The sequence below is a fragment of the Sparus aurata genome, chromosome 22, assembly GCF_900880675.1.
Source record: "Sparus aurata chromosome 22, fSpaAur1.1, whole genome shotgun sequence".
NCBI lineage: Eukaryota > Metazoa > Chordata > Actinopteri > Spariformes > Sparidae > Sparus > Sparus aurata.
Genome location: NC_044208.1, coordinates 9,915,425 through 10,162,379, shown reverse-complemented (window position 1 = coordinate 10,162,379; position 246,955 = coordinate 9,915,425). Strand labels below are relative to the sequence as shown.

The 246,955-nt window shown below is 39.8% G+C and overlaps 5 protein-coding genes, 2 long non-coding RNA genes, 2 other non-coding genes and 1 pseudogene across 26 annotated transcripts in view; 8 read left to right on the top strand and 2 right to left on the bottom strand.

The window, feature by feature from the left end:
• Positions 1-24,020, bottom strand: part of unc93a (unc-93 homolog A) — a 25,552-nt gene extending 1,532 nt beyond the window's left edge. The window contains exons 1-10 of one of the 4 annotated variants that reach the window (XM_030405505.1): positions 23,871-24,020; positions 13,911-14,004; positions 11,960-12,051; positions 10,448-10,629; positions 7,962-8,191; positions 6,295-6,420; positions 5,669-5,880; positions 5,457-5,592; positions 3,980-4,111; positions 1-3,810 (exon numbers count right to left, since the gene is read on the bottom strand). The exon at positions 1-3,810 is cut by the window's left edge and continues 1,532 nt beyond it. In XM_030405505.1, coding sequence (XP_030261365.1) covers positions 3,524-3,810; positions 3,980-4,111; positions 5,457-5,592; positions 5,669-5,880; positions 6,295-6,420; positions 7,962-8,191; positions 10,448-10,629; positions 11,960-12,051; positions 13,911-14,004; positions 23,871-23,888 — 1,509 coding nt within the window. In that variant the 5' untranslated portion in view covers positions 23,889-24,020 and the 3' untranslated portion in view covers positions 1-3,523. Of the gene's footprint in view, positions 3,811-3,979; positions 4,112-5,456; positions 5,593-5,668; positions 5,881-6,294; positions 6,421-7,961; positions 8,192-10,447; positions 10,630-11,959; positions 13,874-13,910; positions 14,005-23,870 lie in introns of those variants that run through there. The other 3 variants (XM_030405506.1, XM_030405507.1, XM_030405508.1) reach the window with 3 other exon arrangements.
• A 24,383-nt stretch (positions 24,021-48,403) lies between these two features.
• On the top strand, positions 48,404-163,055 carry afdna (afadin, adherens junction formation factor a). 13 transcript variants are annotated; one of them, XM_030405998.1, is made up of 39 exons: positions 48,404-48,711; positions 80,708-80,903; positions 81,044-81,153; positions 81,460-81,614; positions 81,821-81,981; positions 84,444-84,601; positions 86,299-86,383; positions 87,104-87,253; positions 89,224-89,268; positions 90,771-90,865; positions 91,820-92,070; positions 97,101-97,170; positions 98,602-98,672; positions 98,810-98,877; positions 101,648-101,853; positions 106,114-106,134; positions 108,705-108,850; positions 109,356-109,450; positions 110,527-110,792; positions 116,509-116,652; positions 116,764-116,962; positions 117,658-117,764; positions 121,896-121,976; positions 135,136-135,201; positions 135,308-135,381; positions 137,646-137,764; positions 140,363-140,563; positions 141,145-141,236; positions 141,360-141,554; positions 142,039-142,180; positions 142,414-142,819; positions 142,934-143,184; positions 143,264-143,478; positions 144,566-144,745; positions 147,267-147,302; positions 149,346-149,480; positions 153,754-154,285; positions 159,195-159,279; positions 161,052-163,055. In XM_030405998.1, exons 1-39 carry the CDS (start codon positions 48,610-48,612, stop codon positions 161,203-161,205), a joined length of 5,865 nt encoding a protein of 1,954 aa, XP_030261858.1. In that variant the 5' UTR covers positions 48,404-48,609; the 3' UTR covers positions 161,206-163,055. The 13 variants fall into 13 exon arrangements, 12 of the variants coding, with proteins under 12 accessions (XP_030261858.1, XP_030261857.1, XP_030261856.1 ...); XM_030405997.1 differs by having other exon boundaries at positions 81,457-81,614; XM_030405996.1 differs by having other exon boundaries at positions 81,041-81,153.
• Positions 163,056-171,092: 8,037 nt separating this feature from the next.
• On the top strand, positions 171,093-176,673 carry LOC115574670 (uncharacterized). 3 transcript variants are annotated; one of them, XR_003982537.1, is made up of 4 exons: positions 171,093-171,207; positions 175,265-175,381; positions 175,800-175,992; positions 176,096-176,673. It is a non-coding gene; the product is annotated as an uncharacterized LOC115574670 (long non-coding RNA). The 3 variants fall into 3 exon arrangements; XR_003982536.1 differs by lacking the exon at positions 171,093-171,207 and adding an exon at positions 171,767-171,925; XR_003982535.1 differs by lacking the exon at positions 171,093-171,207 and adding an exon at positions 171,767-171,925 and having other exon boundaries at positions 175,265-175,992.
• A 260-nt stretch (positions 176,674-176,933) lies between these two features.
• Positions 176,934-179,892, top strand: LOC115574668 (uncharacterized). The gene is made up of 3 exons (XR_003982534.1): positions 176,934-177,424; positions 177,522-177,868; positions 178,075-179,892. It is a non-coding gene; the product is annotated as an uncharacterized LOC115574668 (long non-coding RNA).
• On the top strand, positions 179,388-179,470 carry trnal-cag (transfer RNA leucine (anticodon CAG)). Its single transcript has one exon. It is a non-coding gene; the product is annotated as a tRNA-Leu (tRNA).
• A 1,027-nt stretch (positions 179,893-180,919) lies between the features above and the next one.
• On the top strand, positions 180,920-181,002 carry trnal-cag (transfer RNA leucine (anticodon CAG)). The gene has a single exon. It is a non-coding gene; the product is annotated as a tRNA-Leu (tRNA).
• A 583-nt stretch (positions 181,003-181,585) lies between these two features.
• On the bottom strand, positions 181,586-196,168 carry tdrd15 (tudor domain containing 15). Its single transcript, XM_030406343.1, has 5 exons — positions 196,067-196,168; positions 193,620-193,678; positions 185,732-191,635; positions 183,144-183,301; positions 181,586-182,782 (listed from the first exon to the last, which is right to left on the bottom strand). Exons 2-5 carry the CDS (start codon positions 193,673-193,675, stop codon positions 182,769-182,771), a joined length of 6,132 nt encoding a protein of 2,043 aa, XP_030262203.1. The 5' UTR covers positions 193,676-193,678; positions 196,067-196,168; the 3' UTR covers positions 181,586-182,768.
• A 7,204-nt stretch (positions 196,169-203,372) lies between these two features.
• On the top strand, positions 203,373-204,415 carry LOC115574585 (uncharacterized; annotated as a pseudogene).
• Positions 204,416-209,247: 4,832 nt separating this feature from the next.
• On the top strand, positions 209,248-221,473 carry LOC115574584 (sialoadhesin-like). Its single transcript, XM_030406214.1, has 13 exons — positions 209,248-209,284; positions 214,927-215,202; positions 216,771-217,061; positions 217,564-217,833; positions 218,072-218,314; positions 218,492-218,596; positions 218,743-218,758; positions 218,854-218,939; positions 219,258-219,320; positions 219,423-219,482; positions 219,907-219,969; positions 220,208-220,264; positions 220,399-221,473. The coding sequence occupies exons 1-13, from the start codon at positions 209,248-209,250 to the stop codon at positions 220,404-220,406; spliced, it is 1,575 nt and encodes a 524-aa protein (XP_030262074.1). The 3' UTR covers positions 220,407-221,473.
• A 2,109-nt stretch (positions 221,474-223,582) lies between these two features.
• rfx6 (regulatory factor X, 6) lies at positions 223,583-239,899 on the top strand. Its single transcript, XM_030404610.1, has 20 exons — positions 223,583-223,733; positions 225,587-225,740; positions 226,677-226,800; positions 227,478-227,539; positions 227,685-227,762; positions 228,198-228,225; positions 228,655-228,762; positions 228,874-228,951; positions 229,066-229,179; positions 229,923-229,972; positions 230,291-230,450; positions 230,536-230,680; positions 231,966-232,075; positions 232,172-232,289; positions 234,710-234,832; positions 235,910-236,116; positions 236,238-236,544; positions 237,706-238,067; positions 238,644-238,847; positions 239,255-239,899. Exons 1-20 carry the CDS (start codon positions 223,583-223,585, stop codon positions 239,434-239,436), a joined length of 2,865 nt encoding a protein of 954 aa, XP_030260470.1. The 3' UTR covers positions 239,437-239,899.
• The last annotated feature ends 7,056 nt before the right edge of the window (positions 239,900-246,955 follow it).

Here is a 246,955-nt window from a genome sequence, read left to right as displayed (position 1 = left end):
CGCTTTTTTTTTTTTTCCTTTTTTTTTTTAATCAGCAAAAGTCAAAAAGGTCTGGTTGTGTGAGACTTAACCTCTGCTATCTAGCAACAATTGTGCACTGACATAAAATGACAACACACTAACTGTGTTGCTTGTCTTCTCTGTTTTTGCTTGTCTTGTCACACTTCTGTGCTGCCTGATGTAGAAGATTCTAGCGGTGTGCTCACGCCAGAGTCGGGGCCAATGCCGGGTGCAGATTCACTGCGAAAAAGCAAAACAAATTCAAATATATTCCATGAATGCAAGAGGATGATGTTTGGATTGCTTTGGTCTTTTGCTCTCAAACATACTCAAAAGTATGAGGCTTTCTCACCTCTCATTGGTCCAAAATGGTATTTATGTGTCACATTGTGCTCATACCAAGATTAGGCCAATGCCGGGTGCAGGATCGGGCCAAAAAAAAAGGGAAAACTTACAATTTAGTGTTGTTAATTTGAAGTCTGCCTTGGTCCAAAATGGTATTTGTACCAGGATCGGCAAAAAAAAAAAAATCCGTTTGGATTGCTTTTGTCTGTTCTCAAGTATTATTCTAACATTTTGGAGGGTTCTCACTCCTCATCGGTCAGCCACTACTGTGTGCAGGATCGGGGCAGTGCCATGTGCAGTATTGGGCTAATGTGGGAAATTGAAAGCAAAAAATAAAACAGAATTTGACGTTTAAAATATGACGCGTTCTCACTCGCCATTTGTCCAAAATGGTATCTGTGCACCGCTAAGACTCTCCGTTGTCCTTTAACTCCCACTCATTCCTAATGCAGGTGTTCAAACTAATCTCCACTCTGAGTGAAAGTTACTACAGCATCAGTTAAGTATTGTACGTGCTGCCGTATTGGGACTGAGGTTGGATATGGTTCAGAGACTTTAAAGGAAGGCTTCTTGTTATTATTAACTCACCACTTTGTGTTGTTTTCTGGGGGGTGGTAATGCTTTCTCTGGAGAATTTGAGAAAAATGACCAAGGTTCCACTTTCTCCCTTGTACAAATTAATATAAATAAATATATATATAAATATATATTATACATTTTACTCATTTTTGTCCAGTTTTTGTATATTACACTCATGTAAAGTTTGTTTTTAAAGAGGCATCGGAGCAGCTATTACAAGACAATATGAGTGACAGTGTTCATCTGGGAGAATTTTATGCATGTTATATTTTCTCTTTTTCTCTCTCTCTCTCTCTCTCTCTCTCTCTCGCTCTCTCCGTCTCTTTTAATACCCCCCGACCCCCCCTGTTCAGGTGTGTAACGTGACTATAAAGAAATCTACCTTTTCTTTGGAATGTTGTAGACAATCAGTCTCAGGCCGGGTCCAGTCCCTGTCGGGAGTGAGAGCCCTGTAGGCTGATAGACAAACAAAACTCATTTTTGTTTGACAATTTAAAAACTCTCTTTATTTGCATCTACTGGAAGTCTAAAATTTTTGGAGGTTTGTTCATTCATATGTTCGTGGCTGCTCAAGTTTACACACACACTTCTCTACTACACTCAAAACACAAACACCTCGTGCATTTGATCCCTCTGCTTTTTTTTTTTTTTTTTTTTTCCAAGGTGAGGATGCCAACCTTGAGGAAATGATGCTTTGACTAACAAATCTATAACATCTATGAATGTGGGAATGCAACACATTGCAATAAAAGCACCATTTGAAATGCAGCATGTTGTCTCTGTTCTTTTTTTACCCCGAAGTGATAAATGCTGTGTTTTTGTGAACATGTTTGCAGACGATGGTGTGGTTTACTTTGGACTCTATGGCAAGTTTAGTTCAAGAAGAGTGTCACTGCAGCACATCAAATCTTAGTTCAGATTCTTATCCAAACACTTCATCTTCACTTGTAGCATGGCAGGTTAATGACAATATTGTTTTAAATACAGTTTTGATTACAAATATATAAAAAGAAAAACAAGTTTATTACAATTTTGTTTTAGTTTTTTTTAAGTAACTTAAGTGATTTAACAGTAAATTAGTCTCCCAGAAAAACCTCAAATGTCCATTATTCTATTTGGATCATCTAAAAAAGTCCTTAGGGCCACTTGTGGGTTGTTGACCCAACCAGCCTTCATTTGGGTTGCTACAGCAGGTGAGCCCAGGTGTGAATTGTTAAGTTGTCTGGGGAGGGAACTCAGTACTGCATTGTAGGTGAGTGTTAAGTAATGTTGTAGACCACCTCCTCTGGAGGACTGAAAAAATCAGGATCTGGGATTGGTGTGCTAATAGTTTTTATTTCAGCACACAGAGTTGACTCTGGTCCCGAAACTATTCCTAAACTACACAGGGGTCTTCAAGAGGTAAGCAGGTTGAACATATCCTTCATTGAAGAAAAGTGGGAAAGCGAGGGAGTTTTTTGTATCATCATTGAAGGAGTGGGAAAACTTAAACGATAAGCCATGGAAATCAACCAACTCACTGTCTTGGGGGGGGGGGGAAAGCCATCACTAAAAAAATGGATAAGTCAAGGTCCACCCACTTTAGCAGACTAGTTTAATGTGATGCATGATATTTTTGTAATGGAAAAAAAAAACCATTTGCTTTGAGACTCAAGACGGACATATTTGATAGATGCTGGAAAGGAATAGTCTCATTGGTTTTTCTTCTGTTTTTTTTTAATTTGTATTGTTTAGTTTGGTAACACAACAAAAGTTCACAATTATAGAAGCTTTGTGTCTGCTGATTTTCCTCTCAAATACAAAGAAAATATATATTTTAAAAAAGAAAGAAAAGAAACTAAAGGCTTTTTGCAGTTCTTTTGGATCTTATGAAAATCAAACCCAGTAATACGTCAGTTATCAGTGATACATTTACAGTTATTATGCACGTTTTCTTATTTTAAAACAAGTCAGCTGCATTGCCTCCATGGCCTGTCATGTCGAAGAGGTCCAATCCTCCCATTATTTATTTATTTTTTTTTTACACAAAACTGAAAATATGAATACATTTATTTTACACTTGGCAGTTTTCAACTCTTCTTTTTCTTTTTTTAATTTACAGTATACAATTTTAATAAGAAAAATATCAATTGCAGTAGTTACATTCATAAAAAAAAATGTAACACAATTCTGCTCTGTAGCTGTACAAATAATGTTGGGTTGATCGTTGGCTCATCCAGAAACAGCCGACCGGAAATACTGTAAAAGGAGAAATAACTTGGACAAATATAATCTATATTTAACCTGCATATAACCAGAATATATCCTGCATGTTCAAACTATAATGTTATACGTATATAGATATATCAGCTATAATATTTTACCCAAAACAGCTAGTGAGATTTGTCGTCAAATAAGAAGTGTTATTGTTCTCGTGTTGACTCTCTGCCCGACCCTCTCCATCATTCTCATCACACATTTAGAGTTAATTCAGCATGGCGTTTGAACAATTTGCCTCCAGAGTCAGACGCCTGACTTGCAGCTCAGTGGCCTCATCAGAATGTGAAAAAAAACAACAAACAAACATGACAACAATGAAAAAACACTTGTAATTGAGTCTCTACATTTCCGTCTGGCAGATGATCTTGCTGTCTGCCTCCATGGCTTCCTTGTTGCTCAGGTAGGCGCCCTCCTCCACGGGCACTGTGGGATGCTTGTGTTCGTAGTACTCCACGATGGGGTAGGTGACGGCGGTCAGCAGCAGGACGGCCAGCAGGATGTAGAGTTTATACTCCAGGCATATGAAGGTGCTGTAGGCGAAGGCGATGACGAAACCAAGCGACTCCCACATGCGGTAGTTGGCGAACGCCGCCTCTTTGTCCCGGGGGAAGAGGATGCCATAAAGAGCTGCAGGAAAGTGAGCACAATCCAACATTTGTATCATATCTGATTATGTGATGATCTTAATAAGAAATTTAAAGGAGCCTAAAGTCTAAAATACTTAAACAACTATCATACTAATGACTCTGAGGATTCATGATATCCATGTCTTTGGGAGAACAAAGATGTTTCTCACCATTTGTCTGAGTTTGCCAGATAGCGTCAGACATTCCCCACAGAGCGGGAAACACGAAGAAGACGGGCAGCTCGTCAGGATTAGGCCTCCAGTACAAGAGAGCGATGATGCAGGCGAAGTTGCTCACGGCAGCTGAAAATGAACAGATGTGCAAATCAAGCGAATATCAGTGGGAATTTTGGGTATCTCTTTTTTGTCACTCCATAAATCAGAAAATACTGTCAACATCCATAAAAAAAACAATTTTCTCCCTGTTTGTAGGAATAAAATGTTATATAAATCAGATCAGACCATGAATGATATATGAACAAACCCCTTTGTTAAAACCTTCAGATTATAGATAGGAATAAAACTGGAAAGTTTGGTGTATCTACGTGAGAATGTATGAGAAAAAACTCATTTTGAGAAAACGGCCTTTAAAGAATTGTATTGTATAAGAAATCTATACACGTTAACTAGAAGCAAAATTATAGCCATTTTCAGTTTCAAGCAATTAGGGGAAACATGGCAGGCAAAAACATCGTTTTTTATGCACTGGTCAATTTTGAGATTTTGGATTATTTTGCTTCCATAACATGTCTTCTTTCAGACTAGTGGAAAGAAAACATCCAAAATACACATTTAGGTGTTCATTTTACTTCACTTTGTCTATTTCCTTCTATAGATTTCTTATACAATACATATCTTTAAAGGTCGTTTTCTCAAAATGAGTTTTTTCTCATACTCTTAGCCAAAAATTTCCACTTCAGTAGCACTTAGATACACCAAACGTCCCAGTTTTATTCCTATCTATAATCTGAAGGTTTTAACAGAGGGGTTCGTTCATATATCATTAATAGCCTGATTTATATAACATTTTATTCCTAAAAACAGGGCAAAAATCTTTTTTTTTTTTATGGCTGTTGGCAGTATTTTCTGATTTATGGAGTGATATAAAGAGATACCCAAAATTCCCTCAGTAAAAACCTTTGGCTATAATATGTCAACAAAATGAAACAAGAATTTTGAACCTGGCTTTATCCAATGTTTAGATTTATGTTCTGGAAATGTATGCAAATGAGCAGTATGCAAATGAGCACATATTTAATTAGATAATGCAGCATTTGCATATTTAAACATACAATTTCAGAAAACTCATAATACAAAAAATAATTGTCTTAATGTCAGTAATCAACTGGGGAAGTTTCATGGTGATATATATTAGTTAAACAATTCTCCCTATTCTTCACCTGTAGTGTCTCCCCTTAATTAGCTCATTATGCTAATTACTCAAATTGCCCAACATGCAAGTTTTAGCAACAAATCTTAATCTCATCTGCTTAAACCTATAGATGACATTTTAATAATAAAAGTTCATAGGAAACCACATTTTTGGGTTTAGTATGGGTCATATAGGGGTTTCCAGTAGACTATGAGTATACATGTCTTTTACATGCACATTATACTGTATCTATGAAAGCATTAAAAGAGATCTCACCCAGACAGAAGAGTGCAGCTCTGCCGGTGTACCGAGCGAGTCTCCCAAACAGGAAGGAGCAGACAGAGTTAGTGGCTGCGAAACACATCATCACAAAGCCAACGTAATGGATCCCCAAAGCACACGTCACGTAGTTCTGCACAGAAACACAAATCAGATTAATTGTTCATCGAATGCACAATAACGTGGTCCGCGTTTGGAGAGCTTGTCACCTTGGTGTACTCTCCGGAGAGGAAGCTCTGTTCGAAGCCGCTGTACATGGTGAGGGGGATGAGGGTCAGCAGCCTCCAGTCCTTCAGCAGTCTGAACGTGGCCAGAAAGGTGTGACAGAACGGCTCCCGGTTCCCACGAAACTGGCTGGCCTGCTCCCGGTCGATGTTGTCCAGAAACACTGCCACGATGAGCATGGCCAGCAAGCCCACGCCTGCCACACAACACAGGACATAGTCAGGTTCATTATATTTAGATTTTTTCGGGATTCCCTGACCCTGAAAATGTGGCAGTTAAAATCAACATTCCAGTTTATTCAGAAGCCGAGATATTACAAATGAAAGTTTTACGGCGGCCATTTTTAAAAATTCAATATGGCCGCCACATAGACATCTGTGCAAATGCAAACATTGATTTCCTGACTCCTTATACAATAACCTTTCCAAAAATGTATAGTTTAGCAAATCCCCCCAAAAATTCCCACAAAATGATAAAGTGAACCTGACTAACAGGACGAGAGACACGACACTGGTGTTAGGAAGCTGCAATAGTATTCTGGTGCTAGAGAGAGAGAGCAACTGGTTTCCTACAGACTGGGTTGTGATGACAAAGTAAATGGTGGTGTTACCGATGTAGCATCCAACGAGCGTCCACACGAGTTTCTGGGCAGGTCTGGAGGACGTGCTGTTGCTAGAGACCACGAGGCCGCAGTCAGCCGCTCCGCAGGTTTCCAACACCTCCTCTGGGATGTCAGCTGTCAAAACACAACAGTAATACTTCTTACTTTAATCAATACTACTCATCTGTGGAGAAAAAAAGTAAGCGAGTACATTTATTCGAGTACTGTACTTACTGTAAGTACAATTCTGAGTTACTTCTACTTTCATTTAATGCTACTTTATACTCCTGCTCCATTATATTTCAGGGGGACATTACTGTACTTTTTACTCCACTACACTTTTTGGTACCAGTAGTTACGGGTTACTGAAGATAAGAAGAATGTAAAATAAAGTTAATTGTTATACGGTGAATTAAACCACCTAACAATATAAAAACAATATGAGCTCTTCTGCAGTCAGCATCAATATTGAAATACATCCTACATGTTACTGCATCAGTAATAGACCTTAGCTCACTAGCTTAGTTAGCCAGGCAGCTAACGTGGCTTTCTGGTTGGCGCGGAAACTTCAGCAGATATCTCTGTAACACAACTTCATAATGTTAGAAGAGCTATATATTCAGATTCTGTTCATCATTTTTGTTAATTTTTAACTTCTTACATATTGTCCCTTTAATTGCCCTTTGCTGCTATAATAATGCAGATTTCCCGATTGTGGGAGGAATACAGGATTATCTTATCTTATCTTTTCTTTTCTTGTGCTATCTAAGATTTTAAATGCAACACTTTCACAGACTAAATCGTGGTATTTCTATTTCTACTGAAGTGAAGCATTTAGATTCTTTGTCCAGCTCTGCTTCTATCTACCAAGGAAATAAAGATGTGCTGTAGACAGATTATAGGTTTTTGGTCCAATGCTTTTACTTTTTATGCAGTGGCGGAGTCTGCCAGTGTTTCTTTGAAAATCACATTTATTGCCCTTTAAAGACATAAGCTTCCCACTGAATTCATGTTATTAACAGACTTCTCACATATGTATGTCCTTAAAGGATGATAAGCATTGTTATTGTTGAATTGTGTAAATGCCCTGAATGTAATGTGTGAATGGGTTGCAGAAAAATTGCAAATTTCAAATAATTAATATATGATATGATATTTCATAAACACGTGGCGCCTTTTTGGAACCCTCTCCAGTTTACATACTTTTAAAAAAAACATACGACATAATTCCATTTCTATCTAAACAGTCTGCCATAAAACAATACGGAAACAGTATTGTAATAAATAGCTGTTGTGTTGTCCTTCCAAGAAATGCACGACAACAAATGCCCGTCAACATCTAAGCTGATAAGCTGGAAAGCACTGACACCAATAAAGTGATAAACTGCAGTATCATGCAGCATCATCATCTCTGAGCACAGGAACAGTTACACCTTGCACGCCGATGGGTTTGTTTAGCACTGTAGGTGTCGGGGATCGGGAGAGATTCAAGACCAAAGTAGATCCACACAACGACCTCATTATGGTAAAAAAATAAAAAAACATAGAAATAAAAAAATGTGGAATGAGCTAAATGGCTTTCCCTTTGAGCTGTAAACACACTTGGCAGTGTTAAGTCTGAGTTCTCTGCAGTTCTTTTAACAGTGCACACACTCCAGTCTCAGCGGTCTTCCTACCTATACTGGTGTCCTGTCCGAAGATGAGCGACGACATGAGGTTCCCCCACACGCCCGACGACTGAAAGATGAAGAAGAAGATGCCAAAGTACTGGTTGATGACGTCAGAGCCCTTCTTGCCGTCTTTGCCGGCCTGCACGTTCCCGGAGATGGTCAGGTAGGTGCATTTAGCCGACCACAGAGGAGAGCCCCCCAAACCCAGGATCACTGAGGTGGGGATGAGGGTGTACCTGTGGGAGAGCACAGGAGGGTTTAGGTTTTTGATGCATTAGGCTACTAAAAGTCCAAATACACACTAATCTGCGCTGTTCTGCAAGCGCATCGCAGTAGTTCTAGTACCAGTGGTAGTGATGTAAGAATTTGCTGCTGCGTTTGTACAGTAATCCCAAGTGGCACTTATAAACTCCCAAAGTGATAGCTGATTCACTGATTAATTGAAAAACTTGGTTCTCTAATGTGCGGATTCACCGCTTGTTGCTGTGTTATGCCTCTTTTTAATCAAATATCTTTGAAAATATCATTTCTTTTTGGACAAAATAAGCAATTTGAAGATGTTGCTGCAGTGGATGTTTTGCTTCATTTTTCTTTTTGTGTAAAGATTGAGTTGGTTATTTTTCAAACTAAATCATCATTCAGTTCATTATTTGAAAATGAAAATAAGCGTCATTGTCACCCCACGCTGATTGTTTTCAAAAGTAATCAGTCAATTGTTATCAGTCAGTCAGTCAGTCCATAGACGGTCAAAAGATTGTGAAATTGTGACGTCTTCAGAATTTTCCTCATATCAACCAACAGTCTGAAACCCAAAAGACTGAAAGAAAAACACATTAAAGAAGCTGGAAACAGCAAACGTTTGACATTTTTGCTTGGAAAATGACTGAAACGAATAATCGATTGTCAAAAAAGTAATCATTAAAGCTGTAGTTACATTTAAACGAGACCCTACGGCAGTTGTTTTCAAAACTAAGATTTTAGTCTGGACTTCTGTCTTTTCACCTACTAATCGCTAAATCATCAGTTCAGTTCAGTTCAGTTCAGTTTACTTAATACCCGTGGGTAGATTTGTTGTGCAGCAGCAGGAGAGGGCGTCACACAAACATTGATGACAGGACATACAGAAGACGAGTTAACACACAGCACGAAACAGACATGGGTACTCTTCCTAAGTTCACTGAGCAGGATTAAAAGCAAATAAGATACGACAAAAGTGATGATACAAGGGACAATAAATAGGTTTAAAAACCATTTTCAATAAATCGAAATAAATAGATAAATAACAACAACAAGTCACAGGATAGACCTCAAAGTGCATTAGGACTTATTTAAAAGGGAAACAGCAGCAGGGACAAAGCTGTTCCTATAGCGTGTGGTCCTAGATCTTGGGACTATGAATCTCTGTCCAGATGGCAGGAGCTGGAACTCACTCGCAAGAGGATGGGAGACATCATTGGAGATGATGCTGGCTAGTCGCTGCAACTGTTTGGTAAACAGCGACTCCAGGCTCAGCTGTGTCTCTCCAATCAGCCGACCAGACCATTTGAGGATCTGGTTGAGCGAGTTCCTTTCTTTTAAGGGCAGGTATCCGAACCATGACACAAGTGAGAAAGCTAACACAGACTCAATAAAAGCATGGTAAAAGAGTGTCATCATGGTCCTATCAATATGGAAACGGGACAACTTCCTCAGACAAAACAGTCGCTGGTGTCCCTTCCTGCTCACAGCTTTGCAGTTCTCGAAATCATCGCTCACTGGGTTGGTTGTATTTATGATGGGAGCGGTATCTGTGATGGGAAGTTCTGATAGCATCCAAGCTCATCTTTGGTTCGGTTAAAATGCGGTTTAACGGGCGTTTCTGCAATGCTTTAACAATACACACAACTAGTCTGTTTTCTGGTTGTGACGTCCTCTGAAAAGTGTTTTTTACTCAGCCGGGATGCAGCTCGGTGAGAAAGCATGGGGCACCACTGCACTGTAGCTTAGCTTGTCTTATCGCCTGGGCGTCAGTTCACCCAGATTACAAAGAAACAAGTTCTCACCAATCCTCCTGGTGTTCAGCCACACAGACAGAACCAGATTTGGAAAAATCTGTCTTACAAAACAATAAAGATAAATGGGAATTTAATTTGTGGATCTCAAATTAGATTTCTATGATTTAACAGCACTTAAGTGGAGTCAAAAGCTAATTATTAGATGTGTACCGCCATGCTTCATATTTTATCCTGTTGCCCTTTTACCTCAGGAAGAAGTTTACCCTGACCCTAAACTTAACCCTGCATGAATGAGAGGTGAGACTTTTTTTGCAAACACTTCAGTGAAGGGGTTACGTTAAGTAGTTTAGTTTGTATTTTATTTTATTTTCTTAGTATTTATTTTGTAATGAAATGTTGTTATCCAACTCATTTGAGTCTTGGAAGTGAAAGCAGCAGAGGCAAACGTATTAAAAATGCACAAATATAATAATGAGTGAAAGCCACTGGGTTGATTACCATCCGGGGAAGAGATTTCCGACGGAGTAGGAGACGTAGCAGGCCATGCCCACCACAATGGTCCATTTGCAGCCCAGATTTTTGATCATGATGGGAGGCAGGAACATGGAGGAGACGATGATGGAGGCGTAGATGACACTCAGGGACGCCACCCCCATCCCCTGCTCTGCATTCAGACTGCTCTGCACAGACAGCGACAGGAATCCGTTAGATGAGAGCGGGCCTTGTTCGAGAAAAGTTTCAATTCCAAACAAACAACAGGCTTGAATATGAGTGGGTCTCTGCAGGAGGCCTACTGTTATAGATCGAGAATATTTTTTTATTCTGTCAAGGTTGGAAGTCAGATTGAAACATGTACGTTCGTATCATTGATTAATATGCCAGTAATGAAAAACCAAAACAGATTTCTGTTTATAAAACGAAGAAGTTCATGTAAGAGTCGCAGATTCAGCACATAAATATGGAAATATGGTGGAAGGAGATGACGGATCAGCTCTTATCGATAATTTCTAAACATATTTTAGTAGCTTATGTCGTATATCATACAGAGAAGAGTCTGACATCATGATTCATGAGATGAATGCATTATCACGATGAAAGTACTTTAATTACTAAAGGCTGAGATTCTTCCAGTTTGGCTGCAGCTAAAAAGGTCTTTTATCGAAAATTATCTTTTCGCAATGTTTTCGTTCAAGACACGTAGATTGTACAGTCGCATTTAGTTCATGACTGACCAGCGAGTAAGGCTGTAAATGGAGGACAAAAGCCATTTTTACTAGATGTCCGTCCATGAATCAACCCGTGAATAAATTCCTTAAAGCCCCCACAACACTGATTCAAGCTATTTCAAGATATTAGATTTTAATGAACAATTATTGCAGTTTTAAGCGCTAAAACTAATTTTCAAATATAATGACATTAAAGGGAGATTACTTCCAATTCATGGGTATATTAAAAAGCTCTTAATCTGGACAAAACCCATTAACTTTACAAATTAATATGTAAATTCTAAGCATTTCATTGAAAATTGTTTAATTACCTATAATAGTGACTCCTTCATTTAATCAATCAGACTTTATTTATAGAGCACTTCTCATACATTATAATGTAGAGAGTTAAAACAGCAGCAATTAAAAAAAAACAGGTTTAAGCAGAATAAAAAACAATAAAAAAATAGAATTCAGCTAAAAGCTGGCCTAAAAAGGAAGGTCTTAAGGTTACTCTTAAAAGTATCAACATTCTGCAGTGCCCTCAGGTCCTCTGGGAGGCTGTTCCACAAACGTGGACCCTGGTTCTGAAAGGCGGCCTCACCGTCAGTTTTTGTTCTCACTTTTGGAATAGTTAAAAGGCCGTGACCAGAACACCTGAGGGTTCTGGAGGGTTCATATGACAAAAGCAAATCTGATAAATAGGTTGGGCCAAGTGAAGTGTTTATAATAAACAATCATTCTGATTCTGATGATGATTCTGACTTTTATGTAACAAAAATAACAGATAAAGTCCTCCACCTACCTGTAGACTCTGCAGGCCTCCATACGCCGTGAACAGGGAAAGAAACCCGATGGACACCACCAACACATTCTTGAAGTTACGGCTGATCATGGCTGCCCCTCAAAAAGAACAAGGCCTTCAAAATAAAATTTTAAAAAAGAATATATATATGAAAAGAAAAACTTTAAACTGAAGCGCAGGTTTGTCGTTGGATTTATGTCTTCACACAGCAGCTGCAGAGTTTCTCTCTGCTGGGAATGACGGTCTGTGATTAAGTCATACTGGTCAAGTCAAACAGCTGAGAACAAAGTCCAGCCCACACACACACACACACACACACACACACACACACACACACACACACACACATATGATTTTTAGTGTTACATAGGGGATCCCTTATCATTCGACCTCTGGATTACCTCCCATAAGTTAAATTTGGACCTTATCAGGACATATATCAGACAACACCTTCCACCTTCCCCTCCCTCTCTTCTTTAAATCGTTGAAGACATTTTGACTGTGAACATCACAAACCTTCCTTCTTCTTCTTCAGTGTTTTTCTGCACAAGCTTCCATACATTTTAAGTGCAGTGGCACGGAGCAAAGGTTTACTGCGTGTCATCTTCTGATACCTCGCCTTTTTACGACGTGCGCCAGCTCATCGATTTTACAGCATGATTGCTTGTTGTGGTTTGAGGGATGTGACACAAACACGAGGACACTGTAGTCCACTCTCTGTTATCTCAGCTGCACTCAGGAAGAAACAACTGAGCACTCGGGCTGAAGCGTTTCTGTGTCCAGTGATGGTCTGAATGCTGCTTTAGAGTCTTTTCCATTAGGTGATTGGGTTCCATGTATGTTATCCTTAAGGATGTCAGTTCTGTCTGTTCCATCTACAGTTTCGCGCAAACATATTCGAGGGGTTAGTCATCTATCAGTATCACCTGTTAGGAAATAGGTTATGATAGATTAGGAAATTAAGTTATGATGAGACTAATCATGTCAGCCAATTATGTCAACCGGTCCATATCAGCACAGAGAAGCAGCATAGTTCCAGATAAATTATTTATCGGTGGACTTTATATTTATATTATTCAGCGTAACAGGAACAGTGATGTACGTGCTTTCCAGTCAGTGGTTATCTCAGCCAAGTTCATTACAAATTTATAATGCAGCTTTAAGAATGGTAGAGACTCAAAACCAGCTGTGAAAAGTTGCTTGTTAAGACAGGATTTCATATTGGTGAAAGCACAGGGGAGTTATGACCTCTTTGTATCAGTGAGGAAGCTGGTTAGAGTGAGGGCTACTGTGAAAAATCAAACGCTGTAGAACATATAGAAGTTTTAAAGTTATACAGTTTTTTTTTTTTGATATTTTGAAAAACTGCCACAAAAAAAAAAAGAAAAGGTGACAGGTCACACTTTATTGAAGATAGGAGATACTGCTTGATAGTTTCTGAAGAAACTCTGAATGCTTGGCTGTCATCTGAGTCATAATCTGCAGTTATCATAAAATGATAGCAGCTATGGTGACAACGTGTCGTGCACTGACAACATCTTGACTTTGGAACTGTTTACTTGGGGAATTCTAATGATCGTTTATATGGATTATCTAAAATAAACTGTCCAATTGATTGGGACTTTAAACAGTGTTGGACTTGACTTCCTGTCCACTGAGCAGACCTGATTTTACACATTTCTTTACATACAGAAACTGTGGAATTTAAATGAGAGGTGTCATTACAGTGTTGAGTTGTGGTTTTATCAGGTGCGTCTTTTTTTATAGACTTCTCCGCCCTGTTGTTAAGACAGAGGTTGGTGGGTCCGTTGAATTTTCTAAACTTCGTATGCAGCTGATTTGTCATAGCTGTTTCCTGCTGGTCTGGTTGCAAGTTGTGTTCTGTTAACCTTCTCTTAAAGGTAAAGTTTTACCCCCTCAAAAAAAAGAAATTCGGTCATTATCTACTCACCTCCATGCCGATGGAAAGTCGGGTGAAGATTCGTAGTCAGCAAAACATTTCTGAGTGTTGAGGCGAAACAAAGTGAAGGCGTTCTCTGAAACATCTAAAGACGATGGAGATTATTCAAAAGCAAAACATAAAAAAACATAAAAAATAGACGATCAAAGGAGTCAATACAAAGACACATACATCACAGTATATATACATGACATTACAGCGACTTTCTCCTTGATATACTGGGTCAGTGAATAATGATCAATAAGTCCAGACATGACAATTCCCAGTGTTGGGGAGACTTAAACTACATGTAGTTGAACTACGTAGCTTAACAACAATTTGCTGCAACTTGCTGGTAGTTAAACTACATTCATATTTTGTGCTACGTCAAGTAATTCAACTACTTTTTGGGTAATTTTTTGTAGTTTAACTACGCAATTTAGAAACCACAATTTTGGCTAATAACATGAAATATTTTTTTTTTAATAAAATATATAATGCAAATTTTATTGTATTTTTCTTTGATGACAAAGTGGATGAGATGGAAGCCTTTGTGAATCACCAGATAAGTCCCGACAAAATGCTTTCAAATCTCTACCCAAAATGTCCAAAGTGTTTGTGAAGTTCAACACTGTGTCCCAGCCAGTGCAGCATGTGAGCGGCTTTTTAGTGTTGGTTAAGTTGTTTTTAGTGCCAAACGGAACCGGCTGTCTGATAAAAACTTTGAGAGACTGCTCATGTGTCGTGTCAACAAACGATTCTGCCCCGGCATCTAGTTCCAGTGCATGGTGTTAGTGCCTCTGAAGTTCCTGTGATGTTGACCAAAAATGTCAGCTTTTGTTCTTTAAATAATAAAACTTGAGTTGATAGGCATATTTCTGCTGGCATGTGAATTTTTTGTAGGCTATTATATTTTGTTTCACATACACCATATATTGATTTATTTAATGCTGAGGTAAATGAGTATAATGAGTATACATAGTTGCTAAAGCTACTTTTTTAGCAGTAGTTTTACAAACTACATTTCTCCAGGGGCAGAAATGTAGTTTGTTCAAACTACTGCCAGGATGAACTACATGTAGTTTTACAAGCTACACTCGCAATGTAGCTTCCCCAACATTGTCAATTCCTTCGACTTATTTCTTTATCTGTAGGTGTGCTCCAGATTCAAATGCATCTGTGACTCTCTGTTTCCACGGAAGTTTTTCTTTGGCCAACAGAGGGAGCTGGAGTCCACAAATAAAGTCTAAAGACTTACAGATGAAGTATTACTGTAGAAAACCTAATCAACATTTGAAAGGCATGCTTTAGAGCAGGGATGACCACATTTTGCCCTCAAACAACAACAACACATGACTATTTAAGAAACACTCTTACCCCACAATAATACAATAGATAATAAAGAAAACAGTATTAACATCAATTCCTATATTTATTTTATTCATTTTTTAAAATGCGTGTTCAATAGATTTTGACAAAAAAAAGAAATTGTAAACCTTGTTGTGGGCCAACTTTGGGCTGTGGGCCCCAGTTTGGTCAGCCCTGCTTTAGAACATGTAGGTATGGGATGATAAACATTCAAGTAATTTATATTCATTATACTAATAAACTAAAAAACAAGGTTACAGAACATTTATACAGCTATTAAACTGCAAATATGCATGAACACGCAGTGCATCTTTTGAGTCTGCGTCAGCATGTGGTATTGCACACACGCGTACACAAATATATATACACACGTATATGTATATACATGTCTACATATTTATTACATATATATACACATTATATTTGTTTATCTTCCTGTTTGATATGTTAGTTTTAAACAATGGTCCCACAAGTTGCATGATATCAAAAACATCAGTTAACCTCATATAAGAGCCTAACCCTTTCAAACTCTGGTTAAGATTTAAATTATTTTATCATCTGACTCAGATTTAAAGTGTAACTTACTACCACGCCCATGTAATTACTGTGAATTATTAACTATTTAACCACAGAGGAAGGTGGAGGCCAACTGACTTTATAGCCTGTGGGTTTACCTATATGACACTTCAGTATGTTTCCTCCTGCAAAGTAACGCTCAGTTCACCTCTCTGAAGGTGCTCGTACTTTACATGAGTAATTCTGTGCTTTAAACTTCAACTACACAACATTTTGGAAGAAATACACAAGTTTTTACTCCAATAAAACTGATCTTTTACATGAAATAGATATACGATGAGCTTATGGAACATGATGCATTGTTAAAGATTAAACTCCTAAAGAGTTTATAAAGCAGTTTAAATGATCTCCACCTTGACCAGCTGCAACGCTTCATGCCAGAGTAGTGATATTCTGATAAACACTGTTGCAAAAAGTAAAAAGAGTCACACTTGAGTAAAAGTAAAGATATAGTGTTAGAATATTAGCTTAAAAAAAAGTTAAAGTCACGCATATGAACTGTACCCGAGAAACAGTCTCAAAGTATCTGATAAAGTCGAATGTAAATTTCCATACAAATATTTCCAAGTATGAATGAACTGTATACTGTAAGGGTCGATTATCTGACTGTGGATAAAATTAAATGCATTTAAAAAAAATACTGCTTTAGTTCTGATGCAGCAATCTGCAAAGTAACTTGTAACTTAAGTTATCAAATCAATGTAGTACAGTAAAAGTACTATATTAGCCTGCAGGTGTAGTGGAGTGGAAGTATCAAATAGCAGAAAATGTATTTACTAAAGTATAGTACTTTTAAAATTACATTATACTTAAATACATTACTTGAATAAGTGTACTTAGTTACATTCCATCACTGCTCATGTATGACTATTCTACATAATGGGTACTTTTACTTTTGAATTGATCTGATAATGCTTTTTTGCTTTTAGTTAGTATTAATGTTCTGCCACTAGGGGGCTCTCTATCAAAACAAAACAAAATACATCTGCAGAGTGTTGTCTGGAGGGCGGGATGGTGCAGGGAGGCATAGCTGCTGCACCTGCTCAGAGCCGTCTAGTGTTGTGAAGTAACACTTTGAGTCATGTCAGATTCTGATCTGATGAGACATTTACTGATGGCAGGAGAGCTCAGCAATGTAATGTTTTAACATTACATCACGTTAACTTAAGTCTTGTTCGCTGATTTCCATATGCTGAAAGGATACCGTCAGCTTGAGTAAACTTGTTTGAAACTTTGTTACAGTTAGGGTTGCCAACCGTCCCTTGAAAAACGGAATTGTCCCGTATTTAGAAACAAAGTTACGCATCCCGTATTGAGCTTAAAAGGGACCCGTATTTCCGTGAGAATCAAATGGTCTTTAAAATGTCAATGGAATCAATGAATGACAGGGTGTTTTATACCAAAATATACGGTAATCTTATTGCCAGCCCTCTCCTGCTCTGTGACCAATGAGCTGACAGCACACTCACACATTAGAATATCAATGCAGAATCCGGCTCTTGTCATTGGTCGAGATACTGTTGCTTGCAAGAAGATACTGGAAGACAAGAGACTGAGGCAACTGGCAAAACAATCCAGCATGGCTCACAACGACACAGGTACACAGGACACTGCAGACAGTACGCCTTCCACCATGAGCAGTAACGTTACACCCCCGAGAAAAAAAAGAAAATGCTGCAAAAATACAGACTCGAATGGGAAAAAGAAAACTTGGCTGGAAAAAGTGTAGATATTGTCTGCCGGCACACTTTTTCTGTAGCCCATGGTGAACTGTTTGACGTGAAACAGCTTCTAGTGGTCGACACATTAAACACGTGAGGGACAACCAGGTGGACCCTTGACCGGATTGTTGTCCACCAGGCAACACCAGAAGCAGATATGGTATGTAGAAAAAATAATATATATATATATATATATATATATATATATATATATATATATATATATATATATATATATATATATATGTATATATATACAACCTTACACATCTCAGTTAAAACAGTTCATAGATGGATGTGACGTGCATAATTTATACTGCACTGGCAACCCTAGTTACAGTGCACAACTCGAAACAACAACAACAACAACAAAATGTATAATGAAGGTTGATCCTTTCTTGACATTTTAATGCAACATTAATACACACTGAAGACTTTTTACATTGTTATCTGCCACTGTTACTCAAGAAGAGGGCGTGAAGACGTATCGTCTCCGGCAAATGTAAATAACATGACTGAGATGACATCTTTTAACCAGATAAAGCATAAAACTTTAAGATAACAGGGCTGTTCTCCATCCATTCTCCTTGACTTGAAGTGTTGAGACTGTGCAGCTTCCCCCAGCATCATCCTGTAAGAATCCCCATCAGTAATTTCTGTTGAGAAATATCCTGCCATAAGGTGAAGAGTATGTTCCAGAGCTGCCCACACATACGCCCAGCAGAAGATTTAGATGTCTGTTGTACATAAAGAGCGGCGCTATCTCTGCCCTATTCAACTGCACACACACACCAGCACAGACTTCTCACCTCATTGGGAGTCTTTTACAGTTTACCCTCCAATCCACAGCTGCCTCTTATAAATCACCTGAAGAAACAGCTATTTAAAGGTTCATTCTTCCATAGATATTTATTTCTTTACCATCTGCCTTTTCGTCACAGCGCTCTGCAGCTCCTTGCCGCTTGCACCCTCATTTTTTTTTTCTCCCTCTATCTCTGTCTCCCACACCGTCAACTGTGTCTTTACGCTTTAATTTTCAGGTTGTGTTACGCCGCATGTGAATCTTCTTCTTGCCACCGGCTGCCGTCTCTGCCAAGTTTAAACTAGTATTTCCAGCAGCACTTTCTCATAAAAAGAAACCAGGGTGACGACAGGAAAATAATAAATTGGAGGGTTTCGGTTAGGTTTAGGAAAAGATCATGGTTCAGGTTAAAGTAACATGCTTTCGTGAGATTAAAGACACACTATGTCGTTTTTTGGAGAAGAAATTCAAACTCAGAATTTGAATATTTAAAATATTAATGAGGTTACAATACAAACTCAGAAATATATATATTTTTTTCCATAACTGGATAAACAAGCTGTTCTCGGAGGAAAATAACGTCCCCTGAACACTGCTTGAAGCTAGAAAGGAGGCAGGGTCCGCCACATATAAACAAAGTAAAACAGTATGAAATTGTGTTATCCTTTCACGTTAGTTTGTTTGTTTAGGCATGAAAAATCGCAACATAGGTTTCAGTTTTCAGTTTCTGTCTCTTCACAACGCTGTGGTTATGATCAGGTTAGGTCTAGGCACCATAACCTCCCGGTTAGGGATGGGAAAACATGATGGTTTGGCTTTAATTACCTGTTTTGGTTGCTATAAATATGTCTGGAAATTGCCCCGAGGTTTCATTAAGAGTATCCAGTGTTTTGAGACTTACAAATGCCTGAAACTCCTGCCTATCTTCCCATAAGAAAAAAACAAAACATTGCACTGTTGAAAAATATCTGTGATGGAATAGATGCGTGAGGAGTGACAGGATCAGACCCAATACTGAATAAAAGACTGATCTCAGATCCTGGTCTCAGTAATGACAGCATTGTGATTCTTAATCACCAAGAGGAATTAATAATGTGTTACTGTAAAACCCTTTAGACTTCGACACAGAAGGTGAGGTTAGAGGTGATGTATGTACCGCTGTGTGAGTGTTCAGCATTCCTGTAAAGCGACTGAGAAAGTCAAACTGACAACAACAGACAGCTGACTGCAGCTATACAGTCACACAGCAAAACACACATCTCATTGGTTGGTTTAACTATAGTTTACTGCTGCCTTACCGTCTTACACACACACACACACACACACACACACGCACACACACTTTGTCGGACCCTGAGGTAGAGAATTACAGGTATTAGAGTGGCAGACAGACAGGTATGTCTGCTCTGCTTCAGATATGAAGTCAAAGCTCTGTGAGCAGACCAGCTTAGGGCACTTTAATAATACACATTGCAGTGTGTGTGTGTGTGTGTGTGTGTTTTTTGTGTGTTTGTGTGGGTGTGTGTGAGTGAGAGAGAGAAAGAGAGAGAGAGAGAGAGAGTGTGTGTGTGTGTGTAAGCCACTAGAGGACTCTGTTACACACAAACTAAAGAGAAGTGTTTCATTATTAATCATTAACTGTCTCCTGGTTAATACCATAACATGTTGTTCTCATGTATCACTGTACAGGAATTTAAAACATTCAGTCTACTGGTACAAACATTTAAAAACGTCTTCATGGAGCCAATGTGTTCACAGCATCTTGGAAGTGGAATTACTCAGTATTTCTTTGTGATCACGAGCAGCAATGTTTGATGGGAGGGTAAAAACCAAGAGCAATGGCATTAACTCATATTTTTAAACTAATTCTTACCTAAAGATTGTGATTGAGATTTAGACTGAATTTAAATCTAAGAATTTATTTTGATATATCCACCTCTGAAGCCCAAAAAATGGAGGTGGATGGATTTGACGAAATTTAGCTGCTAGTACTTTTTACAGTTTAATGTATGTAGTATTTCGACAATGATACCATGGTATTGGTAAAAGGTTAAATATGTGATATTTTTAACATACCAGCCCAAAAAACGATGTATACTCTACTCTTGATGTACAAGAGTATAGAGGAGTAATGGGATCCTGAACAGAGAATGACATCACACTCTCTCTGTCTGTGTTATAATCTGAGTTTCTCTGGTCTCTGTTTTGGTAGCCAGGATTACTTTTTATTTTGCTGCCTGATGAGAATCTTTCTCATATTACACTGGCGCACTGAAATATGTTTCTGAAAACATTTTTTGCAAGAATTAGGCTATGCAGTGGGTATGCTTTCACCTGGTTCGTTTGTCGGCTAGTTGGTTGGCTTGTCAGCAGATTATACAATAATACAGAACTACTTTCCACTAAAGTTGGATGGAGGATAGGTCTCGGCCCAGAAAAGGCCCAGTTAAATTTTGGTGCGGTCCAGATAAATGGATGGATAATCAATAGATTTTGATGAAAAATATCTGGTGGCTGGTATCTACAAGTGAATACAATTTGAAGTGAATCCTTGATTTAGTGATCTTAAAGGTGCACTATGTAGTTTTGGCAAAGAAATGTCTAAATCAGAAGAAAAAGATCTTCACTGACTGATTTATTTTATGCCCACACAAACAAAATGACTGATTGAAGTTAATAAACAAACTGACCTTAAAGGACAACACAGTTTAATCTTTGTTTATCAGTGGCAGACCCCGCCACCTACTAGCTTCAAAAACAGTGTTTTATTTTCCTCTGAGAACAGCTTGTTTATCAGTTATGGAAAAATATGTATTCATGACTTTGTATTATTACCTTATTCATATTGTAAATATAAAAATTTTGAGTTTGAATTTCTTCTTCAAAACTACATAATACCCCTTTAAATTACAGCTAAGCCATTTTAGAGTTTAAATTGGACTAGGCTGGATAGACTGCGTTGGTCTGTGGGGTCAGTGCTGCTCTAGTTTTACATATTGATCTGAGTTTTGTGATCGGGGCGTGTTCAGATGCTGCTTTCTTGTTTTCACACAACTTTATCGAGTGAATGTTGCACGTGAGCTGCTGGTGCTTCAGTGTGTTGATATCGATTTGGAGAATATGAATTGATTATTGACCATTAATTAAGTTATAAATGTTGATCAATTAAATGTATGTCATTACTATTCATCAGTAATCCCCGGAGCGCCACACCTGGAGTCAGGGATTGACATTCAAATGATATGCTTTTAGTCTCAAGACCTCAAGTTTATCAAGACTAGTTTATTGTTCAGAAATACAAAGTTAGTCCCCTTGTTTAATGTAGCTCTAAAAGCTACAGTTTAACGTTAAGGAATGTGAACTATCTGAAGTGCTAAGTGTTCATACCGCGGCCGTGTTGTTCCTGCAAAGCACTTCAAAGACATCAGCTGCCAATCAAACTCTGTGTCTACTGAGGCTCATTTTTTCCAGGAATGTTTCGGTTCGAGTGTCTCTCTGCAGGCGGGGCCTTGTCTCAGTCCGTCCGTTGAGCGTTTAACACAGCAAATGATTTGGATATACATTAAATCCCCACTGTGTTATGGCTGGAAGATACATTTTACCATAAATCATAAATATGCTGCAGATTCAGACTCAAAGCCCTTGCAAAAAATTGGAAAATAAGGAGAAGATTTGGGGGCTTTCAATCTCTTTTGATGGTCTCTGGTAAAGTGTGACTAATGCCTGGTAAAGGCCGGTGAGTGCTGTGCAGGAAGAATTCATTACTCCAGATTGAGCTGGGTCACACTCTCTAATCCCACATCGCTACCTGACGGACTGCTACAGAGTCATGGGAAAAAACTCTCTCACACGCACTCACACAGTTTCTCACACACACACACACACACACACACACACACACGCTTTCGTCCTCCCTCTCGCTCTCTTTTCTCACCCAATCCTCCGGCTCTCTCGCCCCAAATCCCTCCTGGAATCTCAGACCTGTGTGTGAACCAGACTGCGCTCTGACTGATATGAGTTTTTTAAAGTCTGAGACCGATACTGATCCCGCCGGATTGAAGACACTGACAGCCTCCAGATCTTTAAATCTGACAGCTTTTATGACAAATAAGTTGGAAGTATCCAGTGTTCCTCTCTGATTTTCTTCCAGTCGGCGCAGGAAACGCCTCTGGAGCAAAGATGGTCATCGTTAAACATCTGAGCAACAGATCTACAGCAGATGATGATTATTAGAATCAGCTGAGGTTAAAGGCTTTCCTTGGACAACCAATAAGTATGTAATCAATCAAACTGCATCATGTGCATCATATCAGGGGTGGAGCACACTCACCAAAGACAACATCTGATTTTAATAAGCCAGGATTACTCAAAGTCAATTCTTCTAAGCCATAAATAATAAAGAGATCAAGCCGACCAGACAGACAAAAACATTGTTTGTAATCAGTAATTAGTTTTTGATTATTGGACAGTGATGTAACTGGGTGTAGCCGACAATGGTCAATTATTATTAACAATAATATGTTTTGATTTCTTTCCTCCTGAACGCAGACGACAAACAAAGTTCTGGTCAGTTTCTCCTGAATATGCTTTGACTCAACACCTGATTATGATTTTTCTAATTTGCTCCAAATGTGCAACTGGCAACTGAGAAGTTTTATCTTTAACATATTAATAGTAAATGTTGATTGCACAGACAGCGATAGAACAATCAGCTTTTAGATTTAGGTTCCCCCCAAACTTTGCTTTCTCTGTGCAGTTTTGTCTGTCACCATGTACAAAATCTGACTGACGCAGGCCACACCGGTTTGGACCTGTGTTGAACTTTTTTTTTTTTATTACCATTAATTCACTTTTTTTTTGCCTCCTTTGCCACAAATTGCATCCAATCGTCACCACATTTGGTACATATCATAATCAGATGAGCCCAGACAAAACGCCTGTGTTCATTTTTTCCTGTCGTTTCTGCATCGCTTGGCTGTAATTGGTTGTCAAACTTTTTTAATTTGATCTCGCTGTATCACAGAAGCAGTGCATACCATAAAACAAGTGCCACGGTGTGAGATGATAACACGGTGTTTTGTCGTAAAAGAAACTGTCATTTGTTGTTAAAATGAAATGATTTTGGAGTTTGATTATAACAACAAAAAATGTCAATAGAATATTTTGATATAACCTAAAAGGCAGTGGGCACTAAATTCTGTTCTATATTGTAGCCTATATAGTGGTCGGAGAGCGAGAGTATCATAGAGACACTGCTGCCTGTACTGTTCTTATAACCTTCCTATAATATTGTTATGATCATTCAGCCATGACTGTACTGTTGAAAATACACCCCAAGACCAAACTCAAGTATTTAAGACTATGGATATCATTTTTTTTTTCAAAGTCTCACTTTACAGCACATGAATGTAACAACACCATCACTAACAACACAATGACCCAACAACAAGCGTTATCTGACGTGCCCATATGGCTGTTAGCAGTTTCACATGATCGATAGCTTACCTGTGCATCAAACGTCATTCCAGCTCTACGTCAGCAATTTTCCAGTCTCTGGTCCATTTCCCTCCACATATAACATTCTGCAGCGATTTGGTCACTTTGGAATTGAAGTCGCTGGGCCCAGTGAAGAGAGAATGAGGGGTTCATCAAAAGGGGGGTAAGTTTGGCTGTGGACTGATTTTCCCACCAAGTACAAAGACTGTCTTTATAAAAAAATAGAGACAGAGAGGTGGCCGACACTGTTCCACACATCGCGGCCTTTGAATGAAAATTTTGAGCAAATCCACCTTTTCAAAACAAGACAAATGTTTTGACAGTGAATCCAGAACTTCACATTTAGGAAGCTGAGATATTTGCAGCACCGCAGTTCATGCACTTATGAGCCGAGGTGGTTTTGACGCTTCAGGCGAGCTCTCAGAGGGAAATGTGTCAAGCATGACTGGGTGTGTCTGACTAACGCTGCCAGTATGTCAAGAGTTTGTTTACAATCTGTATTAGCTTATCGTCTTCAAAAGTGCATTCTTAGCAAGGGAAGAATGAAGAGAGAGAGACCTGAGGTGAAGTCAAAGGGTAAAGGTCGTAGTTTGGGGGGGGGGGGGACCAGCAGAGGCACAGACAGTTTAGACATCACTGATTTCCTTCCAACTGAAACAATGAACCAGACAGTCATCTCTGCCTTATCTCAGCAAAACCTTTTTTTTTCTTTTAGCTTTTCTGTATAATTCCAGAATTGTGATGTTGTTAGGCCAGACGATGCTACTTCATGCTAAGCTAAGCTAATTGCCCCCAGCCTCCAGCCCCGTAACGACATTTGGATGGTAGCGTTCTTTTTATTTGATGCTCCAAATGAAAGGCAAAGAAAGACATTTGCCTAAATGTTGAACTGTTTCTTCCTTTTGAGGCTCAGTTGCTCCAGTATGTTTTCTCTGGAGGATGAGAGGGTTGCCTCGGTGTGAGCGCAGAGAGGAAAAGCTCTGACTGTTGTTTGTGCCAGTGTGCTAAACAGGAAGTATGGATTTGCTCCGGTCGTTAGGACCCCCCACTCATTCGAGGGTTCCAGTTTGCTTAATTAAATAATCGCTGATCTATAACATGCCTGATGTCCAAGTGAAGCTCTAACAAACAAACCCAACTACATAAAATCGTTGTTTCTAGATATTATTGCTTACAGTTGAGAGCCTCATTTGAAATGTTTTCATCTTCGTTTTCCAAGTATAAAACCAGACTCACTTAAAGAAACAGGATACTTGTACAAAGGAATAACCTTTTCAAAGATTTCATGACGTGTTGAAATACGCATCGGTCTGAATCAGATCTGCCAACCACACAGCAGCTGCTCACAACCTTAATGCCCACAGCGGGCAGGGAAACCAGCCCTGTGCTTTTAGCAGCGGGTGTCTGTGGCGAGCTTCACTTTTAGCTCACAGCCTCTCACACTGTATTTAGGTGTCAGCCTCTGCCAGCCGCGCTGACACGTGTGGGTACTTGAGCAGTTAGCCGTCATTAGCGGTTTCAGTATTTTCTGCAGCTTAAACAGAGATGAGCTCATCTCTCTGTCGCTGCCGTTTGGCTGGGAGCTCGCGTTCTCCTCGCCAGCACGCGGATGTTTGAGAGTGTAGTTTGATGTGTCAAGTATGTGGAAGTTACACCTTATTTTTAACTCTTTCAGTTTTCTTCGAGTCATTTAATAGTGAAGTGTTACACATTTTGAGAAGCAAGTGTTTGGCATTTTTCTTGAGAATTTAAATCATTAGCAACTGGCATCAGATGAGCATCTGTTTAATTGGCCAGTCAATACATTTACCTATCTTTTCAGCATAATACATCCATTATGGATTTTGTTGACTGTGATACATTACAAGGATTTTAATTGCAGTTGGATGAAATTAATGGAGGCAATAGTAACACTAAAGGCTGAAATGTAGCTCTGATGTCGACTAGCTTAGTTCTAAAACCCCCCACTGTTATTTCTTGTCTATACTTGTTCTGTCACATAGTTAACCAGCCTTCCTCACTAATTTGAGAAAGAAATATTATAGTAATATCTAATATGTACCTTTTTTTAACCCCTCAGCCAAGCATTTTTGCAGTTTTTCAACCGCATCATGGTTTGGCTTAAAATACCTGTTTTGGTTGTCTACGCCATGGGTGAAGATGATCCGGCTTCCTGTGAAAAAAAGCCAGTTTGGATCACCACAAAAATTGGCGGAAATGTCCCCAGCTCTGCTTTATAAAAAGCCGGCTTTGTCGTTACAGCAACAGATGGAAATGTCCCCAGGTGTCTAGTCTAGATCTACTGGTGTGACTCGAACTGCGGTCGGCCCTTTGGCAGCCTTGTTGGCAGTAATAATTCCACCGCCATCCCCTCCTACTCCTGATGTGTGAGTCAGCTAATAAGCATAATATGATATGACGAGGCCACGTTTGGTCCAAATGTCAACCTTGGACGTATCTGTGGCTTGCAGAACTGTTAACTGCTATCATAATATCCTGGTGACTGGGCTGGTTATGAGACACTTGTCTCATGCTTGTTGTTTTGCATCATACCCTGTCTCCTCATTGCTGATTGGTTCAGATATTATTGGTTGATTGTTGTAGCCTGACTTGTCATGGCAGGACTTTAAGGCACTATGATCATACTGAGCATGTTTAAAGACAGATCTTTGCCTCAGTCGTACTCCAGGAAAATGCATTAAAGAATCCTAGAAAGCTACTGCTGCTTGAGAAGGATGTTTGTTTTTCATCCCCGGCAGCATTTATGTGTGTGTGTGTGTGTCTTGTTTGTACCGGTCTACATACTGCAAACAGGCTTAGTGTTTTACACCAGTGACAGCCGGGAGTCACTCCCAAAACATTCATTGTGACTCTCAGTGTGTGTGTGTGTGTGAGAGAGAAACACCAGACGATCTATTGTTGCGTGTTTGCTGACATGGTGCATCATCCGCGGGGGTGCTACTGTTGCTTTCCCAGCAGCACAATGAACAGGCAACGCAGAGATGCTGAGGCCAACACTCCACGGCTTTATTTAGCTGAATGACACACACACACACACACACACACACACACGTATGCACTTACGCACACACAGCAGACCGGGAGAGAAATGTGTGTGTGTTTGTGTGTGCGTACGTGTGTATTTGTTGGCATCTCAAAAATACCGAGAGGAAACGGGTTCAGAGGCTTTTACAGTAAAGATAAATACTTCTCTCAGTTTGGCGAAAAGCATGAAAAAATAGTTTTAGGCGTAAGCGAGCTGTGTAAAATCTGATCTGATTTGATAAAAACAGCTTGTTTTCTTTCTTTCACACAGGTTGAGGATTCGTTACTGGAGGTGTGGCTACACTAGAGAGAAATGTAGAGAATGAATTATAAAAGCTTCATTGTTCCATATCCCTTATCTTCTGTTTTGCTTTAGAGAGGGAACAGATAAGATTAAAATAATGAACCATGTGGCAAGATAAGAAGTTTTTATGAAAGTGACAAAGTAGACAATTTCAACTCAGCAAAATACAATACAACACACAACTCTGTAACTCTGTAGATGACCTGTAACTGCCCATATTAGTTGGAAAACACAATGGGTCCATATCAGATAGTCTTAATAGTTAGGTAGTTCAAATTTGATATATGGATATGGACACTTAACACGTTTTTTTCTGAGGTAATAATCAGGCGCTGGGGGAAAAAAAGTAACTTTATGACCTCAAAATTGAAAGTATCAGGGACAAAAATACATTACAGTTCTTCATGTCCTTATTTACACTAGCTTTGTGCATATAAAGGAGTCAAACGCAAGTGCCTAGGTTAAAAACTCCCAATTCACGGAGCTAAAAACCTAAAACTGCATAATTTCCAAGTTTAGGGATTAAAAAACTATCATCAACCATGTATAGCTGGATTTTAAATCTCATTGGCTACATGATGCACCAATCGTCCAGGAGGCTGGTGTGTTCATGGCACAGGAGAGAAGAAAGATGAGAGTCGGGCGCTTGTCTATATGATCACTCATTGACTGTTGTAGGCTTTAAGCCGGGCATATAAGCTTGCACAGACTTTTTGAACGGCAGGGGTGAAAAGAAAAAAAACTTTAGCGTGCGTTTTGGCTCCCAAGAGGGCAGTTCAGCGCTAGCTTCTCCTTCATGAGCAGAGCGCCTTGTAATGGAAAGAAAATACTTCCATCTGCTATCAACAAGGACTGTGGATTATGTGGAGTGAGATCAGATAATGATTTCTGAACAGAGACATTGCTATTGAGTTTTTCAAATGCATTTTATTTTTTTTTTTGGGGCGCTTTGAGCATCACAACCTGATTGCATCTAGTTCCATTATATTAAAGAGAAGGCCGACATCTCTACAGCTGATATCTCCAAAACTCTGCAACTTACACCAAAACAATCTGGAGAATTAATAACAAAATAACTATTTTTTATTTTGGGTTGAACTTTCCCTTTAAGTTCATTTTTTCAAACTGCATTCATCCAAGGCAAAAATGTGGCCTTCAGGTTGAAATGATTTACGTTCAGTTTGTTGCCCTGTATTATCATCTTGTCTTTACTTTATTCAACATGTTGTCTGTTCTGCATTAGAAAGAGGTTTATTGCCCAGTCGGCTTACAAGGAATTTGCCTTGTTGTGTTGTGTTACAGTCAAAATATACAGAGTAATTGAGCCCCTCTGGCTTTAAGTATCTAGGGATCAATGTAACCAGAATGCTAAACTCTCTCTTTTCTGCTAATTTCTCACCTTTAATGTCTAAAATTAAATCTGACCTCCAAAGATGGGTAAGTTTACCTCTCTCGTTAATTGGAAGAATAAACACAGTTAAAATGAACATTTTGCCCAAATTCCTATTTTTGTTCCATTGTCTCCCAATCTTCCTGCCAAAACATTTTTTTAAAGCAATTGATCAAACTATTTCTGACTTCTTATGGTGTGGAAAGGCACCCAGGATCCGCAAAATTTTGTTTTGGTTCAAATTAATGGATCTGCCATGGTGCAACTTAGAGGCACAGTCTTGTGTTTCATCCTCCTCCCTAACTGCTCTACTTACCTCTTCTATTCCCTTCAACCTCTCTGGCTTTATAAATAACCAAGTGGCTCGTTCCACACTTAAAATTTGGTATCAATTCCGGCGGCACTTCAAATTTAAATCAGCATCTATTTTGGCTCCTTTACTGAGGAATCGTTTGTCTGCGCTTACAGATTCAACCTTTTTTGGATGGCATAATAAAGGCCTGAAATGTTTTAATGACCTTCATAAGGATGGTATTTTTCGCAGCTTTACGGATCTCTCAGGAGAATTCGGTCTCCCTCCCTCTCATCTTTTTCGATACTTTCAAATTACACACTGCGCTAAAGCTTTGTTTCCAGTTTTTCCCTCCTCACCACCGGGCCTACAGTGGGAGGAGCTTCTGAGCCATGACCCACTTCAGAAGTCACTAATTTCTAAAGTTTATAATGTGATTCTGTCTTTTGATTCCTCACCAGTTACTAAAATCAAGGCTGCTTGGGAACGTGAACTGGGTCTGAACTTGCATGATGACTGGTGGGACACTGCTCACACAAGCTCAGTCTGCGCCCGTCTCACACTTATACAGTTTAAAGTTCTGTTTAGAGTCCACATTTCCAAATCTCAACTGTCACAAATCTATCCCAGCATCACTGACAATTGTGACAAATGTCATGCTTCATCCTGCAACTTAACCCATATGTTTTACTCTTGCCCGCTACTGTCTCGCTTTTGGCAGAATTATTTTGATACCATGTCAAAAATACTTTCAACGATTATAAAAATCTCTCATGTCGCCATATTTGGGCTCCGAGAAGACTATAATCGGTTTACCTATAATCAGTTAGATATTTTAGCATTTACTTCGCTACTGGCAAGACGCCGCCTCCTTCTTTATTGGAAGTCCACTAAAGCTCTGTCTAGCACTCAGTGGCTCAATGACACTATGTCTTTTCTAAAGCTGGAGAAGATCAGATATTCAGTGAAAGGTAACTCTGATAAATTTTACAACAAGTGGCTTCCCTTCTTAACATTTTTTCACTCTCTTCAGTCTCTGCCCCCTGATTGATGGACCCCCTCTCCCACTCCCCTTTTTTTTTTCTTTTTTTTTTTTTGTTTATTTATTTTATTATGTTTCTTTCTATTGTTATTATTCTATTCATTATTATTATTCATTATTATTCAATTATTTCACAGATGTATCCTTATTTATTTATTTATTTGTTATTCTTTTTGAATTATGTATTGTTTCTTGTTTCGTCCACCTACGTTCTCACGGGCCACAAAAGTAAAAAATATCCTAGGAGGTTGTCTGTATGCCTTGCCCTTGATTCCTCAAGATGCAAATGTCTATTTTTCTGATTTTTGATTTTTTTTTTAACTGCGACATGGATGAGATATGATACTCAATGCTAATGTGACAGTGATTTCATTTCTGTTCTAAAGTGCCTTAACTCCTAATAAAAATATATATTAAAAAAAAATATATATATATATATATATATATATATATATATATATATATATATATATATATATATATATATATATATATAGTAGTTGAAGTAGTAGTAGAAAATACAAGTACTGCAAAAAACAATCAAAAATATAAAAGAGATATTTACCCCAAAAATATGTGGAATATGTTTTAGAAGAGCAAAACGTTAAGAATAGACAATTAAATGTACACAATTTCACCATGATGTTGTTGTGTTGATAACAGCTTCAACAATTAAAATCAGGACAAGCTGAGCATGTAGTTCGAGCTCAAAGAACGTGCAGTGCAGGCAGCTTCATATCACAGTTTTCTGGCACACTGGAGTCAATAGAAACTGTAGCTGTTATCAGGGTTTAGTTGGAGAACATCCCCTTCCTCGCTCGGCGCTGTACGTGAGGAGGAGAAATCCAGAAAGAGAGAGAGAGAGAGAGAGAGACGATGACAAAGGAAAGCTCCATCAGAAAAAAAAACTTCCATGAATAATTCAGCTCTCCCTTTGTGCGCTCTCCATTTATCTCTCAATCCTCTCTTTTTCTCCCCTCATCCCCGAGATGCTACAGACTCTGACAGCTTTATTGTAGCTGCTGGGAGCTACTCAGTGTGTGTGTGTGTGTGTGTGTGTGTGTGTGCGTGTGTGTGTGTGTGTGTGTGTGTGTTCATGTGTGTTTCTATGCCCGTGTTCGTGTGAAGCTCAGGGCGTTTGCGATGTGTGTATACTGTCTAAGTGCTGTATAATAGAGCAATAGTGCATGGTACCTCTACCCCCCCCCCACCACCACCACCACCACACACACACTCACACACACTCACATCGCTTTAAATAGCCTGGTTAATTAGACAGGCAAATTACTGCCTGCCTGCAGCTGAGGACTGTGGGAAACGTAGGCAGCTTAAGTGTTTTCTTTTATTGCAGGGATGGCAAAGGACCAGGAGTGTTTTGGGATTTCTAAAGGCAGAGGCAAAAAGGAGACAGAGTGTGATTATCAGAGAAGCTGCCGGATTCAAAGTTCATCTTGATCTTGGTTAGAAGGCGTAGAGAGGTGGAGGGAATACTTGCCGATTAATTCCTTTTTTTAACGATGTTGCAGACGGGAGGCATTGTGTGCACAGGGGGGAGAGCGAAATTTGACAAAAGCTTGTAAAAATACCTTGTTTTTATTGATTTACTGGTAAACTAGACAGCATGACGAGAGTGCGAACACCTCCGCCAGAGCTGCACGATCCTCCAAATGCACGGGTTATTAATAGAAAGTGTGGGCTTTTCTGTTTTTTTCATAGCCTGCATCTGTATCTGAGACAAAAACACATACTGCGACAATCTAATCCTGTGTGGAAGTATCAGCACTGTAAGGATGATTTGTGCAAAATGGGGTGTGACTTACAGTTTTAATTTAGCTGGTTGCTGCAGGACCATTTAGAGAGGTGGTGGGATTGCTCACAGCAGATGTCTGTATCATTGAACCTCACGAGGTGTTGCGTCAACTTTTTCATCCAAGGTAATCCTCTTTCTTAGAGCAATTGTGTCGTTCATTATGAAGATCTGGTTTAGCAACTTTAGCTTGTAAACACTAATAACACCATTATTATTGCTTAGCCTGCTTGGCTAGCAATCAAAAGCCTTGAAACTTGAGCCCTCAAAGTATCACCCATGATCGTTACACCAGTGAAACTAAAATATTGACTTTGTAGGTTTCTGTTATATCAAACATGGCATATCAGCATATCTGTGGTTTGCTGAACATGCATAGACCAAGTTTGAGACAATGGACCAATGGGCACAGATTGTAGAGCCCCGTCTCCCCACAAACCAATCAGCAAGGTAGGCAGGAATAGGTAGGATATGTAAACAAAACAAACAAATAATATTGTAATTATAATAAGAATAATAATGTTAAAGAACTTAGTTCAGCATAAGGGGCAATACAATATGATTAGGATGTTTCTACTTTCAGCTTTCTAATGAGAAAAGTTAATAACAGAGGAGAGATTTACAGCAGTGTTACTTTTACTGTATTTTAAATCTTTAAGTCCTAATGACCTCGGCAAACGGATGCCAAACAGCTCTTAATCCCATTGTTCTCTGGAACGAGCCGGCCAGCTGATTCTGCACAAACTGGTTTATGCTGCTTACTCACCCTCGCGCGCGCGCACACACACACACACACACAACACAAACACACACAGTCATACAGCCACAAAGTTTGCAGGCAGGTACGGCAGCATTTGCACTGTGTCTCCTGTTGTTAGCTGGAATACTTGAAACTTGTCTAACTGGCAGCGCAGCCCTCCGTCTCTCCTTTATCTCACCTGTAATACACAAACACAGTTCAGAGTGCTTGACCCACTCAGCTGGGTCAGTCATCCCTGCACGTAAGATTATCTTCCCCATACTATATAATACAACATAATAATAGCACAAAAGATGCAAAACATGCTAACAGGCTGTCCAGTCATAGCTTAGCACCCTTCAGGCACGGCAGGCCTGTCAATGTGTATTAATGCTGCTTTCAAACGTCGTCATCAGAATGGGAAGAACAGGAAAACCACCTTTTATTCTGAGTAAGGTGTGGTCACACATTATTCCAACATAGAAGCTCCTGTTGCTAGCCTCGTAGTCACATAATTAAATAGCCTAAACTAGCTACTTTGACAAAGAATGCAGAGGCCGCCGGGAAATCCCAGAGAAAAAGAGTTTGAAGGGTGGTGTATATTTTTTTGTGTCTGGAAAACCATAAACGCAAGAATAAAAGTTTCAAAACTGATAAAACACCTACACAAGCAGCAAATGTCAGCAAGTCTAGTTAACTAGCTTGTAACTTACACAAGTAACCAAACAACAACATTCCCTACCAAATGTTGTCTGTGTTGAGAAAAATATCTATACATCATCTTCAGTGCTGCTATATCAGAATTCTGGCTACCTCAGCAACTCTTTCTAAATAGCCAAAATATTGAATTTGATGAGGATTAGACTCAAGCCACCCAAGACAGACTCATTTTCTGTGTAGCTAATGTTAGCTGAATTAGCTTGCTAGCTACTGCTGATAGAACCCGCCAGGGATAGCTGCTGTTTGAGCTGGCAAAATCAATGGTCACATGTATATAAATGAGAAGCAGCTCTGAAATCAAGGTTCAGATTGTTTAAAAAATGTGTTCTAATTTGGATGGTAAATCTGTTAATCTTCTGAGTATTAGCATTGTAAACACGGCCTACCAGCAGTAACTAAGGAGGAAGAGAAGGGTAACCGATATGATTGGCAGTCACTTACCTCACAAGTGTGAATGTTTCAGTTCAGTCAAGGTCTCTCGTGTGTATGTGTGTGTGTGTGTGTGTGTGTGTGTGTGTGTGTGTGTGTGTTTGTGTGCATGTGTGAGTGTTGACTCCATGACTGGTTTAATAGAACTGGTCTCTATAGGGGCCTTTGTGTGTTACTGTCGCAGTCTGCGCGTGACAAAAGCTGACTTAATGGAGTGGTGCTGAGTGGTGGAGGCTGATACACACACAAAAACACACACACACACACACACACACACACACACATGCACACAACATCTAGATACTGATGGAGTTATTGTATTTACATCAGAGCTTGGAGGTGATCGACAGAATATTTGGAAGCATAAGAACTCCACCGTGTTTTCAGGTCTTGTGGAGAACTGCTGCATCTGTGAAAAAGTACTATAAAGCCTGTTGTGGCTCCAGAGGAAGCTGCATGTATTCAGATAAATTGCTTCCAGTGATGTCACTCAGTGGCTAAGCTGCATTGTGGGTAATGTAGGTGACAGGTTTTGAATATTCCACTGGTCTAGCATTTCACTCCTGTACAGGTCAGACTCCTTATGAACAGTTTAAAAGCAAATGACTTAAACTGACACCGCAGAACCAGATAACACCTTTTTTATATCTATATGTATTCTACGTTACCCACAATGCATTTTAGTCACTAAGTGGCAACACATAAGCCAATTTATTGTACTACATGCAGCTTCCTCTGTAGACACAGGAAGCTTTATACTTCCTTTTCACATATGCAGTTGTACTCACCAAGAGCTGTAATCACACTTCAATGTGTAAAACTGGTGGATGTCATCAGGCACTGTACAGTTATTGCCATTTCCAAAGGTCGTTTGTTTGGATATCCCAAAATTACCTATAAGAAGAATGTATCTATTTCTGTTATGGTTAAAGGGCCAGTTCATGCAACAGACAGGTGGTTTTGGTTTTATGAATCAACAATTTATTATATCCATCTTTTCTCTACAAATACAGTGTGACCAGAATGAGGTTTGTGCTGCTTATAACACTCAAAAATTAAAAAAAAAAAAATTAAAAAAAGAGAAAGATAGAAAGGAAGAAAGAAAGAAAGCAATATTTAAAGCAAGGCAAACCTATTAAAGAAACTTTTGTAAAAATTACTTTAAACATTTTTTCTAATATGAACGAGAGAGCTGATCTCAAACGTTTGCAAAGATCTGAATGAGTACTTGTGTAGGAGCATGTATGGAAGTAACAGCACTTTAATGACTGTGGGAAGTGTTGCCGCGGTCACTGTTGCCATGGTCCATTCAGTGAAATGACCTTTACAACCAAACAAGGCGTCTGAGTGATGTGACCTGTGTAATCTCCATTTCACCCTTAAATGGTAATGAGCTTCATACTCTGGGTGGTCCGCTCGTTGTTTTTAACAAATGTGATTCATTTTGCAAGAATTTATTTTCATACATATATATTTGTGTTATGTTTTACTCACAGTCTACTGGGCTGAATGTTTTTAACAAGGTGAGGGAGAACACCACCAAGATTTATCTAGAAACACTTGGTCCTGACCTCGGTCTGGCTGGACACCATCACTCCAGCTACAAAACATGCTGGCGCCGGGCCAGAGCCCAGAGGTGGGGCTGCAGTTTGCTGCTGGCTCGTAGCGCTGACTGACGGCTGCACCTGGTTCAAATGAGGACTTTCCCCGTCAGGGAATGATGTTTTTCCGGAGAAAAACACGAGAACTGAGTGTCCATCCATCTGTCTGGCAGAGGGAGTCCAGTGTTTGCATGTTTTTTAGTTCAATACTTAAAGCGTCCAGCAAAGGCAAGACAAAGTGAGGATCCGGCTTTATTATTTCAGACAGCTGTGCTGAGCTCTGACATAAAAAAATGTGAAGCAATCCATAATGTCCTCCATATACTCGTATACACAGTGTCCCTGTCATTCCTTCACCATGATGTCATGTAATGTCAGTAAACTGGCCTGGAACAGGGCCATAAAGAGAGCACAGTCAGGTACTGTGGGAGTCATCAGCATATCTTCTCTCTTTGACTAACATATGAAAATAAGCTGACAAACTGCCAAAGGCCTTGTTTGTTGAACGAGTCCTGCTCAACCAGATTACATCACCGAAATGTGAAAACACAGTTTTGTTATTCGGATATCATAAAAACTAGATGAAGAATCCAGAATCCAGCACAGCATCTATCACTTTATATCACAATTAATAAATCAAGCAAATAAATAATTGTATTTCTTCTTTAATCAATCATTGTAATAAGTATAAGTCAACACAGAAGACCAACATTTTGGGAGTTCCCTGACGGACAGATGCCGTTAACTTTGTTGCTAAAGTAACCATTGACTGCTGCTAACTGTAGCTGGGATGTAACGCACATTCAGCGCTATCGGGTACTGTAAAAGCAAATCAACATCCCTGACAAGTTCCCCCCGAGCTGCCGGTGGGCTGCGTCTCATACACACTTCAGCTGGCTGTATACGAGGGTCTGCTAACAGAAGGAAGGTGGTGAGCCAATGTTGTAATAACATATGCAGAATAAGAAAGAGCCATATGAAAGTATATACTTTGTTTCAACTAAATTAAAAAAACTATTAAGGAACAGCTTGGATGCAGGTACTTTTTTTCCTAATGCAGCTGTTTTATTTAGGAAAATATTTGTCATAGTTAAGTATCGGATTGGGACTCGGCAGATACTAAATATTAAAGGACTCGGATCAGGATCTGGGTAAAAAAAACAAACAGATCGGGACAAACTGTTTAGTATAAGCTTCAGTTGAGACTGAAATTTGGCTTCACTCATGATACTACAAAGATGCTTCTACAAGATAGAGAAGAAACATCTGATGCCACAACCTTATAGAGAAAATAAGATGGATTTCCTTTGATCTGATAGAAAACAGCATTTCATTTATACATTAAAAAGTAGGTCATTCATTGTTGTCAAGCATCTGAAATATGTCTATAAGGATATAATATCTTCCTGTGCTATAGTAACCTGCTATCTTCACTTAATCATGTTTGTTTTTCATAGTCCATGTATGTGCTTCACCAGATTATTCCAGCCCAGTTATAAAGTTAACATGCGTCAACCCAGAACAGCCCTGCAGCTGTTTTAAGAAACCACGTTTAGAAAAGAATTCTCCACACTAGCGACTGCGGTCACTGATGCCTTTTCCAGATGCCCGTCGATGGCCGCTCTGGCCGAGACGAGCCCCGAAACATCTGTGAAACTCAGCTCCTCTCTGTGGGTTTGTCACCTCCTCTCCTCCTTCTCTCTCTCTCTGTGTTTCTAGCTTCACTCCCGTCTCCTCGTCTTCAGCATGTTTCTCGCCTGCTGCTTTGCATCAGCGTGTCCAGAGCGCAACAGCAAACCTTAATAAGTCTCGGTGGATTGCAGATGGTCAGTGCAGTGAGACAAAACAAAGATGTTCCACTTTCACTCTGTTGCCGTTTAATTGCTTGTTCAACAGCGTGGAAGTTAACGGGTCCGTTTGTTCCACTGGCTCCCACATAAAGTCTCACACTGGATATAATCGAATAGAGTAAAATAGAGCAGATGGGCTGTCAAGTAAAAGTAACATGCTGTCCTTATGAAAGTAAGGAAATAAAGTACACAAGTGCTATAAGCAGGGATTGTAGGCTGACTTCACAGCAGCTTTTTTAAAACGCACTGATGCATGTTACGTTGTTCTGTGGCTTTTTTTTTCTTTTTGCAAAAAAAAGTTCCGTTTTTTTGCGTAAAGATAGAACATTTGACAAGATGCTTGGCTCAAGATTACTTGAGCAAACAAAGGGATGCATAGAGGATAAAATTGACTGACGGAAACTGAACGGATGAAGGAAGTTAAGAGAGAAAGCTTTGTTTGTAAAAAAAAACAGCATTAATATGGATGTGGGCAGATCCGACAATACTCGGTCCTCCAGGATTTTATGTGTTTAAGAAAATCTCCTAAATTTAGTTTGTCTCATTTGCAGCAGCAGATTGCCTAGCCTGACACTATCAAACAATGTGTAAATGTGTCAAAACAACGAGCTGTAGTCATATAGGATGTTGTGTGCCTGATGTGCTAGGCTAGCTGTTTGCCTCTGCCTGCAGTCATTGAGCTAAGCTAGCTGCTTCCTGGCTTTAGCTTCATATTTCATAAGCACGTGTGCGTGGTATCAAATCTCTTATCTGATTATCAGCACAAAGTGAAAAACCATACTTTCCCGCATGTCAAAGTATTCCCTTTAAATGTGGGCTCATGAGTGTATTGATACCATTTAGTCAATTTCCTCCCTTTGAGTTTGCGTTTCTGTCCAGGATCTACTTGGCAGGCTTAGACGAAAGGCGAGGAAAAGGAGTGGAAACAGAACACACTAAATAACAATAGGCAGCCAGGCTGGAGGTCCAGCTACCTAACAACAGACAGGAAGAGAGGAACTGATTGAATTACAGTGTTTTACAGAGCCTTTACTGTAATGTACTGTAAACTGATCCTTTATAGACGCAAATACAGAAACACGAAGATAAATACAGGTAAAAATTGGAGACTAGAATAATCTTGAATTAAAAAAACAAATGTCATACAGATAGATCGAATATGGAAATAAATTGTCAGGATCCTGAATGTAACAGTATAAATGTGCTACATTTGTATGATGAAAATTAGAACACTGTGAAGAAAAGTAAGAAGGGAAATCCATCAGCTGTGTGTGTTTCCTGATGTTCAGTCAACAGGACAGATCAACAGATGCTGCAAAGCCCCTGTAGCAAGGTACAGTACATACAGCTCTGCTATCCATCCGCTAGACACACAAACAGCTGAGAAGGTGCAGGATCGTTCCAGACTACACAAGAATATTTTCTTTTTTCTGCTGTTCTTCGTCTTGTTTGGCTCTTCCCTGCTCCTGGGTTTTATCCATTTCCAAGAAATCAAAAACACACACCACCTCTTCTAAACCTCGGGCCAGGTGCATTAAACTCCGTAGATTTACAACTGAATCTGTGTTCGCACAAATAAAGATATAAGATATAAAGAATAAATAAAGAAATGTGCCTTCTTTTTTTCAGAGACCTCCATTTCTACAACCACAATTTCCCATAAATGGATGTTGAAATGACCTCAAACATCCTTTTGTATGTAGATACTTATGCCTGCTTTCATCTGCAAGGTTCTCCAACACTATCAGATTTCTGCATCACAAGACATGATGCTTTTTTTTTTTTCCGAATGTTGACTCAAATTAATATTCAGCACCAAGTCTAGTTGTGAAAGCAGAGATCTTCAAGATGCTGCTCCTGCACACTGAAAAAATTTGAAAAAGTGAATTAAGCTGCTCACGAGGACGATGCCCATTCAGTCGGTGTTGTAAAACTCTTGGTGGAGAAAATCAACAGAAACAGAAAAGAAGAACCTAAAATTGAAAAAAAGCACACATGTTGGATGAACGTAAGAAATACTCAGGGGAAAAAAAAACCCACCACATGACCAAGAAGCAGTACATGATTTTCACCTGAAATTATCCATTGCAACTGAAATGTCACACTCCGGTCTGGAAGAGGGAGGATAACACTGAATTACTTTGTTATTACAGTAATACGAGCTGAACGGGAAATGTCTTTTAATAGTAATTCATTCAAACCATAAACACAGCCATTCATTAAGGCTTAACAGCATATGATTACGTTTCCCGGACCAACAATAGCCGGTTTGTCTGATGAACAAGAGAAAACCAATGTGTCACCGTTAACAGGACAGGATATTTGTCACTTGGGAATGAAGGAGAGCGATGACAAAGCTCGGAGGATAAAACAATAAGTCACAGTCTTGTGGACGTACAGTTTGTGCCTCTTCCACTCAAAGCAGTGCGTGGATGTTGCAGATTGTAGAACACATGCAACGTTAGGCCGTATGTTGTTGCATGTTGGTGTGGTTCATTTATTGATCTGTTTTCATGCAGAGGGAGCAGCATTAAGAAGGCTGAGTCAGAGGAGGGACAGAAGACACAGTATACGGCAATAGATGAATGATTTTACAGCGACATAATTTGTTTAGCTAGTTTTTGATTTAATTTTACTCTATAGTTCACATACATTTTTTTAATATGTTATGTCATCAGTGATATATTGTGCTTAAAACATGCCCTCTAATCTTTTTTTTTTTTTTTTTTTTTTTTTTATAAAAATTTGAGCCTAACATCTTCAATATTTATTTTTGGTGGTCGTTGTACAGTACTGCAGCACAAGTTATGCTCGTCATTCCTCAGATCTACACTGTCTTTGGTGAAAGAGCTACAGGGACACTTTAAAGGAGCTGCATGTAAGAATTTTAGAATGAAATTTATCAAAGAATGTAAAAAAAAAATTTAATCTTGACTGTGTTACAGAGATATCTGCAGAAGTTAGCATACAACCCAGCTTCTGCTTCATTTTGATCCCGTTAGTCATATGAACTAATCACTGTGAGTAATCCTCACCAGTATGCTGTCAGAACCAGTAGATCCACAGAGGATGCCATATCCACTGCCCTCCATTCAGTCTTCACACACCTTAAAAATACAATAGTGGTTACATCAGGATCAACTGTTCCTTTTTCTGTGATGTAGCTAAAAAAAAAGACTCAAACTCAATTTTGTTTTGCAGCGCTGGCATTAAAAGATGAATGACTGAATAAATGTACCCTTGTTAATTAGCTCACACGTGTGATCGATCAGATAAGGTCAGGATTTGAATCGGAGCTGATCCTGCCATTCTTAAGGCTTTGTATTGATCCCTCAGATGAATATGAATGACCCCCATCAGCAAATACACGACACACAAGAGGTTGTCAGTCAGATAAACAGGTTAGCTGTGTCGGTGTGATGAACGTGATGAATAAAACATCACGTTGATGCTCATGCTGACAGTGTACATGATGCCTCTCTAAGCAGACTTGGCTTTAATCCAGAGTATTTGTGCCACATGACCCCATCAACTTTGCACAGAAGTGAGCAGTTTGCATACCAGACGGGGAGATGTATTGGAGGGATTCAATAAAACTGTACACTCTCTGGCTGTGTTATTTCTGTTATAAGAGTGTACAGCCATTTGTTCACACCTCTAAATTCATACAATATTCTCTCCACCTCTGCTCGTATCCTGTATGGCCACATTTCACACTGCGGCAGATGTTTCCTGTTTCACTGTGTGGGAGAAATACATGTTTCTCTTGGAATATGAGCAACAGATGGTGAGAGCAGAACAGGAAAAAAGAAAGGTGTGTTGATAGATAACAGACTGAGTCACGCCGTCACGCAGAGAGAGGGGCGCATTTTTGAGCTGCCTGTCTGATCACATGTCTTTGATACTTAAGATATATAAAGGGATCACAGAGCGGAGACTTTGAGTGTTTTTGAGAGGTTTTTCTGAGGGAGTGGAGTGACAAGAACTTAATAATATCTATGGTGACTCACTGACTTATTGTAATGCTAAGAGCTTATCTTTTTACCTTGTTCAGCCCTGAGGTCTTGCATTAGAACAAAATCCAATAAAAAGTGGTCTAATGGCTGCTTTTAACCTGGGAAGTGCAATGTTATTCTTTCAGATGTTAAATTACGCTCAGTGTGTATAATATATTTTGTGTTTAGTATATTTATATAATTAACTACTTTTCACTACTCTGTCAGTGTTCAAGTCGCCTATTTTTCTATTACATTTGTTAGCTGGACGCAACATTGCGTCATAATGTGAACTCCTGGGTAGGCTTTGGTCCGAATAACAGTAAAGTTAATCTTTAATGACGAACTATATGGCTAGTTAATTAACCACTGTGGCTAGTGAGCTGGCTAGCTGGACACACACTTCTATTAATCGTCCAAGCTCAGTAGCTTGCCAAGTTTCAGCTAGTTTGGTCGCTAATGAGACATGCAGTATATACTTGACGTATTTATCAAATACATTTGTTAGCCAGACTAGAACTGGTTTTCTGACTTGAGTACTACTGTTAACTCAGGTATGACATTGTACCGGTAACCTCTGTAGCTCTTGAGCTGGCTGCTAGCTAGCTATTAACATGCTCCCACTTACTACTTTTACTAACCTGCTAAGTGTCAGCTCATTTGGTCGCTAATGAGGCTAGTTGCTAGCTGGATGCAAAGTAATTTTGTTCCACTATGCACTTGTCCTGTGTATAGTCTGAAGTACGATAAAGTTATGGTACATTCCATATGACCTGGGAAGTTGGAATTCTGAGCTCGAGGTCGATACTAACTGGAACTGAACTCAGATTTCTGACTCAGAAAGTAAGACCTCAAAATCCAAGATGGCTGCTCAGCTTATGTGAAAACTGTGACGTCTGTATTAATTAGCACTTTGGGCCTAAACCAGTCTTACTCACAGTACTATCCAACTTCATCGGTATACGTTATCAAGGGGTATTGTTTACAATGGCTAACTTTACTAGAACTTGGGTATGACGACACAATTCCCGTCTCCAACTCTCGCCTTCTGACCTTAAATAGAACACCATTATTGAACCACTGCAGCACCGACACATCAAGCTTGCTAGTGTCATCTAGTTTGGCCACTATTACTAATGAGACTTATAGTATGTACTTAACACATTGATTAATCACATTCACATTTGTTAGCTGAATTCATGTAATTTCATTCTACTTTGCATTTTTCCTGTGTATAGTCTGAATGACAACAAAGTTTTGAATTTTTGAATTTTTTGAATTGTGGGTTAGGGGTTAGGGGTTATTCCAATCTGTCTGTTACCCGGCCAGGAAACGGTTAGCTTAGTTTAGCAAGACTTTTTTACGCCAAGTCATTTCACCTCCACTCTATAGGAGTGAATGGAGATATCTCAGACATGGAGACAACAAATGAAATCAAAAAATATTTGCAATTGTAAGACAAGAAAGTTGCTTTTTCTGCTTCTCTCTATTTTACCCCCTACTGTAGTTTACTTTATCCCCCTGCCTGATTTAGTATGCCACAGGTGTCTTAGAGAGGACGGACTGATTTTTCATTCCATCCAGAACATCCTTTCTTCCCATGCACTAACTTTCTCAGCACTTATGACGTGAAAGTTTGGAGTTTTACTCACTTGTCTTACTAAGAAGCGTGGTCCACTGATGATTATCTGAGCTACTTAAATCCTCCTTGCTCGAAGATATTCTTACTTCCCTGAGAAATCAGTGGGATAAAGATTAGGAGAGTCTGATGCACTCTGAAACCGGGAGAATAGTCTATGCTTTTGTGTTTGAGATCAAAAGTGAGTGAATGAATCGAGACAGTGAGCAGGTGCTGACCTCGAGCAGCAGGTCTAACATCATCGCTTAACATCACGTAAGGTCACATTCTTCAAGTCCTCTGCCCCCTTTATCCTCCTTCTTTGCTTCTTCTCCATCGTGATCCATCCATTCTTATTATCTGGCACACCTGCTGTACTGTACGTTCATGTTAATTAGAATTCAGCACCACCATCTCAGGCCTCCGTCTCTGTCTTTCTGTATGCCCCTCACTTGAAGCAAACTGTATTTTTTTTAAATCCTGGCCTCAGCTGAGTATAGATTTGATGATTAAAAAAGTGACCATCCACCAATGACGACAATGAATTCAGCGCCCTTTAGATGCACACATAGTTGATGATGATAAATCATGGTGAGTGGCCTGCGACTGAGCAGCACTCCTGCTCGTGAACATGTGATAGAATACAAAGTCAAAAGGTCACTTCTCACTCCTCTCAGCCCATTGATGTAATTAACATTTCAGTGGAGAATCTCTTCGCAGAAACACGGGGAAGATCAGAGCAACAGGCAGTTAGGATTTGACACAGATGCTACGATAGTTTAGCTTTGTGCTTAAGGCTACATGCTAATGTTTGCTAACATCCTAACAATGGTAGCGGGCTGATGTTTCGAAGGTATGTCTATCGTGATCACCACCTTTGTTCACTGTGTCGGCTCAGTTCACTTACTGTGGCCAAATTAAAAGTTTGAGGCTCAAAAAATCGACGAAGTGATTACATTTCATTAAAATCTATCAAATGGTTTTTGAGATATTTCCCTTAAAACCACAAAAGTCAACACCATGGTGGCATTCAAGGAAAAGTCAGAGGCTCATTAAAGTAATTCAGAGTCTTTCCTCTGGCCACCACAAAATGTCTGTAAAAAATTTGCAGGCAATCCAGCCAATAGTTGTTGAGGTATTTAAACCTGGACCAGGCAATCAACTGAAGTGATGGAGCGGTGCGTTAATGTGGCCGCCATATTGGTGCAGGGAAACCATGCCAAAATATTAGTCCCTGTTGCTTGATTTTAGGGTTTCTTTACTTAGAACATCCAAAAGCAACATCAAATTCTATCATTTTCTCCCATTAGAAAGGGTCAGAAACCCCAAGCAGGATGTCAGTACCTCCTCCTATTAGCCCAGATAGAAAAATATGTCTTCACTTTCTGACAGGATTAGTTCTGGGGTTATTGCCCCATTATGAGAGCCTTTGAGTCAAGTTAAGTCCTTGAGAACAAAATAATTTCCCTGAACATGTTTTCCCTACATGTTTTCACCTCCCCGCTTCCTCTTTTTGATGAACTCAGACCGCAGCCAGCTTCCTTTTTCCAGATCGTTTCATTCCGTGCAGGTTTGTACTAAAAGGCTCATGAACATATTGTTCGCTATCTCTGTGATTCAGTACCTAATGTGCTGAGCTGCTCCTTCAGATGTCCGTTATCAAATGTTTGCTTGCGTTTGTGGCTCCCGATGTTTTGTCTTTACACTTTGTTTGCATCAGCCAGACTTTTTTGCTTTTCTTCAACTTAGAGATTTAGTAATCTGCTTCAAACTGTTACTGTAAGTAAGATAAGGAGTGAAACACACTGACTTCCTGAATGTTATCATCATTTATTTTAAAAACTGACAGATGGGAGAGGATTGTTGCGGTCGGAGTAGGAGACATAATAGTTGATAAGTATGTAGGCGGACGAGGACATCAAACCGGCCTGTGATTCTCATCTCTGACTGTGTGAAACGCTGAGAAGCAAATGATGAAAGACGATGATCTCAGTGGCTGTTTATCAGAACTTGACAGAGGAAATGAAGCTTCCGGTTACCAGTAATCACCAGCAAATACGAAATATCGGAATTAAGACACTGACAGCAGGGAAACTGGTGCGGTGCTTTGTCAGTACAGATTTGAAACAATCAGTGTGACTTCTGGCTGTGACCTCTGAGTGTGTGACTGAAAGTGATAATATCACAATCACAGATACAGGAAGTGGCAGGGCTATCTGGTGAAGTTGGTTTCCTGTTGTGGTTTCTCACTTCTGCCTTTGATTTCGGTTCGCTAAAGACGAAGACTTACACATCTTCTCACCAGGGATGAAAGTTTCTTTAGTGTAGTTATTCCCTTGCTTTAAACCAATGGAAAAATACTTAATTATAAGTAAGAGTCCTTTGTTCAAAAACGAGCAGAGGTATTAGCAGCAAAACGTACTTAATGGATTAAAAGTAAAAGTGCTTTTTAAATGAATTATGTGACATTATTGGATCGTTAGTGCATCATGTGAATGTTGCATTTTATTGTTGAGTAATAGAATGTGTAACAAATGTATGCACACTTAGGTAGTTAATTCAGTGGATCGTAACCTGATGATCACAAATGTGTGTTTCCCAAATCTTTGTTTTTTGTTAAATATTGGATAGTCGAACAGTTACTGAAATGAAATCGTGTGAGAAGTAAAAGTGGAACTGATAGTATCTCATTGACATCAGAAACATGACAACTGGTCTTTTTATAGAGTCACAAGCCAAAAAGGTTGGTTTCAACATGATCTTATGATTAACATAACAGTTTGAACCTGAAAAGTAACTTGCAACGAATCCTGTGAGCAGAGATGTGGACTTGAAACACATGACTTGGACTCAGGTATGACTCAAGTCACAAATTTTACAATTTCAGACTCGTTCACTTGCATATTTTTGGGCAGTTCCCTGTATTGACTCAACTAGATCGAAGACTTTCTGCCTTAATTTGAGACTAGACCCGGGACTTTCTTCTTCTGACTTGGGACTCAACTTTCTTGATTTGAGACTTTACTCAGGACTTGCCTGGGGACGTGGGACTAGTCAGTCTCGACTTGAGACTTGCCTGTCCTGACTCTGGGTTTGACTCAGAACTTGCCTGCCTTCATTTTGGTCTTGGCTGTTTTGATCTGGAACTTGACTCTCAGTTTTTGTTTGAAGGTGCCTATTAAGGATTATTTCAGTTTCTTTAGTTTGTTTGTTGTTGTTTACATGTTTCCATAATCCTCTGTGTACAGTTAGATGAGCTGACTGATTAAAGCCTTTTTATTCATTACTCACACATGATGTCAGCGCAGCACTCACACCCACAAATTCAGTAACAGTGACTAATGTGTTTATAAGAAGCGAGGGCTTCTGTTGTACACCCTGTCTGGGAGAATAGGTGGGAGGCCGCCATGACTAACCACGCTGCTGTATCACTGCTATTTCTGTAGCTGCGATCACCACCGCTGTATTCCTGACATTTCACATGGATCTGCCTGTCACTGTCACTGACAGTCGTGTGTTAATAAAGAGACGGTGTTTAAATAGATGGAGCACTCCACAAGCTCATTTATACAGACGCACCATTACCCTGAATGACACACAGTAAACACAAACACACACACACACACAGAAAGGAAATCAGTATTTGCTGATTATGTTTTTGTGTGTCCACAGGAAGGACGCACGTTATCAGTTACGTAGGACTGCAGACAATGGCTCATCCATTCCGCTCATATAGACAGGCGCGTGCATGTCTGTTTGAACTGAGGTTAGTAAGAAACACTGCCTTGAAAAGTAATTAAAAAAATCACAGTAATTTAGTTTTAGATTATTTTTTTTTCTTTTGACTGGGGCGAGAGCAGACATTCCTGTGTTTTCCAAATTGCCCTGCAGATAAAAAAAAAATGTAAACATTAAAAATCAATATCTTGTTTGAATTTAAATATCATAAAATACAGTAAGTTGGTTTGTATTAGACAATGGTTATAGTTATCCCATCCCAGATTTGTTTGGCTTGTTTTTAATGAAGAAATAGGATAGATTTAAAGACTTGTTATGATGCTGCTTTTTTAAATGCGTCAGTGTAAGAGGGAAATAGAAAAACAGACTTTTGTACTGATTTAATATTCAGGATACAGTGCAGAGCTGTGTGTGTGTGTGTGTGTGTGTGTGTACAGGGACTTGGCAGTGCTGCGTGGCATTCAGCACCTGCTGGCTAGAACTGATTTAGGAGACAATGTGACAACAGAAAACACAAATAATGCTCCTCTCACTCTCACTGTGTGAGAAACAAATATTTTTAATTCCAGATTGACAAGTGAGAGACAAATCCCATTAGTTTGGGCTGAATACCTGCAGTGTTACAGAGGGAACTGCACTTCTTGTCGTAAATAATTGATTAAACCATGATTCAAATAAGTTTATAGTTGTGCAAGGCAAGGCGGGTTTATTTATACAATGACATAGCACCAGTTTAGACATAAGACAACTGAACGTGCTTTAGAAATCCCATTAAAATAAGAATAATTGAAGTTGCATTTAAAAGAAACAAAACCAAAATCAAACAAACTAATAGTTTAAGATGAAAGAGAAACAGCATTTATAAGACAAACAAGAAACAAAAGCCAGCGAATTAACAGTCAGATAAAAGAAATCAATGTCTGATCAATTGAAAAGTACAATGTTCTCAGAAAAACAAGCATGATGCCTTGAATATAGGCTATGAATTGGCAGATTATTACTTATTTTGTTTTTGGAAGGATAATTCTCATGTTTACAACCACCGTGGACATGTATAACTTGCATTTGTATGATACAATTTTTGATTTTTTTTTTTACATATTTAAAATAAAAATGTATATAACTTTTAATGGCTTTATTTACAGGACAGCTTGAGAGATGACAGGGTTGCATACTCTACCAACTGAGCTACTGGGGCACCCTAGATTAGTATGATATTTATCGTATAATATAAAGTTAAAAGTTAGTAAAAATTATGCTGATCTAAAAAATCAAATTTAAGTGTAATTGCACTATTTCAGACCAAATAGACCAAAACAAGTAAGTACACCCTGACTTATATTCATTTATTTTCTAACAAATCTGTCTGACAACATATCGAAATGCAGTAATATCATCAATAGGTAAATTAATACTAGTTAATTCCTGAACTTCATTTTCTTTTTCTTCATTTTGTTGTAGCATTTCTTATATTATTTTATTTGAATGTAAAAGCTTTCCCTGAGATTTTAGAAGAGGTTTTGTATAAGCTTGTAGCTCCTACCTCTCTTTCATAAGCTTTCGTTCAACTTCATCAAATTAAAAGTTGGTGAAAGTGACTTTGTGAACATGCAACATTTTTTAACAAAAATTGTATTGTATGTGATCAAAAAAAAGGAAAAAAAGAAAAAAGAAATATTTAACATGTAGATATTTTTTTTTCAGAATTTTCTTAGAACAAAATCCTTTGTTTACTTAACTTTAGTAAAGTAAAACGTCCATAAATGTTTGTGAGAGAAAAAGGCTGGAAGTTTAAATTAGAGTAACTGGAGCCATAATAAATATTACATATTGACGTAATGCTGCTTACTAGGCTACTTGATGTACTATTTTTATCCCTGCTGAGAAAAGCAGCGTCATGAATCACATTTATTGGCCCTCAAACGGTTAACACGTTTGCGCGCGCACACGCATCCATCCAGAGTGTGTCGGGAGCGCGCAGAGGCGCACCGGGAACGCGAAGCAGAAACAGATCAGGCAGACAGCAGGTCGGTCGGTGAGCAGAGAGACGGACCGCACCGAGTACTGGCGATAAAACAGCAGACCTGAACCTTCGCCCTCTTCTCCTGTGGACTAACCTTACGGGAAGTTTTATTCAACAGCACGGACGGACGGAGAAGGTCAGAAAGCCTGTCCACCATGTCGGGGAGCAGGGAGGAGGAGAGGAGGAAACTGGCCGACATCATCAACCACTGGAACGCCAACCGGCTCGACCTGTTCGAGATCAGCCGGCCCACAGAGGTAGGAGACCACCCCGGAGTAGCAGGAGAGGCCGCGGTCCCGCCGGGCCTCTCCTGGGTGAATGGGAGACCGTAGAGCTACCACCGGCTGACACTTCGCTAAGAAATGTTGAAAGCCAAGCTGTTGTGGGCAGCGTGGTTTACTCGGTTTACTCGGTGGTAAGTCCCCGTACGTACAGGGAGAGAATGAATGCCAAACTCCATTGAAAAATCTTGCGATTTTACGTTGTCCTAATACACACAACACAGTGCCTTTAATTCAAATACATCTTAGAGATTTTACGCGACTCAACAAGCTAATAAAAAACGTGTCCACATATCTACACCATGTTTAGGTTAAATAATTTATTCCAGAGACATTTCACACAAACGTAACGTTAGCTAGCTGCTAGCTACCGCCCACAACTGTATATTTGGGAAGTATATAGATTTATAGAAGGAATAATTATTAAGTTGACAGTTTACAAAACCAACGTGTGCCTTGTCCATATTACGTATGCCGAATTTCAAGTGAATATAAATGATTTATGAATATCTTGAGGTGAAATGTGTACGTGTGCGATAAGAGACGGCAGCACTGAATTGCCAGATTTTGAATGGAGTTCGGCGTTTTGTCTCCCAATACAAGAGGGAACGGCACGTATCGGGGTTAGCTAGCTAGTTAGCAAGCACATTACCTGTAGAGCAAACATGAACCCTGACATTGTGTTACACAGAAGCAGCTTGCAAGTCCAAGAAGCAGCATCCCCGTTTAATACATACTATTGCTTTTTGAATGGGGAACCAAAGTTGTAATAAATCCAGCTACTCCAGTGTTAGCTGTGTGTATTGGTCGTGAAGCGGACTTGCAGCGGTGCCTGGCTGCAATGGCTGACAAACCCAGTAACACGGCGAGGTTGTTTGATACGCAGGGCAAATAGATAAAAGCTTAAAGTATTAGCAACAAGCTGGGTGTAAATGCTTACACCAGGTAGGGCGCTCAAAGCTCGGATGCTACCAGCCAACACAACACAGTCAGTGTCCCTGTCAGTGCCATACACACACCATGTCATGTCGTCCTGCATTGTCCTCACAGGAGCTAGCTTGATGCTTGCTGCCTGTTTGACCAGCAATAATTTGACCCTGCAACATATTGAGGAGCTGCGGTGTAATTAAATCTACCGTCTGGACCCAGGTTTTGGTTGTTTACTAACAACGTGACAGGATAAGGAACTCCTCCCTGCAGGCTTCATGGCGCTTGCTAGCTACTAGAGAACTGCAAGGGCTGGGTGATGAATCTAGTCCCTTAAGGAGTTAGTCAATATCCATCTAACCTTAACCCTTAACTGGTGCATCTCATGCCTAAGTAGTTTTGATTTATTGCTGTGTGTCTGATTGCGTCAGCTGCAGTGTTTTTAGGCGGGTAGCCCACCCCCCCACCTCTCCTTGGATAAGGGTGTAGGGGGGCCACAGGGTCCCCTCTCCTCGTCTTGAGCCGATTAATTTATCAGGATTGAAGCTGGCCAGCCGTTGGCCAGGGTTGTGTACTGCTCACACAACCTCTCCATTCAGAGGGGAATGATTAACCCAGTCCAGAAGTTCCCAAGCCCGTAATTCTCTCACTGTACAAGGAGCAGTGCTGCTGGAGACTGCTCAGAGGAGTTGAGTCCAGTAGAACATGATTAAATGTAAGCAGATGCATGGCCATCTTTGCCACGCCACACCACACCCTCCCCATATGTCAGCTGGTAGTACCCCCAAGCTGCACAAGTGTCCTTCACACTGTCTGGACTGCTCCAGTATAGCGTGTGCATCAAATATGCTGCATTCGTAATAAAACTTAAAACGGTAAGATCTATGATTTACACTGATATTAGATTTGATTTATCACAAACAACCAGCAGATTTGATCATTTATTTGATAAGTTTTAATTTCGGAATTTAAGACCAAACTGCCGCTGAGACCGGTGAGATCATTCGTGTGATTAGATTAGCCGTGGATGACTGATTAGTCTGGAGCAAAGGTTCTCAAACTTTTTAATCTTGCAACCCAAACTGAATAAGTCCTGCTGTGGGACTTACAGAGGGGCTCATTATAACATAACAGGTACTTGTCACGTGGGGACTTGCTGTAGGCAGAGTAGGCAGGTGGGGGTTTATTTTTTTTTGTTGCAGAATTCAATAAACAGTAGGCTTGAAAGATGTGACACAATAGATGTAGTGGAATTCAGATGCAATCTCACCAACAGTTTGTTTTATTTGGATGAAAAGGTTGTGGGAAAGTTTACTTTGCTTCACTTTTGTCTTAGGTTGTCTCGTTTAACGCTGATTCCAGAGAGGGGGCAGAAAAGATTATTAGAGATGAGATCAGTAGGTGAGGTTGGTTTAATAGTTGTCTTTGTGTGTTTTAACATTTGTGATACACAATCAACATTTAATTCCTACATCCTGGTCAGACAGTTGCTTTTCAGAATACGGTGCCATTGCTGCATGTCGTCTAAAAATAATAGTCTCGGCCCTGTTTGAAGAGAAGCACTGAGCTTTTTTTGGGATTGTGAGCGCAGTCTGCAGCATCCGCAGGAATCTTCCCCAAAACACAAGGTTTCATGTATATAAGACTTTGAATCTTGACAGCTGTTATCCAGCAGTTCCTTGTGCATAACAGAAAAGTTGTTGTCAAGATTCTCCTGAATATAACTTTAAATATAGAACACAGTAGATCCAAAGTGACATTTCAGGAACCGGTGGGCAGAATTCAATATCGAGTTTCCGAGGGAAATCTTGTTTTTCATACCCAGCTATATATGTGAGTATTTGTGTGATATGTCAGTGGGGAACATATCTGAAACATAAGAAGTACATGTTGACACACAGTGTCCAGGGCAAGTAGAGCTTGTATACAGTGCAAGATAAATGTTAGAGAATAGATGACTGTATCACCTTACATTCAGTCACTATGCACCCTCATCTAGAGACACAACTAGGCAAAGGAAAGTGACTGCAATAGTGTTGTAATAAGCAGGTAGGACTGTTTTAGACAGTGATTACATGTAACATTGTCGTTAATCAGACAGGTCTGACGTATATTATGTGAACACTTTCCCTGGCGGGGGCAGTTGAAAGTGTAGTCAAATAAAGAGCACACTTTTTGTAGAAGTGTCACTTTTCTTGAATTAGTGCTGAATCATGTAAACCTGGCTGCATCTCTTATCAAGAAAATGTTTGAGTTTAGAGTTGAATGTGTTGAACTGCACCTTCTCGCTCTTCTCCTCAGTCCTAACCTTTTACTGTATAAAATATCGATGTGAAGTGAGGCTGGCATATAAATGCCCTTCACCTTAATTCTTTATAATTTCCAGCAGGAGGTGACTCAACTGAATTCAAAAAGAAGCCAACTGTGTGTAAGCTTATGAGAAAATGATCTCTTACTTGATTTATTACATCAGTAAACAGTTTCCTGTTGAGTTTATGGTCTCAATAGGTCATTTCAAGTCATCTTCAATAAAGCATGATGATTATTTTGTAAGTTCTAGTCTGATTTAGATGAAAATAGATATAGCAAGGTATGATTTAGGGCTATTGTGATCCAATCAAGATATCCTCCCCAGCTCCATCTTCTTTTCCATATGCGGTCACTTCGGACTTAAATAAACCAAGATGGCGGCACTGTAATCCCAAACTCTGCAAAGTCTACAAAATGTGAGTCTGCAAACCAAAGGGTGGCATGACGATGAGAGTGTGCCTGGTGCTAATTTTTCACTTTTTGTCTTAGCACAACAGTAGCTGCTTCTGTTTTAAAAAAAGGATCAGCTGTGTTTTTTTCCATCCAGTTCCCGATTGATCCTGCCGTGCACAAGGTCTTCACCACCACGAAATCAATCGCACTGAACACCGACCCCGCAAAATCTCTGCAGGCTGCCAAATATTAGCATATAAGGTTATGCATGAAATTGTTTACTTACATTTACACACCCAGTCATAAAGTGTCTGCAGGAGCTTTATACAACGAACAGTTTTGGATCTAAATATGAGTGTTTTTAAAGAATGAATACTTTAAATAGACTTGAGAGCTTTTAAGTTACATTAATAATACATTCTGTTATATAGTTTCGCTTCCAGTTGTCCACAGTTAGACTTCCATGCCTGGAAGACAGAACCAGGTTAACTCATTCTGACAGGTGTTTTCTTTTTATCAATTTGACTCAGCTGAAAAGACCCAAACATCTTGTCTTTAAATGTACTCTGTCCTGAAACATCCTCAACCTTGTGTTGCTTATTTATAGATTTGCGACTTTTGATTGTCAGATTGTTCTGTTTTTCTCACCCCACTTCTGGTTTTACTGATTGTTGAAATGCTAGCAGCTTCACCCCAGGTCTTGAAATGTCTATGAATTTGTGTCACTGTAGGTCACATAGTAAAAAATGATTAATGACAGTTTTGCCTGTTAGCGCACAGCGTGACAGAGTGACATGAGTCACATGTGAGAGGGAAGTGTGCAACTGCAGTGCACATTGCTGCACAACAAACTGAAGAGGCGTGGAGGAAGATCTCCCACACCTTTTGCCTTTAGTTAAATGGACCAAACCTCCAGTGAAAAGGCAGAATGTGAGGGGAATTCAGGACAGGATGTAGTTTATAGGTGAAAGACTCTACAGTTAAAAATACAACCTGCATGTCTTAATACATTCCTCATCTCCATTATGTCTTGCATGGCTGTATAGGAGGATAGTGTGTTGATGTATTGTGACACTTTCAGTTGGGCATCTTTACTGTGGCCATGGGAGGTGGAAAGACGTAGAGACGGGGTTGGTTTGTAACCCAGTAGAGTAGCAGTTCTGGATTGTTTCCTTTGCTCCATATAAGGCGGGGGGAGACTTGTAGGATGGCAGACAATGGAAGCCATTACTTTTCTTTTTCATTGGTTTTGCAGGTCCTCAAAGCCTTACAAAGTCTTAAGAATAATCAGAATTTTAGCCCATAAAAATGTATGTTTTGAAAGGTCTCGGATTCAATGTTACTTTCATGAAATTGGATTATCCCAAGTCTCTCTTCTAAATGTGTTTTAAGGAAAAAATGGTATTGATCTTGCTGTAGCAAAACTGCAAAACAAAACCAACATATTGCAAACTGTGCAGCCCGGCCAGAAATTATTGGAGCACAACCAGTTAGTTGGTTTGCCGGTACTGGTGTCAAAAATGCCTACAATTTCACTCATACTGGTCTTATAAGGTCTTTTAAAGTCTTAAATTTAATTTATTGAAACCTGAAGAAACCCTGCTTGCATTTCAGGTTCCTCCTCTCACTGTAGTCATGATATTCTCAACCACAAACACATCAATTACCCTTGTCACAAAATGACATGAGTATTTTCTGAGAGGCTGAATTTGGTGTGAAAGGTACTTACTACCAGGAAGCTCATATCCACCTTCTTTCCAACTTCCTATGGGACCTGCATCCAACATGTAAGCAGACTGACTGTGACATCAGCGGCCACTCCCTCTGTTTCCCTGCCGCACAGGAAGCAGGAAGTGTGTGTTGTGTGGAGATAGTGTGTTTCCTGTGGTGTAGGTGGAGTGATTGGGTTGTTTTCAGGGTGATGTTTGGTCAGATTTTCTTTTATTTCACCAGATTCATGTTCCCTGGAGAAACCCATTTAAACTGTATTGTTGTTAGTATACTAAGAGATTTGTTTTGGTACAACAGCTTGTCTTCATTCTAGATGTTTATTGACATTACTAATTATGTTTTGTTCATATTTTTATTGACATTGCCCATAAAGTTTTATCTTGAAACTTTTATGCAGTAGGGCCCTAAAAACCCTCATCTTCAGTCCCACTTTTTCTCAGATATTTTTTCTCTGTGTTCATCTTCTGCATAATTAATATCACAGTCCCTTCGATGGGTTGTTAGTGTTTTAAATTATGAATATACATGCTTTACTTCAGTTGCCTTGTTAATGAAAACTATAACACCAGTTGACAGTGTGCAGGGGCTAATTTTTTATATTCCTTTTTCTGGACTAGGAGTTGGTGATAAGGATGAAATCCTGTATGCAATATGTGATTTTATAAAGCATCATATTGTTATAAACTTTGAGAAAAATCTCTTCACAAACTCTGTGGATTAAATAACGAGACAGCCCGTTAGTTTTTGTCTGATGTATGCATTTAAATACCTGACAATTTGAGGTACTCCATCTCATTGATGTAAAATCAATACATAAATCCAATATTGATGTAATGCCAACTTGCACAGTGATTTGCAGCATTCCCCACAACTGCAAGGAGATGGATGCCTCAGTTTAAACAGTATTGCTAAATATTTGACAGTAGAGAAATTCATATTGCCATGCTGCAGTATGTGATTATTTTCATTATCCGTTAGTCTACCAGTCGTTTCCCCTGCTTTAATCAACTTTCCTAGGCTGGCTGCAAGCTGGAACTTCACATGTGCAGCAATTTTGCTTGAGAAATGACTTTATTCCACCGACTATCATATTGTTAATTGACTGTTGTTTGTTTCAGCTCTATTTAGTCTACCGCTGCAACGATTGAATATTAGTTTGAAAGAAAATTATTTACCAGGTCCTTTAATAATCAATTGTGTCAGTTATATTTCAAACAAAAATGTCAAACATTAGCTGTTTCCTGCTCATTGACTGTCAGGATTTCTTGCCTTTCTTTGTCATTAGTAAGAGTCAATTGAAGAGTCAAGAGAAATTGTGAGAAGCAACCCTTATATTATCACATGGTATATATCAGTACCCCAATGTACTTGTCACTTCTTCTTCTACATGCTAGTCTATAAACAAAGATTACCTTTTTATTGAACATGCCAAGATATAACAAAAAAACACATAGTGCAGTTAAGTGGGGTTCAGATGAAGGGAATTATGCTGTGTTTTGCTCTTTGAAATGGCATTGGACCGTCATGAAAGGTCAATGACAAGAAGTTATGCACCTTTATGATTACCGCTGTCACTGCTAAAGACTGTTGACTGTCTCAGGTCTGACTTTGACTAAAAGGTCAGTGTCGGCCTGGTGTGTGTACCTGTTTTCAGTAGCAGCTGGCGATAGTAGCAGCGTGTTTGGCAGCAGCACAGTGGAGGCCTGGTTAACAGATTTGCTGGCCTCAGCCACAACTTACAATACCGTGAGGTCACACACATGCACACAGAGTAGCTGACCGGCCGCTCGGTGCATTTATCTCTGTTTGCATTGTCCCTCTGTGTGTTCATCGGACATGCCCTCCCTCCCTCTTTCTGTCTCCGTCTCTCCCTCATCATGTCATGTGGCCACTAGCTGGCTGCGTCACCATGGTAACGCTGTAGCTGTGATGAGCGCAGACTACAGGAGCTCTGCAAAAGAGGCCTTTTACTAACACACACACAGACACACACACACACACACACACACACACACATGTACCCGGTAGTTGACAGGCTTGTAAAAGAAGACTGTGAGGGTATGATTATAGTGTGTTGGATTTATTGTGATGCAGCTCTGGATCCAGTGATTTGCTCAGTTTTCTGCTCTTGAGTGGGCTGAGTGTGGCTAAACTATGCGTCTTCGTCAAGGTTTTGCTATTCCTAGATATGGTAAGGCTACACTTACACTTTCCAGTCTTGTATCGAGATAAAAAGCACAGGGATTTGAGACAACTTCACAAGCCACATGTCTGTTTTAACATGCACCTGCTTACAGTCTGTCTTTCTCTCTTTCCCGAAAAGTGTATACAATTGCTCAAGTCGAATCACAAAAACAAAAGGTGCTCAGCAGAAGAAACAGTAAAAGAATACAAAAATGATGTATGTACACTTGATAGTGCTCTCATGATAGACTTATTGATGTATTTCCCCTTGTAATGAGTAGAAATTATGTATATGTCTTGTTGAGATCACTCCTTTTCCCCCATTGTAACATCTTGCTAGAGTGCATCTCAAACCACGTGCTGATTTACAAATGGGGTCTAACATGAACCCCCTGACAATGTGGCTTTGTGGAGACCGCATACACTCTGATTACTCTGCTCATGCTGCTCTGTTTTATCTTTTACATTTGTTTGCTTTTAGAGTAGAAATTCTGAACAGAGTGATTAATGAAAAGGGTGCATGAATAACTCACTGTGTGAAAATGGGTGATGGCTGAGTCGGATGTTAATGGAAAGGAGCTTGGAGCGTTATCTGGAAAAATGTAAACACACACACTAGCAGGAGCAGAGCCCATATCTCTCTCATACTTATTCCTAACTGTTATGTGTTAAGCCCTCCAGTCCCTTTGACTAACTGCCCACGTTTTATTGAAGGACTTTGCTTCTTTAATCAGAAATCAGCTCAGGGCTCTTGAGAGGACAGGTCAGGAGTTTATTTTGTTCATATTCGTTATTAATTTTTAATTTCAGCTGCCACTGCAGATGTAGTCACTCTCGATTTGACCTTACAAACTCATGGATGCTGTAGTCCTAGTTTGTCTGCACTTCTTCCTCCATACACTCAGTGGTCCTAAGATAATTTGAGCCCTGCATGTGTCTGAGATGTGTCTGTCACATTTCATGGCTAACCTGTGTGTGCTTGAGTAATTTCTCCACAGCGGTTCATTACGAAGCAGGGTGAAAGATCACGACCACACCTCTTATAGCCTGTCCAGCAGAGTTATGACCCATCTCTATCACACACACACGAATGGGTACACACATGGATACACAGGCAGATGGACTGACATGATTGGGTAATTAACCTTGCAGCCCATTTCCATCAGCCAACCTCTGCTCAGTCATGTTCGATTCAGCTCATGTAAGGAAGCTGTAGTGTTTGTCACTGGTTGGCAGTTTGTGGTTTAAACACTTAGTTGGCTGTAACTTCGCTGCTTGCTCAGTTGTCATATTCTCTCAGTTTTTACATTTTGCTCCAGTTTGACAGCATGAATGGGAGGCAGTGATGTTCTTTGTTCTTAAATCTGCATTTTTGTAAATCCGGATCCACTTTATGTTTCTGCTGGTGAGTTCAGTAACTAATCTCGCTGTAGCAGCTGTAATTAGTGCAGCTGTCCTCGCACTATTGGCTGCTGCCTGTTAAAAAGAATGATGGGTTCACGGCTGATAGCCAGGATATTTATCACCTCTGGTTATTTTCAGCATGTTAGGATGTCCTCCTGTAGAGACTGATACAAGCTGTATGTGGGTTAGGTTTATCTGATACTTGATGTTATCTGTTGGTGTTGTTCCTACTACATCGTGATTTAATGTTACTCCAGGATCATCATTGCAACCGAGCTAAAAGCGATTAAGCCCGGAGACGGAGTGAGTCGTGGTGGTTGATTGGGTCGAAATTGGAGTCGGTGACCTATGTGGAACATAGTTTTGCAGTTATCTGTCATCATTTGTTCAGGTTCAGGCAAATAATTGTTAGCATTGTTTCCCCAAGGTTGACGTGACTTATTTGGAGCTGTGAATGCTCTGTAGTGAGGTGGGCGCGGGTCGGCGCATTCTGTCGACCTCTGATTTTAGCTTTACGGTCTTTACTTCCACATTAGTCCAAGTACCATAAACCTACAGTATCGCGTTGTATCGTTCTCTAGTTTCTGAAATAAAGCTCACAAAAAGAATTGCATGCCCATCAGTGAGATGTTATGGATAGCCACCATTAACTAAAAGCATTTAAGGACTGTGAAGTGAGAAGGCTGTAACATAATACGACTCCTGTCTTATTGAAGATAGCAAGGCTAGCCTTTTAGCTTAAAGCAAACTCTCGCCGAAATGCGACCAAGGCTTTTTTTGTTAATGTATATGAGTCAAACCTTCATGTAAAAGCGTATCTACGATGAAAGAGGCACTTTTAAGATTTACAGTAGTTTCGTTTTCAGGCAAGCTTATTTTCAATGGAGTGCTGGGGCTATTTTTAAATCACGAAGAAGGCTCGACACAACATGAAACTTTGCTCGTAGTATCACCAGGGTCTCTACACATGAACACAAGCATTGAGAACATTGTTTGCGTACCAAAGTTTACTAAAAAGAACGTTTTTGGACAACTCACGTTAGCAGATGTTTCCTCCGCTCGCTGCCGTCCTGACAGCCGAGAGGTTTCGATCTCCGAATATGACGTAACATGGAGGACAGTTAAGGTGGACCGCTCCTAAAGCTTGGTTCCATATAAATGCATGGATAATTCATTGTTTTGTCGTTTGCGAAAAAGAATATAAAACTGCTAAGGTGAGATGTTAGAAAAACTTTCTTTTTAGCAAACTCTGTACACAAACAATGCTCGTGTTCATGTGTAGAGACCCTGGTGATACTACGAGCAAAGTTTCATGTTGTGTCGAGCCTTCTTAGTGTTTTTAAAATAGCGAGTGCCCCAGCACTCATTTGAAAATGACCTTGCCCGAAAACGAAACTACGGTAAATCTTAAAAGTGCCTCTTTCGTTGTAACTATGCTTTTACATGAAGGTTTGACTCATATACATTCATAAAAAAAGCCTAGGTTGCATTTTGGCGAATGTTTTGCTTTAATACTTGGTAGGTCTAATTTCTGAACAGGCTGAGAATTAGTCTTTACTGACATTACAGTGCTACAGTAGATGCATTTAACATTTTGACAGTGCAACACCATGAAATACAGAGAGAAAAATCAAGTACATCTTGAAATACAGAGAAAGAGAGAATCAAGTACATCATAGAAAAGATGGAGGGTTATGTGCTAATTTAACCATATTTAATATTATGAATAACATAATTAGAAAAAAACGTAGTCCAGTAGAGGATGAGGAGAGAGAATGAAGCAGAAACAAACCTTTAATTTCAAAGCAAAATTTCAGAATAAAGGTATTTCAATATGCATGTCTCTGAATGTGAAGAACTCACAACATAATAAATAAAATATTATTTATTTCAGACATTACAGGTGGTCACATGGGGTAGTGAGCCTCGCCAAACGGGTTTTGGACTGTTGGTCAGACAAAAGATTAACCGGTAGTTGTAGCTTTAATCTTTCCTGAAGTCTCCACAGGCTTGCTTTTTGTTTAGAAGCAGGAGCAGTACATGCTGATTACTATGAGGCAAATGCACATCTAATTGTAGGTGTTGTTCATTTTCAGCATGTGCCATCAAGCCCAACATTAGCTGCCTTAGTCACATAGTATTTATACACAGAGATCAGAGAAAACAACAGGATTGATCCAGGTAATGCAAAACAGCAACTGAAGTATATACCAAACGTAAAAAAAAAAAGCTTCAAAAAACTTTCAAAATCTGCTTGTACAGTCTCTCGGTGTTGTTGTTTCTCAGTACAGAGTTGAGTATGAGAATTGATCCCAGTTACACAGAACTACATTGCACACTTTATATTTACATTTGTTTATGTTGCAAACTTTATCAGATAATCAATGCTCACTTTAATTTATAGGTTCTTTCAGCCTTGAATTAAACTTGGTCATCTTGCAGAAACCTCGCTCTGCTTTGGCTACAGGCAGTTAATTTTCTTAGATGGGCTGCCAAAATCTGATCAATATATGCATATAAGTGTTCCTTAAAGAAGCCTCCCTAAGCAGTCCAGAATAACACATCAGCATGGTCTTTGTGTGAGTGTGTATGTGTATGTGTGTGTGTGGGTGTGGGTGTGTGCGTTTGAGGAGCTTGTGAGGATCCAACTGGGTAATATGTCACAGTTTTAAGGGATCCTACTGGTCATGGAATTCCTGGAATGCAAATGGAGTTTTGGGAAGTGGATTCCAGACGGAGAAGGTCAGGTAACTCGATAGACTCTGTGGAAATGTAGGGAAATTTAACAAAGTGAGATATGTATTTGTTTCCAGCAAGATTTAAACAGTAGAGAGCTTTCAGTGAGTTGAGATGTTTAGGAAAGAGAGACAATTGGGGAAGTCGTGGAAGACTCTTGGAATTCACATTAAGGCCCCAGTGGGAGTTTCTCTCTCTCTCTTTGGAAGCACCTGTGGTTCATAATCTCGCTCTCTCATTGCTCACTCTGCCTCAGTCAAACACACATTCCTTCGCTGTGATTTGGCCTCTCTCTTATCTATCTTTTCTCTCTTTCCTCTTGTTCTAAAACAAGCAGTGTATTGTGTGTGCTCAGCAGAGCAGCCCGCCCTAAAAGCTGAGTGTGTGTGTGTGTATTTGTGTGTTTGTCCTGGCCAGCCTGTCAGACCGTGTTAATCCCTCGGAGGCCTAGCTCACCTCCTCCCTGCCTTGCCCCTTTTCTCTCTCCTCTGGCTTCCATTGGTTCGCGTCGTCCTCTCAGGCAGCTGATATGCTCTCCTGCGGGCCAATAACTGGGGAGGTAACCCCCTGTTGACCTCACAGGATCAGACAGCAATCAGGAACCAATGACTATGAGTGTTTAGCAGCGCTCGCTGCTGGCTCCCATGGTGCTTTGCGGCAGATCAATGTCTAAGTCGTGGCCCACAAGGAGGTACAACAAGGAGGGACGTGTCTGTGTCATTACTGGGAGTAGAACCTATTGTTTGCCACATGTTGGCAGTTTGCTTGTGGTCAGAGGGGGGCTGCAGAAGGGGCCACAACCAAAATATTAGATTTGGGTGGCTGGTAAATATAGATCCATATTAAAAACAACTTTATTGCACTGTTGCATTTCTTGGTTCATTTCCTTTTATATTTTCAATAAAGTTTACTGCAAGAAAGTGTTTTAGCTATCTAAAATGTTAGTGCTAGATTGTCATGACCTTTAAAATTAAAGGGCTTGTGCAACAGTCGCACAAGGAGAACTCATCATAAAAGACAATGTATAAACAAAATGTTTACAAACCTTCTAAATTACTAGTTGGAGTGCATTTATGTCAACAAACTCAGATTTGAGTTGCTTTTTTGGCCTTAGGACCTTCTGGAAACTTGAGTTGCAATGATAAGTTGTTCTTTCGATCAGTCTATTAAAATGAGTATTTGCAGATTTTCTCTGTTTTGTATCTTTGTAAATAGAATTTTATTTGGTTTGGACTTTTGGTCAAATAAAACAAGCAGTTTGAAAAATAATTGGCACCTGTTTCAGTAGATAATTCATTGTAATTCTGTATGCGAAAATGTTGTTTTTTATGCTTTTCTCTATTTTATATCATATTAAACTGTAAATCTTATTAAAATTAACCAAGGATGATAAATCAAGTAATTGATATTAATCATAGTGAAAATAATCTGATCCAGCCCCGTTAAAATGATCTGAACAGGACCTTGTAAAAACATGAAATAATGTGATTCTCTGTGTACTCAGATATCAGTGGTTAGATTTTAACAAACAACCAGTAATGTGCCTTCAGACCACAGCATGTCTGTCTTTGCAGCATTGTACAACTTAACCATCAGGGTTGAACTAAGATCACATGTCAGGGTAAAAAATCCATACATGGCAGTCATGTACATCCAGATACCGTTAAAGGCAAGTGCTGGACCAAGAGAAGCTGAAAACAAGTGTGCAAATTGTAGCTTCCTTTGGTGAGATTTATTAGCACATCCACACATTCAGTGTTTTCCCACCACTTTCTTGGACAGGTTGAATGAGGCCAGTGCAGAACATTGGGTTGCATTGTGATATCTGCCGGGATAAACTGCTGTCGGGTGTAAAATATTCTTGATTGGTTAAACCTAATTACCAGACGAACAAGCCCTCCGCAAATCACGCACACACGCACACACGCACACACTGAGCTGTACTAAACAACAGAGCACACAAGTGACATTCCACAGTTTTTAAGACTGGGACCACAGAATGTTTGGCTCTCTATGTGTGTGTGTGTGTTGAAATGTTTGCTGGTTTGGTGTCACTGGTCTGTGAAAAGAATCAACATACCAAATGTGTGACAGCAGATGTGCAGATGGACTCAACTGGACTTCATGTTCTCATGATTTCTTTGGGGAAAAGGAATTTGTTTAAGCTTAAGCTAACTGCATTCACATCAACATTTTGTTCTGCTTTTGTTGATGAAATTTAATGCACACACGTGGTGGAATGTACATATGTGTACATTTTTGATAATGCATGTTGTTGCATAGTAATGAATCTACAGAGAATTGTTATCAAATTGTAAAGTTTCCTTGCTGTGTTTTAGTATGTTTCAGCTCATCTTTTTGTGTTAATAGCCATTCGTGTTTACTGTTGATTTTCAGTCTTACCGCGTAGCTTTTGGCTGTGACCGCTCCGCTATTTGGTGCTGCAAAGTTAGTATATAGTGAGTTTATCAGATAGTTAAAGTTGGAGACTAGCTGGTGAACATAGTGGAGTGTTTAGCAGCTAAAGAGCCAGGAAATGGAGGTGACCAAAGCAAGGCTAAAAGGAAAGTAAACATTGGACTTGGATTTGCTCAGTGGCAAGAAACACGCCTCCAAATAAATGTGCTGTTCTGTGTCTCTTTGAGGTTAGTGATTAAAGATTAGTCATTTAATCGATTAATCGTTGAAGTGAACAGCTCAAACATTTGCTGGGTTTAGCTTCATAAATGTGAAGATTTGCTGCTTGTTTTGGTCTTTTTTCATCGTAAATAACACCATAACAACAGTATTGGTTGATGATATGTTCGATGGTGTCTTGTTCTTGTTATGCTGTCCCTGAACTGGCCAGAAAACCCCCAAACAACTAATGCCACTTTTACTAATAAGCAAGTGTACACCACGGCATGTTTCCAAGCAAGCACTTAAAGTTTTGTGTCTCATCCAAAATGCATTTTAAAATACAGTGTTATTTGATATAGTTACCCAATCTGAATGGACATCTGTCTGGATAAATTAGACCGGAGCTCATTTTACTCCCAAGTTAGCGAAGTAGTACAACTTAATGTCAGAGTAATTTAGTCGAACTAAACTGAGCAATCTATAGCTAACATAAACAGCCACTGGGAGACAATCTAATCGTTTATTTACTGTTTGGCAGTAAAGTAGCTTGGCACATATTTTTGAGACACTGTCAGTGTTTGTCAGAGATGAACAGCCAGCAATCACTGCTGCAGCCTAAAGTAACATGAAAAAGGCCTGTGTGTTTGTCCTGGCTCCACTCCTCTCATCTGCTGGTTGTTACCAGACCCCCCCAGTGGAGCTGCACCCAGGCCTTGCCCCGTCTCAGCTCAGCCCCACCTGCCTGGAATAGCCTGCTGGAGAATTCAAACCAAAAAAATACAATAATATAATGCATTGTGAGACCTCAGTGGGCCGGGGACTTCCCTCCTCACTGCTCCACCCGCTCATATTTGTTGATCTTAGCTGTCCACCCCGTTTTCGTTAGAATGGCTCTGACACGCACACACAGACACTCACACAGTTACACTCACAAACACACAGCAGTACAGTGGTGATGTGTGACTGGGGCTGACATCACTGACGTAAGCCCAAAGAGAGAGAGAGTGTTTGCTCTTGTATGTGTGTTCACCTGGGAGGTTAGAGTTGTGGTGTAAATCTCTTTAAAGGAACAGAAAGACAAAATAATTAGTTTGGAACTTGTCTCTAATAAGCTGTGTTTCCACTCGCATATTTTGTGTGCTTTTTTGCAAATCACTTTTAAAAAGGTTGATGGAAAAGGCATAGTTTCATTAAATGTCCTCAATTTCACAAAGAAGTTTTTATGCGTACTTGAAGTGGTTTTTGCAAGTAGAAAAAGAGGAAGTTGTTACTGCCCTCAGGGTCTTCCTGAGCGTTACCTTTAGATCCCCAATACAAATTCACCGTCCCTTGTACAGGGTTAAGGAATCTGGTTTTGTTTCTTCTTTTTTCTTCTTCTTTGAGCTTCATTGGTGGTTGGCAAACTTCCGTTGATTCCAGTTTGTGACCTCTACTTGTACTTGGCTACAGCCATGTATAACATAACATATTCTGCCATCTTCTGATGAAACTACACTTTGTGTGGCCCCCCAATCCAGTGGAAGGAAACACGTCCAATACTTATTTTTCTTTCTTTGTTTTATTTTAAAATGGGGTTCCGAAATAAACACCTACCAAGGATTTTTCGTTTGGCAAGTAAAACACGGAGAGCTGTTCGCAGCTAAATCTGCTACTTCTTCTTTCTTTGACACTGTAGCCATCACTGTTGATAAGCTATTTCTTGTGAGGTGTAACCAATCAGATGGTGATGTGGGCAGGACATTGAGCAAGACTAAAGAGTGGTGACCTCAGAGAGAAGTAGCCATTTTTACGTAACTCTTATATTTGATCCTTTTGTACATCTAATAGCAAAAAGTCTGAATTTTATCCAGGCTTGAATTGTTTAACCACTGATCAAAGTTTTTGTTTAACATTATGCCTCATTATGTCCATGAAATGTGCCGATATAAATGCATATTTGATGCACACAAGCAACGTATTATTTTTGCTGGTAAAAACTCTGCTTTGCTGTTTCTTCATCCATCTTTTAACTTGGCCGGTGAGTCATAAAGTTAATTCTCGACAGTGTTTCAAAAGTTGGCTTCAAATTTGCTCAACAGTTACAATGTAGGCAGTGTCGGTGTTGCATTCATTAGCAGTTTAAGTCTAAAAGGTCTGCCAGTTTCCCTGATGTTATTGTGTGTGACCTGAGTGTGTTTGTAGGTGTGTAGAACGGGATGGGCTGCAGTCCAAGCTACTGTTCCTGGTCAGTTGTTTGTCCAAGGAGGTAATGCCTGATGCAGATGAACTACATTATCCGTCAGTGTTGTAAGTGGCAGAATATGCCACAAAATGCTGTTGATACCAGGCAATTTAGCCAACCAATGGAAAGTATTTGAAACTTTTCTGTGTCGGACTGCTGGAGTAAATCCTGCACATGTGGAAATGAGGCACAGACCAGGGCTTCTCCTGCTCTGAGTTTTCTGGGTTTTTGGGGAAGGCCAGATGATGTCACCTGCTAATTTGGATACTTGCGGCATCAGTTGCATCAGTTTCAGGACATCTGTGACTTTCATCAAGACTTTTCAAGGCTTTCTGAATGCTAGTTAGAAATCCACCCCAGACATTATGATGACAGTCAGGTTTTAAGACAAATAAATTGTCTTATTCGTGTTCTGCAGAAGTTCTTGAATCCACTCGGACACATTTTCACACCCTGCTAAAACCCTTGATATGCTACGAAATGCTTTAGGACACAAGGAATATTGCAAAGATCAAAAACCTTTGTACGATCTTCAGTGTTTCCCTTAGGGTGCTTGCTTTAAGGGGCAGATTGGTGGGGAATTTGTCTGATTTCAGATTGTTTGGGTCAAAGTCTGTCCATCATACAAATTACATTTATAGTTTGACTTGTTGGCAGTAACATAGCATGTTTTCCTCAAGCTCTCTGAACATAAATGTCTCTGAAAGTGAAGAATATTCTAATTATGTTTTCTTTTGGGAGATAGTAGGGGGGGAAATATGGTGTGTTTCTTTATGATACAAAGTTGTTTGACAGGTTTTTGATCTAGTGACATTTAGGCAGCTGTTGATTAAAACAGAACTCCTGTCGTTCAAGTTTAAAACAGAAATAAAAGAAAATTAACTGCAAGCTATATTTTATAATCCGTCAATCATCTATTAACCAAAAATGCAGAACATGCTGGTTCCAGCTCATTAAATATGAGTATTTGCAGATTTTCTCTGTTTTGTATCTTTGTAAATAGAATTTTATTTGGTTTGGACTTTTGGTCAAATAAAACAAGCAGTTTGAAGAATATCTACAGCCTCCGTGAACTTGTGATGGGCATTTTCATAATTAGCTGACATTTTTGACAAATAATTCAAGTTTTGCCATCTAGTTGTGCTTTGGAGCAATGTTTTCATGAGTGGGCCCCTTTCTTGTATCTGTTGTACACATGTGCAAGCACACAGATGACAAAATACACATTCCAGCTACCAGTGTCACTCTTTTCTGCTGTTCAAAAATGATGACGTTAACATGCAAGATTTGCTCAACTTGTTTTTATAGGTAAGAAAGCTCAACAGAATCCCTTTAAGCAATTATTAACAGATGTCTTCTGCTTCAGAACTGAAACTTGTCTTTAAAAATAGTTGGTTAAAAGCACCATTCATTATAGTCAAATAAGTCAGCATCATGTTCTCTGTGTAGTTTGGCCCCTTGTTTGTTTATGTGCTGCTCAAAAAAACAGTTTTTTACTGTCGTACTGTGTTTTCAGTATAGAAAAGCCTTGTGATAATCCTCCAAGTAGTTTGACCCCAGTGGGGCACATAGAGACTGAAGCACTACAGATTGTGTTGACACAACAAGGAAAAGGTTGAAACTCATCAATGAAAATAGCGAGGATGTGATGTCAGAGCCAGTCACTGTTGAAGCTCTGAGCTCCTTGTTCAGATCCAGTTTTTATCACCAGGGTTGTGAGATTCAGGTCAGTGAGGAGGAGAAAGGAGTAAGAGCAGGAGTTGGAAGATAAATAGGAGCTGGGGATCAGTAGGGAGGAGGAGGAGTGACATTGCAGTCTGGCATGCTTACTTTGCTTCTGTCCTCGAAATGCTGTTTGAAATGTTTTAGTGTTAGTGGGGATTTTCAGTCCTGATCTGCAGAGCTGAAAATCAAACGTCTTTCTGCTGTTATTTGGAATAATTAATTTGGATTAAACAAAGCCTTTTTTCTGAGGATTTTTGTTTATTTGCTGGACTCAGACCACTTTTGCTTCAGTAGCATATTTAGCTCCCTCCTTCCTTTCTTTGTTCGTCCACCTGACACCTGAGAACTGGGCATGGCCAGCATACCAGCGCCATGGCAACATGACACCCAGCTGAGAAGTGGTTGCCATAGCAGTGTTGAGTAGCTTGTCGGTGTTGAGTTGCATCGGTGGCTACTGTACACGGGAGTGTCAGCTGTTTGTCAACCCTGTGGAAGTGGACAAGCACCCATTGGTGTCATAGGATTTGTACCTCAGTCCTACTTGCACTTTTATGCAATTTTTCAGTATCTCAATATCTGGCTTGTTTGCTTGGTCAAAATTTGATATAGAATGTTTGTGACTACTATGGCTGAAACAAAACGTAATTCTCATTATTTAGACACTGCAGTTTATTTTTAGACAATTTTCAGGCAATTTTCCAGATGACAAAATGACATCTTCAGTGAAACACCCAAAGTCTCTTAATTTACTGTCATCACTGACAGAGAAAAAAAGCGAATCCTGACTTTCACCCCTCAAGTTTTTAACATTTTTCTTTGCATGATAACCGAAATATTAATAAATTCTCAAAACAGTTAAGTTAAATTTTCTTTCATTTGATTAACTGACTAATCTTTATAGCTCTTGTTGGCACAAAACAGCATTGAAAGTCTTTTTGAGTCGTGATTTTTAGTCACCCAAGAAGCCAATGTTTCCTCTGGTAACTATGAGTGAGTGCACAAGGGGACTTGACTTTAAAAACAGCAGGTAACTGTATGTTCTCAATTGGGTTCCATTAAATCATTCTTCCAGGACTTTTAACTCTATCACAGTCTTCAGCAGTTAGAGCTTGCCTTGTTGATTTTGGAACATCCACAGTCATGAGAATTTACTTACAACAAAAGTCTCCTAGAACAATATAAGTTGTGGACATGCAGTTCCATGACTTCTAAGCATCCTCTTTCTGCTGAAGAAGACCAAAATACATGAGGAAAAGTCAACCTTGAGTTGAGACTGTTTAGTCAACAACAGCAAAATCTGTTTCATTCCAGTCTACTGATTTCAGATTTCCCCTGTTCCAAATTGGTCTTCATGCTGAGTAGCTTAATGATTCTGCAGAATTTGCCACGATATGTTACCAAAGCTGTCATTAACAATGTTCACTGTAGCCTCAATAACTCTCAGCATCATAGAGCAAGGGAAGAAAAGCGCAAAAAAAACAAACAAATCCAATTTTATCAGATGACCTCTGAATTTGAGCTTATTTGTGGTGAAAGAGGTTTTACTCATTCAGGATTCATGCAGGATTAAGCACACAGATGACCTCTGTGGATATTAGAATCATAAAAGGACCCCAGATAATACTTGTCTTGTGTGAATAAGGCTTTAAATGTTACATTACCCAGCAGTTAATTGCTGTTGATGCCTTGGATCTACAGTAAGAGAGACACATTTAGACTTCTTGACCTGCAAACATCCTGTCATCTGCTTCAGGTAGTTTATCAGGTGTGTGTACTGTTTGACTGTTTTGGTCTGTTGGTCAGCATGATAGTTTATCATAACTTCCTCCCCCCTGTTTTTGCACCAAAGTCACTGGAAGGCTGAGCGAGAGAAAGAGAGATGTGGGCGGACCTGCATAATTCAGCGCCTCATTCCGTGTGTGTGTGTGTGTGTGTGTGTTAGCATGTGTGCACACTGCATTCTTAGGAGTGCTTCTCTATTCTCTGCACGTTTGGACCTTCAGAAACGCCTGGTAAGGTCATATTTGTGCTCACGTTTGTGTGTGTGCACGCATGTTTGTGTGTAACTCCATAGCCCTGATCAAAAGGCGGCATGTTTAACCAGCTCCCCCTGTACACCACTGCAGACTGTTATTGATCGTTCTTGTACACACAGGCATAGATACACACACGCAAACACGCCCAGGAGCATGTGTGACCTTTCTGGCTTTTTCTGAAGTCCGTCCCCCCCCTTCTCTTATTTTATAGTTACTGAGAATGAGAGCGAAAATATCAGTAAATGGAGCAGAAGTGAATGCTTCCTCTCATTATCCAGTTAGTTTCTGAGTCTCGCTTTGAACATTTCCACTGGAGCTGGACTGATTTGACTTTTTCACGGCTGTTGCATGTACCTAAGCCGTTATTTTTGGATTGCCTTTACTTAGGTCCAATATGCACTATATTTAGATTTGACCAACCGAAAGGAAATGAAAACTACTGTGAAATGTCAGATTGTGATCTCTATATTTAAAACCACTGAAAGAGTCTGGCCTGAACTTGTATAATAAGCTTATTAGAGATGTACTGATACCATTTCTTTCTTCCCTATACAGATGCTTGAGCTTAATGTTTTGGCCGATACCAACTGTTGAAACGATACCAGTCTGTTAAAAAAGAAAATAGTATTGTATATTTCTAATTTTTGGCAGCTGTACAACGCCAACCATGTATGGATGTTTGAAGTCACACAAGTCGCTTGGCATTTATGGATTTTGCTGACACTGGGAAGTAGCAGCGTCCCATTTCTAATAAATAAATTATGTGTTATTTGATCGATGCATAAATTTGTGTATGTGATGATACTGAATCCAGCATTTTAGACATTATCAGGGGCATTTCCCATACTAGTATCAGTACTGAGGCAACTAAATATATTGTTTTGCTGAAATTTGCCTATCACAGATTACATCTGTATCAGCTTAAATGCTGTCCAACATGCACTGATATGAAAACTTTTTTATAGAGCTTGTAGTGCAGAAGAATTTGCGGTATTTTATGATTAAGTTTTTATCTAATGATTTGTTATTACTAGTTTTAGTTAACTAATTCTAATCAGCTTCCAATTTCTTGTCATCATTTTATTTATCAAAATAAAATTGAGGCCGACCTCAGACCTACATCAGTCTAGATCCTGCTAGCAGCACATGAACTCCTCAGATTGTGGGAACAAATCATTCTGTATTTTTGTTCACCCCGCTCAGACTTGCAGAACCACGCCATGTTTTTTTTTTGTGCTTTAACTTTGAGCTGAACCGGTGATGTTCATTGGAGAACAATGGCTCTTCTGTGACCGTCAGCAGCCTGGGCCTCCTCTGATTAACAGTGTGTTTTTGTGTGTTTGTGGGACCAGTCAGAGCTTAAAGATGGTTGGACAAGTCCCCATCATAAGTTTGCAAAATAAAGATCTGGTAGGCCTGCACTCAACCAACAAAGTGTAGTAGGTAAAATCTGCTAAAGTTGAATTAAGTTAGTAATTGGTAGAAAGGTTAATTTATTATCAAGCATGTAAAGATTTGTTTTATTTCTGTTTATTTAATTTTCAATTGAATAACTTAAGGTTTTTGGACTGTTGAATAAAGTAAGGACTTGGAAGATGTTACTTTGGACTTCGTAATGAAAAATAATCGTTACTTTCAGTCCTGCTGAGATTAAAGCAAGTCTAATACTGGACATTTTGTGTCAATGAACTGTCCCAAAAAACAATTTTAACCGTCCCTTAGTGAATGCAAAACATCACAAAATCAAAATGTTGTTTCTTCACTTCATCTATTTCTTTTACTTTATCACTGCTTCTAATTTAGTTTAATTTGATGTGTGGGCTACTTTATGCAAATCTGGGACGTCTAGTGTGACTCATGACTCCGTGAAATTCCTGAAGAACCATAAAAAGGTTGCTAAAATGAAGACAGATTTGGCAATTGCATTGCTTGTTTCTTGCCTCAAAATATCTTCAGCAACACATTTGATTGAACTATTTTCATAATGTCAGAGAAAGTTTCCAAACGAGATGGTTTTTGGTTTGGTTTGAAATCCTGGAACAGACGAAGCACAAGTAGCGCTCATCCAATCAGGTGCAGCCAAGGAGTGTTTGCGAGGGTGTAGCCAGTGCTGGTCAAGCATCCAAAAACATGCCAGTTCTGTCATTCGTAAGCTAACTTCATTAACCCCTTTGAGGTTTGGTTTCATTTTGTTTCTTCTGGTGTAAATTCTGTTTAAGAGTATTTTTTTTGCCATTTTGTGGGTAAGCACAGTGCAAATGTAGAGAGGTTATGACTTCAGAGTGGTCAGATTTGCAGGTGATGAAAAACATTGAGTCAATGTGTGTGTAAGTAGACCGATCTGTGGGTAGTGTTGACAACCGTATCAGCCATACATCATGTCTCTTATGTTTACTCTGTGTCTCGGTATGTGTCTGAGACCGGACACAAACTCATCAGCCCTTAACGGCCTTGTGGTGGTCAATTACCTCACACACACACACACACACACACTCGGATGCAGTGATTTCCTTCCAGTGGCCGTGCAGTTATCTGCCAGCCTTGATCCTTGCGGGCTGCTCATGGAGGCGCTGAGGCAGTGAGCAGGTCTGATTTGTGGCCAGGCGTCACCACCGGGTCCAGACGATTTATACTGTACCTTCCCACAATGCCTCACTCTGTCAGGATGACAGGGTGATCCGGGTGGAGGGGGTTGGAGGCTGGACGGCTCGATACCGAAGCAGAAACTCACCTGAAACAAAGAGGCTTTTCTTTGCAGCCACAGAGGAAATGTGTGCATGTAGTCTTTTCATTCAGTCGAACAACAGGCCTCGACTGCCTCTCTGTCTTTGTCCTGGTGGTTCGGGTTGGGTTTGCTCTGCAAGAAATTCCATGAAATTCCAGATTGGTTCTGTCTCCATAATAGATTTTGACTTTGATTTAGTTTCAGTGTTAACATGTAATGACAGGAGATGTGCTGCTTTGTTCTATTATTTCAATATTTGGTTTATTTCTATTGTAAAAATTTGGGAGTGACCTTGATATTATCATAGGTTTCATTCTAACTGTGTCTCCCCACAGACAGTCAGCAAGGTCAGCAATAAATCAACAACAGCTCAAGGTTTCCTCCATCTGTTCCGCTGACATTAATTGATCAACCTGTGCTCATATAAAATAACCTTTATTATATACCATGCAATTGGAAGAATGTGTCTCACATTTTTGGTTTAATGCCATTGTGTTGAATCCAGTTGTTGTCAATAATCATTGAAAAATGACTATAAGAATTAGGAATGCACTATGTATGTATGTATGGATGGATGGATGGATGACAAGGTCCGCGTTTGCATCAGATTTATTGAAACAAATTAATGGAAGCCTCATCCTCCTGCCTGGAGTTTTCAAAACTTAAGAAAGCTGTACCTTGAATTCAATCTGTGCTGCCTGAAATTTTTATTTTTAAACCCGTGGATAGACTGAACACGCTTTTTTCTAGCTCATGGTTTAAACCGTTGGTTTCGCTTGAGGCCGAGTCACAAACCTTTTTTAAAATCTAAAAAAGTAAAGCAGGAGGTGGATCTGCAACTGCAAGTACCAGTGAGATATTTGATATTGTGGATAATGTGCTGTGGGCCTCGCTTCCTTTGGCTATTTAAAGCAAGAGGAAAGTAATTCTCCTGCTTTATGTGATGGGATTCTCTCTCTCTTCTACTCCTCTCCTTTCTTTTACCCGCTCTGTCGGGGTGTCTGATGTCTTTGCAATGTCTCTGCTGGGATCTGATGTGGGATGAGTTTCCCCTCCCCACGCCTGAGTTGAAAACCTCGGTCCAGCTGACCTTAGACACAGGCTTAGGGAGGAATCCCCCCATGTTACTTCAGGTGGGGCTGCAACAATATTGACTCAGGAACTCAGTTCATTTTATTAGGCTCATGTTCATGTGTGTGTGTGGAGACTGAGATGACGCACAGCAGCTGGAATCTGTTCTGAAACAGCCATCATCCACAGAGCTCCTCTCCTCCCTTCTCTCTAAATTCATCTTTTCAATGCCAAAAAAAAAAAAAAAATCAAAATTCAAGTATTTGGTGTCTCCATGGAAACTAGGGTTTAACCTTTTTTGGTTTGCCAGTACTGGTGTTTAATTAAACACAGAGCTACAGTATTTACAGCTACGGTTTTGTTATCAAGCAAACCAGCAGCTTAGCTTTAAACTAGTTAAACTGCCACATGGAGGAGGTTGGGACTGCAATGCCTGATTTACACATGGTGATAAGCTGCATTCTCTAAAGAGAAAGAAACTGTCAAAAACTATATTCAAAAAGTTAGGAGACTGAGACACCCTGCCTCAAGATTGGTGCTTTACGTAACAGGAAATATGTTATTGCCTTTAATTGTTTGTATATTGTATTCCCATTACATCCCAGTGAACACCCCACTGAGATATGATCGTTTTTATAAGAGAACTTGATTCTAATGTAGATCTCGATCTAGCAAAGTAGTCTTTTTTTCCAGCCACTGTAGGGTAACAAATAGGACATTGGGTTGGAGTTGGAGGGCCTTGGTAGAGGTATGCGCTCTACAAAGTGCCATTCTAGTTGGACAACTTGCATAATTTATGCTTATTTTATTCTTAGTAACAGTTTTATCATATGTGTCTTCTTTAGCAACTTTTTTATTGTATTCTATTTTCTGTACTCCTTTTATCCTACACTACACAGCTCAGGGTGATGCTTTTCAGTTTGGCTGTTTTGCTCAGTAACTTGACTGTAATCTTGAAGCTGCTTTTCCAACTTTTTCTACACAGATATTTTAATGATATTGGTCCAAAACTTTGTGAATTTGTACTTTTTAGATTTTGGGGAAATTGGTAACATGTTTTCTTTGGAGGGGTCCCTCCAATACATATTGTTCACCTACTTCTTTCACAAAGCTCAAGAAACATGTGCTGCTCACACTGGAGAGTAGGAGTGACTAGGTTGCATGTGAGTTTAAGGTGATTGTCCTAGAGGTCTAGTGGATAAGATAGGTACTATCCGTGGTTTTCGTCCAGCTGGCTATCTTTGCTACACGTCTCTCTATGTCCTCATTTCCTGTCAATCCATATACATCTCTGAAAATGCCAAGAAGCTGAATATGCACTTGGTGTGTTTGTCACAGCAGAGCTACATCATACTGCTACTTCAGGGACATTTTGAATGCATTTTCTTCTCTACAGGAGCAAACAAACACTGTTGTTAAAGCTGGAACACACAGAAAGTAATCCAATTTGGTTTCATTACATGCACAGCAGGCGTGGACTATTGAAGCTCTGCACATATAGCTTCGTAGATTAGAATTAAACATTCAGTTATTTGTTACAGAACATCTAATTTTGCCAACGGAGCATAACACTTTAATTTCTGTGTAACTGCTGGAAATATTTAAATGAATCAGCTTATTGAATGATATTTTTAGCGACTTAAAAGGTTGGTTTTGATTGATATAATTCAGAGGAACTTAAAGAAATGAAAAAAGCCTATTTGTTTTCAATCTCATTTAGATCTTGTACTTTTATCGTCCATTAGATTTGTGTAAAGTTTGATTCATTGCAGTATAAATAAACCATAAACATCAACCATATCCTTAAATGTTATCCCTACCTTTCTACCGGAATTCACTCAGACATGCAGCTATGTTCAGCCTCAGCACTGAAGTGTCACACTGGAGACTAAAAGTGGTTTACGTGCTCGGAAATGGAGCTCTGGTTAGTTTCCTGAACACCTGATAACCCCCTACCCACCACTCGCCCACTTTATCTCTCACACACACAAATATACCCAAGCTGGGTGTGTGTAGCTTTGGTATGAAAAAGGCTCTCTAGGCCTGCTGCTGTTACTAGAGTGAAAAAGAGATGCAGGAGAATGATAAAGCGCGAGAGAGACGTGTAGAGATGGTGATGGATAATTGTGAAGTGGTGACTGATGAATTGCTCCTTTCCTATCATAAAACTATATTACGTTTGTATATTAGCAAAATTGATCAGACTGCACTTTTTTTTTCTTTTTTTTCTCTACATTTTGAAATCGCTTTCACCAACTTGGACAACACACAATTAAAAACTTCCTGCTTGCAAAAAGTGAAAATATTTCTCAAAGCTTCTGATAAGGATCCATCAACAAAGGTGCACACAGAGCAAAAGATAAACGTTAGAAAGGGTGTTACATAATGTGCTGATAGTGTTGTGAGCTCAGTGCTCCTCCTCGGGCACCTTTTTTATTTGTCTTGTCTGCACACCTGAAGCTTTAATAAATATTTTCCCGTTCAGCAAGCAAGCAGCTTCCAGTGGTCTTTATGTTTTTTCTACCAGCCTGGCTGGATCCGCTTTTACCTCTCTCGATACCACATTCAGAAATAGTGACTTTTGTCACTGAATTACAGTTGCTGTATTAAAGTGATATAATGCACAGTTTAGGATTAGCCAAATTTATACAGTCTTCAATCACCGTCAGTGCATGCAATTTATCACGTTATTTATATATGTGCTTGGATGTTGTATTGACAAACTACTTCATCAATCTCATGCCACTTCTTTTTATATTTTATTTATGAAATACTTGAGAGATCAATATACTTGAGATGCATGTAGAGCTGAAAAAATGGAACTTTAGCTGATTAATCAATTCGTTATTAATTATTGGGTTGATCACCTACTATTTTGATAATCAATTAATGCGATTGTGTAATTCTTTTTTTGTTTTTTATTCTCTGACTCTGACCTCTTCAATGTTATTATATTCTGGTATCTTTCCTTCTTTAGGACAGTTAATTGAATGTCTTTTGGTTGTGGACAAGACATTGACGTCACAATTGATTATTGTGTACAGTGTTGTAGCAATGAAGATAATCTTTAGTTATCTTCAGCCCTTATGTACAACCTAATAGAACCAAAGATTAACTGACCAAAAAAGTATTATTGCTATTGAAAAATTCCATGATTAAGAGGCATGACACTACTAGGTCAAACCCATAAAGAGCTGATGATGAAAGGGTAAATGTTTAAACACACTTTTCATGTTCAGTGCGGTACAACATACCTCAAATTCAATCCAGGCTGAATGAATTTGCTGTTTTACAAGCAGGAAAACTAAAGCCTGCTCAAAAGTTTAATCCACCACTCCTACCTCTCTGTCACCCTCATGCACACTCTGTCACTCTCTCACACACACAGATGCACACACACGCACACACACATACACTTGAGAGACAGGCACCAGGTGGGATCTGTTTTTTTTTTTTTTTTTTACAGCCAGAGAGTGAAGTTGCTGAAGTGAAGTCACTTTCACATACGAACACAGACGTGACCTTCGACCTCCCCCCTGGGAGACCTTTGACTCTGAGGCGTTAGTCAGAGAGCAGGACGGCTCAGGGTTATCTTCAAGCTGTGGGCTTTCTCTACACTGTATCACTTTAACACGAATCTCACATGCATTCACATGCACCAATGAGCTATTGTGTGTAGTATTACTTATTAAGGGGATGTACTTTGGGCTAACTGATCTGACAGATGCTCGATTTTTATACTTATACTTGATATTGAGTCTAAAACTTTGACTGTAATGATATAGCAGCCAATAGTCATTTTTTATTCCACATGTTCTATTTTAAAGAGTTACATTTCTGTACAGGAGTTTCATGTTACCAGTGTTTAGATTACTCAGATTAGTCTCGTGGAAGCCTGGTTTTCGATCTAGCACTAGCTAATGTTTCTAATGCAAACTAGGTAATGAAAAAAGCATTTCCTAAAGCTAGCAAAAGTAAGTTATTAATAATCAAATGTTATCAATATGACATTTTTAATATTGGGCAATGGGTTTACCACTAATATCTACGGTGTGTCACCCACCAGCTTTAACACATACACTTAAGAAACACACACACATTCTCACACACACTTTCTCACACACACTTTCTCACACACACTTTCTCCCTCCCTGGTCTCCATCAGGGGTTATCTACCTGATAACCGCTATCTACAGTTTTGCCCTACTTTGTGAGTGTCTGCCTCACAATTTTAGTCACAGGTATCACTCAAATACCTTTGCTCTCTCTTTGCATTCTTTTACTGATGCCTCTGCCTGGCACAATATGACAGTCAGTACAATATACTGCACGTCTAATATACACACAGTAACTACACACATGAGTTAATTAGCCTTGAACTTAGAGGCAGAGGTGTGCACATCCACTAGACTTGTTATATAAACGCATATAAACAATGACAGAAGTGGTCCAACATCAAAGGCGTCACTAAACCTGAATTGATGCCTCTCTGCCTCAACTTGTCTGTATGCTGTATATGTTTGCATAGTATGTTTGCCTTATCTTGGCTGTTGTTTGGAGACATACTGCTGCAGTTGCATTTTGTGCCCGCGAAATAAAAAGCTGTTTGGGATTATTAGAATGAAAACTGCCGAAAGGATAAACTGAACAGTTTTTTCTTGTTTTGCTCTCACATTTTTACATACAAGTCCAAGGTTAGGCTTATGTCCTTACAGTCCAGATAAATTTGACCTTTGTCCCTTTTCTTTTCTACTGAAGATTTTCCACTGCTTTTATTTTTGTGGATTAAAGCTAACATAATTTTAAAAACACCCCTCGCCTTAATGCCAAATACACAATGTCACAGTCACATTTGTTGTTTTGATCGTCTGTGTTGCATTGATCCAAATCTGCTGTGGAGTCCTCGTGCTAGTGGTTGTTGTAGTTAATTGATAAACCATTAACTATCCATCCTACTTCAGTAATACAAAACTGCAACCACAAAATTGCAAACAACACTTACCATGATTCACTTTCAGGTTTGACTTGATCAGTGCAAGTGAAGCGAAAGCCCACACAAAGATAATCAATAACAGATTTACTAGTATAGTCTACTTTAGGAAATACTGATCAAATCTTTTCCACAAACAATCAGTTAATGGAGAATATTATCTACAGATTCATCTACAATTAAGATAATCATTAGTTGCAGCTCTAATGGGTTTATACAATTTGAGCATGATCTGGAGATATGGATTGCAGTATTGGACCATGGCCTTGATATGTGGTGGTTTAAGTTGGGCTGTTCCATTTTCTTGAGTGATAGGTCTGTAGGACTGAACCATGGTGCACAGGTGTGAAGTTTCAGGCATTGGACATGGGCTGTAAATCAGTGAGTGCAAGACTGGACCATTGCCATGCACATGGGGTTGTTGTAATGGACCATAACCTGGAGATCTGTTGGACTGTACCATCTCCCTGGAGGAATGTGGGAGCAGGACTTGAACTCCATGTGGTTGTACTTGTCCATTCCCAGTGGCCAAAAGGAGACTGTGATTGTACCGGGCAGTGTGTTAATTATCCACTGCTGGCTCTTAGCTGGGCTTTGTTTGAACGCAAAGTGGAAGAGAGTCTCCACAGTAACAGTTACCAACGCTTACGCAAGCTCGACAACGGCAATCCTCAATGACCCACATACCAGCAGTAAATCACAACACACACACATTCCCGGCTCCACCCTTCGCCTATCGAAACTATGCTCAATGTTTTCACTCTGCCTCACTGTGTCTCTATCAAACATGGGAAGAGGGAGCGATTCTTTGTTTTTCTTTCTCACTGTTTCTGTCCACTTATTCCGTCTTCACCCTCTCTTACCATCTAATGAAGGACACAATTAGACTTTTACCAGTGTAGAATTAATCAAGTGAAATCTTTGACTCACACACTCCTCAGTCTCAGCTGTACCTTACCAACAAATACACAGACTAGATCTGTCACCTTAGAAAGTCGCTGGGCCAGTTATTTACACTTTTGTAAAGCTGGCAAGGGGTCTATTTAAAATTCAAATCTGCTTTTGTTGGCATAGTGACAGGAAAGACACCGGCGTCGTAGAAGAAGAACCACAGTCAGGGATTTCCTGCAGCACCACATCCTCTTCTAACATCATGAACTAGAAGATATTTTGATAAATTAAAACCTTAGAGAACGCACAGTTACAGTCATAGTTTTACTTTAAAATCCCTTTTGGGGATGGACACAATGACATGAACACAGTCAATACAATAACCTTCTTGTGTTCGCTACATTAAAACTTGTAATGTCAATTTTGTTGAGGTTATTTTAGAGATTTATTTGTACAGTTTATTGTTTAATCAGTTTGTTGTTTGGTCTCTTAACTGTCAGAAAATGGCGAAAAATGTCCATCAGTGTTTCCCTAAAGGTGAAGATGACCTCTGTTGCCTCGTATTGTCACTGTGCTTCAGTTATTGTGTTCATGGTTGCTTCCGTATTACTGTGATGGCGAAATATCTATTTTGGCCTCACTGGTGTGGTCCAGGACTGACTCTGTCCCGCTTTAGGTTTGTTTGTGCCGAGAGCGAGATCATGTCCTCTATTCATTAGAACTAAGAGGAATAGCACATTCTGCTCTCTAATGTCTGCAATCTCCCATGTAGATCTAAGGCTTTCTCAGACCTTCAGTGGCACTAAAAATGAAATATAACGGCCAGTTTTATTGCTGTGTCAGCTCTGTTACATACAACATTATCAGGACCGGTTGTGTATCTTTAAGACATTCTTGTTCTATAGTAGACTCTGTGCAGAGGGGAATGTCAATATGTAGGTAATAAATTTGTAGCTGTATACACATACAGTGCAGATAGCCCCGGGTGCCTGCCTGAGCATGCTGCTTCCACATCCAGCATTGACTCTGACTCTGTAGGAGCGTGTGTGTGTGTGTGTGTGTGTGTGTGTGGGAGCGTGTGTGTGTGTGTGTGTGTGTGTGTGTGTGCGTGCAAGTAAGTCGTTTCCTTTGACCACGCAGTGAGATGTGATAAAATAAATGAAAAAGTTAAAACGCATTAAATGGTAATGCTTGACTTTACAGGTCAGGAAGTTATAAAACTTTTTTTTGAGAGAAAACTATGTTATTTGTTGAGCTGCAGCTAATGATAATATTGTCAAATTACCATAACCCTAAGATATTTTGTTTACTGTCACAGGAGTGTGAAGTTACCAGAAAATATTCATACTTAACTCTATCCATTGACTTTATAGACATAAGCCAAAGGTTGGTCAGTGTAAGTGGGTTTTTGTCCAGTGTGAAAGGGGTTGAAATCAAAAAAGTGTACTTAACAAATAAAAAGCTCAAACTCAATTAATCGATTATTATTAGAATAGTTGGCAATTAATCTGATAATTGACTAACTAACTAATCAATAAATCATTGCAGCTGTAGTCTTATGGCTTTAATGTATAGGTAATTACTTTAAACAAATCTTTAAACCCAAGTAGTTTTTATAAAAGTTGATTTTTTTTCCTTTTGATTAAAGCGAAATATATAATTGGTGGCATTAGACTTACTTACTGAAGTCGGTTACAGTGTGCAGAAGTTGACAGTCAGGTCAGTGAATGACTGAACAACTTGCTGGCTCTCAGCCAGGGCTGCTTCTCGCCTCTCGTGACAGTCAAAGCTGCTGAACAGTCAACTTACTGCACAGTCCTGCTTTGATATTGAGAGTTTAAATCAGCTGACTTTGAATAAACTGAACCATATTCACAGTAAATGGGTTATAGTTTGCATGTGAACATTTTGAGTGTAGTGTATATTCCTGCTATTTAACTGTCCACCTCCATTCAAAGTTTGTATAAAAAACAAATTATTGACTCTATCTCTTTCTGTCTCTTGAACAGGACTTGGAGTTCCATGGCGTGATGCGGTTCTACTTCCAGGACCGGGTTGCCGGTAACTTCGCCACCAAGTGCATCAGAGTGTCGAGCACAGCGACAACGCAGGATGTCATCGAGACACTAGCGGAGAAGTTCAGACCAGACATGAGGATGCTTTCCTCGCCAAAATACTCCCTGTATGAGGTCCACGTCAGCGGCGGTGAGTCTCATAAATTAAAGATAAGAAGCAGAGTGAAGGTGTTGACAATTTAAACTAATTCAGTCTTCAGTCTTAGGAATCATAATAATTTGAATAGATGCTTGTAAGATTAACTGGTTTATGTGTCTGTGTGTTAGAAGAGCGTCAGCTAGATCTGGACGAGAAGCCTCTTGTTGTGCAGCTCAACTGGAACAAAGACGACAGAGAAGGACGCTTTGTCCTGAAGAACGAGAACGACATCCTTCCCAAGGTCAGCCGCTCTGTCTTGTCTTGTAACCTGTTTGACTGTCAACCAGTCGGTTTACTACTAAGCTGACTCATTTATTTTGTTGTTCAGTCATCGCCTGTGAAAGAAAACAGTTTCAGATTTTGCAATACTGTTCCATGATGAGAAATCAATTGTAGAAGACAGGAGACCAATAAGACTGTATGTACAGGGTTCATAAAAAGTCTTGAGGGTTTTATAAACACTTAATTTTAACTGTTAAGATTACAGATGATTTTAACGCGTCCCTTTAAGGACCTCGTTGACTCTTCTTCCCCTCTCTCCCAGAAGAGTCAGAGTAATGGCCCAGAGAAGGAGAAGGACGGAGTGATCCAGAACTTCAAGAGGACTTTGTCCAAGAAGGAGAAGAAGAAGGAAAAGAAGAGGGAGAAGGAGTTCGCCCGGATCCCTGATGGAGACGAGCAGGCGCTCAGCCGGGAGGACGGGTAACACACACACTCACAGTCATCCATCTTATTGTCCTGCTCTTACATCCTCTCAGTCCTTGGAGAGGATCTTGATTTTTTTTTTTTTTTTTGTAATGCCAAGAAAAGCACAGACGAGGAAAGGGTGGATTAAACTTTGACCTTTCTGTTCCTCCATCTATCTTTTTCATTCAACATATTGTGTCACTCGTCCCCCTCATTTGTAGGGAAAACAGTCGTCTGGCTGCTGAAGTTTACAAGGACATGCCTGAGACCAGCTTCACCAGGACAATCTCCAACCCAGAGGTGGTGATGAAGAGGAGACGCCAGCAGAAGCTGGAGAAACGCATGCAAGAGTTCATGAGCAGTGATGGGAGGCCCGACTCAGGTACTGACGCTGTTTGTTCAAACTTCTAATTAATCCCACACATTCTGTTTACTCTGTTTCCAGACTCCTTATTTATTTTCAGTTTTTGACATAAATTACAAATGTATAAACAATACACAAATAAAAACAAAGAAAACAAAGCACATTCCTCTTAAATCCAGACCCTTATCTGCCAAACCCAGCTTGATCTCTGATCACCCCACCATGCAGAGTTCAGTATGGTAGGTCTCATAGTTCAGTGGTTGTCAGAGCAAAACCTAAGCTAGTGATTTCACTATAGACCTCTTATGTAGTATAGTGTTACATAATCCAGATGAGTGCAGGAAGAAACAATCCCAGGAGCTTAAGTAGTAGTGAGACAGAAGCAGCTGCTGAGTAAAAGACATGTGATGGCTGGTCCAAGATCATGGCAAAGCTCACTCAGGCACTCTGCGATAAGTAGCAGTGAGATTATTTTGATAGATAAAGCAAAAATGTAAGTCTTTGGCCTGATGGACTCGCCTGGTTTCATACCTCTGAACTGCCATTAAGGAAAAACTGAATTAATGAGTGGAGTATCTAACACAGATGATTAGAGGAGTATGAAAAAATGGGTTTCCCCCCTTTATACTAGAATTATAATTGGTGCAGACTAGACCTTTTTCTCTGGCTATGTGAGACCTAAACCTCTAATGGCTAATTCCTGAACCTGGCTTAAACAAGGACCACTCCTGCTGGCCAAGACATTCTGTGTAGCACATCGTCTATAGAATATAGAGGGACACCTCACAGAAGTAGGAGCTGAAAAACTGATTAGGGCTGCTGTTAGATGGAGCCATATATATATTAAAAAGAAAATGCCCTTGGAGTGAATTCGACACCACAAAAATTATCACCTTTCCAAATGTGGACGACCCAAAGCAGCCAGAGACGGAGCTGGATTGGCCTGATAACGAGACTGAATGTCCTTGTGTGGCTTAAGGCAAACCTGACATGAACCCCTGAGAAAATCTGCAGAGTGACCTGAAAATCACAGTTCACTGCTGCCTCTTATCCCGTGTGACAGAGCTCAGGAAATCTGCAGGGAGGGTAGGAAGAAACAGCTGGTGGAGGTGTTCTGCAGCTGTAATCACAACCCGTACATGAATGAACACACGCTGCAATTCGATATTCACATTTTTGACTTATAATAAACTAGTTAACATGTATTTTCATGCTTCATTCACTGACCGCTCTGCATCATGTTTACATCAGCTGGTCATCAGAAGACCATATGTTGTGGGAATATCTCCCGCTGACATGTTTACAAACACAGACGTACGTACACGTTTCAGTAAATGAATCAAACACGCTTGCTGGTTTCGGTGTGTGACTCAGGCATTACCTAATCACTCTGCCAGACAGACAGATGGACCACTGAACTGACTCTAAAAACAGCTTTAACCACTGTCCACATAAGGCAGACTCACACACACACACACACACACACACACACACACACACACACACACACACACACACACACGGTGGGACAAAACGGCTTGTGGTTAGACAATGACGTTCTCCCAGCAGAAAGTGCTATTTTAGACCAGCTCATTTTATGTAATGCTTCTGAAGAATCCTGTTTGCTTTGCAGGAGACTCCTTTTGGTGTGTGAAAGTGATCGTCTCTAGATGACACTTCACAGTCACACTACTACAAGTGTGGTACATGTTCCAGTCTCCTGCTGAGAGTACTTTTTTTCCCGAGGAACTGAACTAAACTGATTCGTTTACATAAAAATTAATTAGAACCAAAACTGACATCTATGTGCATGTAACACATTCAAGTCAGTATCCCCATACAGAATAATGTGGGATTAATGTCCAGGTAGGACAGGTCGAATTATAGGGTTTCCTGTTATCTTAAGAATTCTCATAACCATTAATTGACTGGCTTGGATTGAGCTAGAGCTAAGGAAGACTTGGCTTAGATTTATATTTTGTTTAGATCATGTTGGATTAGTAACATGTAAAACATAGTGTGAATTTTTCTTTTCTAAGCTAAAGACCTACTTAAGAAGAGTTTAATCTTTTTTGTACTTTGAAAGAATCATTAGTGACCTGATGATTCCTTATACTACCTTCGTTTCCTTTGGGTTGGTCAGTGTTTTCAATCATTTTGTCCAAATGTTATTCTGGATGCTTTTACTTTTCCAAAAGCTTCAGGGAAACAGCTCAACCATCGATTATTCTTATCAGTCAGGGTTTTTTTCTCTGTCGAGCTCGCTGAATTTTGATGGATTGATGAAATTTGAAATTGTGTCTCGACTGGATTTGATTCCCAGCCCTAGCCAAGTGGTCAGTTTTAAGACACAGAATTGGCAGTTTTAAGTTGTTATTTCTTGCTCTCTGAGTGATGGAGCAAATAATGTTGAAATAACAAGTGGATAATTGTTAGCAGGATTGAATGGCTAACAAAATGTGTGTTGCACTTTCCTGCAGGAGGCACTTTGCGGATATATGCCGACAGTCTGAAGCCCAACATCCCGTATAAAACCATCCTGCTCTCGACAAGGGACACGGCCGACTTTGCTGTGGTGGAGGCCCTGGAAAAGTATGGGCTGGAGAAGGAGAACCCCAGAGAATACTGCATTGCCCGGGTAACAATACTCACCTTACGACAACATCTTCACCGTGAACCTAATCCTCTAATCTCATGCTAAACAGCATGAAACACCTCCTCCGCCACTAAACAGCCTCTCAGATAGACACCACACACCAAAAACATCAAATTTGGTCATTTTCCATCAAAGTTGAGTCAATATTTGAGGAACAGGATAGTTTTGACCCCTTTTTCTTTTACTTGTGAGTCCTTCCAGCTGCAGTAGATATCATTTAAAGATACTCTGTCACACCGAGTACACTCATATTTGACTGTGGCACATCATTTGTCATAATTTGATATAAAGTGAATTTATTGTTAACCGCTCGACACCTACATACTTCCAACTGCTATCTTCCTATCTCATCTGTAAACACCTCCATCATCCTTCTGATATACTGTGCAGAGGACAGCCAAGGTCATGGTCACAGGAACACACACACACACACACACACACACACACACACACACACACACACACACACACACACACGTATGAATGCGCACACTCTTCATTGCTCCGGCAGATTGAAACAGAACGCTACTTGGCACTAAAACCTTTGGGAGGAATGCAATTCAATTGCTTTCAGACTGAGTGCTATAGCAGCAGCAGATGCTCCACGTCTGTGTGTGTATATGTGTAAGTGTGTGTCTTTCATTGTGTGTGTGTTTGTGTGCGTGTGTCGCTGTGACGGTGAACTTGGCTGCCCTCCCCGCAGCCTCTCCCATATCTGTCCCCTCAGATGGACATTGGCTACGGACAGTCATATGAAATAACTGTTGCTCCCACAGCCAGTACAGCGGAATCTCCAGAGACCCCACACACACACACGCACGCGCGCACACACACACACATACACACACACACACACACACACACACACACACACACACACACACACACACACACACACACACACACACACACACACACACACACTGTGGATATTCAGTAGCAATTTGCTGATGAGACTAAAGCACAGGGAAAGTCCATTAGGTTAGTGAACATGAGGAATAGGCACTGGTGTAGTAGCTAGTAGCATGTCAGCTAGTGTGGTTATGTTCGGGGGGAGGGGACGTTAACAGAGATGAGACTGAACAGGATGTAGATATGTAGGGCAGCTGTGATATCCTGTAAAGAAATACAACAAACTGCAATATTTATGAAGCTGGAGAACATCATTTAATTCAGCACCGTTCTTTGTTTTCATAACTGGGTCATATACAGTTCATATACTGGTTAGGAGCTCACCTCAATGCCTTAAAAAGTAACGTTAGCAAATCGGAAGACAAGAAACAAACCTTTCAACTAAGAATCTTTAGCTTCAATTATATAATCTCCCAAAATATTTGAAACACGCTAACAGGCCTTTTCCACAGCAGCCTATTTGACATCAAACAGTAGGGTAAACACAGGTGTTACCAATGATTCTCATTAAGATTCTCTTCCAGTCAGGTCATACAGAGTCAAGCTGCTGCTATTGTGCATGTTGGCTCACTAGAAAGTCTCCACTGCACTAAATGGAATGGAACCTTCATTGATTGTCATTAATTAAACCTGTGTTTACCTTCTATTTCATGTCAATATGGCTGCCGTGAAAAAGGTCTTATAAATTTTCGTCCTGTCATTGTTGGGCTTTGTTATCTTAAGTTGCTTAATTTGACTGATGGTTGTCTTTGTTGTTTTTTGTGCAGCAAGACGATAAGTCCAGCAAGGAGGTGATCCTGGACGATGCTGAGTGTCCACTGCAGATCTTCAGGGACTGGCCTGCTGACAGAGGTAGCTCACACAGAAACATTTGGGCTCGTCCAGAATTTTGAAAGTGTGGAGAATTAATTTAAGTTACATTTTTAAATATTATTTGATTGGACGATACTCTTGCTTGATGCTTGATTTTCAGTTTTATTACTCAGAGGCATAACATTTGATCAAAGTTAAAACTAGCGTTTGTAAGAAATTAAATGAAGTGACTATAATCATTTATTGCTGTGGGCATAAACATATTTTGTAAATTGTATTTTCCCAAAAACAGTTATAACAATTAAGTTGTGATGATAAAGACTTCCAGAGTTTGGAAACTGTTGGTAGAGGTACTTGAATAGGCTTGAAAAGTGCTTGAATTTTACACTCATGCTCACATGCTCATGCCTCTCGCTCACTTGGTTACTATCGCCCCCTCCTGCTGTCTAACGGTTATTACAACTTTGTCTGCGGCTCCTCACCTCTTGATTTTGTGGCGTTCTTTGTTTTTCAGCATCAGAGAGGAGCTTGGTTGTTAGCATGAGCACACTGTGTGCATTGGCTCCTCCTTTTCACTTTAAAGACAGCAGTACACAAACACATATCACCTGATTTAATTCCGAATGATCTGTCATTAACCAAATATGCTTTTTGACAAGTAATACGACGTTTCAATGTACTGTCGTTATATTTTAGAGTAAGTCAAAAAAAAAAAATTCGAAAAAGAAGATCCTAAAATGTTAGTGTATCATGTTTCAGGAGCGCTCGTGTTCCAGCTGAAGAAGAGACCCCCTGACTACGTGGGGAGGAAGGGAAGGAAAGTGGACGACAAGGGCCTGCGAGGAAAGGAAGGCAGCAGCAGCTCCCTGCCGCCTGAGAAACTGCCTTACTTGGTGGAGTTAAGCCCAGGTACAACCACAACACTCACATCTACACACAACACCACAGAGTTAGTTAGTATCCATCAGTTGTATTTATAGCGGTAGTAGTAGTGGCGTGCAAGATATATTGTAATTGCATTTAGGGTTACTCCAAGGTGAAGTGGTCGTTCTCTCCCTGCGAAGGTGAGTGAAACACATGTGGCCGCATTATGGATCCCATCTGTCTGTGGTTTCTGCTCCTACCAGCACAGGATTTCCTCAGTATATAAGAGCCCACAGCAGGAGGTCAAGAATCACTGGAATCTGTACTGGAGATGGATGGGCGTATAGTGTATGCTACATCTGCCTGCACTACAGCTTTATTCCTAATCCTTGAAGCTGCCAGACCACATGTTATGCAGTATTCGTAGCTGCAAAAGAAGCACTTGCATTCAATGCATCTTTTACCTTTTGGCTCTTCTTAAGTAATACCTATTGATGGGAGCATGTTCTTACTTTTAGAGACACTATTTTCCCTTCATGCAATGAATTGCAAGGTGAATATTTGGCAGTTCTTCAAGATTCAATTTAAATCATGTTAGGAAAGGGATGTGACATGTTATATGCAGATTTATTTTTAGTAATGTCTGTAATATCTGTTTCAACAATCCAATGCACAGTTCAACTGACTTCAACCCATCTCTGCAACAAATCCGGCATCAGAAAAAATATAAACATAGTAGCCCAGTTTAACACAGACTACAGTTGACAGACATCAGACTGTTTTATGGTGGATTCATATCTGAATGAGAAGTAGATTGAGCAGGTAGAAGCACTCTGAATACAATGAAAGGTAAGTCACTACCACTTAACTCCTGGAATGCAGTAAAAACAAACCCGGACGGCGACATTACTGTGATACTAAAATACACCGAAACCTACAGGAGCATTTTGAGAAATTAACCCCACCCGAGTCTTGCTAAATGTGACGTTATCCAGCCCTAACAGCTTGTTTCTTACCACTGATCCCTCTCTCTTTAGCTTCCTCTTTGTCTGTCACATGCCTCATGCCATTAACGTATCTGCTCCCATGTTAACCCAAACACTTCTCCAGGGATATACTAACACATCTACTTCATCCACTGTCAGGTTGAAGGGTCATTGTCTGTGGAAAACAGCCAAGATGGGGGATTGGTTTGGTGGCTTATAAATAATGGGCGCTGCGTCTGTTTGTGTGTTTGTAAGAAAGAGAGCTTGTGTGTGTGTGTTTGTTCCTGTAATTTTATCCTTGATAACTGATTTCGATCAGTGCAGTTTTTGGTAATTTCTTGATTTATCAGTCAGTTTTTTTGGTCTATAAAATTTCCGAAAATATTCAAAAATGTCGATCAGTGTTCCCCAAAGACCAAGATGACTTCCTCAAATATCTTGTGTTTTCCCTCACAATCAAAATCTAATTAGTTTACTGTCACTGAGGAATAAAGAAACCAGAAAATATTCACTTTTATGAAGCTGGAATAAGAAAACCTGGCTGTCTTTCTTGGTGATTATCATGATAGTTGGTGATTGATTTAATAGTTGACAGCTAATCGATTAGTTGACTTATTGTTGCATCTCTAGTGTATATAAGGCCTCATGTCTGTCAAAACTCATGAGGTCTGTCTGAACGTGTGTAAACCAGAAAATGTGGATATGAAATTACTTAAAATCCAGACAATCACATTTTTAGTATTATAATTGACTGTACAGCAATAGTAAAGCTTTGTTTACAATCAAAGGCCCTCGCAAATATTCCATATGTACAAGTGTGAGTGATGAGTGTGTTTGTGTCCATGCAATTAATGGGTTAACAAGGTAATGCTGCATTTTTCCTCCTTGCTGCATTTTCACCCTCTGCTATGTGTCTGTTTTCTTCCCCACCTTCTTTATGGCATGGTGTATGTTTGTGTGTGTGTGTGTGTGTGTGGGGCCTTGTGCATGTGTCCTTCCACCTCTGCACCTGCCTGCCTGTTTGCCTAGGGCGAGGGAATCACTATGCCTACTACGCCTATCGGCACCACGAAGGTAAAAATCCACCACACCTCCTCTGTTTCTGTTGCAGTGTTGGTCACCCCCGACTCCCAATTATGACCACCCCCCCCACCCTTTGGTGTTGCCTGTGTTGTATTTGTGGTCCTTAGAAGGATTACTGCATAGGTTCCCCAATAAACACATGTTAAATAAATGGTTCACCCAACAATTAACATTCATTAATTCTCACTCACCATGCCAATTAAAAGTCAGGTAAAGTTTTATAGGCCACAAAACATTTGTGGTGCTTCAAGGCAAAACCATGTTGCACCATTATGATCAACAACTGAAGTAAGTGGGGACTTAGTCCTTACCCCACATGAATGAGGGGGATTGCTGAGATGCTGTTTTGCTGTGACGCTCCAGAATGTTTTGTTGACTAAAACTTTCCATCGGCACGGGCATGAGTAGATAACGTGACTGAGATTTTATTTCTGGGTCAACTATTGTCCATTCAGTACCCTCTTTATGTGACTGTATATGGCTGCTCTGAGAGATAAAAATGCAAAACAACTTCCCAACTCGAATAATGGGACCATCCCAGGAGCACGTGAACGCAGCATCAGATGGACTGGTTCTGTCTGGTTATAAACTCCACCTATGCTAAACTAAAATAATCCAACAGGCTGCTAGTTTTAGCTTTATATTGACTGTAAACCAATTTTCCACTTGCCATCCTAGGAAAATAAATAATCCTAACTGTACAGACATGAAAGTCTTATCAATCTTCTCATCAAACTCTCAGGAAGAAGGCAAATCAGTTCATTTCCCAAATTGTTGAAATATCCCATTAAAGACAATTTAGCTATTATTTCACTTTTAACAATAGAACAGATGCAGATTCTAAACAAATACCTGTGTGACAAAGCACTTTTTTATGTCTCAAAAGCTTTAAAGTAGTCTAGGGTAACATTTTATAGCTTCATATGCATTTTTATTGCCAGCTAAATTACTCATGTAGTCCATTCTCAATTCACCACCTGCAGATGTGAAATCTGGGAAGTTTCTTGAGAAAATGTCCTCTCAAACCTCATTATATGACTGTAAAAGGCCAAGCTGTCTTGGTTGTCTTGTTATGTTGGCTTCTGTTGATTTGTTTCTGTATTATTTTTAGAAGGTGGTTCTGAGGTTTTTCTGATACCCATTAATTTGTCCCAGAATTTTATTTTCCAGAGCAGCGAATGTTTCCCCCTTTTTCGTCAGTGAACTAATACGCTTTGCTTCTACTAAACTGCTGTTCACTAATAATAAAGAATTGCCCTGCAGCCCCACCAGCCACCCACATTATTTGCCACATTAGCAGCACATATCCAAGTGTACTATGATTTGTATTGACACATTCTTACTGAAGCGATGGATGGATTTTGTGTTGTCAGTTTTGTGTGGACAGTCAATGAGTGTGTGAGGTTGAAAGTGCATCTGACAGTACTTCCTGTTTTAAATGTGATGTGAGGACCACCCTGCCCGGGGCTAAATGTGAGTGTTTGTGTGTCTAGACGGGTCTGACTCAAGAGACAAACCAAAGCTGTACCGGCTTCAGCACAGCATCACTGAGGTCGGCTCAGACTGCACAGAGGATGGAGCCATCCAGGTAACCACATCACGTAAACACTCACAGCTGTTCAAACTGAAATCTGAATTCTAGGAAGTTTAAGGAAATTTAAACTGTATAAACTTCCTGTTTTTTCTAAAAGAATGAACGTTTTTACACATATTTGTGGAGATGGTGGTCGAGTACAGACTGTTAAATAGCATCAATTTGCAACCTGAAATTATTTATATTTCTGTTCATTTTGTAATGTTTAACTAATGAAAACAAACTCAATACTTGACCTGCTAGAGGTCATCTGATGATGGATTTTAAGGCCAATGTTATAAAGATAATTAGGAACAAGAAGGAGCCGATACATCTGTATTATATTGCAATTTATAAAGTAATTATAGATAAATCAGGAACTGACTGAACTAACCCTACAAAAATTTGTGTGTTGCAAAAAAAAGTGTTTCTTTTTCCATAAAAGTCAGCATTTCCACTTAAGAGGCCTGATATTACAGTCTAATGGAGGAAATGGCTTCCATCTGCCACTTATGGAGCCAAGTTCCACGAGTATGCAAAGTTTGTCAGATGTCATATCGAAGCAGATTAATCAGCCGACATCTACTTTGGACCCATTCATGAGAATGTGGGAGCCCCATTGGACATGCGGATTTATCTGCTATATGCTGTTGACAATTGTTTGTGCAACGTGATCTTACCACCTTTTGTAATTTCTTGCCAGAGAACTATGATGTAGGCGCTGCGGTCACTGAAGAAATATAAATACAATTTTATTTTAGTAAGACACTTACTAAAGAATAATATTTGGCAGCTGTCAGAGACCAGCAACAGAGGAAAACAAGAGAAAAACAAGACAAATGAAGAGAACAAGAGTAAAAAAAAAGAGAGCTGTAAACTGATTTATTACCATAAACAAACTGCTACCTGCTGTAGCAGCTATGATGTGTGTGTTTAGCTTCTGATGTTTCTGCTGTTGTTTTCCTCCAGCTGCTAGGACCGGGGATTCTGCCCCACCACTGCAACCTCATGCACAGTGAAGGTATGGTAACTGTGACGCCCCACGGCCCCGACGCCGACACCTTTGTAGACGGGCAACGAGTCAACGAGACAACAGTGCTACGCTCGGGCTCCACCCTCCAGTTTGGTTCAGCGCACGTCTTTAAGTTTGTGGACCCGATGTTCGACCAGGGGGGGAAGAGAGAACCGGCAGCTATGATGAGGAACCGGCACAAGTCTGGGTAAGGGAAAGGAGAAGGTTGTGAAAGTGTGTGAATGACTATAAACTCATCCACCTCTTTTCTTCTTTATCAAGTTTTTTTTTTTTTTTAAGTTTGTGAATAGAAAGAAAGAAGAGGGTGTTTTTGCAGATCAAGGGAGGAGATGATGAGGTTTTGTAGTTGGCAGTCAGAGTTAGAGATGAAGGGAAGGAAAAAGAAGGAGGAGGGAAGTGTGGGATTGGACGGCTGGAGTGAGTGGGGAAATGAGAGGAGAGGAAGAGCGGAGGTCTAGGGTTATGGCAGGCAGGCTGCCCTCTAATCTGATCAACATGGTGTTGGGTGTGGCCTCCTGCTCGCTGTCGTTTCACACACTAACGGGAGGCAGAAGGACAGAAAGAGAGAAAGGAGCTCAGCAGATAAGAGCCGGTTTGGAATGAGTGAAGGATAAGAAAAAGAGGTTTTTGAATTTGAATTGAATGGCCCTTTAATGAGTCAATGGATGACTAACACTGCGAGAAAGAGAGAGGTGTGTAAGTAACAAAGCTGTGCGTGAGTCTCTGCATGAGTTTGTCCTTTCAAATGATTCAAGAATACAAGTTACACATTCTGCATCTCTTGTTCATCTTGTCTTCTGGGTCTTCTGTATGACTTTCTGAAGTGGTGTTTATACTGTAGTATGGAGCTCCTTTTAAAGTTATTTAAATTCAGTGGGAGAGTGTGAGATTTGTCTTTATAAATGCTGCACAAGAAAGGAGCATTTTAAAGAGATAAAGGACGAAAAAGAGGAAATTAATTGTCCTTGAAGACAATTTAGATGCTTGCAAAATAACGTGACATACAGTTTGGTGTTCAAATTAAGAGATTTTTCACATTCCACTTCTTTTTAAGTCACAGATTGAACAAGGACATTAGGTTAGTCTAATTTAGATGTGGTCTGAATGGAGGCTTTCACACCATGCTCCTCTGAAGGGCTGAGAGTCTTGCCGGTGCCGGTTCGCATTCCAAAGACTCCATCACGTTATTTTGACAAGCACCTACAACCAGAGAGGAAGATGTAATTATCCTCTAAAACCCACTTTGTTTTTGGTTAAAGGAGAACTTGGGTCGATTTAAACATGCAGCTTCATTGCTCAAGCTACCCTTGACTTGCGAGTACCGAAGACGCGAACAAATTTGGTCCAGCCATTACAGAGCTCCGTGAACGGAGATGTAGCATTGAACGCTAACTGCATGGGGTCAGAACTTCACGCTGTGTTTTAAGCATCTTAACATACTCCACATCTCACACCAGAAGTTATGCAACATCAGCAGACACCTTAGCACACAGCACTGTAGCGTGTATGACTCAAACTGAATAAAAAAGTAGTTAAAATAGTGTGTTTGTGCAAGCAGCTACTTACCTGTTTGTTGACATCCGTGTGTTCCGGTAGCTAGACCAAACTAGTCAATCCGTCGAGCGTGCTATCACTTGTCTAAGAAAAGTGCTGATTGGTCCATAGAAGGCACTGTGCTGTGCCCTCAACGTCTAAGTCAACTCAAAATAAAATCAAATGACTTATTATAAAAGTTTTTTAATTTCTGTCCATAACTTTCTAAATTAATTATTGACGATCTTTCCTTTAGGGGCATAAAGCTATGACCTGAGGGTCCCAACATTTGTCTTTGAAATTGCTTTGTGTAACAGTTTACATGAATTAATCACCTTTTTAATGGCCCTATGCGCGCGGATTGTAACGTGACATGAAAAATTAGACCTTTCGTGTCTCTCTGAAATGCCTGGACGAGCCTGTGGATGATTTGTTTAAATTGTTTAATGCTGCTGGACTGTGGATTTCTTTGTCAAGTACTTGGGTCCACAGAGCTCCTTTAAGGGAACCTTTTTCAATCATTGCGTAAACTGACAACCCTGACTAAGTGAAATCACTTATGGATAGTACATAAATATTTAATGCATAACAATGCCAGTACAGAACAGATGATAAACTCAACAATTTACCCAAATAGTGAAGGCAGAAAGTGCAAAAAGTTAACACAGAAATTGCTCTTTTAAGTATGTATGATTGTTATTAATAAAAAGTTTATGAAATCTCATTTCTGATGTCAAATTTTACAGGAAATAATCAGCTCAAAATGTATCCATTCATTCTCATTCTAAGATATGACGAGAAGCACACATGCTAACCATCTAGCCTCACCCTGGCTTGTCCTGTCTCGTAATGCCACTTAATAGATCCTCACTGTGCCCTGTCATGTGAGATTGTTTTTTAAATAATGTAATTATTAGGGCTGTAACGATACACGTATCCAAACTGAAATCGTGACACTCGGATCCACGAACCTGTCTCACAGTGTGAGAAGGCAGAGTCGTGACACAACTTCCAGTCTAGATCCAGCCCTATGAGCAATAAGTAGCCCCTTTCACACAGAGACGCTGCAATTCTCTACCGTTGGTCGTTCACACAGAGCGAAGCACCACTGGAGTAAAGACGATCCGCTTTGTAATTCACACAGAAAGCTGTGCTGCGGCTCCTAAAGAGACGTGACGATACATGGCATGACAATGATGTAGGTGTGTTTTCAAGGTGTTTCCCCAGTGTCCCCATAATCATATGGATGCTGTTATAATGTGTAGTGATTGAGATCCTGACCCACCAAACATCCTGGAAAGTGACGAAGTTACATTTTTCGCTCTAAATTACATAATTGCCATCAGTAAACAGGTTGCTGTCTGACTCTGTCACTTGCGGGGATGGAGGATGTTTTCTTGGGGAAAGTTCCCTGAAGTCTCGGTCTGGAGGACTGTCCGCCACGCAAAATTTTTTTCATCATAAACACTTGGTGAGTAAAAGTTTTTTTTGCCGGTGACAGACGCTGTTTTTCGGGCAGAAATGTGACCAGGAGTCAGTAGGACAGGCGGGAGGACAGACGCTTCTCCATTTACAGTTGCTGTATTTTTTTCGTGGTTGCCAAAGACAGTTTGTTTGGTTCTGTAATGTTGCTTTGTGGGACATTTCTCTTTATTTAGTTGAGTGAGGGACCTGTGCAGTTAACAGATCATCCGGTAGACATGCCCTCCATACGCACAGCCAGCTCATCCATTCACACTGGTTCGGTTTGCCAATACTGTACCTCTGATACTATCATAGGAGTATCATATACAGAAGTTACTGAAATGTTACATAAATAAAATATCGAGGTTTGTATCGAACCATGGGTCAAAAATCGCGATACAAACCGAATCGTGAGTTTGGTCGTTACAGCCCTAGTAATTATATAATAAGAAACTTTGATAAATAAAACTTTCAATTAGTTTTTCTTTTTAGAAGTGAATGAAATTCTCAGATATAGCCCCTTTAACATCAGAAGAACTGACACGCCCATTGTGGAGCTTTGATGACCCCCACGTTAGGAAGCAGTGCTCTAACGTACGGTTGGTAGCGTCCATGCAACCGAGAGAAGTGTAACAAAGTGATGGGACTGTAAAATTCCCCATAAAAGTCTCTGTTCTGTCTGGCGTGTTACATTAACACCAGCTGTCATTTTGCGCAGTTCAGTGTCATCTCAGTTTGGAACACAAGCCTGATGTTGTGGATGTGGATCCCTTTGGTTTTCCGGGCTGCTTTCCAAATGTTCTGCTGTACACACTTACAAGGATACCTCGTTCATTTGAGCTGGAGAAGCGTCATGATGTTCAACACGATTACAGCCGCAGTTTGGCAGGGCGGCTGATTATGAACATCAGAGATATTTGGCACCAGGTTCTGGCAGTTGAACAGATGATCTTGCAGCATATTTAATCTCCTGCCTCTCAACAAGTATTTGACATTAGTCAGTGACAGACGCGCATCAAACATACCGGAAGTCTGAAGGAACATAATCCACCACCATGTTTGTTTTGGTTTCTGTCATAGGAGTGCAATGCTACACCAGTGGACTGCTTTTCAAAATTTGGCGCCTACATTACCCATAATGCAACTCAGTCTCTGAGTAAGACAGCTTCTTTTGGTGCCACAAAAGCTTTTTCACCCTGTAAACACACTTTAATTTATAAAATTGGTGATGGTACCCTGGTGAGATGAACACACATCCATTAAATCTTTTCAGATTGGTCAAAGTATGAGAATATGGCACAGTTTTTTTTTGTTATTAGTTCCAAGGGGATGCTGGTTTTTGATTTTCTTGACAGTAGAACAATAGGTCATGAATTTCAAATGATTACAAAGACACATAATCTGGATTTTAAGAAAAAAAAAAAGAAAAATGATAATCTGTTGATTTTTCATGGTCTAGTTTTGACTTTATGCAGACCTTAGATCTTTATTCAGTGGCTGAAAGTATGAGTTTAAATGTGAGCCTTATCTGTGTCATGATCAACATGAAAAGATAAAAAATATTTAAAACGACCCAATAAATCAATCATGGGGACATGGACATCAGTCCAGTTTCTCAATCAGTGTGAGAGTAGTCATGCTGTGAATAGTTTAACCTACTTTGGCTGCTGGTGGTGAATGTGTACACAACAGAATCCTCCCTGTCAATACACAGAGCACGGACGCTTTGTGTGTTTCTGTTTGTGTGCTGCTGTTTATTTGACACCGATGCCCTCCTGTCATTTGGGGCGTGAAAAGCAGACTCCTGTCTTTTAAACCTGACTGCTGTCACACTCAATTACTGTCACTCTCTCACACACACACACACACACACACACACACACACACACACACACACACACACACACACAGTGTACCAGTGGGAACAGTGCTGTACCATGGCTTCTCTATATCTAATTAGACTCTTATGCAAGTGTGTGCGCATGTGTGTGAAGCAAAATATCTGTCTGCATGTATTAGTGAGTCATTCATATACTGCATCTCTGATCCAGCTCTCTCTCTCGCTCTCTCTCTCTATCTCTGACGATGGGTTAGATAAGTGAGTGTGTGTGTGTGTGTGCCTGGATTAAGTCTGCGCTCTTGTTGTCAGTAATGAAAAGTCAGCTGTGGGGTGAACAGTTCCTAAAACTGAACCGCTGCATGTCTGTGTCTCTGCTGCAGCAGTGTACCCGAAACCACCTTCGACCTTCACGGAGACGTCCACAGTGGAGCCGCTCTGCCCACCAGCAAGGTAACACACTCTCAGACACAAAGAGCATTTACATTTTTGCTGTATTTATATCCTGTTCAGTGTTGGAAGATTCTGTTTGTAGTTGTAAAAAAACAATAGATTATTTCCAAAATGCATTTTTTTTTACTTGATGTTTATGAAGTTTGTATTACAAACAGGATCATGTAGATTTTCATTCAATCCAGAGGCATTTTTAACGAGAGTTTATTGTTGGGACGTACTGATCCAATCTACTGCACTGTGACTGGTGCCAGTAGTGACCTTACTAAGCGGATTGGCCTTGATATGGTAGAAGATGATGTGTATGTACAACAGGCTCCTCTGATAGTTAAGAAGTGATATGAAGTTATTGAGAAAAGTTGAAATTTAACATTTTTGGAAAAAGAGAGCAGTGGTATTGGATCTTTCACTGTATTAGCATATTACCTTAGTTTGAGGTATCTGAATCAGGAGACAGTAGATTGGAACTATTCATCTTGTCTTGTTTCCAACTAAAATTAATTGGGAATGTACATACCTTTGTGTTCCACGTGTTTCCCTAAGAAAAGTAATGCTCAATGGCTAAAATGGGGTTGACCATAACTGTTATTCACTGTTCAATACAATTCATTGTTTTATCTGTAATATGTCAAATGCTAATTTTATCTAATCAACAGTCAATAACGCAAATAAATTAAAACATAATTATATAAAACTAAATTAAACTAAAAAGAATTTACTCATTGTAGCAGCTCAGGTAGATTTGCAATGATATGAGATTTTCACACCACGGTAATATTACAGTTTCACTGTAGTAGTAATGGTTGTCGTAGTGGTAATAGTAGTAGTTGTTACTATAACTCCTAAATGAAGGAAAACAGAAGGCTGTTGTGGTTTAACAATGCAAATTTCACAAAATGTAACAGATATGAAACTTCATATAAACTTTAATTATTTACTTTAAATACCACTAATATAGACATATACAGACTCTAGACATATACAGTTTATGTCAAACAAAATCTTTAAATCTTTATTCTTTACCAACACGTCTATGTATGTCACAATATGTTACAGGCTATTTTTTGATCCTATAGAACAAATAAATGTTTGATCTTTTGGAGAACCATAAAACTGTAAAACTGTTGCATGCTGTGTTTGCTGCTGATCGTTGTTTTGACTGTCTGCAAGCAAATCTAACACAGAACATCACGTCAAACATCCCTGCCTCGATCAGCATTAATACAGAGCACCCACACCCACTGCTTTTAGTTGATTGTGTGTTTGATAATGTTAACTGTCTTTATTACATTTGAGTCATCTTACAGTCATTATTATTTCTGTATTAATATATTTGTACATTCGTAAATTGGGTTCATTTTTTGTGAATTAAATCACAGTGAAATTAAATTATGTGCAAGCTGTGTGACACTGAGTGTTCTGTGTGTTCAGAGCTCAGGAAAGCTGGAGATGGAGAGAGGGATGGTCAAACCCATGATCAGAGGAGAGCAGCAGGACAGCAGGTCACACACTCTTCTCCTCTTCCTTCCTTCCTCTTCTTTGTCCGCCATCTTTATCCTCTCTGCTCCTCAGACTGATCCTCCTCTTGTCTATATTTCGTGTTATCTTCCCTTCTCATGGTTTTATTTTCTCTTATCAGGTCTCAGGACATTTCTGTCGACAGAGTAGAGTTGATGCTGCCAGCCGGCATCGAGTTCAGAGACAACTGTGAGTACGAGTGTGTCTCTCCATTCAGTGTGTTAATGAAAGAGTCAATAGCTGGAAACTATTGAACCCTACTTGTTCACTTTACAGAGCACTGCGCTGTTTCTGCTGAACTAACTGCTCTGACAGGAGTTGCATGCAACAATATGTCATAGTAGATATTAGGGTGATATAAGATCAGGGTAACTATTTCCTCTCATCCTGCTGTCTACAGCTCCACTTCAGATTTTAGGATATTGTGCCAGTTTACAGATGGCTTCAGAAACATGACTAATCACATTACATTCAGTATGACTTCCATTAAGAGACAGAGAGAAATAGTATCTTGTGTCAGCCTCTACATCACATTTTATATCGAGTGCCAGTCCTATTTGGCAGAAAATCAGCTGGATCAGCCTAAAGCCTTTAAACTTTGTTTCCTGTAATTGCATCAAGATAACAGTTAATTTGACATAATTTAAAGGTGATAAAATGGAGCATTTAAATTACGTTCTCTGTTTTTATTGAAGGCTGTATTCAGAAGAGCTGTGTTGCTGTTAAACTGTTCAAGATGGAGGAGTAGGGGTTCAGCTATGCATTTCATTAAGAGTGAAGGGGTTTTTTTGGGGGGTTTTTTTTTGTGATCCTTTAGACCCTTTTCAGGGCAGACATTTAGACTTGTTAAAGCAGGAAAAGCACTCGTGGATTCAAAAACATTAAGGGCTGCCTCCCACCAATGCCAAATTCCACCTAACTACCAATGTTTCTTAAATCTGTTTGCATTTCAAGTCAAGGATCCTCTATGTTTTGGTCACAGCTGGCAACCAACTTTGCTGAGCCAGTTTATTGTTGGTTGAATAGATCGAAATTGGTTGTAAATATCTTAACAGAACGGTTCCGTGTTGGTGGAAAAGGGGTGTTAATAAAGCCATTTCCAGGGCTCTGGCATTGTGCATGCTTACTCACTGTAAGGACTCTGTGGAATTTTAATTGTTGACTAATCTGACGATCTTTTTCTTGAATTGTCTGTTAGTGGCGTGATCTTTTAAAAAGGAGAAAATGTCAGGTCAGTGTTTCCTAAAGCTATATTCTGAAAATATATTCAGATTTAAGAAACTGGAGTCAGAAAATGGAAAAAGTATACCTCAGTTGCAGCTAGTAGGTTGGTTCTAGTTGAAATTCTGATGTTAGCGATGTCTATTCCCTTTTATTAGATTAATATGATCACAAAATGGTTGGTTTGAGTTGTTCAAATGGTTTAAATGAGTTCCAGACAGCCTTGAAATGCCTTAAAAGTCTTTCTGACACCTGATGTTTCCCACACTCTCTTTGCACCTCAGAACTTTTCTCACCGTCTTTCTAACACTCCTGTTTATTGACTCTCCTTGTGCTCTGGGCCTTGGTGCGTCTGTGTGTGCACTGAGTATATATTTGGCAAAGTGTGAGATCATCTGTTTTACTGGCGCAAAGAGGCTTTTGATTGGTCAGAGTGGTTGGAGAGTCCCATACCCACAATGCACTTGGGGAAACCATATGCTTTCAGAAGCAGACAGTGACGCACATGCACTGTTGAAGTCTGGATACTCCCTGAGCTGCTGTCATCTTCAGGTTTTTATAAGGAGAGTTGTCGTAGTGCAGCTGCAACCAGTTTGACATCAAATACCTACACCAGCCGAGCTCAACTAAAAGAAACTGACACCACAGTCTGGCTCAGAGTGGTTTTATTGGTGTATCCGACATGACACATGTGGAGCCAAGTTTCGAGACCAACGATCCCACTAAAGTGACTTATACAAACTGCTGGTTGTGGCTCAAAAGGGATCTATTCTAGTCGGTGTCATCCATCTTTAATATGATGGATAAAGTGTGATGCAGCAGGATTCCATAGATATTATGAAACTGCTCAATGCTACACTGGTTGTCTGTGAGAAGTCCTCAACATTAAAGGGAAAGTTTGAGTCCTTTGAAGTGGGGTACCTTTCCATAGTTGGTGTGTGACCTACAGAAGATGGTGGCCTGCACACCCTGTATGTGCAGAAACAGTATGAGAACTGAAGAAGACCTAAAAATGTCCCACAAAGAACAGAATCAATATCTGTTTAACTGCATGCCAATATTTAGCGTACTTTCACCTCTTTCTGTTGCCGTCAGACAGCGCTTTCCAACGGAAAACTGAAACCAGGCACCAGACTCCTTGGACAAAAACTGTTTTTTTACCTTGCAGAACAAAAGAGTTGAATTGTCTCCTGGTGTGTTATTGTTTGACTCTGATATTTGAAAGTTTAAGTTCAGTTTCACCAAAGTCACACAACACTGACTATGGATAAGTTCCTCATACAAACCCACTAAAGGCATAGTGTTTCAAAATGTGTTGTTTTAAGTCAGCAGTAATGAGAAATGTTGAGATTTTTTAGCTGAAGACACATGGACCATGTGAAACATGGATTTATCGCAAAATTAAACCATTTTAATCATCTAAGGTCAATCCACAGAGTCCAACAGTGTAAAACATCCAGATTTTTGAATAATGTCTGGGTTACAAACCAGGTAGCCGGACTGCCAGATATTATTTTTAGCTGGCTGCTCGTTAGGGTAGTATCCTGAATCTTGTTTTCTTTTAAGACGGTCCAAAAAAAAATCCCCTCTTTGGTGTTTTACAAAAATTATATTTGTTCTCTTTTTTGATCTGATCCTCGACTCTCTACCGTGAGTTTTGCGATCCCTTCCACCCCTATTCAAAACAGTCTCAGTGTGTATCTGACGTCTAATTATCTGCCTATGTTTTTCCATCCAGCTGAAGACACCTTCCTGTCAGCCATCATCAACTACACCAACAGCTCCACGGTGCACTTCAAACTCTCGCCCACTTATGTCCTGTACATGGCCTGTCGCTACATCCTGTCGCCTACTTACCGCCCTGACATGTCGCCGTCTGAGAGGACGCACAAGGTCATCGCCATCGTGAACAAGATGGTGAGCATGATGGAGGGAGTGATCCAGGTCAGTAACACATTATTTCCTTTTTTGGTGTGTGTGGACTTTCATATTGAACATAATGTCATTGATTGTTTTTTATCCCAGTGTGTTCGGCTGCCGTTAGTTTGGCTTCGCTCCTTCATAATGCTGTTATTTCATACTGACATACTGCTTGTGAAATGTTTGAATTGTGTTTTGTTTAATTCCCCCTGTTCCCTGTATTCTTACACACGTCTACACCTGTAGTTGTTGTAAGTTGTGTGTAAACGTGTTTGTATGTGTATGTTTCTTGCAGCTTTCTCTCTGCAGTCACCTCTGTTGAACCAGTCTGTGCTTTTGTCTGATGTTTGTCTGTCAGTGTTAAATGCTCGTGGTGTGATGCCTGCTCTGGCACAACATATAGTCTTCACTAAACATGAGCTGGCATGGCGCTATCATTGATCGTTAGAGCTGGAAATCATTAGAAAGGTTTCATTATCGGTGCTGATATGTTGGCTGAGTTTTAAGCAGCAATAAGAGTGTTTTCATCAATCTATTTTTATGGCCATTTTGAAGTATTGCCTTCCGAGATGTTTTGAAACATCTTCTCCAGTTTCATAAGATGCTTGCTTGTGGAGATTTCTGACTCTTTTTGAAAAAGGAGTTAATGCACTTCATCGGAGATGCTTTTTGAAATAGGGAACTTTTTTGTATACATTTTAATGTAGCGATCCATTTAACTTGCATGACAAATCAGCTGTTTCCGCTCCGAGAGAAAAGACAAAAATTAGAGTGGTCCTCTTGTCGCGCCACACCGATCTGATGAATCCTCAAACTGCAATATTTCCATTGTGCTTTGTATTGTTTTTCACTGTTTGAGATTCAACTGCCGCATATTAAAGTATGGCATCTTGTTTCGCTTTCTTCTACAATGTTATAATGGTTTTATTGATAGCACCACCTAGTACTTGATGAACCTTCTCCTACTAATAGCATAGCAATAGTGGGTGGAAAGGAGCATTTATTCGCATTTTCCTTAAAGATTTTCTCGAAATTCAGTTAAACTTTGTGACATATTTGGATGGAAACTCAGCTGTTGTTAAACCACATTTATGAATGTAAGCATAAATCCATAAACCTTATAGAAGAAAATATAACTGTAAGTTTGCATTCACCAAAACAGTCTCAAGACCTGAAAAATGCAATATGATTAACAAAGACATTTGTTTTTTTAATTTATAAGAGTTAAAGCTTAATGCCCAGCCCCATTTAACATTGTGTCAGCTAAAAGTGTTGGCATGAAGACTAATATGACTCGAGATCATGCATGTGTTAAAAAAAATATAAGCGACGGACCGGAGGATTGTGGGCAAACAAGTCACATACACTCTAAATTTTTCCTGAAGGCCCTCCTAACTAAAGCTCAATAAAACTCGAGTGCAATTTCTTCTTTTATTAGTATCATTGACTTTTATTTGTTTAGCACGCAGCCAACTATTCATAGCTGCTGGTATGCAGAGAAGTTATGAAAGAAAACAAACAAAGCACTCAATGGACTGGAAGGTACACTAAATTGCCAAAAGTATTCGCTCACCTGCCTTGACTCGCATGTTAACTTAAGTGACATCCCATTGTTAATCCATAGGGTTTAATATAACGTTGGTCCACCCTTTGCAGCTATAACAGCTTCAACTCTTCTGGGAAGGCCTTCCACAAGGTTTAGGAGTGTGTTTATGGGAATTTTTGACCATTCTTCAGGAAGTGCATTTGTGAGGTCACACACTGATGTTGGACTGGAAGGTCTGGCTCTCAGTCTCCTCTCTAATTCATCCCATGTTCTATTGGGTTGAGGTCAGGACTCTGTGCAGGCCAGTCAAGTTCATCCACACCAAACTCTCACATCCATGTCTTTATGGACCTTGCTTTGTGCACTGGTGCACAGTCATGTTAGAGCAGGAAGGGGCCATCCCCAAACTGTTCCCACAAAGTTGGGAGTCCAACATCTCTTAGTATGCTGAAGCATTCAGAGTTCCTTTCACTGCAACTAAGGGGCCAAGCCCAGCTCCTGAAAAACAAGCCGATACCATAATCCTCCCTCCACCAAACTTTACGTTGTCCTGGCAACCACAAACCCAGACTCGGGTCCATCAGCTTGCCAGTTGAAAAAGCGCGATTCGTCACTCCAGAGAATGCGTCTCCACTGCTCCAGTCCAGTGGCGGCGTGCTTTACACCATTGCATCTGATGCTTTGCATTGCACTTGCTGATGTGTGGCTTGGATGCAGCTGCTCAGCCATGGAAACCCATTCCATGAAGCTCTCTATGCACTGTTTTTGAGCTAATCTGAAGCCCACAAGAAGTTTGGAGGTCTGTAGTGATTGACTCTGCAGAAAGTTGGCAACCTCTGCGGATCCGCTGACCCCGCTCCGTCATTTTACGTGTACACCACTTCGTGGCTGAGTTGCTGTTGTTTCTCAATCGCTTCCACTTTGTTATAATACCACTGACATTTGACTGTGGAATATTAAGGAACGAGGAAATTTCACGACTGTTGCAAAGGTGGCACCCTTTCACAGTACCATGCTGGAATTCACTGAGCTCCTGAGAGCGACCCATTCTTTCACAAATGTTTGTAGAAACAGTCTGCATGCCTAGGTGCTTGCTTTTATACACCTATGGCCATGGAAGTAATTGGAACACCTGATTTCAATTATTTGGATGGGTGAGTGAATACTTATGGCAGTAGAGTGTATATCAGCCTGTGTGTGAGTGGTAGGTTTTCAGTTTTATAGAGTTTCAGGTAATTATCTTCAGCTTCTGAGGAATTTCGAACCTTCCTACTTCAGATAGGCTTAAAACCTGCACCAGTTGTGTCTCATCATAATAAATACACTCATAAAAGTGTCGTTTGAGCATGTTTGAGTTGCTGAGAAATTAAAAACTAAATCATGATTCTGCATGATTTAGACCAGCCTTTCAGTGTTGAGTTGAGAGACTCTTTATCCAGTGATTTGCATACTGTACATCAAATGTATTAACTGCACTACTTCATTACTGTTTCCCTAAACATGTTGTGTTTTAAACCTCAGTATGTGGTCAAATTAAGTGTCACAGCTCAAGGACAGGGTCAGCATTATCTGAAAACTTCTATTTTGCACCACTTGTGTTGGTCCCCGTTGTTTTCTATACTGAGACCACATTTCCCATAAACTACGTTGAATGTTTACACAATGAGGGTGTTTATCTTTTGAAAACTGGAATGTTTGGCCAAATTTTCTCAAAACATTGTTTTCTGCTGTGAGGCAGTCTAAGAGATTTTCTCACAAACATTACCTCATTGCACACTGTGTTTAATTGAGTGCAGAGACTGAATTTAATGTCTACTGGTCACATTTTATGCAGTTTTCTCCAAACGTACACTAATAAAATGTTATGGATGTTTAAACTTAGTTTAATTAAGAATGCATTTTCCATTTTGGCTTTTTTAAGGGCTCCACGCTCACAATTATTCATACTTGTTTAATTTCTGTTTACAAGAAAGCTCTTATATTACCATTTTATTTCCTACTCTATACATTGCTGAACACTTTAAATGGTTAATAACCTAAATTTTAGGCATTGAAATGGAGAACTGAAAGAACTGAAAATGAAGAGAATTGAAATGATAACATCTAGTGCGAACTGTGCGGCTCATTTAGAATTAATCAGATTGCGCCCAGCTGTTGTGTCGCATTGTGTTGTGTGGGTTTGAATACTTTTACTTCTCAGGTGATTCTTGAACCTACCCTTTCCTGCTAATTGTTTATGAACTTGAAATGGGAATTGAATTGCATTCGTTATGGTTTTTAAAAGCCCCTAAAAAGTCTTAAATTTAACTTTTTTTAATAACCTGCAGAATACCTGTGTACCAAACAAACATGAGAGTACAATACTCCAAATTACAGTTAGAATTTAGGTCATCAAAACATTTAAGACTGTCACCATGGTGATACTTTTCTTTCAAACCAGCATTAAAGAAATCTGTCAAAGCCTTAAATTAAACTTGATAAATGTTGCGGACGCTGTGATGTTTTCTTGAACTCAGCTGACCTCCTTCACTGATGTTCCTTAACTGATTCAAGATGGCTTTACATTGTAAACCATGACCATGTGTGTGTCAAAGTTTATGTGTATGTGTGTGTGTTACATGGCTGTGTCCATACTGTAGCTGTTGACGTGTTTTCTCTCTGTCCTGTGAACGTGTCCTCCTCCTCCTCTTCCTCCTCCTCCTCCTCCTCCTCTTCCTCCCCCTCCTCCTTCCATCCAGGAGATTCCTGAAGGGGATCAGGTAGGATAGCACAATAGCACACCATGATACGGCTGCTACAGACTCGTCTACCTCCCTCACTCACTCACTCACTCTATCTCTTTATTTCTCTCTCTCTCTTGGTGTGAGCGACATGGATAACATATCACAAGTTTGACGATACATCGCAATACCTTTCCTGCTTTTTACTAAGACTATACAGTTACTTGGAATTTGATTTAATTTTCTTGTACAAGGCACTATATATGTTAATACAGAATAGTATTTTGACAACATATTTTGCCTTTAAGTATTGTGGTGCTTCAGAGTCATATTGCAATTCCAATATCAGTCAATAATAATGTCATGTCAAGTCATGCCTACTTGTGGAATTGTGTTTTCACTACATAATAAGAAATAACATTACACCATTGCTCATTGTGAAGAGAGATAACTGGCTATCAATTTGAGTAATTTAAGCTTTCCCTTTCTTTGTTCCAGTGGAATAAGTCAATGTGGAATAATTGAATTTGAATCAGACAAATTTGTATTTTAACAAGATGAAAAAAACAAGTTAGTGTTGGAACATTTCATGGCATACAGTTATGCCTGAAACATTTCACTCATTGACAGAAGATTAATTTGCAATATTGAAAATGTATTAACTGATTTGCTGCTTTTCTCTACTGTTTATTGTAAACTGAATTACTGGTTGAACAAAAGTTTAAGGTGTCACCAACACTGATGACAAAAGACATATATGTTGAATGGTGCTTACAGATTATTTAAACCATAAATTGTGACCAATTTCTACTACTGTGTGTCTTAAACATCATAAGGTACATCAGGCAGCATAAATGAAATATCGATAATCAAAAATGATAAATAAAACTCACACTAGGCTTTCTGGTCAAAATCCGTTGTTTTGTCAGAAGGTTGCAATTTGTCACAATGGTCCTTTTGAAGGTACATTTTAGAACCATTTTGATGAATAAAAAGGTAAAAATCATGTCGCTCAACCTCTCGGCTACCTCCTTTAAAATCTCTGACCTCATCTCTACCTCCTCCTCTTCTCTCTTTACTGCTCTCTGTCTGCTTTTTTTGACCAGCCCTTCATTGTTGCTGCTGCTTCTTTTTCTCCATTCTAACAGAAATGTAAAATAAAGCCGTGACAATGCGTCCTCCCACAGCTGGAAAACTAAGCAACAACAGCAACATCAACCCAACTAATTCCATTCAGCTTCCTGGACCTGCCTGGTACTAAAACCAATATCCAAAAAGAAAAAACTGAGCGAAACCAAAGCAACCACTCTTTTTCCGTCATTGCTCCATCTTTAATTCTGGCATCCATTTTGTTTGACATCATGTCTTGCTTCTCCTGCTCAACAGTGTGGATGAGAGACAAGTCGCGTCCCTCCGACCTCCTCCACCTCCTCTGCTTCATTTGTCTGTTTGGAGTTTAATATGTTCAACCATCAGTCTGTGTTTTTAATGTTCCCTCAGTGTTTTATCGTCGTGTTTCATTTTGGATGGCTCCATCTCTCATTCTCTGGCTGTTCTGAATGAAGGGTTTTTATTTCCTTTGTTTAGTTAAATTTGTGTTTTCAAGGCGGGGATAGATGAGTGCAGGAAAGCGAGCATCGTGCACTCCTCCCTCTCTGACTGCTGGGGATATTAACCAATCAGCCCCTCAGACACTGAGCTCTGTGCTCCCTGTTGATCTCAGGACCAGAAAACTGTCTTTTAGACTGCAGACTGACATATGGGGCAGAAACTGAGCGTTATTAAAAGCCTTACAGCCTATTATTATCCTTGTTTTTTTGCAGTTAGTTCACTCTGCAAGCTGTTTGGTTGATTGATAACTTCAATCAGCTAGAGGCTCTGATTGCGTTAATGCAGCAATATGCAGCTGCGCAGTTACTAAAAGAAATCTTGCAGATCAGGTCCATCATGCTAACCCTTACGGGACCGTCTGACTCCCAAGTCTTTGCAGGAAAGATTGAGTGTTAAATGGCTTCCATTGGTTTGCAATGTTTCACTTTCCTGGTGGGATTGTTCTCTTTACTACGAGTCAAGAAATCATTTAAATCTGATCTAAGTTGACCACAAAACTTTCCTGTATGTCATGATCTATTGGAAATTAATTGATTTCTAGTTACTTGTTGATCCTGTTGCTTGCAGTGTATGTCTACACAGTCTATAGTGTTAGTCTACAGTCTGAATACTTTTCAAAAAGAAAACTAGTTAGCGGAGGCTGGTGTCTGGTGACCTGGTACATGGAGGTGAGCCTTGGAGGAAACAGGAGTGGTCATCAGTGTCTCTCTGCCCATTATGTAAAACTGTAGAAGATGGGGGAGAAGACACTTTGAATGAGACAGTGGTGACCACTCCTCCTCTCGGCACTGGGTTGGCTCAGAGGGAGGGGTGGGCGGGGCATGAGTCTATCCCTGAAGTAACAACTGCTCCTTCTGGCTGCCACTCAAACAGAAACCCCTACTCTTACCTTCTTTTTAACTCTCCAGTTACTCCATCAACCCGCTGCTCTAACATGTTCCTCTATATGTCTTCTGTTCTTTGTTTGTCTGTGTGTGGTCGTGGTTGGTACATTACAGAAGCAGAAGAACATCGCAGGAGCGCTGGCTTTCTGGATGGCCAACGCCTCAGAGCTGCTCAACTTCATCAAGCAGGACCGAGACCTGAATCGAATCACGCTGGACGCCCAGGACATCCTCGCTCATCTAGTTCAGATGGCTTTCAAGTCAGTCTGTGTGTGGTTGTGTTAGGGGATGTGGGGCTGGCATTGGAATCTGGTATATCATGGAAGTTTTAGAGATCCATACAGGAACAGTCTGGGAATTTGTCCCAACCTCTGTGGAAGGGAGGAAGTGCATGTAATTAAACACATTGGAACAAAAACACATTTCCAGCCCATCTGTGTTACCAAAAATGAAAAAAAGTACCTGCACATTTCTATCTTTTTCCCTCCTCTTATTTTATTCTGCATGACAACATTTCAACCATAAGAGTTTTGTGCAGGAGATCAAACTTTCGATTGTCATACTGAACTTGGAAAACTGATCTACAACAGAGTAGTTGCTGACAGACAGAGAAAAATATGTGTATTTATTCTTAGTATGCTTTGCTGCATCTGCATATTTAAGTTCTGATCTTACTAAAACTAGTTTGCTCTGGTTCTTGAACCACCAATTTGTAGTTTGATGTGACATCGGTTGTCGGTAACAAGCTGTAATCTGTGGGTGCAGGTACCTGGTCCACTGTCTCCAGGCTGATCTGAACAACTACATGCCTGCCTTCCTGGATGACCCCGAAGAGCATAATCCACAGAGACCCAAGATCGGTAAGATAAAGACACGTGTCCAAGTGACGATTAAGAGCAGTGGTTCCCACCCGTTTAGGATTCCGGCCCCTTTAAATGATGTTGTGTCCACCTGTGACCCTTGTCAGGTTCTACATACAGTATCTATGATTTTACCTCCTCAGATGTTGGTATTGTGAGCTGTTAAAGGGGTCTAATGAGGAAAATAAGAACATATTTCAGAAAAGGTTGATATGTTTGTTTGATCCTACTGAAGCAATCATTTCAGGAACCTTTCAATTTGAGGTCCCAGCCCTCAAGGTGTGAAACTGGTCCTTTCCATTACCTTCATTTAAGGCTAAATGTGTATTATCTGACCAAACCTCTATGAAACTAAGAAGTTTGCAAAAACCCAGTCGGAAGACACAGGTTTTTTTTTTTTTTTTGTATCTGCTTATTATTTTCATAATGCATCATTTGGTCTGTAAAATGTCAAAATTGATTTCTTCATATTGCTTCTTTTGTCGAATCAACTGTCAAAAACCTAATGATTCTTCATCAAAAGCAGCAAATCTTTACACACAAAAAGCTGAAATCAGCAAATGTTTGACAGTTCTGCTTGAAAAATCAGAAAAGGTTGATATGTTTGTTTGATCCTACTGAAGCAATCATTTCAGGAACCTTTCAATTTGAGGTCCCAGCCCTCAAGGTGTGAAACTGGTCCTTTCCATTACCTTCATTTAAGGCTAAATGTGTATTATCTGACCAAACCTCTATGAAACTAAGAAGTTTGCAAAAACCCAGGTGTGAAGACACATGCATTTTATTTATTTATTTTTTTTATTATGTGAAGAAACCTAGTGCCAGTAACAAATAACAATGCCACTTATGTCCTCTAATCGCAGTTTATTTAATCTGTTGTTCAGTCATAAAGTGAAAATAATGGTTAGCAGATTTTCTGTCAGCCTGTCTATGACGATATATCCAATCCTGGATCCAAAGTATTGCTGCTTCTGTCTTTTTCCAGAAGTGCACATTCAGGTTCTTTACATAATTAATGCCATAGAAAAGAAGAAGTGACATGAACCTCATGTGTCTCTTGCTCCTTCTCTTTGCAGAGGATGTCCTGCACACTCTGACGGGGGCGATGTCCTTACTGCGGCGGTGTCGGGTCAATGCTGCTCTGACCATCCAGCTCTTCTCACAGCTCTTCCACTTCATCAACATGTGGCTCTTCAACAAGCTGGTGACGGACACGGATTCGGGCCTGTGCTGTCACTACTGGGGGGCCATTCTCCGACAGCAGCTCAGCCACATTGAGGCCTGGGCAGAGAAACAGGGACTTGAACTCGCCGCTGACTGCCACCTCAGTAGAATTGTGCAGGTAAGTGGGTGGAGGGAAACAAGGGAATGTAGTTAATTGACCACACAACCCACCAGTAGTATACAGGCAATCACATCTAGATTTTGTCTCAATATAAAAGTAGATACAGTGGGGTTTGTTTAGCAAAAAGTGGTGTTCACTTTATTTCATCTGGACTGTGTGAGTGTTGTTTGATCACATTTAACTGATACAGATGTCTCCCTGGAAATGTAAACAACCAGCCCTAACATCTGTCATCACATTCTGATTGTTGTATTGTTAAATTTGAAATGATGCGTGGAAACATAACACAGCCTCGCCCTTTCAAACCAGTGAGAAGAAGACAGTCAGTCAACGTGTGAAATACAGAACATTCTTGTTCTTGCTGTGGCAGATAATAACGTGATCATTTAGGAATCCTGTTAATGACAAAAGGAGCTCTCACCAAGCTATAACTTGCATGTTAAAGAACATTTATAAGCCAGTTTTCAAATAGTCTTTGCTGACTCAAACGATTCAAAGGTTTGTGTGTACTGTAACACAAGCAGGGCTGCAGATGATTAAGTAATCTGCTGAGGAGGGCTGTTTGTGCCACTACATGTGAGTTGCTACTCAGCTCCTTTTTAACATGTATTGTCAGTACAACAGTTAGTACAAGAGTACCTTGGATTTATTTATTTTTTTATTTTAGTTCCTGACGAAAGAGCATCACATCATCACATTTAGTTTGACCTTCCTGAGCATTCTACATCAGCCATGCCCAAACTTAAGATTGATGCGACCCAATTTGAAATCTGAAAATCTGGTGCCAACCCAAAACACGTTTCTCTAAAGATAAGTGAAGAAGAACACCTGATTTAACACATTTGTTTTATCAGTTCTGATTATTTGATAACTGCAGTAAATATTTGACCATAAATATTTTATGGTCATTTTAAACTTGATTACAAAACTGAATTTTAAAAACATTGCTTTATTTATCAGTACTTTTATGTTGCACCAGTGTATGGAAGCGAATTTGTACCATAATTCAAATTAAAATGCATTTACAGAAATGCTTTTTCATTTTAAGAATGTAGCTGCATTTTTTGACTCATAAATAAAATTATTAATAAATCATCCAAATTGCATTTTCATTTTCTTCTTCAAGACTGCTCATTTTGTAACTTAATTCAAATGATAAAGAAAAGGACATTTAAGATTTAATATTCAAAAGATGGCCCAGCAAATAGGTACCAAAATTCAATTTGAAATGTCAAATTTGAAAATTAAAATGCATTAGCAGAAATGCTTTTTCATTTCAAAGTCAAAGCTGCATTTTTTGACTCATAAATAAAATTAGTAATAAATCATTCAAATTGCATTTTCATTTTCTTCTTCAAGACTGCTTATTATGTAACTTAATTCAAATGATAAGGAAAAGGACATTTAAGATATAATTTTCAAAAGATGGCCCAGCAAATAGGTACCAAAATTCAATTTGAAATGTCAAATTTGAAAATTAAAATGCATTAGCCGAAATGCTTTCTCATTTCAAAGTCAGAGCTGCATTTTTGACTCATAAATAAAATTAGTAATAAATCATCCAGATTGCATTTTCATTTTCTTCTTCAAGACTGCTCATTTTGTTACACAAAGACAAAGAAAACTGCTTTTTAGTTTTGAAGCCCTCCCCCCGCAAAAAAAGGTCCAAAATTCAATTTGAATTCGCAATCCCAAGCGGCGCAGGAGAGTGACGTCAGCGGCCTCGCTTCATCAGTGTTGCCAACATGGCGACTGTCTCGCTAGACCTAGCGACTTTTCAGACCCTCTAAACGACATTATTTCGAAAAAGCGACTAGCGACAAATTTAGCGACTTATTCAGATCATCGGGGGAAAGGCGAGAAATAGATTATATTGTAATTCACATGCTGCTCAGAGTCATCGCAGTCCACGGCTCCTCTGCAGCAGCGCCGGGGTCTCTCCTGTCCCCTCCCGCGCGGCTGCGCAGGCGACAGGCCGGTGTGTGGGGGCTGGCTGGGGCAGGCAGGAGCGTGGATCTGATGTCGGATAGCTGCCGTTTACTCTGTTTTGATCTGTTAATGTTAGGTGTCTTTAGCAAAGGTGAGACCCAGAAGCAGACAGGAGGCTGTAGCTGGATGCATGGAGTGTTTATTGTAACACAGACAAAGTCAGAGTAGGAGGGGGTGTTCACGGGGAAGCCACGCTCCGGGGCGCCGCAGAGCTGGCAGTCCTGTCGGCACTCGGAGGAGCGCCGGGTGGGTGGAGCTGGAGCGGATTGAGTGGATTGAGCAGTGCTGCTCAGTTTGTCTTTGGAAAAAAAAAAAAAAAAAGCAGAGGAGAAGACATAGGCTACCTATGTATTTTTGATTCAATAAAAACTACATGAAATTGATTGTGTATCCATCTCTTATAGCCATAGACGGATTATCATGACCACGGGCCTACACACGCAAATTGTGCGCACGTAAAGGCTGTTACATTATTACATTGAATGTAATAATGTCCGCAAACGTAATAAACCTTAAACACCTACTAATACTACTGATCGTGCGTGCAAAATCCAGCTGCTGACCCTCCGCTCCGCTGTCACACAACGGATCCCCCGTCCGCGCTCCCTCTCTTATAATTGTTTGCCCGAAAAATAATTTCCATGAAGAAAACATCGCCTGACATTTAAATTTTAATTCCCATTGACAATACAAATCTCAAAAAATCTGGATGTACTGCTCATTTGTAAACACAACACTTATCAGTCTATAGGCAAGAATATAAAGGTTTATTAATTCAATTCATTTCAAATTCGCTTTATTGGCATGAATGCCACAACAACAACACTGCTCCAAGCACCAAGAACCACGAAAATACCTAGCACAGTACCATTATACTTGCTGTGTGTGTGTTTATGTGAAATAATAATAATAATAACTTGAACATTATCACAATTAAGTTATCAATCTGCGATGTGAAGAAAATGCAAACATTACAGACTTCTAACCATTTTCTAAAAGTGTCTGTATTTTAATTGAGAATAGTTTTTTATATAAATTACACAAGAGGAAAAGAAAATGTGATTTGTTTTACCTATTTCAGCCATAAGCGGTCATATTGACCGCACATCATTTCGCGGGATGTCATACATTGTCTCTCTTGTCTCTAACTTTGTTAGCGGTCTCCAGCTGTGCAACGTAACGCAACTTTATATGAGGAAGGACTAACACTAATAGCCTAATTGATTGTTATTTCTTCCACTTACAGAACTGTTTACGACTCGAAACAATGTTATTATATATGACGTTTCTGACCAAATGTCGCGGCTTCAAATGCATCAAATTCCCACATCCAGTTACGCAGGCAGCTGTCCAGGGTGCTGAACCAGGTGACAGACAAAGGCTGCACTCTGCGTTCTGATGTTTGCTGGGCAGATCTGTCCCCCTTGGTTTCTCATCCACTCTGTTGTGGGAGATCTCCCACAGAGCAAAAGAAATACACAATTTTTCTCTCTCGGCTGAACTCTGGCTTGAGCCCACTTCACCCAGGCGCGAGCCTGCAGCCCCCGCTCCTGCTGACAACAGACCGGGGGAGAAAACAGACATTCCTTTGCTCAGAACCCATATCAGGCTGTGTCTGAATATGTCCGAAGATCGGTATAACGCATTGGAGCAATTTTCATACAATTTCGGATATTTAGCATGATAAAATAATTTCAATTCAACACAGCCATTTGTCCAGCTGAAGCATAATGAGCGTTATGTCAATAAGATGAAGTAGGCTTGTTTTGCGGTTAATCAGCCACATGATCCGTTTTAACCCACAAAATAAAAAAGGATAAATGTGCAGCCTCCGTTTCCTTTCTGATTGTGTCCGTTCGGAATGGGGGGTTTTCGGAATGGAGGGGTTTCCCCAATAGACTTTTCGGAATAGCGGGGTCTTTGAAAAAAAGGGAAACCCCGCCATTACGATGAATTGAAGTCTATGTTCGGAACAGCAGGGTTTCGGAAAGGCGGGGCTCCAGGCTATAAAGCGGCCGGTGATTTTGTGACCCGCTGCAGGTGCGTGGGGTGTGGGAGAGAGAGAGACATTATAGCACTTTGTAGAGGGAGCTTTATAAAGTTCACTCCATTGACTTGTATTAGTTCACGGGGCTGAGCTGCCACATCCAATATGGGGGCGACGTCGACGTACGGTCCAGCTGATAACCTTCAGTTTATTACCGGGAATACTGACTGTAAAGTACCGTGTGTGTTTCATGGGTCTGACTGTGAGTCTGCAGTCTGACCCACCATCACTGCCAGCAGCTCTTCAGAGCGGCTTCATTATGATCACCGTAAATGTTAGAGAATTTCGCACTGGAAAAAAAATGTGCGGCTGATTTAACCAAGCAAACGCGAACCATGGCTGGCTTGACCGCAGTACAGAACTGGACATGGTGGTGATTTCCCCGCTGTTTCTGAAAACATGTACCACAGTCTATGCTACCAACACAGCCTTCACACTCTCCTCTTGTCCCTTCTCTTGCTCCAGTGTCGAATAAGCACACCGCCGCCCCCTAACGTAGATGCGTAGCACGGTCGGTCAGACTGGGGGCTGAAGAAGAAGAGAGGCCGCTGACGTCACTCTCCTGCGCCGCTTGGGATTGCGAATTCAAATTGAATTTTGGACCTTTTTTTGCGGGGGGAGGGCTTCAAAACTAAAAAGCAGTTTTCTTTGTCTTTGTGTAACAAAATGAGCAGTTTTGAAGAAGAAAATGAAAATGCAATCTGGATGATTTATTACTAATTTTATTTATGAGTCAAAAATGCAGCTCTGACTTTGAAATGAGAAAGCATTTCGGCTAATGCATTTTAATTTTCAAATTTGACATTTCAAATTGAATTTTGGTACCTATTTGCTGGGTCATCTTTTGAAAATTGTATCTTAAATGTCCTTTTCCTTATCATTTGAATTAAGTTACATAATAAGCAGTCTTGAAGAAGAAAATGAAAATGCAATTTGGATGATTTATTACTAATTTTATTTATGAGTCAAAAAATGCAGCTTTGACTTTGAAATGAAAAAGCATTTCTGCTAATGCATTTTAATTTTCAAATTTGACATTTCAAATTGAATTTTGGTACCTATTTGCTGGGCCATCTTTTGAATATTAAATCTTAAATGTCCTTTTCTTTATCATTTGAATTAAGTTACAAAATGAGCAGTCTTGAAGAAGAAAATGAATTTGCAATTTGGATGATTTATTACTAATTTTATTTATGAGTCAAAAAATGCAGCTACATTCTTAAAATGAAAAAGCATTTCTGTAAATGCATTTTAATTTGAATTATGGTACAAATTTGCTTCCATACCAGTGGGCCACAACCTGGTCTTTGAGTAATCACTGTCCTAGACATTTTCTTTTTGAATCTGCTTGTTATTTTCATAATGCATCATTTGGTCCGTAAAATGTCAAAATTGATTTCTTCATATTGCTTCTTTTGTCGAATTGATTGAATGATCGAATGATTCTTCATCAAAAGCAGCAAATCTTTACACATAAAAAAATAAATAAATCAGCAAATGTTTGACAGTTCTGCTTGAAAAATAATTGAAATAATTAATTCAACTAATGATTAATTCAAGCTCTACATATAGTTAAATGCATACAAGATAACCGCAAGATACAAGGATAGAAAGGTAATTATGTATAAGCTATGCAAGATATGATGCTCATTGGCATATTTTCTGTGTCTCTTCCAGGCCACCACCCTGCTGACCATGGACAAATACTCCATGCAGGATGTGCAAAACATCCACAACACCTGCTTTAAGCTCAACTCCCTGCAGCTCCACGCACTCATGACCAACTACCATTGTGCTCCGGACGAGCCTTACATCCCGCCTGTAAGACGAATGCACAAAATCCAGAATTTTAAACATCTGCAACATCATTTCTAACATAGATTGTGAGCCTGTCAACGTTGTCTGACGTGTGCTGTGTGTGTTTGTGTACAGGAGCTGATAGACCACGTGGTGGCAGTGGCAGAGAACACAGCAGATGAGCTGGCGAGGAGTGATGGCAGAGAGGTCCAGCTGGAGGAGGATCCAGACCTGCAGCTGCCCTTCCTCCTTCCTGAGGACGGCTACTCCTGCGATGTGGTGCGCAGCCTCCCCAACGGCCTGCAGGACTTCCTGGAGCCGCTGCTGCAGAGAGGTAAAGACACCTGGACCAAGACCCACATTTTGGAATGACAAGAAATTATCTAGAAAAGGAATACATTTTTTTAAATGCAATTTAGTGGCTTGACAGGTGATCCTGCAGCCTGTGCAGAATCTTTCATTATTAATATCACTCAATAAAAGTACGATTGAGTGTTTTAAAAAAAAAATATATATATATTTTCGGGGTCAAGTTGACGATGTTTAGAGTTCATCCATTCAAAGATAGTTTTCTAACATGACTTAAGATGTTTGACCTTTCCTGTGCAGGGTGATTTATATTCAGAGTTTGACACTAGCAAAGAAGAAGGAACAGATTGATTGGTTATTTTAAAGCTTTTTGTTGTGAAAGCATTATCGTTAGCAGTATTTGTATATGTCTTAAAACAGGTTGGGGAGGGCTCTTTACCACCTCTAAATAGTAACAAATGTATGAAGATTTCGTGGCTGAAGCTTCTGTGTCATCTGAGCTCCATCAGCATTTAGTTCTTTTCAAATTTGCTACTTTTATTTCCAAAAGATTGGACGTGGAGTGTTGTTTGTAGACTTAATGTTTAGTTTACCACATGATTATTTCAGGGGAAATGAAAGAGAAGTTCCCTCTCTTTAGAAGTTTGTGTTTTTATGCACAGAATTTAGATTTATGACTATGAAAATTGTACTGTAAAATGAATGCCTATGCTCCACCAGGTTTTTGTAGGTTGGTACCCCACCCCCGCTCGCCTGGTACCTGGACCGTCCACTTTGAAGGAGCCGACTGTGACAGCCACTTCTCTGCTGCTGACAATACTGAGATGGTAGGACATTAACACACAGACACACTCTAACTCTCTAGACCCCCATGTCTGTCTGTGTGCATGCGTGCGTGCGCGCGTGTGTGCGTGCGTGTGTGTGCGAGCATGTTGAGAAATGCTGACTCACAGAAGCTGTGGAGACCAAAGTGTACAGTAGAACTGACAGATGAGACAGCAGAGAACAAGGACACAAATTCTTGGAGCCACAAAAGAGGCCGCAGAGTCTTTGAACGCAGCAGAGTAACTTAAGGACATGCCTTGCTTTATCCTCCATGCTGCAATGAGATCTGATTGAAATCTGCTGCTGTTGCTGTTCAATGTTGTTAATGAATGCATTAAAATACCATCATACCTTTGAATAGGTGAAAGGAAACAACTGGTGGTCTACAAATACCTCTATATAAAGTCCTACAGAAATGAGTGAGTCAGATTTAAATTTTAAGTGTTGCATTTAAGACAAAAAATTGAACAATATTACAAAAATATAAATAATAATGAAAAGCATATTAGTAGTATATTAAAAAAGAAAGGTTTTGGTAATGTTTTAAAATATAGCCTTAAGTAGCCAGTATATTATGGATTACATAAACTAATGGTCTCCATCAACATTATATAAGATCCTTTTAGTTGCCCCTGTTGACCCATTTCTGGCTGAGCCTTCTCCCCAGCGTACTGGTTAATTCAGGTGTAAATTATACTGGATTTACTGGGTTTAAGGGAGATTGTACAGGAACTCCAGAAAAGTGGATCAGTTTTCAGGTGAATTTACGACTGAAAAAGGTAAAATTCCTGAACAGAAGCTGAGCTGTGACGATGTGATGACACCACTGACATAGTTTGACTATTTTTAGAAAAGTTTAAAGCTGGAAGCTTTGATTTGTGTGTGTGTGTGTGTGTGTGTGAAACAGAGACGCCTGCATTATGTCGAGGCTACAGTCATGTAATAGCAGAGCAGAGATAAACAGACCAATTACAGAGGAAGTGGCTGTGTGTGTTTGTGTGTGTGTGTGTCTGTGTTTTGTGTGTGTGTGTGTGTGTGTGTGTATGTATTGCATTGAAAAGAGGTCTGTCATTTACTGCTCCAGGCTCACTAACTAACTTCTGCAGTGTGATTGGTGTTGATTAAATTGTGTGTGTGTGTTTGCGTGTTCGCTGCTGTGTGTATGTGACTGTTGTTATGAAAAGTAAATTGCCCCTTCTGAAGTCACTGTAATCACTGCCTTCATACTGTGAGACCACACACACACACACACACACACACACACACACACACACACACACACACACGTGTACAAACACACACTCTGATTGATGGTGTGTGTTCATGCAGGCTGGAAGGGGCGGGGCTTGTGGAGCTCATTGAAGTCTGGCAGCTACAGTTCTGCTCTGTTTCCTCTTCAGCACAGTTGATGTGAGGGAGTTTGTTTACATGTTTTTCCACATCATTGATATTACATACAGAACATTAAGAATTTTTACATTAGTTACTGAAATTATCTTAAACAAATTCTTTGTTTCAAAAAGAAAGTTGGAATTTTAGCTAAACGACTGTTTGTGCAGGTATAGGTTTATGGTATTTTTGGAGAAGTCTCTGGATTATGAAATACTTTTGAAATACATTCTGCAGGTTTCAGTGGTTCAGTTCATGTGCATTTTCTTTGCCTACTACTTGTCGTCCTCAATTACTGAGAGGGAATTTCTTTTTTCTTTTTTTTTCTTTAGAATTATCTGCTGTAGACATAATTCTTCAAACTTATTTCTAGTTTACAGGGTTTTTACAAAGTCTTGAAAGTTTGGAAAATTCTTATTTTGAACTGTTTACTCTTATTGTTTTCAAGGTAATAAATATGCTTGAATTTGAATGTACTTCCCAAGAAAAGCTTGACTTTCAACATAATCTAGTGTTTCAACACAATCATTTGTGTAAATCAAAAATCTTTAAATACTTGAAATGAAACAACCATCGTTGTATCTATTTGTTTTTTAGCATCGAAATTTGCGCACTTCACATGATCCCCATCAAAATAAAGTTGGCACAATGCCAGAGTTTATAACCGTCGATACAGTAATAGTATAGAACCTCTTTTAATTCAACAGCCAAAATGGGGTAATGTTTTCTTCAGTTCTTCACTGAACACATGCAAGCACATCTATAGTAATGTTAAAGGGGCAGTATGTAGTTTTGGAGAAGAAACAGTTTTCTCACAGCTATTTAGGTTAACTACCATTTAAGTCCTGTAATTATATACATTTTTGAACAACCCCTCAAGCTGGGTGGTTATTGACACTGAGTGAGGGAGGTTGAAATGTATGTATTTGCTATTTGGGCAACTTGCTGGTGGCATTTGAGTTATTTTTTTCAAAGCAAACAACCCTCATTTACTATATTTTCATACAGTGATAAATGTAAAGGTTGTCACATTAACTTAAGCGATATGCCAAAGATTTGATCTTTGAAAAGTGCACAAGACAGGCTCTCAATTCAATCTAACCAGCTCATGGTGGTTGTCTTTTCTTGTACCGTTCCCCTGCAGACTTAAAACTGACTTGCAGACATAAAGTCTAAAAATGTCCACATCCGTAAGTAGACCTACTTTAATGCAACAGAAATGAAGTTGTCGCTGAAGGCATAAATCTGCTTTACCATACAGTAAAAGCCTTACATAAGTTGGCCTGTAGAAAGCTTTAACAAAAGCTCAAAGGAGAAGTTCACATTTTTCAACTTTCTTAAAACAATACAGTACTGAATTTCCCATGTGGACTTTAAGGCAGTTATTGTATGCAGTAGGACCTTCAATTTTGCTCCCCAACACTTACAAAGAGATGGATTATTGAAGACATTTTTAATGTTTATATGCTCACACCAGTGTTGTTTTAACATAGACTTGAAAAATGTGGCCCTTTTTTCTTTAACTACATCTCAGCAAGTGATGTTCCTACTGACTTATTTCGGACTTGAAGACCTGTTCAAAAGTTAGAAAGAAGAAAAAGCTCAAAATTGAGAAGTAATTATTAGTTACCCCAAGCCTCTTCTTGTGTATTACCGTTTTCATATCGAATACCATATATACCAATATTTCTGTGAGGCCAATATCAGGAGATTATATAAAATATCCAATATACTAGTTGGACTTAAATAATTGATTAGTTGATTAAATGAAAATGAGTTGCAAGCCCAATTCCAGCTTCTTGAATGTGAGGATTTGGGAAATTGTGATGAGAGTTTTTCACGAGTTTTGACATTTTATAGACTGAAAGACTGTTTGAATAATAGTGAAAATAATCAGCAGAATAATCAATAATGTAGATAATCCTTAGTTGCAGGCCTAGCCACACAAGATTTCGGCCTAAATAACATACAGAAGATTTTGAAGAATCTGGTCAAGCATTTGGTAACTACATTTAGCACTTTTGCGTTTTGCGTTCTCGTTGTCAAAGTCTGAGAGCTGGGATGTCTTTGTCGTGTAGCTGTAGCGTGGTCATTACGGTTGTATTGCAGTTGTTGTGCGGCCGTTTTGTTTGGTTCTGGGTGTTCCTACACATTACAGAATAATCAGCTCACTCCCTCTGCATTTACAAAAGACTGCTGCCCGGTCCAGCCACACACAGCTGCACACACTCAGGTCAGATGCACACACACAAAAATACACATTACGGTGCACACATACTTTTGTCCAAGTCTGACACAAGCTTATTTATTTTGGAGTTTCCTTTGTCAGGATATTTTTTCATGCTGTGGGAAACCTTGGTAGCTCGCTCTCCTTCTTTGTTTCTGTCCATCTCCCCACCCAGTCACCCAGCCCTGCTCCAATGAGGCCTGCTCTCTGTATGTATATATATGTGTGTGTGCGTGTGTGTGTGTGGGGGGGAGCCATGATGTGGTTTTCATTCTTGACTTGATTCCAGCGACCACAGGTTCCTCTGTGGTCTTCCCCTTTCCCCGTTATTCCTCCTTCATTCCTTCCCTCCCTTTTCTCATCCCTCCCTCTTTTTACTCCAGCGTCTCGTTTTTCTCCGTAAAGTCTCAGAGGCGCTCGGAGGGAAACGCACCAGAGGACGTTTGCTGTCAAAGACATATCTAAGAGGTTTCATCCTCACTCACAGTTTGTCCTTCCTGTCCTTCTCTCTTTTCAGCCAATGAGGAAAGAGCCGGAGGTTGTCACAGTCACCCTGAAGAAGCACAATGGCATGGGCCTCAGCATCGTGGCTGCCAAGGTAAGAAATGTCACCTGGATGGAAGTGTGAGTGTGTGAGGAGTTGAATCCAATCTGTTGCAGATCTCAGATTTCTCTGAGCTTGAGCAAGAACTTTTTTTTTTTTTATAAGAAAACTTCTCTTTCAAGGCAGAAGTCATATATTTTTTAAAGGTTTTCATGGGAAGGATTGGCACAAATTTGACAGGAAATCCAAAAATAACTTGGATGTTTTTATCTCTGCTGTCGAGATGGAGTTGGTTGGATTCGTGTGCTTGTGCGTGTGTGCGCGTGTGTGTGGGTGGGTGTGTGTGTGTGTGTGTGTGTGTGTGTGTGTGTGTGTGTGAAGCTGAGCGACACAGTGCTGACAGTAAAGGCTGCTGTTTTAAATAGACTGCTTTCATTGTTGAGTCTGACAGCAGTGCAGAGACTAAACAGTGACACTGCACAGAAAGCTCTGGATGACTCCGGGACAAAAACGCGGTCGTTGTAGTTTGCTGTTAGAGGAGAGTGGGTGTGGAGGGTGGGGCTGTGGCTCACTCTGCTCATGTTTATTTGATCCCACACCTCTGATGTATGATACGTCTCACCGATTTATTCCAGTGTTAAACAAAAGTACACAGCGTCGCCAAAAGGGAGACATTATATCATAGCTGCCCATGTTGGCTGCAAACTTGGCAAACATACCCAACTGCTTTTGCTTTCAAAAAAAAAAAACAAAAAACGTTTTATGCTTATTGTAGCTGATTAACTGAATGGCCCAGAGGAATAGAGATGAATAGGATTTAGATTGCAATTAGATTGGGTGTTGACATGCACATCCAAAATGAGCAGGTGCTCATTCGAAAGTGAGCAAAACAAAACAAAACAAAAAATAAATATTTCACACACTACAGGGATCAAACATCACATATCTTTATCAGACTGATGCCATGTGCAAGCTGTTTTTTGTTTCAACTTCTACTTCTCAGAGTCCAAGACACTAGAGAAAGTGCTGTTTAAATCAGGCGTCACAAATTACTGAGAAAACAACTTGGTACTTATTAGTGTCCAAGAAGTTGGCATGTAAACAGTGGAGGCATCTGCTGGGTAAAATCAGTATTGCTTGACACATATTTATTGACTGCAGATAGCACTGCAAGGATTTAAATTTTCAAGGCCTTATAGAACAAATTGATGTCTGGTATGATGTGCAGAAATTGCTAACAAGCTAATCATTTAAAAAGTCATAATATTGAATACAAGATAGGCCTTGGCAACCAATTACTACGTTTATTAATTAAAGGTGCATTTGTTTACAGGCTTTTAAACAGAAATGGAGTCCTTGACACAAGGAGTAGCAGTTTGCAGGAGCCTAAAAGAGGTTTTACGGTACTTTAATGCTGTTTGTTTACATTAGTTTCTGAAAACATAAGAGCATTTCATGCGAGAACAAAAATGGCACATTGCTAATCTAAAAGTTAAAGAATATAGGACTATAAAACCAAAACTGTTTCTAAAAAGTTACGTAATGCACCTTTGATATGTCATTTATTTTCTCAATCAAGCAGTTTTTCTATACAAAACGGAACGATCTCCCAAGGTGACTTCAAATCAGATGTTCTAAAACACAAAAAATATTCTTCAGCTCTACTTCAAACTTGCCAGCTAGAAATGCAAAATTCTATATTAGACACATAGAACATGACAAAATACATTTACATATAAGAAAAAAGATTATGTTAAGCCGACTAAAACTTAAAAAAAACGTTGTCGATCATGTGAGAGAAAAGCATAAAGCCTTGATAAATTCAGCCGTCATCGTCCAACACATTCACCAGCTGTTTAAACAGTATTTCCATCATCACCCTCCAATTTTATATGAAAGGCTGATCATTAGCTTACTCATCCTGTGCCTTTAACAGTTTAATTAAATCATGAAAGATAAATCATAGTTGCCCTGGATCTCCTCAAAACAACCACAAAAGCTCCAGTTGCTAATACAGACTGCCTGTTAAATTTTATTCAAAACAAAGCCAGAACAAGGACATGTTATGTTATGCACCTCAGAGACACCGTGATGTCTTGAATTTCTTGTATTTTAAAATGGTAAGGAAAAGTGCAGCACAGTTGGATGTCCTCTTTGACTCACAAATTTCCTGTTTGGGGGGAAACCCTGCACTTACAAGGCAGATGGTTGTGTAATTTTAAATACGGTCTCTCTATCAACAAATGCACCCTCACTTATCATGGAACACTTTTCTGCTTCTGCTTTTCGTCAATGAATGGATAGGTTTGGGTTCAACTGATTGTTGTTGAGTTTTGTTATTGGATGAAGATGATGTGTCTTTTTTTGTTGTTTTGTAACCTGTGTTGGATGTGACTTCCTAAATGATGATATAAGTTAAGTTGGCTTTGAATTTGTGCTGTTGGTGAAACATAAGGACCCTTTCTCTCTTTATTTAGAGTAGAGTGAGTCTTGCTGAAGGCGAGAGCTTTCCTGTGTGTGTGTGTGTGTGTGTGTGTGTGTGTGTGTGTGTGTGTGTGAGTGTGTTTGTAGCGGGAAGGAAGAACCTAGTGAGGAAACCTCCTCGCTCTGTTTATTTTCAAAGCTGTGTGGACGAATGAGGAGGAGCGATAAATGTGTGGGATGGGAAGGCAGGTAGAGAGAATTTTGTCAAACAGCTGCTTGAGTTCTCGGTAAACTGGGCTGAGCTCTGTCCTGTTATGTAACTCAATGTGTGTGAGTGTGCGTGTTATTTGCCTGGTGGAGCAGCAGCAGCGCTCCACCTCAGTCTGGCCAGCCGGCGTCCCAGCCGATACTTCACCTCTGGATGGCCGCCTGGATTCTCTGTTTCTTAACAAACATGCTGCAATTAGGAACTCGTGGAGGAATTTTTCTGCACTTGGGAACTGCTTTTTTTTAATCACTTGTACTGGAATTTATACAGCTTTTTAACATTTTATGGGAGGTTTTTGTTAATTCGAACTATTTTAAAATGACCTGCGTTCCTTTTTGCCACACACATATGAATTCACACTGAGATTTTGTCTCACATTTCCAGCCGTAAATAGTGATTTTAAACGTTCAGCTGGATGGATTACTCCCTGCAGGTGTAACTGGGAGGTTTCGGACTTGTCTGTGCATGTAAGCAGGTTGAATTGTCTCTTGGATAAAAAGAGGTGTGCGCATTTTAGCCTGGCGTGTCCCAGTCTGGACGTCCCTGTGTGAACTGGTCTGGATAACGCTGAGGAAGCAACTGCAACATGTGGTTTTCTGTGGTGGGCAGGAAAGAACAGGTAGAGTGCTCTAATAATAGTGTGGACAGTTGAATGTGTTGAAAACAAAGAAAGTCTTATTATTATAATGCATTTTCTTGTCCCAAGTTTGTCGATCATCTGCTCTTTTTGGTTTAAGTTTTGAATGAACTTTATACAAAGAGTAATTTGATATGTGTGTGCACATGCAAGCGAGATAAAAAATTATGTTTGTTCTGTTCACTCGTTTCTCAGAAGAACACATGATTTAGCGCTGCGACTCCTAACGCACTTTGAGGGTGAATAAAGAAGTTTTCAGCTGCATGTTGAAATTTGAACACGTTGTGAATGATAGTTGACCAGAGTAGATTTACTGTGTGCCCTGCAGTGTGATGGCCTCCTGGTTGGCCACTTATTTGCTTTCAGGGCTGTCCTGCTAATGGTTAAACTAAGGTACACACATGAGGTACAGATGATAAAAAGACACGTACATTTTGGGCAAAGTGCTCAGTAAGGTCAAGCCATATCATTATATGTTAGTGGAATCATCTTTTTAAGAAAAATGATGTAAACTAGGCTTTTTTGCAGTATAATTGATTCATTTTAAACTGGTTGTGCATTTTAGCATGCTCACTACAGTAGGAGCTCTCCAACACCAAACATAGACACAATGTAAAAACTGTTATTTCTTCATGTTCTGTTGATAATTTTAGTTAGTCTTCTAAATATCTTGAGCTAAAATTCTTTAATCTAGTGAGGCTGCAAAAATATGCATTGAATGAATAATATTTTTTTCATCAGTCTCCATTTCTTAGCTTCGAGGCATAGTTATAAACGTTTTAGCTAACATCTGATGTTTTTTGGAATGACGTTGCTCATAATTAAGGAGCGAAAACTCAATGAAAATAGTGTTTGACGCACACAAGTAAAACCAGTTTGTCAAGCAGCTGTTGGAGTGATTGGTCTGTAACCACATATTAAATATTTCATCATATATTTAGTTTTTGCTCGAACGACAAAGAAAAAATATTATATCATATGCCCCTTTCATCCATGATAATATCAGATTAATAATGCAAACAACCATATAATGCATATACTGTATTAACCTCATATTGTTCAAAGTCCTTTGTATCTCTCTGTGGAGGAGTTTGATGAGTGTTGAACCAGATTTGTGTCCTTTTTAAAATACCATTACTCAAACCCACATATGTGTGGTTAATGGTGATGTGTTCCTCATCCCCCAACTTCTCTCCACACAGCTGGGAAACTCTCCTCCTCCTCTTCCTCCTCCTCCATTGCTGCGTGGCTGTGTTGGTGTGTTCACTCATTTATCTGTCACAGTAAAGAACAGAACATTCTCTCTGTTCAGAATAAATACAACTGAGATTAATTTGCACTGTGTTACAGATTTCAGAGTGACACGGCAATGTTTGATCCAAGAGTTAACTTCATACCAAACTCCATACGGAAACTTTTTTGTTGGTCTGCTTTGGTTTCTAGGAAATTATCTCACCTCATAGAGCAGCATTTAGCATTTATATGATGTTTATAATATCTTAAATTAAGAGAAGGAGAATTAAGCAGTGACCCTATCATTTTGTAAAGGTCTAAAGTAATTGTTCAGACTTGTTTTGTGCAGCTGTGTGAAATTCCTGAAATCTTAAAGGGAGTTGTGTGTTGCTTATGTAATCATGTCCAAAATAGGAGCCAGAGTTTTGAGCTTGAAGTACCGAGACATGAATGAAGTTTTCATCCTGTCTGAACCCAAAAAGCTGCATTTGGTCTGTTTGTTTCCACAGCGTGTTTGAAGTATTGATTGTGTGTGTGTGTGTGTGTGTGTGTGTGTGTGTGTGTGTGTGTGTGTGTGTGTGTGTGTGTGTGTGTTTGTTTGTAGCTGAGCGAATGGAACTACAAGTGGAACAATAGTACGAGAGGGTTACCCACTGTGAGGGCTGGAACAATGGGAGGATGTACCGCACACACACATGCACTCACTTTCCTGTAACGCTTTGTGCAGGAGGTGTTTACAAGTTACTGCATCTCGGGGCTTATTATAACTGTATACCTTTGTGCTGAATGAAAGATTTTTAAAGAAGAACTGACATATACTTGCAGGACGGAGAGGTTGTTCTGTGCTTAGTAGGTGAACCATTTCCTGTCTTAAGGAGCAGCTTCCACATCGTCCAAAAGTATGTCACCAGTTGCTTTGTCATGATGAAAAGCCAACAGATCATCTCTGGTGGTCTGAGGTTATCAGAGGACACTGATACTTCACGTCTGATGAAACAGTTGATGGACCTTGAGGTTCGCTTGTTAAGTAATCACTTGGCAAACAATGGATTCATCTTTATCCCCTGAATCTAAACTTCTGTGTCTCTGTGATTCAGAGATTTGTTGGTTTCTGATGAAAATGGATTTACAGATGGAGGAAACCTCCCCAAGTGTATTTTTGACCTGTGGGAAAAATCGTATTTTCCTAGATTATAGTTCCCTCTTTCTATTTCCATGCACACTCACTGGCATGGAGCGTAAACATGCTGCGCAGAATCCTTGCAAGAATACACACATTTACAAGCAGTACTGTGTTAAACTGTTTTCAGATTTGATGGGAAAAGGAACCAAAAATGTACTCTACTAAGCAGCAGGCAGTACATACTTATTATCTGTTGCCTTTATATGACAATAAATAACTTTTTGCAACAATAATATCAATGCTCCTTGCAATGTCATGCAATTGGTTGAGAAAATAGTGTTTAAATTAGTATTTGCAGCCCTACTGCAGTTCTTCTGCAGTAGGGCTGCAGAGTCGGGCTGCAGAGTATTTGCTGAAGTCGTGAAAGTATCACACAAAGAGTCCTGTCCTTACAGGTGCAACCAAAGTAAAATAGAAGAATTAAGATTTCAATCAGCCACAGTCTGTACATGCAGAGAGAAGAATTCAAATCTGCTTAAATAACTGAAGGCACCTGTGTGGGTGTGCGTGACCTTTTGAACACCACTGGCTTCAAACTGCCTCTCATGGAGAAGTGGTTTATAACCTCAGAATGGCTCCAGAAGGCAGGTTGACTTGTGTTAACAATGTAAACTGTAATCTTGTTGAGTCTCCAGCCTGCATTAGTGGTTTTTGTCAGCGGTGTATGATGCAGCCGTTGCTTCTCATTTCTATGTGCTGCTGGAGATGTTTCTCAGTGTGAGTCAGCTGCAGAAAAATGTCACATCACTCTGACTCTGCTGTCCAGAGAGACAAACTCTAAGCCTTGTTGTATAATTTACATTTACTTAAAATTCTGGTTCATTCCCTCATTCATGTCCCAGGAACTTTGCAGAAGGATGACAGCGTTCCTCGCTTGTTTAGGTTCATTTGTGATGATAATTTGATTTTAAAAAATCTCATGTGTTGATTAATTGATGACTTTATCAACTGGAGATTGATTTGCAACTATTCTAGAACTATCCGTTAATTATTAAGTGTATTTATGAAGCAAAAATGCATCTCCAACATGTGGATTATCTATTTTTTTATAGAACTTCAAAATATATCTTTTCAGTTTGAACTGTTGCTCGACAATCTAACAAAACAAGGCATTTGAAGACATCAAACTGATTGAAATTCTTTCTGAATGAAATGAAAATGTTAAATTGGAGCCCTACACATCACAGAATTTCAAGAAACATAAAACTGATGCATGTTTGAAACCTTCATGGAATGGGTTTTTGTTCCAGTTGGTTCACCTTATTTTTAACCATTTGAACCAATTAAATTGGTTTGGAACGTCAAAGGTTGGTTTCTTGGTGAAACCAAAAAATAGCACGTTTTGGCTCAGGATGTAGAGTGGGTTGTCCACCGTTCGGAAGGTTGGTGGTTTAATCTCCAGATCCCCGAGCTACACACAGAGGTGTCCTTGGGCAAAATACTGAACCGCAAATTGCTCCTGATGAGCTTCAGGAGAGTTATGCAGCCGTTTTACTCGATAGTTCTTTGTCAGGCTTGTGCTTGGAGAGAGATTTTGAGTGTGTAGCCAGTAAGGCTTACCTCAGGAAATTGACAGAATTATGGCCACTTCTCCTTCCAAACCAAACCTGTATCCGAATACAGATCAAGTGTCACCAAGGTTTGATCAGAGAGCACAAAGGTCTGACAGTCTGTGTACACTGATGACAGGATGACAAAGATTGCATTTAACAGAGTTCTTGAGTGTAACCGCCGTCATGGAGCCGCTCTGTTTCTGTTTTTAAAACTGAGTCTCCTTCAAGGCTTTGGTGGCGAGCATGTTTAAAGCAGCCGACTCCTTCAGGCTGTTCCCCCTCTAATAGAGGCCTGGCAGCTGGAAGGTGCGCTTGATTTGTTGGGTATGGGCACTTAAATAACAGGAGCTGTCCATTAAAACACAGTAAATCAAACGGTAAAGCCTTCTTAGGTTTTTCATCTATTCTTATAGACTTGTTTCAACAAACAGGAAAAGTAAAATACACACTCCTGAAACAGTTTGTCCTACATTATCTGTAGTGTCTTAAAGTGGCGGTATGATTTACTAAAGAAAGGTGTATCTATACATCGATCAGTTGATGGTTATGCCAAGCGACACATCTGGTTTCACTCTGACCCAGACTCAAACACCAGCCACCAGGTTTATGGCCTCATTAACGTGTGTGTGTGTGTGTGTGTTTCAACATGCTTACACCTTTACAGTTTGCCTATATTTTCTCATGCCATGTTTAAATGGCTGAAAACATTTTACATGTAGAGAGTTACATTTTGTGTCTGCTGCCTGTCCCTCATGATTATGTGAAGCTGTGTGTCTTTGCAACTTGTAGCTGCTAATCAGGCTTATAGGCAATCAGCTAATGGAAGAAAGCAATCCAATAAACCGTTCAACATTCAGTTTTAGTTTGACACATTGGTTCTATTGCTGTTCGTGGATGTATTGTGTGATACTGCATCATTATCAGAGCTCCACATCCATTTCTAGTAAAACACGCTGGACTTAAATGGACAGTATTTGTTTTGTACTTGATGTAAGGCAACTTTGAGTGCCATGAAAGGAGCCATGAAATAAAATGTATTATTATTAGTAGTAGTATGCAATTTATGCTGCGTGGTGTCTTTTAGTCAAAACAAAGTATGTAGTTTGATGAGGTTATAAAGTAGCCTGGGATCTTGGGAGTTGCTGTCTTCATTGTAAAACAGAACAAGCGGCAAATGGTGAGGAATGCTAGTGCTGCATCACAAGGAAGCAAAACTAACAAAAGTAAATAATAGCCAATAATAACCAACCTCCTCACTGCTTTTCAATACAACCTGATTTTTTATATTTATTAAAAGCTCCTTTAAAGATATGAAATGTAACATATCTGTATTATAATTACAACTATACCTTAGTTGTGTATTTATTTAGTTGAGTTCTTGTATTATCCTAAATGTTTCCATGTTCCAGATGTTCATCTGTAATTTTATTCAAAGCGATGGTGCGTATCATTTGGTCGTGTGTCACTGCAACTTCCAGGAAAACACCAAATGATACGTCAGAGAGTGTGGAAGCAACCTAATTTCTGTCTGAATCACATGAGGTAGATTTTCATTGGCAGCAGTGGTTTTCCTGCAGTAAAGACAGCAACTCCCGTGATCCCAGGCTACTTCACAACATCATCAAAAAATCTGATTTTTTTTTTCACATTCTCTCCCAGACCGGCACATCTTGGCTACTCTACCGTAGCTACTTCCTCTGTCTGTCTATGTCCAACGTATGCTACTCGAGTCAGTTAATAGGTATTGAAGGACATGAGGCGAAGCTCGTGATGCATCTGATAAGTGTTCTACTGAGTACAGCTTTACAAACTCCATCAAATTGATGCAGCAGACATGCCAACATGCACATTTGCAGTGACATTGTTTTTAATCATGCTGATGCAGACAGGATAACTTAAAGGCTAGAACTTGTGGCCCCTTCTGAATCCCCTCTGGTAGCTAAAAGTCCCTCTGAACATGCCCTGGGGGATTCAGGGAATTCCCACAAGTGTCTGTGGAGCCTGATTTGGCGCCCCAGTGCCCATGTTGGATAAGTGCATGAAGCTGTGGCTCCATCTGAAGAAGAGGCTCTTTAATGTCTTCTGTAATGTACAACAGACATAAAACAGTCAGAATGATTCAGAGCTCTTCTCTCATCTTAATGTCACTCACAGGAAATTCGTGCCTGCATGAATCCAGCCTCATTATAGCAAATACACGCACTCAAAAACACACAGACAGACAGAGTTGAAACATTGTGGGTGAAATAGTTTGAAGGGCTGCTGTCTCTGCTGTCTCTTTGTGCTGGAGAAACTGGGACACAGATCTGTGGAAGACGGCGGGCATAGCAAATGTAATATGAATCTGTATTCACTCACATAGTTAATAAATAGAAAGTGGATTTGGAAAATAAGACTTGAAGGATCTTTTGAGTTTACCTCTATGGATGCACCACCAATAAGAATGGAGTAATTGGAGAAATGATCCTAGAATCCGTCTTTAAATAACAGGCTTTCATGAGCACATTTTGCGAAGAAAAGTGCCATAAAGTGAAAGTTCAGGAATGTATTTGTTTCGCGCGGATGAAAAGGCAACACAAAGCTCATTGTTTTTTTAACAAACTGATTGATTTGAAGTTGGATTTTTATGTCTCCACATATTCAAAAGTTGTTTCCTGCTGCAGGAAGTCAATGATCAACACAATTTTCAGAACACAAAGTCCTCCTGCAATGAGCCAGAAATCAGCAGTAAAGTCAAATGTTTGGAAAACAAAGATTATCAGATAATTCTGGGCCAGGGTAAATAATGTAATACAATGCAAGAAACCATTGAACTGGTTAAAGCTAGAATCGTATTAATTTATTATTTGATTTATTCTTTTTGCTCTTTCATGGCATAATTAGATCGTACATCTTAGAGAGATGACAGGAAATGGGATCAGAGGGGGGTGAACGACAAGCAGCGAAGGGCAACAGGTCAATTTGGACCATGGACTGAGTCAGCGAGGACACAGCCTCTGCACATGAGACACACATTCTTCTACTGTGATACTTGGGCGCCATTTATAAATTGTATTTTAACATTCAATTTTGCCTCGAAATTGACTTATCAGATTTTTACCTTCAGAAAATCTCACAATGAGATGCATTAAGTACTCAGCAGTTGTTGAAGTTGCTGAATCTTGTCAGAAAAAGTGATTGGTATCAACAACTCACTGAGTAATGGGCCAATTTCTATCCATCTGATAATGAAGCTCATGAAATTTGATCTAAAGCTTCAGAGCAGGTACTAACAGGATCTAATGTCTGTCATGGTCAAGGTCACATTTGATACGAGTTAGTGTTATATGCAATGTTGGAGTAATTGCAAAAATTAATGTACTTAAATTGGAAAGAACAATTTACTTCCTAGTGTTTCCTATTGGGCAACAACTGGAATGCTTGTCGTTTTCCTCCCACAAACAACACAGGGCAAAATGCGACATTATTTATTAATTTAGTATCACAGTTTGTACCTTGTGGCAGACAGAATATTATAGTCAAGGAGAGGTTTATAGAGAACCAATCTCAACGCTGTTGGTGTCCTTATTCTTTTGCCATTACACTGAGCATTCAACATTTAATTTATATTGATACATTAAAGCGAAAGATGTGTCTATTGCCAAACAGTTATGAATCCAGTAATAGTTGTCTGTCATGCTTCGATCGGTATTACTGTGGAGGGATGTCTTTAGGAGCACATACAAAACAGTTTAAAAGTCTTGAATGTAATTTGGTGACCACTGCAGAAACCCTGCAGCTTGCTTTGGTGTCTTTATCTTCTACACTACAGCTGATGAAACAGTGAATACATGTGACCTGCAAACAGGGAGAGCTATTAACCTGAGCGTAACCCCTGTCTCTGCTTTACGAGAGGCAGCCTCACGCACGCACGCACACACACACACACACACACACACACACACACACACACACACGCACTCTTTCTCTCCCTCTGTGCGGCGATGCCAGGTCTGACGGATGGCAGCAATTACGAGTCTTTTTAATCCACTCCACAGTTTTATGAGTGAGTTTATAGACATGCTGCGATTCTTAATGTCGAGGTAGTGTTTGTGCCGTCCGAACCCTTCCTGAGATGTTTTCTGTGTAAACTTTGGTCCCCGTTTTAAAAGTTGGAAAGTCTCAGTGATCAAAAGATGTCTTCTGTATTCAAGTAAGTCCATTAGTAGTTTCATATTTAGCTCAGCCGGGTTACTCTACACAGAAATATTTCTCTGGTAACTGGTTCTATGGTTGAGCACACGCTGAGGGTAAATAAGAAAGAAAGAAATCGTGTGATCTGTCTGATGGCATGCCACTACCATGCCCCTCTGTAATCAACCTCCCCACACACAGGAGTTCTGCTTGGTGTGTGTGTCTGCTCCAGTTTTATCTGTACTTCTGTTTTTTGTTGCTCTGTTTCTACTCTGTAAAAAAGCATTTGGTTGAAAGTAAATATTATGACATGAACTGAATCTCTACAGATTCCTGTGGGGGGATTTGATTGTTTGAGCAGCAAATATGATGAGAACGCAGCAGAGAAAAGTAGAAAATAAGCAGGGAAACGCAACACAAAAACACTCTCCTCTGTAAGGTTTTGTCAGTTTAACGTGTTGGGTAGCTTGTTACCTCAGATAAAAGAGGCCTGTTGTTTAGGATATGACAAAGTATTCCAATCCAAACTTGCTCTGTTCAGTGTCAACACTATTTAATAGCTGTGTATAAATGTGTGTTTTTACATTCCTGGTGGTGCTCCACTTCCCGTCAGTGCTGCTGGATGTTACTGGTGTTTCCGTCTCAACCAGATATGTCTTGAAATTGTCACTGTCAGGCTCAGAGACATGTTCTTATTGAATAATCACTGCCAGTGGCATATGGTGACCAATCAGGAGCAGCCAGAGACAGAGTTTAAGCATCAAGTATATCTGTGTGTTGTGTTTTTTAAGTGGTTGAATTGGCTTTCATGTAAGGAGGCAAATTTCTCACACCATTTTTAGCACTGATCCATCAATGAGATTTACTCCCTACAGACCAGCTTTACTGGCTTCTTGGATAGAGTGCCACTGGTTTCACATCATATTGACTTTCTAATTTGAAAGCACGTTTATGCCCCTTACAATGCACATTGAAAGTGAAAATGGAGAAAAAATACGAGCAGCCTAAGCCACATGTGTATAAGTAAAACCAGCGCGAAGACTTTATAGGCCACAAAGACGTCATAACACCATTCATAAAAAAAGTTTCAGTTTAAATGTTGTTTATATCCTTTATGTTTACTTGCTAACAATACAAGAACGCCACTTCATTGTGATCTTTTCATTACTAGTCCACATTCCCTCTGTCAGATTGTGTTGTCTGCACACAAACTGCAGCACATTAAGGTTCAGACTTGCCACAGAAAACATCCTGACACTCCTTTATACTTACCAACCATACTTTAGCTGTTTTATTCAGAGATACCCACTGTACACAGAGCTGTTTGCTAGCTTTTTTGTAGAATCATTTATGTTTCTCTTTTGTCTTAAATGTTGCCATCTGCCAGTAGATACAGAAGTATCCACTGCTTTTTCATTATGCTACAGAACAGCTTCTTTCCACAAGTTTTGAGTCTCTTTAACTTATCCTCAGCACCCCTCCTAATAGTTTTTTCACGTTTTCATTCATATACTTGATTTGATTGATTTTTATGAGGCTTCATCATTTCATTTTACAATTCTGGTTGTGTAATGATAATTGTATATTTTATTTATACGTTTTATCGAGGCGCACTTGTTTGTGTGTTGTTTGTGTACCTCTTTAATTTCTTTACCCTGCTGAAATGACAAAATATGAAACGTGTTTTGAAATGTTTTCTGTTGGTTCATTGGCTCACATACGGTTTGTTTCTGTCTCTGTAGGGTGCCGGTCAAGAGAAGCTGGGCATCTACATCAAGTCTGTCGTCAAAGGCGGAGCAGCTGATGTGGTAAGCACACTCGTAGAAAGTGGAACTATGACAGAAAATTGTGAGGGAAAACAAACACAGTGACTCACTCTGCTGTATGTGTGTGTGTGTGTGTGTTTGTTTACAGGACGGCCGTTTGGCAGCAGGTGACCAGTTGTTGAGCGTGGACGGGCGCAGTCTAGTTGGCCTATCACAAGAGAGGTAAACACAATTCTCCAATTAGCACTGATTTATAAAGAATTTTTTGGGGGGGACAAATTTGAGTGCATGAGTGCCCAGAAATTATGTGATTTGATGCTAGCTAAATGTCCTCTTACACTGATTACCAATTGGGAAATTCCCGGCTGACATGTGTAAATTATGATTAAACCTTCAGTGATCTAACTCTGCGAAACACCAGGGTATAAATGTGGATGCACATGGTATTATTTTTTTCTTTGCTCTACCACCTACCACAGTTTTTTGACAAATATATGGTCAAGTTATGATGAAACTCAATTTGAAATCTATTTTGAGAACTGAAAACATCTCATTCTGAAATATCATGTTTACATGACATCAGATTACCACAACCTCAGGGCTGAGAGAGTCTTGAGGTTGTTAAATTGAGGCAGTTGCATCCTCCTAAAAAGAGAACATACATGTCTGTTTGGAGCACACAGCACAAGCAGAGCAAGGGTGTGTATGTTTTAGAAATGGCACTTGCTGGCTAACGCCCCGCTCAGATTAATCCAGTTATTCCTCTCCCTCTGCATGCACAGGCTCGATGTTGACAGCTGTCAAACTGGATTTACAAATCAATTGTTTAAGTGCCTTGGTGTGCAGGTATCAGGTGGGAGGGGCTCATAATATCATGACATTACATAGCATGTCAACTAAGAGTTAATCAGATAATTACCCTTTGAATTTCTGAACCTTTTTTGGTCATGGTATCATCCTGTGGTCATCTCCTCCTCCTCTGACGGGTTTAAGATAAAGTTTGATTTGCGGCCTTTACGTCTGGTGTGTGTTTGCATAAAAGCTACTAAATCCTGCGATATTTCCAAATGTGGATTTACAGCCCGTTCTCTGCTCAGCATCAAGCAGTTGATGTTGCATTCCCCGAGTTCCATCCAATCCAACACACATGGCTCATTACCTTGTGTGATCTGCCCCCCAGCTTTTTATAGGATTTGGTTAAAGCCTTGCGCACATGTGGCTGTTAAAGAACATGGGTAGTGTGTGTGTGTGTGTGTGTGTGTGTGTGTGTGTGTGTGTGTGTGTGTGTGTTTGAACCAGCTGGATTGCACTCAAATTAAAGTGAAGTGAGCCTCTGGCAATGACAAATATAATCCCTGCCGCCTCTAGTTCATAATAAAAGTATTCCAGTTCATTTTTCTGCCTGTTTGGACACACATAGACAGAAACTTTACTAGTGTTTTCGTAATGACAAAAAGTTGTAATTTGGTAAGAAACCCATCTGTAGTAGGGCTGAAATGATGAGTTGATCAACAGAAAATAATCAAAAGGGTCTCTACAATTTATTTTAAAAGTATTAATGTCTAAAATTCAGTGTTATCTAAGTATAAGCCTTAAAACTTATTAACTAGAATTAAATGTGAATTTGTGAAATCTATTTTCAAGTTCTGTTGAGTGAAAGTACTCGTAATACTCCTAGTATTTATAAAAAATGGTTTTAAATTGTTGACGTATTCGACCAGAACAAGTCAGAATCTAAACAATATAACAATATTCTTGTTGATGGTCTTTTTGTAGGTCACATAAAGACATCAGTGATAAACTGAGATAGTTTCATAACAGGTTAAAATTTCCTTGTAGTATGTTTAAAATGTTCCAGCACCAATGTTACAACACCCTCCTTAGAGGTTCAGTTCCCCCCCAAACGAACTCTTAAATGGGCAAACAAAGGAAGAACCCTCACAGTGAACATAACACCAACATCCTAGATAGATTTCACTTTCTGGAATTTCACCGAAATGGACTCCTTCCCATCGTTCAGTTTAGTGTGAACATGGTTATGTATAATTCAGGGCCTGACCTGTAATCTCTTTATACAGTATTCCAGTTCAGTTTTGTTTTTCATATCACCCACCATCTTTAGATAGTGCTTTTGTATTTAAGATGAGATTTAGTATCAGACTGAACCACCAGCCAGTTTCCTGGTAATTTGATTTTTATGTGCATGTTGTGATACATCTTCAGCACAGTGTTACCATAGAACATTTAGCTGAATTCATGCTGTGCTTTGATCACTAAAAACATTGATCTTTAAACAGCTTATTGCAGCTAAATGGGACGTTCAAATATTAATGTGTAGTATATCAGTTTAATGTGTGCACCACAGAGAATAGAATAACTGTGTCAGATCCTTTGAAGATGTGTTGAAAGTTTTATATTCATCCTCTCTCTCTCTCTTTCTTGTTCTCTCCCCCGTTCTCTATCTCACTCTCTCTCTGTGTTTTCAGGGCAGCAGAGCTGATGACGAGGACGGGCTCAGTTGTAACTCTGGAGGTCGCCAAGCAGGGAGCCATTTACCACGGACTGGCCACACTCCTCAACCAGCCCAGCCCCATGATGCCCAGAGGTGAGCAAACACACATAGACATTTTCAGAGCAGCTTGTAATGACTTTACAGTAGCATCTTATTTTGATAAGATTATAATTAGATTTGTATGCCCGTTATGACTGAATTTTGATTTTACACACTCACACTCACACTCACAGGTCTGGATACACAAAGAAACCTTTTCACATGCAACTAGTATGGAACGATGTCAGCGAGGTTTATAGTTTTGCTATTTATTCCAAACTCAAATCTGACATATTGTTTCTTATGTTCAGGGTTCCCTTGTGTCCTTATCAAGACTGAAAATACAATAGATGGACTAACAAAATGATTGTTTTAAATGTGCATTTTTTTTTTTTGTATTATTATTATTAATAATTTGTCTGTTTTTCCTCATGATATTGAAAAACGTTGTTGTAAATAGCGGTAAATGATCATTTGCACACCTTTCGTTGATTAATCAAACAATGGACAGAAAAAAGAATCTGCAATGCATTTTTTAGTGAGTATGTTTTATTCAAGAAAAGTTTGAAAATGTAGACACGACAGTGCAGTCATATACAACACACACCCGCCCTCCTTTCTGCTTAGAGCATATTGTAAGATATTAAAGGTTGCAGTGGTACGTGAGCATAATGCTACATGAAGATCATCCATTATGAGCTGTGTTTATTGTTAACAGATGAGGGGCACATCCAGATCTTGCTGAAATAAAGGGAAATTTTATCAAGAATCTGCAATACTAATCAAGCTGTTTTGTTAAGCATTTTTAAGGCAAAAATCTCTGTCATTCCCTGGCTAAAGCGACGCCAGTGTGAGGAATGCTGTTATTTTTTTTTTCTTTTTGATATCATTATAAATGTAATATTTACTGTAGGTTTGGGACTGTTGCTCAAACAGAATACATTTAGAAATATTAACATGTGCTCTAAATATTGCAAGGTGCTTCTTCTGCGTTTTTAGATATTTAATAGGCCAAACAATTAACTAATTAATTATTAAAATCATAATCAGATTAGTCTGTAATGAGAGTGCGGGTCTACTTCCAATGACAGTGAACTGCAATATGCCTTTCAGCTGTTTTTTCACTAAATACTACTTTGTAAAAGTCTTAAATTAAGAGCCATTTAAAAAGATGACACACAGTCGTATATATTTGGCTTCCTGAACCCTGCAGATTCTTGCTGTTTAATAGCTGTAATGAATGGACTATTGTGAGTTCCACCATTAGTTAATGCCAGTAATTTTTGTTTTGTGGATGAAAGAAGAGAAGCAGACTAGCCCAGACAGTGTGTCCTTGTTGTCTTCTCTATAGTGCAGTAAAAAACCAGCCTGCAGACTGAAGGATATAATGAGTGTTTGTGGCCACAGCCAGATATGTGTGAGAGAAGAGCTGCACACACACTCATACATGGCATTGAGTTTACTGGGTTGTCTGGCTGTGTGCTGGTCTTTGTCTGCTGGAATGTGACCCGAGATTCATTAAGGAAGTCTTCTGGCCAGGCCAGTCTGTGGTCCAGGATGACGATAAAGGGGTGTTTCTCCCAAATTCCCTCGACCACAGCGTGTTTTTTCCAGTTCAGACAGAGAAATTTAACCGCCAGGCAGTGAAGGACGCTGGTCATTCTTGAGTGAACCTAATGTTTGGAAACTGGACAAGTCCAAGTGTGGATTCTCACAGACTGAGGGTGTGACTGTACTGAAGAAAACCTAGACAGACAGAAGGAAAACAACAGGGAAACATTTGAGACTAGATAAACCTACATTTGCAATTGACTTAAATGATTGTCCTAATTTAATATTAATTAATTAATAAAGATTAAGTAGTTAAAATGTCAAAATTATTAAAACTGTTAATCAGTGTTTTTCAAAACCTAAGATGACGTCTTTAAAAATCTTGTTTTGTCCACAACCCAAAGATATTCAATTTACTGCCATAGCTGCCAAGTAGAAATAAAACCGGAATATATTTACATTTAAGAGGCTGGAATCAGAGAATGTTTTACTTTTAGAGAACAGGCACACTACAGCAAACAACAGCCACTTTTCCAACTCACTATTATTTTCACTACTGATTGATCTGCAGATTATTTTCATTATTAATAGATTGATCGTACTGTTTATAAAGTGTTAAAAAATTGTAAGAAAATTGAGGTCTTCAGACTGAGTCAAAAACTCCTCATTTACTGTCATGAATTCACATTTAAGAAGCTGTAACCATGTTTGACATTTCTGCTCAAACCAATTAATCGCTTATCAAAATAGTTGCCATTAAATGTAATAGTTACAACTTATTGTTTACCTGTTGCCACTCTAAACCAGAAGAGCACCCTGTAGATATTAAGTTTTTATCCATGCCATTGATAAAGTTATGAACATCTGGAAAAATCTTTTACATACATCATGTAAGCAGAAAGGAATTGGTCTGTAGTCTCAGTGCAGTGTCATCTAATCATCTATCCGAACTGCATTTGATGTCGAGGAGGCGTCATCTAGAAAATCCTGAAAACAAAGCTAAAGACAAACTACAATGACATGCTTTTAATATTTTCACAAGAACCATAACAAGTATTAAAATTATTTTGTCTAAAAAACTCATTCTCTCTCTTTCTTCAGCATCCGACCGAGGCCGTGACAAGAACGGGAAACTGCGACCAAAGAGCGAAGGCTTCGAGTTGTACAACAACTCGGTGCAGAACGGCTCCCCGGAGAGCCCGCAGGCCGGCTGGGACTCTTACCCCGAACCAAAGAAGATGAGCGGCGAAGATCGACTCCTTAAGAACCGAGCTGACCATCGCTCCAGCCCCAACGTCGCCAGTAAGGCCTTCATATACATACATTGATTCTTTTTAGACACTTCACCTACATGCCAGATTTTCAGCTAAATCGAGCTTTTTATTGTAGACACCAGTTCTTGAATAATTCTATTCTGCACACCTTTTTAATTTTTTTTTTATTTTCAAATCATGCTTGTTTTGTGAACCACTTCCATAATAAACCGATACTGATCCATTAATCACAAGGATAACATTGTGACATGAGTCATAAACAGCACACTCCATGTTATCACACATTCCACCTAATTTTGGGCAGACACTGGGTTTTATGCTTGGCATAGGCAGTTATGAAAATAGGGGGAAAAAATGAAACTACACTGCTGTTATTCTTAAAAGTACTCCACCCTGATATGGAAACAGTTCCACTGTAATGTTTGGCAATAACACTGTCTACCGTAATCTTGAAAAAAAATCATTTTACAGCAACTATTTAATATAATTGGGTATTTGTTTATGACTAATTTGTTTCCCTAATTCATTGCTAATCCTCAATGTAGTTGTATTTTTTAGCAAACGTCTTAAACTGTGCTAATACAACTTCCTCTCCTGCCTCATCACCAGATCAGGGCCAGAGTCCTGCAGGCAAGGCAGTGTACCCTGGCGGACCCGGCACTAAGATCACCTCCGTCTCCACCGGCAACCTGTGTGCTGACGTAAGTAGCAGTACGATTGAAGCAGGTGGCAGCTTTGTGTGGAATGCTCCCGCAGACCAAATTAGACTAAAGTGACACCAACACTCGAAGGACACGCTCACAATTTCTGTTTTCACCCAACAGGACGAGCCCTCCCCTCCCCGTCCAGAGGCCTATCCCATCCCCACCCAGACCTACCCCAGGGAGTACTTCACCATCCCGGCCTCGAAGAGCCAGGATCGGGTCGTTGGCCCTGGACAGGCGCCCTCGCAGCACTGGCAAGGCATGGAGGACAGAGAACGCCTCCCTGTGGTTGACAACATCCACAACAGCATGCAGGTAGAGCAGCAAGTCATGTTTCAGAGATCCTTTATTGATGTGAAGAGGGTTCACTCCTAGAGGAGAAACGTAACTAAACGGACAACATTGCCAAAGACCTTTGATTCATTTCCTTGAGTAGATGGTTTACTCCGAACTTAGAACCAAATATAAGTTCTGTCTTTTGTTGTTGAATCGCTTTAGTGTGGTATTTATTTGTCTTTATATTTTGGTGAATATTATTTGAGTATTGCTGTCAGTGCTGAAATTTTTTTTAACCAAATGTCAAAATAAATCAAGGATTTGAGTAATAAATAAATGCGCATCGGTAATGTGGATACCATGACTAAGTGGGTAAAGGCAAGTATAAGAACAAGTATAATAGCCTTTAAAACTAGTAAAAAAAAAAAACAACACCTCTGCAAAATAATGATATTACCCAGTCATACTTTCATTGTTTATCCCATTTGTCTCATCTCTAATCAGTGTTTTTGTCTTTTCCCAGCGGGTGAACCACTCCCAGGAGGACTTGTACCCTCCTCCAGGAAGTCTGAGGCCAGACATGCAGCCGCACTACCAGCAGGACTACCAGCACCGGGACCTGGACTACCAACACAGAGATCTGGACTACCAGCGAGGTCCACCAGGTATAAAGAAAGAGAACCAGAGAGAGGAGGTCAAAAACAGGACCAGAATGCCTGATGGTGTTATTTACTGTCAGATTATGTAACAGCTTAGTCGTTTTCTGGTACAGATGTTCTCTTAAATTTAATCAAATTTGATGATATTACTTTTGATTACGTAATATCAACAAATCACTACAAACCTTCATAAATAGATCTGAAAAAAAATTATAAAATGGCTGTCTCTGTGTCTGTAGGTGTAGGTCCTGACCACTGGGCCCCACAGCCGCAGGTCTCCTCCTCATTGGAGTCATCCACGTCCAGCCAGGAGCACCTCAATTTCTCTGCCTCTTCCTCCTCTTCCAACAAGACCCAGAACCAGAAGACGGGGCCGGGCCGATGGAAGACGCCCAACGCCCCGCACGCTGTGCCGCCACATTCTGCCCAGCCGCCCTCCCGCTCTGACCTGCCCCCTCCTCCACCTCCACCTCCAGCCCCTTACCCCGATGCCTACGACCCCTACGACCCCCAACCAGACTTACCGCTCCCGCCGCCTCCCGCTGCAGTCACTCCTGTCACGGCCCAGCAGGCTGCTGACCGCAAAAAGCGTGAGGAGCAGCAACGCTGGTATGAGAAGGAGAAAGCTCGGCTGGAGGAAGAGAGGTAAGATCTTTTTTAGATATTTTTTTATGTTATTATCCAAAATGTCTTCCTGCATTCCAGCTAAGCTGAAAAACTGTAGTAAAGAGGATGATGTTGATGATGATGGTTTCCAAGGGAGAGGAAGAGGAGAGAGCAGGAGAGGAAACTGGGTCAGATCCGGGCCAACCCTGTCATGCCCGTCCAACCTCACAACAACGGAGGATCCATGCCTCCTCCTCACCACCAGCCCCCGATGGCATCTGTGGGCCAGCCCCAGCCTTACCTCCCCCCACAGCCTCAGCCCCAGCCTCCCCCATCCAGACCGGAGAAGCTGGCTAGCCTGCCGCGTTCAGCCGTCCCTCCCCCTGCCAGTGGCCCCAACACTGGTAAAAGAAAGTTTCTTATATTTAATTTTTCTTTCATACACAAACTGCCACATTTGAATACAATATGATGTACTTGTAGGTATGGACACTGTGATTAGGGAGCTCTTACCACAGCAGCAGCCAAGGACCATCGAGAGGCGAGACCTGCAGTACATCACCATCAGTAAGGAGGAGCTAACGTCCAGTGACAGTCTGTCTCCAGACCCCTGGAAACGAGACGCCCGTGAAAAGGCTGAGAAACAGCAGCAGCTTCACATTGTTGACCTGCTTGACAAGGAGATCCAGGAGCTCCAGGTAGGCACGGTTTAAGCTCCGTTCAGGAGCTCCGTTCTTGTTAGCTTGAAGGAACAGTTCAGTGTATATTTTTCCTCTTACTTAAAGTGCTATTTATCCATTTTTGTTTTGGTGTGAGTTTTGGATCCTTTGTTAAATATAATAGACTAAATGGCAATCATCTTGTGGTTGCTCAAAATTCCTAAAACAGAATGGTGAGTGCACCTCCCAATGAATGAGAGAGGACGCTTGATGGAAACATTTATGGTCATAAATAGTCCCTTAGAGTACATGAAACTTTTCATAACAAGGTCTGTTGATCTTGGTATCTTGAGTAACCAGGCCATGATCTTCTGTAGAGACATTGCTTTTTGTGTGCTTTGAGGGGGCGGGGGCAGTTCGGGTCATCATACTAATTTTTTTCCTCTGGTTATAATGCTCTCACATAGCCTTCATGAACTCCCCTGCATGGGCTTGGAACTCTACTATTGTACAGAAATACTGTTTTTATTATTTGTTTCAAGAGAGGAGTTTTCCAAATGACCATTTTAATCCTCTAGCTAATTATCAAGCTAAATATCCAACATGCTAGTTAACGTCAAGGACTGCGGTGGAAGACGACGGTTAAATATTTTGTTCTTCTAACACTGGATTTATTTATGCCAACGGTTTTACATGAAATTGGATTTTTTGTGAATATACAATCAGTCATAGATGACATTTTTGTCATTTTGTAACTAATTCATGGCTGCTTCAGAGCAGCACACATACCCACCATCTGTCACTGTGTGTGTGTGTGTGTGTGTGTGTGTGTGTGTGTGTGTGTGTGTGTGTGTGTGTGTGTGTGTGTGTGTGTGTGTGTGTGTGTCATGTACAGTGACTATGGCGGGCCGCCACAGTCTTGTCAATGTATGGGAAACACTGATTCAAGAGAAGGCAGAAATCTCTATGGCTAATATCTCCAAAACTCAACACCTCACACTAAAACAGTAGAGATAGATTAATGGCTTCACAGCTATGAGGAAAAATTGGTATATTATCTTGGGGTGAACTGTCTAAGTAAATGATTTACTACCAGTTCCAACTTTGAGCGTACTCTATTTTCCAGTCGAAGCCGGAGCGAACGGCAGAGGAGAGCGACCGCCTCAGGAAGTTGATGCTCGAGTGGCAGTTCCAGAAACGACTGCAGGAGTCCAAGCAGAGTGACGAAGACGAGGAGGACGAAGAGGACGAGGATGTGGACACCATGATGATCATGCAGAGGCTGGAGGCTGAGAAGAGAGCAAGGGTAAGACGGGGGCGGGAAGAGGATAGAAAGGCTGGAAGACAGTAGAGAAATCAAAGAAAGTGATGGAGAGGTGATGAGGCTTAGAGACCAAGACAAGACGAGAAAAGTGGAGAGGGTAAATTAAACATTTATAGGCGTTGCTGAAGGACGAAGGGGAGATTTAAAGAAGAGAATGACTTTTCAACTAAGAATGCCCATCATCTCTCAGTCAGAAACTAATCAGCTGTTGAGATGGGAGGGCGAGCCACAGGAAATCATGCTGATGAGGAGGGAAAAACAGAACCAGCTTTTAAATGCTAGAAGGGGAAATGAATTCCTGTGTGGCAGCGCTCCCACTATGAATGTCCTGCAATGTGCATCTGCAACATGCTTCTGTCATCGCTTTGCCATGCTGAGCTGCTTAAATCTGATTGGCTGGAGGGGTGGATGGGTGGGTTTTGGGGCAGAGCAGGTGACGATGTTGTTAGTGCTGCGTTCACATCGTATGGATCCAACTGTGTGACTTAAAGGCAAATGGTACATGTGGTGATTTACGTTTCCTGCAGATTTTAGTTTCCTGCCCAGTGAGATGGAGGAGTTCATGATTTATGATTTACAGCAAACAGCTGCGTCCTGCTGTTAAGACACAACAACTTGTGTCACAATTAGTTTAAACTGAAATGACAACATCTGTTCCTGCTCTTCGTTAAATGAAGTCAGAACTGGAACTCTTTGCATTGGCATCTTTCATATATAAAGCAAATGTAGCATATGTGCTGTGCCGCTTAACAAGAATGAACCACAGTGTCTTCTGCAACCTGAGTGGATTTAGATTTAGTTTAATAACTCGGAAGAATTGGATTATTTTAACATCCCATCCTGATTTATATTGTGTTTTTAAAGTGACATGATGCAATGTTTACATGCACATTCATATTCCACCATTATTCCTAATATGATGGTACTTAGAATTTTTTTAAATGGATCATTTTAACTGCCTCATCTCTGAACTCTCAATTCAGAGATGAGTTCCTTAAATAGTTTCTTGTCAGATCAAATCCCAAATTATTCAGTTTGATTGAAACATTATGAACAACATGAATAACAACAGGTTTTTGGATATGTGCAAATATCACAATGGAAACCATTTCAAGAGGTTGGTTGAGAGAATTGAAGAGGGAGGCTGTGTTTTTTTATTTTTTTACAGAGTATGCACAGCAGCATGTAAACGGGAATACTGGGGATCATTGGGAATTCAGAATAGGACAAAAACTGGAATATCTTTTGAATATAAATGTAGCCATAGTTGAGAACTAATGTTGCAGAGCAACTAGGCCACAGAACATCTCCACAGGCTGATGATACTTCAGTCTTCATCCAATGTATTGGCACTAAAATGATTCCTGAAGCTGTTGCTTCCTGGAGTTAATAGACATACTTTACATTTTTATGCAACTGGATGTAGCAGCACAAAGTTGTGCTGGATGCTGTGTGATGGGTGTGATGGATGTGGTTGGATGTAGTGGAGATGTGGATGGAAGGTGTTGAATCTGACGATGTGTGGCTGAGTGTGTATTTTTAAACTGATCTTTTTGAGTTTATGTCCTCTTGTTATCAAACTCTTTTTGGCTGCAAGATATATCATATAGATAGATCATAATATGTAGTCCAAAATCACAACATTTCCTCTTAAAGGATCCAATCTTTGAGCAAATCCATGTTTTTTTTATGTGATTTGATTAATACAGATTTTAACTGTAAACATCCAGTGTGTAGGATTTAGAGGTAGAAGAGGTCTACCTCTAAAGTCTCATTGTAAACTAACAAAAACACAACAAATCTTAGTTTCAGGCAATTATACACTAATGAAAGCATAATAATATATATTTTATTATAAATTAGGAAACCTCCCTATAAACCTCCCTTTTAAACAAGACCTTGAATTTTCTTGCCCCTTTTCTTTTCTGAATAAATGTGATTAAAGTGAGGGTAAAAAGGGCCTAAAATTTACGGAACTTTTTACTTTTTGGGGAAAACCAAACAATTAAACATAAAAGTAAATTATGAAGTAGTGGTGGGGAAAGAAGTGGAATAAAGGAGCCGCCAGAAACTTGTTTTTGTTTTGTTTTTTAAGCGATTGGCTGCAAACCTTTGATTTTTGTATAAATTCTATTTCAACTTCAAAATCAAACTATATTTATTCAAAATTTTGTTGGAAAACCAAATAGTGCCAAAATAGGGAGCTTTATTTAAAGATGTGGTGTAGTGGTTGTGTGGATTTGGATGTGGTGAATTACGGAGCTCTTAAAAAGCCATAAAACTCTACTTTAGCAATGTTTTCACTTTACTGTTTGTCCTCCTTTCCCTTCTTTATTTCTATTTGACTCCAGTTTCTCCTCCCATGTCCCCTCGTCTTTTTGCTAACTTAGTTTTATTGATATCTCCTCCAAGACTTCCTGTTCAGTATATGGGTATTTTCCTTTTCCTCCCTCCGTATCCCCCCTTTCTCACTCTCTATTCTCTTCCTCTTCTTCTTCAGCAGCAGAATGCTGTCCCAGCTATCTCTGTTCTAGACTTGGTATGTTCTTCCTGTTAATGACGAGTATCCTCTCCCTGCCCTTACATCACTTCCTGTTTTCTGTCTGGGCTGCCCACCTGTTTCCTATCTGTCTCTCCCCACCCATCTGGACTACTGTCGTCGTTTCATTGGGGTGGGGGCGGGGTTGGAGGCAGGGCCCGGCCATGATTAGCTTAAGAGCAGCCGGTCATGGAGGGAGGGGGGGGGCGTCCTGGGATGCTTGATGTTGATTGGCTGGGGAAGCTGTCCATCTCTTTGTCCACTCAAAACAACTGCTGGGGAGCAGCGAGTGAAGCTGCTGCTTAGATATGGTAAAATCCTGGTTTTTCCAAATTATAAAGCCAGCAGAAAACCGAACGCTTATGTGCTTCTAGTGTAGCAGAGCTGAGGTCGATGTGGTTCTTGCAGTGATGTTTTGAGTGCATATTGAGGTGGCGCCTGCATGGCTGAATGCATCACAGGGGGTGTCCAGGTCCAAGCATGACAGTCCTGTGAGCCCCCAGCGCTGCCTGCACTGGGCCACGCCATGATGTTGTGGTATCCATCCATCCATCCATCCATCCATTTATCCATCCATCCATCCATCCATCCATCCATCCATCCATCTGTCTGTGACCAGCTGAGCCTCTTTATTTTGCCTTTTAAAGGGTCTTTTCAACCAAAACAGAATACTTATTTTCTCATTTAGTTATTTTCTCTTGTTATCTGTCTGTTAGATAGATTTGATTTTATCAGTCCAGGTTTCAGGTATCAATCTCTGACATTTCTGCCTGTAACATGTATTGTGTTACAGAAATGTTACAGGCAGAAATGCTTCCATTCACATTTTCCCATTTACCTCTTACATGAATGGAAAAAATTAAAACAAGTATCTGAAGTTAAACAACAAAACAAACTTGTTGTCTTCATTTTAAATCTGTTGACATACATTTGCTCGCTGCCAACCAGGAACAAATTTTCTTATTTAATTTTTAAAAATTGAAAATGAAATTAGATTTTAAAACTTAATATAAAATGAAATATGCTAAATAAAAAAGTAGAATCAAATAATGTATACAGAGAAAATAAGATAAATAATTAAATAAACTTAAAAATGTATTAAAGGGAAAATACACTCAAAATAAAATCATTAAAATTAATTTAAAAAAAACAGAGTGAATAAATAAAAGTTTACAAAATGTAACATTAAATGATATATACAAATCTAAAGTGATTTTGATATTTTACACTTAATCCAGGTAATTACAAAAAAATATATAATACATAAAGAATAAAACAAACTTTGAACATTTAGATTACAGACCCCTTATAAATTTGAAATAAAAATCATCTCTCAGTATATTTCCAAAAGACTGTCTCAATGTCCAAGTGTCTCCATTCGTCCCCATTAAAACTGTTAAGAGTGAAAAATTTAGTCCACTGGAGAGGAGACAGAGAAATCATAACTGTGTCAAAATATGTAGTTTTGAAATTTGGTTGAACTGACCCTTTAACCACCATCCAGCTCAGAAAAAAGGGTCTGTTTGTTTTGTTCATCCCACTGGGTTTATGTTGGGATGCTTTGTTATCAGTCCATTTCTGCAGCAGCCCACTGAGCTTACAGCCACTTGAGGTGCGCCTGATTTATACTACTTCTCCTGCTTAGCGGGACTTTTCACTGTTCTGTACACAAAGTCAAACACACCTGAAGTAGCTGCAGGAGGGTCTGTCTTTGTTTCTGTTGCCTTGTTCTGGTTGCTGTTGTTATTGTCGGTGTCTGCATGTTCAGCAGTGTGTGTGCCTGCCTGTACTGTGTGTTTGCAGTGCACACTGCTCCGCCCCTCTGGAGCAGTCCTGTGAAACAAAACAAACGACTACACAACATGTTATAACATTAGTGTCCAAGCAGTGGCACAGCGTCAATGGATGTGGAGATGTTGTCAGAGCTATAATTCATGTCATACTAACTATTTTCTTGTTTGCATGTCTGCCGTTTGGCATGTTGTTGTGTGTGTGTGTGTGTGTGTGTGTGTGTGTGTGTTTGTTTTGCATGTGTGTGATCAGTTGCAGGATGAGGAGCGACGGCGTAAGCAGCAGCTGGAGGAGATTCGTAAGCGGGAGGCGGAGGAGCGACAAAAGCAGGAGGAGGAGAGGAGGTGGAGGGAGGAGGAGAGAGCCAAACGAGAGGCCGAGGAGAAGGTCGGTTTGTCTGTCCATGACGTTAGAGGAGAAATTATGTGTGGTTAATTAATGAGTTAATGAAGAGAAAGTATTGTAGGAGATAATGTAGACCTGAGCCAGTCTGTTGATAGGATAAGAGATCATATCTCAAAAATATCCTCTCTTCATTTGTGTCCTTTTTATTTGAGGCTGAAAAGGCCCCAAAGCTAGTAGTTCGACCATCATTCAACACCGCAGTGAAATCATCTGAAAGCCAAATCTGTTTTACTGGTGGCACAAACTAAATATCAAATTATGTGCCCCAAACAAAGTAGATTAACTCCCACAGAGTTTGTATGAATTTAAAATAACCAGAAAATTGTGTTACTCGGAATAGTTCAGAATTGTACGAAATACACTTACTCACTTAGAAGAGACAGTCTTGCACTTAGGACCACAACTTGTGAGCAGACTGTCCAAAGTGGCCTGCTGTTTTAAGAAATTATGATATAAATTGCTTTTTATGCCAATTTTTGTTGGTAAAAGTTTTTTTAAAATCTGTAATATCCCTAATTAATGACCAGCACCACTTTACATCTTCACTAAACATACAATAGGTGTCTGCTTTAGAGTGGCTAAACCCACCTTGAATTTCAGTTTTGCTCCTCCAAGAGAAAAAGACTGAGCACCTTTGTTGTAACATAATGTGTCAATGATTCATCTTTAAAGGTGCTGGTAGGTGGGTTTTGTAGCCATTAGACAGAGCCAAGCGTTTTCCCTGTTTTTTTGCTAAGCTCCGCTAACCGACTGCTGGGCTGTAACTTCATATTTACAGTAGAGAGATGAGAGTGGCATTGCTCTTCTCATCTGATTCTTTGCAAGAAAGTAAGTGTATTTCCAAAAAGATCCAAATTCCTTTAAATTAACAGGCATTTTATCAGTTTGAATAGTATAATAAAATGTATAAATAAGTTTGTTAGGCTTTCATCCCCACTTTTATAACAAGGTTGTAATTAATGCAGTATAAAACACCTACATTATGTCAGTGACAGACTACATTTTTATGGCTCATATGGATTTAAAAGAATTAAATGATGAATTATTACAGTTCTAACCTGAGGATGTACAGCGACTTTAGAAAGTATTCAGATCCCTTTGCTTATTGCAGTTTATTGAGTGGTAGATTCAATGTAAAATTGATTCTTCTTTGGCAATAAATTCTGCACACCCTAATCCACCCACCAGAGCGTTTAACATGGAATATGAAAGGGACTGAATATCTAAGGGAAAAAAGGTAGAACAAGTTATAGTTTTTGTGTTTTTGGTTTGTTGCTGTGGATAGTTGAGTGAAGAATTTAATGCCCCCCCCCCCCAAAATGTGGTAATACAGTAAAGTATCCAACAAGTGAGCGGATCTTAATACTTTCTGAAGCTGCTGAATATCCTGTATGCTGCAATGACTTGAGCTTTGTTTTTTGTTTCTTGTCTTTTGTCCAGGATATTTAATGTATATAAAGAACTCTGCTAATTTGGAGTAGCTACATTTTCCTAGAATAGTTAGAAAATATTTCAAATTTTACATAATTTTGTTCTTTGAGGTTTTAAACGACCAGTAGTCTAATCCGGTGTCCACCCGTCCATCTCTGTCTTGTGTGTTAAATCAAACATACTCAGTGTTTTTATCATTGTGTTGTGTCCACTGACATCACCATGGTTACATTATTCTGGTGCATTTGTCCTGTGAAGTGTAGAGCACCGATCACACCACTGGTTGTTTAAAACTCAGAAAAGTATCTCACAGAGAAAGATTAATTTTTAGTGGAGTCAGTAAGACAGTTGGTAGTGATATACATTTTATTTTTAAGATGTTCTGACTGTTGATCTGATGCTGTTTGTTTATTATAAAGATGTCCAATTGCATGTCCTCATCCTGTGCACCCCCACCCTATGTGATGTGTTGCTGTTGTCATGTTATCTGCTCCCACCCACCTCAAGCATGGGACTCCCATCGTGTTGTCGTTGTTGTCGTTGTGTGTCAGGAAGTTATTTCAGTTTTTTGGGGAAGCAGTTATGATTTTGTGAGGTTCTTTTTAATTTCTATTTTATTTTATTTCTTTGTTACCATTTCCATCCAGCATCGCTCTAGAGCACTGTGTTTAGGGAATGCCGCCCACCCTCCCACTTTTCCCAACAAACCACATGCTTTTACGATCAGTTCATGCACACACACACGCAGACACACTCAGAAATCTACACCCACCCACCTGCCTCATTCCCACCCTCAGCCATCCATACCGCACATATTCAGAAAACCCACTCATTCAGAACCCACACACCCACTAATCCCTCCCAGTTTCTTCAGATTCAACCATCAAAAGCAGCTCGGATACATCCACAGCACTACAGACCACTCGACTACACTCAGCCTCCAACACATGAAATGGACCCCAAAAAACGCGAAGATAATCTGACATCAGAAGCATCCAGATTGAGCACATGTGACCCGGAGCGGCTGGTCGAGCTCCAAACCAAGAAATCCAAACACATTCCTCCAGTGTAGATTCATGTGTAACATCACAGGCCCTCCCTGAAAGTGTAGATACTGGAGCTCAGCCACTGGAGACAAAAAAAAAACTGCCCACAAAACCATTTAGTGTACACAGAGAGAACCGAGGCACATATGGACACACAGTTAGTGCACACATGCACACAAATCCACGGTGAGGGGGAGGGCCGATGGTGGTAGACAGGGTGGTCCAGGAAGCAGCGCTGGTTTACCATTTGCAGCCAAGTTTTTAGGTGGTGTGGATCGGTCGAAGCAGGTTCTTCTTCCAGATTGTTGGACCAGTCAGAGTAGATTTTGTTAGAAAAACAACATGTTTGACTTTGGCAGCGATAGATCAACAAAGTCCTGGACTTACTTCTGCTGTTTAGACAGGATCAGAGCCAGCTTAGGAGAACCAGACAACTGCTGGATGCGGCAAACCAGGAGGGTTCAGTCCAGCTCAGGGGCGACATTTCTAAAACTGTTATTGGATTTATTCTGAATTATAATCATAAGATTTTAAATGGAATGTAAATAGTTTCACAACCTTACACTTGGCAGTAAAAAGCTATTTTAAGAGGCAAACGCAGATGTGGTTCTGGTGTGATTTTCAGAGAAGCCTCCTCTTACAAATCAGAGAAAACAAGTTGAATCAATCATGAAGATGAAAAGTGACTTGATTCGTTGTATTTAATAATATTTGAAATAGTTTAACTCATTAGTCAAAGAGTAGAACTACAAAACTTCAGATGTTTAGTAATTTGTCAAGTAGGTAAAATTGATGTAAAAAGAGGATTTGCTGCTTTTCTTTGTTGGTTTAAGTTAATTTAAATGAAAAATCAACGGATTTATCTTTGACTAAAATAATGCAGCCAGAAAATAATCTTGTAATATTGCATCCATTCAGACCATTAAGAAAAGCAGAGACAAAACACAAATACAAAAATATTTTCCCAAAAGGGGAAAGTCATTACTTTAACATACTTCAAGGACTATTTAACTGGGTGTGAAACAGTCTCAGTGATGGCTTATAATGACCTGCATAAGAAAACAAGACCAGTAGAGAGAAGATTGGCTACTTCTGTATGTTTATTTTTTATTCTTAATGCCTGTCACCAGCTCTGATATCAGAAATAAAAAGTTTTTATCATGGCTGGGATCTAACGATGAATTTAGGAGGCTCAAAATTTGAATGAAGAAACTGCTCTGTATTCTGGTGGTACAGATGCGGAACATCTGTTTACATTAGCCTTGGTACCGAGCTTAATTTTATGAAGACAACACATTACTTTGTAATATCGCTAACTTGAGCTTCAGCTCATCAAAATGGCTATTACAGAGTAACAGAATCTGTTAGCTGTAGGCTACATGTAGGCTAACCTGAATGTAAACATCACCACTTTACAGTTAATAACCTTACATTGCCAAGTTGCAGCTTTAAGATGGAATTTGACTCTCAAACCCTTTTTATGAATGCCGCCCCTGATCTTGGACCATTATGAATCCTTAGTGATGTGCTGCAGGTCTGTCAGCTGGTAGACATGCTGGACTTCTTGCTGTATATTCTGAGGCAGCCCAGTTAGAGCAGGTGTGGTTTGTCCCAGGAGAATGTTGTTAGACTGATGTGGTTTTACTTGTAGTAGAAGAAGAGTTGTTGTAGGTGAATAGGTCCCCAGTTGTATCTGTAGCTGATTAGCCAGATAATGTCCATTACTGAGGTGAGAGCCAATGAGAGTGGAGCTTACTAACAGGTTGTCCCTCCCCTAGAGGAGACAGGAGGAGGAGTACTACACTCGCCTGGAAGCAGAGCGGCGCCGGCAGCACGAGGAGGCCGAGAGAAAGCTGCTGACGCCTGACGATCCGGCCGGTCTGTATCGGCCCCCACTGCCCCGGGATTACCAACCCCCTGCCCCCCACAACCCTACTAACACCCCCCCGCCCCCCCCACAGAGAAACACCTCCTACCTCAAAACCCAGGTCACCTCCCCCGACACTCTCTACACCGCCAAGTTTGTCTCCTATGCGGGCGACGAGGACGAAGACGAGGATGCAGGGAGTGGCGGCGGCAGCCAATCAGGTCAGGTGAAGCTGTCGGCGACCCGGAAGTCGTATGGTGACCTCCCGGCCTCCGCCTACTCTAATCACAAGCCTCAGCCGCCGCCCACTGCGCGCAAGCCCCGCCCCGTTTCTGACGGCATCTTCCTGTCTGGCTCGTTCCAGCCGCCATTCAACAACTCCAACAGTACAGGCCCCCCCCTTCCTGCCAAACCCAGCTCCATCCCCCCCGGAGGCTATAAAGGTAGACCCAGAGAGAGAGGAGAGAGGAGTCAGGCTCGCCACAGCGCCCTCCACAGCTCCCGTACCTCCCTCTCACTCACTCATTCTTCATTTTTACCTTCATAGTTTAGTTTGTCTTTATTTTTACTTGTTTTTCAGTAGAGAGGTCTTCTGCCCTTTTCATTTTCCACCGTCTACTTTTTCCTTCTTTTACATGTTTGTCCAAATTTTTTTGTCGTCAATCAGTCCCTCCGTTCATCACTTTATGTTTTTATATGTGGAAATTTTCCTCCCTCTCCTCAAAACGAATCAGATTGTACTTGTTTTGTATTTTTATTTATGTTGGTTTGTTAAAACACCTCCTCCTGTCCCCGGTAATTTTTCTCCTCCTCGTCTTACTCCAATCACCACTCTCCCCCCCCCCCACACACACACAAACCTTCGATCAGCACAAGTGAAACAGAAAAAGCAATTGATAATCACACCACCACTTTTTGCTGCAGATTGAGACCCATCAGAGCCAATCATAGTACTGTTGGTGTTGTCGCTCGCCGCCTCTTTTGTGTCTGGTTTGTTGCTGCTTGGGATCGGGGGGCGTGGCCAGCCGTCAGTCTGCCTGCCCGCCCCCTTCCTGCGCCGTGGCTCTGCTTAGCGGTGTTGGCTTTAAAGGGAAGGAGACACACCATTGGCTTTACACACCTCATCAATCGCCCGATTAAAAACCAATCAGCTCTCATTTCATCAACACGCAAAAATGCACACAGAAGCAGTGTGTTGAGTGAGAGGCCTCGTCTGTCTGTCTGTGGATGTTTCAAAAGCTTCTCATGGAACAAACGTTTCAAGCTTCTGTTACTCGGCCGCTCCTAGCAGTAGTCATCCATTACAGCTGCTTATATTCAGGATATTAAAGGTCACATCTGGGCCATAGCTCCCTCTTAAAGAAACGCATTTATCACAAGGTTAAAAGGAGTCTTTCTTAACATAGATCAGATATTAAACAGCCGCTTTTCTTGGTTTATCCATCTCAAATATTATGTCAAGATAAGCATCGCAGCTTTTCTCTAAAAGGCCTCATTGTTGGAAAGAGATATCCAACAGTAGACGGGTCAAACTGCAGTCAGTTGGCAGCTGGCAAGACATTTTTGCTCCCAGAATATCCCTCCATGATTTATAGCCCTGACACCCTGCCTTTGTTCAAAATTACTCAAGGAGATAAAAGTGATGAAATTCATCCTGTATGACTTTCGGCTGTTTTTTTTTTGAGGTATATGCCAAAAAACACTGGACTGTCAATAATGAAGAAGATTAATGTCATATATCTAACTTATGGTTTTCAACAAAGTTCCCAAGATTAATTAAATACTACTACTACTAATGATAAACTTTATTTATATAGCTTTTACAAATAAAATAAAACCAGACTTTTAAATTAAAGTAAAAGTACTAGAGCAAAGGACAAGATCACATTTAAAAACAATACAGGGATTAAGATCGAATTCAAAGATATATAAACCAGAGTAAGATCATGTTTCAAACATTTTCAAAAGTTTGCACAAAAAAAAAAAACAGTTATGCCTTGTTTTGATCAAGACTCGAAACATCTGTAAGCAGATGAGAGACAATTAACACAAGAAGCAGTCAGTAAAAAAACATATTTCTGCTCCACAAAATGTTTCATATTTTTTCAGACTTTCCTCTTTTTGCTATCAAGGAAACATTTCTTTATTTAAAAAAACTTCAAAAAAAAAAAAGTTTAGGAACCCCTGGTGTAACTCAGTGGTTCTCAAAATGATTAGTGGATTTGAACCTATAAACTCTTTTGGTAGTAACTGAAATATGTCCAAAAGTATCAAAAACTATTAAATAAAAACTCTTTTTTGTGTGTTCAAATTTTTCCAAATTTTAGAAATTTTTTTTTGCAAATTCAGGACCTTTTTCTTCTTATGTTAAAAGAACATGTTTATAATTGTCAAAGTAGAGTCATAAAAAAAGAATTGTTTTGGTATCTGCACGATAAACTCATGTCACGTATCAGTGCTGCCAGCAGACTTCATGTCGAGGCGTCCACAGTGCCCTCACTGTCCGTCATGAAGCTCTTCATAACAATTTAAGTTTAACAATTTGAACAGCCACAGACAAACAGAAATCCGAGTGCAGCACAGTCTGAACTCCATCACTACCTGAGGTCCAGGAAACGGCTGCCTGCATCTTCAAAATAAACCTCCACCACCTCTGCTGCTTATTGAAAACTCATCCAAGACCTCACGGAGAACTTTGTGTTGCATTTTTTACTCCAATCAGTAAAAACATCCCACTAACGCCCCACTACCTACCTACCTGCCCCAGCCACCTCCCCCTCCACCCACCTCCCCCACCTACCTCATGAAATAAAATAATCTGCATGTTCTCACACACATGCATCATAAACACACACACACACACACACACACACACACACACACTGCACTCTGGCTGCCAGCAGCTCACCCAGTTAACCGGCTTGATGTCTATTGCTTTTTTACTGCCTGTGCGTAGCTTCCACCAGGCTGCTCCGTGCTCTCTTTATTGGTCTCTTATTCTTTGCTTCCTCCTCCTCACTCTGCCTGTCTCTGTTTGTCTGTCTGTTAATTTCCCAAATTGCTTAATTTGACTCCCTGTACGTGCTGTGTCGTCTGCCTTGTTTTTTTCGGCTCTCTCAGCTGATCCTTCATCTCGCCTGTCAGTCTGTGTCTCTGCTGTCTAACGCTGCAGCTTTACTAAACCTGACTACAACTCCCACAGGGCATTGCGGCAGGTTCAGGTGACCCCGAGCGGCACCTGAGTCTCTGGCGTCCCTACATGAGTCTACAAATGTATTGAATGGTTTGATCGGCTGGCAGCTCCAAAAGCCCCGGGTCAGGATTTGATGAAAGATGTGGCCTCAGATATTTTTTTAATCAGAATGAAACTACAAGAAAAACACGACTGACGCCAGAGAAAGCTACAAATTCAATCATCCCCAGAGACGGATGTTCTAACAAAACTGTGTATTGTACAGAAAAACAAAAACAATGACTTTTTTAGTTTCCACTGGCCTCCCAAGATAGCTGAACCAGGGTGGAAGAAAAACATTGACAATCTTTGAGAATCCTTGAAAAGCCAGTGGATGACTTCTTAGTGAATCTTGAGAATTTTTGCAGCGCCAGAAGTATAATTTTCATCTCTTTTGGCTCCACAGAGGAATGTTATTGGCCTTCGATGAGGGTTGTTTCCCTGTGGTGACTTTGTTCTCTGCCAGTTTGTGTTCATGTGGTTTGAGGCTGAAGTGGGGACCCGGCTTGATCCCGACCCAAACTACACTCCATATCTCGTCTCTGCTTTAGTGCTGTAAATCCCATAGAGAGGGGCCTCGGAGCTGCCAGCTGGACTGATCCAACTGGGTTCACACCCTGTCACTGTGTCTGCATCTGAACTGTACCAACCTCCCCCAACCCACCCTCACCTCGCCATCTCATCTTAAACAAAAGACCAACATGCATTTGGAATGCAAGTAGAGTTACGACTGGATGCTTAACGTCTCAGTCCAGGGTTGTTTCTGGGTCAATACCTGCCGTCTGGTAGGATTCAACCACTGTTTTCAATTAGAGAGAAGAACTTTACTCTACTGTTGTGCCACCGAGAGTCTGTAGGGTTTTATTCTCTCAATTTAAACACATACTAGCAGTGTTTTAGCAAGTGTAATGACAAGTGGTCACGGTGCTCCATTGGTTGTGCTTCTATGATTTTACTCACTTTTAAGTGTCGCATTAGAAAAGGTTGATAGAAGCTGCAAAAATTCTGAAAGAAAGTTTTCAGACACAGTTAAGATGTTTTTTGGCTTTTTTCAAGGATGAGTGGATGCACTCCATGAAAAGACCTTTTCAGAATTAGTTAGTTAACGTAGTGATCATTCAACTGCTGTGACTGATCAGCTGTTTCCACGCCGATAGAGGAAAAAAATCAATTGGATGGAAGCAGCTGTTGTAGATTTGTGACTTTTGTTGACAATTATAGAGACCAAGAATATCTCCAGTCTGGATCAGCAGGTAGAAATTAAGGTTTTTCTTTCCTGCTGAAATAAAAACCTGCAGACTTCTGGGTCACATATTTGTGAGGCGTCTCACTTAAGCCTGGACGTTGCTGCAGTTTGGTAAGACACAGGGACACATGTGCCAACTGTTTAACGTCCACGTTGGGAGTCAAAGGTCGGGGTCACCCTCCTAATGTTAGTTCCACGAGCTTTAACCGAGCTGTGTGTCACACAGGATATGAGTTTTTTATTTCATTTATACTTCTATACTTGAGCTTTTATCTTCACAACCTGGCTTCAGTATTCGATATAAACTCTCACTGGGCAACAAGTAAATCTTTAGGAGGTAAAATAATGATAGGTGTTAAGAAACGTCAGACATGTTTGATGGTGACCTCGGCCTCAGACCCCACCCACACTTCCACAGACCATTATGCTGCTTTGGAATGGCCCTTTAACAGCTTTTTAACGCTCTCTCCCTCTCTTTTCTCGGCTCGCTGCTCTACTTTAATGAGATCTGATATTTTCTGCCTAACGCTTCTTCAGAACCCGTTCCCTCTCTTCCCTCCTTTTGCTCAGGCTGGTCTGTGGGAAATGAAGTGACGTCGAGTGGAGAGGCTGCTGGGTAAAGGCGACCGAGGTCTCTGGTCAATAATCGATAGTGTTACGGAAGATGATGGAGTTTTTAAAGGTGACTCTGTAGTTTAAAACTGCCTGTAATTCCCTCTAAGCTATGGGAGTAAAGGGACCAGAGATCACCACAGCCGTCACCCAGCAGCTTCTGTCTCAGATATTTTCGGATGACAAAATCTGTACATGAACGATGCTGACTCATATCTCACTGCTCTGTCTGTCTGCTGTGTGGCTTCTGAACGTCGGACAGGATTTAACTCGTACACTGGAAACTCAGCTGGAGTTGTAGGATCAGGAGAGGTCTACAAGGACCCGCGAGACAAATGGACGAAGAGGTGAGCTCTCTTTATATTTCTGTTCTCTGGTTTCAGCAAATTCACACAAAATGCCAGTTTCTGTAATAGTAGGCCAAACCTGTGTAGCCAGGAGCTCCTGATTTAAGGTGTCACTCACCTCACTTCATAGAAAAATTTGAATCCCAGTTACCAGCCATTCTTGTGAACATGATATCTCAGGATGTGTTGAGGGAATTGCTTCAAATCTGGTTCCATCGTCCTTTTGGACTCGAGGCTGAACGGTTTAGATTTTGGTGGTCAAAGGTCACTTTGACCTCAAAAATGTGTTTTCAGCCCAAACCCAAGAATGAATTCGCTAATGATGACAAATGTCTGTGTAATGTTCTGCAAAAACAACATTCTGGCCAATGTATGACACCATAACTCAGGAACAGAAGGGGAGATGGTGAACATATTTCACATTTGGTCGGACACTGAATCTGTGACATTAATCTTGGGAAATTCCAGGTTCCACATCCACGTCTGAGAATTTGTAGCTTCTTCGCGTTCGATCAGAATCAGCTTTATTGGCCAAACGTGAACACTTAACTAACACATCAACTGACGTACAGTAGCAGTCGAGCACAAGTTAATTGATTTTGTGATTGTTGTGTTTCCATGTGAAGAAGCTCTTCTCTGTAAAAACTATATAGTCTCCAAGTGAAGACGGCATGTTTCTCACTGGAATCATGTATGTCAGTGTAGTGATAACTTCCATGTCACCACAAAGACCCTTCAAAGTCAACTGTATATGAGTCATAAAACTGTGAGGTGGTAGTTTGAGTTATGTTTTATTGAGAGTCCTGACCTTTTTAAGATGAGATGCACCTTTATTGATCACATGTGGGAGAGATTTAGTTGACCAGCTTTACAAGGAACAAACACTGTGTAAGAAACACAAAAAGTACCAGCCAGGCACGCAGGTGGTCGAGTGGTTAGAGCGCATGCCATAAAACGCAGCCGACCCCGGTTCGATTCCGGCCGGAGGTCTCTTGCTGCATGTCACCTCCCCCTCTTTCTCCCATGTTTCCTCTCTGTCTACTGCTAATAAAGGTGTCTATGCCACAAAAAATCTTAAAAAAAAAAATGTACCAGCTAAAGTAGAAGACGTAGAAGTAAAATAGAGTAAAATTAAAATAGAGTTAACTGAATAAGATAAAGTAGATTAGTAGAATTTTAAAGATTGTTGAGGTCAAACAGCATCTTAAACTACTCATAGAGGAAGTACCAAGTTGTTGGTCTGAGAAAGAATTAAGTGTATTTTAATTTTAAGTGTGGTATTGGTACTTCTACTTATGTAAACAATCTGAATACTTTCTTCATCAGCTGTTATCATTTTTGGGCTTTTGTACAACTTTGTGTATTTTGTAGATATTGATATTGATTTATTTATGCATGTACTATTAATTCCACATATGTTTCTCGTTCCAATGTGAGTGTATTTATAGACCCAGGTGACAAGCTGGCAAATGATGGTTCTATTGAATTAAATACTGGGTACAAAATAATAGAACAAATTCATTTCTTGTATAGTAAACATTTTAGATTAGAGAAATATAAATACATGATATTTGCAGGTCCTCAAAAATCTTAAAATGCACATAGCTCTTTTAAAAGCCTTAAAGTCATTTAAGTGTTGTGATATTAGATATTTGAGGTCTTAATTGCCACAGACATTTGATCCAATTTAAATTTATCCATCTTTTAATTTAGTTTGGTTAAAATGAGTGTGTGTGTGTGTGTGTGTGTGTGTGTGTGTGTGTGTTTTGCAGTCAGGAGCAGGAGAACTCGATCCCCAGCGGCGCTCCGGAGAGTCTGACCTTCAAGGAGCGCCAGCGTCTCTTCTCTCAGGGGAAGGAGGTTTCCAACAAGGTCAAAGCTTCGCGCAAACTCATGGAGCTGGAGAACGAGCTCAACACCAAGTAGACCCGAGCCGTTCGCCTCCCAGTGCCACCTTTTTTTGCGGTGATGTTGCCTCCTGACGACATCACCGCAGTAACGCTAAGGTGCTCCTGGGGAAAAAATTCGGGCGGAGATAGCCGGCGCTCGCTTCCCTACCACTGACCGTCTCCTCCTGTTTGTGTTTTTTTCCCCCCTTTCTTTTTTTATTTTAATCATTGAATAACTGGACCATTCACTTTTTGACGTAGCTATATCGTTGCAATAGGAGAGACATTTATGGCTTAAAACTTTCTTCCCCCTCGTTAAGGTCTGTCAAAGATATATAATGATAAAGCACTGTAAAAAAGTTTTAATTGTATCTAGTGAGAAATTGAGAATCACAGGACAAAGGGGGATATATTTTTGTTTATAAAATGGTTCTTGGGGCGAGGGATGGAGAGAAGTTTGTTGTCATTTAAATTTTTTTTTTTTTTTTTTTTTAAATAGCTCACTGAAATATGAACAATTTTATGGTGTTATTTTATGCTCTTTTTGTGCATCCAGTTGTTTTCACACTTTTAATTCTTTCTTGCCAGCAGAAATGCCCACGTTTGAGCTCCAGACCAATCTTTATTTTTATTTTCTTGTTTTTAAAAAAAAAAAAGAATTCAATTCTCAGTGAGTGGAAACACTGTTATTTCATTCCGTAGCAGGAAAGCATGGGATTTTTCTTTCTTTTTTTTGTGATGTTTTAGATAAACTCTGAAAGGTTCTCCAGAGGACCAAACAGTCCAGAGAAGGATCTTTAAGTGCACAACATTACTGTAAATATTTGGGTCCACAACTGTCTCACTCTTTTACTACTGTAGAAACCTGCCAGGCTACTAAAAACTGCAAAACTAATGTGATTTAATAGATAATCCAACAGGAAGTTCTGCTAAAACTGGACTGTGTCCCCGCTGCCCCTCACCGTCAGTGGAGTCAAGTTTTTAAATGTTTCGCCCCAATCTGAGGTATCATTAATTTTACTTTGTTTTAAATCTAATAGTCATTTTTTTGAAGAGTTGTGTGAGATTCATTTGATTGATTGTTCGCTAAATTCAAGCCGGAAAAAGGATTTCTTTCACTCACAATGTGATTAATGTTGGTTTTCACGATAGAAAAAATAAATTAAAACTACTCCTTGAGTCCTTGTTTGCTTCTCAGATATTTATTTCAAACCTTGTGGAAAAAAAACAAACATACTTGCACAAAAACTTGTTTTTAATATTAACATATGTATCTGCAAACTGTTCTGAGGAGTGGATTACATTTGGGACTACTCGTACTGTGGTGATAATCCGTGTTTTTCTGCATTAGAGACAGAAAAGTGTTCTGTTTTTACACCAGCTGTGGTTTTGGGGTGATCCAGATGTTTTTGGGTTTTTTTTAGGACTGGATTCAGGGTGACAGAATCGTGATTGTACAAATATATATACACACAATTTCCATGATCACATTCACCACCACTGCTGCTGTGCTGATGTAGAAGAGGAACGCACTTCAACCCCCGGTGTGAAAAAAACAAAACAAAACAAAAAAACACGATTTAAAACTAGTGACGTTTCAAATGTATCTCTCTTCTGCAGTTTGTTTGAGTGACTCCATCCTGTGTGTGGATTTATTTTTATTTTTCTCTCCAGGAGCCTCCACTAAAACTGATTCTACAAGATAAGATGCTGTTATTAGAACTGACCTGTAAAAACACTACAGAGTGTCTCCTCTCCCCCCACAACAACAACAACAACAACAGCTACTACTACTCCTTTCTAGGTTTCAAAATGAACTGAATCATTTAAATGGTTTCATGTTTAGCCTTTTGTAAATCATTAATAAATACAGATTTTTCAACAGTGCGGGCTGGAAGTGTGGTCTTTTGTCAATGTGATAAAAGTGTACGTTGATTTGATCTGTGCGTTGGTGATTACATGCAGACGCTCTGATCTTTAACTTTGTTTTTGTACTTGAGTATTTCCATTTAGTTTATACTTACACATTTACCTCTTTCACCGCTGCATTTATTTTCTGACAGTTACATTTTAGTTAGTTGACTTTTCTGATTTTGATTCTGCCATCACTGTTTTTAAGCGAATTCCATCTCTTAGAATATAATTAGTCTCACTTATCGTAGGATGTTTCATTTTTCAAACGCGTCTCTTAGAATGAGCGTTTTCACCATAGACAAATGAAGAGTAGACGCAAGGCCGGATTATCCATAGGCTGGATTGGGCAAGTGCCCAGGGGCACCAACCATTGACCACCAGTGGGGGGGCACCTCATGACACGAGTTTTAAAAATCTTTTACGTACATTTTTACATTATTCACTGGAAATTGTTGAAAGACCATACATTACTCGTTAGTGAATATTAATTTGACAAAGATAACCATCTATCTATAAATACAAGGAATCTCTGTCTGTCTGTGTGTGTGTGTGTCTGTTGGTCAAATATCTCTGCGGGTAAGGATCACACTGACCCGAGACTTTCAACATGGCTGCTGTGTGGTTCAGTGGTGTGCATCTAAGCATTTGTTTGGACTGCAATGATACCGTGAATAAATTATTTCATAAATGCTTTACAAATTCCGCCGAGCATTGTCCACCAGAGCAACCACAGTCACGTGCGCACCAGAGCCAATCACTGCACACCGTGGCCACGTGCGCACCAGAGCCAATCACTGCAGAGCTCAAGCCCACGACATACCTGAAGAAACAAGCAGATTTATACCTGCAGCGGCGCGAGCTGGACCGGGATTTTGCCGGCGGTTCGGTCCGTTCTGTTCTGTTCTGTGCATCTAAACTGACTGTTGTGGATAAATGAGATTAAACGAGTCTGGACCGAGTCTGTTTGGGTCTGAGGAGATCCGGAGACGCGCGGACAACAAAGTGGAATCGGAATCTGTGGATGTTCGCTAGATAACCGCTAGCCGCTAGCTACACGGCCCACCTCCCGAGGCGACGGACCGGCCGCATCGGCATGTCCAAAACCGGTCCTAGGGTAAATAATGTCCGCCATGCTTTTTCACGAACATTGCCGTCACGTTTGCTATGTGTCTGGTGCAGGAAAAAACGGTAAAAACGGGCTTTTGTCACAAAACTGTCCAAGCAGCAAGTTTGATTGTTGTGGAAGTTGTGGGAGGGACCTAGGCGGATGTTTGATAGGCAACGACGGTCGGTGTGTAGACAGCGATATTGAGAGTTGAGAGATTTGTGATGGGGCGTTCAGACCAAACGCGACAGATGCGAATACAATCGCTTCAGACGCTTAATTCGCGCCGCGCCAGACACTCCATTCGCGCCGCGCCAGACGCTCCATTCGCGCCGCGTGATCATTTTGGACTATTCGCTTCATTCGCGTCATTCCCGCTTGCCCGCTCATTTTTGAACCGGTATTTCTCAACCCGCTGTCTTTCCACGTCTATTATGGCTGATATCACCACCGTTGCTGCACTGTACCTGCTGTCCCCAAGGCCGCTTTAATGCACGGGCTTACCTGGGCTGAAGCCCAGGGGCCTCACGCGTTCAGGGGCCTCCCAAGTTCAGGTTCACAATGAGCTGAAAAGATCATATTGTTTTGTAACTTGTCAGGTTTTCTGTCAATCACTCTCTAATCGCACGTTACGTGGCTGCTGATTGATCCAAATTAGGAGTTACCCACGTGGCCCCATAGCCTATGGCCCGTGGGCTGACCTATCAGAATGTCTATAGTTAGTTTTGGGGTGTGTCCCTCTATGATTGATTGACATTTAGTGGAAAATGTCGGGGAGGACGTTTGAGAGTGGTGCCCAGAAAAGAAAAAAACTTATTAAGAAAGAGTTGGGCGAAAAAGAATTACTGAAGAGCATCCCAACGCTTTTTTAAACCAGCTGCTGCTGAAGATGGACCCAGCACCAGGGGAAGCTCGCTATCTCACACACCGGAGGGAGCGGAGGATGCGCAGGCCGCGCAGGTGGATGTAGCTGGAGAGGAGCAGGGGACCGCCCGCAGCAGTGGAGGGGAGGAGGAGGGGGGAGCACACGAGTCCCGGAGAGAGGACCAGGCTGCAAAGCAGTCAGGGGGAGACCAATGACCCATGTAACAGTGACCCGGGCCGCAGGGGAAACAATACTGATGCAAAAGTGCGCGCTTATTGGGCGAAAATGGAGTCCTGTCAAAGTAAAGATGCTAACATGATGGATCACACCCCATGCAAACATGTTCTATCCTTCTTAATTAATAGAGAGGCGTTAGTGAAGCCTGTTTCATATGTCCACGCTTGCTCTCCATGACTTCTCCACACCGGAGCGCACAACAAGGATGCGCTCCGACTCGGACTGCCCTTCCACCTGGACACCGCATACCTCGACCCCGTACTCTGCCAGAATTTACCCTACACACGGTTATCGTATTTCTCCTTTCACGGACTCCTCGGCGTGTGTGATTACTCCTTCAGCCTACGTTCATCCGCAAAAGGAGCGGCTCGAGTGCGCTGCGTAAATGAAGGCCACGCGCGGCTCAGAAAGCATCTGCCGCAGGAGCTGGAAGACAAACGACTCAGCGAGGTGGAGACACTGCGGGTATCTATTTACTATATCAATGTGGAGCCTGCTGGACTTGTATCGGGATGGAGGTGTCACTCGGAGACGCGCGTAACTGCGCCGCTGCAGCAGAGGTCAGAGTGCAGCAATGATGGCGAATACTCGCTCAAGTTGGCACAGCCATATAAATGTGCCACAAAGTGAACCCAGTGGGAGACTTGGAGATCAGACGCTAAATTCAGATTTTCTGTTGTTAACGTAGTGCTAACTTGAGCCAGTGTGCAGGCGAAGTTGAGCGCACAGAAGGGGAGATTGAGAGCAAGAGTGAGCAGTCTGCAGCGCAGCCAGCAAGAGTCTGTGAGAGTGCAGGGGTTATTATTGCACCTTAAAATGCATAAAAGCAAACATGCAAATACATTTATTGAGCACAGAATATATTTCTGTTTCCGCAAATTAAATTATGTTTTTAGATTATACTGCAAACCTTCTATAAATGTTGCTCAGTTTCATCTTTTTGTCACCTGGCATTAGGCCATATTGCTCTCCATGGGGCTGAATGGAGTGTGTTTGTGTCTGTGCAGGTGCATGTGATTGGTTCACAGGCCCACTGAGGCCAGAGAAGAGGCTTCCACTTTGATCTGTTGCTGTTCTTCGCTTATGCCGTTATTAGTTATTATCAATGTTTGTGTAGACAGGTGATGGTTGGTGATGTTTTTCATAATATCGTTTGAAATCATATTTGCACACATTTTGGTTTTATTATCACCATACGTTGTTGTGTGTGGTTCTTCAATAAAGTGTATTGTGTTTCTACTCAAGTGGGCTCAGTGATATGTTAATAACAATATTATGGTGTTTTCTGGCTCAAAGAGGGAAAATTCACTGTTGTATGTCTCGAAAGAAACTACTGCATTTTGTGATGTAGATTACCTAGATATTACGCTTTTTTAAAATGAGAATCGAGGGGATGGAGGGCCTACAAAACCTCTCAGCCCCGGGGCCTAACATTAGGTTAAGGCGGCCCTGGCTGTCCCAGAAACGCCGGAAAACCACCCGCCGTCGTGTCTGGATTCATGAAGTCCTCCGGAGACACACGGAGCTGGGGGAATTTCACTGTCTCCTCCAGGAGCTCCATCTGGATGACGACCGGTTCCATCGGTACCTCAGGCTGACCGGAGCCCAGTTCGAGGACCTGTTAGCTCGAGTCGATGCCAGGATCTCCCGCCTGGACACCAACTACAGGCACTCCATCTCAGCTGCGGAGCGCCTGTCCATCTGTCTGAGGTGAGTTGCGGTGTCGTACAGCACCGGGTGCCCACACACAGCTACAACTAGCTTCTCCTCCATCGTTGCTCTGAGCAACCGCAAACAACCGTACGTGATGGAAGTGACGTCGTCGGCTTGAACTCGTCGCTGATTGGATGTAGCGGCGCGATGCCGCTTGAAAAGTTGGATATTTTCAACTTTATTCGCACCGCTTCAGACGCTTCATTCGCGCCGCGCCAGACGCTCCATTCGCGCCGCCGTCGCCTGAATCGCGTGTCATCGCGCCATTTACATTGATTTTCAATGCAGAGTTGCCGCTCCATTCGCGTCTATCGCGTTCGGTCTGAACGCCCCTTGACAATTAGCGTGTTTGGAGTGTATAGTTAGTGTGTTATGTAGTGTTTGGTGTAGTGTGTTTAGTGTGTAGTGGAGTCGGTTTTTTGTTTAATGAGTCAGAATAATGAGGAGAAGCTGAATGTGGAGCAGGCAGTCCAGCTATTTATTCAGCTGGAAGGAGCTCATGCAGACCTGAGCATTGCCTGCATTTAAATGTAAATAGTTACATATAACTTTGTACATGTTTTAAATGTATGCACAAATTAAGCAAACAACAATTTATATTTGCATTATAAGTAAAAAAAAAAAAAAAAAAAAAAAAAAGGATTGTTAAACATATTTGTGGTTTTCACAGTAAAAAAATCTAACTTTTTCTACTCGGATTTTATGTTTTTTTTGTGATTTTAGGTCCATTGTGTTAATACAGTATGTCAAAATGAAAAAAGAACTGCACAGTCACACATGTGAGGTTGTGCTGAAAATAATGACACCAAGTAAATAGCTTTTAAGGTGAAATATAATGGCAAAATCAAAAATAGTTAAAAACAGCCAATTATACCCTGGAATATCGGATTTCACAACAAACCTAAGTATCCCTGACGTCCCACCTTCAAACACAGCCTCATTTGGCCGTCCATGAAAAAGCTGCTTAACCTCCCACTTTTTTAATAGGAATACACTTTTCTTACGGGCACTGCACTAGTAATAATAAATTACGATTACATGACCCCATCACTCCCCAATCGGTCAGAGCTGAGTTGGTCCACAAAGCAGTGAGAACGTGAGGAGGAAGAATTGCGGTCACTAGCAGCAGGTGCAGTGCTGATGAAGCCGAAGCTAACTGTTGTAGCTGACGGTACCGCTAGCAGGGGAGATGCTGCAGCCCTTAGTGCTATTGCACAATTGCCACACACGGCCTGTGGAGTCAGAAATATATTTCGCAAACATTATTTGTTCCACCATTTCAATCATTTCTTTGAAGAATGTGAAGTCTATAAATACATTTGTTCAATTTTGAATAATTAAGGGTATTTTTATTGGGGGGGATAATTCATGTTTTTTCAGATCCCCACCCGGGATCTGCACCCATGTAATAATTAACTTACAAGTAGATTCACGAAGAAGCACAGCTTGAGACCGCTATCAAAGTTAGAGACAAGAGAGACAATGAAAGCAGCAAACCCTGCGAAATGATGTGTGGTCAATATGACCGCTTATGGCCGAAATAGGTAAAACATATATTTTCTTTTTGTGTGTAATTTATTTAAAAAAAAACTATTCTAAATTAAAATACAGGCACTTTCAGGAAAAGTCATGTAACAGCAGTATTGCATTTTTTCATTCAACAAAATTATTGCACATACATTTGAAAACGGTCAAAATGACCGTCTTGGCCGTTCTAGTTCTAGGTACTTTTTTAGTGGTTCTTGGTGCTTTAGCAATATTGTTGTTGTAGCATTCACGCCAGTAAAGCAAATTTGAATAGAATGTAATTAATAAACCTTTAGATTATTGCCTATAGGCTGATAAGTGTTGTGTTTACAAATGAGCAATACAGATCCAGATTTCTTCAGATTTTTATTGCCTATGGGAATTTAAACTTAAATGTGAGGCGATGTTTCCCTCGTGGAAAGCTATCTCCCTCTGTCAATCACAATCTGCCTCCTCTGTCAATTAACAGGTGATTGGGGAAAACCCTCCGACCTAACCTTGCTAAACTAATTTCTAAACTACTGAAACACATAAAAACCCCAAACAGCCCAAAATGCAGGTATTGGGGCCAGTGTTGGGAGTAACGGCGTTTAAGTATAACGGCGTTACTAACAGCGTTATTTTTTCAGTAACGGAGTAATGTAATGAATTACTTTTCCCATCATACAACGCCGTTACCGACTATAAAATGTAGCGCGTTACAAATTGAAGTTTCTCATTGAAGCTGTTGTCATCCGACTCGGCTCTCAGCCACCGGAGCGGCAGGGCTGCTTTATTTTTCCTCCGGTGAGGCAGGAGGGAGGGGCGGGACAACCGCAGAGGTGATGATTGGCTCTCTAAGGTAGAGTGAGAGTTCGTAAGCCAATCAGAGGCTGTGTTCGGTTTACACACAAACCACACAGCCTCGCACACACAAACTAGCAGAGGTGAGCTGCAGAAATGGCGAGTCCAGAGGGAAAGTTAACGTTTTCAAAGTGGAAGTACAGACACTACTTTAATCTCTTTTGTCCACGTCCGTTTTAAGCAACTCTAATCTAATGAAGCATCTCTCAATTGCACGCGCTTCTATAACACTAGTGGCCAAAAACTCCGTTGTTGACACTGTTGATGATGATAGCAGGTGTGGCTAACGTGAGCTCCTCCAACACAGAAGGAAACGGAGCCGTCCGAGCAGCTAAAGCTGGATGTTTCTGCTCCAGCTTCACTAAAACTTGTGACACACACTGAACTGAATGCAATGATAGACAGGTATGTTGTTGAGAACATGCTCCCGTTATCAACAGCTGACCCAGACTCCTTCATTGGCTAAATACCAGGGAGAGCAGGTGCCGGTCCGCCATGCAGAAAGACATTTTCTAAATACATAGATGCAGAGTACATTAAAATTAATGCCGAGCTCAAAAGGGGAAGAAAAGAAAGTAACGCAAGAGTTACTTTTCCTGGTAACTAATTACTTTTATATTGGAGTAATTCCGTTACTAACTCAGTTACTTTTTGGGAGAAGTAACTAGTAACTATAACTAATTACTATTTAAAAGTAACGTGACCAACACTGATCACTGCAGAGGTCACCCTAACGACACACCTGAAAAAACAAGCGGATTTATACCTGCAGCGGTGCAAGCTGGATCGGGATTTTGCTGGCGGTTCGGGCCGTTCTGTGCATCTAAACTGACTGTTGTGGACAGGGCTGTAAAACTAACTTTTTGGCTCACCTGCCAAGGGGACCGGTAGATGAAAGAATCTACCGGCCAAGTTAATTTTTTACTGGCCAAATAATAAATTGCCTCTTTTTGTTGCATATACATCTGTTTCAGTACTTTTCATGGAGATAACAGTATTATATAACAATACATGCTTAGAAAAGGCCAAAGTATTATTTAGAAATACATTTTAATATTATTAATTACATTTCATAACATTGCAAATTGAAAACTTGAACAGTGCAAAACTTTGACAAAGGAAACACTCATTAAATAACTATCAGGCTTTGTAATAGACTTGTCAGTGGAGACTGTACCATAATAACATTTACACTGAATTTGATAGACCCATGGTTTTACACGTTTTGTGACGTGACAACTGTTCTCATATTAAGCCACTTGATTATCATACTGAAACCTAATTGAAGGAAGTCGTTTAGAAATTATGCGCATCTTAAGTACAACTTCCCTCAGCTCATGAGTTAGAGGTGTCGTCATTGCTGCGCTCGACTCACAGTCACTCCGCCAAACTTTTAAAGAGCGGTGACGCGCACGCTACGTTGCTTCTGAGGGGAACTATTTTCTACAGCGGTGACGTCGGGGGAGCTACTTCAGTGCGACACACAACAAATAGCCGGTTTAGCACTAACGTTTGCTACCGTCATAATTTATCACTTTACAGCTACTACAATGTTTTGCTATATCATGCATAATTTATTGCAAGAGCACGACCATCGGGACAAACGTTTACCCGCCCCGTGGCATGTATCCCACCAAAATTAAGTCGCCAGGGGAATATTTTAGTCGCATTTGGCGAGTGGCGACCGCTAGTTTACAGCCCTGGTTGTGGACTAATGAGACTAAACGAGTCCGGACCGAGTCTTTTCGGGTCTGAGGAGTTCGTGTGTAGCTAGCTGCTAGCCCACCCACCTCCTACCTCCTGAGTTGACGGACACGCTGGCGCGTCAAAAACCGGTAAATATGGTAAATAATGTCCGCAACGCTTTTTCGCGAAGGCAGTGCAGCTCCTCATAAATGAGCCTGAGGCATTGCCTGCATTTAAATATAAATAGCAGAGATGGGGACTGAGTCACTGTGACTTGGACTCGAGTCGCTGTTTTGATGACTTGTGACTTGACTTGAAAAAAAATAAAAGACTTGAGACTAGACTCGGACTTGGAAGTTAATTAGGACTTGACTTGAGACACAATGACTTGAATGACTTGAGTGTTATTCAGTTCATGATTTCAGTTTGAATATAAATTAATATATATATATATATATATATATATATATATATATATATATATATATATATATATATATATATATATATATATGTGTATATATATATATATATATATATATATATATATATATATGTATATGTATATAAACCCGGTAGGAGCGCAGGCTGAGAATGGCGTTGTCATGATTGGATCACTACCCTGTCAATCAGTCATGCACTTTCTACGTACCTTACGTGTTTATTTGAGAAAAACACCCTCTTATATCAGATCTGCATCAACATGGCAGCGGGAGGGGTGCTGAGAGTCATCGCCTTCGGCTTTCGGAAGTACCATTTTGACGGCTAAAGACGCACATCATAGTGCAAGACATGCGACATAAACATCTCGGACAGCCAAGCGACACCTTGAAACTTTGTTCGTCATTCGAAGAGCCATTCTTCCCAGTAAGTGCCTGTCAATTAGCTAATATTATCCTGTTGGCCTAGTCGGTAGTTGGCTAACTTTAGCTTGATATGATACGGAGCTGGGGGTGGGGAGGGTCAGTTTGGTGGAACTTGTTTTTTGTTTTTTTCATTTGCCAACATTAACCCCAGACAACGTGAGCGAACCTTCCGACCGGTTCATCACGAGACTGGCTGTACGTTTTACGAACGAGCAACACAGGGATAAATGAGCTAAATAACATACCAGCCCGCCAACACCGAATGTTTTCTCTGCCTATCTTAAGCAACGGCGGGCCGCCTGCGTGAATTTGTCCGCTACGTGTGTATGTGTATGTGTGTGTGTGTGCGCGCGCGCACGCGGTGGTCATCTCTGCAAAGTAAATATTGCAGCTATGAAGCCACCTAAAAGTAGTAGTAGTAACTAATGTTGTGAAGTTGAATGAATTCTGTTTGAGATGGACTAAATGAAGCAATTGTCTTAAAATTGAGTAATTACTAAGCTAAAACATTACTTAATAAGGTAGACACTTAGGGCCCTATGATTTCCGCGATCACGGAATCGCCAGGGCTTGTACGGGTGCTTGAAATCCTTGAAAGTGCTTGACATTATGAATCTGTGTCTTGGCAACATTGGGATCAGACTGGATAGTTTTATTATTACAAGGAGATATAAAATAAGTGTGTGTGTGTGTGTGTATCATCACACATGCAGCCTGGTAGCAATAGAGAAGGATGGCTGAGGAGAAGGTGAATTTGATGCAATTTCGACTGATGACACGTTCAATATTAATAAACTTTGATGAATAAGTGAAAATCTTATAAAAGTTTATGTCAAAAAAGAAAATTACAGGGTGCCCTCAGGTCTCTCTTTGTCCCGGTGCAAGTGTACCTGAAGAACGCCAAGTGGCTTCCTTTTTTTTTGGATAAAACTTTGTGTTCTCCTTTAATTTCTAAAGTTTTTGCTATCATGAAACATCATTTTAGATGTTTACAGCATAATATAATGTACATAATTGTGATTAAAAAGTAAAAAAAAAAAAATCATAAGTATATATATTCCTGTAGATATGTATTTTACCCCAGCGATAAGGTGCTGGAAAATGTTGTAAATGACCCTTAAAAGTGCTTGAAAAGTGATTGAATTTGACCTTGAAAAATGTGTACGAACCCTGCAGAGTGACTGTTAACTGCTGCTAACAGTAGCTGCTATTAGCTAGTTAGCCCCGTTAGCCACAACCCTCTTAGCTGACTCTGCCTGGGCTGGGAGCTCAGAGGACAGGGGGAGGGTTGGTGTTTTCACTGCTAGCTGGTTAGTATGTTATTAACATAACGTTACAAGCATAATTTCTCATTTAGTTGGTCATCTATTTTTTAAAATATTTACAACTTAAATTTTCATAACAGTTTTGGAATGCAAACATTTTCTGGATCTGCCTGAGAGCTGACCAGGTTTTTATTCAATGAAACCCATAAAGACACAAAATATACTACTGTATGAAGACATGTTCGTTCGTTTCTCTTCCGCTTATTCCGCGAGGGTTGCGGGATGTTGCCGCCTTTTATCCCCCTGAGGGGTTGCGGGGCTTACTGGGGTCAAATCCAGTTCTACTCATGGGCGTAGGCCAGGGTGCACCCTGAATGAGTCGCCAGCTCATTGCAGGACCCTTACTGATTGCAGTGGCTGCCCCACAGGGTGCCAACTGCGCATCAGGAGCAATTCTGGGGTTCAGTATCTTGCTCAAGGATACTTCGGCATGTAGCTCAGTCCCACCCCAGGGGAGCCGGAGATTCGAACCAGTGGCCTTCCGATCACTGGTCCACCAGCTCTACCCACTGAGCTACCGCCGCCCCTGTATGAAGACATGATGAAGTCAAAATATTTTTGATGCACTTTACTGTACTGTACGGTACAGTATTGAGGAAATATGTTTGTCACCTCAATTAATTTAAGGTAATTTCTATTTAATTTGTGTACATTTTAGTCATTTACATTAAAAACACACTGCTGTTGGTAGTATATTAAGAGTAAAAGGTAAAAAAATCGGGATTCGCGAAAATTTAAACGGAAAAAACAGAATTCCCAAAAATTATGACGGAAAAAACGGAATTTGGGAAAAAATAAAACGGATTTTTTAGGGCCCTAGATACTGCTTAAAAAACTGATCATGACAGAAATATGGTTTTAAAACTTAGCAAAGTAATTAAATGGAATACATATATTAAAACAGTACATGAAATAAATAGAATTTTAAAATGAAGTAACCTTTAGTTAAAAACAGCATATGAAGTTGATTTGGGTTAACAGCTGAGTAAATGAGGTGTCGCTTTAATGCAATGAATATGAGGATAAAACTGAATAAAGTAAACATGATTTCATATGGAGCAAGTGAATACATAAAAACTACAAATAAGCCTCAAAGAACTTTTCCTTTTTAAAATTTTTGTATTTACCACTTATTATGTTGTATGTTGCATGTCTGTCTGGCCATACAGTACATCCCATTAGTGTTTTTGCTTCTGTTTCACAGATATGCAGAGTATAAAAAGACGAGAAACGTCTGCACTAAATCTACACAGCCTGCAATTTTTTTCACTTTATTAAGATCAGATTCTGAGGGTAAAATTGCAATAATAGGGTGACTTGACTTGACCTAGGACAGGACTTGACTTGACTTGACTTGACATAACCTGTGACTTGACTTGCCCAAGAAAAAATGACTTGAGACTTACTTGAGACTTGCACATATGTGACTTGGTCCCATCTCTGGTAAATAGTTACATATAACTTTGTAAATTTCAAAAACTCATGCACAAATTTAGAGAACAACAATTTATAGTTGCATTATAAGTGGGGCTGTCAAACGATTAATTTTTTTAATCGCGGTTAATCGCATTTTGTCCATAGTTAACTTGCGATTAATCACAAATTAATCGCAATTTTTTGGCACATTTTTTTCTGTTCTAAATGTACCTTAATGTATTTTTTTCATGTTCTTAATACTTTTAATAACCTAAGAAAGGGCAAATATGCTTGCTTTATGAAAATGTTTATTCAACACTTCAAATCATGCAGGAAAATAAAAGGTTCAAAAAATATCCCCTTACCCTAAATGGGATCAAAACATGGTAATGTCTGCTTTTGGCGAGGGGGGGCGGTGGGCTATCTGCATCTGCCATGTGTTTGGCTTGCAAATGATATTTGAGACTCGATATACTTCAATGGTAACTCATTTCATGTCCACAGTACGTGCAGATAACTTTTGTCTTAGCGACCAAACCATCTTGCCGTGTTTTGAAAGTGAATTTGCCGTTCATAAGTCCTTTCTCCATTCACGCCAGTACCGGTGCTGTTGCCAGTAGCTGTCGTCATCGCCGGTAGGTCCGTGCCGAGCAAAGCTCCAGAGCTCGAGGGAGGCTGGCTGGCCCTGCAGCCCAGCACAGGGCGCTTGTTTGCAGGTGAGAGGAGCAGGGGGACTGGGCTTGAGCTCGGTCTCTGGAGCTCACCATGGTGTTCTACCCACGCAGGGAAGTTGCATAGTGCAGTGTCATGTGACGCGACCCCGCTCAGGCTGCAGCAGCGGCACCATTCATCCTATTAAGCATTTTTCTACAACTTCAATGAGTTTAGAAACATTATTTTAAGGTCCAAATACTACAAAGTGTTGCTTTAAAAGTACAAACAACCGAACATCTGATTGTAGAATAGTTTGCAAACAAGCTTATTCACAATTTAAGCAGCTTTGGTTCATTTCAACAGATATGCATCAAAATAGGAGTTTTATTTAAGAAAGTTTGTAAGAAATTTGAAGGAGGAAAATAAGCTTGACCTCCTTTGTAAAATGTTTTTGTGCAGACTATCGTTTTCATTTTGAAGGTTTCCCAAAGACAAAGATGTGAGGAAGAAGTGGGAAGTGGCTTTGAGGAGGGAAGGATTCACTGCAAGTGATTCATCCGTGCTTTGCTGTGAACATTTTAAGCAGGGTGATTTTGATAGGACAGGTCAGATTGTCCGACTCAGAGATGGTGTTATTCCATCCATCTTCAGCTTCCCGGTTCACCTCCAAATAGTAGGTGTATCATCATAAGGCTATTAGCGTTCATAAATGTAAATATTCTATTAATCGATCACAGGGCAGGGTGAGATACTTATCCCTGTATATTCTTTTCAAGGATTATGCTTCTGCATTTTAGCCGGAAAAGGGCAGGACTACATCTACCTCCAGAAGAGCTGAAGAGAGCCTGTCCGTGGCCCCTCAGGATGCCCCAGAAACTGCAACCCCCACCCTCAACCTCAGCGAGCACACACACACACACACACACACACACACACACAGTGCTGGTAGTGGCTTTGACAGGTGATGACTATAAGAAAAAATGTGGGCCATACAACAGTGGTGTCAAAGTCAGTGCGTTTACATGACACTCAAGAAAACCGAATTACTGGGTTAGTCTGACTATGATGGGATTTCTAAGATGCATGTATACACCTTAGTCTGACTAAAATCAGACCGGATCGGATTTCTCATAGTCGAATTAAAACACCCAGATTATTCGATTGATAGTCGCATTACTCCTGCATGTATACCAGAGACGTTCTACTATTGTATACCTTCCAGCGGATAGGATCGGATTTTGGTTCTGCGCAGGTGCGAGATTTTTCCCCGCGGCCGTGAGCCAGAAGTAGACGGACGGCGGCAGCGGCGTCTTTCCTCCGAAATCACCCCAAGATAGAGCCATTGTGCATCTAGTTTGTGTAATTACCATGAACACCATATATGAAGTGTACAAAGATGTAGCTTCGTCTCGCTCTTCGTACGCCATCTTTCTTGAATGCCGAGGCAGCTGGTGACGTAAAGAGGTCAGCCGGAGGTGTCTCTGTTTCCACTAGTTGAAATGGGTACAGCGCCACCTAGCGTACCGGGGTATGACATGCCTCGGCCCAATAATCCGATTTTCTCACCGGCATGTATACTCGGATAATTGCAGTTGTCTGGTTGAGTAGCATAGTCGAACTATGGCTGTAATCCGACTAAGCTGTGCATGTAAACACACTGAGTGGTGTGTGTCTGTGTGTGTGTGTGTGTGTGTGTGTGTGTGTGGTGAAACATCACTCAAACCATGTTCATCCCTCTTTCTACTAGGATCATGGCTATGCCTTGCCTGCTTCTCCTACTGCTCTTAAGACCAGACTCAATGAAATCTTAGCATGAGTGCAAAGTCTGGAGCGAGAGAAGAAGAATGCCATGGCCAGAGAAAAGAGACCACAGTGAAGAGTCTTTTGGGGGATTTGAGGGAAAAGAACCACATTAATGAAGAGTTCAAAGAGAGGCTGGAATTCTACTCAGGAAAGATGATATTAGCACTTTGAAATTCATGTACATGTTATTCTTACAGTCTTCATTAAACTCCTTAGTTATTATCTGTAGGGGACTTATCATTTTTTGCTCATAAAATTTCAGATCTCAGAGAGACTCTCCCACATCCACATACATTACAAAGGTAGGCTTAATGTTGTCTGATTGAATTTTTGGAAATTACTGATGCAAACACGTTAAAAATAAATAGCTACTTCTCAAATTTTTTATTTTTTTTACAGGTGGCTGCGTTCGGTGGATGACAAGCCTGGTCTGAACAAGATGACACTGTGTCCTTGCCAGCTGTAGAGGACACACTGCTGAAGAGCACCCATCTCCATTCGCCAACATTTCAGCCATTGTGTGTGACCACAGTTATCTTCCCACTCAGGTTGGTGGTCTGTTGGAAAATGCCCTCGTCTACATAGCAGGATTTGTAGTCCGGCAGATTCTGCGAAAGCTCTCCTGTGATGTGTGCCGTGCGAGCTCGGTCAGAGATGCTGTACCATCATCATTTGACGAGAGCTACCACCTTCTAGCCCTGAAAAACAACGGCGGCCTAGTAATTCCATCACAAGGCACAGTGAAGGTTTGATTTTATTATCTTGTTTTTTAAAAATCTTTTAATCTTTGTATATTGAAGTTGCTTTGTTCTTTGTTCTTATTTTCTCTGTTCAGTAAAGTGTCTTTAAGCACTGTGTAAAGTGCTATATAAATATAATATATTATTGTTGTTGTTGTTGTTATTATTATTATTATTATTATTATTATTATTATTATTATTATTATTATAAGGTTTTGAGAGCTGCAGAGAGGGTGATTCGCCAAGCTTCAACAAAGCAAGCTCCAAAGGTGTTGACAGTCACGCACCTCGTCAGGGAGGAGCTTGGAACGGAGGATGTTTTTCTGCTTCGGGAACACATTGAGGAGACACAGTTTGGCATCGATAACCATCATTCCAACTTATTGTCACTGGTTGTGTCTGTATTTCTTAAGATAAGGCTGCATCACCACCACATTGCCAAACTCACCTGTCTTGACCTGCAGAAGGGGAGCTTGAGAAAAAAAGTTCTGCACAACAGTCCTCTTTCAGGGGTTTTAGCTCGTATAAAACTCTCATAAGCAACTTTGTACATGTGTAAATATGGTTTGGGGTGGAGATGTGTCATGTTCTTGTGTTAACTTGAGAATGTATATTTACATTACAATTTTTTTCTCTCTCTGCTTTGTTATACAAGCCTGAAAAGATGAGAGCATGTAGAGGCATTTCCACTTCTTTCCCCTCCCCATTTGTTATCCAGGTTTTGTTCTAGTCACTCATGGTTGTCACTCTTTTGTATTCTGTTGTGAAACTTTTTGGTTTGCTATGCTATATTTGCTGGAATAGGTACATTTCCTGCTGTTTTGATGTGAATGCCTGGTATAGAACAGCCTCTGAACACACTCTCTCTCTCTCTCTCTCTCTCTCTCTCTGATATATAACTTTTTATATATGTCTATAAATTATATTGATACTCTGTAGATGATTTATATTGTGTTTATATGTGTTAGCAAAATACCTTTCATACATCACATATATCATCTATCAGAATATTATATTACAGTTAATCCCACTATGAATATTAAAATACGCCGAACCATGTGGCCTATTTCATAGCTACATGTATGATGTTTGCAGCAAAAAACGCGTGAAAATCAGTTTAGAGTTACGATCGATGCGGCGTCTACTCTTTATATGTCTATGGTTTTCACCATTGACCCGGAAGTGGACAGCCGCGTGTTGTACATTTGTTCTCCGTGATTGGTCAAATGTTAGAAGCTGGAGAGAATTCGCCATGACGATTGGTCGTTGTTGGAGCCACACAACGTTAACATTGTCACATGTGCGTCACCGTATTAAAATGAATACTGTATCACGCCTCAACGTCCTATTCAGTGTTCTGCGACGTTGAAGCGATTGGAATGTTACATCAGCTGACGTTTGAGCATTTCAGTCAATCGACCGCAACGGAACACTAATGTACTATAAACCTGTTTAGAAACAATAGAAATTAGTGCTTAATCAGGCGTTCATGAACAAATCTGTTATCATGGCGATTGGCTAGAATGTCAGGATGGCCGAGCGGTCTAAGGCGCTGCGTTCAGGTCGCAGTCTCCCCTGGAGGCGTGGGTTCGAATCCCACTTCTGACAATATTCTTTTCATAAATATACACATAATGGAAGGGTCAACTCACTTTGACCGACTGAGTTCTCCCAGCCAAGCATTTGAAGCTGCGCTATACCCCTGAATGTATTTGTGACATTTTTTTGTCTTTGCTAGACATAGAGTACTTTTAGTTTTCCACCCACAGAGTAAACAACTAAACTTAAATGTAAACGGGCAACAAATACTGGTTGGACACTTGCATGCATCCAACTGCAGAGCCACATTCAACACTTCCTCCGAAACGATCCTGGCTCAACAGCGCCCTCCAGAGGGGAAACACAAACAGGAAATTCTGTAGAATAGAATAGAATAGAATAGAAGTTTATTGCCATTGTTTCAAAAACAACAGCATTTCACAGTGAAATGCGCATTTCAGTGCCTGTGGGAAGAAACTGCTCTTCAGTCTGCTTGCCTTAAATCTGATAGATCTGCATCTCTTCCCAGAGTGCGGGGGGGGGGGGGGGGGGGGGGGGGGGGGGGGAAACAGGTAATGGGGTGAGTGGGGTCCTTAAAGGGGTCACACCAGGAGTTAATGTGGATTTTTGCATTAACCTGCAGTAATGTCACTGTTTATGCACCCACAAGGAATAACACCATACTTATTTTTATTAGTTATCTTGAAAACACAACTAACAGGGTTGAGCAAGTACTCTGCCGAAACAAGTATCCAGTACTTCCTATAACTTCACTTGTCAGTATCCATACTCATGCTGAAGATATATTTGTAAAGCATCAATAATGACTACACAATGGGGACACTCCTTTGCCTCATTATATGTGTCTTATTCGTGAAAGTGACAGTTGGGAAGACTTGCCCTGGACTGGACTTGAACCCGCGCCACTGCGGCAAAACAGGGCACTTGAAAGATTTAGTAACACACATAAGTAAAGATCAAATTTCAAAGGCAGGGTTATCTGCCATCAGCGTTTTAAGCGAATTCCAGCTCTTAGGAGAGAATTTTTATTAAGTATCGTCGGATGTTTCATATTTAAACGCATCTCTGAGAATTAGTTCTTTTAATCATTGACCCGGAAGTGAACGAGCGCATGTCGCGCTCAGGTTTTCACATATTAAAATATGTTAAGCACCCGTTAAACCTAATAGTTCTGATGTTCCTTTTAATGCAGCTAGCGACATCTATCCGTATCTTTATAATAATGGACCCGGCGGAAGAGGCTTAACGTAAATACTGTCGCATGTGCGTCACTGTATTAAAATGAATAAAGTTAGTGTATCACGCCTCAACGTCCTCCTCCGAGTTCCGCACCGTTAGAGCGATTGGAATGTTACGTCATCCTCACAGTCGTCTGACGTTTGGGCATTTGGGTCGATTGACCGCAGTATAGGAATCAGTAGATAACAAATAATACATTAGAAATCACATCAGGCTTTGGTTGTAAGTGTGTGGTAATGCGGCTGATCACGCCACATCGTCAGGATGGCCGAGCGGTCTAAGGCGCTGCGTTCAGGTCGCAGTCTCCCCTGGAGGCGTGGGTTCGAATCCCACTTCTGACAATATTCTTTTCATGAACATCCACATTACAGACAGACAAGCAACTCTCTTACGACTGAGCTCTTTCAGCCACTTGGCTGTGACAACACTTGGGTCTGTGCTCATCGCCTAAATTTGCGACATTTCGTTTCTCTTTGCTCGCTTGCATAACTGATAACTTGGACGAATATGTATTTTCTGCCAACATTTTTGTTATTTATGCAAAAATTACCATGCTGGCTCTCTGGAAAGCTGAAATAAAATGAAGGGCTTCTGTTAAGATTATCTGAAGGGATGTGGTTTTGTTTGTGATCCACCCATTCACACAAACAACACATCAAGAGAGATGTTTCTACATTACTCGACATGTTGGGATATGCTGGGTCATATTGGGATATGGATATATATGTACATGGATATGGAATAAAAGTCAGATGAAATGTGTCGCATTATTTTTGGGGAAGAAAAATAGTCACAACACAGAATCAATATTCAGATATGTCACACAAAAAACAATCAAATGAAACACTAAAATAACCCAATATCCCTAACTTATTGTGAGTAGTCTATTTACACTTCAACTTAGAAAGTAATGACAAGAAAAAAGGCGATGCCAATTTTTATTTGTATTATTAGAACAGCCCTTACTGTTCCTCACTTAGAGTACTTTTAGTTTTCCATCCACAGAGTAAACAGCTAAACTTCATTGTAAACAGGCAACAAATAGGTTGCACACTCATTAAAGGATGCATGATAAGCGTCCAACACTTCCTCTGAAACAATCCTGACTCAACAGCGCTCTCCAGAGGTGAAACACAAACAGGAATTTCTGTAGGGGTCACATCAGGACCTAATGTGGATTTTGCATTAAGCTGCACTAATGTCAGTTTTTAGTCACCCACAAGGAACTATACTCCATTTCCGTTTTCCCACAGCCATCATGAACCCAGCAGTTAAAAGAACAAATCATATGAGAGAACAATAGGTATCAAATTTCTTTTAAAATTTCCACCTGGAAAGGCTTCATTTCACTTAAAATGTATTCAACACAATTTAGGTACTACGTGTAAAAGGTTCGAACTAAACCATCGGAAGCATTAAACAGGTATTACCTTCTTTTTATTATTTATCTAGAAAGGAATATTTTGCACAAAAACTCAAAATTGACAAAGACCTATTTACAAATGTCTTTTAAAAGCTTAATACTGTAAAATTAATTAAAATGTCTGCTTGGCAACTTTATATTTATCTCGCTTCATCATAACAAAAAATGCAGGTCTTAGTGTCCGAATTTTTTTTAAACATAAAGCACTCTGAAGTGTTCAAAACAGATACACAAAACGAAATGAACATCCATCAACACGTGTAACTTATTAAGGTAACGACCGTCTGAGGTGAACACCTCTTTTAAAGAAGAAGACTGAAAATACTTAACTGTTCATGAATGCAGATATCTGTGCTCTAACGAAAATGACATTGTGCCGTTGACTTCATAAAACTTCAGGAAGGTACTCGATTTAAGTCAACAAAACAAAATAAAACATTTCCTCAAATACAAGTAAGTTTACATGCTAAATAATAAGTAGTACTTCAGGTTTGTACAAATAAATCACTTCTTACATATGTTGAGCTGCAGCTCTCGCTCTTAAACTTTTGAGATTCAATGTTCAGTCAAAACATCTTACAATCAGCATGTTATTTGGTTTAACCATACACTGGGTCATCAGGAATCGATGCAAACTTACAGCAGGGCCACGCTGTGCATTTTAGAGATTCAACCACACTGTCATCACATCAGAAAACCTGTGACAGAAGAAAACAAAACAAAGTCAAAGAACTGTACACACCTGCCTGCAATTTCCAAATCAAGCTGTGGAGTTTAAAGTTGATCTAAACTAGGATTGAATGAGTATTCAGTACTTCCTCTATCCAAGTGACTTGTCAGTATCCATATTCATGCTGGAGGAAAATCCTCATTGGGTAGCAAATATCCTTTTAACTAAATTAATTTCTTCATTTAAATTTATATAAAACATGTTCTGTAAATACTTCTTTACCGTTGTGATTAAAGGAAACCAGCCCTACATTCTGAACACAGTGGAAGCCAGTGACAAGCAGTTTCAAGTGATCAACATAAAGAAATGTGTCTAACTATTTGTCTTACAGTGATTAGATCCAGATACAACACTGAGTGGCATCTCTTCATCAGTAGACTCAACAGAAGGATCGGACTTCTTGTCAGAAGCTTCATCTTCACGATCACACTCTTCCTCATTTTCAGGGCAAGGAAGAGCAGTTTTACAGGCGCTCTGTTCCTGGAACCTGAATGTATCAGAAATAACATCACACATTTTTTTTTTCCTGTCTCTGCAACAAAAAAATGACTTTTTTCTCTCATATCCTCTAATGAAAAATACAACATTAAAAAAACTAATAGCTTAATTTCCTTTTGAAGAAGTCACTGCTGCAGTTATCAGTGCTAGAGTGTCCTCTGGTGGTGAGAAGAGCCGATAACATGATTTTGGTAATAAAAACCTAAGAGGAAGTTCTTCACAGATTTAAACACTTTTTCCCCCCAATCTAATCCCATTTTTTAATTCATAATCTTTTTAAGACAATCAGGTCTAACACTGGTAATCATAATGAAGTTTGTCTTAATTTTATACTGTTTATCTTATCTCTTAATATATTTCGTTATAGTTTTCAAATTACATGTGAAAAATAAGATGTACGGTTGACTAAAAGTTGCTTCAATAAAAATTGTATTAAAGGACAAGTTCACCTAAATGTAAAAACGTATTCATAATCACATCAAGGTTTTAAAACATTTGTCTTTTGTCAGGGCATCCAGGGACTTAAATTACACTGGAAAAGCTGCATTGAGCCATTTTATATATATTTTTGTATGTTTCGTTATTAAGTCCCCAGCTAATTGAGTTGTTCAGGAGAGCGCTGCAATGCTGTTTTGCTGTGGAGCTCCAAAATTGTTTTGATGACTTCACCTGACTTTCCATCGGCATAAAAGCAAATGGATAATGACAGAATTTTCATTTTGCAAGTAGGGCTTATGCAACGTGGAGGATGTAAGCAGTTCTACCACCATGCTTTACCACTTGAAGCATGGGAGTAACACTCCCTGGTCCAAGTGTGTGAAATGTCGGGAACCCCTGATGATCAGTTTGCTGTAAGACGAAGCTGCTATAATGTTACGCAACTGGCACACTGGTCCTACTAGTTGTCTGTCCTAATCCACAGATTAATAATAACAGTAAACAATCACAATGAGGCAGATCATTGCTGTGTTTTTAAACTGGGGGACAAGACCGAATCGAACTGAAAGTGAAACTGACGCGTTTTAGTCTGCTTATGATCTCTGGTCATGTCTCCGCCACACTCCGTTAAACATGTCGGTCCTACAGTGATCATCGGCATCCACAATGTGTTTCAACAGGTTCACAAAGCCAAATTGAGTGAATACACCAAACACATTACAATCCACCGTGGCTTCAGTTATATTCTGATCGGCAGTTTACTTGATTGGCCACCAGATCGTCACAACAGGCTGCGTTTCTCCAAAAATTGAGTCAACATCAACTTTTTGCTGTACCCCCTGCAGTATGCACCATCGCAGCCAAAAAGGATTAACCTCATTAAAATGAATCTGAAAATCTGTGTTTTCACCCGACACCGAATGTAATGTGAAGTCATGTTTACTTTTTAACCCCTTAAGAACCCCTTAGAACTAATAGTTTTTTTGCTAATAGTTTTAAGCATCAGATCTTAACAGTATACGCTCACTGTTGGAAAGCTGAGACTGTCGTGATTATTTTAAGCCCAAACACAAAGGAAAAAAGTTATTATTTTTTTAATAGCCTTCTAAACTCACCATGACAACATTAGAAAGAGCCCTCTACCGCAAGAAGCAAGAATGCCTACATACCTTCGAAGTGTTCCCTTTTTTCACAGCTACAACGTTGTTTTTTTTCATAGTTCGCCATAGAATGGGAATATCCATGTCATTTTACCCAAAACTAGCTACAAGTGTCGAATAAGCAAGAAACTTAGCTTAGGTCTCATTAGGTCTCAGGGTCTTAGGGTCTTAGCTTTCATTTGAGACCAAGATTATGTTTCTAGGTAAAGGGGTTCTCAAGTTATAAGCCTTTGAATCTCAGTAGGCGCTCTTGGAAAAAAAAGGACCCAAGCCAAATGCACAGCCATGCCTTTAGAAAAAAATTTGTGAAAAATCAATTTCTTAGTCTTTTGACTTCACATTTTGAGTGTAGCAAGCTGAGACCTGTGGCTATGGCCTAAGTGTGTCTGCTGTGTCCATAGACATACCTGAACCCTTATAACTTAGTCAGTTTATTGACATTTGAATTGGAGGGAAACCAAAACCTGTGTTCCAACCTCTGTAACTCTGTGTCAGTATGTCATAGAATCACACTTACACTTCTAGAAAACACTTGAGGGTGTTACCTTTCCAATGGTACCAAGCACATCCCTGAGTCTCAAACTATGTGGGAGCTGTCATGCTTTTAATTTCGGTATGTCGTTTTAGGAAAAAGAACCTTAAAATGGGGGCGTTCACTAAGAGGTTAATTATTTAAAATATTTAGATGTATTTATAAATGACAAGTTTTAAAATGTTATTTTGGGTAAATTTGATGTTATATTAAATTGAGTAATAAAAAATAATAGAAAAAACAAAATACTTGTTAGGTGAGGCCCTAATGCAAAGTGATAAGAGCATACCTCAGTCCTAACATGATGTCGATGTAACCGGCATGTCCAGCATCCACCAACTCCTTGGCGACATGAACGTCATCAGCCAGAATGTCCACCTTCCAGTGTGTGTTTGACACAAACTCTCTGAAGAAGATCTGGAGGTTCTTCTGGTACAAACACTGCTGAAAGAAGACTGCTGCTTCATCAGTCCACTGTCCATCTGCTCTTATTGGCTTCACCCCTCTCAGGATGCATGGGTATGTCACTTTTGGCAGGTTCATTATCTCCACTGGAAGTTTTCTAAGGTTAGAGCAGTTTTCATATGGTATGCATTCATAAAGGCCATAATCCACCAGGTTTAGGATCGCTGTGGTGTTGGACTGAATGATTTCTGCCCTGCACCATTTGCTCTTGGTATCTGATTTCAACAGGCAGCAGGTGCCAGGGACAAGATGGGCTTCAGGAAGAGGAGACAACTGCTTAGACAGGTCATCCAACATCATAGACACTTTGGTCATGACGAGAAGCGAGTCCTCCAGAACAACACAGAACTCAAAGGGAGTTGTCACTGCAGCAGCAAAGCCAGAGTATGCTTTGTCTATATCAACAGGAGCAAAGACAAGCTGCTGAGGCTGGCTTGTCTCAGAGATGGATTTCCGGTCTGCTTTTTCATTTCGGATTTCAGCAGGTGATGGGTACATCTCTTCATTCTTCTGCAGAGAGGCTGCGATTTGATGTTTAAGGAACATTCTGTTCGTGATCATCTCAACCTTCCAAAGCTTTTCAGCTTCTGAATAACACACAAAGACCAGCTTGACTTCTTTGCCTATCATTGGTTTGAGAGTTTCACACAACACATTATGAGCACCCTTTTCCTCACTGAAACCAAAGCAGTTCGCCTCACACAAAACTGCAAGGTTTGGGATTTTTCTAAGGTTGCTGCACTGTTGTCTAATTGAGCAAATTGGAATTTCCTCGACTGATCCATGATCCATGAGATGGACCTGGCATTTTCCATGGTGTACATGTTGAACAACGGCCCTGTGCCACTGCTTGTCCCTGTGTACCTGAACTAAGCACTTGAGGTCTTGTTTGACATCCTCTTCGGCCACCATCTCGCACTTGTGCAGGTTGTCAGCTATGCCATTTTCCAATGCTGAAAATAGTTTACTGGTCCTATTTAGTCTGACGTAAAAGCTACCGTTACCGAGTACCGACAGAATTGTACAGTTCTCTGTGTCTTTAGCTTGAATAGTTGTAGGTATGATTGTATCTGCACAATCACTCCTTGCTTTGACAGAGTATTTCACAGTTTTCCTTTCATTCTTTTTAAAAGCGTCCATGTTTCTGGCAGGCGTTCTTCTACGGCCCCGGCGGGTTAGTGTGCGTTTGGGCAACAGTGTGGCAAGTAGTGGTTTCAGCACAACTTTTTCAGCAACAGCAATAGGATATTTTCTTTTGAATTTAGACATTTCATTTTCACTCACTTCCTTTTTCTGGTAATTCTGTTCACAGGATCTCACTCCCTTTTCGATTGCAGCTGAACTCGCAAGAGCTTCCTCTTCCTTTTTGGTGTCCATGCCTCTTTCCACAGCAGCTTCAGGTAATGGTGGAAGACCACGTGCTCCACCAAGAATCTCAACCTTGACCTCCCAATGACTATGATACTGACGGACAAAATCTACCATGAGAGGCTGCTCCATTACGGCATCAGTAAAAGATGCGTCATTTTGGTAAGTGCTTGTGTCCAACAGGGAGCATGGTATGCTAAATCTTGGCTGAGAGAGATACTCCTTTGGAATAGTATAGAGCTTGTCCTTTCCCATGACTGCGGAGTTGCCATAATCCACAAACTCAACTCTGAAACAGGAACTTCCTTCACAGTCCTTCACCATAGAACGATAAAGAGCGCTGTCTTCCTCATACTCAGCCAGCACAAGGTCATTGATTCTTACAGGTTTGGTAGTCTTTATGGAATCTCCAAAGGTACCAGAGTTGAGATCTTCTGCCATTTTCAAAATGGCTGCTTCATCCTCTGACAGCTGAAGGAAAAAACTGTTGACCGAGTCGATGTGGGAGACGAAACACATTGCCCTCAAACCTTTGGTCACTTTCATGTCCAGCAAACATGAAAGCTGAGAGATCTCCACTTTCTCTGTACATTGTGGTTGCTCTGACTTTGTGTTTGTGTCCCGGTACTCTCTTTGTTGTTTTACTGGAGAGTTTTTTGCAGGTTTTTCATGGACACAGCTCTTTGTATTGTCCTCATTTGCGTCACAGGACAATCTCTGCTGTTTTACCAGAGAGTTTTTGGGGGGTTTTTGAGGGACATAGCTCTTTGCATTGTTCTTATTTTGCTGTTGTACTTTTGAATTCTGACTCTGAGTTTTACCTCGAACACAGTTTTGTGCATTTTCTTTCTTTTTTCGTGGTTCACTACCAACTTGAGTCCTCCTTTGGTTTTTTGATGTGGCAGAATTTGGAGAATGCCCTTGCAGGTGACTCCTGCTCTTGACTGAAGTTTTTGTGTTTCCTGCGCTGATAGTTTCTGGTTTCTTTCTCATGCTGCTCATAACAAAACTCAAATCTGTCTTTGGTTTTGGTGAAAAACTGAGAATGAGCTCCTTAACCTTCTCATTAACGTTCACTTCTCCATCAAACAGTTCAACATCAAATGAACCATCCTCATTCTTTCCAACTATGAGGGCTTTCACTTGCTTGTTAAGGACTGCATCACCAAGCCATTTCTTGACATCTGTATAATGCTCATCCTTGGACACTGAAGCAAGGCTACATCTCACAGCCTGCATGGGTGTGTACAACAAATCAGTAGAGTCTCTGGGAATGAACATGACATGGGTTTTCTCAGATATGTTTGTGTTTCCATAATCCACAAAAAACACATTGAGATGCAGAGGTGATTGAACCGGATGCGCCAAGCCCCTGTACCATTTGCCATCCAAGTATTTTGCCAGGCACATCTTCCTCACAACAGCTCTTCTACTGGCTTGCATCATTTTCTCACTCTCCTCTAAGATTCTTTTTTCCAGCTCTTCGATGATGTCAGTGTTTCTCTCAAGGTGGCAGTAAACTTCCCACTGACTGCTTATATGAGTTATGTAGACTTTTTCTTCACTTCCAAGATTTAGATCATATGAAGAGAAGACAAAGGACTCTGGAAACACTAAAGCCTGTTGCTTTGTTGAGATTGTAACTTCTCTTGCCAGGCCCTGTTTCAAGAGCTGATTTGTTATGCTCTGTTGGGTTTGGGTGTTGTAGAGGTCCACAACATTGCACAGCCCTTTGTTTTTCACATTCAACTGACTGACAACTTTACATCTTAGACCACAGGTGCTGTTGCGGACAAAATCACTCAGCGATTTACACACCTCTGGACTCCAATTTCCACAGTTCTTGGGGTCTGCAGGTTCGATCAGGTTGTAAAGGCTGCACCTGAAAGCTTGTCCTTCCAAATACACATATTCTGGCATTATTGCCTGAAGATTGTGGTCCTGGACTTGGATGGTGTAGCCGTAGTCCAACAAAATCACTCTAGCATGACCTTTCTGCTTTTCTGTGATGAATGCCCGGTACCATCTTCCATCTTGAGGTGACTTGGCAACACAACATAAATCACCTAATTTGAGGGGTACTGTGTGGGTTGTGTAATATTGCTGAACTTTATCCATCAGTTCCTCCAAAGCTGGAACCTTATCGAGGGGCTGGCACCAGAAATCTGATGGCGAGTTGATGTAAGAGCAATGCACAGCAAACTCAAACCCAGGCTTGGTGTTCAATACTTTAAAGTGAGCAGGGGCTTTGGCCCTCTCAGTTTCAGTTTTGCATGTTTTGTCTTCCTCCTCATAATCCTTCAGTTGCTCTGTCTTCCTATTGATGTCCGATGTCACACTATATCTTGTGCATCTTGTTTTGTCTGTCACATCTGTGTTAACTTGCACCAGAGTCTTTATGGGAATGTTGTTCCAGTATTCAGCTTGTGTTGAAGAGATCAGGAGCTCAGTGATAGTTTGATTGCTGTCACTTCCCATCTCACAGAGATCAACAACAAATTTGTTTTTACTCATCTGTACAACATGGACTAGCAATGCCTTGTTTGACACAGCTCTTCTAAAAAAGGCACAGGTTGTGCTGGTCCAGACTTCATCCAAAGGAAATACATTGACAAGTGAGCAACAGAAGGCAAATGCTGATTTGCTGGCAAATTCCTCAGGTATCTTCTTGATTAACATGTATGGCACTTTCTCAGTGTTCCCAAAATCAATAAACAGAACTTCAGCTCCATGCTCAAGAGTGTCTGTCACTACACCTCTGTAGAAATGCATGTCTTCCTCGTAAAGTGCACAGCACAGTGTCCCAAGCTCAGGATTCAATAGTGTGTCTTCCTCCAGCTTCACCTGACTGAAGTGATCCATCATTTTTGTCATCATTTCCTCGAAGTCAGCATTGCGTTTTTGTGTACGGATCCAGAATCTTTGTGGATTCTGAACATGCTCGACATAGCCCACAAAGACAGAGCCTACCTGCACCTCTTCTGCTTCCAGTGTTTTACCCAAAGCTTCAGACATGACTGTCTCGTGGTAGAGATAGCCACCCTGAGGTGACAATTCTTTTGTTTTAAAAACTGACTCAAAATTGACTTTAGGAAGCTCTTGAGTGGGCTTTGTGTCTTCAGCATCTATTAGAGTGATAGAGTAGAGATGCTGTTCTTCGTCAAAACTTCTGATTTCCACATCTAATGTCCTTCCAAGCAAGCCTGCCTTTAGAAAACTCAACTGCTGAGCTTTGACTGCCTCATCCTGATCATTCAGGGCACAAAGCGAACATGGGAATGCCATGATGGGTTTTGAAACAAAATCAGGTGGCAACCTGTGGACATTCTCAACTTTGACCGATTCAAAGAATCCATAGTCAATCAACAAAACTCTTACGTGAGAACTGACTGGAAGAAACTGCACCAAACCTCTGTACCATTTCCCATCTTTGCCTTTAACAGAGCATAGCAAACCCAAGTTTTCTGGAGTCTTCTGACTGCGTTCTTTGGTTTTATGCTCACAAACTGCAGCCAGCATCTGCGACATTTCCGAAAGATCTGTTTGCATACTGGCCATCTGACAGTAGAACAGCTCAGGTTTGACAGCAGCAGTAACTCGCACTTTAGCACGTGTCCCACAACACAATCGAGGCCCACAGAATGACAGAATGTCTTCATATCCTGGCGAACATGAGGGTTTGAAGCAATATTCTTGTCCCCATGGCTTTTCAATGAGCAAGTCAGGAACTGGCTCTACATTTTGTTTGAGTGGAACTTCAGCGAGCATCTCAACCAACAGGAGGAATGTATCCGTGTCCACATGCCTCCCAAACCCATGTCTGACAAACTCGTTGTTGATTTCAGGGGTTTCCAACAAAAGCACTTTGTGAGGCAGCAGGGCTTGGATATAACCCATGACATTTCTTCCAATCAGGCTTGATAAGTACTCCTCTCCTACAGAATGAGGACAACCTTCAAGCAGCAGTACATTTGCAAGAAATCCACAAACTATCTTGGGAGGTAGGATGAACAGGTCGCTTGAACCGGAAGATATGTTGGCGATGTCCACACTCAAGACATTACCGTGATCTATGAGGAAAACATCAAACAAGTCCGCTCTCCGGTTCTGAACTCTTCCTCTGTACCAGCGGGCTGAAGCCAAATCCTCTACAAGGCAAAACTCTCCGATATTAACTGCAGCTTTAGACTTTGGTATGTTCTGTATTTCTCCTTGCATTATGTTATAGTCAAGTTCACATATGGTAAGGTACTGTCCCTGGAAGTGTATCAGGGTTGCCTCAGGGTTCCAGTCCAAGTGAGTTAACTTGAGGTCCACCGGCCAAAGGGCACATGGTGGAGATGGACCAGACGTCTGAGACCTGCAAATTTAGGTGACATATGTTAATAACCTACAAGTATTAATAATAATTTGGTGAGTTCATGATTTTACTGATTTAACCATCAGCTGTTAATATTCAGACCAATTTCAGAAGCACATTCTGTAGAACCATTCCTAGTGCATTTTCATTTCCACTATTCCGCCTAACTGTTGCTTAATGCCAATGCTGCTTGGTTCAGTGTGAACGAGAAGAAAAGGCAAGCTTTCGTTGCAGTGCTATTGCAAACTCTCTCTTTGACTACTATTGTCAGCGTACATATCTCAGTATTAACAACACCTTCCAGTGTTTCCCCTACCGTTCTGTTGGAGGGGTGGCCCGCCCCACTAACGCGCCTCCCCCCTGCCCCCCTTGAAAAACGTGAAAATCTAGGCGCCCGCGCCAGCCTGCGCTTGTTGTCTGTTTCTCTGCACACTGTCGGATGCTATTTACATTTTATACTTTTCATTCAAATAAGCTAACGTAGCTGCCACAGATGTTTACTTTCATCTATGAGACCTACATTTATCTTCCGAAATGAAGCTATCCAGCCCGTGTTTAATCTCCAAAAAGCTGCAGGTAAATGAATTGGCTCGTGTTCTTCTACCAGTATGACGGTGAAGTTTTAACTGCAGATCACCTCAGCAGACCCGGGCTGGGCTTCTCCGCCGCTCCGCTACAGGTGCAGCTGGTCTGGACTTCTCCCACGACGTCAGAGCAAATGTGCAAACAAGCGTTATTTGGATAAACTGGCGGCACAACGGGGAACTAAACGGCTACTTTCTCACACGAAAAAGCTTTAAAACCTGATGTTACCGCCACTATAGCGGAATTTAAAACAGAGTTACGGTGGTTTCAAGTTAGCCATAGTGAGGGGAGGTTCGCTTCCTGTTTATAAAATAAAAGCACAAATTCTATCCTTATGGTTTTCTTTATAATTAAAGGACAACGGGTGTTTTATTTTTGTGAAAATGACCAGAAGTGTGTTACTTACTACGGCTGGCTTGGGTAGCGCCGAACACAAACACACATACATATAATTTATTTTATTTTTTAATTCAGGAATGTTCTGTAGGATCTGCCGGACTCACAAAAAATCCCAGCCCCTACCTAACCTGTCCTGTCCAGCTCAGCCCCGCACAGCCCAGCCCTTCAATGAAGTGTTTGAGTGTCTCCGTTTTGTTAATGTTGTTCTGTTGTGTTTTAATTAAATTAAATTGTTCTATTCATTACCTTGAGGTTTGAGGAGTCGCTGAATGTACATTTTCAATGTAAAACATGTTCAGCCAGACGAGGCCCCCCCCCCCCCGCGCGCGGATACCACGCCGCCAACAAAAAAACCTAGGGGAAACACTGCCTTCGCTAATAAGTGGAGATCTTATTTACCTGTTGGGTCAAAGACTAAAGAAAATGACAGTTTGAGTATACCCAAAACTAGCACTATTAGTTGGTCCAACTGGTGGTCAAATGTCCCCATTGAGTAGAGCACAGCAGATAGGTCGGAACATCTACACATCTTTGAACATTACAGTTACGGCTGAATATTACAACAGAACACATTTCGATTTCACATAAATTGGAGTATTTCAGACACAGTCACAGGATGACCTCCATACCAGGTTTATTGTCATTAGCATTTCAATTGAACTTAAATGTAGCAAAAGTAGGATCATGAACAATGTGTAACATCTTACATGTGATCTAACATGTTCACAGTTTAGAAAATATAAATAAAAAAATAAAATATAATAATTTCATATTTAACTGGGGGGTCAGATAAATGTGATCTATGGCCTGATTTGGTACTTATGTGTTCTTTCTGGAAAGTGGGCATGACTGGGAAATCTTAAACTTATCCTATAACTTAACTGTCACCTTCTAATTAAATCACTAAAACACTGAAAAAAAATGATGAAAAGACAATAGCCTAAATATGATACAGTACTTAAATAAAAACATCACTTTTTTCTCTTTTTGTAAAACTTACTTTTGATTTTCGGATCCCAGCACTGACGGCATGGCAGCAGCATCAGTAACTGTCATATCCTAAACAAAAAATGTTTAAGATGTAATAATGTCAAATGTACACGCTCTTGTCAATAAAACGCGCGCGCGCGCGCGCACACACACACACACACACACACACACACACACACACACACACACACACACAACTAGCATCGATGTTAACCTTTAAAGCATACTAAGCCTGTGTATAATCTTAACCAAGCAAGGCTCTTTGTCTCAGGTGACAGATTGATTATTGGGACTGATATTCTGCATCAGTATCAGTGTTCTTTGTGTCTATATTGCTAATAATTGATTGATCTAAGAATGCATTACTCTGGCTCTTACACACTCAATGTCCCACCCACAACACTATCTGATTGCTTACATGTCACAAATAATAGCCTATCGACAGTGAATAATCTGAATCTACAATCTGATTTATCAAATAAATGAAGTAGTGAAGTACAAAATAGCAGAAAAATTGATAGAAACACTGAAGTAAAGTATCTCAAAATGTAATGGTAAATCAATCTCCAAATGCGACGCAACAGGGGAGGATTGAAGATTTCTCCTCCCTTATAAATCGGACAGTGCTACAAACTTTTTTCCATGTCCCCAAAATCAACTGGAAGCAGCGACCCAACCCAGCAGCAAGCTTTAGGAGCTTTCCACCTTAACCCTCCTCCCTGTTACATCGCATTAGGAGATCGACACTTCTCGACTGACAAGATGGCGGCAAAAGGAAAAAACAACTGGTAAAGAGAGTTGTTCAAAAACGTTCTTTTTAGTAACTCTGTGTGCACAAACAATGTTCTCAATGCTCAAGTTCATGTGTAGAGATCCTGGTGATGCTACGAGCAAGGCTTCATGTTGTGTCGAGCCTTCTTAGTATTTTAAAAATAGCAATTTTGATGCTATCATACAAGTGCCCCTTGCACTCCAATTGAAAATGATTTTGACCCGAAAACAAAAATACGGTCAATCTTAAAAGTGGCGCTTTCGTCGTAATTATGCTTTTAGACGAAGGTTTGACTTGGGTACAATCCCAAAAAGACCCTAGGTGGCATTTTGGCGAGAGTTTTGCTTTAAGATGTAATGAGTTTTGTTTCACCTTATTACATCTGACAAATTATTACAGACTGGGAATTTGTTTACGAGAGTGGTACTGTAACTCAGAGTATGTGCAACATAAAAGATCATGTTGCTTAAAATGTAATTTGCCTAAATTATCAACAATGATATAATTTCATCATAATGTTGCTTTGAAGTTGAAAAGTTTGGACACCCATTTTAGGTTAGTATTGATATGATGATGAAGGTAAAAAAAAATTGAGGGAACAGTTGAAGAGATTTTCTCAGGCAAGCCGTGTATAATGTAGGCTACATTACAGGCCAAGTCGTATTACTGTAAAACAACCCATTTTAGAACGTCTTACACTCCTATTTCACCAACTTAAACTCAAAATGTTGCAAAATGTGTATTTTGATTACATGGCATAATGGAATATGGGCTCAAAAATGACCACAAATTACTACCATAATAAAGACAAAGCTGCAACAATTAAATGATAAGTTGTCAACTATTACACTGAGCCATTATGATGAAGAACAAAAGTCACAATTCTCTGATTCCAGCTTCTTTAATGTGAATAATTTCTGGTTTCTGTAAATAGTAAACTGAACCTATTTAGGTTGTGGACATAACCAGACATTTGAGGACGTCATCTTGGGTTTTGAGAGACACAGTGTTCACAATTTTCTGACATTTTAAAAACCAAACAACTGGTTAATTATATTAAATGAATAAATAAATAAATGAATGAGGATTATTAAATTAATTATCTCTTCATGTTGACCTTACATAAGACATGTAGTGACATGTAGATTGCTCACTTTGATCTAACTTCAGATGTCATTATCAGCGGCACTGACATGGATAAATTGGAGTAACTAACAATGCTCCCATACAATGCAAAGTCAAGTTTTCATTAATGCATTTCGAAAGCATTTAAATACTATCTATTCAATTTGGTGAATTGGCTTTAATCGCATTACACAAGACGAATGTGAGGCTAGCTAATTAATGTTACTTAGCCTAAAAAATGGTTAGACATTTGACAAAACTGTCGTGTTTTGCTAAATCCACAGTGTACAGCAGGATGTCCAGACCAACCAGAGGGACCCAGCAGACTTTTCATGGCGGTGTAATGAGAAATTCAACTAGAGTTAGCGGTAAAAGTAACAAAGAGCTAACATCGTAAACAAACGTTGTGCTAACATGAGACGACAGTGTAGCTAGCTAGCGCGGCCCGACAGTCCGTTTACATCATAGACGGTTTTTACCTCAAATTTTCCTCAGTGGAATGGAGAAATTGACACGTTTACATAAGAGACACCTCACTTATAACTGTGACTGCTTCTTACCTTTTGCACCGCCTCATGAGTCCCATCTGTCAACTTCTTCCAACTCCTTTTGTTTCCTGCGGTCAAGTCCGCCTGCAGTGCGCAAGCCCCGGTGAGACCAGCCTCCAGTTATTTCATGGTGCCTATATACAGTAGATATTACGGTAATACAGTGCAAGAATAGAATTCAAAATAAAAGCACCGACCTGTGAACGCAATTTGCAATTTCACATGAATTCAGCCTCTCAGTCTGTTAAATAATTGATTCATTAATTAATTGATCGATTAGTTAATCGATCAGTTAATTAATTGAGCATTCATTGGATTATTTGATTAATTCATTTAATATCCTAATTCTTTCTGATCACATTGAAACCTTAGAAGCCAGAGGCCATGGCATTTCAACTGTGTGAACAATCAGTCAAACGTTAAAATAAACACAATCTCAGGAGCTTTTGATGAGGAATTTTAATATTAAAGCCCACTTAATAGACAAATATTTTCAATATTAACATATTAATTTAGATTTACCTTTAAAGGAAACTAGCTGTTTCCACAGACTTATTTAAGTTCAGAATGATAGAACTCCACCTCAGAGTCAATCAGATAATAGCAGGAAGTTCTGACAAGTACTTTTAGTCTGGCTACCTAAGTTTGTCCTTCTGCTTATAGCAGCTGTAGTCACTTGGTTGTCAGTCATCTAAAATATACTCAAAATGGAAGCAGGAAGTCAAAGTAGAAATCATAATTTTACCAAAATACTTAACTTTGTTGCAGTAAAAACAAAACAAAGCTAAGGAGGACTATTTGAATTATAGCATTTTATATCTAAAGATCTCTGTGCTCTGTTTGACCTTTTCTCACATGTCGTTTTTCAGATTTTCACTCATCAGCATCTCTTACAGGGAGTCCTGACAGAGCTCAACACCTCACCTCTGACTCTTTCTCACTGAGCTGTGAGGGAAACTCTACTTCTTCAGCTCATCTTTACATCACATCATTTACACTTTAACTTCACCCACAGGAAGTGACTGAGCTCGGTACAAACACAAATAGTCTCATGAACAGAGGTGAGCATGCTCTTTCTCACTCTGGCTCTGGCTTTACAGGTTTTGTCATAGAGAATAAACATTTTCTAAAGACAGTGAGGTGATTTAGTTGTCTTTGATGTACACAGAAATGAAGAGAACAGTATCATTTTTTAAATCTGCTGCACCATGAGAAAAATATTAAGAACTGGTTATGAAACAGTTTCAGTTTAATAATGATGGTTCTATATGTCCTACATAAGCAAACAAGACCATCAGTGAGAAGGCTGGCTGTTTCTCAATAGTTATTAGTTATTCTGAATGCAGCACAACTCAAACTGTATCATGAATTAAATGTGTCTCTCATCATTCACTACTGTACATTTTCTTTGTGAAATAGGGTCCTATGAGGTCCACCAGAAGGGGCCTGACTTCACCTCTCTGTAATAAAGAGTCTAAATACTCAACACAATACTTCAGTAAGTTCTTTGTAATACATTTGCAAAAACATTCACAATCCTTTCTTTGCCTTGACATCATGTCATGATCATGACATCATACTGAGCGGAGATAAAACGGAATTTGATTGATATTAGCAGCAGGAAATGTATACAAAGTATGCTGCGGTCAACGCCACTGCAGTTGTTTTAGCTTTGTGTGAAAGGTCAGTAAGGACAGAGTCAGAACTGCACTCAGACAAGGAAGCAGATAAAAAACTCTGCTCTCACATTTATAAGAAATTCAACTCTCTTTTCTTTTTGCTGCATTTCTGCATTTATACAACGTAGGAAGTTTGATCAGAAACATAGTGACAGAGTGACAGTGTGGGCGCTGGATGTGAAGATGGGTCACACTCTGCTCGGTGTGCTCGGGTTATTCTGTGAGTACATCTGTGACTTTCTATGTGATTTTAAGCATTTATATCAGTGCAGTAGTTGTATAGGCAGGACCTTTGTTGCTGAGTTGTCTTGGTTCAGATTGGAGGCTTATGTTAAGATATTACTCAACCATTTACGTTTGCACTAGTTATTGCACACAGACCTGGACAATGCATGTCCAGTATATGATCTATGGTTTTATGTTTTTAGCTGAGGAATTACCTTTTTTGCTTATTTTACTCGGCCTCTATATATTGAAGAGTTTTTAAATGTGTTTCCCACCTCTGTAGCTCTGCAGCAGGATATCATCACAGAAATGTGTGATGCTGTTGATTGATCAACAATAGTTGCCACTGATGAAACTCCAGCTGGATTTTGTATTTGATTCTGGTCTAATGAAGTTTTCATCTTTATTTAGTGCTGAGTATACTCCTGTACGGACATACTGAAGGTGACTACTTATCTTTTCTATATTCCCTGATTATGTTTGTCCTGTATGTCACACACTGTATCACTCTTGATCACTTGTTTTTGCAGTAGTGTTTTTCCATATAAGTTTCATTTTACAATGAAATGACTGGATTAGTGCTCAGTTGTTAAGAGAAGCTACTTGGAAAGTGTAGCTCTGCATGAGACCACTGACTTCACACTGGAATAAGTTTAGTGAATGTAAAGCTACTTTAGTTTAGTTCATTGAAGCTCTGTAGAAAAAGCTGTTCAAACTGCTTCGTTGGAGAATATTAATTTAATACAAAATTTTAACAGAATATTACACAAAAAAATCCCCATAATGCCACTGAGTTAAGGTTTGTTGCAAAAAGAGTCCACTCGTTCACAGGTCATACATAAAGCATAAAACAAACAAACAACAAAACTAATTATTCATGGGGAAGTGCAGAATGTCAGTTTTGGTTTTCTGAATCAGAACGCATTTTTCTTCAGTGTAATATCAGTGTACAACATAATTAGGAGTGCAACTCTGTTTGGTGCAACAACAACAAAGATCACAGGATAAAGATTAAGACAATAAATAATATATGAAAATATAAAACATTTTTGTCCAACAGACAGACACTTGCCTTCCGAAACCAAACTAAAGTGTCTTAAGTAATCCTAAATCTTTGAAAACTACAAACCTCCAGGACAGTTTCAATGCTCTTTGGCAAACTATGTGTACATCTTTAAACTTTATTACCCTAAAGTCTCTATGTATGAGTAGAATCATCAAAATCCTATTTATTATTGATATAACATCACTGCTAAAAAACTCGTCAGATAAATCATACATTGTTTTGATTGATAAAACATCTCTCTACCTCTGTCACATTGGTGGTGATGCAATCCTGGAAATTCCTGCATTCACTTTGTTTGAGGGAGACTTGGTGACTCTGTGCTGTAAGCATCGTACTACAAGCAATACGATGACAGCTACCTTTTTCAAAGATGGAACAGCTGTTCACATGGACACAAAACATCAGTCGTACACAACAGGAGAAATGAGAATTTATCAAGTGTCAGTGTCAGATGAGGGCAGGTACAAGTGTAAAATTAATAATCGGGCAGAATCCATAGAAAGACTTCTAAAAGTGACAGGTTAGTAGCTGTAACACTCTGATGAACAACATATATTATTGTTTTAATTGAAACATATTTATCTTGATTTGAACAACTTTTCTCTGTTTTCTTGTGTTTTCTGTACTTTGCAGCAGTTTGTGATGTCAAAATTATTCAACAGATCACTTCATTGAAACAATAGGTGTTTTCATTAAGCAATTTAAAAATATAAACACAGTTTTGACTGCATTTCCATTAAAGTTATTTCCTTGTGTTATTGTTTTTCTAAACCAAACAGCAGGTAGACGTACGGTCACACTGACAGCAGACAGGACAGTCATACCACTGGGAGGCAGAGTGACACTGACATGTTCAGTGGAGGGTCCTGATGGCTTCAGATATCACTGAAGGTAAAATACACCTGCAGAGGATGGAGAAGTGAACCATATGTCGTCACACCTGATAGTAACGCAGTCTTCATTGAAGAAACTGGTGAGTTTAGTATTTTCTAATGGAATAAACAACCCACAGTCTTTATGTTCTTAACAATGCCCACAAAAAATGTTTAAATGTCCTTCATCTTGTCAAGAATGTTCTACTGGTTTGACCTTCAACTTGTTAACAGAAACAAAGATTTGAGGACACTTCCTTTATGCTGTTCAGTTTAATTTCTCAATATCTGGAATTGGAGATTGTTCATCTGGAAAAGCTTAGACAATACTGCTACTTATACTGTAGTTGTGAAGCAGAAGAAGTGGATGTTTTTATTTTAACCACATTTTAAGCAGACCAACTTTTAAATCTTTATGTTAAAAAGTGTTAGTGTTAGTTGTCAGATAAGCTGAATCAAACTTGAAATCAAACTTAAAATAAAAAATAAATTCACTCCGTTGAACTTTCCTTTGGTTTTTGGGATTTTTCCAAAAACAAGCAAGCAAAAAAAGAACAAAGGAAATCTGCACCTCTCTGTTGCTCTGGTAAAAAAAAGAAAAAAGAACCTTAGGCCCACCCAGATGCATCCTGGTCCTACACCTATCCTTCTGCCTATATAACCTCAGGTGCTGACAGTTTTACCTAAATTCCAAAATAAAACAAAGACAGAACATGAGTAGTGGTGCACCGCAGCCTCTTGTGGTCAAGATGAGTATTACAGAAAAACACATTTAAAAAACGAGCCTTTTTTTCCTCTTGAAAAAAGAAGTTTTCACTTGGTTTCAAAAGGAAATCTGTCCTGATTTTTTTTTAGTCTTACGCTCATGTGAACAAAGAAATACGAAAAAATAAAACAATTTTAGAACTTAAAAAGATGGGGCACAAGAAGAAAAATGTCTCACATTTTGTTTCCTTACTCTGAATTCTTGAACATGAACAGATCTAAACCAGGCTGTTGTGACTCTGCAACCAAACTGCACTGAAATATACAGAGGAGAGATGGAGGAGACACTGAGTGGGAGTATGAATGGAGAACAAACAGCTCAGAAAAACCTCTAAATCAGAATGAACACAGAATTACATCCGTCTCTGACTCCCACAGTGGAGACTACAGGTGTAAGGGCAGCAAGAAACATACGTAACATTCTTCAACAGATTGGAGTGATCCCATCAAACTGACAGTATCAGACAATAAGTCACATCACAATCCTTTCAAAGTACAGTTCATTAATCAATACATGTTTTAATTCTGAAAAATCATTTTCCAACAGAACTCCTCCTCACTGTGTCTCCATCATGGCTGAGTGCTGCAGCCTCAGTAACTCTGACCTGCAGTGTTACAGATCAGTCTGCAGGATGGAGGTTCTACTGGTACAAAACTGTTCCTGATCCATCAAACAACTACTACAGCTATGAGCTGCTACCTGGCAGCAGCAGTGGGACTGAACAGGATTCCTACATTGTTCATGGACAGATACACACAGCAGGATATGTGTGCAGAGCTGAAAGAGGAGATCCAGTGTTTTACTCTGATGACAGTAGACCTAAGTTTGTCTGGTCTGCAGGTCAGTCTGTTTCTGTTAAGAAACAGATGTTATATCAGCTCTGTTAATCTTCTTTCAAATTGATGATAAACATGCAGTATCTTGATAAAAAGTACATTAATTTACTATGTCTGTAGCGTCAAGCTAAACTTCAGGCTTGTTTCCTTCTGTCCTCACTCTTTAACTTGAAACACAGAAAGACAGATATGATGTCTTGTCTAAAACTCTGCACTGATTTGCAAAAAGTACTTAGTAAGTCTGGATACTTAAGCTCTTCTTACAGCAGCTGTATTCACTTGGTTGTCTATCATATAAAATGTACTCAAGATGGAAACAAGAGGTCGAAGTAGAAATCATAATTTTACCAAAATACTGAACTTTGTCGGAGTAAAAACTAAACAAAGCTAAGGACTATTTAAATTGCAGCATTTTAAATCTAAAGACCTCTGTGCTCTGTTTGACCTCTTATCACATGTTGTTTTTCAGATGTTCACTCATCAGTGTCTCTCACAGTGAGTCCTGACAGAGCTCAACACTTCACCTCTGACTCTGTCTCACTGAGCTGTGAGGGAAACTCTGCTGAGTGGAGAGTGAAGAGGTTATCAACTGAGGACAGATACCTGTCAGACTGCTCCTACTGGGGGACAATGACTGGATCCACATGCAAACTTAAAAGTAACTGGGCCAGTGAAGCAGTGTACTGGTGTGCGTCTGGATCAGGAGAGTTCAGCAATGCAGTCAACATCTCTGTACAGGGTATGATTTCATTACACTTTGTTTTTCTTTGACTTATTATTTCCATTATCCCGTTGTGTGTTGAGGAGTACAGTACACTGACAGGGGAAGAGTTTTGCTGGAGACCCTCTGCTTCATGATCTCTCCTGTAATTAGTTGTTTTCACTTAATACACATAGTTAAGTATTTAATTACACTGTGGTTTTAACCGTGTATAAACATAGTATATATATATATATCTGCTCCTCAGTTTTTAGGTCAGTGATCACCATTTAAAGTCCAGTGTGAAGGATTTAGTGACATTTAGCAGTGAATCTGCAGATTCAGACAACTGAAAGGGTTCTAGAACATTGAGACACACAAGGTGTAAGAAGATAAAACGTCAGATTTTATGATCACTGTTAAATCGATGAGAAAAGAAAAAAACCCAGTTTCAAGTTCCTCGACCAGCTGATCTCTGACTGAACCTGGTATTCTTTGACTGTTTTACAGATAAACATGTGATCCTGCTGAGCCCTGCCCGTCCTGTGACTGAGGGAGATTCAGTAATTCTTCACTGTGTTTTTAGAAAAGAAATAAATGTGTCCATTGTGTTTTTCTATCACAATGAGAAACTCATTCAAAATGACAGCAGACAGGAGTTTAAAATCTCTGCAGTGTCAAAGTCAGATGAAGGATTCTACAAGTGTCAACACTCAGGACAAGAGTCAGCACAGAGCTGGATGTCAGTTCATGGTGAGTAGGATTAAAACTATTATTCTGTTTTCTTCTGATTCTGTTGTCTGAGAAAGAAACTTGGAATACTTATCTGAGTTTGAAGCAGCCTTCATTTTAGATAACTTCTCCTGATAGATTCAGTAGAAAAGAATGTTTTCTCTGAGCTCTCATCCCTACACCTAACATGGTCCCCACCCCCTGCAACCTGAGATCCCTTTCTCCCTCCACCCTCTCCTGAACTGTTCTTCCCTCACTACCATCCATAGAACAATTCTCTCAAATGTCCACCATGGAAGCTTCCTCCACTCTGTTATCCTCCCTCTCCTCCTCTTTAGATGCTCTCTGTCCCCTCACCTCCCAACCAGCACACTCAGCCCCCCTTTACTAAGAAAGTGAGAAAGTAGACATCAGTTCCTCATTTACTCCTATACAGGAGTAAATGGATCTCAACAATTCTGACACCATCCAGAAAGCATCTCCCTTGACATTCACCTCTGATGGCCTTACCTGCTTCAGCCCTCTCTCCTCCCTTCTCCAAGACATCTTACACATCATCTTGCCATTCCTCACCACCCTGATCAACTCCTCCCTCACTTCAGGACTTACTCCAGCTCCTCTCAAGACAGCCACAGTAAAGCCACTCCTAAAGAAACCCACCAAAGACTCAGCTGACATCCGAAACCCCTCAAAACCCTGGAATGCGCAGTCTTCAACCGTCCTCCTATCCTTCACTATACGTTGCAACGCTTGGACAACTACACATCACTTCAAGCTCATCCTTCATCATTTTGAACCCCTCTTCATTCCGGGGAAAGACTGCCCTCGCATGGACCTGTCAGTCAATGTAGAGGACGTCAGAGTATCACCTTCATCGACTGCGAGAAACCCAGGCGTGGTCCTCGACAACATACTATCTTGCACCCCGAACATCACTGCTGTGGCCCGATCCTGCAGATTTACCCTCTACAACATCTGCAGGATCCGGTCTGTTCTCATAAAGCACGCAAAGCAACTCCTGGTCCAAGCGCTGGTCATCTCCTGTCTGGACTTTTGCAACTCGCTCTTGGCCGGACTCACATCCTCTGCAACTAAACTTTTGCAGTGTATTCAGAACGCTGCAGTGTGCCTCGTTTTCAACCTACCCAAATTCTACCATGTGACCCCCTCCTCTGTGACCTCCACTGGCTTCCTGTTGCAGCACACATCCGATTCAGAACAATGGTGCTGGCCTTCAAGGCCATCAGCGGAACTACACCCATCTACCTCCAAACACTGGTGATACCAGACACCCCAGTGCGAGCACTTCGCTCCACTACATCAGGTGGCCGGCTCATACCGCCATCGAATTCACAACTTTTCTCTGCTCTGGCTCCTCTGTGGTGGAAGGAACTCCTGACCAATGTCCGGAGAGCAGAGTCACTCACCATCTTCAGCAAAAGACTCAAGATTCATTTGTTCAGACTTCACCTCGACTCTGCATGACTACTTTTATGTTTCTGTATTTTTTTTTTGTGTTTCTGTCTTGACTATGGCTTGATGTGATACAACTGTCATGTTTATTAAAGCATGTGTACTGTGTTATTTATTACAGCAGCGTCCAGGCCTGAAAGCTCTTCTCTTCCTGTACTGTTGATTGTTGGGCTGATTTGTGGTATTGTTATTATTATTCTTCTGCTCCTTATGATCACTGTTAAATCAACGAGAAAAGTCAAAGAAAGAAACCCAGTACGTGTCTTTTCTCATCAGTCCACATCCACTCATTCTCAAGTTCCTCGACCAGCAGATCTCTGACTGAACCTTGTGTTCTTTGACTGTTTAACAGATAAACATGTGATCCTGCTGAGCCCTGCCCGTCCTGTGACTGAGGGAGATTCTGTCAGTCTGAGCTGTAAATTAAAAAGCCAAAGATTCACATCCACTGTTTTTTTTCTATCACAATGAGAAACTCATTCAAAATGACAGCAGACGGGAGTTTAAAATCTCTGCAGTGTCAAAGTCAGATGAAGGATTCTACAAGTGTCAACACTCAGGACAAGAGTCAGCACAGAGCTGGATGTCAGTTCAGGGTGAGTAGGATTAAAACTATTATTCTGTTTTCTTCATGTAAACTGTGTTTCTGAAAAATAAAAACTTTGTGTTTTTGTCTTGATGTGACACAACTGTCATGTTTATTAAAGCACATTTTAAATTTAGTTTTAGAAACATGCTATATAAGTTTATTTACTATGTGTTATTTATTACAGCAGTGTCCAGGCCTGAAAGCTCTTCACTTCCTGTACTGTTGATTGTTGGGCTGATTTGTGGAATTGTTCTTATTATTCTTCTGCTCCTGTTGTATCGCTACAGACCTTCCAAGGGTGAGACCTTCTTCTTCTATTATTAGATGTTTTGTGTTTACGTTGAATTGAAACACACAGACATATTCTGATCTGATGAGATAGAACAGCAGTACGACAATTACAATACAAAACCAAGTAACAACAAATCTTCACATTTTTCACAGATGCATGCTTCAATAGGTTGGTACAAAACTGTTTTATCACATTTCTAGCAGAACAGCAAGACATTCAAAGTTCATGTTCATGAAAGGTTTTGTATATGCTTCATGTTTTAGGCGGATCCAGTCTGAGAGCTCCAACACAGATCATGTGGTCAACCAGAATGAGGCTCAGTGCGATACGTAGGCGTCTCTTCTCCATGGTAAGCATGAAATAATGTTGATATATTCACACTTCTAATGGACACACATGAACTGAAGATCCCTTTTTTTTAGGTACCATTAAATTAAAAAGATGACTCTGACTGTGGCTTGTTTTCTGTGCTCTGTAGGTGATGTCTGTCTGTATGAATCAATCAGACACTCTGAAGACATAGAAAATGGTACAGTTATACCTTTTATTAACTTTAACATTATGTTAGAAATACAACCACTGCATAATTTAAGAGAACTGATTCAAAGTGATCGATATAAAATCCTGTAAATAAATATGTACATTTCAGTTGCAGGTGGATGCCAGGATGCCACATATTCTTCGGTTGGACTGGAAGAAGGTTGAGTCCTCTAAATGCAGGCAGTAAATAGAAATACCTTGACTGTAAAAAGTATTGATTTATTTTTTCTGTATGGATTTGTGTGATTGTCTTTACAGGGATGCAACCTACATCAGAGGTCAGATCAGTTTACTCTTATGTGAGGATCGGAGCTGCAGGGACGGTCAGTTACAACAGTTGTTTGTATGCACATCATAACACTGCAGGTAATTATGAGTGCACGTGCAGTTCAGTTAATGTCAGTCACCTACCACTAGGTGTCACCAGAGTTGGAAATTGACAAATGCTACACATACCCAATACCTTTCAGACTGTATTTCTAAGTTTGTCTGTATTTGTCGCCATTTTCTGTAGATTTCAATAAAAAAATATTTCCATATGGCAGATATGTCAAATAACTGAACTGATTATGTAAAATAAAATGAAGAAAGCTAAGTACATCTTGGCTGAGGTGTTTGTGTGGTGATCAAAGCTAATTCTGAAGTATTATGATTTCCATTTAAACATCAGACACTGCTGTATTGTCATGAAATAAACACAAGGGGATCCCAAATTTCCTTCATTTTTATTTCTACCTGTCAATCCATCTATTCATCCATCAAGCTGCATGGTGCTGAAGTGCCAGAATAACATGCCAGAAAGCATCCTTAAGCTGTATCTTTGTTTTCTGTGGTTTTCTTCCAGGTCTGTAAGGAGAGAGAAGAGGAGGAAGAGGACACTGGTTGACAGCATTTCATTAGACTACGGTAGAAAAATATGAGACATGCTCAGTATTCTGTACAGTTTATTTGTTTACAGATTATGTAAAATAATGGCTTGATATGAATTTTAAAACTGTCTGCACTTCATCATTAGTTTTCATTTTTAAAGTTTTTACAGGAACTATTGAATGTGAGTTTGATTCAATATGTCTGAGCTTGTGTAGCAGGGTACCAGCTTTAAAGTCAGCATCTTTGTTAAGTGTTAGATCCAGGAGAGACTTCAACACTTTTATGTAAAATAATGGCTTCATATGGATTTTATCATTGGCTTTTGTTTTTGTTAAGTTTTTTGCAGGAAACATTGATTGCAAGTTTGATACAATATGTTTGAGTTTGTCAGCATCTTTTTTAAGTGTTAAATCCAGGATAGATGTCAAGGCTTATTTTGTTAAAAGGAGTTATCTGCGATCAAACAACATCTCCTACTGCATGTACAGTATGTATGTTTTTTCATTTTTAAGTTAACTGAGAGGTACTGTAATTATTTCTTTTTCCTCACAGTGGTATTATATTATATTTATTGTATTTTAAAAATCTTTTAAAACTTTTATGCATCAATGAACAGTTTGTTTTCCAGCAGTAAGCTGTCAGTTGTGTTTTTAATTCCTTTTTTGACTGCACAGCCAAACTGCCGCAGAGATCCAAACATCCTGGTGGTTCAGATTTGGAAAATGTATGTAAATTGTACACATGTACACTGTGTACCTTCAGTAAGAGGGGAGGATCACAGCATTACATACGTGTTGACTTCAACATACAACTTTTCAACCCATAACATTGTTATGATGTAGTGAGTTAAGTTTGTAGTCAGCACTACATCGGACAGTTTGTTACAGACCAGAGATCTACGACAGTGTTGATGCACTCAGAAACTGTTGGGGGGCACCAAACAATATATTGTTCATGAAGAACTTGTTTGCTGCTTTCACAGCACCATCCCTGTCGTTGTAAATGTACCTCGGACGCAAGAGTACAAATTTTGATAAAACATTGCGGTGTGCTGAGGCAGAGTAGTGCAGAACAATTTTTATCTCATATGAAACAAAAAGAGATTTGTTTTGAGTTTTAAATGTGACTACATTCAGTGATAAATCAAGGAGAGGAACATTTACATTTTTCAGATCATTGTTCATTGACAATAATAGTAAGTCCTGACAGACTGAGCTGTACAGGGAGTCTTCTTCTTCTTAAAGGATGGTAACACAGTGTAGCAGCTTGAGTTTACCAGGTAGCAAATATAAGGACATGTGGTTTAAGTTAATACAGAGACAGGTCAATGAAACGTCTTCAACTTTATTTAAAATCAACATGATCAGGCTGATGAGTAAGTCAGTCACTGTGCGGTTGAATTAAAAGCCTTTTCCACAGATCACCACAGGGGGCGCCAAACCGCACTTACTGACACCGACACAATCCATGAGCTCCTTTTTCCCTCTGAGACGAGGACGGCTGTAGTTAAGTCCCAGGAGGCCAAGTCAAGGTTACCTGTGAGCCTCATTCTAAAAAAGGTTGGAGTACTCTCTAAGTAATAATAATCTGATTTTAAACGTTTCATGTTCTTTGACTATTGCAGCTGAACATGTCACCCTGCTTTACTCAACTCAACTTCTAACACAGGAGCAAAAAAAAAAAAACACTTTCAAGGTGTGAATGACGACACTGTCTCATTCTTGCTATCACAGCATCACATCATTATGTGTGAAACTGAATTGGAAACATATTTTAGTCATGCTGATAAGAACTGGCTGTGTCTGTTCTTTCTCACGCTAAGAAACGCTTCAGTCTATTTTAGTATTTTGTTCATTTGATTTGATATTCCCTCATGATGATTCTATTCAATATCCTGATTCATTGTAGTAACACGAGGCAAAAACAAAAGCATCTCAGTTTACAGATAGCTTTACTCCATCTTTATCAGGCTGCAGCTCACAGGACAGGTTATGTGTGTGGATCCACGAGCTGTCAGCATTTACTGCATAAAATGCACAAATATACCTGCAACAGAATGTTAGTATATGGTGTTATATAATATTATGATATATGTGCAATAATTACAGTGTAATGTCACTTTTTCATTTTACATTTTTTAGGGAACTTTGCATGTCGTCACTTCAAGGTGGTTTTGTCACAACTTCCCCTGACAGGAAGCTACAGAACTCTGAGAAAAACAGTTCTCGTGCAATATGATCTTATGTTTCTTGGATGTGAAGTAAGGATGAGTAACAAACCTTTGTGAGGGAGATGAGCTGAAAATGTATTCGCAGTGGACAGGAAATGTAAACATGTCCAAGTATGCTGCAACGCCGCTGCAGTGGTGAAAGGGAAGTAAGAACAGAGTCAGACAGACACTCAGAAGAAGATGAAGCTGATAAAAAACTCTGCTCTCACCTTTATAAGAAATGTAACTTCTCTTTTCTTTCTGCTGCATTTTTATCAATACAACGTAGAAAGTTTGATCAGAGTCAGAGTGGCAGAGTGACAGTGTGGGTGCTGGATGTGAAGATGGGTCACACTCTGCTCGGTGTGCTCGGGTTATTCTGTGAGTACATCTGTGACTTTCTATGTGATTTTCAGCATTTATATCAGTGCAGTAGTTGTGTAGGCAGGACCTTTGTTGCTGATTTGTCTTGGTTCAGATTGGATGTTAAGTTTATTGCTCAACTAGTTACTTTTGCACTAGTAATTGCACACAGACCTGGACAATGCATGTCAAGTATATGATTCAAATGTGTTTCCCACCTCTGCAGCTCTGCAGCGGAATAGAATAGAATAGAATCGAATACAATCACAGAATAACTTTATTGATCCCAGACTGGGAAATTATTTTGTCACAGCAGCAGTGGGTCCGCAAAACAAAAACAAAAAAAGAAAGAAAAAGAAAAACACTCTGTACATAAAGTAAATAGAAAGCAAGATATTTACAATACACAGTGCAAACAATACTATAAACAATAATCTATACAACTATACAAGAAATAAGAATGTGCAGATGTAAACATGTTATAAATGGAGTAAAAACAGTAGAGAGACCAGAGATCTCTCTGTCAGGCAGAGGTGGGAGAGTTATTGTATGAGGTGATGGCTTGTGGCAGGACATATTTCCTGTATCTGTTGTTACGACAGCGAAGCTGAAGCAGCCTTTTGGAGAAGGTGCTCCGCTGTCTGACCAGTGTGAGTTGGAGAGGGTGGAGAGGATTATCCATGATGGATAACACTTTTTTTCAGTGTCCTCCTCTCCACCACAGCCTCCAGAGTGTCCTGTTTACAGCCAATCACAGAGCTAGCCTTCTTAATGAGTTCACTGAGTCTATTGGTGTCGCTGGCTCCGATGCTGCTTCCTTAACGAACCACAGCAGAGAAAAGTACACTGGTCACCACAGACTGATAAAAGATCTCCAACATCTTGCTGCACACGTTGAAGGATCTCAGCTTCCTCAGGAAGTAAAGTCTGCTCATCCCCCTTTCTGTAAACAGCTTCAGTGTTAGATCTCCAGTCCAGTCTGTGGTTGATGGTGACACCAAGGTACTTATAATCCTCCACATCCTTTCCAAGAATTTGCAGAGGTTGGGAAGGGAAGGAAGAATATCATCACAGAAATGTGTGATGCTGTTGATTGATCAACAATAGTTGCCACTGATGAAACTCCAGCTGGATTTTGTATTTGATTCTGGTCTAATGAAGTTTTAATCTTTATTTCAGTGCTAAGTTCACTCCTGTACGGACATGCTGAAGGTGACTAGTTGTCATGACTCTTGATTCTTGTTCCTTGTCTCATGTTCTTGTGTCTGGTTTTGTCTTTTGGTTTCTCGTATTTGATTTCCATGTTTTTGTATCGTGTCTTGTTGTGTCTTATGTTTTGATTTTCCATGCCCAACTGTGTCCTTTAAGTGTCTCTTATGTTCTCCCCTTTGTCTCCCTCTGTCTGTAGTATTGTTCCCTCCATGTTTTCTGCTCTGTGCTCCTCCCCCTCGTTACCTCACCTGGCCTCCTCACTCCTCTCTCTCCTCACCTGTTCCTCGTCTTGTCATTAGGCGAGTTCAAGATCACGCAGTGCTGCGCAGCGCTGCCTAAATCGTGATGCATGCTGGTTAAAATGTGTCCATGATGACCTGGATGGGAGTGGTTTCTGCGCAGCATCCGATGTCACATGACCTTAAAGGTGGAATATGGAATATGAGCTGAATGCCGCCATCTAGTGTCTCAAGATCGTAGTCGCGACAACAAAAAGGTAATTCCAGCAGTCGGGTTGCCAGGTTTGGACAGGGCAGGAGGATTGAGCTGCCTCCGTTTCCTCCGTTTACTGGGTGTGGAGGTCGATGGGTCACGATCAGTATTCTCATATCTAGGATCAATGTGATATAATGAAAATAAGTATAGCAGAGGAGTTTGACCGACAGGTAACGTTAGCTAAGTTAGCAAGCGAGTTAGCTTACCGATCCAGGAGAAAGTTTGCCATTTCCGTGTGTGTTTTGATGCCGTGGAAATCCTTTACCTGAGTCCATCAACGTATGCTTCACCGATATTTACTTTGCCGAGCATTGCCGAGGTTGCGAAATTGGCAACCTGCAATGCCGGCCGCTATTTGGCTGGTACGATGTAAACAGGAATTCATTGTCGAACCCGTCAAAATTTCTTAAATTATTTATTTCAAACTAAATATAATTTTTCAAGGAAATGCATTACTTTTAATCTGCGCCCCTCTAAACGCCCCGTGGATGTATTATTTTTGAAAAAATATAGCTTTTAATAAGCATATTACATATTCAACCTTTAAGTTATTGCGAGCAAGGCGGCTGCAGAGTAGCTGCGCAGTCTCTCTCTAGGTACTGGGCGACCCTAGACCCACCTTCATGACGTCAGGACTTTGCCATAATTGGCTCTCATCTACGCTGACGTATATGACGCGTGTTTCGATGAATTTCCATATCCATAAGCGCCTGTGCCTCTTTTCTACTCAAGTATCACATACTTTCAGATAAGTAGCAGCCGTGTGTCAACATGAATAAACCTATAAAATCCTTCATGTAACGCAACAACCCTGAAAGATGTCGTCAATAAACTGCTCAGTTCTGTCAGCTTAGGGTGATGATGGAGAAGTGGTTAACTGCTGTGTCCAGTGTTATCTGTACTATCCACTCTTCTTAATTAACACTTTCTGTTCCCGTCACATTAACAATACAAAGAATTATCCTGAGCTATTCTGTGTGTGATGAGATGGCGCAGCGGGACAAGGCATCTGATTCAGTCATTTGTTCTGATTATTGTATTTCATTCATTCACTGAAATGTATTTCATTCATCGTGAATAATGTTGCTATAAGAAAATGCATCATCTTATGTGTCTATAGTTATGCTTATTTGTTAAATGTAGGAAGCAAATTTCCCTCAGCTGTGATATAATCATGCATTTAAGCACAGTTGTCATCATAATAATGAATAACTGTTGTAATTGTATTGTATTGTAAGACTTACTATAATGTACCAGATAGACAAAGTTCAAATGTATTTAATGGTGACATTACAAGGAAAACAGAACATGAGCATTTACAGTATGACTGGATTAGTGCTCAGCTGTTAAGAGAAGCTACTTGGAAAGTGTAGCTCTGCATGATACCACTGACTTCACACTGGAATAAGTTTAGATTTTTTCACTATAGTTTGGTTCATTGAAGCTCTGTAAAAAAAAATCACACACATATATATATATATATATATATATATATATATATATATATATATATATATATATAATATATATATATATATATATATCTATATATATAACTAATCAGATAAATACACCCTCTGCAAAAGACAGGCTTGACACAGGTCTTGATCCCGGTCGTCTGCATGCAACACGGCAGCAGTTCCACTGCTCTATTCCCTCATCCTACGTATTTTGATTGACTACTATTTTGAACATCTCTGATTGAATAATTTCCTAAAGAGATTAATATGAGAAAAAGGCCAGCAAAGTTCCCATAGCATCAGGTAAGAAAACTGATCGCCCTCGTTGTTGATTTTCCTCAGAAAATTAATGGAATTTCAATTTCCTCCACTTATTCGCCGACGAAGAAGGTAAACACCGCAAGCTCAGCCAAGTCACGTCACGTCTACGGGAAGAGAGAGTGTCCGACTTCATAGCAGCGTTTGTATCTCCGCCCCTGCAGTAGCCAACAGATCTCGCTGATGCAGTCAGTCAGCAGGAGTTCAACTTGAACGCGCCTATTAGTGTCTGTGTATTTAGTCTGTGTCTTCCCTGCACTCCTTGTCCGGTCATTGTATTTGTCAGTCCCTGTCTGCGCCTGCTCCAGTCTGTTTTAGGTCTGCTCCTGTCGTTTCCCAGTTCCCTTTGGTATGTATTTTGGATTTTGAGTTTTGCATTTTGCCTTTGATTTGAACTTTGTCTTTTGGTTTGCACTTTGTCTAGTTCTTGTATGCTACTTTGCCTTTAGTCCCGTTTTGTCTGTTACTGTTTTTTTTTAGATTCAGCTTTGATTTAATAAAGCTTGCCTTTTCCACTTTATCCTTTATTACTTTAACCCTAACCTGACACTAGTTATCTTTTCTATATTCACTGATTTTGTTTGTCCTGTATGTCACACACTGTATCACTCTTGATCTTTTTTTTTGCAGTTGTGTCTTTCCATATATGTTTCCTTTTACAATGAAATGACTGGATTAGTGCTCAGCTGTTAAGAGAAGCTACTTGGAAAGTGTAGCTCTGCATGATACCACTGACTTCACACTGGAATAAGTTTAGATTTTTTCACTATAGTTTGGTTCATTGAAGCTCTGTAAAAAAAAATCTGTTCAAACTGCTTTGTTAGAAAGATCAATTGAACAAAAACTCATCTTAACCTTATACAAAATCATAACAGAATGTTACACAAAAAATTCAAAGAAATTGTGAGTTTTACAGCAAAACTCCTTATTCATGTGAACCTGTCCACTTGTTCACAGGACATATATGAAGAAAAAACGAAACAAGAAATCTCACTATTCAAAAAAAAAATAAAAATGTGAAAGACGTTAAACTATCAGCAAGTCACTGCAGAATAGTTAAGGTATCATGTATTTTAATAATGGAGTGTACTTCTCCCCAGCAGTTTGTTTATAAGAGTTTTTGCATATTTGTGTGGGGAGAGCTGATGCTGATCCTGAAATGAAACTGTTAATTTACCAATGCTCTTTGGCATGATTTCTGAGTGTCTTTAAACTTTATTAATCTATAGTGTCTATGTATGAGTAATACAATCACTCTTAACTGAATCCAGCAGCTCTGTGAAGTTGTTGTCACTATCACCAAGTTTAGCAGCAATAGTATTACTTATTTATAAGCCATGTTGATATGATCATGTTTTACACTGTGCTCGTACAATCTGTGAACATAAACTCAGTCTTGTTGTCAGATTCTGAAACTTAAAACCCTGACTAGCTTAGTCTGTCATTTTTTTTTACAGTTTCTCTCTGACACAGCTCTGTCAACATTGTCATCTGAGGTGATTTGCTTCAAGAAGCTGTCTCATAGTCATGAAATTAGGATTGCTTTCAATGCTGCACGAAGAATCTCAATATGTCACCAATTAGCCATCAAAGATCAAATGTCCTCTTACTAGCTTTTCTGAGCTTCATCCAATAGATGATGTATTCAAACTACTCAAAACATTGCTAAATAAGTGCTGAACAACAAGTTAATATTTCATCTGCCTCCAACTAACCAAATCACTAAACTGACTGACCGATTTCAATTTCAAGCAGCTTTTGTGTCAAAGAGGCAGGGGGCTCAGAGCGCTTCATGCACTGCAACTTAAAAAAAGTGCTGCAAACACATGAAACCTGAGCAAATCAAGAAACACATTCACAGATGGTACTTAAGATTGACAAATATCTTGACCAGTCCCCAGTGATATTGGCAAGCTTATTTTAGAGTTCACAAACTGATTGTCTGATTTTTATTATTTCAGATATTGTGTATCAGCATTTTACTACTCGTGGTCCTTACTTTCTCAGTTTTCTTGTGTTTTCTGTATTTGCAGCTGTTTGTGGTGTCAGAATTATTCGACAAATCACCTAATTGGAACAATAAGTTGTTTCATTGAGTTATGTAAAAATGTAAACACAGTTTTGCATGCCCATTAAAGTTTTTTCCTTGTGTTATTGTTTTTCTAAACCAAACAGCAGGTAGACGTACAGTCACACTGACAGCAGACAGGCCGGTCATACCACTGGGAGGCAGCGTGACACTGACATGTTCAGTGGAGGGTCCTGATGGCTTCATATATGACTGGTACAGAGAGACCTCAGACTCTCCAGGAAAAACTCTTGTTCCGAGTGAAAATGTTCATGAATCAAGCAGAGTTATCTCACAAGGAGGCAATTACACCTGCATAGGACGGAGCAGTGAACCATATGCTATCGCACCTGAAAGTAACGCAGTCTTCATTGAGGAAACTGGTGAGTTTAGTATTTTCTAATGGAATAAACAACCTACAGTCTTTATTTTCTTAAACAATGCCCACAGTGTGGAGGGAAAGTGATAGTTGTCTTGTTATTAATGTTATTCATGCTAAAATCACTACATGTTTTTATCATAACCAGATTTCAAGCAGAACAAACATTAAATTCTTATGTTATAAAGGTGTTGATATGTTCATAAAGGCCTTTTACCAAACCATCCTAAAAAATATAATCATATAATATAATAATAAAATATAGAATCCAGCCTGCATGATAAACTAGACATTTGACTCAAGACTAACAAAGAGAGATAATGAAAATGTTCTTCCATGTTGCTGTGGTCAAACAGTCACGTGTTTATACTAAATGTGTCCTGTGGAAGTTTATTGACTGATAAAGAGCCTGTAAATAAAGTCAGTGACAGCTCTCACAGAATCGTAACACTCAATATCCTCAGTGTGAGTTGTGATCATGATGCAGGTCGAGTTCACCGTAACTACACTTCAATAAATAGTGTTATCAAACTAAGTATCAAACTTCCATCTTTCACTGTCCTCGCACTGCTAAAGGACAACGTGAATGGAAGAATGAATAACTTGTGTTTTCCAACCTCCATCTCAGACACATACAACTCGTTTCTGTGCCAGAAATATGCAGCTTCTTCTTCACTGTTCACTGCAGAGAAACATTGATGAGAAGGCTGATAATACACAGTATTCCAGCAGTGACACTAACAACAGTTTATTGCTGATTATGACATAATCCTCTCAAAAATAACATGACAGTCATGTTGCATAACATAAACTGTGATAGATGCATCTTGTGTTCAGAGTGCAGAGAGAAATTAAAACCCTCCTGGAGGAACATGGATGCTTTTATCTTATTCAGGACATGAGTAGTGGTGCACCGCAGCCTCTTCTGGTCAAGATGAGTACTACAAACAAAACAAAAAAATTCCGTCATGAATTTTTTTCACTGTTACACTCACATGAAAAAAAACAATGAATACAACACTTTTAGAACTTAAAAAGATGGGACATAGAAGAACAATGTCTCACTTTCCCCTCAGGGCTTCTGTACATTGTGTTTCCTTACTCTGAATTCTTGAACATGAACAGATCCAAACCAGGCTGTTGTGACTCTGCAGCCAAACTGCACTGAAATATACAGAGGAGAGACGATCACTCTCAGATGTGAGATCAAAGATGGAGGAGACACTGAGTGGGAGTATGAATGGAGAACAACCAGTTCAGGAAAACCTTCAAATCTAAATGAACACAGAATTACATCCGTCTCTGACTCCCACAGTGGAGACTACAGGTGTAAGGGCAGCGAGAAACATACGCAGCATTCTTCAACAGATTGGAGTGATCCCATCAAACTGACAGTATCAGACAATAAGTCACATCACATTTCCATCAAATTGAAGATTAAACAGTTCATTTAAAATCTGTTTTGGTTCATATATATTTCTAAAGTAAATCTTCAGTATGTACTGATTGTGCAGAATGTATCTGATCAACTATCAATACATGTTTTCATTCTGAAAAATCATTTTCCAACAGAACTCCTCCTCACTGTGTCTCCATCATGGCTGAGTGCTGCAGCCTCAGTAACTCTGACCTGCAGTGTTACAGATCAGTCTGCAGGATGGAGGTTCTACTGGTACAACACTGTTCCTGATCCATCAAACAACTACTACAGCTATGAGCTGCTACCTGGCAGCAGCAGTGGCACTGAACAGGATTTCTACATTGTTCATGGACAGACACACACAGCAGGATATATGTGCAGAGCTGAAAGAGAAGATCCAGTGTTTTACTCTGACAGTAGACCTAAGTTAGTCTGGTCTGCAGGTCAGTCTGTTTCTATCTGTTAAGAAACAGATGTTATATCAGCTCTGTTCATCTTGTTTCTGAATGATGATAAACATACAGCACCTTGAAAAAAAGTACTTTAATTTACTGTGGTCTGATGATCTTGACTCTCTTGCTAGTGTCAAGCTAAACTTCACGATTTTCACCTTACTGGGTGGAATTTACTTGTTTCCTTCTGTCCTCACTCTTTAACTTTAAACACAAAAAGACAGATTTGATATCTCGGCTATAACTTTACTCTCCTTTGCAAAAAGTACTTTTAGTCTGGATACTTAACCTCTTCTTACAGCAGCTTTAGTCAGTTGGTTGTCTGTCATATCATGTCTATCTATAAATGTACTCAAAATGGAAGCAAGAGGTCAAAATACTGAACTTTGTTTTCACAAATGACTGTAATCAAAAAGGACTATTTGAATTGCAGCATTTTAAATCTAAAGACCTCTGTGCTCTGTTTGACCTCTTATCACATGTTGTTTTTCAGATGTTCACTCGTCAGCGTCTCTCACAGTGAGTCCTGACAGAGCTCAACACTTCACCTCTGACTCTGTCTCACTGAGCTGTGAGGGAAACTCTGCTGAGTGGAGAGTGAAGAAGTTATCAACTGAGGACAGATACCTGTCAGACTGCTCCTTCTCGGGGACAATGACTGGATCCACATGCAAACTGAACAGTAGCTGGGCCAGTGAAGCAGTGTACTGGTGTGAGTCTGGATCAGGAGAGTTCAGCAACGCAGTCAACATCTCTGTACAGGGTATGATTTTATTACACTTTGTTGCTTTTAGCTGTGAATCTGGGGTTCTTGAACAGTAAGACACACAAGGTGCATGAAGAGAAATTGTCAGATTTTATGATCACTGTTAAATCAATGAGAAGAGTCAAAGAAAAAAACCCAGTACATGTGGTTTATCATCTCTCTACATCCAGTCATTCTCAAGTTCCTCGACCAGCTGATCTCTGACTGAACCTTGTGTTCTTTGACTGTTTAACAGATGGAGATGTGATCCTGCTGAGCCCTGCCCGTCCTGTGACTGAGGGAGATTCTGTCAGTCTGAGCTGTAAATTAAAAAGCCAAACATTCACGTCCACTGTTTTTTTCTATCACAATGAGAAACTCATTCAAAATGACAGCAGACAGGAGTTTAAAATCTCTGCAGTGTCAAAGTCAGATGAAGGATTCTACAAGTGTCAACACTCAGGACAAGAGTCAGCAAAGAGCTGGATGTCAGTTCAGGGTGAGTAGGATTAAAACTATTATTCTGTTTTCTTCATGTAAACTGTGTTTCTGAAAAATAAAAGCTTTGTGTTTTTGTCTTGATGTGACACAACTGTCATGTTTATTAAAGCACATTTTAAATTTAGTTTTAGAAACATGCTATATAAGTTTATTTACTATGTGTTATTTATTACAGCAGTGTCCAGGCCTGAAAGCTCTTCACTCTTGATTGTTGGGCTGATTTGTGGAATTGTTCTTATTATTCTTCTGCTCCTGTTGTATCGCTACAGACCTTCCAAGGGTGAGACCTTCTTCTTCTATTATTAGATGTTTTGTGTTTACGTTGAATTGAAACACACAGACATATTCTGATCTGATGAGATAGAACAGCAGTACGACAATTACAATGCAAAACCAAGTAACAACAAATCTTCACATTTTTCACAGATGCATGGTTCAATAGGTTGGTACAAAACTGTTTTATCACATTTCTAGCAGAACAGCAAGACATTCAAAGTTCGTGTTCATGAAATGTTTTGTATGTGCTTCATGTTTTAGGCCGATCCAGTCTGAGAGCTCCAACACGGATCATGCGGTCAACCAGAATGAGGCTCAGTGCGATACACACTCCTCTCCTCCACATGGTAAAGATTGAAAATAATCTTGTATACATGAAATGTACTTGAACTGTGGTCAGCATCACTGTAGATTCTTCCCTTATTATCAGTGTGTGTTGTGAAAATACACGTGACTATTAATAATGTAGTTACTTTGAAAATTTGTCTTTTTCATCAAGTATCACTGTGTCTGCAGCACGTCTGTCATCACTTTCGAGATGTGCCATATGTTCTATTCTGGATCATTTACTGTTTCTGTATCTATTGAGGTTCTGCAGTGATCGTTAGAAATAGAACCACTGCATGATGGATATAAAATCCTGTAACTAAACATATACATTTCAGCTGAAGGTGGATCCCAGGATGTCACATATTCTTCAATTGAACTTAAAAACATTGAAAAGAAAGGTGGGTACTCTAAATAAAGGAAATATTTGTGTGTGTGTGTAAAAGGTATTGATTTATAACATTATTTTTTCTGTATGGATTCATGCGTTCATGTCTTCACAGGGACGCAACATACACCAGAGGAGAGCTCAGTTTACTCTGACGTGAGGACAAGAGCTGCAGGTACAGTTAGTTACAACAGTTATGTTCAGAGTTTGGTTTGAAATGTCGCAAAATCATTTTACTGGAGGTAATTATTTGTCATTATTTGATGTTAATCTTGGGTGAGTATTAAAAACTATCACTAGGTGTCACCAGAGTTGGAAATCTCACACATTTCTCTGGCCTTTCACACTTCGGGTGTTTTTCTAAATTTGCCTTTTGTTTGTAGACAGAAAGTGATTGTAAATGTATGTTTTCTGTGAGTTGATTTTCATTTAAACATCAGACGCCGCTGTATTGACATGAAAATAAACACAAGGGGATCCAAAATGTATTTTACTTTTAAACTACCTGTCAGTCCATCTGTTCATCCACCCAGCCGTACAGGGCCGCAGTGTACACATCTGTGGAGCAAACAAATCCTAAGATCTGCCCTCTGTTTCAGACGACCATCTGATGTATGTCCAAGTCAACTGCCACAATAAAGGCAAAGGCAAGAAGAAGCAAGGTAAGTAAAGTCTGGATCCACCTGCAGCCGTTATCATCCAACATATTGGTCTTGATTAAACTCTTTGTTGTTACTTATTGTTTTCATGCCTCATATGTCATTCGAGTAATGTACTGTCTATTATATGCATTGTTTAAGAACAATTTGTTTTACTTCATGCATAGTTAAATTCTGTAAAAATGTATACTACTCTAGTGGAGACATTAACCCTGACAATGTCCATGTCTTATCTCATCAGCTCCTGCAGCAGCAGATGAAACCGTTTATTCCGAAGTCAAACTGGGATCATCTATCGGTAATGATGCTGCTGGATAACGTCCACACTTCAATCACATCTTCCACGGTTGATTAATGGATAAAAGCCAGAACAACATGCCAGAAAGCATCTTGAGTAACCCAGTACCTTTGTTTTTTGTGGTTTTCTTCCAGGTCTGTAAGAAGAGAGGAGAGGAGGAAGAGACAAAATGTTGATGTGGTGGAAATTCTTATTGCCCGTTGTGGAGAAGTGAACAAACAAAAGATGAATCAACAAATGATTGTCTGTTGTGATAAAATATTAAGATAGAAAAATAGAGAAGAACAGAGTCAATTTATTTCAGCTGAAAGGTCAGAACTCTTCACATCAGAGCGTTCTGGGTGAATCTGACAAAGAGCTACAGAGAAAGTCACAGCTTATAGAATACTATGATGATAAGACACAAAGGCAGGTTCAGAGCAGAAGATGAGAGGTGTTGAAAACACCTCAGTACCTATGGTGAACTGATGAGTGTCCTGAGAACAGAACGTTTATTCTGTACCAACACAGTTCCCTTAAATTACCCAAGGTCACTGCCGACCCCACGTCAGATCGTTACTGACACAAGTTCACGCTCAGGTCACAGTATGACTCACACATATTTCTAAGGTGTAATAATGTGTATGGTCAAAAGAGAATGTCAATATATAAGGTGAGTGATGGTTATGCAAGGTGAAAAGGTACTGATGAGATGTGAGGTTAAAGGTAATGAACAACATTTTTATTACATCTGATGGCATTTCACTAGACTGCTGTAGAAATATGAGACACGCTCAGTATTCTGTACAGTTTATCTGTTAGCAGATTATGTAAAATAATGGCTTCATATGGACTTTATCATTGGCACAAGACTACTAAAGCAAAATGCCTTTTTATTCATGCACTTCATCACTGCTTTTCATTTTTACAGATATGTTTTCACCATTTGTTTTTGTTAAGTTTTTTGCAGGAAACATTGATTGCAAGTTTAATACAATATGTTTGAGTTCGTCAGCATCTTTTTTAAGTCTTAAATCCAGGACAGACGTCAACGCTTACTTTTGATAGAAGGAATTATCTGCTATCAAACAACATCTCCTATTGCATATACAGTATGGATGTTTTTCTCTGTCATTTTTAAGTTAACTGAGAGGTACTGCAATTATTTATTTTACCTCAAAGTATCTCATATCAACTGTATTTTTTAAAACTTTTCAATATTTTATACATCAATAAACAGTTTGTTTTCCAGCAGTAAGCTGTCAGTTGTGTTTTTGATTCCTTTTTGACTGCACAGCCAAACTGCCTGTACAGCCCTGTAGCACCCTTAACGTCAGTGTGTGTCTTAATCAGCAGGGGAAACTGAAGGGAACGCCAAATTATAATGTTGCTTTAATTTATATGTTCTGTAATGGTTTAAGTTGTGGTTTTGTTGTTTCCTGTTGAAATTCTGCCCTCATGCGCACTGTTTAACATTCCATTTCCTCCCTTTGTGTTGTTTCCCGCCCTTTTCCCGTGTTCACCTGTGTCCTATTAGCTAATCAGCCCTTTTGTATGTCGTCTGTGTGCCTCTTGCTGTCTTAGTCAGTTTGTCTGTTCAGTCTCCTGTCTTGTTCTGCTCTGTTCCTGTGTCTTCTGGTTTCATCTCCCTTTGTCAATCAGGACCATTGATGTGTCACAATCTGTGTTGGGATATGAATGCATACAAGGAACTGATATAGTCTATTAAAAACTAATTGAATTTCTTGTTGTATATAGCAATAATACGATGCATTTTCCCCTGCTGATTCAAATAAGCCTATTACACTCATTACTGAAGGACTTGCATTTGAACATTTATTGTATTTTCAAAAGTTAAATATACAGTCATTGGTCAACATGCGTTAGAATTATATACTTTGATACTTAGATTAATATCTGAAAACACCCAACTGAGAATCTTTTCTAATATGTCAAATGTAATTTTTTCCTTGAGCCTTGTGAGGTGTTATTAGGTCAGCTGCCCTTGTGTCGGCTCCCCCTTACTGTAGTATGTTTGTTGTACCTCATCAATCTCTAGCTGCGACAGCAGTTTCTGATTGTGGATTGGAACACTGAGGTAGAAGTTGTTTGTTTTTAAGTTAAGATGTTGGGTTTTGATTATCCATAGGTCCCACATGTAACCCCTTGCACTACGGGTTATTCAGGAAGGAGAAATCCAGTAATTCCCTAACCCTAACCCTAACCCTGAGGGCACCAAGGTCTGAACCTTCGTTTTCCTGTACTGTATAAGAATAACTGAGTTATTCAGTAGTGTGTGGTTGTGATCACCAAAAGAGCCTATCTCAGTTATGAGTCAATCCAGCTATACACTTTCAATTTGAATTCTGATACTTAATTGCATTTCATATAAGATACAAAGGTCATAATTTAACATGCAGTTCTTACTTTTTCTCAGGCATGACTTTTGGGTACTTTTTTTTAAAAAACACGGCTTAATAATGATAATTTGCTTTTTTGATCATTTCTCCAAGTTATTTGTTGTTTGTTTTTGACAGTTTTTCTGTCAAAAACATTATTAAATTATACCCTAATAGTGCTTTAGAAAAGTAGTTATTTTTTAAAAATGTTATAAACAAAATAATTCACAAGTAAGCCCAATATATTATCGACAGATTAATAGATATAATAATAAAAATCAATAGTTCATATGCAGCTGAAGTAAAAACACATTTCTCTTTATTCATTTAAGCAGGTACCAGGCCCATTCAGCTTAAACATCAACCCATAAACAGGTTGACACAACATAATCAACATAATTCTATCCAGTCATTGTGTATATACAGATTTTTAAACAAAAAAAGACTCACTTAACATCCCCAGCTTCAATCCTTGCTGCTTTGTCTATACAACTGAGTATAAAGGTCCAGCTGAGTGTGGGAGGCAGGATGGATGGATGGACAGATGGATGAGGGTTTCTCTGTTAATCATTGATAACCTGGATTAGTCCCAGTGTTCTGTAAATATGATGAATGCATCCACGGCTTCATTAGCTCTGCCTTCCCACAGCTCGGCTTTATTAGTCTGAGGTTGTTCTGTCGGGTTACACAGCAGTTTTTACCACTTTTCTTCAGCTTTGGGTCAGCGTTTGGACTAAAAATCCCGGACATGATCTTTTTTTATCTCCACCTGGACTTTTGTGAAGGAGGGATAGACTAACAGTGTTTAAGGATTGTGTGCTCACAGTCTTAAGGACAGATGAGCTGCAGTGGACTGTGTTTTCCACCGCAGGCTGACGTCTTTTCTTCTTTTACTTCATAAAAGCTCAATTTGTTAATCAATATTTGTTTTTTTGTGACCATGCCAATGAAGCGCAGCTGTGAGAGTTCAGCCGGGGACGGAGTGCTTCTTATTCATTCTCTGACCAAGACTTTGTGCAGCTCACCAGAAGAAACAGACTTCAACACACAGACACATTTTCATCAAGAGGATGATTCTGGGATTAAATCAGGTAATAAAGAAACTATTCTCAATAAGCTCAGTGTTATTGCTTTTGGAAGGTCAGAAAAATAACACTGAAACTTTCACGCTTTGTATTAATATCCTTCTTATTTCCCTACCATCATTCTCTGTTGTTTTCTTGGAATAATTCCTTCTCTTGAAGACTTGAAACTGAAGTTTTCCTGTGCTTGGATTTCAAATTTATACAGGTAAACAAGGTGGCACAAGTTGTCCACATGGTGGAGCTACAACCACAGACTTCTCTTTAATGGTCTTCACAATGATTTTTGGTGACGACAATGATGAAGAAGACACATTAGGAGAAGGGAAGATGTGATAACTAAATTTGAGAAACATTGAAAAAACGAGTGAAATAAAAAGCAAATTCTTTGAGATAGAAAACGCATAAAATACCTGTAAAATATAGAATCGCCCTTTTTAGTTCGATGCAAAACTTTATATTTATTGTGCAAATTATAAAGTTACATGTTGTTCTTTCTTTAGGTTATTGCAAGAGATGGATACACATAAAGGAAGTGGAACACACTGTTATTTTTAATAATGAACCTATCAAATTTCAAAAACACACTATATTCAGGTTGAACCCTGAAGAAAGTCACCATCGTCGCATGAGGAAACATTTCACCAAACTGTTCCAACTCTAAGATGTAAAACTTTTCCACGATTCAATGTTGGATGGAGTTCAGTGTAATTTGTATTTATTTAATCAGTTTTTTCAGATGAAACATTATCATATACAGCTTTTCCCCCTTAATTTAAGCCTCTGCTATTTGCTCAAAATCCTTTTATCCTGATAAGTTTGCACAATGTCCCAAAAAGTTTATAAATATATGCAAAAAATATTGTCGAGCTGCTTTAACTCACATCTGAGTTTTATTTTCCTTCTGTAGTTTTAAATGATAACCTTACAGACTCATGTTTTTTGAATTCTTTTTCTAAATGAATATGGCTTGTTGATGAGGTCATCATTGCCTTATTTTGATTAGTTAATGTAATCCTTAGTTTTTATTGACATTGACATTGACAGTACACAGGTATTGTGTCTTTTCTCACCGTACCTGTGATTTAGTTTGCAGCCAGAAAATGGAAACTCTTTGAGACCAAAATGTTCCCTTTGAACATGATACAATTCAAAATGTATGTTAAAACTTTGTTTCTAGGTAAAATTTTCAAGTTTCTGGTTTGACAACACTGCTTCTGCTCAGGTCTAGTTTAGGCACAAACACCACTGGGTAAAGCTCTGAGGAAAAGATCATGTTTACCTCAAGATAGCCGGTTTTGCACCACAAAGATGCTTGGAAAATGTCCCGACTGTTGCTAACACTGGGTTTTGTCGGTTGAAATGGGAATAGAACATCTTGAAGAGGTCTTGAACAGTGGATTCTCTCTTGGTGGCCATTTTGCCTGATGATGAGGTGACGCTTGAGATACATGAGGCTGCTGGAGTCACTAGAGGCCGAAAATAATTTGTGAAAGTGTAGAAATTGAAATTGAAATGTGGAGCTGTAGTTATTACTAATTACTAACTAATGAAAATTAGTAAGGAAAGATCATATACTGCTGTCAACTGATTTAAGGTTTTTATAAAAAAGACAGTGATATGTCTAAAAGATACTGGTCTTTACAGTTTCCGTGTAAACTGTAGTTTACGAGGTAGAAACCAGGTTATATTAAGAAATTAAGGTTTGAATCTTATAGTAATCTGCAGTTTGTATTGTGTTCCAATGGGTGACCATCATTTTCCTCTATACATTTTCTCGAAAGACAAACAGATTGAAGTGAAAGCACTCTTGTCTCCCCTTATGAACACTGTATTTGTCTGTATGGATTTCTCAGAAGCAGAGGACAGTAATGAGACACCATCTTCCGAGGAGGACCAGGACCTTGTGGACTTTAACCCAGACCTGAGCATCAAACAGAGCATCTCGTCCTCCCGGAAGACCATCAGTCAGATCATCAAGGACAAGAAGAAGCAGACACAACTCACCCTGCAGTGGTAAGAGCACTGCCAACACTAACATCCAGTGAATAATCCCCGAGTACAAGTGCTGTAAAATGTTCTCTGTCAGTGTTTTCCTCTTCTATCTGATATTTCTGGATTAACATTACTGCTGCACTCATGTGTATGTTGCATCTTACTGCTGTAGATGTTTACGGTTGAGCTCATTTTAACTACTTCATGTACTATTAGTAGTATAATCTACAGCAATGCATCGTATTCAATAAGATCATCTTGTATGAAGCGTGGCAGTCCTGTTTCATGGTGTTAGAAAACAGCCTATTTTCAGCTTTGTGACAATGTTTTGATCCAAGATTAATGCTATTAAAAAATAAATGTTTTTTTTCCTGGACAGGAGGAGTTTGAAAATCTGTAAAGTAACTTGTAACTAAAGCTTAAAGACATGAACTAAAAAGTAAAACATTTATCTGATTTGATTTAGTGGAAATCTATTTAAACAATAACAACAATAACTGAGTAAATGTACATATTTACATTCCATCACAGCAAGATGTCATAGGGTGGTGGAACAACATTTGGGTATTTCATAAGAGGAGCTCCTGAAGTGCTGTGTGCCAAATATTCAATAACTTTAAACTTATATGCCAACTGTGTGCGTGTCATTTATTAACACTTACAGCAGTTTTGAAGACATTTGCAGACTCCACAAATCTACCTTTCTTGTGGTCAGTAAAAGTACTCTGTAAGCTGAAAATATAAAGGATTTCTCCAGATACTTCTGATTCTTAAAGAAAAAACAAAATCACAACATTTTTATAACTGCAATATTCTTCATGTTTGTTTTTTTTTCCTCTAAAATCTAGAAGTGTGTATAGCATCTGTGTTATAGAAGTCAGTGAGTATTTGCTTTTTGATATGTGCTGTATTTTGAATGATTACCGAAGTGATCGTCTCTCTGATGTGTCTCATCAGGCTGGAGGAGAATTACATAGTGTGTGAAGGAGTGTGTCTGCCTCGATGTATCCTCTACGCTCACTACCTGGACTTCTGCAGGAAAGAGAAGCTGGAACCGGCCTGTGCTGCTACATTTGGAAAGGTCTGTTTGTGTGAGAGTGTAAATGTTTGCATGAAAAGCCTAAATGTTTTCTATAAAACATGAACTGTGCTCAACTGTATCAGTTTTAGGTAGCCCAAATGATATCGATGAACGTGCCCTAAAGTGCCCCAGTGGAGAAAACCATTCACTGTATTAATAGTGGACTGAGCTTTCACATCTGAAAAGTGGACCCAATGCAGAAGGGCCTTAAAGCTGCAGTTTCTCTAATAGCCAGCAGGGGGTGATTCCGCTGGTTTCAAAAAGAAATCCGAATGTATGTATGCTTATAAGAAAATGACCCTACTTCTCACTTTATTTATGAGCCCAGCAAACAGTTTCTTAATGAGTTTATGGTCTCAATCTATGGTCCCATTGGCTGGTACCCTCCCCAGCTCCACCCTTCTTGTCCCCCCAAAAAACAAAAAATTACAGTGGGTTAAAGCTTAGAAAAAACATGATATGGTGTCCTCTAGGGTATCCACCCAATAGAGAAAACATGTCCTAAATGCAAGAAAATAGGTTGGCCTCCATATACCTTGAAATGGTTAATAGTTGGTGTTTTTCTCCCCTACCCTCAGACAGCCGCTGTTATAAACATGATTACATGAAACATTGTTATGTAGAAATGAGAGCTTATTATTATTCTCATCTGAAATTTTACCTCCTGTTCTCATCAGACAATTCGACAGAAGTTTCCTCTTCTGACAACAAGACGACTTGGAACCAGAGGACACTCCAAGTAAATACACAATATTCAGTCTCAGTCTTCTACTCTCTATTTTCCAAAAAGTTGTCATGTAATGTTGTTGCACTGTGCAAATTGATTAAAATATTCAATTTCTATTAATACTTTTTTGATTATTATTTGACTTGACATTGTACAGATATCATTACTATGGAATTGGTATCAAAGAGAGCAGCGCCTACTATCACTCTGTGTACTCTGGAAAAGGTTTGACCAGGTAACAAAACATTTAACATGATTTAGTGCCTTCTTCTTCTTCTTTTAATATATTAGTGTGTCTCAATTGTGTTGTTGTTGTTGTTCATTATGTGGTATGTTATTGTTTGTTTTTCCAGCATTGGTGTAGAGACGTGTTATTTTTGTCTTTTTGTGTCAGTCTTTTCAGATGACACATTGATGTTTTGTTCTTGAAATGTTTGAACATAACTTACACAAAACCACACGTGAGAAAAACATAAATCATTCTTTAGTAAAGTTAAAAATTGTTATTGTTATGTTATTTTTCTAAAAGTAATAATGTGCTATCATCCGATTGTCAACTACATTGGATAATAGCTTTGTGCTGTGGTTTCTTTTCTTTTTAATGGTCTCAATGTGGACACATGTTGCATTTATAATTTACAAGATCAAATTTGCTTCTCTTCAATCGCAGATTTTCAGGGAGCAAGCTCAAGAACGAGGTGAGTAAAAATGTTAAACTTATATAAAGGGAAACTAAAGCAGAGCTTTGTATAATAATATATATATATTTTTTTGTATAATGATAGCTACTACTACTACTCAGAAAGTTAAATGATCGAGACCAGCAATCAACCATTAAAACTTGAGACATGTGAATTCAAACTGTTAAAATGTATGGTGAAAGTGAGATATTCAAAGATCAACAGGTGACCAATAAAAATATGAAAACCAAAAATCAAATCATTGTCAGACCACAGACCAAACTAACCTCACCCAACTGTGATGTCAGAGTCCTGCAGTCCATCTCTACATCACTACAGTTCAACAAAGACAAGATTTTCAAAGGGTGTTAAGTTACTCCTAAAATAAATCAACTGTTTAAAGATAAAGTAAAAGAAAAAGGGTTATGATGTTTGTATATTTTTAAGGGAGGTTTCACCAGGAAATACTCGCTGAGTTCTAAAACTGGAACATTGCTGCCAGACTTCCCCAACGCTCAGCATCTTCTGCTGCAGGGAAACATCCCCAGAGAAAAGGTTGGTGATTAAATTTCATATATATACACTCCCATATATATATATATTCTCAGTGTCACTGTTTCGGCCCATGACCCCATTATAATTTCTTCTTCATCATTGTCTCTGCAGGTGGACACTCTGATCATGATGTATAAAACTCACTGCCAGTGCATTCTGGACAATGCCATTAATGTCAACTTTGAGGAGGTGATCATTTCTGTTGCATGAGATCATTTTATTATTGTGAAACCAGTGAAGAGGAAAAGAAGCAGCAAACAGTTTACCCTCCACTCAAACTGAAAGTCAAATATTTTGTTTCAGATCCAGAATTTTCTGCTCCATTTCTGGCAGGGAATGCCCGACCACCTGCTGCCGCTGCTGGAGAACCCCGTGATAGTCGACATCTTCTGTGTCTGTGACTCTATTCTCTATAAGGTGGTTTCCTGGCATTTTTACAGTGGAGTGCGTATTGTCTTAGACAGTTCATGTTTTTTCATTTCATATCAAGTGTTCGGTTGTTGAGTAAGACAGTGCAAATGCTTTAATGAGTCCGTTATTAATACAAAATTTAAGAATTAATAATATATTTTTAATGGTGCTTTTACTCTGACTGGACAACTTGAAATCCTTTTTTTCAGTTTATCATGTGACATCTTGCTGAATTTTCCATTAAATAGGAAGTTTGCAAAACATGAAGTAACATATTTATCCAGCAGGCTGCCTGAGTACTTCCTACAAGCACCATAGTAACTTCTATAACCTTTTACTTTATGCAGGGAAGGATACACTTGAAAAAACAGAGTGATGAAAGTGTTATCCCTCCAAACAGTTTAAATCAAATTCATCTTGATGCATCATTGATTTGCAGCTTGTGTTTTTTTTTTTTTTTTTTTTTTACAAAGGAAAAACTTAATAAATAATATAAATGAGGAATTCTGTTCTCCTTTCTGACTCACTGGATTAGCAGCCTTACGAGCAGCATACACTTTTATAACTTATATATATATATATATATATATATATATATATATATATATATATATATATATATATATAAGTTATAAAAGTATATATATATATATATATATATATATATATATATATATATATAAAACATATATATATATATACAACATTTATATAACTTATGTTTTACTCATGTTTTCCTATCTCCTCAGGTTTTAACAGATGTTTTGATTCCAGCTACGATGCAGGAGATGCCTGAAAGGTTTGTCACTTCAGCTTCACTTCATGTGTCAAATTAATGTTAATGTTCCTGTGATACACAAACAGGACATTTATTAAAACTGTCTCTGCAAACTAAATGTTAAAAGGCTATCAGCCACTCTGGTGCTTCTTTCCTCTGCTGTCTTTGTCAAAGTTTGACACATAGACACACACTGACAATGACTGAATGATGCGTTCAAGTGCGACTCATAAACTGGGAACATTTCTGTTTTTGTCTTATTTTCCTTTTGTGAAATATTAACTATCACTTAATTAATATTTCATATTGGAACTGACCTTTATAATTGTTGCTCATCAGTCTGCTGGCAGATATCCGCAACTTTGCCAAACACTGGGAGCACTGGCTCGCTTCCTCCCTGGAGAACCTCCCAGAATGCCTTGCAGCCAAGAAACTGCCCATAGCACGCCACTTTGTTTCATCCCTGAAGAGACAGACGTCGTTCTTACACCTGGCACAGGTACGACATGTACTGAGGAACAGAATAGTTTATAGAGATTAACAGTAAACTCTAATAAGGTTTTTCATCTCCATATTTTCTTCAGATAGCTCGTCCGGCTCTGTTCGACCAGGCTGTGGTGACCAGCATGGTGTTGGATATCGATAATGTGGATCTGAGCAGCATCAGCTCGCAGCCTCTGCTCAGTGCCAGCACCACTGCAGACCAGGACCCAGACATCTACTCTGAATGTGAGATGGATACTGAACAAAAAGCTCATGTTTTCTCAAATTGACCTGATGAAAATATAAAAAGTTTTACGATAATCATTGGCACTGATGGTGATTCCCATCTTTAAGAAGGGGGACTGGAAGTTGTGCTCCAATTAGGGTGCATGAAAGGACGGGGGGGGGGGGGGGGAGAGAGTACTGTGGGTTAGGGTTAGGACATTTCCGTGGGTTTTGGCCATCAGTCAGGGTTGTCCTTTGTCTCCGATCCTGTTTGTGATTTTCATGGACAGGATCTGTAGATTGTCCGGTTCGGGAACCTCAAAATTGCATCGCTGCTCTTTACATATGATATGGTTTTGCTGGCGTCATCGGTCCTGAAGGCACTGGGGTGGTTTGCAGTCCAGTATGAAGCGGTTGGAATGAGGGTCAGAGCCTCTAAGTCTGAGGCCATGGATCTCTGCTGAAAAAGGTTGGATTGCTCCTCCCGCCTGCTGTTCACAAGTGATGGGGAAATGGAGTGTGAGATGTACATGAGATTCGGTGTGGCAGCAGCAGTACTGTGGATGCTGCACCAGACCGTCATGGTGAAGAGGGAGCTGAGCCAAAGGCGAAAGCTCTTTACCATTCCATTGACGTTCCGACCCACACCTATGGCCACAAGCTGTGAGTAGTGACCAAAAGAACTGGATCGCAGATACATGCGGTTGAGTTTCCTATGTAGGGTGGCTGGACTCAGCGTCAGAGATAGGATGAGGAGTTCAGTTATCCGTAGGGGAGCTCAGAGTAGAGCGGCTGCTCCTTCGAATCAAAAGGACAGCTGAGCCGGTTCAGGCATCTTGTTAGGATGTCTCCTTGGCACCTCTCTTGGGAGGTGTACCAGGCTCAACCAACTGGGAGGAGACCCCAAGGTAGAACCAGAAATCACTGGAGCAAATCTATATCCAGTCCTGCCTGGGAATGCCTCAGGATCCCCAAGGAGAAGCTGAAAAGCATTGCTGGGGAGGAGGAGGTCTGGAATACCCTTCTAAGCTTGCTGCCTCCACGACCTGACCCCTGATAAGCAGAAGATAACAGATAGATGTATGGATCATCGCTGAGCAAGAAAATAACCATATGAGATTTTTATCTTTTTTATAAAAGGCAATATTAGATGATTCATTCACTAGTCTTGCTCTAAAAGGAAGCATCAGTCTTCATCAGACCTTTCTTTTTTACAGCATTAAAGAAACAACCAGCAGCTGCTTCTGTTGCTCTGATACGGATAAGAATCTCTATTACTGTGGTCTTTTTTCTGTCTTTGTTCCAGACGACTCGATCACCGTCTTTCAGGAGCTGAAGGAGCTGCTGAGAAAGAACGCCACAGTGGAGTCTTTCATCGAGTGGTTGGACTCTGTCGTGGAACATAAAGTCATCAAGGTAACAGCTGTTCACCATCTGGTACTCGTATTTGTCCTGCAAATGTCCTGTTATGTAACCAAGCACTCGTTCTTCTCTGCCTGTGTCTCTGATCAGCCCGGTAAGCAGAGCGGTCGATCAGTGAAGAAGCGAGCTCAGGACTTCCTCCTCAGGTGGAGTTTTTTTGGTGCCAGAGTGATGCACAACCTCACGCTCAACAATGCCTCCAGCTTCGGTGAGAAACATTAAGGAAAGTTACAAACTCTAATCAAGGAGTGAGATGTCATCTTAAAAATTCTACTGGACAGAACAATCTAACCTTCATAGTAGTCGAGGACAATCCTAGTCTGACATGTTGGTCACTGAGCAGCTCTCAGTGGAGCAGAGCGATTTAAGTGCCTTGCTTAAGGGCACCTCAGTGGTGTTAATTATTGAGGGGCAACTGCTGCTACACTTTCTCCAAGTGGATTTAAGTCTGCTTAAAAGACAGCTCAAATATCAGCTCAGGGTATCAAACTGGTAATCTTAATGTCACCAGCCCAATATAATTTAATTGATTTTAAAAACACCATCAGTTTCTAAACACACAACTGTGTGTTATTTTGATTTTCTGACCTAAAACGTGTTATTCCTTAAATTTAGATAAGATTAGATTAGGTTAGGTTAGATAGGCTTTATTTATCCCATAATGGGGAAATTCACTTGCAGCTCAAGATGCAACAAGTACAGGAAAAAGCATTAGAAAAATACGCATAAAGTTAAATAGAAAATAAATAGGAAAAAGGCAGCACATTTTATATGTAAATGGGTTATAAAGTTGCACACAAAATAAATGAAGAGTTCATGAAAAAGGTTTTGCTATGAATTAACTACCAAACAGAGTTACAGCTGAAACCACAACTCTAATGACAAAGAATTTCATGGTACCAGCTTTAAGGTCCCCAGATCACTGTCAAAAAAAAAAAAAAAGCAGCCTGGGAAAATCTTGCTATTCTAATTAAAATGTATTCCCTAAACCTACATAGTGTTCTGTTAATCCATATATAATGAGATGTTTCTTAAGGTTTTAATGCAAAGATCTTTAGTCTTTACTTGGTTAAAGTCGAACTAGACAACTTGTGACCCTGTTGCATTTCTACCAACAACACAGGACAAAACACGAGTCAGTGCATTCATTTAGTCCATAATAAAGAAATCAAAGCAGGTATGGTGCCAGGCTGGAAGCCTGACCAGATCGCTAGCCTTCATTTTCCCAAGAGACATCGTGACGGGCAGAATGGCATATTGAAAGAGAAGTTTATAGGGAACCAATTCAAACACAGATGCTTCCATTATTCTACAGCCGTTACATTGTGCGATCAACATTTAATTCATAATAATAAAAAAAAAACTGGTCTGATGCCAGGTTAATTTGTCTTGGGGTACTTTTACTCAACTTGAGTATTCACTTTTCATACCACTTTTTACTTCTATCCCATGACAGTTCATTGGAAAATTAGGTCATTTTTACTTTAACTGACAGACTTAGATACCAGATACCAGTAAAAATAAGACAACATATGAAGAGTTTATGAAATAGATTTCACGGTATCAGCTTCTTAATCATGAAGATTTTCTGCTTTTATTTTTGATATTTCAAATGTATTTTTTAATAATGTGGATGTTTGGTCAAAATAAAACAAACATTGTGATGGTGTCATTTTGGGCTCTAAGCAATTGTGATAAAAATGTCTTATAATGTGAGCTCAACATCAACCAACTACAACAGTTAAATGCTGCTTTCACATTAATGCACAAGTGATATTTTTAATAATATCATAGAAAGGAGTATTTTACATTTTAGTGTTATGTTCCTGTAACATACTAACATACTTTTTCTTGAGTCCAAGCAAGACTTTAACTTAACTTTACAACAAGCGATTCGTATCATTTTATCTACCTTTCACTTCCACCACCTCGCTGATGTACAGCCTGCCGACATTTGTCCGGCATGCCAGATGGTTTGTGCATTACTAATGGGAAATATGGTCTAACTGGTGGAAACCAAACTGATCCCAGCACAGTCACAGTTAATCAGGTGATATTAAAACACAATGTATAAACGCTACACACAGAACATGGTGACAACAGGGTGATTTCTGTTTGTAAAATGAATAACTGTCCCTCAGATAATTAATTTTCTCCTCCTTTCTTCTCCATCAGTCAGTCTACATGACATATACACACAGATGCACGCACGCAAACACACACACACACACACACACACACACACACACACACACACACACACACACACACACACAGAAGGCTAATACAAGCCAGCTTGGAGCAGATTGCTACAATAGGACCATAAATTGTAATGGCCAGACTCGCCTTGATTAAACAGAGTCTTATCTTTGGGTCGCGTGCTCTCTGTTCAAACACATGCACCACAGTGTGTGTGTGTGTGTGTGTGTGTGTCTGTGTGTGTGAATAAACACTCACCATTTGGTGGCTCCCTCTCTGAAGGTTTTAAACCCACGACCCTGCAGGTCAAACAATGAGCAGCTCAATCCTAAAGGTCACACAGTAGATAAAGAAGAAGCTGGGCTGGAATCAGGTTTGAGACGCGGATAAACTAAGTGATAAGTCTCCTTTACGTTTTGACACTGGCAGGCTCGTTCCACCTGATCAGGATGCTGCTGGACGAATACATCCTGCTGGCTCTGGAGACTCAGTTCAACAACGACAAGGAGCAGGACCTGCAGAACCTGCTGGACAAATACATGAAAAATGCAGGTATCAAGAATCAGAACCGACATTGACAGTGAAGTTAAGATGATGACATACGAGAACTGGACTCAGATCTAATTTACGTCTACAGTCTGCTTCAAACTTTTATTTTATTATCAGGCACACAGTAAAGGGATAGTCCACGTAAATCCAGTTTACAGATACACAACATTGTAGGATGATAAAAGTATTTTTGCGCTTTAGAAAAAGTAATAAAACCAACCATGACAAAAATGTGAATTGAAACATTTTCTGTGTGAACTAAAATGTAAAAATGTGAGAAGAAAATAATGTTACAGGCAAACTGGACATTTTCACAAGAGTGATTGAAGAGCAAATGAATCTTAAAACTTTTGCACAGAGGGCTGATGGACAGGTACAAAATGGACAAAATCAGAATCAGAACTGGGAAAATGTAATAATGTTTCGCAAACAAACCTTCATCAGGTTATTTTTTTTCTTACTTACAATCCAAAACATTGCAAGTTGCAACAAAGTGAAGAGGAATGTGTCCTTTTTTTTTTCTTTTTAATAGTTTAATCTTCTGATTCTCTAAAATCAAAATATCCACATGTGAAATGCACGTATCACATGTGATTCTCTTTTGTGATGTGTGGATTAGAGTTTCCATGTGTGCAACCAAAACATGCCACATGAGATCAAGTTAAATTTGCTTCCTCACATGGAAATAAAAATTCTGATATATGAAACAGGTGAAAAAGAAATATTCTGTTAAAAAAATTTCTTTCCCCACATATTTTATATTTTTAAAAATCTTTTTTTCCCCCTGTTAAGATGTCTTTTTTTCCTAGACATGCCAAGTTTTTCTTTTCTTGAATCGAGGGTCTAAGGACAGATGGTGACATTCGCTGTACAACTGTTTTATCCACCAGTTCTCATCATCATCACACAAGGAACAAAACAATATAGCACAGACTTCGAAAATGGATGAACAGACACACCTTACATAGTGTGAATGAATGATCAATGTGATTCTCAGCTTTTAGTCTGATAGTTTCCAGTGTGTCTCAAACAGTCTCAGATATTGTTGGTAATGACATGACGTTACTTTGTCATGTTCAGATGCGAGTAAAGCGGCATTCATGGCGTCTCCCAGTTCCTGCTTCCTGGCTAATCGCAACAAGGCCAGCGCTGCCATCGACCAATCAGTGAAGAACGAGTCTGTGGCGGAACACACCTACATGTCTTTGTCAACCAACCAGCAGCAAAGTCTAGAAACAAACGGCATCATCTACCAGGGGACAGAGTCCGCTGGGTTCACAGTGTCAGGTAAAAGAAAAAAAAAAAACACACCATTTTATTCATCTGATAACCTCCATTAGACATAGAGAGGAAGTGGCAAGACATTTTTAAATAAAAGTGAGTAAGAATTTCCCTCTCACACCTCCAGGTGGTCAGATGGACTTCTCTCAGGTCAGTGGCCCCCTCATGACGCCCCCTATCTCTCCGGCAACGTTAGTGCACCGGGGCTCCGTCATCAACCAGGGGCCGATGACGGGGAGGGCCCCGACATCTTCATCTGCCACTACCTGTCCCTCCTCCTCTTCCTCCTGCCTGTCCTCTATCAGCGCCATGTCTCAGCCCAGCCCCTGCTCTTCATACCAGGAGACCCTGTACCACTGCTTACCTCAGACCAGCTCCAGTTACTTCCCAGCAGGCGGCGGCTCGACGGCCTCAAGCTACCAGCCTGCTCTCAGGTCAGCCTTGTTTGGTATTGTACAACACTAAGTCTTATGCTACTATACTTATAATTTATTTAACATATTTACAAGCTCCTGTAGCTGCTAAAGTTCCTTTATTTTTCCTTTCTAATTCTTTTGGTAGCTTGTATTACATTCAGTCATTGCAGCTACAATTATGATATTGTTATAATTTTCATAGTTATCTGAGAAATGTCATAAAGGAATATTGTGTGCCGTTGCAAGTATGGTTGTATTGTCTTTTACACTAATTTCTCCTTCCAATCCCACATTTAAACAGTTCAAATCATTGAACATTTATACAAAAATAAAAATGTGTCTTTTTAGCTTTTATGACATACTGGGAACTTTAATTTTGAATTTTTTTCCCAAAAATTATCGTTTAAGCAAAATATCAATATCAAACTGTGATTGCTCATTCTGTCAAATGTTGAATTATTTACAATGAATGTTAATCTTCTTTAAAATGACTTATGTCTCAATTTATAATGAACCCAATGCAGATTTGTCTTGAATTTGACCTGAAAACCAAACACTCTTATTTAGTTGGACTATCAACATTAACCCTTTTTTGGGAGTTTGGAAAATATAAAAAAATACGTAGCTACAAATCAAATCATCATAACAAAATCATTATTCTTGCAGTATTATATAGATCTGTATGAGCTGTTGGTAGTATTGTCTTATGGACTTTACCACCCTCCACAAGTACAGCATTTAAAATGATGATAATAATAATATCAGGTTTTTTTGGGTTTTTTTTTTCACAAAATATTGAGCATTTACAGTATATTTAAAATGAAAGCTCTTTTACATTTAACATTTATACGGTGAGCTTTTATTTGCAACTATTTTCACTTACATAATTGTTTAAAAGCATGCAGCAAACTGATTGTGTCATCTTGTCTAACATGGAATTGCTTACTGAGGCCTTTAAGATAGAATATGTGAGACTTTGTTGAGTTGTGTACTGACACTATCCCAGATGTTTCCCTCCTCTCTGTCTCTCTGTCATTGTTTTGATTGAGAGACCTCTTGTGGCAGAAATGACATACTGAGTGTTTAACTTCTCGTCCATGTGTTCCTCGTGCCGGTTAAATAAAAGATGTTATGTTGTCATCATTAATTTCTGAAGATTTGTCACTATTTGTGTTTCAGGCCTCAGACTCAGAGCCAGTGTCTGGCGTCGGTTCAGTCTCAGGCTTCATCTCTGGCCTATCATCTCTCTCGTTACTCCACCTTTAACGACCAACACTTGACTAAAGACGTGTTCTACAGTCACCACCACCACCCGTCAGCCCATCACTCCTCTAACACAGCCAACTGCTCCCTGACACCTTATGGCTCCTCAGTCCGACCTACATCCAGCTACAGCTCAGGCTCAGATCCAGTTCAGACGGAACCTGGACTGGACGGTCAGATCCTGGACTCGGCAGAGGGGTTCGGCTTCGTGGGGACCGAACTGAGCTCTGCGGGCGGTGGGTGTCAGGGACAGACATACTCTGCTGCGGGACACGGCGGTAAGGACGACTCAGACTGAAACATTAATGTGGAAATACATCTGCTGGACCAACTGGTGGACATTTAGCTGCACATTTAGTTTAGAAACAAACACACACCCCTCCCTGTTGTACTTGAAAAAGACCCGAGGAGGTGTTAAGGACGGCAAATTGAAAATCTAACTTGATGAATGCATCTCTGTTCTTGTTGTTTTTGTCTCCAAAAAGTAGCAAAACACATTTATTCATACAAAAACACAAAATAACTGTGAAATGTCGCCAAACAAGATTTTCCTGTCATTTGTTCCCAACCTTGACTTTTGTTTTGTTTCTTACCAATAAAGGCTAAAGCTGAAAATTAGAAAACAAACCTTTGCTTTTTGGTTTGTGAACCCTTAAAATCAAGGTGAAAGTGGCCTTTCAGAGACATGCAGAGGTGAAAGAATCCAGTATTTCAAAGAAAAACAACAAACAAACAGAAATTAATCATCTGGTGACCTCAATCCCAATGCTGGAAACCCCGGCTCTGTGTGCACAAACCAAATTATTAACACGCTTCTTGCAGAGAACTCAATGCCAACTTTCTTCTTTTGCCAGGTTACTATGGCAACAGCAGTTACCTGGACAGCCAGCGCATGACATCACTGGTTGACCAGCACGTGTCCGTCATCAGCACCGTCGGCAGCCTGCGCTCGTTCAACTCGACGTACTCCGAGGTCCACGATCCGCTCAACATCCTGGACGAACCGGGAAGGAAAACCACCGGAGCGTATTTCACCGAGGCCGAAACTGGAGCAGGTAGGCAGGGACACATACAGTCCTGAGGGGAGGATGGAGGAGGAGTGAGGTGACCGGAATCGGAGTCAGATGTCACAAAACTTTTAAGATTTTCTGCTGCTGAAAACATTTTTTCAGTGAGCAAAAACTAAACCTGCAGCAGAGCCTGAATTACAGTCGATATTGATACAAACGTTAATCATACTATTACAAAAATATATGATATCTTTTCTATATGTATATTTTTTTATTGTATGATTTAAGAAAAAAATGGGTTATCTTGGAGAAAGCCAGATGAAGGTCTTGCAAGTGAGGTGAACAGTGTGCAGGAGTGGCCCTTGGTCTTCTCCCACACACCGGTCGATCCACAGGTGTGCAAAAGCTGTACCCTACAAAAAATATGATTTGAAATTCTGCCGTTTCCTCCTCAGATCACCCCCTCTCCTCGTCAGGGTCCGCGGCTCCCTGCATGTTTGGGGTTTCGTCTCCGTTCACCTCTCAGGACACCTTGCTCTCGCAGCAGCGGGTGCCGTCGTCCTCGGAGGTTCAGGACCTGGTGTCCTCACTGCCTCCCATCAACACGGTCTTCATGGGAGCAGGAGGAGTGCAGTGACGCTGAAGACACAAAACGTCCGCCGCTGGAGACATTTGGAGGACAGTTTCCTCCAGAGGGACCCAGAACGTTGTGAGGTGGAGTGAGTGAGGTGACAGGTGAGAGGTGAGAGGTGAAGGACACTCCTGTGTAAAGAAGTCTATGACGCCTGACGATTGTCGTATTTCTGCTGTATTACAAACTAGCTTAAGAGGAGCAAAGGAAAGATATTTATTTGAGTTAAAAAGTGGATTATTAGTTAAAGATGTACAAACAATGACTCTGATGCAGATATTTATCATATTTGTCACAATTATGTTTTGCAATTTGGAAAGTAATTCAAGATCCTAAATGATGCCCGAGGACTTCCATTTCTTCTGTGTGCAAATTATTGTAAATAAATCTTGTTAGTCACAATGTTGTAATTTATTGACAAGGTAACAAGTGAAAAGCAGCCAAACAGCAGAATATTTAAAGTGCTTTGGATAAAAAAACTAAATAAAACTATGTATGGACGATATGGTTTATTATTGTAAATAATCATGATTATTCATGAATCTGGATTTTTTTTCAATGAGGTAGAAGGAGTAGGTGTCTTGAAAAGAATTTTCATATAGAAATCATACTTTTTATATGTCCAACACATGTCTGCCGGGGATCTTGAATTCATCAGCAGAAGTTCTATATCTACAACAATGCCAAATATTTGCTGCTCTCAGATTTTTCAATGTGAGGATCTCATTGCAAACTGACTTCTTTGGGTTTTGGACTGTCGGTTGAACAAAACAACGAATTTGAAACTCATCTGGTAACTCACAGGGATATTCCGGTGTAAATTTAATCCATGGTCTAACACACCATGACACTGAGTAAGACCCCCCCTCGAGAGATCAAGTTGCAGACCGCTAGCCTACATATTTTAAGCAACCTCAGAAAAAGACCTCACCACTCTCCTGCAGCAGCTTCCTGTTGTGAAGGGGTGTGGGAAAGCCCTGACAAGCTAAAGGACGAAAATGTATGATTATTACTCCATGGAAATGCAATCAAAGTTCATATGTGTCTTGCCTACCAGTTTATAACAGTTATTATTGAGAGCGGACAGGGAAAAGAATGGAATTGAGCATTTCTAACCACACTCGGTAATCGACTCGTCAGGGCTTCATCACAGCAGGAAGCTGCTGCTGGAGAGTGGTGAGCTGTGTTCACTTTACAATAGAAATCCTGCTAAGTTAACAGCTGTCTGATGCCTCGAACTGGGTGCTATTTGTGCTGTTGCTGAAGTTTGGTGCTGTTCTGAGCATTATTTGTGGCTTTTTGATAGCGGTTTCATCTTGGAGACATAGACTGCAGTGTATTGTTCTCGTGCGGTCTTTTCTGAGGTTGCTAAAACTACGTAAGCTAGCGGTCTGCAAACTTGATCTCTGGGGGGGGGGTTTTATTTGGTGACACGGTGTGTTAGACCATGGATTAAATTTACACCAGAATATCCCTTTAAGGCCGCTGTTTTTAGAACTCTCAGCCAACCACATAAATTATAACCATGTTGCTTTTCGTTGCATGTTTGTCCGTTTATTTATTTGCTGTAACAACGGAGATACTGAGCAGGGCGGGACAGGGTACAGTGTGTTTTATTCCTTTTGTCTACCTCTGCAGACAGATTGACTTCTAGTCAATAACAGACCCCAATAGGACCCTTATCTCCTCCGATTCAAACAGCTTGTGTCAAAGCGTTCAACACACAACTCTTTAATGGCAGAACTCCTGAGATTACAGGACGGCATCACAAAGGAAGACTGTTGATCAAAGTTGGGAGCTTTTGCTATTATTTGGTTTGTCAGCGGCACAATGGGGGGGGGGGGGGGGGAATATGAGCTGGATAAAAGTGTTTACCGAAATGTTACGAGAACCAACACAGAGAGAGCAAAGAGAGGGAGAGAGGGGGCTATTAATGTCACACCACAGTGACCTCAGTAAAACATCGAGACACGTCACCTCTTGAGTTTGTCGGCACCAGAGCAGATGGGACGTCATAAAACCATCAGATCAGAAGAGACCGAGAGGACAGGTTTCCTCTAACAAAACATTTACAAACAACAAACTTAAAGCTTTTATCTATCAGGGACTGAATTTGTGGGGATTAAAATCTCCTGAACTCACCAGTTTTATGGCACTGACATAATTAAAGGTGCAATATGTAAGAACTGGCCACCTGCTAAATCTACAGTCCAAACAAATATGGGGCGGCATAGTTGCCATTAGCTTCTTAGCTTGTTAGCTCAATTAGTGCAGCTGTGCTCACTGGTCTGTGCTTAAAATAATATTCTACATACTGCACCTTTAATTTCATCATTTTAAATTGAATTGCATAACCTCCATTTTCCATCTAAGAACTTCATCGGAAAGGCACTATACTCTACACCGCTGCTTACCTAAAATGAGTAAATTTTTTTAGTATTAGGGTTACATTGAAGTTTTTTGATTATTAAGCTAGATTTTAATTTTAATTTAGATTTCTTCTCGTTTTTGACATTATTTGCTTTTTCATTTAACATTTCAATTTAATCTAATAAAAAAAAAAGGTTTGAATTTAGTACACTTTTGTTTGTGTCATAGAATTTATAACACCATGCTGATGAACACTGGTTGGAGGAGCCCCCTGAGAATTAATTAAAAGAGACATGGTCATAAACTAAATAAAATGTATCACAAGTTGGTTTTCTTGCTGGGCTCTTTCACGCATTTGTGCTCAGAAAGAAACTTTATCAAATCAAGTGCGGATAAATTCACAGAGTGCAAATACATATTGTCCTGAGTGAGTGTGTTTGAGGTGAATGGTGATGACGTGGCCGCGCTCCCCTCCTCCCCTCTTGATTGGTTTTTATACGTTATCTACTCAGGAGGAAAAATCCATTTCAGGTGCTCATGCAGCGGCGCAGGGACAGATGGTGGCATATGTAATGATTACAGAATCCGCACGTTAAAATACTTTAATTACTAAGTCAATAATGGCTGCAACAATTGCTGGAGCTTTAGTGTAAAAACAACAGAAGGGGGAAGGCAAACTTTGGGCCAATGTTTAACCAGAACTTTGCATTAGAGCTGATTGAGACAGCAGCCTCCATATGTGAGTCTCCCTCTCGCTGGGTGCATTTTAGATCTACACGTTGTATCCGCTGTTAAGAGGAATAACATTATTTTACACTTTTATGGCAGTCACAACCCCCCCGTCCGTTATACCATCCAAGCACACTGAGGTAGTAAACAGAAAAGTGTTATAAAAAAAAAAAAAAATGTTGTGTTGATTTAAATGTTCAGGATGTCTCTCATCATTACTGACAATGATTTAAAACAATTTGAGCAGCCCCATCAACTACACTCAACAACAGCAAGGAGATGAAGAGAAATTCCCCAGACTCCCTTATAAAAATTGCTAAATTTTATGAATTGTTGAGTTAAAAGAAACTTTATAAACTTTGCTTAGCTCTGTTTCTGACAATCTTAATCATTTGGGCCTTCTTGTAAATTTGGCAGCCCACTCAGCACCCTTAGTTCCTGCATCCATGCATATAACATGTATATGACCCACGGAAAACTTGAACAGCAACACAGAATAGTTCAAAGGAGCCAAATTAGCTAAAGTCAACAACAGCAAGGAGATGAAGAGGAACAGAAAAAGTCCAGACTTCCTTATTAAATTCCTAATTATTTGGGCCTTCTTATAAATTCGGCATACGTCGTAGCCTTGTTTTAGGGGTTAAGGGCATCCATGTATGTTACTGCTGTTGTAATCCAGAATCAGCTAATTAAATAGTAAAAAGTAATCATTTAAAGCATTTGACAATTTTGAGCAATTATTTTCTGTTTTATTCATCCATATTATAATTTAAAGACACTATAAACAAAATAGAGCCATCAGCTGACAAATATAATGATTTTTTAATTGTTGGGTTTTTAATGCACCATCTTATTCAAAGTTATTGTGAATCAATGTAAGTGATTGTGTTTATTAAATTAATGACTGACTCAATTACTACAATGAAATTAATGTTTTCATTATGCCAGTGGCACACTCAAGACCTCACACAGGTCAGGACAATAAATGGCACTATATGCAGCACAAAATACAAGCTTCACTGTTACCATATCTGTGAAAAGCATATAATGCTCATAGGGTTAAGATGACAGGCATAAAATAATTTATACTTTTATCATTTATTAACTGTTATACATATTGAATATCCTTCTGCAACTCATGGATGTTGATACTTTATTATTACTTCAGTTTTGTTTTTGATTTTTTCCTTTCCTTTCTTTTTTTTTAGGCTTACACAGGAGATGTTGTTTTCCTGTGTTATCAAAATTAAGTAAGATAAGATGCATCTTTAGCTATTGATCCATAAGTTCCTAGTTGAATTTCCACTATAAATTTGTAATTGATAATTATAATATCATATTGTACATTTATAACAATACCAGCCTACAGGGGCACTGCAAGGGATTTTGGGCCCCATGAAAAGAAATATTATTGGGACCCTGTACGGCCGGCCATAAGGCCGGCGAAAACTTGTTATGCTGTTTACATAAAACTGTGCATTTTAATGATATTTTTGACTATAATTTCCTATATGTGTGAAAAGAACAACATGACAGTTACTTGGTAGGGGAAGCACTGAACACTCAGAATACAATGGAATTTAGGTTCATTGTCTGCAAGTCTGCAACTTTAATGGTTAAAATATTAAATTCTTTTAAATTAAATTACCTGAAAAATACAAATGCATGACATACATGAATTATATAGAATTTCCTGTAATACCATTTGAAATAGCATCACCATCACCAGATTCAGGTTTCCTCCCACCATTCTGTTTTACTGTCAGTGATTTGATCAAAAATAACAAAAGAAAATGTGATTTTCACAACCAGTACCCTGCTGCTCACTGTCTCCCTCTTGTAGCCTTGCATTTAGGTCTCATTTATCTCCAAAATTACTATTATAGCAATACCACACAATTTCTCTTTCAAACATGCACATCACCCCCCAGACACACACTTAGACCATTAAGTTTGTAATATACGTTTATATTTTGTTAAAAAAATCTATTAAAAATAATAATAATAATAATTTATCTCCAAAACTGTACGTGGTGGAATTAGAGTTGGGGTGGAAAAAAATACATAAATGAGGCTCTATGGTTGTTGCGATTTAATGTTGTTAAAGTTTCTCTGATTGGATTGAGAGCAGTCACTTAGTCTGCAAGCACCAGATTATTCTCCTCTTTTCCTACTGCAAAGCAAGGGGTGAGAGTCCCAAACTACTGACCAAACATAGTATTTCAGTGAGTTTATAGTTCAGTTTCAGTGATAGCTAAATTTCAACAAAATAAAGTTATAGGCTATATGCTTTTTAAACCATTTAAATCATTCTGAAATAAAAACATACTATGTGTTTTTATTTCAGAATTATCTTTATTCATTAATTTCAATTTATCCTTTTTTCCATAATAATAGATTAATTCAACACAGAGCTGCTCACCTCCTTCCTCAGTTGTGGGTAGGCCTACTGGGGCTGGTTCAGGGGTAGGTGGGGGTACTGGGGCTGGTTCAGGGGTAGGGGGCTCACGGGGCTCAGACAGCTGCGGCTGCTGCTGCTGCACTTGACGTGCCTGTTCAAACATGCATCATTTTTGACAGGAGGGGTGGTCAACTGATGAAATATGGGCAGCTTGCTAAACGTGAACAGTGAAATCTAAAAATCCAGAGTTTTCTTCCAAAATATGAGCTAATATGGGGAGAAAAGTGAGCTAGCTTAAAAACCACAAGGTTAAGATAAACAACAGACTAATGTGTTCCAGAACTTTCCACCACATGAACCAAAGCCACCTTGTTTCTGGAAAAACTGGGTGACATACTGACGCCCCTTTGCTTCTCTCTCCTGCCTAATCTTTTTGTCTTTCCTTTTTTGGTTACCCGACTTCCGGGGCATCTTGCCTTCTCTCGGTCTCCTTACTGACTGAACACCGCACCGCGCAGAAGGTTCAGTTGATCAGATGGGAGGACCGAACCATTTTACGTAAGGGGGGGGGCTTGAGAAATGTTTCCAAAATAAACTTAGTGTTATTATCAGTGCATTAAGTGATGTATATTTATGATTATAAACTAACAAATGAGTGTCATATTATTTTTGTCAGTATTATAATTTTATTAGGGGCCTTTCTGGGCCCCTGTCAATGATGGGCCCCTAGAATCCTTCCCCTTATCCCCCCCTTTTCGGCGCCCCAGCCAGCCTAATACTTGAACGGCCTCCATTTACCAATTCAACACAAGCCTTTTAAGACAGCATGTGGTAAATGGAGATCACGTCTGCCTACAAAGAGATGCACTAACAGTCACTCTACACTGCACGTAGAGCCGCTGCTTACAACCTTACAAAAACAGTTGATATCTACAGTGAACCCTGTAAGTACAATATTATCTAAACTACCAAAATATACCAAATCATCAGGTAAAATCTGTGTCACTGATATAACTAAATATGGTATTAGAATGTATATCAATGACAGGAAAGTGAATAACCTTAGGTGGGTTAACTTGTCCCCTCGGGTGCCTCCTGTGTCCATCAGAGGGCAGCAGATTCACATATAAAGTGTTGTGTGTTTTTCAGAAGGGAGGAGAGGAGAGGACAGTCGGAGCTGAAGTTGTTTGGTTTGCCTTTCATAAGGCTTTCACTTCAAATCCAGGGTCTCCACTCACCAAATAAACTGAAACGTCTGAAAAACACTTACTGCTTTATTTTTCAGTTCATCAGGTTTGCTGAGGTTCATACTGTGAAATGCTTCAAGTGCCAGTTTCTCATTAATTACATAAAAAATGATTAAATATCAATTCATATTCTCAGAAAATATCCACCCAAAGCATCATTAATTCTAACTGTAAAAATAAAACTATAATATAATATTCACAAGTTATTTTTTGTACAAAGATTTTACAAGTCTAAACAAATGGTACATTTATAAAGAGTCTATTTGCGGCTACTTGTCAGGTTTCAATTGTCCATTAGTGTCTATAATAGAGGCAAAAAGATTAAATATGGAAATAAGAAGTTGAAAATATGGAAAAAAAAACCTTTTATGTTTTCTTCTTTTTTTGTGATCTTATAAGGCCCTCAGATTAATGTTCTACCTTTTGGAGGTGCTACACCTGTAGGCAGGGAAACTACTGCACTAAACCAGCAAACTGTTTATTAAATAAAATATTAATAATAAAATATTAAAATAAACTTCCATCTCGGTCAGCTGCAACAGTAAAATACTCCTTTTGTATTGGTGCATCAGTATTAACAATCTAATAATGAAGAATATAATCAGACATCAGTCAAAGGGGCCTTTTTACTGCACAACATAAATGTTTTATTTTTAAGTTGATTTTGCTGATAATGAGTTTGTACTTCACTCAGGTAGCCGAGGATTCTAAATGCAGAACTTCTACTTGTAGCAAAGTATTTTGAAATGTTGCATCGGGACTTTTACAGAAGTAAAGC

What these genes read in the sequence shown, in the direction of transcription:
- afdna (XM_030405995.1), top strand. Translation starts at nt 48,610, where the DNA reads ATGTCGGGGAGCAGGGAGGAGGAGAGGAGGAAACTGGCCGACATCATC. An exon ending in GTTGGCCTATCACAAGAGAG is followed by an intron (nt 135,382 to 137,645) that starts GTAAACACAATT and finishes CTGTGTTTTCAG; the next exon opens with GGCAGCAGAGCTGATGACGA. An exon ending in AGGAGATCCAGGAGCTCCAG is followed by an intron (nt 143,479 to 144,565) that starts GTAGGCACGGTT and finishes TCTATTTTCCAG; the next exon opens with TCGAAGCCGGAGCGAACGGC.
- tdrd15 (XM_030406343.1), bottom strand. Translation starts at nt 193,675, where the DNA reads ATGACAGTTACTGATGCTGCTGCCATGCCGTCAGTGCTGGGATCCGAA. An exon ending in CTGGGATCCGAAAATCAAAA is followed by an intron (nt 191,636 to 193,619) that starts GTAAGTTTTACA and finishes CTAAATTTGCAG; the next exon opens with GTCTCAGACGTCTGGTCCAT. An exon ending in GACATCATGTTAGGACTGAG is followed by an intron (nt 183,302 to 185,731) that starts GTATGCTCTTAT and finishes TGATACATTCAG; the next exon opens with GTTCCAGGAACAGAGCGCCT.
- LOC115574584 (XM_030406214.1), top strand. Translation starts at nt 209,248, where the DNA reads ATGGGTCACACTCTGCTCGGTGTGCTCGGGTTATTCT. An exon ending in CGGTGTGCTCGGGTTATTCT is followed by an intron (nt 209,285 to 214,926) that starts GTGAGTACATCT and finishes TAAACCAAACAG; the next exon opens with CAGGTAGACGTACAGTCACA. An exon ending in CAAAGGCAAGAAGAAGCAAG is followed by an intron (nt 219,970 to 220,207) that starts GTAAGTAAAGTC and finishes TTATCTCATCAG; the next exon opens with CTCCTGCAGCAGCAGATGAA.
- rfx6 (XM_030404610.1), top strand. Translation starts at nt 223,583, where the DNA reads ATGCCAATGAAGCGCAGCTGTGAGAGTTCAGCCGGGGACGGAGTGCTT. An exon ending in TTAATGTCAACTTTGAGGAG is followed by an intron (nt 228,952 to 229,065) that starts GTGATCATTTCT and finishes ATTTTGTTTCAG; the next exon opens with ATCCAGAATTTTCTGCTCCA. An exon ending in GGCCGAAACTGGAGCAGGTA is followed by an intron (nt 238,848 to 239,254) that starts GGCAGGGACACA and finishes TTTCCTCCTCAG; the next exon opens with ATCACCCCCTCTCCTCGTCA.